The sequence below is a fragment of the Sinohyriopsis cumingii genome, chromosome 1 (genome assembly GCF_028554795.1).
Source record: "Sinohyriopsis cumingii isolate HCF-2022 chromosome 1, ASM2855479v2, whole genome shotgun sequence".
Classification (NCBI taxonomy): Eukaryota; Metazoa; Mollusca; class Bivalvia; order Unionida; family Unionidae; genus Sinohyriopsis; species Sinohyriopsis cumingii.
In genome coordinates this window covers 110087402-110375759 of record NC_142961.1, presented here as the reverse complement: position 1 = coordinate 110375759, position 288358 = coordinate 110087402, and the positions used below count along the sequence as shown (strand labels likewise).

Sequence of the window (288358 nt, the reverse complement as noted above, 5' to 3'; positions counted from 1 at the left end):
GTTGTGGGCGGGATCCTTTGCTATCCTTGTTTTAATCGAAAATTTGTTGTTTGTTAAGCAGTCAAAACAAGCATACACCATGGACAGTTCTTGTGCCAATATAATGTCTCACAATTTCTCGCAGCATTCGTACGGTCTGAATATTAGGATGTTAAGCTCTCTCGTCCCCAGTCACTCTCTTAAAGAAATTGGTCAGACTGATTATATTTTTCTTTCATAGCAATTTTTTCCCCAGCCATTTACGTGTATACTGGTTTTACCCTGATCGTGCGAATGCTACCGTATACAGTATAAAATTATACATGTACCTGTACTTTTCAATGTCATGGAATAAAAAGCAAACATGTTCTACTCACTGATACAGTTCTGAAACTTCATGTCTGGAAACGAGGAAGCAAACAGAATCTTTTGCATGTTTAAAGCTGGCCTTTCTTTTTCTTTTTTTTTAAAACTTTATAAAATGATAAAACCATTCACTTCATTTCAAGCAATTTAAAAGGCTGGACACTTGTCTCATCTCAAGAGGAATATGGTAAGCACTCCCAACAAACAGTTTACAACAGAAGGAATTAAGTAATAATCTCAGCAAACAATTTATAAGTTTAGGTCTATGGTTTATCACGGCAGAAATGCAGTAGATAATGTCAGCAACTTGGGTGTTGGTGTGAAGTTTTTTGAGAAACTGACCTCGCAGATTTGAAAAGAATAATACCCCATCCACTAATTAACGCAACTATTTCTTTACAATCGTCATTCTTTGAGAAAGATCACGTTGATTGACAGAGGACTTTTGATAATGTAATGAAAATGTAACGAAAATTGGATGAAAGATCTTGAAACCAGAAAAGTTGGAAATCGAATATATTTAAAGTACGAACCGCAACGGTGGCCCTGGCAGGCTGCTTGAACGACCTACTGGACTCCTGACAGGACTCTTTACTGACTTGCATGTGAGGCAAAAATATTAGGTAAGCACCAAACTTGGTAATTAAATCAGTGAGCGGGTCATTGGAATTTACTGTATGCTTTACTTGGAGGATAGTTGCTGAAGTCAGTTCAGATAACCCCAGGGGAATCCTATGACCTTGGACGGGTATCATCTTACTCTCGCATGTGAAGGTTCCCACGTTTGTATAGTGTTATGAAGAAATAATAGTGCATCAAAGCTTCTTGTGTGAAATATGGGCCTACTTTTGAAGAACGTGAAATATGGGTTTCTTTATGAAACAAAATTAAGAAATGCAAAATTATGAAATTGGGTCTAACCTAGCCTGATTTACTTTTTAGGGAAGGCAATGATCCAGATGACCATGGGGAAATTACATACAGAGAGCTCAGGGCTAAAGTCTGCAAGTTTGCCAATGTTCTCAGGACTTTAAGTATGAAAGATAACAGGTAGAATGCGTGTGTGCGTGTGCGGGTGTGTGCGCGTGTGTGTGTGCGTGTGTGTGCGCCCGCGCGTGTGTGTGTGTGTGTGCTCTTAATATCAGGAATTTGAAAAAGCATTTTAGAAATACACTTGCTTGCAAAATCATATGTGCAGGAGATTAAATCCAGTTGGTTTGTTTTCTTTTGTTTTCTCTTGGGAATTGGAGGTGGGTATTTTTATGCAAATTTCGGGGCAGGTAATTCGAGTTACATAAAATGTTGCTTCCCATGCAAATTGTTTTCTTTTCTTTTTTAACTGCCAGAATATCGTTTTTCTCAGCCGGAACATGAGTTAAATTAATAGAAGAACCTATTTAAAATTAACATTGACTCACAATTTAAATTAATCGTTAATTTTGACTCACAACTTAAACTAATCATCTAGGCTACTTTAATTACGGAAAATAGTCATACATGTTTTTTTAATATGCATCTCGGCTACCTTATATAGGCTAAAATGGGCAACCTAAACGCCCATTTTGCTTCATTAGTGTAACTATATGCCTATTCTGCTTAATTAGAGTAGCATAGACGCCTATTGCCTACCTGCATAAATCTGCCTATTTAAATAGCAATACTTACAAAGGATTGTCCACATTGTAAACATATAGCACATTGTCAACATATCGCTACATATAACTTTAACTTGCACGGGCACATATAACACAAACATCTAAAACAAATAAGACAATTGTTTCGCTTTTAAAATGACATTTGACGTAATATTCATATATTTTCCTGCCATCACAGAGTAAGAAATATAGAGATATCTTTGACAGGTGTAATCGAAGAAAGTATGACGAAACAAAATAAAAAGATAACAACAGAGGAAGAAAGCAAGGTGCTGAATAAAAAGTTACATATAGATGAAGAGAAACTAGATGTAACAAATTTAGTTTAGTAAATTATGTGTTATAAGCAATCTTTCATTCACTGTCACGGGACGTACGTTTAGCTTGCCTGTAATTATATTTATTATACATTTCATAGTGATATATTGAAAAATATCAGTGGGAGAAAATAATATAACCACAGTGGCGATATCATTTTTGGAACTACTTTTTCCATTTCGGAAATATATCTGCCCTGGTATATGCTATTCAACCACGTATTTCCATATTTAGAACTATTTCATTTTTACTTCTCTCTCTCTTTCTCTCTCTCTCTCTCTCTCTCTCTCTCTCTCTCTCTCTCTCTCTCTCCACACCAGACTGGCAGAATGAAATATCTTAAAATGTGTCAGCTGTAGACACTCTAGTGTACATTTATGCAATCCATGAGATACCGTTAAGAAATGCCTAAAATTAGTTTTCTACATGAATCATGGAAACAGTCCGTGACTGAACTTATATGACTTGTTGGCATTGTTGCTATGTGTCACCCACTCAATATTGTATACCTATAATACTTTACGACAAACGATACACAGTTTTTAGAAGAAATAAATAAACTCGTGATTAAATCTAGTGATACCTTTTTTAAGTAGCACTTTTAAATTGCACCGCAATCGTGTTTTGAAACGATGGATACGTTGGGAGTTGATTAATGTTGATTGCAAACAGAAATTAAGTGAAGTCGAAAATTAGACACAGTGCCTGCCATTGAGTTAGACTGTAAGCTTGCCAAGGCCACACAAAAATTATATCTGTATGCAGAAATAAACAAAATAAAGACGAAAATCCTTACAAGTAAACTCCCAATCCTTAAAATCTTCTGTTAAAAATGATAGATTTGAAATCTATCAGATACAATCGCTCTGCTACGTTCCATATTAAAACCACCTCATCAATCCGCGCATGAAATTCTCTTCTTTTTCGTACGAATACAATCATTTTTTGGACATGGTTTGTACGAGCTAAATTTGTAAAATGTCGCTGTAAAATTTAGGAACATCTTTTTATCAATGTAGTAATGCAGCTGTTAATCGCATTAGCACTGAATGGAGAAAGCTCATGCAAATCGACGGCTTTTGCCTTTAAAAATATATAATAAAAAGAATCTACTTTTTTTAGGACATATACGGAAATATTTCTCTCATGAAGTGGAAATATTTTGTATTGTCACTCGTGGCTTCGCCACTTGTGACCAGACATTATTTCCACTTCACTCAAGAATTATTTTCGTATATCTACTTTAAAAAAGTACATTTTTCTATTTATAGTTCCAGGTTTTCCTATACTAATCTTGTTAGTTAATCATGCTTCCTTGTTAAATACACACGAGTCATCGATTAGTTTGTCTAGCTATTTAGTTTGTATGCGTTCTTAAATTTTGTCAGTCTGAATATAAAAAATAATGGCTGATAGAAATACATATATTGTTTATGCATAGGAGTTTAAAACGTAAAGGGCATCTGAATTAAAGTTGACCAGGGGTATCTCGACCAAGGCTGCATCGCGTGGTACACAGTTCGCTCCGGTCGCGCACACTCGTGACGCCGCTATGGATGATTATTAATATAGTACGGGATATGACCTCAGAGCTTGGTTCGTTGTTGCTATTAATTTGTTTTGTCTCGTGGAAGTGCGTGGCACGGTATTTTTTCTAAAATAATAGTTGTGACTGGTCTAGGAAGCAAAATGTATAAACAAATGCCATCATGGGTAGTAGGGCGTTTGCTCTGGAATTAGTAACTTTTGTCTTGTGGTTGCCGGCTGTTAATTTTTTTAATTGAAAATATCGCTGTTTGTTGGTATGTTCCTGTGACCCAGCAAATAAAGTATCTCTAATTCAGACTTCAGCTAATAACAAATTTACACCTTTACTATTTTGTTTGACGCTTTATTAATTTTATTCTTCTTTTTATGTAACTCATCCTTAGCTTCTTGTTCTCTCCGTTAATATTTTCATTCCAATCATTCCTAAATTCCTTAGTTATGTTTTCTGAGTTCACTTTATCATAGTTTTGATGTATTTTTGCTTTTCGATGTTTGTCAAACGGCATATATTTCTTTGTCCTACCACACACATGAAAACCTTTTATTGGCAGTTGTTTCTGATATAAAATAATAAGCTATCGAATATCCATAGTTGTGTGCTCATTGTTTACACCTGTTGTAATACGTTTTACGTTTTACCATCTCTTCCATTCTCTTCTCTCTTCCACAGCTATTATAGTTTCCAGTTATTTGCTTAACTAAATTTACATGGATCGAGGTAGTATACATAGTGGAAAAGTACTTTCGTGGTTGCATGGTCTTCTTTATAAAAAAATTACCCCAGTAGGTTGGAGGTTGGGTAATTAATGGCCGAAAGAGTTGACTCGTGGATTTAAATTTAATCTATAAAAAAAATTAAATTAAAAAAAAATAGAGCACGAAATAGCTAAGTGTCGTGGTGGAGAAACATGATATTGCTAGCTAGTAGGGTCTTAGTTAAAAAAATATACAAGCGATAGCCGAAAGAGGTCGTCCAGAAAAGACAAATACCTAATTATATATTTGTTTCTGCTTTTTATTTTAGCATTACCTTGGGCTTTGTTTCTGCTGGCATGAATTTTGCATACCATTGAACTACTGAAAGGAAATAGACAGAGAAGAATTACCGTATGTGTTCTTTGATCTAATATATGTACTGTTGCTGCAATATAGAATACGTTGCATTGTAGACCCGCGTCATATAATGTAACTCAAGGGGCCAAACCCCCGAAGCTCCTGCATTTTAAGCGTTTCCAGATCATAATTTCAACCATCTAGCTGCAAAGAAAACTTAATCCCGGAAATGTGTCGGTTGTTTCGCACCTAATTTAGGGAATGGGCGTGGTCCTGCTTCGCCACCCTTCCCATCCCCTTTCAGCACCCGCAGTTACAGTGTCCTCTTTGATCTAAAATCCGTGACATTACACCGATATGGAATATATTCAATGATGTTTCATACATGCCAAAACTTCCTCCAACGACTGTTGTATGATTAAAAGGGCAATGTAACTAGATTTTATCTACGTTTTTACATCGAAATTGAGAAAAGATGTCATACCAGTGCAGTTTTGCGTTAGTTCCTTGCCATTTACTTTGTTTTTAATTAAAACAAAAGTCGATATCATAAAGCTAGGTTGAAATTTGAAAAAATATCCTCCAATTCTAAAATCCAACATGAACTGGCTTACAGTCAACGCTGTCAGATCTCCTTAAAGCACTCTCGGGTAGGTGATTGGATGAAGCATTCTGGGAGGCTATTCCAATCGTTGATTGTTTTTGCCATTTTGTGGGGAATGTAGCTGTGTTGGCAAGAATATGTTAATGTGATAATCCTGGAGAACCGAAACCGGTAGTAATGTCTGGACTGTCTTGTTCGTCGTTTGCACATTTGCGTAAGGCTAGAAAAATGATGAACCTGGCTGCAAGTCATATGGTTCATAGAGTGAGCTGTGTATATCGAACTGTATGGTCATAATAACAAGTTTTTTTTTCACCATATTTTTGACGTTACAAATCGTGCAGCTTTCCACTTTACCATTTCTATCTGATTTATACGTTTCTCCTTTTCGGATCCCAGAGTACTTGTGTTTGTTGTTTTGTATGCTGTTGGTACTTACTGATCTTACACCGTATACAAATCAATGTTTTCTTAGCTTTTAATTTTATGTTATTGATGTCGTGTTCTATACTAAAATCTCCAGAAATTTCGAGTGGCCCCGAGTGGTCTAAAGCGCTCTCCGTTACGTATCACTGCCATCTCACTTCTGTCTGCGTGGGTTCGAGTCTCGGATTCGGCTAATGTGGGTATGTGAGAAAGCTTGCCAGTAGCTTCTCGTGGGTCGGTGGTTCTTTCCGGCGTTTTCCCGGGTTCTTCCTCCACCATTAATACTGGTTGACATGTATAACCTATCGTGTGCTGAAAAATGGCGTTAAACCCTACAACATCAACATCAAGCAGAAATTTCGACTCATCAGTGGGTATAATGATAAACTTTTAAAAACTGATGACATTTCATGTTTGTACTTGATTGGAGTCCTCTTCCTGCTAACTCACAAGGTGTAACACTTTGCTGAATTTACGATGTCTGAGTATTTTAACGAGCCATTTGGAAACATTCTTCTGGTAGATGTTAATGACGTTCCTATAGCGTTGATGTATAATAGAAGACATAGTGGTCCAAGCATGGTCCATTGTGGTGCTATTTTTAAAAGCTGGCTACTAGTTTAACCTAGGTCTGGAAATACTCTGAGATCTTCAGTCGTAAAGGCACAGTCATCATCTTTGTTTAGTTCTGCTTTGCCATGTCTGTCAGTAATCTTTTCAACATCAAGTGACTTGTGTAGCAAAAACAGATGTGATCGTTCATCCTGGAGTTGATGTCCTTCCAGATTATTTTACTTATAATGGGTTTGCTTGTCTCTACACTGTCCATCATTCATTCAAAAGATTTTTAAGGTAATTATTGTGTCTGAGTATTTGGTGTGTGTGTGTGTGTGTGTGTGTGTGTGTGTATATATATATATATATATATATATATATATATATATATATATATATATATAAAATTTCACTCGATCGTGTATAACCCTTGTTCTAATGTTCCTTACAAACTTAAAAATATTATTAGACTGTCGCTAAGGTGTTTTATGCACATTCAAGTATATTGGTTCATCAGAACATTCAGGACTTGGAATGTATTCGGAACACTTCTTTTGGACTTGTTGTATAACTTATTAGAATAATTTTGGATTTCATTCATAATGTTGTAAGTTCCTCTTAAATTTTACTTTCATAATTTAGAGGATTAAATTATTTCTTAAGTTATACAAAACATTTTGGTTTTTATTTCTTTCTGTCACTTAGTTTAAACCATGGAATCGTAGCAATAGACGTTGATCGGCCTGCACATTTTGCAACAACAGATCAAGGTATGCAGTTGGACCCGGCTTAAAAGCAAGTATATACGGTAATTCAACATTAAAGTAAACATTCCGATGAGCATAATTACTGGTCATGGATTAGACAGTGCCTTCTGACAGTTCTTGTTGTGTCATCACTAAATTTTGAAAGTCGTCTTTCTTTTTTTTATGATTTACAGTGGGTCAACAGGCAAACAAAAGGGTGTACTTCATACTGTGGGAGGTTACACGATCTTCTCCTCCACCACATTCAAATATGTTTTGACTATCATCCAGACGATATATACTGGTGTACAGCAGATGTGGGGTTGATTACAGGCCACACATATGTCACATATGGACCACTTATCAATGGGGCCACAGGAATTATTGTAAGTATGCTCATAGTTTGAGATTTATCAGCAATCGTCGCCCAGCCCGCTTAGGCTTTCATCGTCATGTAATGGAAAGCCAAATCATTAACTGGGCAAGAAACCGCATGAAAAAAAAACATTAGTCTCAACAATTGTTTGGGGACTAGATTGCACTGTAAGTGTTGACTAAGATTAATTATCTGAGAAATAAAAATAAGACATACCAAATCATACCAGTTCAAGGTAAACAAGTTCTTAATATATATTTGTCAATTACAATGTTACAGCATCGATTTATTTATAAATTAGCCTGGCATCATTGATGTCATGAACATTATGTCACTTACGATGTTACAGCATCGATTTAGTTATGAAATAGCCTGTCATCATTGATGTTATGAACATTATGTCACTTACGATGTTACAGCATCGATTTAGTTATGAAATAGCCTGTCATCATTGATGTCATGAACATTATGTCACTTACGATGTTACAGCATCGATTTAGTTATGAAATAGCCTGTCATCATTGATGTCATGAACATTATGTCACTTACGATGTTACAGCATCGATTTAGTTTTGAAATAGCCTGTCATCATTGATGTCATGAACATTATGTCACTTACGATGTTACAGCATCGATTTAGTTTTGAAATAGCCTGTCATCATTGATGTCATGAACATTACGTCACCATAATCTGGATTACATCAACACCTTCTCAAGCGATGAGGTCAGAAGTATGCAACTGATGTAAGCATTCTGCAATGGATTGCATTTTTCGCTTCTTTTTTCCCAAGACTAGTATCTGCAAATTCTCTATACATTTACAGTCTGGGCAGTCTAAGCTTAGCTCTATTAGTCCTTTGTTATATTGATGGTGACGACTTTCCAGTCCCCACCGACAGTATAACTAGGGACTTAACTGCATGATTAGCATCAACACTTCAGCATCATTTTACAGTAATCAAGGTGAAAATTAATTGTAACATATTTACATCCTAAAACAGGCATAGGTTTATGTAACAAAATATGACGTTATATTTTGATCAAATTTGCTCGGGTACAGATTATATAAACCGATCTCTAGTGGAAAAATGTGTGTGTGTGTGTGTGTGTGTGTGTGTTTAGAGTCATCTTCTCATTATTATTCTGTAAAAGAAAAATTAGTTATAGATCCAATCTGAATCGACAACTGTTTCGTTATTTCTTCCTGTGTCTCGTTTACTCTTAGGGAGAAGAGTTGATTTTATTTTACCTGTTCACATTGATAGTGAAGTTTATTACATGAATCTACCTTAGGATTAATAATAAAATAATACACAACAAGAAATAAAGTCATTGAATTTATGCTGTATTCCAGAAACATAAATAAACAACCGTATATTCCTCAATACACAGTCAAGTGATGTTTCAGATTTGATCTTAGTTGACTTAAGTCCTGAAGCCAAGTAATAGTGTATATGGTTAAGATTGAAATTTAAAAGACTTTTATTTCTATATTCTTGGAATTATTTGTGCAAGTAATACGGGTTGTCTTACATATTTGTTGTCGTGAAGATCTTCTGGTGTATTAAATTTAGACTAGTCCCAAATTGTGTGAACGTAATCTATAGTTATATTCTCATCTTTAAGTGAACTATTCGAACACTTGTGCTTCACTTTCATCAAATATTTAGAAATAATTTAATTTATGTATTAGAATATATATCTTTTATGTTGGAATATATTTAAAATGTATGTTTGTATGATAAAATGTATCGTCTTGATTTGATATAACACAGATATTTTGGTATAAAATCAATGAAATTTTGATGCCTTGTATAACTTAACTTTAATACCGTGTTTAGTTAATTTCTCACATTATGAAATAAGACTTGCTAAGTGTCTCCTATCTCTCAGTAATGTCTCGTGTTATACCTACTTCTTGATCCGAATCATATTTTACTAAAGCTTAGTCAAATGTGAATCGTATCATTTCATACTGTCCTCGTTTATTTGAAATTCTCGTGCATATTGTTCACAGTAAGCGAATTGGAATTTTAGGTTCTTGATATCGATGCAAAAGTCACTGATACAGCCCTCTCCTCCAAATAATTTAGAAGGGTATTTGGCATATTTTGATCCTAGGTGTGTGTCTGTGGATTTTTAAGGTACCTTTAACAATTTTTCAGTCTTATCGCTACGATGTCTACAGTGTGGCAGTTTATAGTGATGTCTAGCAATGGGGCATCATGCCGCAAACATGTAGTATCATGTTCCACCCAGTCACATTATCCTGACACCAGGCCCATTAGTCCTAACACTAACCTATTATAGCCGAGCGCCTAGCGAGACAGCTGTTAGCATTTATTTTATTAGTCTTTGGCATGACTCGGCCGGGGTTCGAACCCGCCACGTCCCTCATCCGAGGCGACGCTCTAATCGCTAGGTCACCGGAGCGGTCGATCCTAGATTTACACTGTACCCAAAAAGAATATACTTATAGTTAACATTTGTTCTGTTTATTAATTACTGTTTCAAATTGGAAAAAAATTAATTTGAAGTCAGCATAAACAACGAAGTTATATTCTATCATTTTTTGTGTGGTTCTATATAATCACTGGTAGGGTTTTCTAGAGTTAATGGCTTGTAATGGCCGCAATATCTCCTGTGGTTTTCAAATTGAATGTCGGCAATAAGACTATATTACAATTATAAATGTGAAATTTTACAGTAGATTGGTTACTTGTGGGTGTAAGTTAGTAATTGCAATCAAATTACCTTCGTACAGTAAACCATTACAATGGTTATCTTCACAAAGGTTTTCACTTCTCCGAAAAGGGGGCTATTTTGTCTCTCCATCTACAATCTGATACATATTGGTGAAATTAAATATGTATTTTCGAAAATGGAATATCTGTCACCTTTCAGGGGAATTTTTGTATAAATTCAGAATATATTGAAACATTATCCTTGTTAGCACTGCCCTCTGTGTAACTGGTGGGTTCTTTAAAACTTCTGCATATCAGGCGTTTTTCACCTTTGTTTCATATAAAACCATATCCGTGCTCCACACCTACAAGAATACTGGTGATTAAATTCATTTTCGTTTGAAACTTGACTTCTGTTTATTTCTTAATCGTTCTATGCATGATATGTGTATTATACTGTTTTTCATTAAATTACAATAAGAATATGTACTGGTGATCTGAATACATGTATCAGATATTAAAATGTGTACTGTAGTATTCATAGTTTCCAGACTGAGTCATTTTCTGTATAAACTACTTCTGGATTGTACATTTTTAATAATTACTCTGCAGTTAGGCTCTACAAGGATTTTAGCCTGTTATATGGTAAGTTTTGCAAGAGTTTGTTACAAAATATCTTAGTGTATACGTTTTTTGAGCTTCCCGATACAACTTCTACGAAACATGGCCGAATATATTCTTTCTCATTTCAGTGTTGTCATTGTGCTATTTTCCGAACTTTTACATGGAACCTTTTCAGTGGCATTTATATGATAATTGGTTTCGATATATTTTGTAAAACAAATTCATTTTACAATTGTTCTAATACAACTTACGGATGTTTAAAGAGTTGGTCAATATTTGTGATTGTTTTAGACTTAGGCGTCAAGTCTTAAAAATCGAGTGTTTCTTCGGTTCAATATTCATTATTTTCATTAAAAATAATGCGTGAAAAATTGAGTTTTACATTTTAAATGTTCAATTTAAATTCAAATTCATCAATATTTAGTTAGACATATTTTGTATTGAATAAAATCCCCAAAAGTTCTCGTAAACACTGTTTGTTTCTTTATTTATCACTAGATACATTTGGTTAAAGTTTAAATTTTAAGGTAAAAAGCAGAATTTTAATGGAAAAGTGTTTATAACATTGTGTTTGACAACATTGTTCAAAAGCCTAAGAAAACAAATGTAAAAAATCACCCCTCCCCGGACAAAGCACACATAGACAGACAGACAGACAGACAGATACACACTTTAGTCTAGTATGTGAAATGTATACACCAGTGAAATAATCTAAGGCGCATACCTTAATAGAACACATCTGATCTCTCTCGGCTGCCATCTCACCTCTGTCTGCGTGGGTTCGAATCTCGAATTCGGCCAATGTGGGTATGTGATTAAGTCTACCAGTAGCTTCTCGTGGGTCGGTGGCTCTTTCCGGGTTCTTCCTCCACCATTAATACTGGCCGCCATGTATAGCCTATCGAGTGCTGAATAATGGCGGCAAACCCCACAACAACAACAACAACAACCTCTCTCTGCATGGGTTTATGTCTCCACTCGGCCAATGTGGGTATGAAATAAAGTTTGCCAGTAGCTTCCCGTTGGTCGATGGTTCTATCTAAAGAAATAGAAATAATATAGACGAAATTTAAGATGCTTCTGGATATTCGTGTATTATATATAACGATGTAACAGTTGGAATTAATTGCCTATATTGGTACATACAAAATAGAACATTTAAGACTTAAACAAGTTTGTTTTCCAGTTAATTTCCCCAGGCACTAATAAACAGATTGTTAGCCATATTTTGGATTGATAGGATTGTCCATAGATAAGTCTTGCGCCCAACATTCGCAAATCCGATAGCTCGACATTGTGGAATTACTTGATTAAGCAAAACTCTAATAAATTATAAAAGAGCATTATAATTTTTTAATGTACAGAGAGAAATAATGGTAAGATGTATAATGTATGTTTTATATCGTCTCTTTTGAGTTAAAACGAAACGACAGCAACACTAACCAGCTCTTGTTTGTCCTAAACAAGGACTACAAGAATTATATATTATATTTATTAGGTTAATTTACAGATTGAAAAATTACAGGCATTAAACATAAACTACAAAATATTGTAGCGAAGAGAGAAAAATGTGATTCTGCTTATCTGCTTTCTGTTTTAATGCCATGCCAATAAAGTACAAATAATTGTGAAGTTCTATGTAACCCACTGTTATCCGTTGGGGTGGGATGCTCCCAATATTTATTTGAATTACTGTGGAATTCCCACCATGGCTCGTTTTGTAGAAAGTGAAATTAGCGATAGAGAGAGGTAAAGCTCCGAGCCCCCAGTCAGCAATACCAACAATTAAATTATTAAGAACACAAAGGTGAAATCCAAAAGAATAACAATTTAATACAAATTAAACGATATTAATTTCTCAACCAATCTTCTTTCTCTCGACCATGTAACAACCTATTTCATCACGTGCTTATAGTGTGAGATGGCTTTCCCCTGTACTTGGTTTCTACTCATCTGTGTTTACTTCGCCAATTCCTTTCCTCCTTCCGCGTTCTCCGTACTCCGATTATTTCTATCCTCTTCCCCTTTTGTCTCCTTTTCTCCTCCCCCTTCTCTCTCTCTTTCTCCAGCAACTAGGCTTGCTTTCGGCCTACTGCCTTGTTCTATCCTGTCTCTCTGAGACTCGGGACCCGGTAGTTCTGTCCCCAAACGCTTCATACGAAAAACACAAGGACGTTAGCATTTGTGTTAGCCATCTCGCCTCACACTACATCAACTATCAATCAATCATCAGATCAAGGCTATCTACATCTTTGGTCACGCATTCGTGCACATCGAAAACCACACACGCTCTTATAGAAACAACGTTGCAATAAAGAGCGGTAACCTACTTAAGATACAGACATCACTAAATTGCGTCACATCAATATATATATATATATATATATATATATATATATATATATATATATATATATATATATATATATATATATATATATATATATATATTCTTACTCTTATTGTTCTCAACAATATCACAACAATCAGACGCATGTCTGTACATTACACTCCCATAAGTGTACACAAATATTCAAATATCCATATTATTTAAATTTACACACTGCAACCATTTCCAAAGTTACAATTTAATTCAACAATTGCAAAATCTAGAATATCACATAAATAAATACACTAGTTTACCACGAAGTAACTACATAGCAAATTACAATATTAATTCTGACGAGCGAGCAATCTACATAATCATAGCTCATGTCTCAAGTACGCATGTAAATTAAACAATACAAAGGTAATTCTACGTACTAACGATTCTAGTAAGTAAATATACATACTGCACATAATTACAATTACAATGCCGTAACATTCTGCAAGAATCGAGCAAATAACTCACTGACCTTTACGAAGCTTTCTGTCCTTGAATGTACCAAGGTTTTTCCCGCCAAATCACGAGTGGCTCCCGGAGTTATTGCTACAACTTGTCAGCACGATGCTTCACAATGACTAATTCGTTCCCAGCCCAAATGACTGTTGTTGCGTTGAATTAAAGTGGTGTTCGCTCGCATTGAGCATTTACCACTGGTTAATGGTGCCACAGGCACCTTTTTGATTACTCCTGAGGGAAGGAATGGTGCCACATCCCCCAAGCTTTAATGTACTCACAGAATAACCTAGCCGTTAGGTTGTAGGACTATTTGTCCCTAACAACCTAAATGTAAGGCTCTTACATGAGTGGGAACAGTGAAAGCACGCACTTATGTTAATAAAGTTGGAATGAACTGCCCCATGTGTCAACCCAAGCAGTAGGTAACGCCCGCTGAGATTGGTCGGCAGCGATGACGTCACATTAGGACACCTGGTTGTGTGGCAAGTGGAAAACGTTCCACATCTTGCCACGTGTACGATATCCGAGCATGGCAAAGGAGGAAAAGGCACTCGGCAAGCCAGCCATGGATGTTGTGTACTTCCTGAAACGCTAGCCCGTACTTATTTCAAATTAAGTCCAGTTTTACTAATGGACAATAATAATAAAACCAATAATATGTAGGCCACCTCTGCAATTAATCAAATAAAGAAGTTGTCAATTTTGAATAAATTTTGACGAGCAAGTTGGAATTTAGTGTACAAAGTATACATAAAATATAAAAATAGAACCAATTAGTAAAGTCTGAACGACTTGATTCAGTTTGAGTCACGCATGGTAAAATTTAAGTGTAAAAATTTTGACGTCGGTACCAAAACATGTCAAATTTGGATGTAAAATAGAGATATTATCAAATACGGCTTTCAGCCAAATGAAAGCCGTGTAACATTAAGGCAATGGTAGCAATCTTCTATCCCTCAATCTTTTCATTGACTGCTATTGTTGTGCAGGCTTCCCTCGATCTGCCGGCGCATTATTTTATGGCAGATGATCAGGATATTTGTTGTCTGCAGTTTGATTCGACTTATAAGACAGGAGTTAATTTTGCACACAAAAATATGTTGACTTTCTTGATCAGATGGAAGACCATGGGGAAACGCAGTCTGTCTTGGCTGGATCTTAAGTATATCTACGATATATCTATAAAACGTATTTTAATTTAATACCAGTCAGAAAATACATTGCTCGTTCATATGAGTCGAAGAACGTTTGCTCTGAAAGAGATTCAGAGGTAATCGTTGCGATACTTCCCAGTTCAGTGAGTTTTTGGCGGACGAACATCTAACATACGGTGCAAAAGCTGGCGATGTTCTGAGTGACTTGCTACAGCAGAAGAACCTTGAAATTATTTACCAGACGGTATTTTCTCTAGCTTTCCAATAAAAGTGGCTCTTGACACTTTTAGGAAACCCATCCTATTCTTTGGTCTTGTTTTTAAAATGTATTATTTGCTTATTATATCACCGCAATTATCGACATTTACAATAAAGTGAGAAGTGTGGCTATTTTGAACTTTTCAATATTTCGAATATATGATACTCTTATACAGTATATTGTGTGCAGTTTTGGCTTGAAATATCAACACATGTGGTGTAATAAGAATAGAAATGTAAAATTCGAGAATTCGAGTCATTTCCCGTATTGCATAATCTGATCTGGCGCTCGATACAGATGTTCAATCCGTATTTCCGCATCACATGTCGAAATTTGATCAACTTAGTTATCTTCTCTGACGTCCACGCGTTGACAGTGTTCGACTCAGTGAATGGAACTTGTATGAATCCCAATTTGTTTTTTAATTTCATTGAGACTGTAAGCTAAAATAGTTAGAAAACGTACAAGAGGGCATGTAATAAATTCAAAACCACATATGCGTCTTGTTCCGTGTCATGGGGGAAAGAACTCGCTTGATATGGCGAATGAATACGTATTGGCCTGACGGCCTCCACATACACATATAGCATATAAAACTCGATCTCACAACAAAACACGTACGTAGTTTTGTGTATAAAGTTGGAAGGAAAGGTTTTTATAACATAACAGAACTCTAGGCAGAGGACAAGTTCTCACCGTGTGCCAGCTGTCGCTAATATCTCACGATCGGCAACGAATTTTAACTTATTATGCATAACTTTGAAAGTACCTAAAAATGATATTATCATTCACAATGAGTCAATTAGGCCTATTATGGATTCTGGTTGGGGGTGGGTGAGCTGGTTCTATCGAAGAGAAATATATTTATTTTCCTTTACCTAAACATAATTAAATTCTTTGGGAATTAATGCAAAAGGTACACTAAGTTGTTTGTTTTATTCTAAGAATCGGGGTTTAAAAAATTCAAGTTATCAATTTAAGATCCTCTCCAGGAATGAATTCCCCACTGCACATATCAGGCACAAATTTCACAACTTATATTTAGACGTTATGGGACTGACAAAAACATGCAAGACTTACTTAACTCAGAAATTGAAGAGCTTGACAACTTGCATTAATTACCTGGATTCAGCCCAGTCTTTTTTTATTAAATAGTACCTTCGTTTTTGTCAGTAATGAACTTTGCACTGTCCAAATTGCAATAAGTCATGTGTTAATCTAAAGCATCTTCAAAGATTAACTCACGGTGAAGTTCATGTCATGAGTGCATCAACATTTTTTCGAAAGTCGGAACGGTAAACAAAACAACGTGCCATTGGTCAAAGATTTCGCTTCATGACACGCATGAATGCCAGATTACTCACTTTGCACTGTCGCGAAAATAGACACATAGAATCTCACCATAATGCTCATTTTCTAAAACTTGAAACAATTTCTTTGAAATCAGTACCAAGAAGGCCTAAGTCTAAAGCCACGCATCACCACAAAAAAAAGCAATACTCTAAATTTGACTGGGACAACATTGGTGGATACTGACACGGATGTTATTGAGAAAAACAAGCGTAATGTTTTCATTTATTGTTGTAGGAAAGTAGGAGCTCGTAAAACAACACAAGACACAGTGGCGTCACGGGGGGGGGGTATGCGGGGGATGCAGACCGCACCGGGTGACACCATCATAGGGGTGACACCAAAGTAACTGTCTATTATATTTTTGAATTTTTGTGCGGGAAGGAGGTCTATGGGGTTGACACCATGAGTTACCGCACATGCCTGTCTATAAAATGTTTGAAGTTTTGTGCAGAAAGGTGGTCCATGGGGGTGACGAAATTAGTTCCTGCACTGGGAGAAACCAACCCTAGTGACATGACACCTTTTTCTAAACCTATGCTATTATTATTAAGTGGTCGATTACTAAAGCAGACCTTACAACCCTCATAAATATGATTCCCAAAGAATAGCCAATTATTATCAAATCCAAGAAAGAATAAAACTAAAATTTGGACTGAAAAAATGGAAGCTCAGTATAGCGATCAACATGACATTCATGTGTGTATGTACATGTCCATCGACACCCTATATTAACCTCAGTGTTAATGTTTCTTTATCACATAGTCGTTAAACATTGCCTATGGTGTGTGCAATTTAATATTTTTGATATTACATGTTAACAAATCACTTTATGTGATTCTGATTGGTCCAAATAAGCCCATGAACTTATTGTGCAGTATTCTCGTTACTGATTATCCTAAAATATCAAACTGGACAATTGTACATATATCTATGAGTACCAAACGCTTTCGACAAAAAAAGAACATTGTAACCTATATTTCACTTTTTACTGACTTAGGTTACGTTTGGATTTATCTTGTGACCAAACAGGCTTTCAAAACCGAGTATGTAAACTGTTACACTGTGATTCACAAAATTTGGTTAGAGGCGAGATCTTAATGAGTGACTACATTCACATTTCACAAATACGTATTTTTAACCTATATTTCATGATCGACGAATTTGATTCAGTCTGAAGGACGGTTCAAGCGGGAATCATCAATCTAGGCGAATTGCATAATCTCCGTTAGTACCACATGCTTATGAGAAAAGAAGGCTACTTTGATCTACATGTCACATTTTATTGGCTTAGATTGCGTTTTTTCTTTTAGTTCATGACCACATATGACTTTTGCGTCCTAAAAATTATGCTGTTATACCTGGAACTAAACTTTCCAAGGGGTTAAATCTCATGCAACGGTCATGCCAGAAGCATCAGTCTAGATGGCTATATATATCTCTATTAGCGCCGCGCGCTGTCAAAAACCAAGGTCACCGTGACCTACATTTAACATTTGACTAATTTAGGTTAAGTTTTGTGCTTTCTTCTCATGAGAACATGAAATCAGGAAAACTTGTTGAGGAATCTATCTTGAAAACTACTACACCCTCATAATAGTAGGTCATAATGATGCATATTTGAAACTTTCTACTGGGTACTCGTCAGTCCTAATGATCGGTTACCAGGGTAAACGATCAAAAGGAAATTGAATAAATACTAACCTGAACTGCTTTGTTGTAGGTTCACTTGCCAACCCTGAAAAGAGGTATGTGAAGTGTCGAATTTTGATTTGCAGTGAACTTTAAAGTTGAATGCATTAAGATTAAAATTGTATCGCATTTAAGCCAGAAAGTCTTTGTAAAGGGTCACTTCGACCTTTCTTCGTTCATCTCCCCCATGTCAGTGCAAACTTCAAAGGGACAGCATTCCAGCTCAGTGAAATTGACCGGGTACCTTAACACGGTCCTTAGAAGGTAAACATTTGAGCTACCAACCCTAACCGCTTGGTAGGAACCTATGTCAAATTATCATTTTTTCAAAGGGAAATTGTTACGCACCGTCGTTCACAGATTCTGAGCTGTCTAAATCTGACGAAAGGAATTATTTCTTTGGGAAAAATTAGGGACCGTTGCCTACGATTGGGCAGATAAATTAAGGCGTACACTTTAGAAGCAATCAGAATTTAAAGTGACGACCTGGGTCGAAATTCTTTAGTCTGAAATATCCTAAAAGAAGAAAGTAGTCTTGACACAGGCTAGGCCTAAAAATAATAGTGCTTTCCTCGGTAAACAAGAAAGGGACCAGGTGGCCGTCTTGTAAAAAGAAAGACCGGTTTTAGTGCTAGGACGCACAAGTTCCGAAAGAGAACAGCAATAAGGAACAGCTTTCTGGGAGAGAGACGGGACAGTCTGAAGACCGAGGAAAAAGAAGGACGAGGTCAGAATAAAAGGACCAGGAAGTCCATGAAGGGATAGAGCATATAGCTCAGGAAGACAATGAACTAGGAAGACCTTGATACACGGTCAAGGTAGGAAGGTGATGCAAATCGGTCGTGGACATCGCGCCCTTTTCACCACTCGTTATGATGATGCGTTAAATCCAAATTGGATATTCCTGCTCAATTATATTGACATAATCTAACTTGAATTGGAATTGCCGTTATTAATTTGTTCTGATTAATTTTTTTTGTCTTGTAAAAGGGGGCTCGTGATGCTTTATTTCTTCCCAGTATTCTCGCTCAGTTCTCTGTTGAAATTCTATTCTTCTTTCACTCACGCTGGGTTATAATATCAACGGAGGTCATCCTCTAGATAACGCCAGCCATATCCTTCAACAACCCCTCTTATCAAAAGGGCGACGTTACGATGTGTAAGCATAATTATTACTAATATAAGTGGCAAAAAGCGTAATCTGAGCATAAAAAGCGTATATATTACATGCCATAATTACAGAAAACTGTATGAAAAGCGTACATTTAATTTTGCTACTTGCCTGGATCTGCAGTTAACATTTTTGTCACAAATCGGCTAAATTCATGTGCATTGTAGTAAGGACGAGAACAGATACAAAATAAATTGATAAATTATTTATGCATAACACTCACTTCGACAAGTCAACAGTAACTTTCGCGAATAGTCGTCAAGTCCACAAATGTATTATCGTTGACCTGCCATGGATCGTCCCATAACGATAGTCTGGTACAACATGTTTTTAAGTTTAACAAAATCCCACTTCTCTAACATTTTTCAGTCATATAACATCCATCAGTCACATTGATACATCTCGGGTTTTTTTTCTGTTTTGTTTTAATGATATCAGACACCATTTATTTTCAATTTAGGCTGGTCTGCTATGTATGTGGTATCATAATAGAATGAATCTAGGGCAAGTGGTTTCCCAATCAAGAACCCGTCTGTTTTCTTGGAACTGTTTGATGTAAACTTCATGCAGAAGTTACCACATTTACACACCTGGTGACTTTTTATTCGATTTTTTCAATATTATTAAATGAGAAAGTTTTTTCTCTTTATATTTAAATATTTCATTGAAACATTGTAGTCTATGTAGTCCATGTAGTTGTCCATTTCGTTCATTTTTTCCAAACATGGTATAAGAAGTGCATGTTACGGTAGCCAAATTTTTGTGTTGCCTTTGCTGTGACAAAAATATTTCTTGGGCTTCCTGCTAATAAAATGGGTCCAGTAAACCAACATGTAAACAGCAGCCCTGACTTGAACAGCTAACATTCGCTTCAGGGCCACAAACTGGAGGCAAAAATGGCATTAGTGAAACAGGACATTTATATTGTGCTTTCTTTTATTTGAATTGTAGCAGGTCGAATATTTTTTAATCAGTACTTACTATCGCTGTTGACGAAAGGTATTGACCCAGTTAATGTCATCAGGATCTCAAAACAAGAGTGTTTATGTCACGAGAAAATTGGCGCACGAACCATGGACAGGCACGAAGTTAGGATCGTCGAGCTTATATCATCGTTGATTCTTAAATAGGTCACTCGAGAAAGGATTGTACTATTGTATATCATATAGTACATGTATGACAAGTAAATTGTAAGCAACCATATGATCCTATAATGATGAATAAATACGTACACGACACGAACCTTGAACTGTAATCATTAGTCTGTCTCGATCTGAACTTGGAAAACTTTTTTAACGGGTACCCGGTTGATCGTTTTATCACCCGGGTTATTATCAAGGGAAAAGTACCGGGGTACCCATTGGAATCTGTATCCAGAAGTAGTCAAATTTGGAATATGCGATGTGACTTGCAGGTATCTCGCCAATAGTGCAGTTTATATGTTTGGTACTGAATTATGGTAACTCTGTTGGTAGAGCAATTAGACTTATAGTCCAAGGGAGGCATTTTCAGGGTGGGTCGACTGGCTTAGGGTGTCCTTGGGAAGACGGTTACTTCCTATTTTTACAGTGTGATATAGACATTGTGTTAAAAGTGTCATATCATCCAAACAACAATTATGTCTTTTGCCTTTACCTTGTCAAATGAATCCTCAAAGATCCACCTTACAGAATGTCTCAAATGCCGTGATCAGAAGAAGAAAAAAAACTTGTACCAACTTTTTCATTTCCATTTCAGGTGTCATTTTTCAACAGTTCAAAACAAAGCCTGCTAACTTAAATTCAGTGGTCAACAGGAAGCGCATCAATTCAGCGAGAACAATCTCCAAGTGAAAATATTGTTGGAGACTGGCACATGAATGCGTATACATGATGCAATTCAGAAGCAGGAATGTTAATTATACATTTTGTTTGCTTTGAATTTTCGGGAATAGTGAAGAATGGTCTTCGTGTGAAGCAAATTTCCTGCAGTATCTTTCATTATGGCCTTAAAGTTTGTAGAACGAATGTGGTGTATTAAATATAATAATTGGGAGAAAGTGGTGGGGAACGTTTTGCTTGATTTGGTACTACCATTTTGCACCAAAGCTCGTGCACACACACACACACACACACACACACACACGTACATGCATACAAATATGCACTAGATGCCTTTTTTTTCGTGTGAGAAGCCTTTTAAAAGATCAATATTTGCACTCAAATATGATTATTATTACTTGATTTAAATATGATCTTATTCTGTGTAGAAGATGTATGTATTCAATAAAAGCTAAATAATATGGTTGTTTTTTGTTGTAGTTGCTCATGTGAGCAAGATTTTGATCATGTTAACAATTCCAGCAGATGTGATTTTCTTGTTAGAATCTATTTGCTCACGAGAGTTCTAACTAATTTGCATGTTAACATGCACATGAGACTAACCTGAGTTAGATCTCACGTGAGAATCTCGTGTGCAGAAGGGTAGGCCGTTTTGGTGTGGGAGTTTATGTCGATATTCAGGATGCATATTCCACGTCCCGATCTTTCTTCCAAACAAGAAATACTTCCGGTTTTTGATCGGACAGTACGCGTTCAAATCCGAATATGCCTCAACGCCCATGGTCTTTACCGGCGTTATTTGATTAGTAGCTTCGCACTTGACGTATTTGTGGATTCAAATGATCTAGTATTTCCACGACTGAACCATAGTTCTTGAGTTTCGCCAGAATCTCAAAGTGAGGCCATACTATATGTAGTCCGAGTTTCCTCTGACCCTTGTCACCCAATTTTTGATATTTGGACATTTGTGTTGGGGTTTAGTGACATTTTGGTGTCGGCATGGGGTAGTCGCCTACTAGCCAATTCACGCAAACTTGAAAGAATTTTCATCGAGATATACCTGCATGAAATCGATAGGAGTATGATTTATTTTCTCAGAAATTGCGATCATAGCATTCGTTATGTCTTTAATCCGCTCACAGACGAGACGAAAGTACATCGTTGCTGAAATTTTACCTGGATCTTGCGATTTGCATTCATAGTCACGTGACTAAACAACTCTAGCAACCTACATGTTAATGACATCAGAGGTCATACAGTCACGTGATATCAAGAATAAACCATTTCTAATGTTGCTGTAGAAAAATATAAAAATGAAAGTCACGTAATTTTTATATAAAAATGAAAGAAAAAAAACTTCTCAAAATATTTATTTTGAAAACAACGATCGAAAATTTGTAAATGTTGCAGCAATTTGAAGAAAACCAGATTCACTACTCAGACAGCACTTACCAATGTGGTAGTCACGTGACATCAACAAAAACATTGCTGATACGTGCTCGGTACATCTTTAGAATGGTTTTCTCCATCCTGCTGCGATACCGACAGGTTTGTGGTTGTTGTTCTCAGAATAAATATGTTGAGAATTAAGTGTGCATTATATTTATTTTACAAACATTAAGTGACGTATATAATATGTCCAAATTCTATGTACAACAACTTTTGAAATTTATTTATTGTCGATATCACGTGACTACATGACATCTGATATCACTGACATGTAGGTTGCGAGATTTGTATAGTCATGTGGCTTGGAATGCAAATTGACAGATCCAGGTAAAATTTCAGCAACGATGTACTTTGTCTCGTCTGTCAGTGGATTAAAGACATGACGATTTCTTTGCTCACGATTTTTGAGAAAATAAATAATATTCCTATCGATTTCATGCATACATATCTCGATGAAAGGTTGTTAAAGTTTGCTGGGCCGGATAATAAGCGGCTACCCCATGCCGACACCAGGTGGTGTCGGCGAATACCAACTTTTCGATAGGTAGTGGACTCTGACCCTACACCCTAACATAAATGTCAAAATATCAAAAATTGGGTGACAAGGGTCAGAGGAAACTCGGACTACATATAGTATGACCTGGGTTGCTGGGCCTGCGCGAGGTTGTAGCATTGGTGACACGCGTCTTTACATGAGCTAGAGTGTAGCGGACGCAGCTGTGACATTAAAGATTGAGTGTTGGGCTGCGATATTGAGTATATTTGTCATACTGACTCCAAGACGTGGAAAGGGTCTGGGCTATGTTCAGGTTGTTGAAATATATATCTAGACCAAGCCGAGTATAAAGGAAATCGATATGATGTTCCAAAGTAATTGTTGCATGCCGAGATCTCCGGTTCGTGCATAATGAGGAAGATTTCGTCATGTCCAGTCCTACCCTACGGCACGCATGCCACAATGTGGTACGTCAAGAGCTTTTGTGTGGTAGGTGAAGGGCAGCCAAAAATCTCGATTTTAAAAGTGTTACTCTCTTACTGGTGGCACACGCTCGTTCGTTTTTGTAATTAATCTGGAAAAATTGGCACGTTATGAAAACTAGTCTGCCGACCCCTGGTATAAAACGTGTGTTTTGTAAATATAAGGTCAAAGTTTTGTGGAAGTCATCGCTGCATACAGTCCTGCTAATACTTGGGTGTAGAAGTAGCCGTACAAAGTTCTACTAAATATCTGTAATTGGACCAGAGTGTATTAGCTGTTTTGTAAAATGTTGATTTTTTTAAGATAACGACGCATGTGATGGGAATTCTGTAAAAGGCCATTCATAGAGCATGGAGAAATTGAAGATGGAAGGTGATTTCTGTTAAGGCTGATCTTGTAAGTGTGTGGTAAAAAGGAAACCCCGTGCGTTGCTGCTTTATGATGACGACTAAACTGCCGAGGTAAGGGCGTCGGGGATAGTGAACAGAGCTGGGAGTCCCTCCATGCTGGGTCTCAGGTGATCTCCAAGAATACACCTGAGTGTTGCCAAAAGGCCTGAGGCAGACACCGTATATACGGGAATGAGGAGTCTCTGTAGCCGTTACATGGGTTTTGACAGACCCGGGATCGGCGAAAAGTCAGCCCGGCTTCGGTCTGCGATGCTTCTTGGGTTCCAGTACTGGATAGTGTGGGATAAAAGCTCTTGTGTAGGTTATACTGGACATCACTGTCAAAGCTTGAGCTGGATAAAGCAAGAACAGATGCCAAAAGCTGTGTTTTGACACTGATACTGGTTTTACCAGAAAGACATATCACCGTACCTAGATTAGGTGGTATATGTTGTAGGTCTACGATGTGCCGCATACAGAGAAGTGGTCTGAGGAGGACTGACATTTGATGCCTAAGTTGTGTACTGGCTGTCGAGGGAATTTAATACCGAGGTCTGTATTCGGAGATATATTGTCAAGGAATGGTTCAGATGGTTCTCCGTAACGTGTTGGCAATGGCCTGGTTGTCTGTGCTGTAATGAAATACTCCAGTTGTAACAATGTGGACTGGTGTTAGAGTGAGACATGAGAAAATTTTGATAGCCAGGATCGTCGAAGTTTCGTTTGAATTGGCGAGCTTTCCATATTCACGGAATCAGTCCAAAAGGAAATTGTTGACTGAGGTGATGTCAGCAGCAAAATGAATGGCGTCTGCATTCTTCATTCTGTGCTTCGTAGCTCTCTCATTTTGCCTGAATTAATTGTTGGCAGATATGGTACCCCTTACGTCCCTATATCAATGTTAACACACACTGATTATATGGCCTTTACAAATTTTAATTCAAGCAAAATAGTTATCTTAGGGAAACTTTAACAGCTTGCAAGAATTGTACTTAATCGTGCTAATTGTGCTGACACCTGTAAATAGAAAGCAGAACAACCGCATACACAGAGGAAACATTCACGAATTGCATAGAAGTTAATGTGAATGGGAATGAATACCACAAATGCCAAAGGAATGATATTACAGCTTGTAATAGCGATCAAATTACATGACAAAACTCGTAAATAAGGTCGAAAGTTGTTAGTATGGCTACCTTTCCGGTACTTATGTCGCACCATTCACAGGCCAAACAATACAGGTACAGGTAAAAGTTATCACCTGTAAAATCCTATATATCAAGAGTTACAGAGATTTTTGGAAACGTATTTCATGTGAAATTCAAATACATTTAGTCTTAGCTGAAGATGAAAAATAGATAATTGTTTCCTATTAAAAATGCCACTATTAGAAAGTAGCATATGGCCATAAGACTCGGACAGGTTCAGTTGTGTCCATTATGGGAAGCTAAGTAAAACTTGTTACATGCACTTGAAGGTTAGTGATGCCTATCTCTTAAGTTCTCATCAAGCGGGACATAATACACCAGTCTTTAAAAATTTTTTGAATTGTGGATCGGGTAGGAGTAACTACAAAAAATTGCTGTATGTGTGCCCGTATGTGCATGTACGTATTTTCGAGACGTTATAAAAAGTGCAATCCATTAATGTGACCAGGGGAAATATGCTACGAGATACATCATTTAGGAACACGTATAAATTATGAAATATTGCATGGATGTGGGACGAAAATGGTTGACGATAAAATCCCTCATTGGTATATTGAACAACCATTAGCAATGTTGGAATAAACTTTAAAATCTGGACGCCTCGTTAGCATACTGAATAAATATTGTAAATGTTGGAATAAAATTTAAAATCTGATCTTCTAGCTATTTTGCAATATTCTGTATATATATATATATATATATATATATATATATATATATATATATATATATATATATATATATATATATCTTTCATGTGTAAAAATTGTGATGAATCCAGTGTGTGTGCAAACAGTTGTCAGTATGGGCATACCATTACTCACAACTTGAAACTCTTTTATACGTAAATAATTGGATAAGATTTCACTGAATATCGTTGTGAACGCAACAGTCTAGGCAGGTAACTAGTATAGAGTTACATTTCCCATATCGTACGTTTCGCTACAGACATGAGCAGGTTACTCGTAGCTGGATTTGTTTTCCTTTTATGGGACCCAGACTTACATGTAGTTGACCTTAATTTTAACAGTGGTGATATGACGGCAATAACTTACACTGGATCTAGTCGTGGTACGCTAATAACTGCACTTTTTTTAAAATGCATTTTTTAGTTCAAAGTTTATACCCAGAACCAGTGGCGTCACTAGAGTTGGTGTCACCCAGCGTGGTAACTTATGGTGTCACCCCATGGGCTCCCTTAGTAGTTAAGTGGGATACTATACGTACAATGGGAATTAGCATTACGGAGACCCCTGGGACAATATACGTACAATGGAAATTTAACATGGCGAAAAATCGTGGGTCAATATACGTACAAGGGGATTTAACATGGAGAAAAATCGTGGGACAATATACGTACAATGGAAATTTAACATGGAGAAAAACGCTGGGCCACTTTAGGGACAATGGGAATTTAACATAGAGTTTGGGTCTGTCTAGGGACAAGGGAAATTAACATGGGGAATAGAGTTTGGGCTTTTGGGATTTTTTTTTTTTTTTTTAAAGTTTTTTTAAATTTAAATTTAAATTTAAATTTAAATTTTAAAAAAAGGGGTAGGCAATGGAAAGGCTATCTCTTTTTGAGTTTGGGCTTTTGGGATTTTTTTTTTTTTTTTTTTTAAAAAGTTTTTTTAAATTTAAATTTAAATTTAAATTTGAAAAAAGGGGTAGGCAATGGAAAGGCTATCTCTTTTCGAGAAATATGGCTGGCCCTGAAAAGGGCCTTTGGGTTTATGTTAATGTATTCATTAACATAAATGTTAATGTATTCATTAACATAAATGGTACCGCATTGGTCTTCTTCTTGTCCTTAGGCTACGTCTCACTGTTGGTCCGTAAATCAGCACTCTTTTCAGGCATCCTTGTCTTTCTACGTAGATCCTACGTATCCACAGGCTGCTGTTTGTCCTGTGGACAACGTCCCACTTGGATCGGACATACATGGGTATGTCCGTCCGGAACATCATGGAAGACACAAGCGTAGAAGATTGCACATCGGTCCACATCTTGAAGCGACGAGAACAGGTGAATCAATGCACTGAACTGCGCTTATTTATAGGTAGAGGCAGGATTGAAACGGATTGAGTTCATTCACCAATCCAAACACGCGTTACAAAATTCAGTCAGCCCGCATCCAATCCGAAGAGAGTAGTCTGTGACGTCAGTTGGTCTATATAGATTCGCTAGCGCTTGTGTGCAGTCAATCTATGCGACAGTGATTCAACATGACGGAAACTCAGAAAACGATCCATTGGGGTGCACCAGCAGGGGAGACTGCCCAAGGGAACCCGGACTTACTTTCAGAAGAGGTACATTGGGATTTTGTGGATTTTCTTACCTCGCAAGAATTTGTTCCGGAACCTTGGTTACCTTCTTCATTACCGCAAGTGGAGAATTTTAGACAGAGACAGAAAGAAGAATTGGAGAAATTTATGCAACGACAAAAGGAAGCGGAACAAGCTTTTCTCCTACAGCAACAGCAACAGCAACAAGAAGAGGTAAGAAAAAAACAACAGCAACAACAGCAAGAAGAAGTAGCAGCAAAGAAACAAGAGGGTGAAAATCAAACGGCTACGGTACTGTTGGACATTTTAGCGGAGTTAAGAAGTCTGAAACAAATGTATCAGACTTCTTTATCACGACCGAAGAGAATACGACCTTCCCGAGCTAAACACGCCAACCCTGTGACTAAGCCTGTCGTACCACCCTTAGTGATTTCAACCCAATCATCAGAAGTAGGCCTTGGCCGTGGCAAAGGCTTAAGGCAGTTAAAGTTGATTGGTTAAACTCACTCCTACACCATAAAGAAAAAAGGCCCTTTTCAGGGCCACCCACATTTCTCGAAAAGAAATACAATTTCAATTTGCCAATAACTCAAAAATAAATCCACCCATTTTACCCTTATAGTACGTGTCTGTGTATGAGTGCGTGAGTGTAGCTTCTTATTTTAAAATCAAAACTCAAAGACACTTACCTTATATCATTCATGTATTCTTTTATCCATTTTTTTACAATCCAATTCACAATTCACCACAGAACACTTTAAAAAGTTCGTACACTTCTTCTTTTTCATTATTTAGTCTCTCTGTTTTTTGAATTTCTTCACCGTTTTTTCCTCATTTTCTTCCCTTCTTCTTTTCTTCTCCTGTTTCTTTGCCTCTTTTAAATAGAATTGTCTTCTTTCTTCCTCTTCTTCCTCTGAAGTATCCCTCTCTTCTTCCGAAGAATCCCTCTCTTCTTTTGAAGAATCCTTCTTTTCTTCTGACTCCTCTTGTTTCTTTTTTGGGCAATCTGGAGACAAATGTCCTTTTTCTTTACAATAATAACAGGTATCTTGACTTTTGTCTTTTTTAGCCCCTGTTTTTGTTCTTTTTTGACGGTCTGGACACTCTGAAGACCAATGCCCTTTCTTCTGACAGATATAGCAAGTATCTTGACTTTTATCTCGAAAGGAAGGAGAGTAGTCTGTCGGCTGGTCTGAAGAGAATTTTCTAATGACCCCTCGCAAAGCTCTGACGAAACGTTCCATCTGGGTAGTCTCTTCCATCGTTGTGCTCAGCTTGAGAGTGAAATGAATAGTGAAAGGACAAGACACACACCCTTTTTATATACGCTGGTTTGCCAAGACTATAAATTAGTCTATGGTGTTTAAACTTGAGTCATTTGACGTTTTGCACTCAAGATGAAACGATCCCATTCATTCGAGAAGAAAGAAGAAGAAGAAGAAAGAAAGAGACAGAAACGTGATCTATCGCCTCGTACCAGGGCTAAAATCTTGGCACAGATTCATGCCAGTGATTTTGAAGAGGACATGAGTGAACCAGAATTTGAAACCTCTAAACCAAGTTCGTCACCCTTAGTCAACCCTGAAAAATACTATTCCATTCGAGAGACGGAAAAGCGCTCCTCTAGAAAATTTAGAACCACGGCTTACACCTACACGGTGAAGTTTAAAGATTTCAAGGCCGACGTATCCTTGGAGAAAGCAGAAGGGTTCATCACCGAGATGTGGGATTCTTTGCTCACCGCACTCAAGCGACAATGTCAACCCAAAGAAGACGATCGCTTGACACTATCCATAGATCACGACGGTTTGAAATCCCCTGTTTGGATCGAGTTTAGCAGACCTGCAGAACTAACCCCTTCCAAAATCATGGGCAAGATTCAACACGTACAACAATCTAATGACCAGTTTGACATCACCGATGGTAAAACCATACTGAAAATGGCCCACGTCTCTCTTCCTCAAGGGACAGGACGCAAAAAGATGTTATTGGTGAACGAGCTTCGCAGCATTAAGCGTAGTCTTGTCCAAATTCACAATCCTCATGACCAGATGTGTTTAGCCCGTGCCATCGTGGTGGGACGAACCTATGCCAACAAGAACGACACTACAGAATGGAAAAGAACCTGGAACACTATTCAACGATCCGATCGAGCCAAACAACGAAACGAAGCAGAACTCCTGTTGCAACAAGCTGGCCTGTCCAAAGACACACCCTGTGGCATTCCTGAGATGCAAAAATTGCAAGATGCCCTAGCTCCACGCTACACCTTGAAAGTGCACCCTCAAGAAATGCGCGGGTCTCTGTTGTTTCGAGGCCAGGATTTTAAGGACGGAAAATACATTCATGTTTATCATCACGATGACCATTTCGATACCATTACCAGTATCACCGGATTCCTGGGATACGGTTATTATTGTGAGAAATGTGATTATGGTTATAACAATCGAGAGCAACACAAGCATTGTGGATTGAAATGCCCAGGATGTTTGGCCTCTCCACCCTGTCTGAGCGAAGAACCAGTGCCTTGTTCGACTTGTCTGCGCACGTTTGTCAGCCCTGCCTGTTACCAGCAACATTTGAAAACACAAGGTTCACAGAAGAAATGTGCTTGTCAACTCCTGAGATTGTGCCCTACGTGTGGACAAGGCATACTTACCAACAATGCCAAGGCACACGTATGTCGAGGAAAGAAAAAATGTCACATTTGTCACCACATCGTGGACTTGGAACACGAATGTTACGTGCAAAAATACCAACCCCCACCAGAGAAAGAGGACGGTCACAAGAAGAAAGGCAATTTCATCTTTTTCGATTTCGAATGCATGCAAGAGACTGGCATTCACATCCCTAATTTCTGCGTGGCTCATCGAGCGTGCGAGAAGTGCATTCAAGAACCTATCTTCAGTCATTGCCCTCACTGCAGCAAGATTCCTGGAGGACGTGAAAAAATCTTTCGGGGACCAAACACGTTAGCCGATTTTGCCCAATGGGTCTTAGACCCCATCGACAAGACGTGGAGCCAAGAGGACATCGAACGTTACGGAGATTGTCATCGTCATGCCACGGTGATGGCTTACAATTTCTCCGGATATGATGGACAGTTTCTTTTGAGGTATTATACGGAACATGGCACCGAACGTCCTAAAGTGATTTTGAACGGAGCCAAAATCATTTTCATGCAAGTGGGACAAGTACAGTTTAAAGATTCGATGAGTTACTTGGCCATGCCTTTGAGCCGAATGCCTAAAACGTTTGGAATGACAGAAATGGCTAAAGGGTACTTTCCACACTTTTTCAATACGGAAGCCAATCAACATGCTGTTCTACCCCATTTGCCTGAGGCTCACTATTATGACCCCGATAACATGCGTACCGAACAACGAGAAGCTTTCTACGCTTGGCACCAAGCTCACGCCTCGGACCCTTTCGACTTTCAGGAAGAAATGTTAAAGTATTGTCGTTCCGACGTGGACATTTTACGGCGTTGCTGTGGAAAATTTCGAGAACTGTTCATGGAACACGGAGGGGTCGATCCTTTGAAAGAAGCTTGCACCATTGCCAAAGCGTGTTCCTTAGTGTACCGCCAACGATTCATGCCTGAAAACACCGTGGCTGTCATCAGTCCTCAAACGACCCACTATGTCAAGCGTCAATACTCGGTCAAAGCCCTACGTTGGTTACATTACTTGTGCGACAAGGAAGACAAATGGATTCAGCATGCCCGCAACGGAGGAGGCGAAAAGACCATCGGAACGTATTCGGTAGATGGCTGGGACTTAGAAAACCCCAAGATCGTGTACGAGTTTAACGGTTGCTTATTTCACGGATGTCCCATCTGTTACCCTGACCGTGACACTAAAAATCAGTTTTTGCAACGAACCATGGAAGACTTGTACCAGGACACTTGTCAGCGACGCCTAAAGTTAGAACAGCAAGGATACCAAGTGGTGGAAATGTGGGAACACGAGTACGATCACCGTTTGAAAACCGATCCCGAGTTTAAACGCCTCGTGGAAAGTTACCAGTTCATGGACCCGCTGAACCCGAGGGATAGTTTGTACGGAGGAAGGACCAATGCCACCTGTTTGCTGTACCAAGCCGACGAAGAGAAAGGAGAAGAAATCAAATACTTGGACGTGTGTTCGCTGTATCCCTACGTGTGCAAATATTGTCGCTTTCCTGTAGGGCACCCGCAATTGTTCACGGAACACATCGACCTGAAAAACATTCGACAATACGAAGGCTTGATCAAGTGTAAAGTTTTGCCTCCCACGAACCTATACCATCCCGTCTTACCTCACCATTGTCAAGGCAAACTGATGTTTCCATTGTGCCGTACTTGTGCCGAAACGTGCAACCAGGACCAACCTTGCCATCACAGCCAGGAAGAACGTGCCTTGACGGGAACCTGGGTCAGCGTGGAATTGTTCAAAGCTCTGGACATGGGATATCAACTGTTAGAAGTGTACGAAATTTGCCACTTTCCCAAGACACAACAGTACCACAAGGGTGACCCTACTCAGAAAGGCATTTTCGCCAACTACGTGGATGCCTTTTTGAAACTGAAACAAGAAGCCAGCGGCTATCCTTCCTGGTGTCACACTCCCGAAGACCAAATACAATTCAAAGAGAAATACTACGCACAAGAAGGCATCACTTTAGACCACATCGAGAAAAACGAAGGCAGGCGATCGTTTGCCAAAGTGATGTTAAATTGCTTGTGGGGTAAAATGGCACAACGACCGTGTTTACCCAAGACGGAATATTTGACAGAACCTTCCCGCTACTTCCAGATGATTCACGACAAAACCAAATACATGAAACACGTGGACGTCGTTCGAGAGGATTTGATCTTGGTCAATTACGAAGAAGATCTGGACTTTGTACAAGACGACCCTTTTGGAAATGTCATCATTGCGGCTTACGTGACAGCTCATGCTCGCTTAAAATTGTACGAAGCTTTAGAACTGTTAGAAGAACGCGTCCTGTACTTTGACACGGACAGTTGCATTTACATCCATCACCCGATTCAACATCACCCTGACATCGAAGGAGACCGTTTAGGAGCCTGGACAGACGAGCATCCCGACGACAAGATTCTAAGTTTCGTCAGTGGTGGTCCCAAAAATTACGGCTACGAATACCGGGACAAACAAGGAGAAGTGCACACGACGTGCAAAGTGAAAGGACTGACTCTGAATCATCGTACCAGTCGAGTGGTCAACTTTGGGGTATTGAAAGAAGCCTTGCAATCGGGAGAGGATGGAAACTTTAAAGTGACCACCTATCAACCGAACAAGATTGTACGTTTACCCACTCACCACATCGTCAGTCGACCCTTGGAAAAAGTCTATCAAATTGTATACCAGAAGCGAGTGCGACTTCCCAATCACTTCACCTTACCGTACGGTCACGTCGGTATTGGTCTGTATATGAAAAGGAACCCTAGGCAAGATCGATAGTTCATTGTTCATTGAAGTAACTTACCATGTCGTTGACGAAGAAGAAACCAGATTGGTTAGGAGTCAAATGTTGGACATCACCGAGACCAGGGTTTTGAGGCTTGGACACAAGAGGTGGCCCAGTATGCACGAGAGTTATTCAAGGAAAAAAGTTACTTTTCAACCTGTGTTAGTGACGGTGCCAGAAGAACCCGTCACCCAGGACAGGACTGTCGTGGACAGGCCTGAAAGACCCTTTCGGGAGGACACTTGTGTGACCTTACCCCTACTATAGAACTGGTTAGAACTTTACCCAAAACATGTTGTACAGACACTTGTGTTTATTCCACGTTCATTGTTATCATGTGCCTTTTATTCTTGTACTTAAGCCTTTGGCTTTTATGCATTTTTGTCTTTCGTATTCATGTTTGAAACATTCAATAAACGTGTTCTGAAAAAGTATATAAACTCTTGTCTTGTTCGTTTTTCGTGTCACAAGTGACATTTCTCACACCATGGCTACCTCTGCTGTCTCTGCTCCCTCTTCCTCTACTGTCAAAGTCATCGACGAACACTTAGATCGTGCCAGTTGGGAGGCTTTGTATCTTCGCCATCCCTTTAACATGCTCACTGCTGGACCTAGCGGTTCAGGCAAAACCGAATTCGTCAAACGTTTGATCGAACATAAACATCATTTGATCGATCGACCCCCTCAACGAATCGTGTGGTGTTACAAAGAGTGGCAATCGGCGTACAGCCTCTTGCGAGAAAGTCAAGGCGATTCCATCGTGTTTGTGGAAGGCATTCCTAAAGAAGACGACGGCATCGTCTCTGACTCCCGTCTAACCCATTTGGTCATTTTCGACGACATGTTAGGAGAAGACGAAGAAGAAATTAAACTGTGGTTCACGCGCAAAGGGCATCACCGTAATGCCAGTGTCGTTTACATCACCCAAAATTTGTTTCAACAAAGTAAAGCCCATCGCACCATCAGTCTCAATGCGCATTACGTGGTCTTGTTTAAAAGCCCTCGAGATAAATCGCAAGTGCAAGTCTTAGCCAAACAGTTAGGAACGCCTTGGCTGACTCAGGCGTACGACGATGCCACTCAAACTCCACACGCCTATTTACTCGTCGATTTGAAACCTACGACTCCCGAGGATTTGCGATTTCGTACCCACTTGTTTCACCACTGGTGCCAAGACGGAGGGCCTGTCCTGTACACGTCTCCGTCCTCGACTTCATTTCACTCCCCATAAAAAAATCTATAAAAACCTCAGACCCTTTTTCGTCTGTTTCACTCTCAGTGCGAACATGAAGTCCCTTCAGTCGCATCTTCCCGTCAAATTGATTCGTGCCTTGTATGGCATCAGTCGAGAAAAAGATCCACAAACACGAGCTCGTGTCTTAGAAGCTAGTCTCAAAGAAGTCTTACGATGGTTCACGGTGACGGCACGTCAATTACTCCAAGGAATCATTCAGATTCCTCATCAAACCAAACGCTTTTTCGATCGAAAGAAAGTCGCTTTGGTCCAACTGGCCGATCCCCGCATCGACACTCAAACCAAAAAACAAATCATTTTGAAACCTGGAGGGAGCGGTACTCTAGGAGGGGTCATCATTCGCTCACTCTTAAGATGGGATCCTAATGCCCCCAAAGTTATACCCAAGACAAAAGTCCAACGAAGCCCCAAGAAGAAAAAGACCAGGTCCCCAAGGAGAACTTCTCCAGTGGCAGGACCCTCCTCTGACCAGACACCACCCCGGAAAAAGAAAAGAAGCCCCCAGAAAAAGAAAAGTCCACAGAAAACTAGTCGCAAGAGAGGCACTTCGGCCAGGACGCAACCTTACACTCGCAAACCACGACCTGCCACAGCGGTGACTGCGTCTCCGGCAGCTTCACGTTTGTCCACTTCTCCGTTAATGACACCCAGAACTGAAGAGTACTTGGAGACGTTGATCACACCAAGAACTTCTCCGTTGATTACCCCCAAAAGAACTTCTCCAGTGGCAGGACCTTCCAATTTAGTGGCAGTGGCTGCTGCTCACAAAGTACCTTCTCCCAAAATCAAAGTTCAAGAAAGATCGGGCATGTTACAAAGTTTACTGGATTTGTCCAAGCAAGAACTGGCTCGATTTAGTCCGTTGCGTACCCCTGCACGACGTGTCATGCCTGTCCTCAAACTGATACGACGTAAAGACAATCAGTGGCGACGCGTTCCAGTATAAAAAAGGCCTGTGACCAAGTCGGGTATCAGTGTTTTTTCGGTGCTCCTGAAGACTCAAAGATGTCACCCTCCAGAAAACCCCAAGGAAAGAAAAGGAAAGGACTGCCACCACGTTTAGCCAAACATGGGGACATGTTATCTGTCCTGTCCAAAGCTTCTCCACCCCTACGAAAAAAACTCATTCAAACGGCCTCCAAAGAGGTCATCGATACCGTGTGCGAATGTTGTTTGAACGTTTTGAAAGGCACGATCCCTTTGTCCAAACACCAGAAACAATGCTTAAGCAAACATCGTCACGTTCTTCGCCAAATGGTTCGAAAGAAAATTCCCATTCGTCAAAAAAAGAAGATGTTAGTGCAACGTGGAGGTATTTTACCTCTCTTGTTAGGCCCCATACTGAAAGGAGTCTTGGGAACCATGTTGGGAGGACTGGTGGGAGCAAGATAAAAAGGCCTTCGGAAGTCCCAAGATCTCAGAATCGACCCCTGACAACCCCATGGAAGGACGAAAACTAGCTTTAGTGCCTTACAAACGATGGATGGAATACCATCGGTGGCAAGAACAACACACCCCGCATTTACCTCCCAATCCCAATTTGAGCGAGATGTCCCAGTTACAACACGAATTGCAGTCCTTGATGGATCGCCAAGATTTGTCCGAAACAGAAAAATCGCAAAAGTACGGTCAACTCTTGCAACGACTGCAACTCTTTCACCAGAAAGCTTTAGACGAAACAGCTCTACCCACTCTGAAAGATTTTAAGACCTTGATGAAAAGTCCAGCACCATCACCAGTACCAGTACCAGTACCACCAGTACCCGTGACCAAGACAGAAAAAGGAGAAGAAGAGGAAGGGTTTCAAACTCCACCAGAAAAAGTACGCAAGTTAACAACACCACCTACCTCCAGAATTGGATGGATTAAAAAGATGATGGCCACCCCTTCTTCCTCACAAGAGAAAAAGAAAGTGAAGACAGAAGTGAAGACAGAAGTGAAACAAGAACCGATATCCCCCGCTCAGACATCCTTCTCCTCTTCGATGCCTATTGCTGGCCGCACACGCAAAGCATTGCAATCCAAGAAAATACCCCAAGAGAAAAAGAGTAGCATCCTCCAAGAGTGGGTGTTTTATTAACACACCAACCAACACAAAAAAAATGGAAAAAGTCTTAGCCAGCATTTACTACGATCCCTCTCATCCTGCAGGTTACGCAGGAGTTCAAAAATTGTATCGTGCTGCCAAAACTCGACTGAAAAGTCTCCGTTTACCTCAAGTGCAACGATGGTTACAAGAACAAGCTACCTACACTTTACACAAACCCATTCGACGCAAGTTTGCCAGAAGTCGCACCCGAGTGGAAGGCATCGATCATCAATGGCAAGCCGATTTAGCCGATGTCTCTCATTTGGCCAGCTACAATCGTGGCTACAAATATTTGTTTTGTGTCATCGACGTCTTTTCCAAATTTGCCTGGGTCGTGCCCTTGACTAATCGAGCAGCGAGTTAGTGCGAGCCCTGCAACGAGTGTTGAAACAAAGCGGTCGTCACCCTCTTCGATGGCAAACGGACAAAGGTACCGAATTTCTGAACCAAGCTTTCCAAAAAGAATTAAAGAAACGTGACATTCATTTTTTTACCACCGAGAATCCCGAAACCAAAGCCAGCATCGTGGAACGTTTTCAACGCACTTTGAAAGAACGCATGTGGAAATATTTTACGCATCACCACACTCTGAAGTACATCGACATCTTACCGCACCTGGTGCAAGCGTACAACCAATCTTACCATCGAAGCATCGGACGTGCCCCGCAAGACGTGACTCCCGACAACGAAGTGTTGGTGTTTGAGCGCCTGTTTGGTACGTCCCCGACGAGGGCTGTCCCCAAGAAAAGTGGAGAGTTGGCCGTAGGAGATTGGGTGCGCATTGGCAAAACCAAACGCACTTTCGACAAAGGTTACTTACCTAACTGGACGACCGAATTGTTTCGCGTCACTGGACGAGTGCATGGCCGTCATCCTGCCGTCTATAAATTGGAAGACATGAACGGAGAAGTGCTCAAAGGAACGTTTTATTTGCCCGAGTTACAACGTGTGACCAAAAAAGAAGACGACGTGTACGACATCGAAAGCATTCTCGAACGCAGAACCCGTAAAGTGGGCAAACGACGTGTCAAAGAAGTCAAAGTACGTTGGAAAGGATATCCGCCCAGTTTTGATTCTTGGATCGACGCTTCGCAAGTCATCGACTATAAAAAGAAGTGACCATCATGCCTTTTCACACAGCAGACGCAGCTACGTCGACCACTCCTCCTTCCCCTAGTTCTTCTGTGCAAGATTTACAAAAACAACCCTTGTGGGTGTGGTGTGGAGAAAGTGTGCCTAAAACGCAAATCGTCTTTTTCTGCCAAATCTTCGTGGTGTATTGTGTCATCGGGGCAGCCATCGCCAATTTGAGTTTGCAACAAGGAGACAAACAATTGTGGACCATTTTATTGAGCAGTTGCATCGGTTACCTGCTTCCTAATCCCTCCCTGAAATTCACCTCGAACGGGAACCCCGGGAACCTTGTGTCCAGTGCCAGTGCCAGTCACCACTTCAATCACAACCAGAACCCCATTTTAGACGGAGACACGCCTCTGACGTCCAGTAACCCCTCGGACAGCCACAGAACTCTGGAATTATGAGTCACCAAAACCAATTTTACTTAACTTTACCCAGTGACAGTTCCATGGAGGTGTTTCCCAAGAACACGTTGTGCTGTTACACGGCCAAATTACCTCAGGCCATCCAGTTAGATCACGAAGCCCATTGGGAAGTGGCTTTAGTAGAAATGATTCACCCGACCCAAGTCCTCAATGTCCTTCCCAATCAAAATTTTTTTGATGTGGAAGTTCATGACGAGCAAATGCAACAGTGGATGGATAGCAATGTCAAATATGACAAGAAAACCGTACACAAACGTACACCACCTATCACTTGTTCATTCCCCAAGGCTATTATTTTAGTGGTCAACATTTGGTCAGCACCATAACCTCCAGGTTTAATGTCGTGTTTCTGAAAGCTTTGGAGCATGTCAACAAAAATGTCACCATGGAGTACCACAAAGCAGCTCGTCGCTTCTTGATGAAATTTGAACGAAGTAAAATCGTGTCCATTTTATTTTGTCCTGAATTGTTTGACATGTTGGGCGGAGACATGGACATGAGAAAGGCCATGCTCAAGAAAAACGAATTACCCATCGTTTACGACAACGAGTCTTTTAGCAAGTTATTTCGTGCCCCGGTAGAACTGAACCAAGGACTGAATTTGATGTTCGTATATTCCGATGTGGTGGAGTACAACGTGGTGGGACACACCTCCGTACCGTTACTGCGTGTCATTCCTTTCAAAGTGGATTCTGCCACGAACGCTGACGAGGAAGGTGGAAACACTTACCACGTCCACCGCGAATTTGTCCATCCTCACTATTTGCCTGTCAGTAAGTCGTATTTGGACACGGTCAACATTGCTATAAAAGGAGATCTGGGACAAAATATTCCATTCACCAAAGGAAAAGTCACGGTGAAACTCCATTTTCGAAAACGGTTCTCTCACGACTCGTAAGTAAGTCATGTATCCAGTGTACCGAGGGGTTGCTCGACAGCGAGGACACGGTTTAGGAGACATGTTAAAATCGGCCTTTCGTTCGGTGGCCCCGGTGTTGAAACCGATGGTGACACGCGGATTGCACACCTTGAAAGATGCGGCACTGACGCAAGGCAAAGAATTTCTCCAAAATGTCATCATCGACAAACAAAACCCTAAAGAAGCCTTCATGAGGGCAGGCAAAAATGTCTTGCTGCAAACGGGCAAAGACATTTTAGGCCAACGAGAAACACCTATAAATGCCCTGCACGCTACCGAGTCAGGCATTCAGCAAGGACAAGGCAGAAAGAGACGACGAAGAAAACACTCTTTCACCAGACTTCAAGCGAGAAAGGCCAAGAAAAGAAGAACCGTTCGAGACTTAGACGTTTTCGATTATTGAGAAAAGAGACAAAAAAATGATGCACCGAGAATCTTGCGCTTGTTTCAAGACGGAACTGGATCTGTTTGCCATGCCCCCTACCATGATGACCATGCAAGAATCCCAGTGGGTGGAATTTCACCCCGTCTCCTCACTGACCGATTCCGCTCCCATCGAGTTTGAAATCAAAGGACAGCCCGAAGATTACATCGATCTGAATAGCAGTTACTTGTACCTGAAAGTCAAAATTCTAGATAAGACTGGAGGTGCTATAGACGATGAAGCAGTAGCTCCCGTCAACAATTTCATGCATTCCTTGTTCAGTGGAGTGGACTTGTACTTGAATAACAAACTGGTTAGTAGCAGCATGGATACGTACCCTTATCGTGCCTACCTGGAAAATCTCTTGACGTACGGAATAGATGCCAAGAACACTCATCTCAATGCCTGTGTGGTATGGGAAGCTGACGAACCTACCAAGTTTGAAATATTGGAAACTGATGAAAAGAAAGACAACAATGATGGATTTGTAGAACGAAGAAAGAGAATCACGGGAGCCGACACAAGTTTAGAACTGATGGATCGTTTGCATTTGGACATGTGGTTGCAAGAAAAGTATTTGCTGAACGGGGTGGATGTCCGCCTGAGACTGAATCGTAGCAGTGCCGCTTTCCATTTGATGGCTGATAGTGACGGTTACAAAACCAAAATCCTAGAAGCCAGACTCTACGTACGCCGTGTGGAAGTGTTACCTAAAGTGGGAAACGACATCAGTCAGACGTTGAGTAGAACGACCGCCAAGTATCCCATACGACGCGTGGAAGTGAAAACCTTCACCATTCCCAAGGGACAGCGATCCATGATCGAAGATCATCTGTTCCAAGGACAGTTACCCAAACGTTTGATCCTTGGTATCGTCGAGAATACAGCCTTCAACGGAGCTGCCGAAAAAAATCCTTTCTACTTTCAACACTTTGGCGTGTCCAAAATCGAAGTCAGTCGCGATGGCAAGACCTTGTGTACCCGACCTTTCGAACCTGACTTTACCAAGAAGAATTACTTGAGATCGTACTTGTCCCTGTACGAAGCCACCGGACAGTTAGGAACCAATACCAGTCACGGTATTACGTACGAGGATTATGCAGGAGGCTACGCTTTGTGGGCTTTCGATTTCACTCCAGACCAAGGCAGCGACGAGGGACATTTCCACCCTATAAAATCCGGCCAGATTCGTGTGGAAATTCAGTTTAAAGACCGAGACCCTGATGAAACGGTGAACGTCATCCTGTATGCAGAATTCGATAATACCATAGAAATCAACAGTTTGAGAGAAGTCATCCTAGATTACTAGAAACCATGGAAGACTGTTATCCCTCTTTACCTAGTGGAGAAACTTTTAGTGTTGGATTATTGTTAAAAAATGTTAGAGTTCTTGTTGTTTAGTGTTAAGTGATTTTTGAATAAAAAATGTTGTGTTTTGAAAAAAATTGTTTGATGTTATATTGTTGGATTATTGTTAAAAATGTTAGAGTTGTTGTTTAGTGTTAAGTGATTTTTGAATAAAAAATGTTGTGTTTTGAAAAAAATGCCTTTGTCTTTTGTTTAGCTATAAGAATGTTGGATTGATGCTCTTTCATTTCTTACTATCCCTCTCATGACACTCACTAAACGTTGCGACTCAAAAACCGTGTGGGGGATGTTTTCCTTCACGTCCGCGCTTTAACTTTAAGAACCGGGTTGTTTCCAGTCTAACCATCCATTGTCGACTCATCCTCCTAAGAAGATGAGCTCCAAACTAGCTAAACTCAACGAAGCCTACGTGAATTTGCATAGGGTCAGACACAGTCTGATACCGAAGTCAGAAGAAAAAGAGAATGTGAGAATGTTAAAAATCACTGAAGACCTGATAGAAGAGCTCTTCAGAGAAGAAATGAACAGGGAAAAAGAAGAATGGACAGAGAAGTACAGACTTCAGAGACAGCAGCAACAACAACAACAAGAGCAGCAGCAGCAGCAACCTGAACCTGACAGAGGCTTTGTCGATTGCCGTATCGACACCAAAGAGTTCTTCTTTTCTTTCCGAAGAAGCAGACCTATCGCCAGAAAGTCTATCCTCAGAGGACATCGCATTCTTAGAAATTAAAAAAAGAATGCCATAGCAAACAAAAAAAACAGCCCTTTTCAGGGCTACCCCAATACTCTACAAAAGAAATAACGATCGATTTGCCAATGTGTGTAGGTAGAGTAGTGTGAAAATAAACACTAACTCTTTTTTAAAAAATGTGAGGGTATGTGTTTGTGTGTTAGTAAGTGCTTAAGTAAGTTGGTATGAATAGTAGATTAAAATCATGTTTTTTTTTGGTGTTTGAGGTGTATATTTGGAGTTAGATTGGATTGCTTTGCGTATGTGGATAGTCTAATGAAGTGATTTATAAAAAATTTTAAAATAGTGATGGGTAGCATAAAAAAGTGAGTGAGTGTTTCTTTTAGGTCCGCGCGTTGTTGTTTTTGGTCATGATGTAGGTAACATCAATTTTATGTTTTTTAGGGGGATGATTTCCTTCACGTCCGCGCTTTCACTATAAATTGAAACTCGCTGGGCAGTCTGGCTACCCTTGTTGATTGATCAACACCAAAAATGAACACGAGACTGTCTAAACTGTTGGAACTTCATGTGCATCTGGAATATGCCAGGCGCCTGTTGAATGAACTGGCCGCGGAAGCCATTGTGGAGGAGGGAAGGATAAGAGAGGAGGAGGAAAGAAGAAAAAAAGAAGAGGAGGAGAGAAGATATAAAGAAGAAGAAGAAGAGGAAAGAAGATACAAAGAGGAGGAGAGAAGAAACAAAGAAGAGGAGGAGGAGAAGGAAAAGAAGAGAAGAAGAATAAATTTCAGAATCCCAGAGAGCGAAAATTGGGATTCTGAAGCGACATATCCTGCCTCTGCTCTCTCCCCCAAAAAAGTAAAAAGTAACTGGGGGATAAGATGTGTATGTGGCGCCAGGCCTGGAAGGTGCCACCATTAACCAGGTGTCCATGAAGTTCAAAAAAAACAGCCCTTTTCAGGGCTACCCAATACTCTAGAAAAGAAATAACCATCAATTTGCCAATGTGTAGGTAGAGTAGTGTGAATATAAACACTAACTCTTTTCTAAGATAGTATGAGGGTATGTGTTTGTGTGTTGGTGCTTGTAAGAGCTAAGGTATGTTTGTGTGAATAGTAGATTATGGGTTTCTTTGTTGTTTCTTAGCGTATGTGGAGAGTATAGTTTGGGTTTTGTAACCGCTCACGTACGATTGTGTGGATAGTAGATTATGGATTTTGTTTATTGTTTCTTAGCGTATGTGGAGAGTATAGTTTGGGTTTTGTAACGGCTCACGTACGATTGTGTGGATAGTAGATTATGGATTTGTTTATTGTTTCTTAGCGTATGTGTTTGTGTGTTTGTGTTTGTACCCGCTCACGTACGATTGTGTGGATAGTAGATTATGGATTTGTTTATTGTTTCTTAGCGTATGTGAAGAGTATAGTTTGGGTTTTGTAAGCGCTCACGTACGATTGTGAGGATAGTAGATTATGGATTTTGTTTATTGTTTCTTAGCGTATGTGTTTGTGTGTTTGTGTTTGTGTGTTTGTGTTTGTACCCGCTCACGTACGATTGTGTGGATAGTAGATTATACATTTGTTTATTGTTTCTTAGCGTATGTGGAGAGTATAGTTTGGGTTTTGTAAGCGCTCACGTACGATTGTGAGGATAGTAGATTATGGATTTTGTTTATTGTTTCTTAGCGTATGTGTTTGTGTGTTTGTGTTTGTGTGTTTGTGTTTGTACCCGCTCACGTACGATTGTGTGGATAGTAGATTATGGATTTGTTTATTGTTTCTTAGCGTATGTGTTTGTGTGTTTGTGTTTGTGTGTTTGTGTTTGTACCCGCTCACGTACGATTGTGTGGATAGTAGATTATGGATTTGTTTATTGTTTCTTAGCGTATGTGGAGAGTATAGTTTGGGTTTTGTAAGCGCTCACGTACGATTGTGAGGATAGTAGATTATGGATTTTGTTTATTGTTTCTTAGCGTATGTGTTTGTGTGTTTGTGTTTGTGTGTTTGTGTTTGTACCCGCTCACGTACGATTGTGTGGATAGTAGATTATGGATTTGTTTATTGTTTCTTAGCGTATGTGGAGAGTATAGTTTGGGTTTTATTATATGAAATGAAAAAGTAGGGGATGTTTTCCTTCACGTCCGCGCGTTGTTTGGTCATGATCTAGGTAAGATCAATTTTACGTTGATTTCTACTAACATACTCAGCCAAATCCAGGCAATGTTGGCAGACGACACTGAAGAATTTGAAACTTCCACGCTGGCAGCGGCCCTGGAAGTATCATCATCCAGCGGCGATGAAGCTGATGAACCTGCACCACCTAAACAGAGTGGAAAAAAGGAAGGCTCTGTCTACCGGAATATCGGACTGGGAAAGGCAATTGATGATATCAAAAAAGCGGGCCACTTCGTCAATGCCACAAGACCGGGTGTCCTAATGTGACGTCATCGCTGCCGACCAATCGTGGCTGGAGTCACATACTGCTTGGTTTGACACCTGGGGCATTTCAATCCAACTAAGAAACACGAGTGTGTGGTGTGACTATTCCCACTCATGTCTATTAGCCTTTCAGTCAGGTTGTTAAGGACTAGTTAGTCCTACACCTGAGTGGCTAAATTAAAAAGTACTCTTTGAGTACATAAAAGCCTGGGGGATGAGGCTCCTTTTCCTTCCCCCAGGAGTAATTAAAAATCACGCAGTGCGTGAATAAAAAAGTGGTACATGTTCAAAAGAACGAAAACCACTATAATCCAACTAACTAACTAACTAATTTTACGTTTTAGGGGGATGTTTTCCTTCACGTCCGCGCTTTAAGTATAAGAACCCACAGTATTCGTCGTTCAAACCATTCTGCAAAGAATAAAAAAGAAGATGGCTTCTAACCAAATGGACAAAATACAAACATTACAAGACGTTTTAGACAACTTAGGAATGATGGAGCAGATGTTGATAAGACTGGTTGAAGACCATTATTCCTATAGTCCCCATCGTGTAAAGATGGAAATTAATAACTTAAAAAAGGTAAAGGACAAGATTAGTGGTGTCATGAAAGAGATAAAGGAGGAGAAGGAGGATGAAGAGGAAAGAATGAGAATAAGCAAATGGAACGAAAAGATTGAAAAAGAAGAAGAAAATGAGAAGAGGAAGAAAGAAGAGGAGGAAGAGAAGAAGAAAGAAGAGCAGGAGAAAAAAAAGAAAGAAAAGAAGAGAAAGAGTGTTGGAGATAAACTAAGAATTTGGTGGAGAAAAAGAAGAAACTAGAAGCAGAAGAAAACCCAAAGGCCCTTTTCAGGGCCAGCCATATTTCTCGAAAAGAGATAGCCTTTCCATTGCCTACCCCTTTTTTTTAAATTTAAATTTAAATTTAAATTTAAATTTAAAAAAACTTTTTTAAAAAATAAAAAAAAAATCCCAAAAGCCCAAACTCTATTCCCCATGTTAATTTCCCTTGTCCCTAGACAGACCCAAACTCTATGTTAAATTCCCATTGTCCCTAAAGTGGCCCAGCATTTTTCTCCATGTTAAATTTCCATTGTACGTATATTGTCCCACGATTTTTCTCCATGTTAAATCCCCTTGTACGTATATTGACCCACGATTTTTCGCCATGTTAAATTTCCATTGTACGTATATTGTCCCAGGGGTCTCCGTAATGCTAATTCCCATTGTACGTATAGTATCCCACTTAGCTACTTCCCTTGCTGTACAAAAATTCAAATATTTTATAGACAGTCATTTTGGTGTCACCCCTCTGATGGTGTCACCCGGTGCGGTCCGCACCCCTGCACACCCTTACACCTCACGCACCCCTCAGTGACGTCACTGCCCAGAACAAGGAAGTAAGTCATTTCTTTTTCCCCCTTGAAGTGACCTTGAGCCCGGGGTAGGATACCGTGGCTATAGTATGCAACATACCATTTAGTGGCTACACCATTTATTGTTGAAATATCCTCAGTAGCTCCAAACCTATACCGAAACAATGACGCAGCAATGACCAGTGAGCACACAATGTGCATCTCACCATCGATTCGTAATACACAGTCCCAGAAGCATGCAATTTTGCTAGTGAAACCAAAACGGAAAGTCAAAATGAAAACACCAGAAATGTAGATTGAATGCAAATGAAATTAAAAAAGGCGCTCAAATGATTAATGCAATAAGAAGGAAACGGAAACAAAATACAAAGAACTGAGGTACACATGCATTTCCAGAGTTGATGTGAAACTCGGTTACCTCTATTTTAAGTTGCAACTATCTTTAATTATCTTGTACACTGATGGAAAACGTAAACATGAAGCACTACAAGACAAAGATAATGAAAATAAAGTTACAATTAAGTTATATATATATATATGTGTGTGTGTGTGTGTGTGTGTGTGTGTGTGTGTGTTGTGCTTAATGTTTGTCCATGATTGAAGAATGTACTTTAAGATAATGTTTATTAGTTGATAACATGTTTACATAGCTAACTTTTGTCCATAATTTTAATTTGTAAATAAGATGTTGACATAGCTTTTTTGGGCTCAGAGACAGTTTGATGGAATTTTCCAGTTAGAAAAGCCTTGCATGTAAGTAATTCTAGAACATTGTGTCTATGTAACTAGAGGCTTTGTAAGCAAGTATTGATTCCTGTTTCATGCATGTCTTATAATAAATCTCAGGAATCGTTTGTAGCTATACTCAGATATAGTTCGAGAGGAATTACTTGAATCATTCATGAAAAGTACTAAAGAGCTCATCCGCTATTTTGATTTATACACACTATCAAACTGGATTATTGAGGACTCGTGCAAAGACAATTTGGATTACGTCATTGTCGCACATGAAGACATTCATGACTATTGAATTTAATTCGGAACATTCTATAATATTCGATATTATTGTACTTGTTATAGGAAAGTTAATATTATTTGGGATTTAAGTCACAATACCGTACGTGTTTCTTAAAATTTTACTTTGGAACTTAAAAAAATAAACTGTTTATTGATTTTACATAAATTGTTGGTTACACTTTCTGTTACTTATTTTAAGTCGTAATATATGTAAGCAGAATATAAACTGGAACAACAATGAAATGAATATGAAGCACGAACTGAATGCGGATGAAATGCACATTCAGCAAAAATAGCCGTGGCACGGTCTATATATCTAGGTAAAATTTAATTACTTTTTCTCAGCATTTCAAAAGTTGCGACCAGAACAAGCATTCAGGCCACTATCTTGCCTTTTTCCTTCACTGCATTTGCCTTTTAACCTCTGGATTTAATTTAAGAACACAACACACAAGTTTCAGCCAGATCAAATTTTCAGGCTACTAACTTGCTTTTTCCTTCACTGACCTTGCCATTTGACCTCTGGACTTAATTTGGGAACGCGACACGCTGCCTAGAAATTATATATTCCTGGGCAAAGATTGATCAAATTCTCTCCAAGACTTTCAAACGTATGGGCCTGGCAAGTAAATGCTAATTGGCTAATTGATGAATACGTGTATGAACTTTTTCGTGAGTTTAATAACTCTTTTCGTATTCCGACCTGGCATTATCGCGCAGAACTGTTTTAACCCGTGTGCATGGCCCAATCCGTGCTCTTAAGTCAGACTCAAATTCATGCCGAGCTGTGTGTAAAGCCTCAGGCTGCGATGCTGAATAACGGATCGTTTTAATGCCGGTAGGGGACTAACGTTAAACATTCTTCAACACTCCATTAAATAGCTTACGTTGGTGTTCACGGAGCCATATTTATGTGGCCAGGGGATAGTCGCTGTACTTGTTTTGAACTTTTCGGGGTACTCACGATCAGCTTCAAGAATATACTCCTTGGGGGTGTCTACAACTGCTGTTAGTGATGTTGCTCAGCTGGGGTATTTCCTCCATGCACACCTAAATCTGCCTGTTGGCAGTAATTGCCTCATCGCCATATTATAAAGGCTGTTGAAATTAAGAACGTTATCCAGCTGCTTGGTTTTTCGATGTCGTATTCTGAACACCGTGGGATATTAGAAATGCAAGCCACTACTAGGTGATACTTTATGTCTGTAAGCAGCTAAATATGAGGCACTTGTAATTCTTCAGAGAGCATACGAACCTATGCCAGGTGCTGATAAATAATATGCGATGTCATGGCCGCAGTGCTTCATCGACATGTAACGAAATGATACAAAAACATCTCTCACAATTTAAACGCCTGGTGTTTTTTGTGGCTTTCTTGGTGTGTGTGTGTGTGTGTGTGTGTTTGTTTGTTTTTGTTTTGTTTTGAGGGTTTTTAAATAAGATACAAATCGTGGTTGTCGCCGAGATGTTAGCAGTCAACTGTTTGATTTTTGGGTGTGATAATGGTCATTGTTACTGATACTATTCTGACCTCAATAGTATAACAAACTTTTCATGAATGTGATTTGTAATTGTTGCATGCTTCTGGTACCGATTGTTTAACAGAAGGAACGCTAAACGCCTCAAAATTCGCGTAAATAACATATGGTACACAGATCTCATGATGAAAGTTGCTGTTCCGCCTCTGGCTGGTGTAACTCTGTGGCTTTTCACTTACTCTGTAACAGTCGTTCATGCCCACTTCCAGTATATCCTTTTGGCCGTAAACGTGGAGGCATCGGTTTTAGACGTACTATTTCATTGTGCTTGCGATCAAAGCTTAATTCAGCACTGGCCTTCTGTTATTCGACAGCCGAATATTGTGTTCCTGTCTTGGCTCGATCATCCCACACTAAGTTAATTGATGTCTAGCTCAACACAACAATGCGCATAATCTCTGGAGCACTACGTCCTACTCCATTACTGTGGCTGCCAGTACTCAGCAACATTCCTCTTCCATAGCTGTGTCGCCAGGAAGCAACCACAAAAGTGTTGGCATAGGTCTATGCCAATGAGAAACTTCCACTGTACATGGACATCACCTCATATCCAGCAGTCCGCTTGACTTCAAGATGCCCAATCTGGTTTGGTCCGTTGCCAGAGGATAAAACAGCTATTTCGGCATGGAGCGTTGAGTGGTCTTCAACAGATGTTGGAAACCATTCCCTCGTAGCTGAGCCATCTGTCTGTCCCCTGGCTTCAACCTACCACGTCATATGTGGACCATAATGAACCGCTTTCGGACAGGACAGGGTCGTTGTGCAATCAACCTTGTCCAATGGGGCCAGGCCGCTAACTCTTCCTGTTGATGTGGAGCTCTTCAGACCATGTTACACATTATGAAAAACTGTCCAATGACAAAGTTCCCCTGTGGACTGCAGGCTCTGCATGTTGTTGATGATGACGATGTTAAATGGCTAAGCACGCACTGCACACGATAATAATAATAATGTCCTTAATCCGGGTACATAAGCTCCTTTCACAAGAACCAGCAAAATATTAACCACGTTATGCTTAGCTTCACAGAGTGGTACTCGCAGTGGATACAGATCTGTTTACCAGCCAAAAGGTTTAACTGTATTGTTCATATATATTTCTAAAATACAGAGCTGCCACTCACCTGCCACTGAGACAGCCCAGCCTTCGGCCAGTGTTCGTGTAGTACTTGACTGTAGGGTAGAGTTCAACCTTTTTCCACATTAAAAAAAAACAACGGGTTGGTGGTCTTTGCGCATGAACCGGCATGTTCAACAGTGCCCATGAAACCAGAAATAGTTTGTTATTGGCTTTTTGTCATAGGCGCTGGATCTGCCTCTTCCGGTTTTTCATATTAGCAGGTCATGAAACTGGACTTATCATCTTCCTGTCAGGCTAAATTTATTCTAGTCTCTCTCTCTCTCTCTCTCTCTCTCTCTCTCTCTCTCAGTTAAGAAAGTGCAATACGGGTTGAAAGAAATAATGGTACTAAAGCTGGTTAGTGCTTCGAAACACTCTCGTCTCTCTTATACAGCACTAGCATATATCGACTACAGTTATTTTAAATTGATGAAAAGACTACACTGGCAAATTCGTAATTTAAAATAACACTCGTACATCTCATATAAAATGGAGCAAAAATGCACAATTGTGAGTAACACTGATACAACTATTGTTTCACAAGTAGTCTTTTGTAAGTAATGATAGTACAACCAATGTTTCAGAGCAGGCTGTTGTAAGAAATACTAGCACACCCAATGTTTAACTCGTAGGTTGTTGAGGGTAATGCTTAATAGGCCTTTATACTATTTGAATCTGACTCTTGCTTTCGATGCTATTCTGACTCCAACTCCAGCCTCTCTTCACATTCTGACTCCAACTCCAGCCTCTCTTCACATTCTGACAGCTCCAACACCCACCGTCCTAAAGATCTAATAGCTGCGCGTGTGAGAGCAGCTCTTTGCTGTTTCACTTTGTAACACTTACATGTGCTCCTAAGAGACAGTTGTAAGGGCTAGATGAGGGTTTTTGAGATAAAAACTAAATCATATCAAAATTAGTGCGGTCTTTTGTTTTGTTTTGTTTATATTCTTGTATTTTTTCTTTTCTTTAATTTATTTATATTTGGTTTCCTTCTTACCCCTGGCCGAAATACATGGACCCTTCTGAACTATCAAAAAAATAAATAATTCAAATATTGCACCCGATTTATTATCCTAGTCCAGAATACAGTAATGATATACGCACCCTCCAGTGAACTATCTACACACACACACACACACACACACACACACACACACAGCGGTAATAAAGCGGTCCAGAACAACCCTTCAGCATACTACTGAACTAATTTCCACTTCACAGGTTATTAGGACAAGCTGGTACGAGGTTTACCTATATCCTCACGCCTTTTCTTTAAACAATGGAATTTTAGGAAATCGGCGAGAGAGGTAGGAAAATGGAGGATACTGAGAACGAGGAAGGTGATTTGTTGTACCCACCACCTGCAGCAATTCAAAACGAAGCCCATGTTAAAAGTTTGGATCAGTACAGAGAAATGTACAAGAGATCGGTTGAAGATCCAGCAGTGTTTTGGGGAGATATAGCTAAACAATATCATTGGGAGTCACCCCAAACCGGCGAATTTCTTAGCTACAACTTTGACTACACCAAGGGTCCGATATCCATCAAGTGGCTGGAAGGCGCAAAAACCAGTATATGTTACAATGCAGTCGATAGACACGTGGAAACTGGAAAGGGAGATAAAATTGCATTCTACTGGTGAGTATGGCATAACAGTTGATAAGAAGGTAAGAGTAACGGGTTAAAACGAAATTAAATGATACAACTGAAACTCACTTTGAAAACAATTCGTGAGTCCTAGGAATATTTTCATAAAAGGAATCAAAGAGAAACCCAGAAAACATTTTCTTTTCTTCGTGTGAGGGAGACCAAAATACAGAGTTCTTGGTAGGGAAAACCATTGCTTCTGGGCAGTGGCGTCACTAGGGTTGGTGTCACACAGTGCGGTAACTCATGGTGTCACCCCTATGGACCCCCTTCCTGCACAAAAGTAAAAAATGTTATAGTTAGTCATGTGCGCTAACTCATGGTGTCACACGTATGGAAATTCTTCCTGTACAAAAATATTTATTTTACACAGTCATTTTGGTGTCACTCCCTCTGGTGGTGTCACCCTGTGCGGTCCGCACCCCCCGCACCCCACCCCCAGTGACGCCACTGCTTCCATGACTTTAACTGTCTGGTTCAGGGCTAACTTTTTCAAATTCGATTTGCAGTTAATTATGTATTGGACTTGTTTTTGTACAAAAATAGTAATTTGCTTTCATTTAAAAAAAAAGAAAGCTTGCCGACTGTTGATATTAGTGCATCAAATCTTGTTATTTAGGTATTAATGTCTACAATCGATTTTTCATACAAATATGTGAATTGGAACCTAGAATAAATTCTGCCAGCTAAGCTGAAAGCACACCCACACACCCTCGAATTCGGAAAGCTTAGTGTAAGCAGTAGGGTGGAGCGTTCGTGACATAATCAGAAATTGTTTGATCTCTCCTGTACAAGGACCGCTTCAATCAATTTTATTTTTAATATTTCGGTCTTTTCCGTTAGACGCATACTACTTTTGAAATGATATTAAAGTAACTATTCTTAAATGATCTGAATTTTGTTATAATAAAAAAAAAATCAATAAGTTTTCAAGAACATTGCTTCAGCATGTGCTATAGTTAGTACTGCAAAGTAAGGTCGTAAACTTTATGATTTTGTGAGGGACAAAGACCGAGTTTTCACATCAGCTGAATGAAATATCATCTCTAATAACTGGATCTAAACATTATCATATTTTGTTGTTACGGCAGACTTATTTTTCAAAGAAAGCTTCATTTGAGAGTATTTTGTGCTGATGATAAAATTTTATGAAAGCATATGGAAGTTAATGAAAATATAACCGTTTAAATGCGTACATTTATGCTATATTGAAGATTACAAAGTCTGTCGAAATACATTTTGGTACACGTTTTTCTGTAAAAGAAATTGTTTTATTTGTAATCTGATAAGAAATGTGGCAATCACAAAGTTTATGTAGGGCCAAAATTAGATTTTATATGTGATCAAGAGGAACGTTTTCCATTTTAAATACAGTAATTTAACTCTATAGAGATACTCGTCTAGAAAGAGAGATCTGTAAATCAAGGCTTGGAAATATAAATATTTTATTTTGGTCGAGAAAAAATGAATTCATTCATATTTTGTATGATAGTTTGAGCAGGTACATCAAGCAAACGTTTCATGATCTAGACTGAAAGAAGATATTCTCTGGTCATATAACTGTCTGCTACCTGATAAGTAGGATCAAAGCAGTTTGCCTAACAGGACTGTATGCTCCTCCTGGTCTATTGAAAACCGTATAATAGCAATGATTCAAATATGTGAGTAATCACGTGGTTTAATGTACATGTAGTAAAGTGTTTTCGTGTATCTGTTAATGTGCAGAACTATTGTTACTTTGCCAAACTGTAACATGTGTAGACCCGGATCTACCAACCCCTGGTACAAGCAGATCGGAGTCCACGCTGTACATTTATATTTATGGTTATAAGTAACCGGCCAGACTTTAATCTCTTAGTGCAATGTGGTACTGTAGATCTGGTGGTCTTTCCATGTTTACAGTTGCATATTCTACACGGGTAAAATATCATACTGATTCAAACGGATCTCACTGCACACAATATAGACCCTAGTCTGCTGTCAAATAATGTGTCGGCTGATCAGGATCTACATTGTTCGTTTTACTGACTGGTCCTCTGCACAGACCCAGATTAGTCCTCGCATTGTGTGACGGTAGACATGAGCTCTTTGCAACTGTATTGGTCTCAAACGCTACACAATACGGAAGAATAATTTATGTTTAGATTATAATAATTGGAATTTGATAGTACTGTTATCCAGCAAATTCTGAAAAAAAATTCAATACAAAATAACGTTCAGTAACTAATGGGACAAAAGTCCATTGTTTCATGGCCTGGCAGAGTCTGTTAAGAGTTAATTATTTTTCCACATGCAAAGTAGGTACAAATCCAAATGTCCGTCAACAGCTACTCTGTATAAAATGTGTGCAAATATTGAACCTGGTGTCAGTGTAATTACTTTAAGAACTCTCTTGCACTTTTTATTACATAAATATATAAAACATTTGAGTATTCAGGGATGCAGGAAAGAGCAGAGGATTGGTTTGATTGGTGCTTTTACGGTACAGCAACAGGGCAGGTTAGTGAGTTCAGAGGCATTTTGATAAAATTGTTGTACCCAAAGACAAACCACGAGGAAAAGAATACGAGCAATTAGTATGATCCAGTGACACTTGCCTTCTTACCTCATCTGCAATTAATATGCAACATGTGACATAAAGCGGTTATGATGTCCGTACGTCCGTTGTCAACCTTTTGTTGTATCCAGTTTACATCATTGTGGCATCTTCATACTTTACACGCATAAATTACAGTAGTATCTCCGTTTCTGAGAGAATGGGTGCCTCTGAAACGGTCCGTTGGTTGTTATCCTGTATAGTTGATGCCATCGACAGGCACGACAATTGCACCTCCCATGCCAAGCTATGCAACATGAACACGTCTTTTCTGGGGGCAAGGGGTTGTTATGTCTTTTTACATCGATGCTGTCCCAAGAACTCTTCGGTTTCCTCTTCCCTTTGACGAAGCCTTCCTTACACCCTTAGCCGGCTTTCGTCGAAACGCTGCTGATCCATTTCCAACTCGTCTTTCTCCCTTTCCTTTCTCTCCGACTATGCCTCTTGGTTGTGACGGTCTCATCCTCCATCACTTTTCTTATCAACTGCTTAGCGGTTCTAACGGTTACCTTCTCCTTCTGTGTAACGCTTGTTAGGAAAGACTTCCAATTCTTCCATCTAGCCCACGCGGTGCTCCACTCCGTCTGTCAAGCACATTGCTTATTCTTGCGGCTAACTCGTTTTGTCTTGGTGGATGAGTCAACGATGAATGGCAAGATTGATGAACACACGGCTTTCAAGGCTCCAGTCGTAGACGTGAAAAAAAACATCCTTACATTTAGTATACAGAATAGATAGAATACAGTCCAGGAGGAATCACTCGTCCATAAAAGAAACCATCCATCTTAGAAAGTCCAAGGAAAAGATCGACAGAGAGATAGTCAAAATGTATGCAATAAAAAAATGTATTTTAAACTATACAATGAACACCAATTTTATAATCAACTATTTTTAAAGAAAAGAAGACAGATGAGTAGGGCCAGTTTATGCTCTACAAACTGTCATAATACACTCAGAGTGTTTAAAATGAACATATTTACGAAGTTGACAACGTTGATAAGTAAGACTGGACTTCCAGCGATCTTGAACAGTGTCATTTTGTCATCAACAGACGCTACGTTTCAGAGCTAAAGAAAACAGATAACCATATAATTACGAATTATCTACATTTCTATCTTTGTAACGTTTCTAGAGGAATTACGTTCAAAACAAGTCACTAAATGTTCAAAATGGACTCCAAGACTATACTGGTCAATATTTTGCACAAAATATTTTCCACGTGCCATAGATACCAATCCTTGCAATATTACATAATTGTGTTGAATTGATACAATATTTGTTTTCATAAAGTCTTTGATGACGACTTTGAGAGAATGTAGCCCATTGGAATCAAAATGTTTCACGCTGTATTCGTTGGGAAAGTACACGGTCACCCGACGGGTTACTGAGCAGAGACTGTCGTCCGTGTTGATGACATAAGTTCGAAAGTCTTTAGGTTTTCGAGGATGAAGATCAGCTCTATCACACACGACTGGATTCCAGGAGGCTGTGTACGAATTGTGGATCAGGTGGTAATGAAGTTTCCAGGTATTCATCTTCACCGGTTTTGAGAAGCAATGATTTCACACTGAACTTTTCTTTAAAAAGATATGTCAAGTAAGTCGACGAACGTTGAAATTCACCCGTGGTTGAGGGTAGAGTCGTTATGGCTTACACATGAGGTGTATCATTTGTTTACGAGTTGTTTACTGATATATGAGCAATGGGTCTAGACCTATTTGCAATTTAGAATGTTCTGCAAGCGAACTTTTGACCCATATCCTGTTCATTTGGTTGTGTCTGGGTTTTTACATAAGGCTGTGGTCATCAGATTATTCAGTCATATCTTAAGATCAGCCTTTATAATTATTTTCAGTTGTGTGTGTGTGTGTGTGTGTGTGTATATATATATATATATATATATATATATATATATATATATATATATATATATATATATATATATATATATATATAGTTTGAGAGGAATCATTTATATAAAAATTATTCATTGGAATTACAAAGTGTTCATTGGCATTTTGGACTAAATCACTATCTTGGGATTAGTGTGAATTCATTCAAAGACATTCTGGTTTATGTCATTATGATTCATCAAGACCATTGGTACATCAGCCTCTTCAATTTTTTTGATGCACCAGCACATTCAGTACTTGAATTCCTTCGGAGCACTCTATACCTTTGGACTTGTGATAGAACATTTAGGCTAATTCTGGATTTAATTCACAATTCCGTATGTTCCTCTTAAATTTTCACTTTGTAACTTAGAGATTTTAATTTATTTGTTGATTATAATGAACTTGTTGGTTTCACTTCTTTCTGTTACTTAGTTTAAAACCATTGTTGTCATAACAAAGAGTCACTCAAGTCTGTATACCACTCTTTTAAGATCTTGCCTTCTGCGATAAATGTCCATGCTGCTTTAAGATAATATTCCAACCTTTATTCTTGACTCGTCGTCAACCCTTTCTCCTGTCTTTTTCACTAGGATGATTAATTTGACCACAACAATGCCCTCTGATCAGGAGTGTGATTTGTTTACCTAAGAGGTGAACAAAACAAGACACTTGATGTCGTTTCTGTCCCGGCTATCGTGACATCATTGCCATGTCTTTCGCTTCTTCTTCTCCACTTGAAGTTAGGGTCTCTGACTGTTGTAGATTCTGTTCTGGGTTTTAAAAAAAAACAAAAACATCCTCGCATATGTTCAAGGGTTCCATGTTTATTATGTTTGGGGTGCGATGTTGGTTTTGTTCTGTTTTTTAATAGTATAGGATCGCTTCTCTGTTGATTTCAAAGGTTGTGTAAAATTCTGCATACAGATCACGTTCAACGTGTTCATGAGGGCCAATGTAAATTGCAGTCAAGCACCGAGTTGGTCTGATTTTATAAAATGGAAATGTAATTCTTTTTTTACCACGGTCTTCAGTGAAATAAAATCCCCACAAACAGTACCCTCTTGTATAATCGTACGAAATATTGTGGACACTGTTGATTCTTAATTGTGACGTGGCTTCAGACATGTTCAAATAAGCTCTCAAGTGATTGTTCAGAGTATAGTTCAGTTCACAAGGTCTGGTAAGTAACGTCTGTCCGTCTTGGTCACCTATATCTAAGACACATTGACAAGTTAGAATTCAAATTGGTTCTGATCAACAGTTTCGTTGCGGAAAGTAATGCTGACGATGCCAATGAACAAACGTTAGGGCATTTCACCTTGGACGACTCGATCTTCCATCTTTAATCGGTGTCCAGATGCAAAGACTTCCACTCGTCGTAGAAGATATTTAGCATTCGCTCTGACCTGATCTTATTTGATGTTGTTCCAACTTTAGTTAAGACTTCCAAAGTTTTCACAAAGAGTCTGGCTACTTCGATGTTGCTTTGTACTCGGTGGCAACAGCAATCAAATGGAACATGGAATTGCTTTTCTAGTATCAGACGTACATCCATACCATTCAGCAAATTGATATGTCCAGGTGTAAATGATCCATCATTTCTCAATTACGCCCTTGTTTGACTTCTCCTTTCATTGTCATCTACTCGTAAATTGTGATGGTCACTATCGAATATGTATCGTTGAAGACACCCAAGGGGTCAGGTGTCCATACCTCCGACGCATCAATGTGTGTGCTCTTGGCTTCTTTTTCCGTTAAGTTAGGAGGCGCTTAGGGTTAGCTTGATAAGGGTTAGTGATCATGCTGCTGTTGAACATTAGTACAAATCTACTTCGTTCAACAAAGAACATATGAAATTATTGAGGGAATTTACTGTGGTATCGGTACCTGGGTTGGTGTTGTTGACTTTGAGAACTCTGACTTTCAGGTGCAAGTAACTGTTATTCAGATCGTTGTAATCTTCGATTTAGCCTTTCATTTCAAACGCGATAGGAGCTAAATTGAACCAAAACAACATGGGGTGAAATTCTACCCCCTGTGATTCTTGCATCGATACATTCGACGGAAGCCTGACAAACTGTCTTGTAACATACGCAAGACTCTCCGTGTATAATTATTCTTTTTATAAAAAAAAAAAACATCTAAATCTCCGACAGTTCTGCTTTATCCGGTTGTGCCTATAAGGTCTGAAGGGTTTTCAACTTCTCATTCTGCTTTGTCATTGTTGTAGTGAGGAGGAGGAATCAGGATTGGCGAGTCAATTTATGGGGTTGTCTTGGCGACCAATGACTTTTTCCTGTCTGGATCAGCACATTTCCTCCTGTCTTCATTAATATTTGTTTGGGAAGAAATTCGTTTCCTTGCGTTAATGGAACATCTTTTAAAGCACGCAATCCTTGAGTGACCACAGATTCTAAAATGGGTGCCACAGTACAAAAGGCCGAATTCAACATATCTCAAACAAAATATCCTCGTTGTCAAAGTACTACTCGGTACACAGGATACACGAGTTACAATGTAATGGGATTCGTTTTTATAAATGTAACTTCATGGTGACATTTCCTCTGAAGAATATGAATATAATACTTTGACCAAGATCTCCTTTTATACTAATATTCATACTGTTAATGTACTTACACGGGAATAATGATATTGCACACATTCTTGGTGAACTGACTCTTGCTTAATCCTTCTTCATAAAAAGCTCCGACAGAATCTGCTTTGAAAGGAATGACTCTCCACAACTTTAAGGATGTTCTTTCCACAACCTTTTATTCGACAATCTCAGAATAAACAATAAAAAAAGAAAAATAAAGAGAAGTTTTTACAACCCCTTTAGAGGGATTTTTAAAAACTTCTGACCCTTTTCTTTTTCTCCCTTGGTCGTGTTTGTCTTAGTCTTTGGAGCTGTTGCTTTTTGTTTTTTCTTTGGTTTTCATAACATTCTTGAAACAGCTTAGAATAGGTTTACCTGCCTCGTCTAAAGCTATCTGGTGAAAAGGTTGAGAACGTTATAATAATTGTCCATATCGTTGCGATTTTCAAAATTCGTCAATTTTCGCAACTCTTTTTCTAAGCGTGACATCTCTGTTAGATTAGAATTAGCAGGTAAGTGAAGTATTCATTTTTCGTACCAACGGTGAAGTTCTGTTCACTGTTAATAAGGAACAAAAGTTAATTTTCATACTTCAGTGAAGTCCAGGGGAACGTGTGCGATATCCTTCCATAAAGGTATGTGCGTTTAATGTTTATATCAACTCTCATCCTAAAGGAGGTCCAACAATCGAGCTTAAACATGGGAGCAACATCCTTTAATAATGGACCTATCATCATGGGCATATAGCCTCCTCGTTGAATGAGCAATTGTTTCCTTTGACTGATTGAAATTTACTTATCACCAATTGGTGAAGAACGTCATCATGTCGTCCTTATAGATATTTCTCTATCTCGGTTAAGGGAACCGTTCCTTTCAAGACATTAAAACAACATTCACACACCGTATTGATGATTTCTTCAGGTGCTTTTGAATGAGCTGGTCGTACAAGTTTTTGTTTGGACAAATGCAGTAAACTTTATAACATGTCTGTTCTGTCTTGCACCTTTGGTAAGGGAAATCACCGTTTAGGCAGCATCAGCTGCATCTACAGCAGCAGATAAAAACGTCGACGGAGAAGAAGTAGAAGTCCATTTAGCGATTGGTTTAAGTTTTTGCATCAGATTGGGAAACACTTGTCTTAAATCAGGTTTGGCAGTCTCGCCAAAAAAGTAAAAGGAATATGAGAACAAAATAAGGAAACAGAGACAGTCACCGATCGAATTTGTTATGAGTACGCGAGCGTTCTAGCTGCAAAAACGACTTTTTTATGGGTCGTTTTCCTGGCTTTCTTCTTTGAAGATTATGTTTAGTGTGAACGCGCTGCACTTCATTTTATTTTTGTTGTCGTTTGTTGTACGTTTTGCGTTTTTTATATCTTGGGATGCGATATTATATTCTGATGATAAGGAGGGCATGTGGAATACTCTCATAGAGAAACGAAGTGAATGAAGTTTTTTAGTTTTTTAGACAGACCAACACGCGAGAAGCGACAAGAGTCGTTTCCTTCTCTAAAGTGTCCATGAGGATAATAACTGGACAGACCAAGGGAAGTTTGTAACACATCGGAGACCATCAGAAATGCCCAAGGTAAGCTGTATCTTTATATTCCCATTCATGACGTTTTCACACCACGACTGAAACACTGTACCTGGTCTACTTGTCCCAGGTAGACAAATCCTGCTCTTGATAAAGATTTAGGAGCAGGTCCTTCCAATCATTTGAGACATTTCCTTATTGAACCTCTGGAATCGACTGACAGAATCACAATAGCAGGTAAATCCACAGCTAAAACCACAACAATCGTGTATTCTTTACTTTGTGGTTCTCGATGATCTTGCGGTATCCAGAATGACTTGTGTGTGTGCACGCATAATCTCTATAGATGTGCACACGGATGCCATCGCATTCGATAGTGGATCATCAAGCATCGCACTCGCCTTTATTTAACTATCAGAAGTGAACCTGTACCTTATTGCATATATCTTCATCACTCTTGTAGAAGGATATATCATCACTCTGGTTACAAGGCGCAGTATCATTTCACTTGCAGTGGGTAAGTCCATCAGATTGTTCTGGTGTATGATTCATCTTTCTCGCTGGGCGTCTTTACTCACTTATTTTCTTGGACAACAATTTTATATTGAAGGAGAGCTGTAAATCTCTGAAGAGGGCCGTTGGGTTTCGAAGAAAGACAACATAGGTGTTACGACTGTATAGACTTAAACTAAGTAACAGGGAAGAGTGAAAACCAACACGTTTTGTAAAATCGATTTATTAACGTATGGTGAGCAAAATCCTAAGTGCAAACGTGTCGAGTATTTCAAATGAGGTCCACTGGTTATCCGAATCAAGTTCACTCTATAATGCTGATATGCCAGTAGTCTTGATGTATCAATGACATAATCTAAAATGTCTTTAAATTAATTCTCAGTACTTCCAGACAGCTACTAAATCCAAAAGTAGAGGTGCTTTACAATTCCAATGAATAAGTGAAATAAATACATAAATGCGCTTCAGTGATCACAACTATTTGTCTCTCCTAACACTGGTGTTAATGCTGGAATACTTTTGAGTCAATCATTCTTTATATGAAAAAGTAAGACGGAATTCAGAAAGCAGAATAAGACTGGAACGAATCATTTCGAAATCTAGAATTAAGTTATTCTGGTGTTTATAAGAATTCGTATCGTAATGTGCAATCACATGATGTTTACCATAATTAAACCTACAGCTCGCTACCCTGAAATTACGTACTGTGTTTGCTGCGACGGAATGATCTAGATTATTAATCTACAGCTATAAACAATTAGCTATTTAACATTATTTAGTCAATAAACCTTTCAATTTAGAATCATTACAATTATTACGCATAATATAGGTATACAAAGCAATAACCAATGACTGTACAAAACCTTTCCAAGTCCTACTGCTGATGTTGTGGTGGTAGTAGTGACTGTTAACGATCCTGATGTCGCAGTGGTGGTCGTTGACGTAGTCATGGAAGTCTTATGACTCTTGCATTATGTAGGTCTCTTTCTCTTAGGTTTGGCTAATGTACCTTCATCCATTTCTCTCAGACATTTTTAACTGCGCCTGAATGTCCTGTACAGACATTTTTCAGTCTCTTACTTCTATTCACTGATCAAAGTTTTCATCTCCTAATTGCTTTCTCTTTTCCTCGATTTGTTGTCTTTGAACAATTGAATTTTCTTCTTGTTGGCTTCGTAGAAGAGTTTCCAAAGTTTCATTCTGTTTATTTTTAAAATTATCATATGCTGGCAGTGATAACGAACAACGAGGAGGTGATACCGACATAATTCCTTGCAAGGATGAAAAAACGCAAGGAGCCAAATCCAAATCCAAATCATATTCGTTCTCTGGAATAATACTACAAGCGCAGTAGTCATATTATCACTCTCGGTATAAGAAGTGCCCACTGCAGGCGCACATGAACACAGAGTCTTCCTTTCAGCCATGATATTATATACTCACAATGTTCCCTACTTACGAATCGTAGTAGTATTCATGAGTGTGAGTCGGTGTGTGTGTGTGCGTGAATGTGTCTTTATATTTTGTCTTTCACAACTGAAACTTTAAGAACTCTCTCTCTCAAAATGATCATGATGATTGACAATGGACTATGACAATGTGATAAAAATGTAAAGCAAATTGGACTAGAGTTCTTGAACTTATAAATATTGACCTGCCTGGTACCCGTAGGATTCTTTACCAACCTTCATGTTAGGCAAAGTTGTCAGGTAAATTCCAGGCTGGGTGATTGGACTGGTGAGCAGGTCATTGGAATCTAGTTCATACTTTAGCTGACAGACCAAGACGTCAGTTCAGAGGACCCAGATGAATCCTATGACCTTGGATGGGTCTCATCTTACTTTCTCTTGTGCTGATTCCCAAGTTTGAATGTGGGGCCATGCTGTATAACTTATGAAGAAAATTTAGTGTATTATAGTTTGTTTCATTCTTGTATGAAATATGGGGCTCCTTTTGAAGTGTATGAAGTATTTGCCTCCTTGTGAAATATAAAATTAAGAAATGCAAAGTTGCGACATAAGGTCTAACCTGGTCTGATTTACTTTTTAGGGAAGGCAATGATCCGGACGATCATGGAGAAATTACATACAGAGAGCTCAAGACTGAAGTCTGCAAGTTTGCCAATGTTCTCAAGAGTTTAGGTATGAGATATAACAGATATGACTCTTTGTTTGTTTGAGCATGTATTTGTTGGTGTGATCGCATTCTGAAAGTCAGAAATTTGTAGACTCCAACCTCCATAGCGTCCAAAATTTCATACAATACTCCATTCCCAGACAAGGAACTGTATGCTTTTTTAAGAGTACATAAAAGTCTTTTATACGAAAAGTGTCAATAGTCACTCGTCCATCACATGAACTGTTTAAGAAATTATTTCCGCGGACATACCATCCGTACATACCAAAGCGTAACAACTATATTATATTAAACATAGCATGACTCAATAACCAAATATAAGTTGTCTGTAAAAAATAAAACTGTAAGGTAGGTAAGTTTGCGATTAAGAATAAATGATTGTTTATCTTAAATTTGATACTTTATTATTTTGTTAACTTTCGAATCTTAATTGTAACCATTTTCCTGGAATGACTGTACATCACAAAACCACAACGCTATTCAGATTAAGGAACCGATTAGTTTTTACATCACTCCTTACTCTCCTGCCAAATCCATTGTTAGGTACCCACGGTCTGTTTGCCAACCTGATTAACTAAATTAATACGGCTCTAACTTGCATGTCGTCCTCTTCTACATGACAGAATTCTATCTGAACCATGGCATTCTTCTCTTTTGTGCTTGCTGCTTTCCACGAAGGTTTTTTTCTTTTACTTCTAAGCCCCAGCCTTCCTGTTGCTATGGCGCTTACCGTGCCAATGTGTCTCAGTCCGGATTCTGCCTTTTTAACTGCCTTTGCTGCCGCCCACTTTTCTTCCGGTCCGTACCTCCACTTCTGCTTATCATCTGCACTGTCTTTCAATGTCCTTTTCTGGCTGGCCCTGGTCACCTTGAACTCCTCTGTCACTGATGATACTGGTAACTGAAGCTTGCCACCGATACTACGCTAGCCGATGCTACTGAAGCTCCATGGCACTTCCATCCATCGTCGCGGTAGGCATTGAACATTCTCTCAACATCCTCTATGAGATTAGGTATACCAAATGACCAAAGGATACTTGGCAGAAGACCATGCTGGTAACACCAGTCCTTGTACTTCTTAGGTAGCCCACTCTTGTATATGGATTCCATCCAATCTCTGGCGTGCCACATTCTCGTTAGTTGTCATTTAATGAGTCCTTAAACCACTTGCAAAGGCTCTGAACTGGTTGCTCATTCAGTTTGGGTATCACTTGCTCTTATATTTGGAACCTGTACCTACCTTTCGCCTATCAATATTTCAGGATCATAATTTTTTACTTAGATGACTTGAAATTCATCCTGGCAGAGTTAATCATGTTTCCAATATCTTCTAACAGCCACATATCTTCTGGTACTGATTTGAATTAATTGTCATATTTATCAAAGTCGATGTAGGAGACTGCCAAAGCCAAATTGACATAATTGGTCCTTAGCCCATCTTCTGCTGTCGTGGTCCAGGCTTCACATGAATACAAAAAGATTGAGATGACTAGTGCTCGCAATAGTCTGATTTTAGTTTTCGGACAGATATTCTTGTCTTTCCAGATGGGTCTTAGCTTTGACATAGCTGCCGTTGTTTGTGCTGCTTTTGACAAAATTTCTGCTCTTGATCTAAGATATCTTCGGCGATTCTGGAACCAAGATATTTGAACTGGCTCAGTGTTTCCATGTCATGTCCTCTGACTTTAATCTTGGCTGAGATTTGTTTCCCACTATTTGTCATCAGCTTTGTCTTCTCAGCGCTTAACTTCATGTCTAATCTGGACGATGTTTCATCCAGGTTCTTCACTAAGGTGGCAAGCTCGTCTTCACTGCCTGCCAGCCCATCAATGTCGTCTGCAAAGCGGATGTTGGTGATGTTACTCCCTCCAATGCTGACTGTCCCACAGTGGTTTTCCAGGGCTTCGCTCATGATGCGCTCTAAGTAGATGTTCAAAAGCGTGGGTGACAGGAGACAGCCTTGACGTACTCCGACTGTTATCTGGAACCAGTCAACAACAGAACCTTGGGCAATTACTGCACTGTGGTAGCCTTGGCGTACAGCTGCTTGATGGTATTGGTCAACTTTTGACCCATGTTATACTTCTTCAATGTGGCCCACAATGCCTCATGCCACACTCTGTCAAAGACCTTTTTGAAATCTATGAACACATGATAGATGTCTTGTTGACGTTGCGAGTACTTTTCACACAGAACTCGGAGATTTAATATTTTTTATGTTGTGCTTCTTCCACTCCGAAACCCGGCCTGTTCTTCAGATTATTTCTTCTGCTTGTGATATATGACCTTTATTATCTTCCAAAGTTTGTTGGTTAGTGTTCGACAGTGTTTCTAATCCTTGTAAGGAATCACCATTTGGTCAAGTTCTGGTGCAGCCCTTGGATCTTTAATAATGCGCTTCAGTCTTGCGGTCGGGGATCTGATCTGTCAATTGTAAAAACGTTTCTTTTGGTTATTCAGCCCTTTTTTTTCATCTACAGCATTGGAATACTTTCTGGTAAGCTGCCAAAGCTCTTCTCTTATGTTCGCAATCTCCCGACGTCTATACTTTTCTTTCGAAATAATATATCTCTACTTCTACTCTTCTATTATAATCCAATCTACTCCTATATTGCAGACGATGATGGCAATGGCTTCTCCCTTTTTCAACACTTCCTGCCCTTATTACTTCCAATTGTTGGTCAACATCCTTATCAAACTGTCTCCATGATGTGTTTTTTTTTAAAACTCACGGGCCATTTCATTATTTTGTTCCTGCTGGATAACACTCTTGTTTACTGTAGTAGCCTTTCCCTGAGAATCCAGTTCATCTATCCAACTCAAATCCATGAAGCATCTCTAATCTCAATCTCGTTCCTGAAGTAGCTTTCATCCCCTTGCACTTGGAGGTGCTGAACACTTGTATGTATCCTGACCCATCTCCTCTTCCATCTCAACTGTAGACATTGTGCGTTGTACTTGAATCATGATCGGAGGACATCCCATCTTGTTATGGTTATTATAAGCCCCCTCTTGTTTTTACATGTTGCCAAAGTCACAGATTCTGTACATGTCCGTATTCTGGCTCGATGTCTGTTGATCTGGCTTGTTTCTCTGCGCTGTCCGGCCATTATGTCGATCATCCTCTCTCGCTCTCGCACGACCTTGGAGGTCTCGCGCAACATATATATTCATATCGAAGTTGTAGAGGTCTCCTTCAGAGGAATTTTATTCTGGTTTACAACGCTATCATGCACATGTGTACCGGATTTTTTCCTATTGTCACCAGTCACTCTTTGCTGTCACCATTATGTTCTAGGTTGCCAATTAGTCTTTCTGACAGACGCTAGTTGGGACATGGCAATATATTAATACAGTTCTGCACTACAACCAGTTCCATCATCAGGTGGGGATACCCATTCCAAGAGCATCACTGACCCCCAACGCTCTCCACGGGTGCGCAAACTGAGTTGATCAGACCCAGCCAGGAACCGATTACCTTTTCCATCGTTCTCCTCTAATCCGCCAAATCCAATGTGAGGCTAAACTAAAGCTTTATATTTCAAATTTTTTAAAATTTAGTTTACTAAATTTTATGTTATAAACATGTTTCGTTCATTATCACAAGGAAGTATGTTTAGTTTACCTGTAATTCTATTTATGCTTCCGGGTTTTCCTGTATTAATCATGTATGCTAATCGTGAGTCATGGATCAGCTCATATACCGTATTTAGTTTAAACGCGCTCTAAAATTTTATAAGTTTGAACATATAAGGTATTTCTCTATTGTTCAAACATAGGGGTTTAAGATTTTAAGGGTATTTGAATTAAAGAGGACGAGCGGCATCTCGTCCAAGACTTCTTTTCAACCGTAATCTCAAACGGGCTATGATTTAATTTTCATCAATTCCATCTTCTACTTCAGTGCTAATTGCTTAATGTCGGAGTAACGAAGCTATCAATGATTATTTTTGTACTAGAGGTTAGAACCTAATAGCTGAGGTTATTGATGTTTTAATTCTTTTGTTTCGTAGTGGTGGATTTATGGTGTTGGTTTTTTAAGACGTGTGATAGGAAGCATCTAAAATAAAGGTATAATGGGGTGGTATGGTGCTTGTTTTGGAAACTTTAATTTGTCATTTTGTGGTTAGCCTGTTAATTTTTAAAAATTGAAATAAAATATGACTGTTGATGGGCCTATCTTGCAGTTAAAAGTCTCATTCTTTTTAAAGGTTTTGGAACTGGCTGTTCCATTCAAATTTAGGTTTCACTAGGGTTATTAAAAATAGGTAAATAAATATAATCTATCCATTTATCAATATTGATAATTAGGTTAAACTGAACAAAATCCTCAAATTTTGTTTCGTCTCTGATATAAATGTCTGGCAAGCTCCTTTAAGTTTGCTTCATTAGCAAAACCAATAATTAGGCTACAGCTGCTGGACATAAGGCTATTTCATAATCAATAAATAGTTAAGGCTATTTCATAATCAATAAATAGTTAAGGCTATTTCATAATCAATAAATAGTTGCGCCATATTTTCACGCTTGTATCGGTTCATCCACAAACATTTTCGTTTCTGAAGCAAAAGTCTCAAACCACTGAAGATATATTTAGGAAACCTGTGATACATATTGGAATAGTGGTCAAATCTTTTCAGTTTCAATATTTTTACTTTTTCTCTAAATTTTTCTGTCAATCTTTCAATTATCCAGTCTTTCGATGGCAGGTAAAAACTCTAAAAAAAATATTTAAGACATAATATAGAAACTTAGTACACGTATTAGACCAGTGGTAAAGATGTTCCTTCAACTATATATAAAAGTCTTCATTTTCAATACTTTTAATATTTCTTCCATTTCTTCATGCATCCAAACATCACTGGCGTTTTCTGGAATAGGAGTTATCTCCAACACTGTAAATTTATTTTTCATAAAAGTTGATACACATAATATACTAGTAGTTCAAGTGCACCTTGTTCTTTTCAGAATTCTTCAACTCTAATATTTGTAATGCTTTTGTTTGTTTGTTTGTCCGTCCGTCCGTCCGTCCATCCATCTATCCAGTATCTGCAATTACATTTACGAGACAAACACCAATACTGTTAAAGATATCTCTTTGAAATTTGCGAGAAATAGTTGACTAGTGCAAAGGACATGCCTTCAGCACCTCTCAGTTCTTCACTTGTATTATTATTTGTAGTGTGTGTGTCCGTTTGGCTGTTCGTCATTCATCAGTTATTCACACTTTCTTATCTAATTTAATATGATGGCATATATTGTGTAATTGTACCTCTTAAATATCCAATACAGGAAATCCTGGACAAATAACTCAGTCTCCTAGCAGACATTATGGCGGCACGTGGTATGTGTATGACTCTGTTCTCTTAGCTTTCTTTAACCCATCTGACTTGTCATCCATAAAGACATTAGTTACCTGAGCATTATTCCCAAATCGTACATGACAATCTAAACAACTTCTGTAAATGTGCCTTTTGATACAGTTTACTTAACATTTACTGTGTCCAGTATTGTTTATATTACCATGGAAACAGAGTATAGCACCAGGAGCATACAAACTGAGACTATGAGACTACTATATAGAGAACTATCAATAAGTTATGTACAAATTGAAAATAATGGACCATGGCGTTCTTTCAGTACGAGTATTTGTATAGTCTCGTGACCATGAGAACGTGTTATATTTAAATGACTCGTTTAATAATTTCAGGAGTTCAAAAGGGTGATCGAGTGGCCATCTATATGCCTATGATATTGGAGATCTCGGTTGCCATGTTGGCATGTGCCAGGATTGGTGCCGTACATTCCATTGTGGTAAGCAACTACTAAATTATATCATAAGTTTAAGTCATTTCATCATTATTATTTGTACACGCCTCGCAAACAAAATGGAATGGGTATATACTGGAGTCAGCTTGTGCGCCTTTTCCAACTCATTATCTGCTGAACTCTTTGAGATACCTTTAATGAAACTTGGCATCATTTTGTATCATGAATTTAGTTGTATGATCCGTATTTTAAAAGGTATTCCCAAATATACGCCTAGTAGAGCATCTTTGTGGTTGTGGTGGTGGTGGCGGTCTGATGTACCTTAAAGCAATCGCTTACTGAAAGATCAAGTTGTTTTGGTTTGTTTGTTATTGTTCTCTCTCTCTCTCTCTCTCTCTCTCTCTCTCTCTATTCATGATCAGTCTTACTTGAGAAAAAAAAACAATCAGGGAATTTAATTAAAAAATTATTTACAAGACAAATGATAGCATCTGACAGCTGTCATTGAACGCTTAAAGCACTGTGAAAAAGGTTAGGATCAGATATATATAATACTGATATTGTGAAAATAACCCACTATAGAGTAATATACCACAACGTCCTATTTATAAACCAATCTATTTTAAAACTTTATTAGGTGATAGTTTTCTTAAATAGGCAATTGTAATTAGGTTTTTGTCTACATATCCCTACATTTTCCCCATGATTGGTAACTTTATTTTATATATCACATAGGAATACTGTTTGACAAATGTTAGAGAATATAAATGAAGGTTTCATCATGAAAATGAAAATAAAGCATATCTTCCTAGCCAATGTTTAATTAGGCAATCCTATGAAATGTTTAATTAGACCATCCTAGCCAATGTTTAATTAGGCAAATCCTAGCCAATGTTTAATTAGGCAATCCTATCCAATGTTTAATTAGACAATCCTAGCCAATGTTTAATTAGGCAATCCTAGCCAGTGTTTAATTAGGCAATCCTAGCCAATGTTTAATTAGACAATCCTAGCCAATGTTTAATTAGGCAATCCTAGCCAATGTTTAATTAGGCAATCCTAGCTAATGTTTAAATAGGCAATCCTAGCCAATGTTTAATTAGGCAATCCTAGCCAATGTTTAATTAGACCATCCTAGCCAATGTTTAATTAGGCAAATCCTAGCCAATGTTTTATTAGGCAATCCTAGCCAATGTTTAATTAGACAATCCTAGCCAATGTTTAATTAGGCAATCCTAGCCAGTGTTTAATTAGGCAATCCTAGCCAATGTTTAATTAGGCAATCCTAGCCAATGTTTAATCAGACAATCCTAGCCAATGTTTAATTAGGCAATCCTAGCCAATGTTTAATTAGGCAATCCTAGCTAATGTTTAAATAGGCAATCCTAGCCAATGTTTAATTAGGCAATCCTAGCCAATGTTTAATTAGACCATCCTAGCCAATGTTTAATTAGGCAATCCTAACCAATTTTTAATTAAGGCAATGGATAATGAAACAATTGTCCTCTATTATGCATCTGTAGTGATGTAGTTACTTCTCAAGTTTGTTATAAACCTGAGTTACTTGCATTCATTAATCGTAGTCACGTGAAATTTAAAATGATGTTTTAATGTTCTAACGTAACTTGTAATCAGACATGTATGATACATATATTTGAAGTCATTGCATAATTTGTAATCAGTTTAGCCGCCTCAAATCTGCAGTACCAAAAGTGACTAGACAGATTCGTTTCGTTATAGCCTCATTGCCACCGTTACGTGCAAAATGTTGTATTGGCCAAATCATCTGAATAATACTGAATATTGAAAGATATTAGTCCTAAATAAACAGCATTATTAGTTATTCAATTAACTTTTATTCCCAATTGTTGCTCCGTTGATGCATTTCGGGTTGTTTGAATTTATTGACAATTTAAAGACGAAGGTGCCTTCTTTAGACAGTGATTGCTCAGTATTTTCATTATTTAATGCCGCTTTTCTAGTATTTTTCATTTGCATACGTTCCTCTGCCACAATAATTTAAAGCGGATATACGCTTGCTACTTCACGAATACGAAAGGAAAACAAATCATCTTTTTTGTTTATATCATATAGACAAAGATCATTAACTCTTGCCCATTACCTCCCCTTGCCGCCACCACGCGTCGCTATTTTTAAAGCTTCGCTGTCATACAATCAACACCTTACGAGACACCTCATGAAGATCCATGCTAATATCGATTTGAATTTAAGCCACCAAATCCAAGAATTTGGATTTATATTGTATATAACCATTCTTCAACAGGTGGTATACATCACTTTAAAAAAAAATTTTTTTTAATCATTTCCTTAATTTGTCACATTCACATAGATTATGTGTGTATATCATACTATCGTTCGTGCATGTTGTGATTCACGTTTTCGCGCGCACTGGGTGATGTTTTAGGGACTTATTACCACGATGTTTTCTTCATTTATCCGTTTTTTCACGATATTTTGTCTTTGCATTGCATGTAGTAAATGTACTTCGTCTTTACCATGCTGTATTTGCGTCATAAGGTCAAAAAATGCGTGATCCTCTATTTTGCAGAAGTCGGTCAAAAACAAAGAAAAGAAAAAAACAGACGTATTAAGTGTTCATCCTAAGACAGATTCTCTTGCAGGCCTTGTGGTGAACATAGCTGACCCCATTCCCATAGTGCAACGTACACAACCAACAGCCACTATCACATCTGTGGTAATGAGGGAGCAAAACGCTGCGGTTTTGCCGCCACAACAATCCATGACATCCATCGATTTACAGAAGCGTCGACTAACTAACACATGAGATGACAATGAAGTTAATAAATTCCGGCCAATTTTGCCCCTTAATCCCTCTATTTTGCTTCCACGTGTAATTCGGACAAATGGGAAGTGCAAACCCCGTCATTTATAGACAGTCCAGTGGGCACAATTACCCCCGCATATCTGATTTTGACCTACGAACCGGTAAGTCCGGGCACATGAGGTTTTTTTAATACGAATCCATGCTGTACTACGGTGTCGCTGTTAGGAGCCGTCCTGGCCTTCTAACTAGCGGAGCCATATTAGTAATGGGATCTTACTGATATATACGTCGGTTTAGTCGTGCATACGGCTCCATCTCTCTACAACTAGCGGGATCTTAGTGATGAATCAGTCCGTCTGGCCGGGCCTTCGACATCACAAACTTACCTTGACGTGAATTTTAGTGATATATCCGTCCATCTAGCCATGACCACAGCTCAACCAGTACCGCTGCACCTTCTTCAGCACGGCCTGCTGAGTCCTGATTATTATCCCTGCAAACCAGCCGGTACAACAATTCGTCTGTCAGAGCCGACGTCGACTTATCTTATGTTCACAGCTTACCCGCCAGGAAGTTATCGTGACATATATAGAGATGATAGAAATACACCATCGATGCCGACGGGGATGGTTTATCCGGATATGGAGGCAGACCCTGCTAATACACAAAGTGAGTGTGCAGAACCCCGCTGAGTCATACCAGAGAATTATAAATAATGGTACTAGCAGCTGCCTCGATTGGTTCCAAGAATTAAGAGGTTAGTGTTAGGACTGGTCGGCCTGGTGTCAGGATAATGTGACTGGGTAGGACAGGATGCTATATGTATGCGGCATGATGCCCAAGGGATGCCTAAGTGCACGACATCACTTTAAACTGCCACACTGCAGACGTAGTAGCGATATGACTATAAAACTGTTACGACTACGTTAAAATTACAACACACACACACACACACACACACACACACACACACACACACACACACACACACATATTCTTCTGATGTTAATGTGATCGGAGAACGTATTGAGAATCCTCGTTTTTATATCAACCATTTTAAAAACTAGCGACACCTGGAGATGGCGAGGCTAGTTATAGGCAAGAGTTATGGCCCTTAGTATGAGCTAGAAGAGACGAGTTTTCGTCATTTTGCCAGGGCTGGATTCGGAAGGTAGTAGGCCTATATCCAGCTAACGTTAATGCAATCGGATAAGTATTCTCGAAGAAATATTATGTACTCAAAAATTTGCTTTCTTTGTTTGGTAGTTTGCTGGTTTTTCACCAGAATCACTAGCTGACAGAATCCAGAATGCTAAGTGCAGGTTCTTGCTAACGGCAGGTATGAATCTCCATTGTATTAAATGGAACATGTTTTCATTAATTTTGCATGCAGTCTAATTTTGACGAACTATCAATCCTAAAGGCATATTATTTTCTTTTGTCCGCCGACTTTGCGCGAAAAATGGGGGACATAGTATCCACGATTCCGTCCGTCCATCCGTCATTTTTTGTTTTCCGCTTTAACGTTTAACTTCTTCAGATCAAAGGATGAAACTTTTAATGCTCGCGCGTCGAGTTCCTCACTTGGTGTCCTGTCATTAAGGTAAAAGTCACGGCGCAGTATTTCAAGTCTTCTAACACACTTTCCTTTCCACTCTAACTTTAAGGTCATTTGGGATTAAGAAATTATACTTGGGATACTTATGTATCAGCATTTGGGATTAACGAATCAAATTTCGGATACTTGTAAGTCACATGCTACACAGGATCTTATATTCAAGGTCAAGGTCATGTCTCAACATTTTAAGTTTCTTTCACACTTTCAAGCCATTCGAGATTAAAGGATGAAAATTATTATCTTTATACAGCATTACAGAATCCTATCTTTATTATTACGGTCTCTGCTCAATATTAAAAAAAAAAAAAAAAAAAAAACTTTTTCCTCGTACTTTCCATTCTGCTCTACAAGATCAGAACTATTTCAGAAAAAGGAATCAAACATCCGAAGGAGTTGGAATGGGAAAGAATTATTCGTGCTTGCTTTTTCTGGAGTTTATCAGTTTTTGATAGATTATAATTTCACGTGTTTCCCCATATGATACAACTTTAGTCTCTCCGTGGCAGTATATATCCAGAAAGAAAAATAAATTCAAGCCACTGGGGAGGTAGACAGTTTCACAGTAAATTTAAAAGAGTAATTCTTTTGACGAACATTGCACATAGGCAATCGATATATGAATCCTAATTGTGGTATTAATCAATGCATATATCAAGAATTTGTTTCCTTTAACACTAGACAAGACTGAGCCATTTTCAGTGAGAAGTAAATATATGGCTCTATATCGAATATGCAATGTTCTGATTGTCACACGTTACGTTATAGATGGCCTGATATACTTTCTGTTTTGATTATGATTTGAATCAAAATTATATTTCCCCGTACAAACAACATGTAATCTGTTAATGAGATAAGATGTAATGAGCGTCGAATGGTCAAGCAAATCGAATGCTTTTTTTATTAAAAAAAAATCAATGAAGATTTCGCCAGTAAGTTAACTGGACTCGTCTGCTAATAACCACTTGTCTGTAAATTTAAGTTTCTCGAGGCAGTTTGGCATAAAATGTTTTGTTTTTTCTTTAGAAACCCGAGTGTGGCGTATGAAGGAGTTGATACTTGTAAAGAGATCCGAAAAGATGCTGCTGACATGTTTTACAATACTTTTGTTTAGAGTACAGGTAGAATAGATAGGGCTTCATAGTGAGATAGGTATTTCAATTCATTTTCCTTTCGAAAACTTTAGGTAATTTCAGTGACTATGGGATTTATCGAAAATGACACTATATTCTGCATTTGTTTCAATAAATTGTAGATTGACACAATCGAAACGTTCAGAATTTTGGGGTGAATTCAAGCCGAACCAGCTCAATTTGTAGTGTATATTTAAGTGATAATATAAACAGTGTAAGACAATATAAACTGGGATCTATTGCAACTAACATGATCAAGCATTTATAAAGGCAGTAACTTTATCTGTGTTAGAATCTGTAAAATTAGACCTATCAAGTGTCTGGGAAATATTGCTAAACAGGAGGTTCATTTGGTTTGCAGCATCGTAATCGTTGGACCAACTGGTGCAAGTATATATAATCTATAATTTCACATGGACTTGGAAAAACTGGTTTCGTAGGAACTATTTCTTGCCCGTGATTCCAGATGGATCTGTTATCAGTTTGAGATAATTGCCTCTTTGAACAGGAGCTTTTGTTTCACAGTGAAGGATATATTCAGCCATAAACAATAATAGGCAACGTGTTATCGTTGAGCTTCAGCGATTGTGCTAGGATATCATCCTGATTGTTTTAATCGTTGACACTAGAATTTTCCAGTTAGTCACCAAAAGTAGCCCAATAAAAAAATGATTGATTAGTGGGTGTAACAGAGACGGGGTGCAATGTGGAATTTTCCGTTACACATCTTTCTTTATATAAACGTTTTTTTTTCTCATCCAATTTTTCGAAACAATGCTCACAAATATTTTTGCAAACAAAGGATAAAGATGACCATCGTAACCGATTATATTTCCAAGGTTCTTGTTATATTTAATCAACCATATTGAGGAAATCATAGCAGGTCTTTCAAGCATTTGAATCGGTTACAAAATCTAAATCTTAAAAGAGTCCAAAATCAGATGGCAAATTAATTTGACTGTTTACAAAAGAAAAGTATTTGTAGGCCATCTTAATTTCAGTACACCTGGAAGAATGCATGTCTTATTTCAAGTCGTTAATAATTTTACTTTGAAACTACATATGTGTCCCGCCTAACATGTATTGTTGCAAGCCACTGGTGACATACCGTTCCGTCTATATCAACTGTGACTGCATGTGCTGAGATTTCCTCGTTTTTCAATGACAACAAAATCGTCTTCAGATTATTAAAAGTGCCCGTTCTATCGATTGATTTGTGACTGTGATTGGAAGATAATGTTTGATTAGCTCATTCGAACAGCGAGAAAGGTCATGTTGGGTCATCCTGACGATAATAATTTACTCGCGCTCGCACATTTGCAACTTCGTTGTCAACCTCATATGCAAATCTAGAGTTGCAGTTCGGATCACTTCGGCTACCTACGCAATAAGGATTAACGAGAAGTTAATTTCATTAGTAACCTCTCTGTCAATCATATATATATATATATATATATATATATATATATATATATATATATATATATATATATATATATATATATATATATATATATGCTTAAAAATTATCTAACCTGTATGATAGTATTATTTGTATTAAAATAGTAATTCTGCCTACTATTATCAAGCATTCTTCTATAGGAATCCAGGGATAGCACTTTCCTTTCTGTCTGGGGGTATGTATGTATGTATATATATATATATATATATATATATATATATATATATATATATATATATATATATATATATATATATATATATATATATATATATATATATATATATATATATATATGTGTGTGTGTGTGTGTGTGCAATAAATGTGTAGAAGAATTTTCAGCAAATTTTATTTCTTTTTTCGCTTCTTTCAAAATAAGAATTATGGATTTAACTACCAGAGATGATGTGTTGAATTAACTTTTTGGGATCTCTGGTGGCCGAGTGGTCTAAAGCGCCCGCCTTTACCGATCACTACCATCTCACTTCTGTCTGCGTGGGTTCGAGTCTCGGGCTCGGCCAGTGTGGGTATGTAAGAAATTTGCATGCAGCTTCAAGTGGGTTTGTTTCTTCTTTCCTGGACTTTCTAGGGTTCGTCCTCCCTGATTATAAAGTACTTTCCATCTTGGAAATTTAACGACAGTCTGAAATGCAGGCAAAGAGACACACAAGATTATTCATAGAATGCATTCGTGGTTCATTTCTCACCTATCGCTCTGTCCTCCGCGTTTTGCAATTGCGTTCTCCGTTTCCTTCAAGTTAATTTATCATGTTGTTTGTGTTCATTCTGCATTTCATTTGCGTTTATTCTGCATTCTGCGTACGTTTATTTTGTATTCTGTTTGCATTAAGTTCTCGTTCACTAGTAAAATGACCAATTTCAGGTCTGTAACCCTAAACAAGCATACAAAAAAGAATAATGCAAAAGGTCAAATAGTTAAAATAAAGTCATATATATATATATATATATATATATATATATATATATATATATATATATATATATATATATATATTCCAAGACTTTCTCTACTGAAGCATCCTTCATTAGTCTCCTCTTACGAAATCAGGTCGCATCAAGCCATTTGTATACACAGGACCCATAACTGTAAGTCTAATTTTGCCCCCCCACCCACCCACCCACCCCACCCCAAAAAAAAAAATTCAAGATTAAACTTGACCTAGGTTTTTGGAAACATAAAGTGTCACGCCCTTAAATCCTTTGAAAGTTATTGGGTGGAAACAAAACTTCGTGATTGATGGGCAGATGAGACCAGACAGACAAACAGACATGAGTAACACTGTATATCCACCTCCTTGAAAAATTGTAGTGGCGTCACGATGTACGTAGGAGTCGTGATATTATCTGGTAGTCCAACAATATTGAACTTTTCTTTCTTACAATTAACTTTACCTCTTAACTTAAACGATTGCAAATGATAGAACATTTATCATTACTCGAGTTTTGAATAAATCAGTTAATAAGTATAAAAACATGTTAAGAATTCTTTCTCACCAGATGATTGTATTTGCATATATATATACATAAAACATAAATGATTTATAAGATTATAAGACGTTTGTAATGTAGTTGTGGACTTTTGTTAACAGATGGAGTGTGGCGAGGAACAAAGTTACTTAATCTGAAGGATATCTCAGATGAAGCCATTGCAAAGTGCCATCAGCAGTAAGTAATCATCATCTTTTATAGCCTACCTCCATGTAAAGCTATGGTTAGGATTACAGCTGGTGACCAAGCAATGACAGAACAGACCAAGCCATTGCAAAGTGCCATCAGCAGTAAGTAATGTCAATATCACCCTTATTATGCCGCCATCAAATATAAGGGGGCCAAAGAGAAGAGGTAAGGGAGACATCTTTGGGTCAGCTTGTCGCACATTTGTTTACTTAATATCTCCTGATTTCTGTGAGAAATCGTCATGAATCTTCGCATGTTTTTGTATCATGACAAAACATTGTGAAGTGCAAAATATATAATCTGTCTGATTAGTACAGTCAGAGTCACGATCATTTTTATGAGCTCATCTGGCTTTAAGACCAAGTGAGTTTATGGTATTGCCCTGTGTCCGTCATCGGTCATCCATCTGTCAATATTTGTTTGTTACCATTCTGGAGGACACGATTTTTTACGATTTTGACCATAATTTGGATTATAGGTTTATAACATCAACATCGACATATCGGATGAGTTCTAAATGAGTGAGATGCATGCATACTAATGAGGTCATCTTGGTAGTGATTGGCTGAGAATGAAAACACTATGAAAGCCATCTTTCTGATCTGATTTTGACTAGGTGAATATACTAATATCAAAAAGCTCCTTATAATATTAGATAAGATTAAAACATACACAATTATAAAATTACGAAACAATTAAAATGAAATTATAAAAAGAAAAACATGCTGACAATAATTAAGGAAGTCAACATTACTAAGTCTTGAAGTCTCTTCTTCTAGTCGAAATGGGTGATTTTTAAGAGCACTCTTGTATGAGATCACAGTATTCCTGTGTTAAGATCTACGGACAATTCATTCCATGTAGCTGGGCCCTGACTTCACGATAACCAAGAGATGCACATAACATGAGAGATCCACGCATATTGACGATGTGACCTTGTATCTGATTGGCGGAACTTGTCATCACGTGTATTTATGACCCGGTTTAGTGTAAACGTGGTACAGAGAATTAAATCAACAAGGTCTTGGATGGGCACATGCACGAATAAATCAAGGCATACTGATGAGGGGACCTTGCGTCTGATTGGCTTATATTGCTGGCACTCTGGTTGATATTTCTGACTGGATTTTATCAACTTTAGTAAATAGGTTTATATCATCAAGATATCCAATAACCTTTATTATGAGCAAAATCTGCGAAAATGAACAAAATTCAGCTGAGTTGTAAATAGTTCTCAGCTGATTTATTTCCAAACTCAGACCATCCAATAAAAAAAGCATTCTCATGGCGTGCGAACATTTATTAATAGGGGCCCCGGGTGGTTGTGTGGTCTAAGGCACTTGCATTACACCTCTTTCTGCGTGTGTTTGAGTCTCGGGCTCGGCCAATGTGGGTATGTGAGAAAGCTCGCCTATAGTCTACCATGGGTCGGTGGTTCTTCCCGGGGTTTTCCCGGGCTCGTCCTCCACCAGATGAAGTGGCTGCTATGTAGAGAAGAGTGATACGATTTTCCACCTATTATCATGCTTTGCTTATCGCTATATCGATCACAGTGTTATTTTCCGGATCGAGCAAACAATAAAATACAATATGAAATTAATGCATTGAATAACAGAGATCTGAGCATAGATAATGAATAAAACAACATGAGCCCCTGTATGTAAAATATAACAATTTAATCAATTACTTAAAAAATGAGATTGAATACGACATTTAAATGGTACACTTTCTCTCAGAAACAGAATTACAAAATTTATACGAAATGCAATTAGCCGTTTTATTATTCTGATTAAACAAACGTCATCACATAATCGAGTGAATGATGATCGAACTTATTTTGTTCAGCTTGTGGGCATAGCCTTGTAGCTTCCGGTCATCTCAAATTCAATGTCGGTGGCAGCTCAGTTTCCGTACTCCTTTTCCTTTTCTCTCTATCTCTCCAGCCTCTTCCGGTTATCAACCATAAATTGGCTGTCTGCTGTCTTTTCCAACTACGTGGTGCACGTATGGAACACTTTTTTCCACTTTCTGTCTTTTCGAGACTCGCTCTTTCTACATAATCAAATATTCCTCTTTATCTGGTTCTGGGTCTCTCAGATTCTTCCAGACCCCGTCCCTTGGACGATTTATTTAACGATACAAATTATTTGCTCAGAGTCCATCAGACTTCCCTTTCGGCAGAAAAACTTGAACTGAAGAATTTCGCAAGGGAAATTACTTACAACGCTGAATTTCGGCTTGGAAACACCCCCTCCTCGTCTAGCTTAGTCAATCAGGTTTAACTTTCTCCAACAGCCAAAATTATAACACTCCCATCGAAGTCAGAATAATTGTCTCTAGTCCGCCTTTACTAATAACTATTCCTGAAAATTTAATTTTATGACACCTATTGTCACAATGATTGTTTCCTGTTTGTCTCAACTTTGTCATTTTCCTCTACGTGACCTTATGCTAACATTTTCTCTTATATCTGTCTGCCGTTATCCAAACGGACTCTAATTAAAATTCAATCATGCCCCCAGACAGAGCATATCCCATCCTTTGCAGGGCAGTAACTTATTGCAAGCCTAGTCAATGCGTCAATTTTAATGATTCCGTGTCACGCTGACCACGACAAAATATGTTGCGACAAAACATCTACAAATATTTTGCACCATTACAATCCTACCTATTTCCTCGTGGGTTCGAGCCTCGGCCTCGATCAATTGGGCTATGTGAGAAAGCTCGCCAGTAGCTTCCCGTGGGTCTTTGGTTTTTCCTTGGTTCCTCCACCTCCAGGTAAACTGACTGCCACGTATAGCTATCACGTGCTGAAAAATGGCGTTAGGCCCACAACAACAACATTTGCTTATATGTTTCTTTATTGACAATTTTAACGGAAATGTCCAAAGGCAGAGTTCAGTTATAAACATAACCAATTTTGTTTTGTGCATGCAAGTCCACGTCGCCAGGACCTCTCCACATTAGTGTTTGTACTTCAGAAAGTTCCCTTAACATCCACCTTCTTATGCGTATGCTGCTCCAGGTGTGACTCATTTGTTTGTAATATATGTTATTAAGGTGTGAGTACCTGGTTTATTAGATGTCATGAGATTGTTTTCTCTGTTTAGTAAATGCACAAATAATGCAGAGTGAGGTATGAAATATGTGTTGCGGTCGACGTCGATTACATTTAGCACCGAAATGAAGGATACATTCACTGTTAATATTTTTATTAATAATTTTAAAATAATTAGGATAGAAAAGGGAAAGCGTGAAAGCCCATGCCCACTGATGACAAACAGTATCACGATCTTAAACTTTGCAATACAGGATATATATGTTGATCTACTCATAGATGGTGTTCTTTGTTTCTCGTTCTAGTTTTATTTCTAAATAAGTCTATTAAAATATTTTTCCCAAGAAGATCAAACACACCGCAGTGCAAGAACATGTAGCATTATTCACTTTCTCCAGTTCAACATTCAGGTTGATGGAGTATTGTTTCTCATTTTCGTTTAACAAATGGTTTCTATTTTTAATCGTACCGGATCTGGTCCTTTTGGATGCATCCATCTCTTTGAGCTGTATAAATAATAATAATAATAATAATAATAATAATAATAATAATAATAATAATAATTATTATCATTATTATTATTATTATTATTATTATTATTATTATTATTATTATTATTAATGTTGTTGTTGTTGTTATTGTTGCTGCTGATAATGATGCTGTTGTTTTTATTGCTGATGTTATACCAAAATGCAGTATGAATATGGATTCTATGATATTCAGTCAGAACCAAGTAAATATGCAGCCGTAATGAAGTATAATTCAATTATGTATTAAATTACAATAAATATGGACTCAATTATGGATAACACGAAAAAATAGCGGGTTCCTGAGGCTTCCTATTAACTTGTTTTTCTGTAGTATTAGTAATAGTAGTAGTAGTAGCAGTAGTATTTTTACTGTAGTGGCCATGAGGTTGAAAAGTGTGTAGTTGTGCGTCATTTGAGTCCCGCTGAGGATCAAATTGTGGAGGAAGATGGAGATTCCGTGGGAGAAAATTTTGCTAAAAGGCCGGCTCGTCAACCTCGCATCAAGTGGCATCATGATCGTGACCTTTGGTGGCATGAGTTGATGGAGAAAGCCAGTGATGAATGTGACATAGTCTGGGTGGATGCTGAGGACCCTCTGTTTATGCTTTACACAAGGTATCTGGTTTCTGTTTCAATAAACAACATACATTTATGCACAAAACATTTTTAAATCTTGTACATGATAAAATAATATTGTGTTTAAAGATAGCCTCTATTTTCTTAATTTACAAATATTTTTATATTTCCTCGTACCATTTGAAATCAATGTTTTGATTTGGTTAATTGGCTAAGGATGTTTTTGGACTGTTCTTATTTATTGAAATAAAAGTATACTTCCTTACTCGAAACGGCGATATTGACCGAATCGTGCATAACAGCAGCAAAACACAATGTGTAAACTAATACGGGAAAAAGAATAACAATAATTTCTAAGGAATGACGAAATCGTAATTTGTTATTAAAATAGGGTTGAACTTCTTAGCAGATTTATTCATTGCCAATGAAATTATAACCTATTAGGTAAATTATACAAGCTCACTATCGCCATGTAACCGTTAAAAGAAAATAGCATGTAGCCCCTCCCCCCAATAATAAAATGTAATCACCTTTATTTATCTTGGGTGGGTTACTTAGCTAACAGCCAGATTATAGTTTTTGCCATGTGATTAAAACAAAAATGCACACAATTTAGCAAACAGTCTGCAAATTAAACACACGGTATAAATGAATACATATATAATTGAAGTTAATACAGATTGTGTATGCCTTCTATAGTCTTATCCCACATATTTATGAGCGCTACAACGTACTAATGCAGTTAAGATCAAAGAACATTATCATAAGCTCTCAGCCTAGGAATTTTTTCTCACATCAAAGATGACATCGCTTGTTCTTCTGCCATATAAAAAAGTGTTAAAGTCTAGTCATTCCGGTCAAGAACCATTGTTTTAATAAAAAGAAAACACAATGTAACTATAAACCTTACCGTTTCACAACTGTTGTTTGTGGGATTTACACCTATGGTCAAACCATGCCTGGTAAAAAACGTAGACCAGGGGTGGGCAAACTACGGCCCGCGGGCCACATGCGGCCCGTCAAGGGCTTTCATGCGGCCCGCAAGGGTTTTCATGTGGCCTAGGAACAAGTCATCATTCGCACTGACTCTGTTTATGTTACTCTGTTTATCAAATAAATGTGCTTCTTTTGAAGTTTAAGTTTAAGTTTTCAAATATTAACAACATATTAACAACTGAAAATTAATTATGATGTTATTTAAAAAAACCTTTTGTTTTTGCTATTTCAAATATTAATTATTTTACTTAATGAACTATGCGGCCCGCGACAAGGTGTAAATTTGTGTATGCGGCACTTGCACCGGAAAGTTTGCCCACCTCTGACGTAGACTTTCCCAGCTTCAAGATCAGAAAAGAAATTTTGAAAAGCACGCCATTTTAATAACACCTCTCTTGGAAACAGCACCGTTTCCACGACAACATGTTTCAAAAATTTTATATTTTTTACGAACTCGATGTTGTCGCTGTTTTTATGAACTGATATATTACCGGACACCTGTCCCTCGTTTTGACATGGAATGAATAATTAAAGACATGCTATGTGTGTACTTGACGGGTATGATATGAATATGAAATATTCCATCGATAAGTAAAAAATACAGCCATGGCGATTGGTATTACGGTAGTTGTTGCGAAGCTGGAGACAATATATAGCAATCATGAATATGAGCCACATCGCTTGCTCCCCAAACGATCTTTCTATACGATCATGATATATTGCTTTTTCACAGCATAGTTGGATTTTTGTGTAAAGAATAATTCCCGTGTAATTTGAATGCCTATTTTGATATTGTACAATGTTTCCTAATTTGTTGTCGGTAACAGCACCACTACACTCACACTCACAATACCTTTCGTTGGGATCGGTGCGGGTGAATCTTCAATAAGTAACTGGATTATTATTGTAGATCTATTTAATTTTTAGAGTAAAGACTGGAGGAAAACTGCCTCTTTTTAAGCCCACACACACATTTGCACATCTGATATGTGTTCCAAATGTATCAAGTACATGGTTCGAACAGTGTTTACAGAACACACAAACTTTGCATTAGTTGTACGCTTTCTATTTTTGGGCTGCCTCGCTTGGCGCTCAGCATTAAGAGGTTAGTGTTAGGACTGGTCGGCCTGGTGTCAGGATAATGTGACTGGGTGGGACATCATACTACATGTCTGCGGGATGATGCCCCACTGCTAGACTTCACTATAAACTGCCACACTGCAGACATCGTAGCGATATGACTGAAAAAGTGGTATAGCTACGTTAAATATCCCCAAAAACACACTTTCTATTTTTGGGCTGAGTATGTTACTTCGGAGAATGCCGCTCCAGCTGCAACATGCGAGCAGTTTTTAGAGTTATCCTGCTTCACTGTACATATTAAAGCATGTACTCATATACATACTATCAGAAATAATCGGCAAATTGCAATCGGCAATAACCTGAAGAAGTCTATAAAAAAAATTAAACTTCTTTTACAAGAATATTTCAACGGTGAATAACGACTCTCAGATGTATAAATTTTACCAATTGCCTGAATCTTTTCATGAACAATTTTGAAAGGTTGTAGTAGGGGCGGAAAGGCGGTGGGGCAGTTTGATCACTCTTAAAGGTGGTTGTGCATTTTCGGTATAATACGATAATTTGCAATACGATAAGAACATTTTTATTAAGTCGGCATTTAGTCACCTTGTAAATTGATGGTAGTCGGAATTTAATTAAATACTCACCCATGCCACTCTGGGTCGGCTGCCCCGATCTGCCCTTGAGAAAAGCTGTCAGTTTCCAATTGCTGGAATATGATCATACGAAGTATGCACACAAATGTAAAGTCGTGTGTAAAGGGACATAACTCTAATTATTTTGTTCACCTAAAACAAGAGGAAGTCTTATGTCAGATCCCTTTTCTTCTGGGATGACCTTGAACTTGTTATGCAAGATAATTTTCATTATGGTATAACCCTACGTGATAGAAAAATTGCATTTATAAAGATTGTATTTGCTGATGATATGATTGTAGTTGGTAAACCTCACAGGATTTGCAGCATAGTTGAATTTGTAACAATTATATTATAACAAAATGGGGTTTAGAAAAGAAATTAATACTCAGAAAATCAAAATGATTGTATTCATAAAACGAGCATCAATCATAGTCTCGGATAAATGAACCTATAATAGTAAACAGCCACAAGTTGGAGATGATTTTAACTTTTTAGGTACTGTTGATAATTATACTGGTAATGTTCCTTAAATCAAGACATTAGCTGGTAACGGTCTTAAAGATCTCAGCATCTTTATTGCCAATACACGCGGTCATAATTTGAAGTCAAAATATATTCATCAACTGTTTGACGCATTGGTCTAGTCTGTTTTTAGTTGTGCATGTGAAATTTGGGGATTTTCAAAATCAAAATAGACTGAACGTATATATTAAAAATGTAGCAAACATCTTTACGTTTTAAGTCCACCACATATATGGTGAACTACGACGATGCCGTCGTATATATCACGATCTGCACGAATTATTACGTTGTAGTGCTGAATTATAAATACTAAAAATATTACTTTTAAATATTTATACAGCGTGATATTAAATGATTGAAGCAACGGGTATATAAATTGGGTAAGTATTAATGTTAAAAATCTTTTAGGCCGAAAATGTAGCTTTTCACGTATTTGGAATGATACATCGGCTGCTAATACAAACAATTTTCATTTAATATATTAATAATGATTTCAAGATATATTCAATCATAAATGGAGAATAACATTTGGAAAGGTCGTGTTTTTTAAACATAAATGTTAAGCAATTATGTTTGAATTTTAAAAACTATTTGAACACTTTGTCTTCTAAACTTAGGACTACTATTGCTAAGTTGAGGTTATCATATCATCAACTACAAATTCAAACGGGACATTCTGCTCTAAATAGAATCAAACGAAATCACACATCTAACATAGTACAGGAATACTCATCCTCACGTAATACTCCATGGATCTAACATAGTATATGAATACTCATCCTCACGTAATACTCCATGCATCTATCATATTATATGAATACTCATCCTCACGTAATACTCCATGGATCTAACATAGTATATGAATACTCATCCTCACGTAATACTCCATTCATCTAACATAGTATATGAATACTCATCCTCACGTAATACTCCATGGATCTAACATAGTATATGAATACTCATCCTCACGTAATACTCCATGCATCTATCATATTATATGAATACTCATCCTCACGTAATACTCCATGGATCTAACATAGTATATGAATACTCATCCTCACGTAATACTCCATGGATCTAACATAGTATATGAATACTCATCCTCACGTAATACTCCATTCATCTAACATAGTATATGAATACTCATCCTCACGTAATACTCCATGCATCTATCATATTATATGAATACTCATCCTCACGTAATACTCCATGGATCTAACATAGTATATGAATACTCATCCTCACGTAATACTCCATGGATCTAACATAGTATATGAATACTCATCCTCACGTAATACTCCATTCATCTAACATATTATATGAATACTCATCCTCACGTAATACTCCATTCATCTAACATATTATATGAATACTCATCCTCACGTAATACTCCATGCATCTATCATATTATATGAATACTCATCCTCACGTAATACTCCATGGATCTAACATAGTATATGAATACTCATCCTCACGTAATACTCCATTCATCTAACATATTATATGAATACTCATCCTCACGTAATACTCCATGCATCTATCATATTATATGAATACTCATCCTCACGTAATACTCCATGGATCTAACATAGTATATGAATACTCATCCTCACGTAATACTCCATGCATCTATCATAGTATATGAATACTCATCCTCACGTAATACTCCATTCATCTAACATAGTATATGAATACTCATCCTCACGTAATACTCCATGCATCTATCATATTATATGAATTCTCATCCTCACGTAACAATCCATGCATCTATCATAGTATATGAATACTCATCCTCACGTAATAATCCATTCATCTAACAGAGTATAGGAGTACTCACATAATACTCCATATATCTAGCATAGTAAGCATACTCTACGTACGACTGGTTTTAAATGTTTCACTTTTTATGAGTTTTAAACTTGTATTTCTCATTCATAGATAGACCAGAAGTGGTATAGTTTAGGTCCGGAAAAAGTTTCTGTTCTGTTCGGTAACACTTTACAGCAATATTTAACACACCTAGAGTAATAGGGAACAATCAACATTAGTCTGCCTCATTCTCCAATGGCACATTAATTATTCATATTACGTCATAAATATTCACAGTATATCGTAATCATTCATGTCACGTGAGACACATATTTTTTAGAAAAGAGATTGTATTAATACCTTCAATACAATTTCAATGCGCGTGACTCCAAATTTCAGAAAAATAATATTTATTTTACCACAGTATCAAATATTTTTTAAAAATCTTCACAAATTTGATATTATGTGCTGCTGACGTTGCTTAAGCCTTCGTCCAAGATAATTTTGGTGAAAACACAAGACCTATATATTTGCAAAATTAAAATGTACCAAGTTGTGTCTCGTTAGACGACTAGTTTTCAATATTTCTTTAACGTTCTCCATTGCGAAATATAATTACTTTTGACTTCTCGGAGTTAACAACCATCCTGTTTGTGTTATAACAGCGTTCTGATATGGGTATATGCTGCAGAGATATATCACTGTAAAGGTGCAATTAGCTATATCATCAGCAAATAATAGTAATAAAAGATCGGGGACATTTTCTAATATAAATATACATCAACCACAATATTCTATCTGAAGCTGAATCAAATCGTTAATAATCATTGAAAATAATAGTGGATTCAAAACACATCCTTGTCTAGTCCTCAGCGTAAACTCAAAGTATTCGGTTAAACCTTCGCTCGACTTTACAGATGACAGCAAGCTAGAGTACATTGAATTTAAAAAGATTGACAAACTTCCCATTGATACATTTTCAAGCAAAGCGTGACCAGAATTTAGCATGTTGGATCTTGTCAAATTGGTTAAGAAATAAAAAATACCATAAGAACAGTAAAATCCATTTCTCACTTATATATATATATATCTATATATATATATATATATATATATATATATATATATATATATATATATATATATATATATATATATATATATATATATATATATATATATACACACACACATATACACATTTCAAAACAGAGTTGAAGATCAAACACAGAACATTAGTCAAAGATACTCTCCTAAAATTATTAGAATCCCATGAACTAGGACAAACACCATTATTAAAAAAATTGGTTAATCATAGCTACTATATATGGTGGGATAAACGTTGTACTACGCTTGAAAAAGTTCATTCATATTCCATCTGGGCCGCCAGCCTTTCCGGATTTGAAACATATTATACTTAAGCTTGTTGTGTGAATCTACATTTTCAGATAGGCTCATTTAAATTTCTGATATAAAGCAGTTGCAAAATTCGTGTAAATCGGTACCTAACAAATGATTGAGAATTTACCATAGTCATATAATTACAAATTTTATCAGCTTCATTTCTCTCAATGCTGTCAAAATATCGAAGTTGTCCTGCTAAATTCAATTTCAAAATATATTCCTTTTATGTAAGTTACACATCAACACACAAGATATTTAAATAGTACTTTTGCTTACAAGTCACGTCCAATTGCAGTTTGCAATGAGTAATCATTAGAACATACAACGCAGACCTTGATCTGCCTACACATTAAGCGACAGCATAAGAGTGCCTTTGAAGTTTGCAGTTGGACTCTGCGAGTATATACGGCAATTCAGCATCAGCAGACCTTACAGCGTAGGTAGAAATTGTGGGACATAATTCAGCGTCGTGTGGGCCTCACTTAATAGCATAGGTCACCTTCATGGTTTCAGTGAACAGCATTATTGCCCAAGAGTTTACAGGTGATTCTGACATTTCTTGACGTATCATAACATTGTGAAAGTCGTCTTTCTTTTTTATGATTCACAGTGGGTCAACAGGCAAACCCAAGGGTGTACTTCACACTGTGGGAGGTTACATGATCTACTCCTCCACCACCTTCAAATATGTTTTTGACTATCATCCAGACGATATATACTGGTGTACAGCAGATGTGGGGTGGATTACAGGCCACACCTATGTCACATATGGACCACTTATCAACGGGGCCACAGGAATTATTGTAAGTATACTCAGTGTTTAAGAATCACAAGAACGGCTTAATGGTATTATAATGTATCTTTTCTCATTTTCACACGTGTATGAACATGTTTTTCAGTGTAGAATAACGAAATGAAATATCTCTATCGTTTACTATACTGGTGATGTCTTTCAAACATACATTTGTGTAGCTCGGTAACCTTAGCTTATCCCGGTCGCGCAGCCTGTTCAGGCTTTCACCAGTATGCAACACAAAGCCAAAACAGAGTATGGGAAAAAACGAAGTGAAATAATACGAGACGGACAAACGTTGGGACGCTTGATGGCACTGTATACATAAATTAAAGCATGCCAATTTACACTAGTTCACGGTAAGCAATATCTGAAAATATATTAGTCACTTAGAGCGTTATAACATAAATTTAGCTGTCTGTCGTTATTGATGTCATAAACATTGTGACACCATATTATCCATAAGGACAACTCGTTCGCAAGAAAAGAGATCGGAAGTATGCATTTGATGTAATCAGTCTGCAATGGTGAGCACGTTTTACTCATTTTTCCCCAGACATATATCTGAAAAATTTTAATATTGGTTGAGTCAGGGCAGGTCCAGACCAACTTTTTGCTCCTTAAGTCCTTTGTTGTTGTGATATGTTTCTCTGTCTCATTTAATCGTAGGGATGGGAGTTGACTTTTTTTACCTGTTCACATTTACAGTGAACTTTATTGGATAAAGCCGACTGGCCATGGTAAGTGCTTGATGAAAATAACAGTGTTCGTTTATCGGTGGCGATGGCGACCACAGCTTCAGTTCTCTGTTGTCAAGCGCTGGGTTCAGATATAACTAGTAATGCCTATTCGAGCACGGAAACCTTTCCTGCATGTGGAACACACAGGAGTTGATATGGAAGTAAAGGTGCTGCCTGCTCTGGTCAATCGAGTGACACGTTTTCTCAGCGTCTTGGCAATCTGTGTTGTTCTGCTGCGCGGGGGCCAGATGTGATCTTTCTGCGCCAGGAGAGACGTTCTTGCGCAAGGGTCTCCAATGAAGCACTGTTGTTATGCAAGTTTTTCAAGAACATTTTCAGTGCAAACTTTTAACGCGTTTTTGTCCTCCAACAGCGCGCATTCCCTCACTGAGTTCACCAGAGAACATATGTTGTGGAATGCTTTCATCGGGCATGCGGACGAAGTGTCCTGTCCATCTAATTTGGGTTCTACTGCAGAAACTTGAAGATTGATGAGATGCCGTCCCTCGTGAGAACCTCGGTGTCAGGAATTATCATTATCCTGCGGAGACAGCTCATGTGGAATTGATTAGTTTCTCTTGAATGTCTGCTATAGACAGTCCACGTCTCGCTGGGATACTGGAGAGTGTTGAGCATTGCAGCATGGTACACTTTTAGTTTGGTGGTAAGGCTGATTCCTCTGCGTCCAGCACCTTCCCACGCAGTCTCCCAGAGGATAAGCTGGCTTTGGCAATTCTGATGTTGACCTCAGTGTCAGCAATTGACCTCAGTGTCAGTAATTTCTACCCTTAAGAGGTTGCTGCCCAGATAAATGAAGCTGTTGACAGCCTGAAGTTTCTAACCCTTTACTGTAATGCTCGGTTCGCCCAGAAGCAGGTTGGTATATGATTCCAGTCGTTTTTTTTGCTAAGGCCGTAGTTGTCGCATGCCTAAGCGAACCTATACATGCTGGTCTGCACGTCTTCCTCTGAGCTGACATTGATGGCGCAGTCTTCAGCAAAGTGGACGACTCTAATGAATGTTTCTTTCAACTTCATGAAAGCCTGTAGTCTCCTGGGGTTGAACAGCTTCCTGTCAGTCCAGTATATGACATGGCTGCCCACATGGCTGTTTTTGGAACGCATATGCGTGCGTGGCAGCGAACATCATGCTGTAGAGTGTGCGCATCATACTCAGCCTTGTTTAACGCCATTTGTGACATAGAAGGTATCAGAGGGTTTGCCGTCGTCCATTACATGGGCCATCATTCCGTCGTGGAACTGGCGAACGTATGTAATGAACCTGTTCGATCAGCCGCATTTTGCCATAATCTCCCAAAGTCTATATTTGCTGACTGTGTCAAATTACTTGGTTAGGCCAATAGAGGTTCTGAAGAGGTCTCTGTGTTGCTTCTGGTATTTTTCCTAGAGTTGTCGTGCAGCAAATATCATGTCGACTGTCCCTCGGCACGCGCGGAAACCACACTGGCGTTCTGGGAGTAGACCCTGCTCAAGAAGGATAGGAGAAAGAGTCTTCCCAGCAATTGACAGAAAGGAGATTCCTCTGTGGTTGTCGCAATATTGACAGTTGCTGTTTCTCTTGTAGAGGTTACTATAGAGGTATCTTTAAATTCTTGTGGGACCATTCATTAACTCTATATTGCATGGAAGAGTTATGTAAGCTGCTGAAGCAGTACAGGGCCCCCAGCTTTGTACACCTCGGCAGGTATAGCATCTGATCCAGGGAAATTTCCACAGGACAGCTGCTTGATGAATTTTTATAACCTCTTGCACATGAACGAGTGCCCATCGTGGCATTAGTTCCACTTGAGGCAAGCATTATGTGGTTTTGTTGTTGATGGATTGTGGATAGTTGAAGGCAGCGCTGAAGTGCTTGTTGTTACATCTGTACTGAGCAGGGACGAGGACACAGATTCCTGGGGTCCGTAGACAGCTTTCATGACATCACTAAAGTGCTTTGCGTCGTTTCTATCCGCAAAGGCCTGAATCGCGTCTGCTTTACTGCTGAGCCACGAGTTCTGCATCTTGCGAAGCTTCGCCTGAATTGTCCTGCGCATACTGGTGAAGGTTACCTTCTCTGAGGCTGATGAAGTTTGGTTCAGACGGTATCTGTGAAGGTGGTGTTTTTCTGCGAGCAGAGTCTTTATCTTGTGGTGGTTCTAATCGTGCCGTCTGTTCCAGATATAAGAAGGCGGTGGAGTAGACAGTGACTCTAAAGGAGGCCATATCCTGTGCATCTGTAGCAATGGCTGGCCAATCTGCAGGTTTTCCCGTTTGCTATCCAGGATCCTTAAAAGTCTTTCGGCAATTTAGCTATTTTTCAGCTTGTAGATGTTTGGTCTTTTTAAAGCATGTCTCTACCTACTTCAAACAATGTGTAACAACATACCTGTTGCTCAGTAAGTGTAGTGAATAGTAGGCTTATTAGGTCATTAGCCTCCCTTTTCATCCAAGTAATTGTGACAGAGTTATCAGGTGTTCTGATTCATGTAATAATAACAGTGTCAGGTAGTTATGCCAGTACGTAACAATTGATAATGGGCAACCATCCTCGATGCCAGCTGCATTAATACTGAAAAAGAGGTATATGCCCTTTTGCAGTGAATCGACCTTTAAGAAGACTGAAACGGAAACAAAGTGCATTGGCACAAAGCAGTGTGTTCAAATTTAGTGGTAGTTTAATCAATAAAAGTTTGATAAATTATGCCGGTCTGTGATAAGTAAAATTAAGCAGTAGTAAAGAAAATATCAATACTAATCCTCTAATTCATAACTTGAAGTTACAGCAGTTACAGTGCTTGTATTGTTTCCGGCAGCCTCATGATTTGCTCGATCCTTTTCATTTTTTTCTGGAGGGTGCCAGATAGGAAAGTATTCAGTTTGTGTCTTATTGTTGCTGAGGTTTACCAGTTTTCAAATGAATACAGAACAGTAGGTAGAACGATGGAGTTGAACAGTCAGAGCTTCGTAGTGGTACTGAGTATTTTTGGTATTCCAGAGTTTTGTTGCTCTTCAGAATGTGCTGATGCATTTCCAAATTCTGATCTTTTCATCAACCTGTGTGTTTCTAACTGCCTAAGTTGGTGAATGTGCCTACGTATTCTAATCCTTTCCCGTTGCAAATTATAGTATGTCTTTGTATTTTACCTATTGCCATAATTTTACGTTTTTCGCTGCTGATGTATAGTCTCGACTGCATGCTTGAGATAGTTGTGGTTGTATATTGTAGGTTCTTTTTCTGTCTCGAATATTGCAATATCGTCAGTAAAATCGAGAATCACGGCTTTCTATGGTATTCCATGTGAGCTATCTGTATGTTTCTGCTATATTATAAAATCAATGACTAGGAGGAAACATGTGGTGATAGGGTACATCCCTGACGTTCTCCTGTGAGAATAGGGCAGAAGTATGTTTATTCTGTTTCGAGCCTGATTCAGCATCTGGTGTCTTGGTACAGGTTTTAAGAATTATGTGAACTTTAGTGGTATGTCATTGAGTTCAGTGGTGTGCGAGATTGAATGGCGATAGGTACTGTCGAAGGTTTTCTTGAAGTCAACGAAGTATATTAGAAAGCTCTGTTTGCATTCAAGTTTGTTCTATAATGTGCATGATTGTATTATATTTGCTCGCTACATGAAACCGTCTTATTGTTCTCTTGAGATGTCGGGAACTGATTTGAGTCTCCTAAGGAGAAGAATAATTTAACTGATATGAAAATTAAGGTAGTGCCTCTGCAGTTGTTGCAATCGGAAAAATTCCCTTTTTGGGAAATTTTGGAAGTTGAATATCCATCCCTCAATTTATTTTGGTGCTATTTCTTCCCTCTAAGTTATATTTAAAAACAATGTAAATAATTTCTCTTCTAATTATCGTCCACCATATTTTAATCGCTCTTGAGGTGATGTTTCATAAACCTGGCATGTTCTTTTCTTAAGTTTGTTTATTGCCTCTTCCACTTCATTATCTCATCTATTCTATTACTGGGGTGTTGGACTGAAAAGCTGTAAAGTCATTGTGGGTTCCGGTTGGTTGAGAGTGTTTGTAAATTGTTCCGCCCAGCGCTGGTCTTGTTCTTCTTGAGTTTTGCAATAGTTTTCCCTCTTTTAATGTGATTGGTACATTCTGTGTTCTGCAGCTTCGTGTGAGTTTCTTGCTGATTCAGCATATTTTTTTCTAAATCACCAACCCTAGCTACTTCCTTTGCTTCTTTTGCTTCTTTTCTTTCGTCCTAAATCATTTTCTGTAACTTGTGAGTAAGCTTTATTCACCTTTGCATCACGTTTTCTAAATTTAAATTGCAGAGAAATGAGTAAAGATTTGTTTTACAAAATATCTCGAAGACGACTGATATACATGAAATACCGTACAACAGACAGTTGAGAAACTGGTTAACAAAAATACTAAAGATTTTTTAAAATAATATCACGATATTTAAAAGTAGAATTATCAGCTTTGGTCCTTCTAAGCTAATAGAACGGAAAACGAAATAATCAAATTTTGTAGACGTCGATATTACAACATGCTTAGCATAAATAAGTTCTCTCTGTGTGTGTGTGTGTGTGTGTGTGTGTGTGTGTGTGTGTGTGTGTGCTTGTTATATTTATACAAAATATGTCTTGTGCCTTAGAGCAGAATGTGGTTTCAGGGTGGATGGGGTTATATTTCAATTGTTTAGCGACTTTGAAAATTCTCATTAAAAGCACGTTGTGGATAAAAATTCTACCTGTTAACCTAAAATACCTAAAATCTTGTCTATTTTTCAAGTGGTGAAAAAAGTGTTTACTAGAATGGTGTTTTTTTCATAAGAACTACAATATTTACTCTTACGTTTCTAAGAATTTGAATGTAATGATTAGCTCAATATTGTACATATTGGTTATACATTAATCCGTTAAATATTGTAAACCACCCCACTATCCGGTTTCTAAGAGTTGAATATTAAGTTTTTTAAGATCACAAATATGAAACCAAACGTTAAAATCAATAATTTTAGTGGAATAATTGATTACAAAATTTCGGAAAGTATGCTAAAACCTTATATCACATATAAATGTCTTAGCAAAATTACGTAGTAAAAGCATGGATAATAACACATTAAAAACAGTGGGAAACGTATTAGCATATTAAATCAGTCTTCATACAGCTGCATTGTAAAGCTCACTGAAAGGTATGCTCCAGTTATGAAACTCTTGCAAAGAGGAAGTATGTATACCAAAGAACATGGTAAAAAGTTTTTGAACGACTTAACTACAGAAACTGGCCAGCCTGGAACTTATGCTTCCTAGAATACACATATTTGCTTGCACACAAAAAGCCTTCGGATCAACGATACATACGCTCCTTTCAAATTTAATAAGAGAAAAAACTGTATGTTATGAATGGAACGAGAAAGAACCACACAGGAGCCAAGTAAAAAATGAAAATGAAAGTGATCATAAATGTGCAAAAGTTGAAGAATGCGGGGTGATTTAATCACAAAAAGCTTAATTGCGCCTGTAGATTCAAACAAAGAATTTAAGTAAAATATAATGAAACGCCACACAAGGATAAAATACTTTATGCTTAAAGGGGGGCGGATATGCAATCCTAAGTGAAACAAATTTTAGCACTGAATTGAAAAAACTTAGATATATAGAATTATTATTTGGCCCTAAGTATGCAGTAGTATCAGACTGGGATAAGAGTAAGTAAGCAACAATAAATGATCTATCTTGTTTGTCCTACAGATTTCTCCCCAACAAACTGCCTTGACCAATATCTGCTGGTACATAATGTCACGACACGTATGGGTCTAAGCAGTTTGCTGTTAAACCTGACTTATAAGCAAGTATATATGGTAAGCAACAAGCCAGTTACACAAAAGGATAGACCTAATAAGCTCCTACCTTGAGTAGTACCCTAATTATAGTTTCCTAAGTCTCCTAATGACATTATTTATTCTGGCATTGCCATGTTCTTCTTTATCATTTACATTGAATCTTTTTGTAAAAGTTTGTATTTAAAATCTTTTTTAAATTACGTTTTAATTTCACACAAGAAAATCTTGATCACATCTAAGAAATAAAATAAAAGGTTTAGGCAAGGAACTCTGACTGTTTGACGATGCGTGAGATCATGGGTTCGATCCCCGGCCGATTCATACCAGAGACTTAAAAAAATGGTACTAACAGCTGCCTCGCTTTGCGTTCAGCATTAAGAGGTTAGTGTTAGGACTGGTCGGCCTGGTGTCAGGATAATGTGACTGGGTGGGACATCATGCTACATGTCTGCGGCATGATGCCCCAGTGCTAGACATCACTATAAACTGCCACATTGCAGACATCGTAGCGATTTGACTGAAAAATTGTTAAAGCTACGTTAAAAATCAAAATCACATCACATCACACACTGACTGTTTGACAAGTCGAGTGATGGTGGTAAGGGGAGGAAATACGAAATTGTGAGTACTAATCGAGATAAGAATGTATACAAGAATGCCCTACATTTTTAGAAAATTACTTATATATCGATGTAATTTTAAATTAACCACACACCTTCAAGCTAACTTTATTTGAATATTATATTTTCTTGCGATATACTTAAATTATATTGTAAAGTTATCTTACTAGATATCCTGAAGTTTTTTTTAAAGAACATTTTGAAATATGTGTAGATAGGGAGTTTTATGTACGGTTGTTGTATACTAAAATAGTAGAGTAGTTCTACTATAATAGGAAGAGTATTACAGTTATGCTTAATAATTGGTATTACCATCAATGGTTAGTTGAAGGTATTGTAATCAGCAGGTACAAGAAAATTAAAATATGGATAAAAACATAAGTAGTAAATACAAAAATAAAGGAGAAGTAGTAAATACTTAGGGTGATATCCTTGTAGTACTAAATAATAAAGATGCAGAGTTAAGAAATAGCGTAAATGTCAAAGAATACTCATGAGACCAATAGAAAACTCAAATCATGTTATCATGACCTTTTTTAATTATTTTCCAAAATAGTATTTAAATAAAGAGGAATTAAATAAGATATTAGGTTTTTTAAAATCATAACATGAAAATGTATACCAGATTCAAAAATAAACCCGTAGTTATGATTATTAACATTTTTTTTTATAAATAGATGAATCTGAATCTATCTTCATCAGAGTAAATAGAGTCAATGCGTATTTAAATGTGTTATAATATAGATAACAACTACGTAAGTTATAAAATTGACGTACGCAATTATTATCTTGGTTCCGGATTTTTTTTTAATTGTAGTTGGTGATTTTGTTGAAATTGCAATTACTTCTATATTTTTCCGCCCTCAATATGATAGCCCTGATTACTTTCCTGAACAAATTTAATGTTATAAAAATAGGACATTTTTACTTCATATTTGCGATTTGTTATATGGAGATACAGATTTAAAATGAAAAATAAAAACTAATCTTGTTTAATTACTAGTACTTTCGTAATTACTAACAATTTTTATATATATAATAAACGTATCGCTGTGTATGCTGATTGGAATAATTGGCTGTTAATATACCTATACGGCTCTGATTGCCTAGAATTTAGAAGTCTTTTTCTGTAAATGAATGTTGATAACGACTTCATAAGAAATTCTGTTGAAAATATGTAATGTTTATATGATCAAATATTTTAAGCGTCTGTTTAGACTGTTTACATTAAATAAGACGCTTTTATAATCGTGAAAATGTTATATTTTTCTTTATTACTGATTTGATTATCCTTTTGCATACCTTTTTCGATGCCTAATCAAATTTTTAATCATATGTGACTTTGTTTCTAACCCAGTAAACTTCCTGAAGAAATAAGTTTTGCTAAGTGTCTCATATCTTTCAGTATTGTCTGCTATACAATGTATTCTCCATCTGGATCATTTTAACTATTGCTTTAGAAATGTGAATCATATCTTTTCAGTTTGTGGATAATAATTGGAAATTCACGTCAATATGGTTCATAACAAACAAACTAGTAGGTTCTTGATATTGATGTTTAACTTACTAATACACTCCATTCCTCTATATAATTTAAATGGGTATTGAGTGTATCTTCATAGTAGACTTAAACAGTAACTAGACGCAATGTGTTTATGGGTACTATTTGTTCTAGTTGTTTTTTTTCATAATTGACACAAATAGAGTTTGAAGTCGACGTAAATGACACAGTTATGTTCTATCATTATTCTTGTGTTTATGAACTATATATAGTCAGCTGAAGGCCCATGTGTTGTAGCTTCTATCTTTTAGTTATTACAATGCAATGACCTTCCTGTAGTAGAACAGTACAGCGATTTCCCTCAAAAAACTTTGAAACTCTCCAAAATGTGGGCTATTTTTCTATCTTCATCTACAATTTGAAATAGTAAAAGAAGCTGAATATATATTTTCGAAAATGTAAGGTCTGTTATTTACAAATTCAAAATATTCTGAAAAATTGTACCTATTCGGTCTATCCCTGTGTGTTATTATTGATCGGTTATTTAATGACTCTATTGCACTAAATTGCATTTATCATCGTTGTTCTTAACAAGTATATTTGCTTTCTTGTCCTGGAAGTGTATGTACTTATGGCCAGCTAATACATGTACATATATATTAGTCCTCATTCAATGCTTAATATATTTTCTATTAGGATAGAAGATTCTTCCATAAGAATAAAATCAACACTCTCTCCTTGTATGTCACTTTTTGTTATATTATAATTAGGATCTATTTTAGATGCTACTGGTAAATTTAAGCTTTTTCATACTAAAACCAAACTCTCACTCAACACCAATATGAATGCTGATTAATTTTCATGTGAAACTTGGCTTCTGTGTAGTTCTTATTCGTCCTATATACGATGTATAGTATATTTCTTTTATTAAATTGAAATAAGCATGTGTATCGGTGATCCGAAGGCGATTATCTACTAGAAAATGAAATCAGTTTCCAGGCTGGTCAGTTTCTGTATAAACTACTTTTTTTTGGTGTGTGCATTTGTAATAATTCTTATGCGTTACGTTGCTCAAATGTTTCTAGCCTGTTAGTTGGTACGTTTTCCACCACTTTGCAACAGTTTTAGTACAAAATCTTCTAGTGCAGAGGTTCGGAAACTATGGTACGAGGGCCACTGGTGGTCCGCGAGATCCATTCAAGTGGTCAAAGGAAAGGTTGCAAAACAATTGAGAACATGAACTTGTTATAAAAGGACAGGCTGGTCTATCGCATTAGAAAGGAAAGACTACTCAACTTAATATATGAGCTGGTGATGTTATTTGTTGAGCAAATATGTTAAAAGTAATATTAAGCTGTTTATCTGTAGTGCTTTATACAAAGTATAGCGCTCTATGCAAAGAGATTTACAATAGTTTGTTTCCGGTACAATCAACATTAGGAAAGATCATTAAGTGGTCCGTCGAGAGAGGGTCTGAGGGAGAAACGTTCAAGTTGCTCACCATATTAATAGGTTTGAAAACCACTGACATAGTGTCTAGACATTTTGAGATTTAAGATACAACTGTGTTAAGCTTGGCCAAATACATTTCCTCGTATCCCGGTGTTGTCAAGGTGTTATTTTCCGACCTTTTACTATGAAAGTTTTCCAAGGGATTTATATGCAATACATGGTTTCAATATATTTTCTGAAAATTTACTTCACATCTGTTCCGCTTAACACTTATTTATTTTGTATAGGTTTGGTTCGATATTTGTGATTTTATGGACTTAAGCGTCAAGTCATAAAACTGAGTTTTATATCGACACAATGTTTTATAGTTTAATTTATAAGTGATACGTAAATTATTATGTTGTAGGTCTTACGTGTTGAAATTATATCCAAATTCTTCTACAGTTAGTTATACATGTTGTTTTTTGATAACTAGAAAAATCTGGTTACAAGTGAAACTTTTAGGTAAAAAATATTGTTTCTCACCAAATTATCCAAGAATCAAAATATGACCTCCTCCAAAAATCATATTTTTTATGAGTACAATTTATATACTTCATGATATTTAATTTGATAAGAGGTAAATGGAGAATATTTAACAGAAATAGAACGTGTAACAAAATACACAGAGGAAAGGAAAGGATGCTTCTGGATATTAGTGTAATATTTAGATAACGATAAAATAGCTGGACTCGATTGCTTATCTTTGAAGATACAAAATAGTACATTCAAGATTTAGAACACGTTTGTCTGCCAGTTAACATCCTCCGTCACTAATACACAAATTGTTATTCCTTAGCCAATAAATTACATAGAACTTATAGAAGAAAGAAAAAGTTAATTGTACTGCAGAAAGTATTTAGAACAATTGTTAATATATACATTCACAAACATGGATTAATATATTCAGTATATAAATAAGATGCAGAAGAATGTAGGCTAACAAATAGCCCCTGTATTAAATGGCAACCTTTACTACAAACGAAGTTTAAATATCACGCCAATTTACAAGTAAGGAGATATGCAGCCACAAAGTAACATTTTTGCAAAATGCTATTATAAAAGACAGCTAAGTTAGAACAAATAGACTCGGAAACTAAAAGCAACGAGTTTAAAGAATTTTTTTTAAAAATAGCATAAAATAAAATATTAAATAAATGCAGGAATATAACGATAACAAATGTTATTATTTTGAAAGAAGACTGTGGAGAACATAAGAATGAGGAGGTGACAAGGTATTAAATGGGATATCTTTATACCTCAGTGGCCTGTCATATTGGAGTCATGAGACACTGAGTACGCACCCAAGGAATTGTCATGCATTTCCTCGTGCATAAATTCGTCGCTTGAGATATCAGTCACGTCTTCCGGAACCTTCAACTTACGAAGCCGCCGTTTCCCTATTCGCACCTGCGACAGTTTTGACAGCATGTATAATGGGGGGAAAACATGACATAGCTGAGAGTCTGGAGCCCCCGACAATTCCAAACCTTAACTCACACATGGGATTGTCCAGGCACAACGCTTCAACTAACTATCACGCGGTAACTCTAACACTTATTAGTTCCCTTGTCATAACTTTCTACTTAGTTTCCACTGCCGAAATAGGGTGGCAAAGGATTTCCGGAATTGTAAAATCTTTGTTAAAAATACATCTAAAACCGAAACAATAATAATGCAGTGTGTTTTGTCTAGAGTCGAAGCGATGGAGATTCAAGAAAGAAACAAATATCAATGCGATCAACTCACGTTTTCGGAACGAGATCAATTCATGGTTCTTCTGCTCCATCTTTACAGAGCTTGACAAAGTTAAAGCAATCAAGGTGTTGTCATTGTTGTTGAGCTTGACAAAGTTAAAGCAATCAAGGTGTTGTTATTTTTGTTGAGCTTGACAAAGCCAAAGCAAACAAGGTGTTGTTATTGTTGTTGAGCTTGACAAAGCCAAAGCAAACAAGGTGTTGTTATTGTTGTTGAGCTTGACAAAGTTAAAGCAATCAAGGTGTTGTTATTGTTGTTGAGCTTGACAAAGTTAAAGCAAACAAGGTGATGTTATTGTTGTTGAGCTAAAGTTAATTTTGCACACTAAAAAACGTGTTGATTTTCCTGTCAAGACTGAAGACCATGGGAAGATGTTATCTTGGGTGGACCTTAAATATATCTTTGATATATCTGTAAAATTATTTTAGTGCTGTTTATACCAGTCATAACATCCTTGTCTCTTTCACGATCTCTTCTTACTGAAAGTGATTCTGAGGTAACCGTTGTTATACTTCCGGTTAAGTACGTTTGTGGTGAATGAACATCCAGCATGCGTTGATGATTTTCTGAGCGGCTTGCTACAGCAAACAGACCATCGAAATTACTTTACCATATCTTATTTTCTCTATCTTTCCAGTAAAAGGGGCCCATCACACTTTCAGAAATCCCGACCTATTTATTTATGTATTTTTTTTTCTTTTATTTAACTTCATTTTTTCCAATTATATCAATATTAGAAAGGTGGCTATTTTGATAAAGCATTTTCAGTGATTCAGTTTTACCATAAAATGATAGAGTTATACATTTTACTGTGTACAATTTTGGCTTGAAAAGACCAACAACTTTGGTGTAATAGGTTAGAAAGGTATAATTTGGGATCATGGGTCATTTTTTCTTATTACAAACTCATTTAATTTTACATGGTCGATCTTGGCGTTCGATACAAATGTTCAAAACAGTATTTCTGTATAACACGCCCAGATTGTTACTCAGATGTTGTCTCTGACCGCCTTACCTCAATATTGTTTGACGCAGTGAATCAAAATTGAATTTCATTCAGATTCTAAAATTAAAACTACTTGGAGAAGGTAAAGATAGAGTATGTAATAAATTCAAAACCATATTCATGTTTTGTTCCGAGTTAAAGGAAAATATCTTGGTCTCCTTACATCATATCACACTCGTTCTTTCCATCAATTAAGAGCAACACTTTTGTCTATATACATTTTGTCTGAAAACTTTCTATCACATGACAGCGCTACCGGCACAGAAATAGCTCTCACTGTATACCAGTTGTCGCTAATATCTCACGAACGGTAGCGAACTTTTACTTATTATACATACCGCTAAAAGTAACTCTCAAACTATCTTTCCAAGGTATGCATAATTCGTCAATGTTGTGAAATATTAATCCTTGTAATGCATGGGGGCCCGCTGGGATTTTCTATCGAAACAGAATATTATTTTACTTTACCTCAAGATAATTTTTGTCAAGTAATATAATTGATATAATAAGTTATTTTCGTTTCCTATAAATCGGCGAACAAATATATTTTTCGAGCTATTTGGGGGCCGAAAATTATTTTCATAACAATCCCAGGCTCCTAATGCCCTATTGTACACGTGAGGCCAAAATTACACAATTTCTGGTGTTTTTGAAACCGATTACTTACAACGTACAAAAACTAATCATCTCCAAAACTAAACATTTGACAACGGATTTGCTCCTATGAGAATGGGCTATTTTACTTTTACGAAGAATACATGTAAACACATTTTTATGATTTATTTTACTTAGTTCAAATTACAACGAATACATTTATTATATTGACCTAAGCAAGTCATGTCAAGAAAACAAATGAAATAGTCCAAGTGTTTGGAACTACACTCACAACATAAATTCATGTCCGCTAAGCTGAGGATAATATCCAAAATTGGATAGTAAATCGCCAGATAGTAGAGTCACATAGCGGCGATGGTGCAGGATGAGATGAGACCCTCCCTTGGCGTCTGCATCAAAGGAGGTAAATGGCCACCGGTTTATGGGTCTTATCAGATAATGAGATAACCTTGTAATAAACCGGTCTCTGATTTATTCTTTCAAATCTTTTCATTGTTTTGCAATCGTACCATGGTTATCAGTAAAAGTAAACTATTGCAAATTCATTAGAGTTGTCTCGAACCCATAATGGCAAAACGAATGATGAAGGGAAAATGCGATCTTGTTGGACAGTAAAAAAATAAGCTAAGATTGAAAGTAGTTGCCACATCTTGATAGAAGTCATCGAGGAAGTTTGTCACCTTTCAGTAATAGATCATTTAAAATGTTTACATATATCTATCACCTGCCATCCATATGAAAGAGAAAAATTAATAATTTGCCTTCTACATCCCTTGATAGCAAACAATGCTAAAACAAGAGTGACTGCAACGCATACTGCGTTATTAAATGAACCTGTAATTCACAATCAACAGGAAAACCTTATGAAATTAGAATGCTTGCGTTCATGAGAGAAAAATAGTTCTGCTCTCAGATGTATATTTAGGACTAAGCAGCCAAAAATGTGTTTAATACTATGCAATTTGCTTTTGATAGATTTGAATTATTACATCATATATGCTCAAACAGGAAACATTTTGTTACAGTTTTCAATAATTTACCCTTATCTAATCATTGCCGATTCCATTCAAAACTCAATATCTTGATTCTTGCATAAAATATTAATTATGATAAAATTTCTGCTAAAAGAATCTTATGACGAAAAATAAGAAAATTCTTACTGAGTTTGGTCTTCGTTTTTCTCGATGCCACCGAAATTTACTTGCAGCTTATAATAAATATATATATGTTAAAGATTTTTTATGTCGTTAGTTTGTCAAGTTCAGTTGGCCAAAGAGTCGTGTTACCTAATGTGCATTCATCTTGATTTGTACCACACCAACGTACGAAAAGCTCAGGGGTGCATTCGACATGCAAGAAGTAAAAACTGACGGGTGGAACAGTATTATATGAAAATTACCTTTAGATTGGATCGATTGCTTTTTTAAGTTTACACTTTTCTAAAACCAAGAAAAAAAGAGTTCTGTCAACCACTCAGACAAGCTTGTGACATGTTAAGGTGGGTTTTTTTATTCTTTCTTACCAGTAATTCCTATTTAAAACTTTTGTTTCAGTTTGAAGGGACACCTTTATATCCTGATGCGGGAAGATTTTGGGCAATAGTTGAGAAATACAAGGTGACCAAGTTCTATACAGCACCAACTGCCATTAGAGCCATCATGAGATATGGAGATGAGTTTGTTACAAAGTTGGTATCATCTCTCTCTCTCTCTCTCTCTCTCTCTCAGGGTTCAAAGATGAATACATATGGTGGATGTTAAATGATCAGCATTCAGTTTTAATTTTAGTCGGATCCTTAATATGTTCCCATATACTTTGAAGGAGAATATAGTGTGATCCAAGTCAATCCATCCATCCCGCCATTTCCCGTTTGATGCAAAACTTCGTTTCTGCTTAACAAGTTTTAAAGGACTCAACGAATTGTAAACAAAATAGATTAGATGCTTTACATAAACAAGTCTAAGATCAAGGTTGACTTTCACTATTTCCTGATAAAACTTATTAGAATTATGGCTTTAGTTTGTCGTAGAACTTTGCATTTCAATTCAATTTATTCCCCTAAACATCCTTTCTGCTGGTGGATGTATCCGTTTCATATAGACATGCTTACAGTTCTAATATTACTTATATGTTACAACAGAACCTTTAAAAGCTGTTGTAACTCCGATGCAATTATAAGATTATATGGTCTCCATTTTTCAGATATGACAGAAGCTCATTGAAAGTGTTAGGGTCTGTGGGTGAAACGATCAATCCAGAGGCCTGGTTGTGGTACTATAATGTTGTGGGCAACAAACAGTGTGCAGTAGTAGACACATTCTGGCAGACTGAAACAGTAAGACTTTCAGCTTAGTTTCCAACATTGGATTGTGGCTCTGAGAGGACTTTCTGATACCATAATATACTTGTTAATTGCTGCCAACAGCAGCATTTTAGCATGAAACATAGATGCTAGGCAGCACCCGTTTAGTTGCATCATTATATCCGGGCCAAATATAATGATACAACAAAAACGTTTGTTTACTTAATATTTCCTGAACCCTTGGAGATATCTTCATTAAAGTTGGTATGCTTTTGCATCGTCACTAGATATTGTTTCCTGAAAAAAATAGAGATTGTATGATGAGCATTTTTTTTTTAGCTGTATCCATTTATTTCGTCACCTGAGTATTGATGAGCAATGCCGTTTTATCTGTAGTAGTCGCATATCCTATAATAGCGGCATCATCATTGTTGACTTAATTAAGGTTTTTAAAGTCGCATATTTTCTACATACCTAAAATTTATGCCGTGATAAGCAGGAGTTCAGGACTAACTCCGGTGTTGAAAATGAAAAAGACCCCATGGTCCGGCAATATAAACTTAAACCTTTCAACTTAAATTTGAAACTTAAACTTTTCAATTTAAACAAAAACTTTTCAAATTAAACTTTAAACCTCAATTTTCAACTTAAACTCTTTGAGATATGTTGATAGAATTTGGAATACTTATGTATCGTGACAAGTATTGTGTCTTGTGAATAATGGAGTCTGTCTTATCAGCGTTGTGTGAGGTATCCACACTTTTGTCTCCTGTTAAAGCTTTATATGATTAAAAATAATAATCACTTCTCGGTCGTGAAAGATGCTATACTTTTTGGGTGAAACTTTTTAAAGTCACATTTCATCTCCAGAAATGGTCGCGTTCAACTGAAACTCTTGGAAAGTGTTACTCTGGGTCTGTTTATGTGTCAATATGTTAAGAGTTCCAATCTTGTCGGCCCCACCGTCATTAAGCAAAAAACAATGCTATATCAAATGTAAACACTGTTCACGTTTTGTATTTAAGATGTAAGTCACATAAATTGAACATTATTTGCTGTATCAAACTGCAACGTTAGGATGATATTGTAACTATAGGTTTATATGCTGATGGGAGAAATCCCTGTCTTGCCTGTCTCGCCTACTTAAGCAATATGGTCAACAATGTTAAACCTTTGTTTGAAAGTTTATCCCAGTCAGATACAGGCAGGCTTACGGACACAGGTGAGACACCGGTTTCTGCAGACACTTGTTATTACAAATTGTATCCTTACTTCCATCACACTCTTGTCCGTTAATCTCCAGATGAGTAATTTTCGAGTTATCTTCCTAGTTTTTGAAAATTTAATTTTACTTTTCGTATCTTGTGGAGAGTATTCCACCGACACTCGCAAAATAATATATGCAGTTCATTACGACTATCAAACTTAGGATATTGAGTCTATGTTTTAATTATACCAAAACTCAGTATGATTGAAGAAATGTCGTCTCATCTGATGTGTTTGATTCTGGAATACCTCCAATTGTAATATTTTATTACTAGAATAAAGTTAATAACGCAATATTAAACGTTCCTACGCATTTGGTAGACATTTCAAACATTAATGGTTAAATGTATATTGCTTTGAACGTCTTTTCATGAAAATCTTTGCTTTAATGTACATCTGAGAAACAATTAAATACTTGCTTCAAAACCTTAGCTTTAGCTGATATCTACTGCTAATTTCAGATAATGGCCAGTCTCAACTGTACATTAATTTGTTTTGTAATTAACCATCCCCGAACAAACAAAGCAGTAGGTTTCGTTTAAATAAACTGCTAATAAGATAACTTAAAATTTGAATAAATTCTTAAAATGTACATTGAGGGCAGAATTCCGAATATATTATCAGAATTATAAAAACTTACGGTGTCTGCATACCACTGTTGCTTGATGGACTGAGTTTGAAGAATTATTTTGTATCATTGTAGTCTTTGATATAGCCCACATATTGATGGATGACCCTCTTAGCTGCCATAACTAATACAATTTACAAGTGGTATTTTTTATTGTCTCGTCTGCGTAACAAAGGCGATACAAAGGTGTCACCTGTTGATGGTATCTTCAAGATGGGGTGAGCTTTAATGCTTCATTATTGCATTTTGCTCAGTTTCTATGACTGTAGTATGTACAATTATGAAACTTGATGGCTGTATTTACCATCGAGTGTACTGTTTCTCTCAGGCAAGCTGAGCTCACAGTGACCAACTTTATAGTGATGCAGTGATTTGTTGGGTTTTACCAATGTTTTATCAGAGCAGGTGCTATATAGACTTTGCAAAATTCTTATGCACATCTCGTACAAATCTGATGTTAGCTGAGTGTAACTCGCAAAGCTATTGTGACTTAATTAGTTGGGCATATATATATATATATATATATAGTCACCCCTTTAATTGATACTTGCACTACTAACCCTAAACAATGTATTTATGCTAATTGTAGGCATTAAATCGTGCTATTTGTGTATTGCCAAAGAGCAAGATGCTAAAACAATTTTATCTGAATATGGTGAATTTACCAAACGTTTGAAAATCTAGTGGTGCTAAAATATTCTGATATTTATTATTTCATGCTTCTTTCATCACCAGGGTGGCCATGTGATTACTCCATTGCCTGGAGCCACGCCCACAAAACCTGGATCTGCAGTAAGTATATAATGTAACAGTGAAACTCTACTTACCGTCTATACTCACTTATAAGTCCAGATCAATTGCAAGCAATATAGCACCTGGTCTGCCATAATGTAATACACCAGCAAGATATGGTCTGTGTTGTTTGTTCTACTGATTACTCCTAATAACCTACCAAGACCCAGATCTACCGGCGCATTATGCGACGGCAGATCTCGGTCTTAACAGTTTGCAGTTGGACTTAAGTTATAAGTGAGTATACACGGTATATAGATATCCCGAATTTCACGATAGTTTAATTTTTCTGCCTGTATTGCAGGGTCCATGATTGTGGGTGATTCAGACAAAATGGTTGGTCTTTGTTCTGATATTTCAGTCAAACATGCTAGGAAAAAACCCTGCCTGTCCTTGACTTGCCATTTCATTCTCCCCTATCATGCTATTCCCCAGATTAACGGCGAGGGGCAAATATTTAATTTCGATGACTGTCCATCTGCTTGTAGACAGGGTGGTTTCAACTTAAGCGTATTGTACTAGTCTGTTGCTGCCCGAGACCTCATATGTAACTTTAATTTTCTCTTCTCCATAATAAGCGAAGTTTCCTCGTCCTGCTTTTCATACAATTGCATAAGTAGACAACATCTGTAAAGGGGAGCTTCCTTGTTGATTATGAGTCAAAGAAGTGCCAGTTAAAGGTCCATGGTGTCCACATGTTTTGTAAGTTTGTTTTCGGAATGGTATGCTTGATATGTTATGTTTCCTGGATCCAGTTTTGATTAAACTTCATAGGTAGGCTTTACTTGTGCACTGGCAAGTCTCTACTGATCAACGGCCCCAGTGGTCAAAGGTAAAAATCTAGAAATTATTATTGTCATTCTGAAATGTATGTGAAAACTTTGCATTCCTCAAGTTTCATGCTTTCAGTTTTTACCAAGTAGAAAGGAGTGCAATCGAAAGCTAAGTGTACATGGTCAGTGGACATGAAATTGCAAACTAATGAGAATGTAGTCGCCTATATCAAGTTGGTTACATTTTGTGTTGTTAGTTGTATCCAAGATCTTTTCATGCCACAATCATCAAACTAGATGATTGCATACATCTATATTAGTACCAGACCCTTTAAACAAAAGGAGGACATTGCGACCTACATTTCACTTTTTACTGGCTTAAGCTTTGCATTTATCTTATGACTGTATTTTCTTTCCGCATCCAGGGTGTGTATTGGTACACTATGAGTAAAAAACTTTGTTTCGAGGTGGGATCTTAACGAGTACAGTCTCAAGCAATTTCATCATAGATCTATTTGACTGTGTAATCTTTTTAGTACCACCCCCTTACAACAAAAGAAGATTGATGTGACCTACATTTCACATTGTATTGTCTTAGGTTCAGTTCTTTCCTTTAGCGCATGACCACATACAATTACTACGTCATATAATCGTAATGTTATACCCGGAATCACACAACTTGGTGAAGAGTTCAATCTCAAGCACTGTTCATGCCAGAATCCTCAATATAGATGGTTGTAAGCATCTCTATTAATACCACACTTTTCAACAAACAAGGTCACCGTCACCTACATTTCACATTTTACTGACTTATTCTTAGTATCCTGTATACATACTGTTATATCTAAAATCATAAAACTTGGGGATGAATCTTTACAACCTTTACATTATAACGAAAATTGTCGGGCACATTGATGCATATTTCATATTTCACTGACTTTTGTTCATCTTTGTTAATTTAAACCTCTCCCTAATTTGCCCATATTTTTCCATCACCGATATTGCGAGGAAGAAACTATATTGCTCAGAGTTATCAGTTCAGTATGGTCTGTCCAGTTATATCGGAGCTTGATAGTTCACTCACCTTCAAATCTGACCTCAGGTTATGACTTATCCAAAGGTGCATGCTTGTCATGCTAAGATCAGTCAGTTCAACATCCTCTACCATGTTCCCTCTATAATCTCATTCTACAATGTGAACTCGAATAGCATGCTATTAAAACGTTAACAATTTACGTAAAATTAAGTTTAACTTTGGACAATATTGTTAAATAAATCATTAATATCAAGACAAGCAAGGAACAAAATCCGTACCTTGAGTATCAAAGCAATGGATGAGGGCGTGATTAATATAACGTCACCTTTTACCTAGGTGTATTGCAAATTCTTTGTGAAATTGAATAATGGAAATAATTAGTATACTGCTTTAATAATGGCAATAACAGTTATGAAAAAGAAAACGATAAAGCCCGAAAAAAAATACGAAACCTTGGGAAATCTTATGCGATTTACTACCTATCATAATTCAGCCTTGCGAGATTTCTTATTTTAGAAAATTAATGTAAAATTAATGTAATCTCAATAGTTGTGACATACTGAAAACAATTCAATATATATATATATATATATATATATATATATATATATATATATATATATATATATATATATATATATATATATATATATATATGTGTGTGTGTGTGTGTGTGTGTGTGTGTGTGTGTGTATAGATAAGAGTAGCAATGTCATACATACCAATACTTTAGTGATTGTTGTCGCTGTTGTTCTTTTGGGTTTAACGACATTTCTAAGAGATATATAGGGTATATATGGCAGCCATAATAATTGGTGGATGAAGAACCCGGGAAAACCCCGATAAGAACCATTTATCCAAGGGAAGGTACTGGCAGCTTTCCCACATATTCACACTGGCCAAGCCAGAGAGATTGTTTCAACCTTTTAGCTATGCAAAAATCAATTTTTCAGAACGTTCAATATTCCAGTTTCTCGCAAGTGGTCATTCCTAAACAGTTGCAGTTTCAAAATCCCCACAACACCTTTTAGATCCCACAATCATATCCCGCACTGAATGAAACCTTAGCAAGATGCCCACAACCATATCTTGCACCTAATGAACCTGTTGCAAACTGTGACTTGTTATAGAAGACTAGTTATCCTGCTTTTCATAGAAGATTTGTAAAAGACTAATTTACAAATGTGTTTCCTTTATTTCCAGACATTTCCCTTTTTTGGCATTGTTCCACATATCTTGTCCAAAGATGGCGAGGAAATCGAGGGTGAAGGGGAAGGTTACTTGGTAAGCTCTTTTTCCAACTGTCACTTTCTTGGCTCAGTTTGAAAACAAAATCATGTCTGACAACTCAGATCTTACATTGGATCGATCGTCAAAATATTGATTTCAGTTTTCAATTAAGAATTGAAATAGCAGTGCATACTTTTCTGATATTGGTTCCAAAAAATTTGACGTTTTACATCTCTGTCCCAAGAATTTCAAACTGATAGAAAACGTATACATAACATGTAAAACAGAACTTTTATCTAAAACATCCTAAAACTCAAAATTGGTTACATTTAATATGTCTCATACACGAGATTAGTTATCTTGATCATGAATGCTTATATCATGAAGACTGTTGACAGAAGCCCATAATTTAATGTACAGGGGACGGCAGTCTATGAACAGCTAGCCAAGATAAATTAAAATCATATTTGGGTCAGAAACATGTTAAAGTCATTAGTCCAATATTTGTATAGGAAATTTTTTAGTATGAGATGGTTTCAATGCACACATTGTGCTGGGCTCGTTTATCTGTATTGCATCTATATTATAATTGTCACCTTTGCCCTTTTGCTGTATTTTTAACACTTGTTAAATTAAGCTTTGTAACGCATTTGTTATGTCATAAGTTATATATATATATATATATATATATATATATATATATATATATATATATATATATATATATATCAAACTGAATACTGTTTCATTTACTTATATATGAAAGGTATTCAGCCACCCGTGGCCAGGTATGATGAGAACAGTTTATGACGACCATGAGCATTTCGAGACCACCTACTTCAAAAAGTTCCCAGGATTCTATACCACAGGGGATGGTAAGTAGTACTTGATTTAAATTACATGCAAATAACAAAGTCCTCACACTATAATGCAAGATGTTAGATCTAAAGGAGAAAAACAGTTGTTTGATTTCATTGGTATTTGGTATGACTTTGTTCTTTTTTGTTCTACCCAGGTGTCTCAAGTAGGTTTTGCAATTTCAAAGTACTCGTAAAATTAGTGAACATATTAACCACAGAAAGTGCGATTTACAGGAATTTAAATTTTTTAATATTTTTAACTGACCTACAGGTGCCAGAAGAGACAAGGATGGTTACATCTGGCTTACAGGTCGAATTGACGACATGTTGAATGTCTCAGGAAATCTGTTGAGTACGACTGAAATCGAGACCGCTCTCCTAGAACACAAGGCGGTGACAGAAGCTGCTGTTGTCTCCCATCCACACTCTATCAAGGGGGAGTGTACCTACTGTTTTGTCACACTCAAGGAGGTATATTGCTTTTGTTATACCGTGTAATGTAATGGTGGGTAAATTCGGCTTTCTTTAATTATATTAATTATTTTATTATGATTATAAATAATAGGTAATTTGGTCTTTTAACAAAGCTTAGAATCTCTCAGTGTCTGACATGTTATTTCAAATACTTGGCTGCCGCTAATGATTCGTAGAAAGCGAAAATTAGTAATCATCATGCATGTGTGTATATTATGAAAGCGTGTATGTGTTTGTGTGTGTTCGTGTGTGTGTGTGTAAACAGTAGGCGCAAGAACTAAATTAGTAATTAGCATTGCCTAAAATGTATAGTGATAATATTGCTTGCTGCATACCTATGAATAGCAATTTATCAAATACTTTCTAATTTGAAAGCTAATTATGGGTATATCATAATCATGCTGTCCTTAATGGTACCAGCAAAGTTCTACCTCAGCAATATAAATAATAAGCGAACACTTAATTATAAAAAAAAATATACTTGAATATATCTTCTTTCTTTTTTTATTTCTACAATATCTTTAAAAAGAACAAGAGCATTACTGCCAAGAATTACTTGAATATGCAGCAGCAGAGGTATTGCATATTCAGAGATCTTGTGTGACGTGAAGATGCCAAGGAAAAATGTCGGTGCTAGTGTCACAGTGGAATGCTTGATGAAGCAAGCAATACAAATATAATCTTTTGTAGGTAATCTTTATGGAAAGTAACGGCTGTATTCGTCCTTATTATATTGGGTGGATCACTATATACATGCGTTGATTTAGCATTCTATGCTATAGTTTGCTTATTACAAACGGTAGTTTTTCACAATATATGCGGTGGTTTCGTCATTAAATGCGATAGGTCTGACATTTATATGCGGTGGTTTCGTTAATATATCTGAGATAATACCAAATTTGTTTGTAACACCTAGTGAGATCACATCATACTTTGAATGTTTACTAACAATATCTGGTGTTATTCTCTCTGTGGAAAAATTAGCAAGAACGTTTCTAAAATTCAAAACTTTCACGGACGCACTGCATTTTCATTTTGTATCTTTCAAAAGCATGTAAAAGTAAAATTAGAAATTATGTTTACTAACAAATCTGGTGCTATTCTCTCTTAGGAAAATTATCAATAAAGATAAATTGGTAATTATGGAAGCATCTGAAACATCGGTGTAGAAGTACATTGAAGCCGTCAGAAATAATCATATATCAGTAACAGTAACATTATGTCGTCTCATGAAGTTTTCCAACTTTCGTCATCATCATTATCGCAGCAACATTGTATAATAAAATAAACACCACAAATGCTGATTAAACCACAGAATATAAAGATGGAAGTACCGCATGTAAAGACATAACCACCGAATATAAAGATGGAAGTACCGCATAAAAAGACATAAAAACCAAATATAAAGATGGAAGTACCGCATGTAAAGACATAACCACCGAATATAAAGATGGAAGTACCGCATGTAAAGACATAACCACCGAATATAAAGATGGAAGTACCGCATAAAAAGACATAACCACCGAATATAAAGATGGAAGTACCGCATAAAAAGACATAACCACCGAATATAAAGATGGAAGTACCGCATAAAAAGACATAAAAACCAAATATAAAGAAAAAGGTGTTGAGCACAGAATATAAAGAAACGTACACCCAAATATAATCGCGCAAGTACCAGATATATTGAGGAATGCACGGCATGGAATAACAACACTTCCACATAGAGTGGCAAAACCACCGCACGTAATGTCAAAAGCACCAGATATATTGTGAATATATTGTGAACAATAAAATGATAATATCGCCGCATGTATATATTAAAACATCTAAAATAATAAGGACACACAACATAAGACGAGCGAGGCGTTCTATATGTTTCATTTATTCCACAGCATGGAGATATTTACTGGTTGCTGGTAGATGAGAGATAAGTGAATCCTATCACATGAGGTTATTAATAGTAAAAATGCTGTTCAATCCAAGCGCTTAGTGTTGCTTCCAAAATTCTATTATTTTTCAGATTTAGAAAACGTGTGGCATTTACAGGAAAAGTTTGCGTTGCAAAATGAAAGCAAAAATCATAGATTGTATTGTAAATTGGTGACATTCCCATGAAACTTTAGTCTTTCCAAATAAAAAAAAACAGGCTATAAATGTGCGACATTCCCAAGAAAGTTAAGTCTTACAAAACGAAAGTCGTACACACAGTAAAGTTTGATGTTCCCAACGAAAGATTAGTTTTGCCAGATGAAAACCACACGGACTGTAAATGTGTGCTGTTCTCAGTAAAATGTAGTGTATCCAAATGAAAACTACAAAGAATGAAGACGGTGACTTTCTGAAGAAATCTGTTGTTGCCAAATGTAAACCACACAGACTGTAAATGAACTTCATTAACACGAAAGTTTAGTTTTGCCAAACGAGAACCACACAGACCATCAAGTGTCAAAATAAAATACTTGTTATAATAACACTGCCAAAGCTGATATAGGCAAATCTGCGTTCCCTGCCAGATTTGAGTACTTCGATTTTAATCTCTTTTATTTCACTTCTGTTTATTGGACTATTTCTTAAGTAGCATATTTATAAAGTGCATACGATCCATTCAGTCGTTTCAAAATTCAAAACCAAACCGCTCCGGTGGCCTAGTGGTTAGAGCGTCCGCCTCGGATGCGGGAGGTCGTGGGTTCAATCCCTGGCCGAGTCATACCAAAGAGTTACAAAAATGATACTCACAGCTGCCTCGCTGGGCGCTCAGCATTAAGAGGTTAGTGTTAGGACTGGTCGGCCCGGTGTCAGGATAATGTGAATGGGTGGGACATCATGCTACAATTCTGTGGCATGATGCCCCAGTGCTAGACGTTACTAGAAACTGCCACACTGCAGACATCGTAGTGATATAACTGGAAAATTGTTAGAGCTACGTTAAAAATCCAAATCACACACACTCATATAAAATTCAAAACAAAGCACGTTTCTTCGATATTTTCTTGGGCACTAGCTTGTTTTGTATCAACAAGGTTTAATTTTATATTCATATTAGTAAGTAGTGATGTTTTATGCAAATTAGGTTCAAATTTACAATAAACTAGCACAATAGTGTAGGTAAATGAATTATTTAGAACTTCCCCATTCTTTGTTTATGGTGTTTATTCTTTCATTTTCTTTTCCTCAGGGATATGAATTTACTGATGATCTTGTAGCTGAGCTAAAAGAAATAGGTAAGAACATATTGTAGCGACAGCTTTTTTATCTGTAAACTTTGTTCAGCTCTACTTTTAGAATTGCTTAAATATAAATAAATGTTCGTAGACGAGACGTAGAAGTGACTATCATAATGACAATAGTAATCTTGATGAATATAAATATTGATGATCGATCAGGTTGATCTTCGAATCTCATTTTCTGACATCAGCAAATATACGTGTACCAGAAGTTCATTTTCTTACATCAGCAAATACATGTGAACCAGAAGCTCATTTTCTTTCATCAGCAAATATATGTGCACCAGAAGCTCCTTTTCTTACATCAGCAAATAGACGTGTACCAGAAGTTCATTTTCTTACATCAGCAAATATACGTGTACCAGAAGTTCATTTTCTTACATCAGCAAATACATGTGTACCAGAAGTTCATTTTCTTACATCAGCAAATATACGTGTACCAGAAGCTCATTTTCTTACATCAGCAAATATACGTGTACCAGAAGTTCATTTTCTTACATCAGCAAATACATGTGTACCAGAAGCTTATTTTCCTACATCAGCAAATATACGTGTACCAGAAGCTCATTTCCTTTCATCAGCAAATATATGTGTACCAGAAGCTCATTTTCTTACATCAGCAAATATACGTGTACCAGAAGCTCCCTTTCTTACATCAGCAAATATACGTGTACCAGAAGCTTACTTTCTTACATCAGCAAATATACGTGTACCAGAAGCGCATTTTCTTATATCAGTAAATATACGTGTACCAGAAGCGCATTTTCTTACATCAGTAAATATACGTGTACCAGAAGCGCATTTTCTTACATCAACAAATATACGTCTACCAGAAGTTTTAAAAACTTTTCAGACCAGGTCAAAATGCAAGGCTCGTTTTCAATGTATGAAAATCGGTAGTAAAATATTTTGGGAAAATTAATATACATTATTTATTCTAATTTATTTAATGCTCTTCAAATATATGGGACAAAAGCAATATGGACTGATCCCATAACTATCTCCTTGTCATACATTTTCAGACATTTACTAAACATTTTGATGGGTCATAAACTCTGTTGGACATGAATTGGCCTGAGACATTTTCTGCTTCAAATTCATTTTGTTGTAAATTGGTCATTCACTGCCCTTCATTTGACCTAAAACTTACGCTTTTTTAAACAGTTTCAAAACAACCTATCAATTAAACCATAATATTTTAGGACATAAATATTCTGATTGGTCATGAATTGTTTAATTCGTTTAGTAGTATTTCTTTGTGGATGCATCTAAGATTGATTGCATTATCTTCAGAGTTAGATTACACCATTTTGCTAAATTGCAATGTTTTATACAGGTATGGCAGCCAAGGACTCTAGCCTTCTAAAGGGGATAATCGATTTTCCAGTCAAGTCATGGTTGTCTACATTTTTTTAAAAAACATTTTTTTCTTCTGTTTTGCTTTATATCTGCACATGTGTATATCAGTACATACAAGTGTCTTTGCTATTTTTGAAATTATTTGCTCATTTATTGATTTCTATTTTAGTGATGACCCAGATAGGACCCTTTGCTCAGCCAGACTTCATTCAGAATGCACCAGGACTACCAAAAACACGCTCAGGAAAAATCATGCGAAGGATTCTGCGTAAAATAGCTGTCGGAAGCAGAGATATTGGTGATATTACAGCTTTAGCAGATGAATCAGTACTTGAGGCGCTCTTCGAGTTGCGCCCAAAGGATGCTTGATCTTGACTTGAATAGCACTGAAGCGTATATTCTTGTTTTGTCATAATGTAACATTTATTTCCAGGGAATTGAGAAAAGTCCAAACAAAACATCACATCAAAGTATAATCAACTGATGCAGTATCGCCGATTAATATCCCACTTCGTCATCTTCATGATGTAGAAATTGCTGATTAATATCCCACTTCGTCATCTTCATGATGTAGAAATTGCAGATTAATATCCCACTTCGTCATCTTCATGATGTAGAAATTGCCGATTAATATCCCACTTCGTCATCTTCATAATGTAGAAATTGCTGATTAATATCCCACTTCGTCATCTTCATGATGTAGAAATTGCCGATTAATATCCCACTTCGTCATCTTCATGATGTAGAAATTGCCGATTAATATCCCACTTCGTCATCTTCATGATGTAGAAATTGCCGATTAATATCCCATCTCGTCATCTTCGTGATGTAGAAATTGCCAATTAATATCCCAGCTCGTCGTCTTCATGATGTAGAAATTGCCGATTAATACCCCACTTCGTCATCTTCATGATGTAGAAATTGCCGATTAATATCCCAGCTCGTCGTCTTCATGATGTAGAAATTGCCGATTAATATCCCACTTCGTCATCTTCATAATGTAGAAATTGCTGATTAATATCTCACTTCGTCATCTTCATGATGTAGAAATTGCAGATTAATATCCCACTTCGTCATCTTCATGATGTAGAAATTGCCGATTAATATCCCACTTCGTCATCTTCATGATGTAGAAATTGCTGATTAATATCCCAGCTCGTCGTCTTCATGATATAGAAATTGCCGATTAATATCCCAGCTCGTCGTCTTCATGATGTAGAAATTGCCGATTAATATCCCACTTCGTCATCTTTATGATGTAGAAATTGCCGATTAATATCCCACTTCGTCATCTTCATGATATAGAAATTGCCGATTAATATCCCAGCTCGTCATCTTCATGATGTAGAAATTGCCGATTAATATCCCAGCTCGTCGTCTTCATGATGTAGAAATTGCCGATTAATATCCCACTTCGTCATCTTTATGATGTAGAAATTGCCGATTAATATCCCACTTCGTCATCTTCATGATATAGAAATTGCCGATTAATATCCCAGCTCGTCGTCTTCATGATGTAGAAATTGCTTCTATGAAGCTCAGCAGCAGCTCTTTAAAAGCTAATGAGGAATCAATCAAGTCACTTTGTACGTTGATCACAACATTATTGATTTGGACTTCTTTGAGAAATTGTGTAAACTGATATTATAAGATAAGCCTTATAAAATAAAATGTTTTATATTACTAGTATATCCGAAACCAGTGGCATCAACATTATGGAATTTTCTTTTATTCAAATTTAAGTATATTTTGCAAAATTACGTTAGTTTCATGCATAATCAAATTTGATCAAGAGGATTCCATAGAAAACACATGATACACTCACCAACGAATTTTTTCTGATAAGCAGTTTTTCTTGACAAAATGCTAGTCAGTTATTCGCTTTACAAAAATATCATACAAGATTTATTCACTGTTCACAAGAACCTGACTACTATCAAACACTACGCAGTTAACACCATCAACATGCCTTCGTTTTTGCTATGTCTTGAAAATGTAATTTTTATTTAAGACGTGTACCAATTAATTGCTTTACTACCTTGTTTTCAAGTGCATTATGTTTGAAAACTATATTATGTGAAGCGTGCCAACTGTTTTAGAACTGTTTTATAACTCTTGTATCATTTCCTGTAGACAGTTTAGCAAGCATTACCTTTCAATCATGTCTTCAAATATAATGTCATTTCATGAAGCCTATCAACACTTAACCAAATCACTGGTATGTTACAAATAATTTGTATAATCTACAATAATTTGGATGACAACATAATAGAGGCTTTGCATACTTGTATCATTAAACTAAAACAGGCACTAAGCTTGGACACATTGATCCCAACATTGACTGATGTTTCGACATTATCTGTGGCAGTATGTACAGTGCAATTTTTTGAAAATATGTTTATAATATAAAAATTGTTACGGAAAAATAATAATAATAATAATAATAATAATAATAATAATAATAATAATAATGATAATAAAATAAACCAATGCCGTATTCATGATTAACATCCCACTTTGACATCATGATGATACAGAAATCACTTTTATGCAGATCATCTTCTCCTTAACTATGAATAATTAGCGAATCACAGATTTTTTCACACGTAAGTCATATGCTCTGCCTTTTATTTGGGTGAGAGGGTAAATAGAGAATTGATAGACACGTAGCATTACTATATACACATATGAAATAACAATTACGAGTTAGGAAGACAGTTTAAACGCCACTTGACATTGACTGATATGTAGTTTTATGACAGAAGATAGGCTTTTTGATAAAAAGTATATAATAATGTTTTTAGAGACAAGTGGGATCAAAATATTCATATGATTTTTTTTCTTTTAGGCATCTTAAATTGTGACATGTACAAGATATCAATCTTCTGGAGTTTCATAGGATGTAACATTTTGGTCCAGATGAATCTATGGAAAACAATATATGGTTCTGAGTGAAATGTCCCATTTCAGAGTTCCCCTTGGCATGATGATGACATTTTTTTCACCGTTCAGAGGAATCTAAATTGTAGCAAATGTTAAAAAAAATATACCTATTTTCCTATGTCTTCAGGTATGTTTTTATTACAGGTTTAAGACTTAATGCAATCGATTATTGTATAACCATATAGTAAATCAATGTTTAAAAAGGTGATATTATGTGAAGTTTGATAATTTCTTTCAGAATGTGTTCAGCACTCACTGCCTTTCAATCGTTTCGTTAGATAAAATACAATTCCAGCGTTTATGGATATAATTTGTTGTCTTTTTCGAATTGTTGAGAAAGTTTGCAGACATTTCCATGAAGGTTAACCTGAAGTTTATGTTTGTTTGCGGGCTCTTTGAGGCTCTGTATTAAGTATACTTTAATTTAGAGGATAACTAAGAATAGGAAATTACACTTGCATCAAGCCTGATTTATTCAAAAGACGTTTAAAAATAAATTCTTACCCATTTCTGTCCAAGGTCTTTACCCAGTTTTATAAATTAGAATTATCTTTCCTATAGCATATGCTGCTTTAAAACAACAGAGCATAACATGTTTTGCAGAGGAATCTCCATAAAGTACAAAATGAATCTGGTAAAGGAGGGACTACCTGTATTCATTCTGGTATAGCAAAAACATGTTCAACGTAAAGCTACATGTAACAGTATTGCCAGAAACTCAAAACATATCCCATAATAGTGTGTTCCAAGGACCATCAGCAACTGACCTATAATTATAATAATAACAAGATTATGTACAGGGCAGACAGATTATTTCAGAAAGCTTTTTTGACCTGTCAGTTTCACGTGATTCTCTGAGTTCCTTGGGAATACTGTTATTTTAAAATGTCACTACAAGGAGATCCTCAGACATATTTGTTTTGTTTACAATGGTTGCACTTTTGGTCTTTTCTCACACAGATTGTCTTGTTATGTCAGATGCATAATGTTAAACTAACATACAAGATAAACTCTTCAATGCATTGTGTTGTTTGCAGGAATCAATTTTTGAAAACATATTCCATAGTAAACATTATAGTGAATTGAGACTAAGCTTTCCTGCTTTCTTTCTGATTAACAATGCTGACACCATTTGGTACGGAGGTTAAATTACGTGCAAGGTAAACTAAACTCTGAAGGAGTCCTGTTAGTGTTGACAGCCAAACCTGCCTGTCATTGATAATGGTCCTGATAAATTATCTTACACAGATGTAAATGTCAAATGAACTGCAGCCAATCAGGAATCATATGTCTTAATGGATAGAGAAGATACGGTAATATAAAACAATCCCTATTTGTGTTAATGTGTCATTCACGTTTTCATCTGTGATAATAATGTGTCATTACAATTCTGACTGAATTATTTATATGTTTATCTGCAACAGGTATTCTGAAACCTGCCTTAGCAAGCACCTTTATATACAGGACATATTCATGAGGCTGACATTCAAAATACCATTTTCTTCATTGAATTTAGACAATAAATCTATATAAAGAATACTGGTCCCTGAAGGACAATATTGGATACTACTTTAATCGTACTTTTAAGACAGATTGCCCTGGATATATATATTTAGGATCACGGAGTTCAGAAATTTAATCTTTTTATAAAGGACGCGTAGCCATAAAGAACATTTGGGGCCATTTGAGTGCCCTTTAAAGACAGGTTTGGTTCATGAGCTTGGTAGATTATTTACAGTTCAATGTTACAAATAAAACCATTCAAATCATTATGATAAGAATATTGATACGTGCAATACTGTTTTTCGTTTGACTTGATCAGAATGTGATCGGATTTGATATCACAGTACGTCTATACATGTTACCACAGACCACGTGTATAAATATATAAATTGAAATTTATCTCATGAAATGTGGATGGAGTGTATATATATATATATATATATATATATATATATATATATATATATATATATATATATATATATATATATATATATATATATATATATATATTTATAGAGAGAGAGAGAACACAAATCATAAGGCGAATAAGAGTCCTTCGAGTGCACTGGATCCAGCAAGGGATCACGTGTGTCAAAGATTGCTGAAGATAAATGCAATAAGCTGACAACGGACAGCGCAAAAGCTAGTAACTAATTAGCCTGAGCGCTTTCGACTCTTTAATGAGTCTTTTAAAAGGCAAATACAAAGCAAAGGCAAGACAAACAAATAAAACAGAAAAACCGTTGTGTTTGCAAAACGTTACATGACTATTTGTAGAAATATATATAAAGTATTTAATGTTACTCAGATGCACACATATAAATCTGAACATATCACATGAATCTTAATATGTCTGTTTTTAAAACAGTTACTTAAACACACTCAAGTAAATCTGAAATTCTCAAATTACTCTGAATATGTGCATGCTTTTATAGCAGTTTCCTGTGTCAGAAAAAAAACATGGGTCATCGTGTAGTAGTTTATTCACAACAGTTATATAATGTTTTTTTCAAACATATATCAATCGTGAGAACGAATCCCAAAACAATGGATAAAAATCAGATGGGCTACTCCACTCAAAACCAAGGAAAGTTTATTACGAATTAAAAGGAGGCGATTATTTAAATGAACCACGGGACTTCCAAGCTAAACCAAAACACTCACAAAATTTTACCGACCAAGCTGTTAGCGATAACAGGTATGTGTGGAAAATATTCGTTTGTACAACGAATAATACACGACGGAGAAAAACTGCCATTATAGACAACCAAATTACAGACTTCAACATTTTTTGAAAAACAAAACACTGGACAAACATACGGAATTAACCAGGTTTTTAATTTTGGAGGACTTCATGTCACAACAATAATATACAAAAACCAGCGTATCGTAAGGAAAGACGCCATTGAACATCCCATTTTTTTTTGGCCCCCCATGCTTTTGCACAAAGACGTAAGTTATGAGACATACAGACCATTTCTATCCCACATTACAGCCAAACTCGAGAACAGCATCAGAAGTGTCAAAATAAGAAAACACAAGCACATGTCATTTGTTACAGATGAAGAACTTTCTCGACCAGAGTTGTAGAGATGTCCCTCCCGAATGCACCTCGGGTGCTATGTACAAAGCACATGAAGGAAAACATTAAATTCCAGCTCCAAAGCAAAGTTGGCGTGACTGGGAATCTGAAGTGAATAGTCATGAATACAAGTTTTGGTGAGAACGGGCTGGATAATGTGCACAGCTCCGTCGTCTTTGAGGAGAGATCCTCGGAAATAAAGCAACAACTTCGTAACCACCATCTCTTCATCACTTTTATGACAGCCACGCAAAAGAGAAATTGCCTTGCCATGTAAATGAACAAAGAATAAATCTCAACGAGAACTTATGGGCAAACAATAATGCCAAATAATTGAACAACACACTAAAAACAACATTGACTAGAAACCACAGCATACGCCTGAGTTGGTTCAGCTATTATTTCAAGCAGTAGACCTCCAGTTCGTAGACTTAAGATGTGCACTGCACGGTCAAAGCAATTACAGTTTCCACCGAAAGTATGCCGCATATTTCGTCCACATCGTAACATGACGTAGCAAAACTCAGGAGAAACGCAAAGAAATATTCCAGAAAATCATTCAGAATTAGAAAAACAAAAGGCAACACATCACAAAAATAGTTTTAACAAACGGAAAATTCTCAGTTTCAAATGTTCCTAAGAACATTTGCTCGAAAGCTAAACTAACAAAAACGACCGAGAAGTGAAAAAGCAGAAGCAATTGGACATGAATTGACGGGGATGACTGTGACTATTAAATTGAATATACCTTTATTCTGTAATCTGTTCCTTATTTGATTTTCCTGCATTTCGCAATGCTGAACTTTAACATTTTCAAGGGGGGTCTATTGCCATGTGTATTTATATGTATATAATTATTAATTCTTTCTTCTCAGTCCAGTGTCAGTCAGTATAGTTGTAGATCCACCTTAAATTATTCATAGTGATTTATTGATTATTATTCATCATTATTTTGTTTATAAGAAAAAGCAGTGCATCTCTTTGTGTTTTGCGTGAGGAATCACTTTGACATGTAACGTGTGTGTGTGTGAGCTTTATAAAGCTTATAATCTTATACCAAGACATATTTGGCAAACCTGTCTTGTTAAAATATTGTTATCTCTGGTTTTGACATCCAACAAAAATATACAAATTTTGTTTTCTTCTGAGAAGATGATTTGAAATGGTAGATTGAGATGGTAGATACACGGATTCAGTGTCCTTTGAACTTTTTTGCAGTACTATACCACTAGACAAGAACGCAAAACTTAACAGAAAAACCATTTGAATTAGACATAGGTTTCAAAATAAAAATTGATTCTAACTGGTCTGTATGTATGGTGTAATTTGCGGAAGTATATCATGTGACCAATTGTATTAAATATCACGGTCTCCAAAACTTTACGCAGAATGAATTTGTCCACATTATTTATATTTTATTTTTAATTTCAAGGGGAGAGGCTGAAAATTCTTAAAGTTTACATTGCATCTGGGTTTTATATATATATATATAAAACATCAAATATATATGTTGGCAAATACTGTTTAAATAAACTCTGCTTTCTATAAATGCCAGCGAAGCATGGAATTGCTAGAGAAAATTGTGGACACTTAAATTAAATATGTAAGAATAACAACAACAGATAAACTAAAACATTTTTTTACAAAAATGATTTGGATGTCAATCATCAACACGTTCAAAATTGTGTGGAATAAAAATAAGAATATGAACAAAGAAATGCATATATAGTTACAAAATAAATAGTACTAAAATTAGTACCTCAACTTTGTGGACGTTGAAGCTTCAACATCGTAGCTAGTTGCTAAACTGCACTCAAATATACTCAGATACACTCAAATATACTTGTATATAGTCAAATAAAGTTACTTATTTCAATTACCTAATGAATGTAATGGACGTTGTAATGATTATGAAATAAGAACTGCACATCCTGACAAAACTCTACAGCTGCAAATCAGACTCAGTGTAAAATTAACAGTCTCGTTTCGAAATTTCTTCACTTATTATATGATAAGTTTCACATTTGTTCACTTAAAACATATTTTCACAAATAAATTATCATTGTGCTGGTTTCTGGTAAATACATGAACTCGTGCTCTTTCGTGTGGAGATTTAGTCAGTTCTTTTCCCGCTCATATGAAGTATGATTAATTCAAGCAAGACAGTGGACTGCGTTGTCCTCCACTTAAGATCCACTTGAAAAAAGGCAACGGAATATACCTGGATTAGCAAGTTCAATTCTATTAAAAGATTAGTATCCGTTACTTTTTCTTTTTCCCGTCACAGAGAACAGTCACAGTCACACATGTCTCCCTCCCAAGTTTTCGTCCGTTTAGGCATGTAGTTTTTTATTCATTGCAATTTAGTGTCTCTTCCATCGAATCGCATTGAGAGGATAGTTTCACAGCTGTTAACTATAAATATTTGGAATCATCAACGTTGTCGCAGATCTCTTTCACCTGAGCCGGCTGTTACTGTGCCCTTTGAAAATGGATATTTCAGCTCAGTGGTACCCTATTTCTCGTCGTTTATATCATCATATTCAGACCTCAGTCGAGATAAAATACTTCCTGCGTTAGTGGCAGAACTGTGATTGACTTAATTCTAGAATAAGCCAACCATTGCATTGATTGCTTCGTCATATGGAGTAAAAATGGCCAAGTTTTGGTGAAGTATATGGTCATAACAATAAAACTGAAAAATGTCCATCTTCCTCTTTTTAATATCTAAATGAAGAAAAACACAAAAATGGGGGCCTAGCCATTAAATATCCAGGTTGACTCTAATGCTACTGTGTCAAGCCAGGAGTACTAGAGAGATGTCCAAGTTGACTCTAATGCTACTGTGTCAAGTTATGCGTATTATGGAGAGTTGTCCTTAGACCCTAATGATACTGTGTCAAACCAGGAGTATTACAGAGAGATGTCCATGTTGCCTCTAATGCTACTGTGTCGAGTTATGCGTATTATGGAGAGTTGTCCCTAGACTCTAATGATACTGTGTCAAACCAGGAGTATTACAGAGAGATGTCCAAGTTGACACTAATGCTACTGTGTCAAGTTATGCGTATTATGGAGAGTTGTCCCTAGATTCTAATGCTACTGTGCCAAGTTATGCGTATTATGGAGAGTTGTCCCTAGACTCTAATGCTACTGTGTCAATCCAGGAGTAATAGGGAGATGTCCAAGTTGACTCCAATGCTATTGGGTCAAGCTATGAGTATTATGGACAGCTGTCCAAGTAAACTCTAATGATACTGTGTCAAACCATGAGTATTATGGAGAGAAGTCCAAGTTGACTCTGAAGATAAAATGAGTCCAACCTGCAGTGGTGTATTTTTGCTTAAATTCATCGCTTTGATTCATTTTCTTTATTTACTATACTCGGTTTTATCTGAAAATTGTTTAATAATCATTGCACTTGATTTCCAACAATAAATTTCAGCATCCTCAAATTACGGACTAACATTTATTAGGGAAAAAAATAACTATCGAAAGCTAGATTGAAATCTGATACAAAAGCAAAGACAAATGTGTATGTGAAATATCAATATTATATCATAAATATTACAGACGACACACCTCATGTCCTGGAATGTTGACGATCCTTAAAGCATTAGATCAAATTATTCAATGAATGACAGTAAAATAGCAAAATATCGAGAAATAAAACGTACACATTTTAAGCTACTAGTTAAGTTTGTGTAGGTTCTATGATAGCATAGAAGTATGCTTGAATCCAATTATGAGACAGTCGCGCACAAATTAAAATGTTTGTGGAGAATTATAATTGATTTTTTTTATATAATTTTCAAACCACTAAGAAGACATTGATTTCAATTTAATATTATATAATTTTTAGCAACAAGAGTACAAATATTAAGGTGATTTGATCGAGACTATTCTTATCGTATTTCATCTGATGTAATAATCGTACTGGATGCTTGGAAAATTAATTTTGGAGATGAAATCCTGAGGTAAGATTTTGTTAATATAGCCACACCCTCACGTCCACGCCGTTTGATGATACTGTTATGTGTAAAAAAAAAACAATAAAAAACCTTTTAAAAAACCATTGTACCTTGAATTTGTTTGTCAGTTTTGTACTTGTCAAGGACGATAACCAGCGATGCTTGATTTCGGGGATAAAGATCGTAATTAGCTCTACCTACATATTGCGGTTAGCATTCCTGACTAGTGACTGAAATGGTGCACATTTTCGAATCCTACCACAGATCACGAGGTCATCTATCATTCTGCATCATTGGGCCAGACATTTTACTTCATTTGCCTCAGCCCCGAATAACCTTCTTGTATTGCTTAGCTGTAAAAAGCCAAACCAATCCAAACAAAACCCAAAGGAATCCAAACAAAACCCAAACCAATCCAAACAAAACCCAAAGCAATCCAAATACAGATTATGTTCCGAAAAATAAAGCTTTCAAACACTGCTTGTTCCTTTTAAAAAAAAGAATTTTTTGGGCATGCTGATTAATGTATGTGTACTCTTCCGGCATCACCACCGCCATTAAATTTTAAAAAAATTCCCACAACTTTAACAAAACAAGGACTACTATTCAAACTGTATATGCACAAATGCATTGTGAGCCGGTTTACGAGTAAAACGAAAGAAAATGCAAAGATAGTCGTAATGGCACATACCATATCTTCCATAATAGCCAACGTGTTTTGAGATGACCATGTTTAAAGTTGTCCACGTGGCTTTAATCCATACGCTGGTTTCTTTTTAATCCAAGAAAAGCTAATAGGCTAACAACAAAGTCACTATTTCCTTTAAGCTCTTCATTGAGTTTAATATTTTCAAAATGTGCAAAGCTAAATTTTAGGAGAACATACTAGAGTGTAGGAAACCTCGTGCAGTGTAAACTGTGTTTCTAATATACACAACTTTAAAGGTACTAGAAGTCTTTGAACAAAAATGACCTGTTTTTGGGTAGACACTTTTTGTCCATGGCCTATGACTATTAATTCAGATGCCGCCGCTCCAGCTGCAATATACAATCTACAGAGTAAGTCACGTAAAACTTCAAATACGGAAAACTTAAAGAATATATCAATACAACCTATTTTGCACATGAATTTTGAATAATAAATCTTAGAATAGGAAATTATGCCGTTTATTTTAAAAAAAATATTTAGAAAGGGAGGGTATGTGTTCGTGTGTATACACAAAGTCGAATATGATAGATACAGTTCATTGGTCCTTACCATTATTAATCGGATAGGAAATTGACATTTTGGTTGGTTTTACTCAAGTTGTTTGCATGTATAGAAATTAATATCATGTTTATATATAGATATAACTCCTGTGTATATATAGTTTCCCATCATTGCCTGCTTCGTGGAGGTTCACTCTATAATATGTTTCTAGCCTATAATTATAGATGTTTGTATAGGTATGTACATCTTTCTATATGTGTGTACATGTATTTGTATGTACAACACTCCCTCGCTAGATATGTTTCATAATGACACGGTTCCCTTTATAAGACATGTATGGTCAGGTATACCATTTAATTAAGTAGTAGTACAATTATGCATTATCATGTATTTGATTAAAAGATCGTATGCTCCATAGATTTAAATTATATTATTATTATGAAGGAATACTGTATGTGTGTATTATGTATGAATGTAGGTAATTATGTAGTTAGGTAGGTGAGTAGGTAGGTAGATACTGTTAGTATGAACAGCTGTATGTATATAGTGTATTTTAGTATAGATTTACGTATAAAAATATATATGCATACATGACTGGAAGGATGGATAACCAAATCCATAGAGCAAACAAAGGAAACAAATTGCAAGAAAATGAAAATACAATAATCAATCTTGATTATATACATATATATAATTAGTTTACTTTAGACATAAATAGTAATATACATATATATATATATATATATATATATATATATATATATATATATATATATATATATATATATATATATATATATATATATATATATATATCTGTCCCTAGATATGTGAGAAGTTTTGGCAATCACAAAGTGGTAATTTATGAGAAATTACAAAATTGGAACATCATTATTTAAAACAACCAGCAGTGACTCAAACAAGTGAAAAGAAAAGAGTTTAGTGATTGATACATTGTCAGTGACCTTGACTTTTACAGAAACCACTATTTTCTTATTAAACTCTCCATGACCTTGATTATTGACCTTTAGACTCCAAAACCTATATTTTGCTTTGCTATCCCAAGTGCAAGTCATCTACAAAACTTGTGAAGGTACTTATTCAAGAATGTTATTATGCAAAAAACTTTTTCCTTTGTGTCATAATGAACTTGACATTTGATCTTCTGACCCACAAATCAGAGTGCTTTTCCTGCCCAAAATTGTAAATTGGAAATTCTCTGACATGCTAAATCTTACAAAGGTGTGTTTGTGGAGAGTGGATATGTGGCTATAATCTGCTTATAGAATTTAGGTTTTGTGCATTTTTGGTTTGTGTACTAGAGACAGAAAACATTTAGAGTTTACACAATCTGACCATAAGTTTAACTCAGCATCAAGTCTAGAAAGGTCTTCAGGAAATTCTGTGTTAAAGGTCTGATAGTTTCATTTAGAAGCTAGAGTCAACCATAGAGCAGGGAGTCAGCAGGCATAATTAGAAGGATTCATATGGAATTAAAAATGAAGTGCAAAATTAGCCACTACAACACCAGTCTGTAAAGCAAAACTATTATTATTGTGTGGAAACAATTTTTCTTCTTTGGTCAGTCACCTTAACAATTCACCTTTTGACCTCAAAACGAAGATGTTTCATCCTTAACCCACATATAAACTATTTACAAAGTTTTAGAAATTGTAGTAGGTAGAGAATCCAAGTTATTCTGTGGAAAGAAAGCAGGGTACAGATGGCCAGATTACCAAAATTCTTACCAAAAATTATTGGCAACACCAAAAGAAAATACATACATGTATCAGTCTGAGCTGAAATAGACTGGTTCCAGGTATATTCTATAGACTATCATGTATCAAAGTGAATGTGACTTTAAACACCAACCAATCAATAGCTCATTCAATAATCTTCAAGTAATTTTCTTCTCATAAATACACACAAGAAAAATCCATTTGAAAAGCATAATATTTTTATTTCTTGGTGTACAAACACAGTAAAACTAAATGTACTGACATGTATCAAGGCAGTGCCTTTAGCATAAAAAAATATTTCCCAGGTGAAAAATACAAACATGTATAGGTTTATGATTATAATGCTGGATCAAATCAGCACCTGTGTCATAATGCATGAATGGAAATCACAACTTTTAACATGGAATGACTTTTTTAATTAATACAAAGAAACAAAAGTGCTGCATCTGTATCTAAGTTCGTACTAAAAGCAATGAATTAGTCAAGGAAAACTTTTTCAAACTAGTCATAAATTGTAGTCATATCTGATAATGTTAAACTCTGATATGACAACAAAACTGATAGAAACTGAGAATTAATAACTTCAATAAATATGTACAATAAAAAAACCTACAATAGTAAACATTCCTTAATGGAAACCATATTAAGAAATTTCTATTTGCTTGTAGCTGGCTAACTGCGTTCATTTCTTAGTAATACAATAACTGGCCATAAACAAGTTCCCACATCTAAAACCATCCGACTCTTATAGTTCAAGAGAGCTTTTTTAAATGTTTTAGAAAACTATAAAAATCACTGGATTTAAGTTAGTTTTCAATAGCTGAAGATTAAATGTACCTGATCCTTTGTGTGTAAACAGTGTACCTAGTTGCATACGATGAACAATATTTTCAATATGTACTCATTATAATTATTGTACCTGAAGCCTATTGCATTCTCATCTGTCAATAGCAGACCATTTACATTTATATTTCCTTCATAAAACCACAGTCATGAAAGCAGGATGGAAATTAACTTTTAATAAGTCACCATGGCAACACCACTCCTTTCTTGCAGAATGTGAAATACCTGGTGGACCAGCATTTATTGAAAACAAATTTGTTTAAATAAAAATTACTTTTTCTTTAATATAATGCTTAATAACAAGAACTACTGATATATACAAATAAGTAAAAAGAATATCACCAGGCATATATTTTTCTAAACCACTATTTTATATCTTCAGGTTCAAGTACATAAGTTACTATTATGAAATGTCCAAAGATTCTTGTTGCTGAAACTTTTGTATAAAATTATCATTAAAGCATTTTTCACCATAATTTCAATTTCATGAATAAATACATGTTTTTGTATTTTACCAAAAATTACCTAATGACACTAACTGCATCCAACATGCTATATTCTGATGACATTTCTTCCATGCAGCATATTTAATATCAAAATGATACAGGTTTTTCTAAAATGCATTGATTTCACTGCAAAATGAAAATAATTGAACTTGAATTTAATTTACTTACAATATTTAAAAAGGCACAAACAATAGAAGTATATGGAATTTTCAAATGTGAGAACTCATTCATGAATGGTTAATGTGGTTAAATTGGAATAGTTACTGTATAATAGCTCACATATTTTGTAAATTTTCATTTTGAAACAAACTACCACAGCAGTTGCTCCATTCACGGATTTCTTCATAATAATTGAAGTATCCATATCAGACATAATAAAAAAGTTTCACCCCAAAAATAGAATTTACAACACAAGACAGACTCAACTTTGGATTCAAGTTTGTAGACTGATCGTTAACATTTGAAAGAGAGAGTTTCAAAATAGCTATCATGATATCTGCATTGCAATCAATTAATACTGACCATGAAGGACAACTGACAAAAGAACAGGAAAACTGAAAATAAAGAAAACCTGACAATGAAGGAAAACTGACCATGAAAACAAAGTGGGTTCAGTAAAGAGTGTAAATAATTTTTGCATTTAAGCCAATGAAGGTAACAACAGAAGACACACTCTTTCAGAACAAAAGTAGAACTCAGATTTGATACCCTTGTGTTCACAACATAATTAGAAATTTCTACAATATTACCTTAATTTGGATGGATAATTGAAGATCAGACATGTTTTAGAATTCTGAATGTTTCAATTTGTGCTAAAGAACAGTACTTTGGGATGATTTCACTTGGAACATCAGTATCAGAATTACTGTTCTGGGATCTGATGGCTCAGTGGTTAGCGTGTCTGACAAGCTAAAGGTCATAGGTCTGAATCCTGCCCAAATCAGTCCAACTCAGCTGATGTTGTGTATATCTGGTTAGGGTAGTTTACTCCCATAGTAACACAATAAGAAATAAGAATTAATATTCCTTGTGTCTTCTTCATATTATGTTAATTAGTTTACCAAAGCTACCAAAGAACACATTTACTGCTTGCAAACTGCAACCCAATATGCTCTGATATGCAAGCAATACAGACCCTGATCTGCTGTTGTAGATCTTGGTCTATGCTGAATATTTACACTGAGTATTATATGTGACTGCATAGACCCAGATCTACCAGTGCACTATGCAACAACAGATATTGGTCTATGTTGATTATTCACACTGAGTATTCTACGTGACTGCACAGACCCAGATCTACCAGTGCACTTTGCAACAACAGATCTTGGTCTATGCATTTTATAACTGGATCTTATTGGCATGTATATACTGTATGTGCAAAACGTGAATTCTAACATGTCAGGGTACAAACATTTGACACAAAGTTAATCAATACTTCAGTTCAGGACAGCTAATAAAGTAATGTAGCTGTCACATGACTATCGAACACTAATATTTTATAGATCAATGTTCATATTCTGATGCTATTGCCGTGACTGCAAAAGAAATGTAAACCAGTATGTTTTGGTATCTGCTCGATGAAAACTTGTCATAATAAATCAACGCAGCCCATGACTGGTTATTTGGTTAGCTGAAGAGTCTTGAACCCTACAAGGTTGATTGGAGCTTACGTCACCTGCATGAGTAAGAGCCTAAATTCCAAGTAAAGTCACCCTAATGACTTGCTCTACAAGAACCATTTTCTGTAACCGCAGTTGGTCTCTCATTAGTGTCAAAATTATTGCATTTAACCAAAAACACTGAATTAATGAACAAAAAAAAACTACACAATTACCGTCTGAAAACACAAAAATGGTTGCTATATGATTATTAATTTTGAGACTGTGTAGTATTTTTATGCAAGCAAAGTAAAAGGTATAGTCTGTTTTCTTCAGCTTACACACATTCTCATCAAAGCATAAAAAGTAACAATCTTTCAGTAAATAGTTCCATAATACATCTGGTGCAGACCTTCTACCTACATGAGGCTATGATGTTATAATTCTCAAAACAACTGGTGCAGACCCTATCCATGGTGCTGACGTCCTTTACAACAGCTGGTGCAGACCCTATCCATGATGCTGATATCCTTTACAACAACTGGTGCAGACCCTATCCATGATGCTGACGTCCTTTACAACAGCTGGTGCAGACCCTATCCATGACGCTGACGTTCTTTACAACAGCTGGTGCAGACCCTATCCATGATGCTGATATCTTTTACAATAGCTGGTGCATATCCTCTACCAATACAATGCTGAAATCTTTACAGTAACTCGGGCAGACCCTCTATCTACATGGTGTAACAGTCCTTACAGTAACTCGAGCAGACCCTCTATCTAAATGGTGTTGCAGTCCTTACAGTAACTCGGGCAGACCCTCTATCTACATGGTGTTGCAGTCCTTACAGCAAATGGTGCAGACACTCTATCTAAATAGTGTTGCAGTCTTTACAGTAACTCGGGCAGACCCTCTATCTGTATGTTTTGCAGCCCTTACAGCAACTGGTGCAGACCCTCTATCTACATGGTGTTGCAGTTCTTACAGTAACTGGTGCAGACCCTCAACCTACATGGTGTTACAGTCCTTAAGGCAACTGGTACAGACCTTTAACCTACATGGTGTTGCAGTCCTTACAGCAACTGGTGCTGACCCTCTTCCTCCATGGTGCAGCATTTCCTAAAGCTACTGCTGCTGACCCTGTGCCCTCATGGTCCCTGCAGCAACTGGTCGAACCCTTTATATTATGCAGCAGTCCTACAACAACTGCTAGAGACCATCTACATAGATAGTGCAGTCCCTAAAGCAACTGACACAGGCCTTAACATTATGCTGCAGTCCCTACACTAACTAGTACAGACCATCTATATAGATGTTGCAGTCCCTACAGCAACTGGTACAGACCATCTACATAGATGTTGCAGTCCCTACAGCAACTGGTACAGACCATCTACATAGGTGTTGCAGTCCCAACATCAACTAGTACAGGCCCTTTACAATATGATGCAGTCTTACAGCAACTGGTACAGACCATCTACATAGATATTGCAGTCCCTAAAGCAACTGACACAGGCCCTAACATTATGCTGCAGTCCCTACACTAACTAGTACAGACCATCTACATAGATGTTGCAGTCCCTACAGCAACTGGTACAGACCATCTACATAGGTGTTGCAGTCCCAACAGCAACTGGTACAGGCCCTTTACATTATGATGCAGTCCCTACAGCAACTGGTACAAATCATTTACACAGATGTTACAGTTCTTACAGACCCTCCACCTTCATGATACGGCAGTCCTTACAACCATACAGTTCTTGTTAGTAATGTTTCATGATGTATGATATATTACAAAATACAATCTAACTTTGCTTTAAACATCTCATGTTTTAAATTATTCATCATGCTCTTTTAATATAAAATATTCTGAAGAAAACAAAGTATACTGGTTGACATATAAGAGTAACAAGTAGATTATAATTGTTTGCTAACAATAAGAAATTTAACTCGCCATAATTTACATCATGTCTAAGTTGGCCAAGCTATGGAAAGAAATGGACAAAGCAGTCTTATGTAACATGTCAAATCTAAAATTATCAATATATACATACTGGTAAACAAAATGAAAGGTCAACTTTTTAACCAATCACAAGCAGTTCACATAATGTTTCCACTCAAGTGTTGCTCAATTTATTTCCAGTAAAGTATTAAGAACAAAAGAGATAAGCCAATATGAAAAACAATGTACAAAAAAATCTTAATGTCTTAAGTGAAAAATGTACAGTGACATAACCATACTGTAACAATCTGGCAAAATATTTGACCCTTCAAAATGTAATGGAATAGACATGAACTGCATTTACTTACTTATAAGTCGAGTCCAACTGCAAGCACCATAAAGCCTGATTTGCGGTCACATAATGCGCCGACAGATCTGGGTCTATGCAGTTTGTTAAGAGTAATCACTAGAACAAACAGCATGGACCCTGATAAGCTAGTGCATTATGTGACAGCAGTTCAGGGTCTATGTTGTTTGCAATGAGACTCATCTTATATGCAAATAAATACAGTGTATCTAATTGGCTCCTCAAAAAAAAACATTTCAACAGCAATTCAACATTTATCATTCAATGACAGTGTTAGGATTCCCTGTAAAAAATATCTTTACAGCAATTTCAGATATATTTTTGTCAATGATAAACTTTTAAAATATGGTCATTTTAGTAAATAAAGAATCTTACAAAACTATTTGATGTGAAAATATGACATTAGTGAATAGTACACACCATAAGCTGCAAGCAGTGAGTGACATAAATATTGTATTTGGTCACAGCTAATTATTGCTAGTAGTGAGTGACATAAATATTGTATTTGGTCACAGCTAATTATTGCTTGCAGAGAGTGAAATATGCTGTATTTGGTCACAGCTAATTATTGCTTGCAGAGAGCGACAAATAATGTATTTGGTCACAGCTAATTATTGCTAGCAGTGAGTGATAAATGCTGTATTTGGTCACAGCTAATTATTGCTAGCAGTGACATAAATATTGTATCTGGTCACAGCTAATTATTGCTTGCACAGAGTGATAAATGCTGTATTTGGTCACAGCTAATTATTGCTTGCAGAGAGTGAAATATGCTGTATTTGGTCAGCAGCTAATTATTGCTTGCAGAGAGTGACAAATGCTGTATTTGGTCACAGCTAATTATTGCTTGCAGAGAGTGACAAATGCTGTATTTGGTCACAGCTAATTATTGCTAGCAGTGAGTGACATAAATATTGTATTTGGTCACAGCTAATTATTGCTTGCAGAGAGTGACAAATGCTGTATTTGGTCACAGCCGACTGATTATTTTATGAGCTACAGAACCAGCTTATGTGCAGTGGTATATTAAATACAGTACTGCATATTAAAAACTGAATGTTGCTAATTGCCTTAGAATAATTACAAGAAATAAATTTATATCATAATTTTTTAGAAGTCTAGCATGGATAAACCTTATGCAACTGTAGGCTTGTATTTTAAACCATTTTAATTTTATCGCTGTCACAGCACAGGTACTACTGAAAGTAAAATAGGGATTTTTTTATTGGGCACCTACAATTGCAGCTTTCTTAAAAATGAGGCAGATGCAATTCCATTTTCATCATTTTAAAAGTTTAATCTTGGATAGATCATTTATGTTTTGATGATCTTCCCATGAAAATTTGGCCAAACACAACATTATGGTTAATGTGAACCAAATTAATTGTCTGTGGCCATTATTATATATTTCAAATCAAAAGTTGATGATTCTGTTTGTAACATTAAAGATCTGGTGTTTCACAATGATCCCCCCACCAGCTCTTCAACAATTTTAATGACATGATGCTGATAAAGGCAAATGTTATCTGAAAAAGAAGTATACAGAACTGTCAAAAGTGGGAACTCATCTATGGCCACATGTATCAGGTGATCTGATACAAACCACGTGTTGTGGATAATATTCAAGTTAACTATTACAAATGAACTTTACAAATTTCACTGTACAACAAATCAAAGCATATAACAGGATGATCAACACAAAAAGCACCTCTATATGATCTCTTTGGCATCAATAAATGATCTTAATAAAAACTTATGGCAAGTGTGTTCGTATTAGGCACACAAAAAAATAATTACTGTATATACTTGCTTATTAGTCAAGTCCAACAGCAAACTGTACAAAGCTCTGCCTCTGCATTATGGGCTGGCAGATATGGGTCTATGCAATTTGTTAAGAGAAACTAATAGAACAAACTATATACACCCTGATATGATGGTGCATTATGAATAACAGATCAGGGTCTATGCTGTTGCAGGTGGACTCGACTTATAAATGAGTACATATGGTAATGCAAACTTGTGTGACATAATAATGAAAACTGCTCAATGCATGATGATGGGTGTGATCGATTAATTAACCAGAATATAATCAACAACTGAAAAGCTCACCTCTACAAAGCCTTACATGGTCTCCAGTATCCACTGTCACAATTATCATGTGGAAAATAAGTCCATGCTAAAGTGATTTGTTGGCCCCCTTTCTAAGTACTTCTGTATGATGTGATTTGTTAGCCCCCTTTCCAAGTATTTTTGTGCAATGTGATTTGTTAGCCCCCTTTCAAAATATTTCTGTATAATGCGATTTGTTGGCCACCTTTCTAAGTACTTCTCTATGATGTGATTTGTTGGCCCCCTTTCTAAATATTTTGTGCAATGCGATTTATCGGCCCAAGTACTTTTGTCCGTGATTTGTTGGCCTCCTTTCCAAATGTTTTTGTGCAATGTGATTTATTGGCCCCCTTTCTAACCATTTATGTGCAATGTGATTTGTTCACATCCTTCTAAATATTTTTGTGTTTTGTTTTTTTTTTGTTGGCCCCCTTTCTAAGTATTTTTGTACAATGTGATTTGTTGGCCCCCTTTCTCAATATTTTGTGCAATGTGATTTATCGGCCCAAGTATTTTTGTCCACGATTTGTTGGCCTCCTTTCCAAATATTTTTGTGCAATGTGATTTATTGCTCCCTTTCTAACCATTTATGTGCAATGTGATTTGTTCACCCCCTTCTAAATATTTTTGTGCAATGTGATTTGTTGGCCCCCTTTCTAAGTATTTTGTACAATTTATTTGTTGGCATCCTTTCCAAATATTTTTGTGCAATGTGATTTATTGTCCCCTTTTTTAAATATTTTTGTGCAATGTGATTTGGATTTGTTGGCCCCCTTCTAAATATTTTGTGCGATGTTTCCTCTTTTTCCTCTTTACATTTCAAATTATCTTTTTAACATTTTAAACTCAACTTTTAATCAGCACTTGTAGCTATTACCTCCTACCTACCTACCTACCTACACACACACACACACACACACACAAGGGCATCAAAGGTGTAAAACAATTATTAAAAACAACATTGTTTTCTATATCAAAATCAAGTTACTATAATGAGTTCAAGAAAAACCCAGAGATTAATGTTGTAGATGTTGTTGAATGGTTTAATGTCATTTTTCAGCACAAGATAGGTTATATATAGCGGCCAGTATTAATGGTGGAGGAAGCACCTGGGAAAACCCCAGAAAGAACCACTGACCAACGAAAAACTACTGGCAAGCTTTCTCACATATCAACACTGGCCGAACCCAAGACTCAAACCCACATAGACAGAGGTGAGATGACAGTGATCCATAACGGTGAGCGCATTAGACCACTTGGCCACTCGGGGCCCCGAAATGTTGTTGATGTACTTTTTTAAAAATTGTCCTTAAAATCTTTGTAAGCAGCTATTATCACTGTCCACTCTTAGAAACCAGATATGGCGTGGTGAAAGTCACAGTCAGGCTTTGAGTAATCTTAAAGTGTTAGCAAGTAATAATGCAGTTCTAGCATCAATAATTACCTTGAAAAAAGTGAACTTCTCTTGCTGTAAGGTTGTGGTATTAACAGTGATTTATACAATCATTTAGTTTGATGATTCTGCCATAAACAGTGCTTGAGACTGAAATCAAGTCAGTGAAACATGAAGTGCAAGGCAGTGACCTACTTTGAGATGAGGATGCAGTACTCTAGATGCATCCCTCACCAAGTTTCACAATTCCTAGTATAACAGCATTGTGCTAGTGTGCACACAAAAACACCTCTGCTAAAAGAAACACTTAACCAAGATTGTGCAATTAATGTATATGTATGCAAAACGTTAAGTACCCTTGGGGGTAGGTGCCAAGAAACCTATTTCAAACCATTGCCTGGGATCTAGGAAGAATGAGTAATTGAGATTCACCAGGCTGCATATATGTACTGGTATATGTTTGTGTGTGTGTTTGTGTCTATATATATATATATATATATATATATACATACACACACACACACACACACATACATACATATATACATATATATATATATACCAGTATATGCTTTTATCTGTGTAGATGACAACACTAGGTGGTAGTACAATGGCTCTCTTCACGCTTTTCTACTCTGTAGAGGCAAGCAAAAACTTTGAATAAAGCAATCAAATATTTCTTCAATCATAATTATGAAAACTATAGACAGGAACAATTAAAACAAATTTTAAGGCACATTTGTTACATTTTAATATAAAGTTAATTAAAGTCTTTCTCCTATACTGTACAGTGTTTATAATATGTACAGTGCAATTAAAGCATTTCTGTAACAAAAAGGTTTCCTTCAACCAACCTTCCAACTTTCTATTACAAAGGTTTTAAAATAATCCCTAAAGCAAATAATTCTCAATAAGACAGAACTGCTGGAATTTTACTTTTAGCAGAACTGCAAAAATCAAGCCAAGAGATGGTTTCCTTCAGGGTAGGGTATTTAGTGCCAAGGTGATTGGAGGACACCACAGCCAACCCAGACTGATGCGATGGTAGGATTCAAACCTGAACCTTTCCAACGACATCACTGGCATGATAAACTCTTGAGCTACATAACTCTTCCAAAAAACAAGAGTCCCTTGAAGGGCCTGATGCTCTGCATGCTGACATTTCTTGAATGAAATACAAGATAAGACCATTTGTTCCTTGTAACTGCCACGTTTTGCAACCAACTCTGGTAGTCTTCTGCCATAACACGATTTTCAAAATGGCTACCATGGTGGCTATATTTAATGTAAAATCAGTACCATTTTCATTTGGGACCAACTAGACATAATTAGAAGCATTTTTGGCAAAAACCCCATGTTGATTGGGCCATTTTTTCAGGAACAGCAATAACAAGATTTTCAAGCTGGCTATCATGGTGGACATACTAGATATCGACACAGTGCAGTTTTCATTTAGGACCAAATAGACATCATTTGAAGTCTTTGGTGAAAATCCAATGCCAACATGACCATCCATTCCAGGTGTAATGACAAGATTTTCAAGATGGCTACCATGATTAGATCATCGTTTTTATTTAAGACCAGCTATACACCACAAGTATTCTGGTGAAAACCCCATTTCAATACAACCATTCATTCAGAAAAATTAGTGACAAGATTTCCAAAATAGCCACCATGGCAGCCACGTTGGATGTCAGATCAGCATAATTTTCAATTAGAACAAATTATAGGAAGTCATCTGGTGAAAAACCCATGTCACTATGTCTTTCCATTTAGAAGGAGTACTGATAACAAGGTTTTCAAGATGGTGGCCACAGCAGCCACATTGGACATCAGATTAATGCCATCTTTTAGAGAACAAGATGACACAATATAAGGTCTTTCAGTGAAAATCACATGTTGATACAATTTTCTTTACAACAGGATCTGAGATAAATAAGATTGTCAGGATGACCGCTGTGGCAGCCATATTTTGATGTCATATCAGCACTATTTTTATTCAAAATCATCTAGACATAATTAAGAAATCTTTTGGTAAAGATCCCATATTGATGTGGCCATCCAACCAGGAGATGTAGTGATAATAAGACTTTCAAAATGGTTGCCTTGGTGACTATACTGGATGTCAGATTTTCACACTTTCATTAATAATCAATGGTGAAACCCACCCAGCCACCCCCATATTTACATGACCATCCATTCAGGAGAACCTACAATATCACAATTTTCAAGATGGACACCAAGGTGGCCACATTGACTGTTCAAATAGCACCATTTTTATCTAGGACAAACTAGACCTTAGGATTAATGTGAGTGTAAACTTGAATGGTGATCCTCCAAGGAATATCAATAGTAAATGGGCCGATTGATGATGGACAATGAACCGGCTATCCCATCAACTCTTCTGGTCAATGAAATGTAGAGCAAAAAATGGTTTGGAACAAATTTGCAACCACACTGTAATCCAAATTATTCCCCAAGCAGAACAAAGTAATCCCCCCCCCCCATCCACCATGTTTGCTGTCTAGAACCAACCATCTTTCCCTCTGCTTACCTTCAAATAAGCAAGGATATAACATGATAAATATGCGTTTCATTATTTCATTATGGTCCCATAACTTTCCTGCCTGGGTAAAAGCAGAATTGAAAAATCTCTAAAAATCCACTTTTACTCAACCAGAATAAACTCTTAGTGAACCAGGCCTTTTTTGTTTTACAGAAATATAAAAGTTAACAATGTTAATGGCCTAAAGTCGGTTGTTGGCTGATACTTATTGTATGACCCTTTCAACACAGCTTGGAAGTAATTGCAACTTAGACCTGTCTGCTCACCCTCAAGGAAGTGTTTATTAGTACTGAAGAATGAAAGCAAAGCACTTGTATGAACTTGATCAAAGCAATTGGCAAACAAACTCCCAGTAGAAAGTGTAGATTTTTAATGAACAAAATTGGCATTAGCATTCTGAAACAGAATTATCATTTTCATTAAAGAGCAACACTGGTTATTGATGAACCAGCACTTCCTAGACTGAGCAAGTGATTGGAAAATTCCCTACCCTTGCTTGACTGGGCAAGTGATTTAGAAAATTCTCCAACTGCCAGGAATTTTCATTCTCCTTTTCAAGCTGGGAAATCTAATTTTCAATGCATTAATAGTCACCTGGTTGCTATCTCAGTGTAAGCTGAAAAACTTGTTTCCGATCTTTTTGCCCATATATACAATTGTGATTTTCTTGGGAATAAAATATATTTAATCTTCTAATACAAATAAACAAATGTCCATGACTAATAGTGTAAGAAAAATATTTTGATGAAAAAAAAATAAAATATTCATGCAAAAATAACAAATTTTGTGATTGTTTGCTGTCAAATGATATTAACAATTCAGTGGGTTGTTTCTCATTTTTCTGTTGATTGTCTATTTCCAACATGGCACATATTTTGAAGAAAAAGGAGAAAATATTTTATTTACAATCTGATCAAGGGATAGGAATATCTAGCATGCACATCAAAATTCATAATGATGTAATCAAGACAGCTGGAATTATCTTCCATTATTACAAATATCCATTTATTCTTACATATTTGATCTGGGATTCGACATGAATGTCCAATCTGCAAGTCTGTATTGCACATACAGATTTTATCTATATGTCAGGTGTGTCCAACCTGCGGCCTGCATGTGGCCCAGTCGTTCACACTGTGCAGCCCACGGTCATGTAGGCAGCCCTTTTGAAAATATGCATTTTAATTAAAATGCATAATTAATTATAAGGAATTGTTCTTGCTCATGCAGCCCACAACCTTAAGCATGCATCTGTTTTGGCCCCAGCCAGAAAAGGTTGGACACTCCTGATTTTTAGGTAATTTTACACTGATACTCTTAAATCAAAAGAAGGGTATGTAATAAATGCATAACTGCATTCATGCTTTATTCTGAGTTGGACTATAGATTCTGTTTTGCATGTCACATGACTAAATCTCTTGACCTTAAAGCCTACCCTATCCCTATGCCATATCAATCAGAATAAAACACATTAGTTATATGTATTTCTTTCACTATAGGTCTAAAAGTACTACTATATTTGCCTGTTTTTTGCATGAATCCAATTGCAGACAAAACCATTAAGTCTGTGGTTTGGCATCTATGATGTTAGTTTTAACTACAATACTACAATTTGTTGCTATGGCAGGTCGACAATTTAGGGATCAGTTCAGTCATCCTTATGGTAAAATCCTAAGGTATGGAAAAATAACAACATTTTTATGACATTTTATTCTTGTGGTATTTCCCCTAATTTCCTATGTGATCTTCTAGAAAAGTGGACTGTTTTTTTTCTATAATGCAGACAAAAAATAGGAGTTTTAAAAACAAGCTTGTTTTTTTCAAACTATTTTTATTCATTTTTTACATTATGACTTATGAAATCTGAACTAGTACTGTTAGACCTATTTCTTGTGATTGATATCCTTTAATGAATAAAAAAAGCCAGTACTGTATGGCCGTTATCTGATTTCCACACCCTTACAGTAAATACTCCCTTATATGTCAAGCCCAGATGCAAACTGTCAAGACCCAGATCTGCCTTCCCATAATGTGCTGGCAGATTAGTATCTATGAAGTTTGTTCGCGGTAATCAGTAGAACAAACAACAAAAGAGTCTGATTTTACAATGCATAATGCAATGACAGATCAGGGTCTATACTATTTGTAATTGGACTGTACATAAGTATAGGAAGTAAATAAATACTGACCTTCCTTTAAAACTTTATAAAGCTGGCATTGAGAGTGTGATTCAAGCTCTTTGGGTACTTTGATTTCAACTAATTGGATAGATATAATTTTAATTTGGGTGTAATTATATATGCGCATATATATATATATATATATATATATATATATATATATATATATATATATATATATAATACTGATTAATGAAAAAATATTCTATGAAATATGAAAACATGTGTTAAATACTGTGTGGTTAAGCAAGTGTAAGCTTAAAAATAAATATACACATAACTGTATGAAAGATTTTTTAAATTCAAAATTTCTAATGGTATGGCACATGATAAAGCCCTAGCAATACAGTTAATATATACACTGTATAAAGAAACAAATAAACTCACACAATATTTAAACAAACAAAAATTAAAGAAGAATTATGTCTCCTTTTATCATAAATGTATGTGAGGTATTTGAAAACAAACAGGCACAAGATTCAAAACCATATAACTGTTGGTCAAAGGTGCAACCCCATGTGTCCAATGCAATTTTTAAGTACATATGTGGAACTTTCCAAATGATTTATATTTATTTTTTTTAATTTTCACAACAGCTTATTAATAAATTAAAATTTTACCATGCAGAAATGAAAGAAATATTTGCCAAACTGTGAAATCATTAAAATAAAGCAAACAAAGTTTTAGATTCCAGAAATGTGCAAATAGCCAACATGGCTGAAATCTTTTATGGTACATATTAACATTTCAAACTTAACCTATAATTCACATGGAATGGTAATTGGAACTTTTCTGAGTTTCCAAAACTTTGTATACAGTACCAGTCTAAAATACTACCTGTGCTAACTCAATTATAGACCACATTCCAGAATCTCATGGAACTCATCTATTACACTCGTCTATTGTTAGATCATGCAACAGTACAAAGAAATTTCTAGACTGGTTCTCTGTTTTCGAAGACCCTTTCTACAAGCAAAACTCTTTACACAGCACAAGACCAATATTAAGTACTTATACTTATTACATTTATGTGAAATTAACAATCCGTAAGACACCATATTTCATCTAGATATATGGCAACATCTTTTTATATTTTGTGTATAATAACCAGTTTTGTATCTTATTATATCCCAATATTGTGTTTTAATGTGCTATCAAGTAGCTATGTGGTGCTTTGAGTTATTAGAACTTGGATTTTGGACAGTAATAATGAAGCAACTTGTTCAAGATGGATATATAACAATATTTCATGTATAGTTACTTATACTATTCCATACTGGCCCAATTATTCTGCTCATAGCAGTCAGCATATCCAAATAGTTCTTTTTGTTTTCTTCACATTGTGACTTTTTCAGAATATGAAACAGTCTAGACAAGTTGTAACAGATCTGTTCTATATTTTAAACTCCCAAGTTTACAACCACACTTCATGGTTTTTCTAAAGTACAGAAATACATGAATGAACTGCAAGAAACAAATGATACTTATAAAAAGTATTTCTGATGTCTTGGAATTCTAAGCACCCAGTCAAGGTCACACAACTTTCACCATAGCATCAGATGACCCTTATGACCTAAGGGCATCATATTCTTTATAGGTCAAGTCATGGTCTGATTTCACACATGTGGCTTGAACCCAGTGACATCTGACATTGACAACTGGTCTATTTCATTATCATCATCGCCCTCCGGTATATCGCTCAAATCTGGCAAACTTCCATGTACTGGCTTTCCACATTTCACAACTAAACCATTTTCAGGTGCTTTTGTAAAACATTGTAAATTGGGTGCACTGTTATTTTCTGTTTTTGTGTGAATTTTGTCACCAGCATCCAGACAGTCAGCTGAATGGAAGTTTGGTTTGCAGATTCCTTCTCCCATGTTCTCTCCTTTCATGAGTGACACCAATTTATTGAGGAGATTTTGCTCTGATACTGATTTCTCGGTGGTTGGTTTCTGACATGTACTGCAGGAGTATTCTTTGTTACTTAAATTTGAGAAGCTTAAATTGCCATCTTCAAGTTCAGATGATACGAACTCTGATCGTATCTTTACAGCCGAGTCTTCCGAAAGCAGGGACACGTTACTTTTATCCATATTGTGGATCAAAGCGTTATCTTCTTCTGCTTCAGAAGCTGAGGAATATTCCCTTTCTTCCTGATATACCATCATATTTTTCTGACAGTATTCAGTGACATATTCAGTATCAATAACTGAGCCATCCATGACAGATAGATCTCCAACTATTCCATCCTCACAACAGGTTGCTAGTACATTATGGTGGCCATTGTGTAAAAGCTTCTCACTTGGGTTGCAAGAGCGCTTTGTCCCCGAGGTCGAATCTTGACTACTGAGGAAACTGTCCATGTCACTTCGTCGATCTGAAGAAAGAAACAAAATAAGCATAAATACTTTAATTCATGAACATTTGGCAATCCATATCATAGAATCAAGGTCAATTCTTTGACCGAAAAACTGAACAAAAGTTTCTGTGATTTTTCTATGGCTCAGCACAGCAGTTACTTAAATTCAAAACAAGCGATTTTGAAATAAAAAAGGAGCACCACCAATGACTAAGGTCAACCATATGACTCAATTTTTCATATGAAGACAGAAAAGATGAAGAAATTCCAAACTGAACGAGGAAAATGGAAGATATCTATAGTAAAGTAAAACCTATATTGAAAGACCACCTATTCAGCCAAACCAATTGGTTGTTCTGCAAGGTGGTCTCTCATAAAAGGTCTGTACAGGAAGGCCAGTTTCAAGGTGAAATTCATCAAGAAAAAATATCCATAATTTATAATATGAATGTATAATTAATTCTTTATTCATTCATAGTGTTTTTTTTTAAATAATGCACGAGTTCACATAAAAAAAATTACAAAGCACTAAAACAACAGAGCTGTTATCTATATAGTAACACGTATTCGTCGTGTCTGTAAGTTGTAAACTTTGCTATAATATCAGATACTTGACATTCACTTAAACCGAAAGCCAAAACCGAAGTCACCCATGACAAATAATAAAGTGACCAACTCAATAAAAAAAAGGATGTAACAGATCTGCTGAGGCAAACAGACGACAAACTCTCTGATCGTGGCACACTGGGCCTGGTGTGTGGGTTTTAATAACAAAAATATTTATAAAACACCAAAGAATTCAGACCTTTACAAAGGACAACACAGAATTAACTCATTTGGAAAAGGTAAATAACTTAAGAGAAAAAGATAAGATATATGCAGAAATTTAGAACGGCAAGATTGCAGGAAATTTTCAGCAAATGAGTACAGAATTTACAGAATAAAGCAATGTAATGTTCAAATTTTTTAATTTTTTAGTAGTATTTAAATGCTGAAGTTAATTCAGATTTCACTGAAATCGCCATGTTTCAGACATGAACAAAATAAATCCAGTGAATAAAGTCCTAATAGAAAGGTCTACATGTATTCTGTATAAATCATAAAAGTTGTTAATTACATCATACAAGTCAGTAAAATGTGTCAATCATAGAAGTTGCTCGTTATGCACAGAAGTTAATAAAATGTTTGCCACTGGTGTATTTTTCACCAGATTTTTATGAGAAAATTATGTTGCTGTAAGATCTGAGGTACTAACGCATCATCACATTTTAGGTTTTGTCAGTTTATCAACGGAATCCAAAAGATGATGAAATGTTACTGGAGAGGTTTCAATTCAGTTCATTGATTCAAGTTTATCTTACTTTCTGCCATACAAAATTAAGTTTTTCAGGTAAATGGCTGTGGATGGTGCCCTGGAGGGATGTTGAAACAGCAACTCCAACCATGTCTATATTTTTTTAAACGTGATCTGTATGCCAAGACATGTGGTATTGTACTGTTGCAAAAATGAGAGAATCTGTGGAGGACTTTATGAAGTAGAAAAGGTCAAATATTATTTAGGGGGGTTGATAACCACTGTGGTGATTTCAGGGTATAGAATTCTGGAATATTTACAGGATTGTTTTGTCTGTACACACACATACACACACACACACACATGCATGCATGCATGCACACACATGCACTAGTACATGCACACATGCATGCACACAAACACACACTGTTGAGAACAATTTTAATAATCTTAATAACAGTTCTGCAAAAGAAATAATACTGTTAATAAAAAGCATACAATACCAATGAAAATCTCTAGCAATTCCGATTTGTGATACTTTGGCCACACAGGCTTACTGTGGCAGTAAGCTTATAATCATGTAGTACCGAAAACATTCACTCATTATGATACCAGTTTCTTTATTTATTTGATCAGCGGAAGATCTCTATGATCTTCAACCAAAGCAAACTCAATGAATTTTAAAGTACTCATCCAGTTATTATTTTATCGGCACTTAGTGATGGGACACCTTTTTCCACACTCTTCTATGTAAAGACCATTACTTGAGGATAAATATTTAACTATGTGAAGATCAAGAAAATGCAACTCAACTTATATCTTTTTAAGTGATTTTGGTTCCTTATCTATGTAAAACTATCAATTTTTCAAAATTGAAATACTCCATCTTTTTACAATATTAGCCTTAAATATGAATTTTGTTTTAAATGTTTGACTAAAAAAATAAAAAGCTGCTATTCCATTTCTACTAGAGATGAACTGTGACAAACTCAACAATTTCATTTATGGTCTTGATTCTTTAGAATGTTCCTTTCCATGGAAACACTGAATTTATCAATTTTTTTTTCAGAATCAAGTGGCACCTTGAGTTTTCTTTATTTTCACACCACATGTCTTCTGTGCAATGTTGATATAAGGACAATGTTTTATTACATTTTTCCTGCACAAACATAAGTTATTAAATTGCAAAAGTAGACTTACTTCTTTGGGAGGATGTCTTTACAGATGTTGAACTGGAAGATCTCTTTCTTATTCGACTACTCAAAAACCTGAAGAAGTACTGAACATAAAAAAAATAAAAGTGAATAAACAAAACAAAAATCCTGTGATAGAGGAAACAATAGAAGATATGAAAAAAATACTTAATACAATTAAAGAAAATGTGAAGAGCAATTTTATGTAAAGATTTGTCATATATTTGCAAGTGCTTTGGTATATATGATAAAGCTATACCTACATCATTCATATCAATTTGGTGTGATAACCACACCAAGGGCTCAAACTTGGGTCTGAAAATTGGGAGATGTGACTCCTCCCTCCAGATTACAAAAGTCCTCTTTGAAAACATCTGGTGGCCATAAGCACCATTTTAATCTTTGACAATTTGTTTTGTTGGATTTAACACTGTTTTCTGGCACATGATAGGCAATAAATGACAGCCAGTATATTTCAAAGTTCAAATATTACTAGTGTGAAAACTTGGTTATTGTGACCATATTTTGGTACAGTTGAGTTACTCTATTTGAAATGCATCTACAAACCAATTTTCATGTGTAGGTGAATAGTGTTGAATATATTGAGGGGGTAAAGAAAATTAAAAAATCACTTCAATGTAGAACTTATGTTATAATGACCTACTTTTGGCATGGTTGAGATACTCTCACTGAGATGCATCACATGCCAATTTAAATGTGCAGATGACAAAGGCCCAAGATATCGAGGATGTAACAAAAGAAATAATAAAAACTAGAGACCTATATCAATTTTATCATAACTTTCAAATATATCAGAATGACTTGTTTGTAATGAATCAATGAATTACCCCGAAGCTTCGAATTTACTACATTCATGACAATCAGGCCTTATGAAAAGCAGTCATGTCACACTACACTAAATGGAATGGCAGATGATTGTACATGGGCAGTAGATAAAGGTGACCTGGTAGGAAGTGTTTCTTCACCTTACAAAGGCTTTGACCTTTTCCAGTTATTGCCCCTGGAGATTCTTTTCATTTTTGCCTGAAATGGGTGTAGCTAACACATTTTTGGGGCTACTTTTGAATGGATCTAAACACATTTGATTTTTAGATTTTCATTTAACTGGATGCTTTGGTGTATAAAACGGTTCTTTAAAATTGACTAATTTGGCCACACATTTGTAAAGGGTGACAACTGAATTTCTTTGTATTGAACCAATGATTTTCATGATTTGTCCCCATTTTACTCCAAGTCTTAAACTTATCCTCCCTTTTGCAGAGTTTCACCTGTAAGTGTGCTGTTCAGATCAGTTCAAGTTAGATCTCAGGCAAAAAAGTCTAAAATCTTGTAACAAAAACCCTGTTTCCAAAACCAATATATTTCAGCCCTGTTTCCAAAACCAATATATTTCAGCCTGAAAGAAAGTGGGTCTCAAAAATTATGTTGTTTTCTGCCATACTTTTTAATACGAATAAGAAGTCTATATAATTTGATATTATTGTCCAACTAAATATATCCCCTTTTCTGTAATACGACCTGCTTTGGTGTACTGTAAATGTTGTTGACCTTACAAAACTTGGAAATAGGGTACTGCTTCATAACGCATAAATATAGCAGTTTGGGATAGCGAGTTAATCATCAATAATGCTTGAAATTAAATTAAATTGAAATTAAAATTAAAATTAAATTAAATTCAAATCATTCATAATATTTTAAATTTTCATTCTCTGTTAAACGTTTGAATGGCAATTTGGAAGCAGCAGATTCTACCAAAAAATCCATATAATCACAGTAACAAATTAGCTGCAGTACTTTTCATGCACATGTCTAAGGACAGCTAACAAAGAATTTTGTACTTATGGTCTAATATAACACATGACTTGGATTTTTAAAACCATTGTGTATGGTGTGGTGATGAAGTGGTCCCCAGCTCCATGCCATCTCAACAGACATGGTTCCATTCTCTACTTTCTTAGCCTCATCAACTCTCTCAACCATTATAACAAATTCTTCACTGCTAGAATAAAGCTTCTAAACAAAGAAACCAATTAAGCACAGTATTAAAATAACTTTTTTAACTCAAATCTCTAAGGAAATGGGAGCAAAGTGCCTTTACCAATGACACATTGAGGTAAATGAGCTGGGCTTTCTTGGGTGGGATCTGAAAGCCAAAAACCCTTGGATAAGGAGTGAGATGCTCTACCATCTGAGCTACCATGGTTCAAGAATGACAGAGTCTTATACCACACTAAAGAAATTGTCAGATGGATATTAATGACAGGGTCTTATACCATACTAAAGAAATCTGCCAGATGGATATTAATGACAGGGTCTTATACCATACTAAAGAAATCTGTCAGATGGATATTAATGACAGGGTCTTATACCACACTAAAGAAATCTGCCAGATGGATGTTAATGACAGGGTCTTATATCACACTAAAGAAATCTGCCAGATGGATATTAATGACAGGGTCTTATACCACACTAAAGAAATCTGCCAGATGGATGTTAATGACAGGGTCTTATATCACACTAAAGAAATCTGCCAGATGGATATTAATGACAGGGTCTTATATCACACTAAAGACATCTGTCAGATGGATATTAATGACAGTCTTATACCACACTAAAGAAATCTGCCAGATGGATATTAATGACAGGGTCTTATATCACACTAAAGAAATCTGTCAGATGGATATTAATGACAGGGTTTTATATCGCACTAAAGACATCTGTCAGATGGATATTAATGACAGTCTTATACCACACTAAAGAAATCTGCCAGATGGATATTAATGACAGGGTCTTATATCACACTAAAGAAATCTGTCAGATGGATATTAATGACAGGGTCTTATATCACACTAAAGACATCTGTCAGATGGATATTAATGACAGGGTCTTACACCACACTAAAGAAATCTGTCAGATGGATATTAATGACAGTCTTACACCACACTAAAGAAATCTGTCAGATGGATATTAATGACAGGGTCTTATAACACACTAAAGAAATCTGTCAGATGGATATTAATGACAGGGTCTTATATCACACTAAAGACATCTGTCAGATGGATATTAATGACAGGGTCTTACACCACACTAAAGAAATCTGTCAGATGGATATTAATGACAGTCTTACACCACACTAAAGAAATCTGTCAGATGGATATTAATGACAGGGTCTTATAACACACTAAAGAAATCTGTCAGATGGATATTAATGACAGGGTCTTATATCACACTAAAGACATCTGTCAGATGGATATTAATGACAGGGTCTTATACCACACTAAAGAAATCTGTCAGATGGATATTAATGACAGTCTTATACCACGCTAAAGAAATCTATCAGATGAATATTAATGACACAGTCTTATACCACACTAAAGACATCTGTCAGATGGATATTAATGACAGTCTTATACCACACTAAAGAAATCTGTCAGACGAATATTAATGACAGGGTCTTATGCCACACTAAAGACATCTGTCAGGTGAATATTAATGACAGTCTTATACCACACTAAAGAAATCTGTCAGATGGATATTAATGACAGGGTCTTATACCACACTAAAGAAATCTTTCAGATGGTTCAAGAATGACAGAATCTTACAGGGTCTTATACCACACTCAAGAAATCTGTCAGATGGATATTAATAACAAGATTCCTGCAAAATATACTGTATTTTGTAAGTGTTGTATTGTTTTGACTTAACATACAATTACACAAAATCTGGAGAGAATGATCCACATTTCTCAATCAAGATCCTATAAATGATGACATCTCATTTTGAAAAAAAGAAGAGAAAACAGAAAAATATTAACTTATTCACAGATGATACAAAGAGATAAAAAATACTCTTTAATGCAAAGGGTCTGTGTAAACGTTATTTGTTTTAGCAGACATAAGACCTGTGATGTTGCACTGCATTTCATGATCCCAGTCAAGACTTGAACAAAGATTTTTTTAATGATTTTTGGCATTATGAGTACTATAAAATGAAATCTGGAGATTAAATTTGTAAATTTCTCTCAACCTGATTCTTATTTAGAAAAAAAACTATATCCTACTCTCTCTTTCCTCATACAGACCCATGCACACACAAATGACAATTGCTAAACACAACATAAAGTGCTAACGATACAAGGCAATAACATGGAGTGCCACTTTTGCATAACATATGGTGTCCTTCTTCAAGAAAGGTTGACCTGATATGTTTGAAACATTTTGCAATTATGGCATATTTATTAAGTGGTGGACCAAAAATACCCAAATTAAGGGACTATTTCTTCATAACTGGTGGATTCACCTGTGTGAACTTTGGGACCTATTTCTTTTCAACTGGTGGGTCATGAGTGCTGAAAGCCTATTTCTTTTTAATTGCTGAACCAACAGTGCTGGAATTAAGGACCTATTTCTTCTCAATTGATGGACCAAGACAACTGGAATCAAGGGACTATTTCTTCTTGGCTGGTGCACCAATAGTGCAGAAATTGTATACATGTCATGTTGTCATTTCATTTATTTTCATGGCATACATTTTTGTTTTGTAAAAAAAATTACTTTTGTCATTACTGAAATTTGTGGATTGAGGAATGGGCCATACTGACTGGACATAAGGATTATTGTTTGCTGAATCTTTAAAAATAATAAATTCACAGTAAATAGAATGAATTCTGTCAATTAAATCCATATTAAACACAGGTCCAGAGTTTTCCTGGTTGCTACAACTCTAGATTAACAACAGGTGTACTGTTTACATTTATTACCCATCGATTACTATCAGTGACACACTATACTCACATTTTGCCCAGTGGATGATGACTGGTTGGGTGAGGAGAGGCTGCCTGTGTAGCCACCTAGATTCACCCGCACACAATCTGGCAGCCATGATGCTCTTTGGATAGCTTTTCTGTATTCTTTCTTAACCTATAAATTATGGACATCTGATTATAGCAATTTACTGGAAATAACAATTTCTTGCTTCTCTTGACTTAACATTAAGTGAAACATATTTTCTTATTAGACTTTTTTGTTTCAATTAATGCAAATAATCAACGTGACAACTATTTCTGAAAATTCTGCAAGAGACATTTAAACTCTGTTATAACATAAAGGACACTCATGTTACAGTTAACATGTTAATTTTTAAGCACTTTCATGACCTTGATTTTGCCATGTTAAATTTCCAGCACTTTCAAAATTTTCAAGGAACTGTACGACTCTTTTCAGGAAGCTCCGAAGACCATTTTAAGCTCCCATAGTCATAAATTTACCTGTGTAAAGTCAAAATGGCAACTAATCCTAAATAAAGTACACTTTTTCAAGAATCTGTACAAAGATAAAAACATCAATCTGTCAAGACACTGACACTTTGCCAATCTTATAATTTCTATATAATGTTTATAATATATTTTCTTGAGAGTAACAAAAGTCAGTTTCCTTATCATACACAGTACAGTGTGACCTCGCAATAACACGGTAGTTGGGAGCCATAGAGCCCGACCGTGTTCTAGACCAAACCGGGTTATAAGCAACAGGTCAGTTGCTGAAGAAAATGATGCGTGTACCCCAAAAAATTGTGTGAGGGGTGGGGTGGGGGTAGTTAATAAATGCGGTCGGTAAAATATGTGCTTCATCTGCACAGTTACCATCTTAAATCAATGCATATTTAATTTAAATGATAAATACACCTGTAGTAAAAACAGAAGGCATATATAATAGTTTACTTTATTTAGGGAACCACGAATTGGTACATATACGGTAATACTCTTTATATATACATGTCTAATGTGTAACACGAATAGAATATCAACACCGTGTGCTCACCCGCAAATTTCATCATATACAATGAATCCACAATACAAGCGATTCCATGGTAAATATGCACACACCACACAGAGATTTAAAATATTCAATAATTTTGTCAAAGGTCATATTGGTATGAATTCAGTGTTAAAACAGAACACAATCACGTAACGAATGACAAAGCACATTTACTTTTCAGTATGTCCCAAGTTAGTTTGCAATGTAAGCTAAAGTTGGTTGCATTCGTAAGCATAAAAAATTTCCCCTGCAAAAAGGAAACTTTCACGGCACAGTTAACGCGTTCCAGTCACATTGGAAAATGCAAAAATCCATCAGGTTCCATTACTGTTATTTAAGTTTGGTACCGACTTCCTTTGAAGAAAAGTTTTTTGTTTTTATTAAAGATTGTAGTCGGCTCTCTCAGATGAAGGGTGCATATGTTATTGAAGTCACCATTAAAGGACAGCTTTAGAGACCCAGACAAATGCCCATTTCTTATTGTGGCGGCAACATCAAATAATTGTATTGCATGATTGAGACTGATTTTTTTTCTCCATTTGCTGAGCACGTTTTCATAATAATCGATGCTTCAAAGGTTATCTGTTTCCTTTGAAATTTAAGCAAACTAAATTTATCTGGGTACAGTTTTAAAAAGAAGCTGGCCATTGTTTAAACTAGTCTATTTACTGTTCCTCCCCACCTATTGAATAAACCAATAAGTAAGATGTTTTTTTTGTGGTTTTTTTACATTTGTGGTAGCAGCATGATGCTGCCTTCCACGCATGCATCAGAAATTTAGCAAAGGGTCAACAGACGATAGAGATGCAGGTGTTCTGGTCTGATGACAGGGATTATTACAGAAAATGTGAGTGTTCTGAAGAATTTAATTCAGAGTGAAAAGAAAAGGAATTTTACTTTCCATCCATATACAAATGTCAGTATTTGTAAATATATTAATTACTAGCGAGCAACCTAAAATCGACGAAAGATGGATTATGAGATAATGCCCTATCTGGTTGATCTTCATTACCAGAAATGTCAACAACAAAAAAGTGAATATCTCAAACATGCAGTGCTCATGCCAGATGTCAAGATAAGCGGATGATATAACGATGCACTGTTTCGATGGTTTATCGATATGGATGCAAAGAATTTGTTTATGTAACAATAGATAAATTTCAGCCCATTTTATATCCAGTTTGTGGCTTCCTTTCATGGGGCTTCCACTCCAAACCAATGGTTGTATATACAATTTTAAAAATACATATGAAATTTCGGTAGCCACACCATGATAGTGTTATATCCGAATTCGTGTTATAACGGCGCATGCTATAGCGGGATCACACTGTACATATATGATAAATCAATAAATCTCTGTTTTCCTCAGATATAGTCATATATGACATCACTAGTTGAAGTGTGGATATATTTTGTGAGATAGCTGACACTGTCAATGTCAACTCCTACCTTTCTGTCCAGGAGACAGTGGAAGATAAAGATGAAGAGTCCCTGCAGGCTGTTGAGGATGGTGAAGATGTATGCCATGGCGATGGACTCTTCACTCAAGAACATAACACCAAACACCCAGGTCAGTCCAAGCAAAACAACCAGTACTGCTGCCCCCCTTACCCATGTACTGTTGGAAACAATTGATTTAATTGCATTATATACATGGAAGATCATTCAAAACTTTTTATTTCATGCAAAACTTATGAAATAATTATAACAATGTTTCATCTTCAGCAAGTTGTTTGCTCAGAGTGGCATAATGTATAAACAAAATTGATACCTTTTAAATTTTGTTCATTAACAATTGCACAAACTTTGTGTTATTAATTAATATTTCAATTTGACTCACATGAGAAATAAATTTTGTATTATCTTTCATTACAAAATGCTAGTGTTATCTGATGAAGTAAAACTTGGCCATTTAAGATTGCTAAAAGATCTACTTTTTCTATGTCTATATATATATATATATATATATATACACACACACACACACACACTATATGGCAATCAAATACATGATTATTGTTATACGAAAGAAATATACATAGAATAAAACATATTTATCAAAGGAATCAGATATATTTCAGCCAAAGCTGGAATCAAACCCACACTGCACACATAGGCAAGTATTAGCAAGCTCTTACGTACCAGTGCTCCAATCCAATCAGCCATGTCATGTATTGATTCAAGAAAAGGACTCAATGTATATGAAAACATTATATATATATATATATATATATATATATATATATATATATATATATATATATGCACACAAAATCTGTTTTGATTTTCACAATTTTTTATTGAAATTACAGAAGGAAAAACCCAGGACCAAACAATTTTTTGGGTCTGAGGAGGATTCTGGTATAGTCTGGTTTTGGTTTTGAGAGATTTCAATAACATCAAGCATCACTAAACAGACTTCATACTATTTCTGCAAGGATTGGCTTTTGAAGCTAAGTAGTGAAGCTGTCACAACCACAACTTCATAGATTAGTTTTCTAATTCACACGTTGCACTCAAAACACAAAGTCTATGTCCACTTCAGCTACACGAATAACCTGTCCAAACTATGTTGCTAGTTTCTATAACTATGTTGCGAGTTTCTATAACTATGTTGCTAGTTTCTATAACTATGTTGCTAGTTTCTATAACTATGTTGTGAGTTTCTGTAACTATGTTGCAAGTTTCTGTAACTATGTTGCTAGTTTCTGTAACTATGTTGCGAGTTTCTATATGTTGCTAGTTTCTATAATTATGTTGCGAGTTTCTATAACTATGTTGCTAGTTTCTATAACTATGTTGCTAGTTTCTATAACTACGAGGACAAGCTGTCAGGACTCAATACAGATTTAATTTAGCTGTCACATTTACAGAAAATAGCTAGTGGTCACATGGACTACTCACTACAATGTAGATGATACAATGAAATGGCCTTGTATCACAACATGTATTGGGACTGGCTGTCCAAAAAAAGGGACTAGTCACAAACAGACATGGGCTAAATGTTACATCTGCATGAACTAAAAACATAATGTACTTATTAACAGTTCATTGTGTATGGTATTACAACATTTGCACTAGTGGCAACATTAAATGAATTTGCTGTAATTTTACATGCAGCTGCTGTGATTGCATGGAAAATTTGCTATAATTTATGATTTTTGGCCACTACAATTTATGAAATTAGATGTCTAAAATACATATGTTATACAATACACAAGTATGTTGACAATCAGTCACAACAGAATGGACTGTATTAAAACAATCTATCTATTAAAGTGACTATTAACATTCACAACTGAATAGATTACCGGTAGCTGTTAATAATGACATTTAGCCCTCACAGCAGAATGGACTATCCATTAAAAGTGACATACTGCTGGCAAAAAAATAAATAAACTAGCTATTTAAAGTGAGAACTGGCTGTCTCTACTGAATGGACTATCTATCAAAAGTGACAGCTGTCATAACTGAATGGACTGTGAATTAAAAGTGACAATTAGTTGTCACAATTAGCTAATTAAGTGTCAAAAGAGCATGAACAACCATTATAGCTACTTGGATATGACATCAAAATTACGAACCCTAAATAATTTATAATATGGACTAGCTGTAAGAATCAAGATGTATTGTTGGTACAAGTGCATGGAAAAATATAGTGTCATCTTGAGCATAAGTTATCAAAATTAAATGGACTTGTCTGTCAAACCTATACAAGTAATTGTCAAAAAATTTCAGACAAGCTATTGCAACTATATGAGAAGCTGGTACACTAAAACCTGTATTGAAAGATCACTGCTATGTGAGACCACCTGTCTAGAGAGACAATATTCTCAATGTACAGTTTTATTGATTATATAGTGTTATGACTTGTTACGATAGACCACCAGTCTTGAGAATATTTTGGCAGAAGGGGGTCTTTCAAGACCTGTTCTACTGTATCACTGTGACATCTGGACTGTTAGTTATTAAATTTACATGGACTAGACTCATAACACTACATGTACTGTCACAACTAGACAAGTACAGCACTCCCTCACTATAAAGCCCTTCATTTTAATACAGTTCCTGTTACAAGTCAGGTATGGTCAAGGATCATATTTCATTAAAAGGTAAAATTACACGCATTTTGTACTTCATTGTTAGGCACCGTCATTATAGGGTGGTCGACAGTATGCCCCCCCCCCCATGGATTGCATTGTAATGAGGGAGTATGAATTTCAACAAAACTACCGAGATTTGCTTTTTATAATTACAATTATTAAATCCCCCACAATAAGGCCATTCATTACAACATGGTTTCTATTATAAGGACAGCATGAACCATGGATCCCTTTATTATATAGCAGCTGTGTGTGTGTGTGTGTTTTAAGGTGGTTTCACAATAAGGCAGTAGTGTTCGTGGTTCCATTTAAAGCATTATAATGAGAGAGTACTGTATACCACAGGCTGTTACATCTATTGGATACATGTAGACTAGCTTTTAATCAGACTTACGGAATCTCCAAATAAGTCTTCGAAGCAGCCTCACTGATCATGCTGTTACTGTTATTGCTGAAGTAATGGTATTCACCATTAGAATTATGTGTTAGTAAAGAACTAAAACATACAAGTACATTGAACTATTCAACAGAGGTGTTCTTCAACAAATAACATATTCACCCATGTTTAACATGCACCTAGAGCAGACCAAGACCTTCCAGCACACAATGCACCAGCACCTCAGTGTCATAACATTGTGCACTTATACAGAACAAACAATACAGATTCTTGATTTAACAAATAACAATGACAACAGTGAAGCTGTCTTATTAAGTCCACATCTGGATAAATGCTAGACATGGGCAAATAATTTACATAGCAGTACCATATGTACTCACTTATGTTGAGTTAAGCTGCAAACAACAAAGATCCTGATCTGCCATATTATAATTTGCCTGCAGACCAGGGTCTATATTGTTTGTTCTGCTGATTACTCTCAACTCAGATCAGCTGGTGTATTAAGCAACAGCAGATATGGGTCTATGCAGTTTGTAGTTGGACTTTACTTACAAGTGAGTATATATGGTAACTGTAATAAAAACTAAAAATTATAATCATAAGATGAAATCTTCAATATGGTCATCATGCAACATGCAATTCATGATTCTGCATGTTTAACATGGTGTAACAAATATTAAATAGTCCTATTCTAAGAGTACAATGGCATAAGGTGGGAACACTCAGAGGTCACTGAAAATGTGAGATTTCAACTGAACCTAAATAGGCCAGGACTCAAAATTCTTACGTGAGACAAGACAGATGTGCTCTTGGGAATCAATTAAAAATAGTAACAATACATGCGATTTCCAACACCAGGGACAATATTTTTAACCAATTTTAAATTGAAACACTTGACAAGCAAAGTTCAAAATGGTGCATGCTAAACTTTATTACACGGGCTTAACTTTCACTCAAAAACAATTAGAGAGCAGCAGTAGCTCAGTATAGTGTATGCTTCAACCACCGACCAACCAATGAAATTCACAACTTGGAGTTCTCTAAGTCATCTCCAAATATATCCTGGCCAGCAATTCACTGATAATTGGCCTTAAATTAATTTTGTTCTGATGATAGTTTACATCGATAATGCATTAGAGATCCATGTTTATGGCAGTTCCACTGACATTAAGTTAACTGCCAGCAAGCTCAATACCATCTGTTAGTTGCACAGGCCATGTGTGAGACTTGCTGTAAGCCAGACTTTAAGTCAGAAGTACAAATGGCAGTCACACAATCAAAATGGGATTATGCCATATAAAAAACTGCCTCGGTCAAATGTGTTGGTGCAAAAAATGGTGTACTAACTTGTAATTCAAAAGTCGTCACATCCGTATAATTATTGTCTGGTGCTAATATCAACAATTATAATATTTTATAATAGAGAAACTAATCTACACCAGAAACTGTTGGAAGAAGAAATGTTGGCCAGTTGATAGAGGTTGCCAGTACATGTAGTTTCAATGAGTATAATTCAGTGACACTTATGTGTGATTAAGCTATTTTATCACAGGGACATTGTAATGTGCCATAGGTGTTATTTAAAAGTGATATTCTGCTGTGTGACAGAGTTGGAATGTTATGATACAGTGCAACATTTTATTCTGAAGTGTCGAGTTTTGATTTTAACAAATGTGCTGTATTGTGATAAAACCATTACATAATGCCATGGATTTGTCAGAAACAGACAGATATCCCATCATCATCACTGGCGACTCGGTCGCGAAAGACCATGCGAATAGCACCCTTGGGGTGTTGTCTGTCTCTGTTGGCATCGTCTGCTGTGGCTGTGCAGGCCTATATGTGAGTGACAGTCCCTACTGCAGTTGGTGCAGACATACTGGGAAGTCTGCGTTACTGTGGTTGCTGCTGCATTCTTCTTTCTCTTACGTTTCTCTGCCGCCAACTGGCCTCTCCTCGCATCAGCGACTGATATGCCATTGTTTACCATCAGTCTCCAGGTGCCTCGGTCCTCGGCCAGCTCTTCCCAGACATCGGGTGAAATGTTGCATGCCTTCATGTCCCTCTTGCACACATCTCTGAAACGGAGTGAGGGGCGTCCGGCTCTTCTCATGCCAGTGGCCAGCTGTCCATATAAGATGTCCTTTGGCAGCCTTCCATCCTCCATGCGTTGGACGTGACCCAGCCATCGAAGGCAGCGTTTAATTAGCAGGGAGTACATGCTGGGGGTACTTGCACGCTGCAGGATCTCGCTGTGTGGAACACGGTCTTGCCAGCTGATTTTCAGGATGCGTTTTAGGCACCGTATATGGAAGGAGTTGAGCCGGCGTTCTTGCCTCATGTAGGTACTCCAGGTCTCACTTCCATATAGAAGGGTGCTGAGAACACAGGCCTGGTAGACTCGGACCTTGGTGTGCTCTGTCAGCGCATTGTTTTCCCACACCCTCTTCGTTAATCGAGCCATGATGGTATTTGCCTTTCCAAGCCTTCTGTCCAGCTCCATATCAATCGAGAGAGTGTTGCTGATGGTTGACCCTAGGTAGGTAAAGTTGTTGACTGCTTCCAGGGTGACACCATTGATTTTGATTGAAGGGGCAATGGTTGTATCTTATACGCTGACATTTGTTTTTTCCAAGCTGATGGTGAGTCCAAACTGCGTGCAGGCAACAGCAATACAGTCTCCCAGTCTCTGGAGGGCTTCCTCGGTGTGGGCCAGAAGAGCTGCGTCATCTGCAAAAAGCATCTCCCTGATGAGCACAGCTCTCCCTTTTGTCTTTGAGTGCAGTCGTGCCAGGTTGAACAGCCTCCCGTCGGACCTGGTGTGTAGATATATGCCATCCGTGGACGTGTCGAAGGCATAGGACAGGAGCAGGGAGAAGAAGATCCCAAAAAGTGTTGGTGCCAGCATGCAGCCCTGCTTCACACCACTGTTAATTGGGAAGGAGGTTGAGGAGGATCCATCATACAGGACTGTTCCCTTCATATCTACATGGAAAGAGATTATCATGCTGAGGAGTTTTGGGGGGCAACCGATCTTACTCAGAAGTTCAAAAAGGCCCTTCCTGCTGACCAAGTCAAAGGCCTTGGTGAGGTCGATGAACATCATGTAGAGTGGTTGACCTTGCTCTCTGCTCTTCTCTTGGAGTTGTCGTAGGGAGAAGATCATGTCTGTCGTCAACCTGCCTGCTCTGAAGCCGCACTGTGATTCCGGGTACACACGGTCTGCCAGCAACTGCAGCCTGTGGAGTATGATGCGGGCGTACACTTTACCAACAATACTCAAGAGCGAGATCCCTCCGTAATTATTACAGTCACTGCGGTCACCCTTGTTTTTGTAAAGGGTCACAATTGTGGCATCACGCATGTCTTGGGGGACTACTCCTTCCTCCCAGCAGCGGCAAAGTAGCTCGTGCAGTGGTTTTCCACATTTGATAGCTTCGGGCAGGATGCTGTCACTACCTGGTGCTTTGTCGTTTGGAAGGCAGTCGATTGCTTTGCTGAGCTCCTCTAAGGTTGGCACTTTGTCGAGCTCTTCCATGGTGGGCAGATTCTTTATGCTGCTGAGGGCTGCATCAGTGACTGACGTTTCTCGGGAGTATAGTTCTGAGTAGTGCTCCACCCATCTGGCCATCTGTTGCCCACGGTCTGTGATCTTCTCTCCCGTCAGGGATTTCAGGGGAGCGACCCCTTTCACTGTAGGGCCTAGAGCCTTCTTGATGCCACTGTACATACCTTGGATGCGTCCGGACTCGGCACTGCGCTGGATCCCTTCACACAGTTGTTGCCAGTACTCATTCGCACACTGTCTAGCAATGCGTTGGGTGTTACTTCGGACACTTCTGAGAGCAGCAAGCATCCGTTCATTAGGGCATTTTTTGTAAGCTATGAAGGCTTTTCGTTTTTCCTTGATTTGTGGTTCCATCCTTGATAGGTGTGCATTGAACCAGTCCTGGCTGGGTCGTTCCTTCTTGCCAAACGTTGACATAGCTGTACTGTAGATGGCATCCTTCATGGCATTCCACTTGGCTGTAGCGTCGTACTCAGGCAGGTCCTGGAGAGCCTTGTTCAGGGCAGACACATACTCCTCCACCTTGGCAGGGACTGACATCTGCGCAGTGTTTATGCGAGGATGTCCTTTTGGTTTTGAGCGGTGTAGCATGTGTGGCTGTAGTCGCACTCTGCTGCTCACAAGGGCATGGTCGGAGTCACAGTCTGCACTGTGGTAGGTTCTGGTGGAGAGGACGCTGTTAAGGGCAGAGCGCCTGGTGATGACAAGTCGAGTTGGTGACAGTGATGAGATCTGGGGTGTTTCCATGACACTTTGTGTTGTGGCTTACACTTGAAGAAGGTGTTTGTGATGCACAGGCCATGGTAGGTGCATAGCTCCAGCAGTCTCTGGCCGTTTTCGTTGGTCTTTCCAGTGCCATGATATCCAAGGCAGGTAGGCCATGACTCATGGTCCGCACCTACTCTGGTATTAAAGTTGCCGAGGAGGAATAGTGGTTCATTTTTGGGGCATCCTTTGATCTGTTTGTCCAGCTGCCCATAGAACTGATCCTTCACGTCTTCTGATGACGTGAGGGTTGTGGCGTAGACACTGATGATGTTGACAGGACCTGAAGCAGTGGTGAGGCGGATGGACAAGAGACGCTCAGTGCCCCCTGTGGGAGGTTCAACCGAGGCTAGGAGATTGTTTTTGATGGCAAAGCCCACTCCGTGCTGACGGGGCTCCTCAGGTTCTCGACCCTTCCAGAAGAAGGTGTAGTTTTCCTCTCTGAGGGAGCCACTAGAGGTGAGCCTGGTTTCCTGGAGGGCAGCTATGCTGATATTTAGTCTGGTGAATTCTCTATCGATGATGGCCGTCTTTCTGGTGTCGTCTACTTCTCTGAGGTCGTCGGAGAAGCCTGTACACATGGTGCGCACATTCCAGCTTGCAAATCGAAGAGCTGGAGTCTTCTTTATTGGTTTCTTGTTTCTTTTGTCTGGTGTGGAATTACCGTCTGCTTGTCATGCTGAACAACACACTGAGCTCCAGACACCCACTGGAGCAGGCAGACGATGGTGGGTCAACACCTTATTGACCGGGGGCTGCCCAGCTTGAGGCGTGCGATAGTTGGCCAGTGGGACACGATGATCCCTCCCACCGTCAAAGCTGACCCATGGTGCCCCTTCCCTACGCAAATCGGGTGGGACTTATAACCCATAACTGTCAGCTTCTGTGTTGTTTCCTCACTCAGTAGCGAGACTGGAGTGTCCTCTCCAGGACGCAAGCCTGGGCGTGGAGTATGGAGATCCTGGGCTGCCCAGACGTCAGGATCCCCCTCTCGTCCTTGCTGGTGGGGTCCAAAGGAATGCTGAGCGTGACATTTGGCACCAGTTTGGAGGCAGGAGATGCCGGAAGGAGGCCGTAGTCGACCCCCAGCCGCCTTAGGGGCTCCACTCCTGATTTTCTGTCTGGGTTTACTCCCGTAGCCTTTCCTTCTCCCGAAGATATCCACAAGGCAGTGGAGCCATAATCCAATGGATGGGACTTGGTTGGTTTTGAATCAGAGTTTCCTGCTCCTAGATGAACTGCCTGACAAGGCTAACGAGCTTCATCTGCCCGGGTTAGGGGTCAGAGTTTCCCTTCTCTTAGACTGGTTGCCTGCCAAGGCTAATGAGCCCAGTCTGCCCACCCAGTTATACCGCCGGGTACTCGGTCGCACCACACAGCAGGCCCTGTTAAAACGGGGCACCACGTGAAGGTGCTGCTGTGGACACAATAGTGTAGGAGAGGCCATATGCAAGTAACCTCCTGCCCCGCAGAGCAAGACAGTGGTCCTGCGGCGATCACTACACTTGGGAAGGAGAGACTATGAGAGACGCTTCACTTTCCTTTGGCAAGCGGGACGTCAGGCCCAGGCCACGCACCCCCCAGATATCCCATAATAATTGTAATAATATGAATACTGCATGTAACAGGAAATATCACTGGTCAAATGCTGTCATGTGACAGGAAATATCACTGGTCCAATGCCATCATGTGACAGGAAATGTCACTGGTGAAATGCCATCTTGTGACAGGATGATGAGCCATTATTATTTCTTAATCTGTTCAATGAGTTACTTTTTACTGCTAAAACTTTAGTCCCATGACCAAAGAAGTGTTATCCCATGACCAAAGAAGTGAAATTACTATGAAAATGGTGGCCACTGTAGATTGTGACTGAAAGCAGATATATTTGTGGATGTGAAAGCTACCCTTCAGTCAGTAAATTTTATCAAATGTGCACTGAATGCACGCACATAGCAAATTTTACTGTTAAATCATAATCAAGGTTTGTCAAGTCGAGTGCACATAAAATTGATTCTTGTCTCACAACATTACCATACATCTACAAAGAGTTATGATGGATGTCTGTATGCAGTGTTCATGGTGGTTTGGAGGTGGGCAGGAAAATGATACACACAAAAAAGATGGGGCGAGAGAATTATAAGTTGCTGAGCTAACAAACTCAAGAACTATTATGTGTAAATGATGCAAAGTTTTCAAAACAATGAGAAGATGGACCTTCATTCCTGTTTAACCAGTTTTCTCAACAATGTTCATATTGCAGTTTAATAGTCAAACAAACAAACCATTTCAGAAGGTGCAACCATTCATTCTTACAACTACAAGCCATTTACAATCAAGACAAGAACAAATTAATAATGATAATGGGAAGTTAATTCAGATTTTTCAGTTGAAGTGTACTGAAAATATTCTAATATAATCAACTGAAACTGCTGAAAAAAGGTTTTTAAATATTAAAAAAAGTATCTCATCCTTTTAAAATTGATATCAATCCCTGAACAAAACCACCTGGACAGTCCCAGATATGATCTATATACATGTAATAATGATTTATATTCATAGATAGGTATCCTTTATATTAAGATATGCTGAGGAAAAACTTGACCTTGAATGTAAACCAAACTTGACCTTGAATGTAGACCAAACTTGACCTTGATTGTAGACTAAACTTTATCTTTCCTTATACTCAGCTAGATCTGAGAGAGTACTTAATAACAATTATCATATGTAAAATTTCAAATGAACAGCTGACAATGAAAACTGGCTATATACTTTTGTTTTTTAAAGAATTATTTTCTTCATCTATATGAACAAATATTTCAGTCTTTCTTTCTTGCTAATTTGGCGATTGTCAATGAAGCTTTAAAATTACTTTGTTGCTAAAAACAGTCAATTCGGAAAAGGAGAATATTCTTAAGTGACAGTGTTTTGAGTAAAGAAATGAAAAAACCCCACCAAAATTGATATACATGTATTACTTAGTTTAGGGTACATATATGAGTTTCATACTGCTTTATCATGGTATAAAATAATGTTACTGAATCGCCAGTTAATCAATGCCTGGTAGGCATAATTTGCTGCATGATTTTGCAACTGACAGTTTACACAACAAAATAAATGCAGACAAAAAACATTAAACTCTTAATTACCTTATACCCAAATGAAAAAAGCCCAAGAAGAGCAAATCTTCCTGCAAGTGAACTTGTAATTCATATACTGGCCTATCAAAAAGCTGGAATCAGCACCATATTTACTCCTCTACAATGCACATCCAACTACTAACAGTGTAGAACTAGATATGCCATTTCATGATGTGTCCAAGCTTACACTATCTGTAGCCAGATGTGCATTTTATATGGATATGTATGGTATTTATTTGGTATTTATGGCTCTGTTATGTATATCAACCATAAAACTTTATTTGGTATCTATGACTCTTTTACGTGTATCAACCATGAAGCTTTATTTGGTATCTATGGCTCTGTTATATACATCAAACTTTATTTGGTATCTATGACTCTTTTATGTTTATCAACCATGAAGCTTTATTTTGGTATCTACGGCTCTGTTACATACACTAACCATAAAGCTTTATTTGGTATCTATGACTTCTGTTAGGTGCCTCAACCATAAAGCAACCGCTCCAGTGGCCTAGTGTTAGAGCATCCACCTCAGATGCGGGAGGTCACTGGTTTGAACCCCAGCCGAGTCATACCAAAGACTTACAAGAATGGTACTAACAACTACCTCGCTTGGTGCTCAACATTAAGAGGTTAGTGTTAGGACTGGTCAGCCTGGTGTCAGGATAATGTGATTGGGTGGGACATCATGCTACATGCCTGTGGCATGATGCCCCAGTGCTAGATCTTACTATAAACTGTCACACTGCAGACATCGTAGCGATATGACTGAAAAATTGTTAAAGCTATGTTAAAAATCTAAATCACACACACACACACACAACCACAAAGCTTTATTTTGGTATCTACGGCTGTGTTATGTGCCTCACCCATAAAGCTTTATTTGGTATCTATGACACTATTCCATGCCTCAACCATACAGCTTTATTTGGTATCTATGGCTCTGTTTCGTGCTTCAACCATAAAGTTTTATTTGGTATCTATGACACTGTTCCATGCCTCAAACATACAGCTTTATTTGGTATCTATGGCTGTTTCGTATTTAAAGCATAAAGCTTTATCTGACATCCAAGGCTCCGTTACGTGCATCAACCATGAAGCTTCAATAATGCAATCAAGCACATTACAAAATTGGCTCGTTAGGGAACTACATCACATGATCCATGACCTATATATCTGGTTAAGATGATCACTGAAATCTTCCTAACAACCAAATTTCACTGGTGAATCAAGCAACAGGCTTGTCTTGAATAGGAATTGGGTCTGGTTGTCATTTGAGCCACTGCCAATGGACCCACCAAAGTTTGTCTCTATGAAGCTAAATATCTGAGATAAAAACTGGAGTTTCTGTTATGTCTCAGACTGAAATGTTAAGTTCGAAAATGAGGCTCAGAGGGATTGCTCTAATTTCATGAGATGAAGGATATTTTGAGACCTCATTTTACACTGAGAATGTAACCTACTGCAGCCATGAAGATAGGGATTGATGGGGTGATGTCCTGCTTCCTAGCTTTAACTGGCAGAAAGAGTCGCTTGTGTGCCACATCTTGCTTCTGCGCATTCCAAGTAGTGATTGAGGGCACAAACAGTGTCTTGCATGACGATAGCTCTCAGCGTTTCTATATAACTAAACAAGGGAGGGAGTGTATGACAACTCTGACTGCTGAAGTTGTTGTTGTAGTTGTTGTAGTGTTTAACGCCATTTTTCAGCACATGATAGGCTATACATAGCGGCCAGTATTAATGGTGGAGGAAGAACCCGGGAAAACCCCAGAAAGAACCACCGACCCACGTGATGCTACTGGCAAACTTTTTCACATACCCACATTAGCCAAATCCGAGACTTGAACCCACGCAGACAGAGATGAGATGGCAGTGATCCGTACCAGAGAGCGCTTTAGACCACTCGGCCACTTGGGGCCCCCCTGACTATTGAATAACGATAACCTATTCTTGGCTTTAAACCCTGGTTTCATTCAGAGGACCACCAAACCATCTGATCTAAAATGAAAACAATTTGGGTCCATGGAAAGGGCATGTGACTCGCTCACCATACATGCTGAAACTAATGCTTCAGGAAACATGTTTTTTGGGATAGTAGCTTCAGAGAAGTGCAGGCTGAAGGTTCAAATTTATCTTATTTGAGACAGGTTAAAACCTAGAAGAGATTCCATTCTGGAAACATGGTGCAGGGGTTTGGTTTATTGGCTAAATGGTTTGACAGATCTTGTCTGACGATATCATGTCTGCAATTATGCCAGAATGTGTCAAATATATGATCATGTCTGCCATTATGCCAGAATGTGTCAAATATATTGGAGTGGCAACATTTTATGGTAATTGGGGCTAAATGTTTCTTTTCATAGAGCCAGAGAAACAAGTTGGACAGTTGAGGGACTCCAGCACACAAAGAGATGAGGTTACCAATTCAGCTACAGTTCCTGAAAGTGTAACACTTTCCCTAATAATCTTTCAGAGTTGAAGGATCCTTCTTGCTCATGAGATTCTCTCCACAATCAAATGTCTAAATTTGTCTTTCATAAGGCTGTCCTAACAAAAGTTGTACATGAAGGAGAGGACAGTCCAAGCAGGTGTAGAACACCTGTGACCAAAGACTGTGAATATCTGAGAAGATTAATCTAAGCTGGACTCTTCCTATCCAAATCTATCACTAGATCAAGTAGATCAGAGATTCAGGACTTGTCCAGTCTGAGAGTGGCTATGAGAATTGTCTTGCAGTTCTGATGCTCTGCATAGATGACTCAATGCTGTCATTGCTGTACAAGTCACAGGTTTTCCCATGTGGATAAGCCATGAAAATATAGTAAGCCAGGTCTGATGTAAAATATTAGTTCTGCTGTGACAGCCAGCTGGTTTGCTGGTGGTATTGTCAGCATGGTTTCTGGCCATGCAGTTGGCGGCACGGCTGTCACCAGTACCAACCATGCCAAGGGCATGGCTGGCTGGCTGGATTTTTCACTAAACACCAAATGCCAAAGGCATGGTAAAACAGACAGATCTGTCACTAATATCTCCATAGTTGTATGGAGATAGAGTCCTGATCATGGCTAGCCAGACAGATCAATCCAAAAAGTCCCTAAGTTGGGAAAGCTGGGATGGCTCTGGATGGCAAACTTGTATTGAAAAATGGATCAAATGGATCTGGCAAAAATCTCCAACTTACAGGCCCCAAATCCATGCATGGAGATGTGGGAGTACTTACAAGCACTGGGGCTGCCTAATATTGGGCGAGGGAGACACTCCCCCCATAATGTGTCAGAAAAACCTGTAGAAGCAAGAGATGGAGGCATGGGAAAAGTTTGGCTTAAATTTAGTAACTGCATCACCATCTCCTGAACCAGACGATGTATCTGTTCAAAGGTAATAAATTATAAAACCTCAAGATTTTGTTCTCCCATTACCGCTTAAATAACTGAAGCCAACAGTTGTAAACATCATATTTTAGGTGCAGAAGGGACCACAGCAACATCCCTCACAGGGTTCATGCTGATTCAGGATGTATGTTTAAGGAATCTACATTACCTTTGCAAGATTGCTTTCATTCATCTTTCCCGATGGCTGCTTTCTGTAAAACTGCTGTCCAGACTTCAGACCACACAGCACACATGTTGCAGGGAAGCGATGAAAAATTTGGTACACACTAAGCAAGACTTGTGCATCTTCCCTTGCCTTAAATTTCTTGCATTAATGTACTTGGTTAACCAATTTTACTGAAACAATGCAAAATAAAAACCCCATACATTAACAATTTAGCATGTCAACCTTTACCGCATTCAAGCGTCTTTGGACGTCTCTGCTCCATTCTCATGGAAGTGCCTTTTGACATCTCTACCCAATTCCCATGGAAGAGCCTTTTGACGCCTCTACACCCTTCTCATGTAAGCCCCTTGCAAAGCCTGCTGTAAACATCAGTTGAGAGCATGGAAGCTAACCTTAAAAACTAGCAGTGCCCGGTAGTTGCAAGGGGAGATAATGGGCTAAAGTTATTACCCTTTTCTACACAAGTTAGAAAAGGCAAACTTTTATCTTTTTAATAGGGCTGGATTTAGGAGGTAGCAGGCTGATATCCCTAATATTAACATGATGGAGGAACATATTTGAATGAGAAATGATAACGCTTGGACATAGGAAGCTGTACAACAGCTGTAGTAGTTAATCAAAATAAATTACATTTCTGCTACATCTTTAAGGTTTGGGCCCTAAGAAAGACACATGGGGGTCTTGGACATTATGGATTTTATTACTACTATGTATATATCCTGCCTCCACTTACCCAATCTTTTCAAACTTGGACTTGTCCTTCAAGCGTATGGGTGCAGCAGTAAGTCTTGCATGTCTGCACATCATGCGAACAGCTATACTCAGCATCACAAAGTTCAACTGCAAAACAGACATCATTTTCAACAAAATTGACATTAATTTTCAACAAATTAAATATTTTCAACAAAACAGACATAACAAAACAGACATCATTTTCAATAAAACATATCTCAATTTTCCACAAAACTTTACAACCAAAATTTCATAATTTTCAACATTTTTTTTCTAGTCAATTCTAGTTTTAACATAAAAAATTGTACAAGTAATGATTAAATAATGCATTGGCTACAACTGATGATTCAAACTGTGCATGTGAATTTTCCTTGATGTTTAAATGACGTTTATGATTCTCATGCCCTGGTTACAAATCAATACATTTTACATTAAGCAATAGATTGAAATACCCTAAAACATTGACAACTCAATCAGTAATCCCTGAATTACTTGGCATAGCTTATATAATTCACTCAGTCATGGTGCTGAGGGTCCCCAAGTGGCCGAGTGGTCTAAAGTGTTCTGCGTTACGGATCACTGCCATCTCACCTCTGTCTGCATGGGTTCGAGTCTCAGATTCGGCCAATGTGGGTATGTGAGAAAGCTTGCCAGTAGCTTCTCACGGGTCAGTGGTTCTTTCCGGGGTTTTCCCGGGTTCTTCCTCCACCACTAATACTGGCCACCATGTATAAAGCCTATCATGTGCTGAAAAATGGTGTTAAACCCCCCAACAACAATCCAATATAATGATGGCAAAAGATTTCTCTAGTCTACAACCTCAACTTGAAACTAAATTACAATCAAACAAAAAATTTGGACCTGCAACACTTTCAGTTTTTAAGGTTCTATCTATAAGTAAAAAACTGCGATTTGCTTAAACAAGGGACTGACACTCTAATGTCAGAAAAGAATTTCAAGAAACTGAAGATAAAACCCTTTCTTCTTTATAACTGCTGAGCACTGAAACCATCTCTGATATTCTCTAGCAGCAAGATTTTCAAATCAGTTATTATGGCAACCATTTTATATGTAAGATTGTTATAAATTACCTTTAAGACAAACAAGACAACATTAGCAGAAATCCATGCTGACATGACTATCCATTCAGGAAAATTAGTGATAAGATTTTCAACATGTTAAGTATAACAGCCATACTTGAGGTCATATAGGAACTAATTTCATTCCAGTTTGATTCATTTGGTTTTGTAGGTTTAACACTGTTTCCAGCACACAATAGGCTATACATGACAGCTAGGATAATTGGTGCAGGATCGACCTGGGAGGATGGGAAGAACCACCAACCCATAGAAAGCTACTGGCAAGCTTTCTCATATACACATGCTGACCGAACCAAGACTCCAATCCACGAAGAGGTGAGATGTCAGAGAGCAGTAAAGGAGAGCACCTGAGACTACTTGGCCACCAGGGACCTCTGTTTTAACCCTTTACCTTCAACTGCTGCATCTAAGCGTCACCTGTAAATAGCTCCTGAACCCCATATGGTGCATATATGCAGTGTTGATAAGCCTTGTTTACTACCCCAGTGTCACTTATGTACATATAGTTCAGCAGTTCTCAACACCCTAGTGTTGCATCTATGTGGATGTGACTGCAATGTAACTAAATGTTGATTGGTTGAAAGTACAGAAGTTTACATAATTTTGATTATCATAACCAATGAGAGGACTCTTTACTCAACATTTTGACACAAGTCTGAAAGCTGAGAGGTTACATTTAAACACACTGTAAGGGCTTTTCTGCACTTTATGAAACACATGTAGTTGAGATAAACAAAGATGAATTCCGATTCAGATGTGAGCAACTTTGAAGGGTTCAGTGCAAGTGATATCGAAGAGTTTAACGGAACATTCTTAGAAAATGGGTCAGATATTGTTGTTAGTCCCGTTTCAACACCAGATGTAAGTGATCTTTAATTGGATGACAAGGAGAACATAGTTCATTATTGATTCAAATGTACCATATTTCACTGATAATCCCAGTTCTGTGTGATTTTTTTTACTGTTTTTGTTCTAGCACACCAGTAATCCTTTGCGATTTCACTATCTGGAACAAGTGTGCAAAATAAATTGCCAGCAACACAAGTAACTCAAAAAGGAAGGTTCATTTCTAAAAAAACATTCAGTCAATTAAACTTTGATTGAATTATATCGAGGTTCTCTCTGGTATTTATGAACATCATAAGTTCAGGCTGAGTTGTTGATGATGAACCAGCAAGCTGATATTATCACCTTTTTCATGCTGTTTTATGTCATGGTCACCTTAATGCACAATAACAAATTCAGAATTACAAAGTTTGCAAAACGCAAAGTTTTCTCCAGTACTAGATGGTTTCACAAATCTAAACATGACATCAATAATTGTCCTTCCAGTTCTGCTTTCTTTTCTTAGACGGAGAAAATTTTCTTAACCTTCTGCTTTCTTTTTCACATAACTAGAAGCTGAATATTACGAAAATGAGATACAGTATAACACCAACTGCTTTGCACAATCCAATATAATGATGGCTAAAGACTGGCATTGCAGCCTCGATTTCGAACGAAGAAATCATACATTAGAACTTTATATCCCTATATACATGTGGTACATTTCGCTCAGAATGGAACCAGATACTCATTCTAAACAGAAAATTGCAAGGAAATTTTTTATTTTTTTAATAATAAAAAATGAATTTTTAACTAGACAAACTTATACCTGTATTCAGGTCCAAAACACGGAACAAATACGGGAAAAACGGAACACTTGGCAGCTATATTTACCATCAATAAGCTCAGAGAAAAAAACAAATATATGACCCTCACTAATTTGTTTATCTTACCAGAAGAACTGCAGCAACGGGCACCACAAAGCTCAGAATGAACCAGTCATCAGTTGATATCCAGCAGCTGAAAAAGGTCAAGTTTCAAAAATGATTTGCAAATCAATAGTTGTCTACATGAATCATGAAATAAGACTAGGATGTACATTTTGTTAGAATATTATACCAAACAACCTGCCAGTTAATTACAGAATTCAATAATAATGTAATAAATGAAAATATAAAACAAAGAGTCCCATGAAGGAATTGACACTCTTCAGTCTGAAAAGAATTTCCAAGAATTCAAGATAAGACCATTTCTTCTTCTTAACTGTAGAGAATTGAAACCATCTTTGATATTTTTAGGGATAAAAATATTTTCAGATTTGCTGCTGCAGTGGACAGATCAGATGTTGAATTGGCACCATTTTCCTTTAGGACTAACAAGACATCATATAAATAATCTAGTAGAAACCCCATGTTGATATGACATTTTGGAGGAGCAATGATAGCAAGATTTTCAAGATGGATGCCATGGTGGCCATATTTGAAATCAGATTAGCATCATTTATATTTAGTACTAACAAACAAAACCAACTAACACAATATTTATATGAACAGAGATCTAGCAGAAGTACTGATAGCAAGATTTCTAGATGGCATTTCTGGGAGCATATTAGAAGTTAGATCAACACCATTTCATTTATAAGCAGCTCAGCAAGTCTTCCAGTGAAAACCCCCATGCTGATGTGACAGTCCATTGAAGATAAATGGTGATATCAAGACTGTCAAGGTGGTCACTGTGGCAGGTACAGTGAATGTCTGAATGGCACCAATTAGACATGATAAAAAGTTGTTTAGCAAAAATGCCAAGTTGATAAAATCACCCATTCAGGAGTAGCAACAACATTGTTATTGAGATGTTTTCTACAGTTGCCATATTGGACATCAAATCAATATCATTTTCATTTTGGACGAACTACATACACATCATAAGATAATTTCTGCTGAAAATCCAACAGCAATATTACTTTTTAATCAGGTGGATTAGTAATAACAAAATTTTCAAAATGGCAGTTGTGACAATCAGTACCATTTTTATTTAGAACCAAGTAGGCATCATATGAAGTCTTCTTGTGAAAATTCCATGTCAATATGACTTTCCATTCAGAAGGAACATCAGTAACAAGATGTTCAAAATGGCCACTGTGGCAGCCATATTGAAAATAGGCACCATTTTTATTTTGGACCAAATAGATATCTTAAGAAGTCTTTGGGTGAAAACCCCATGTTGCTATAACCATCCATTCAGGAGGAGTAGTGGTGGCAATATTTTCAAGATTATATTGGAATCAGATTGGCACCATTTTCATTACAAGACTAACTAGATATCATAAGTCTTCTGGTGATATCATGTCAATATGACTTTCTGTTCAGGAGTAGTGACAAGATTTTCAAGATACCCCCTATTCTGATGGCCATATTGGACACCAGTTTTATTTAGGACCAGGCAGACATCATAAGAAGTCTAAATTTTCAGGTGTAAACCCCATGTTGATATGACTTCCTGTTTTGGAAGAGAAGTGATAACATTTTCAAGATGGCTACCGTGGTGGCCACACTAGACATCAGACTGGTACCAATTTTCAGTCATGTAAAACAAGAGATCAGAATAAGTATTTTAGTGAAGACGTCAAGTTGATATGACCATCCAGTCAGGAGGAATAGCAATAACAAGATTGTTAAGATGGAGACTGTGGTGGCCATACTGGATGTCTGAGAGACACCATTTTCATTTAGGACCAACTGGACCATGGGATGAATGATTGTGTAATGTTCCATGGCACTCACTCAAGTAGTTTAGGAAATGTAGTTATAACAAAACTGTGCTAACAGACAGATGGACACTAGATGACAGACAACAGACCATCCCAAAACTCCCCTAATCTATGACAATTCGAGCTTAAAATAGTAAGTACTTTACTTTGATGTTAAATTTGTGAAATTAATGTTACAAAGTACAACAATTCTTTTGCATTTACAATGCAATAACAGCAATTTCTGCAACCAAAAACTTTATGTGGAACATAAATTTCTTTCTGAAACATTATCCATTCCCCACTATTGCCTGAAAATAGATCTGAACAGAAAACCTAACAAAACTATAATGGACAGACAAATAGATAAACAGTCACAGGTAAAACAATACAAATCTACCACTGTCATGGTTCACGCATAATATTTTCAACTCTGAATGACCCATTGTTAACTCAGAAAGTTTGCATTTGAACAAAAGCATTTTAATTCTACCAAAGTATCACATAATTTTCAAACAATGCACAAAAATGAATATGTCTTTTTGTCTCTATCATTGCCCCCCGTCATAAATTTTTGGATATTTCTCAGTGGATGAATGGTGTATTAATCCAAACTTATTCTACAAGAATCTATGACAGCAAGATTATTTATCTCACTTTGTGAACTGTCAGTGTTTTCTCCTGCTTTACAAGAAAAATGACCCTAAAGGTTTAAGGGGCCCCTTGCACTTTCAGAGTACATGGTGGAGGGACTGTCTATTATTTGATTAATTACTTATTACTTGCTTATAACATCACTAAAACATTTCTTTGAATTACAGCAGTAAATTCCTACTAAGTTTTCTTTGATACTAATTTGCTGTTCAGTTATTATTACATGTTCTTATTCAATCCAAAAATTGAATAGCACAGACACACAAGTGAAATGAAAGTGCCTACACCTATAGTAGTTCCAATAGGTGCTTTGGTTGAAACAACTTTACAGTTGTTAAGAATTTTTTTTCCTTCATTCTGGTCATATTGAAAGCACCATCATTATTCAAGAAAAATGCAGATGTTCATTATTCCATTTTTGTGTGCATTTCTTTAAACTTGATTAACCAAACAGTTTCAGATGCCACGGGAAAATAGCTCCATTGTCATTTCATTCATTTTATTAATATCAATTCAATCATTTTTCCTACAATCTCTAGTACTTGCATTTATATCAAGCTATCAGTCATTATCATCTTTAATAACTTAAATGTTCAGCATGAAAATGGAAGACATTTTCATATTCTCTACAACCTGCTCACTCAAAGCTCAGTAAAAGGATTCAAGAATGAAGTAATCTTGACCATTGAGAAGCTTGCTACATTGTCTGAGTGATCAAATCATGCATCTTAATAACCTAGTGGACATGCATAAAATAAGGCACATATCACAAGATAACGAATGATACAAATGGCTATTTTTGTGTGTCTTTTACGATGCATAGCTAACGTTAATGTGTGCCCTTTTGAATATTACTATGACAAAAGGTCCAAGGGTGCAGCCTGGGAAAAAAAAATGGCTGGTACTGAAAACTCACTGTTTTACTGTCCCATATCCTGAGTGCTTAACTGCTGCCGAAATTCCTACAATCACTGCAGGCACCCCTAAAAGACAGATAATACAAACATTAACATACATAACAATAAGCAATATTTGCATGGATTATTGATCCAGTGTAAGTACTGACAGTGGAAATATATAAATCATTTAGACATTTCCAGAAACTGACAGCTTGATAAGTGTATTAGTAATCCCCTCAATCTGACAAAGTACATCCTTATCTAGGATAAACACTGTTGTTACTGAGTATGATACAAATGCATATCCAGTTTCATAAAGATAAACAGTAAAGAAAGTATTGTCATGCCATATTATTAAGTGTCATGGAGAGAAGAATGGTATAAAAAAAAATTTCAACTGGAGATAACTCTCAAAATGCATATCAGGATGTGCCCATTAGCGATACAAGACATACTATATAGACATGATACAAGACACACTATACAGGCTAGATACAAGACACACTACCAAGACATGATACAAGACACACTACCAAGACATGATACAAGACACACTACCAAGACATGATACAAGACATACTACATAGACATGATACAAGACATATAACACAGACTTGATACAAGACATACAACACAGACATGATACAAGACACACTACATAAACATGATACAAGACACTACACAAGCACGATACAAGACACACTACCGAGACATGATACAAGACATACTACATAGACATGATACAAGACACACAACACAGACATGACACAAGACACTACATAAACATGATAAAAAGCACACTACACAGGCATGATACAAGACACACTACACCGACATGATACAAGACACAACACAGACATGATACAAGGCACACTACACAGACGTAATACAAGGCACACTACCAAGACATGACACAAGGCACACTACCAAGACATGATACAAGATACACTACCAAGACATGATACAAGACAAACTACCAAGACATGATAAAGGACACACTACACAGACATGATACAAGACACAAAACACAGACATAAGAGACACACCACATAAACATGATACAAGACACACAACGCAGACATGATACAAGCCACACCACACAGACATGATACAAGACACACTACACAGACATGATACAAGATACACTATATAAACATAAGAGGCACACTACACAGACATGATACAAGACACACTGCACAGACATGATACAAGACACAAAACAAACATGATACAAGGCACACTACACAGACATGATACAAGGCACACTACCAAGACACGATACAAGACACACAACAAAGACATGATACAAGACACACAACACAGACATGATACAAGACACACTACATAAACATGATACAAAAGCACATCTTTTCATGAATAAACCTGAGTGGATAAGGAGATATTTAGTGTAAACAAAATTCACAAAGAGTGGTAACTCTAAAGATACTTAATCCAAAAAAGCTGAAATGTTTGTGACACAAACTAACTGGTGTATTCTATCACAAAGAAAGATTTCTGGCTGCAGTTCTGCTCTTTTTCATATTGTATAACTACATCTGTCAATTTGTTTACATATAAAATATCTAAATATTCCCAATTACTGGCCCTAAAAAATATAATATTTTTACTTAAGTTCTGTAGATTTATTTCTGCCTAACGACAACACCTTCAGTAAATCCATATGACAATTCAGGTAATCAGAGCAGTATCCAACTTGAATTTTTTTGTACTTTTCACTGGCTTTAAATAAATTCACACAAATATTAAAATTAAGATTTATTCTGGTGTGTAAGGGTGTTTTGTGAGGTAATTTATAATTACTGTTTCAGCATATATATAATATATACCCAAATACAAACATTATAGACCCAGCTCTGCCATCTATATATTTGTAATATATACACAAATTCAAACAGCACTGCCAATTCTGTCATCACTGTCTTTCCCCAATATAATATGCACACAAGTGCAAACAGCCTAGACCCAGTTGTGCCATCTGTCTCTGCAATATGCACCCAAATGTAAACAACTGTCAATTCTGCCAATGCTATCGATGCACCTTTATAATATGCAACCAAATGTGAACAGCATAGACCATTCTGCCACTACAGACTTGTATGGAATGATAGTTTACTCTTCCTTGGACATCACTTTTGGAGATCATGAACACACCCACCCACCAGCCCTTGGGGCCCCAAAACACACTTTTTGAGTTTCAACCCTCACCCCACCCCCAACTATCTTAGAATATGGCAGGTGCAGGTGTGTACATGCCAATTTGCCCTTAAAAAAAACCAACAATTCTCTAGTGTATCAGAAAGGGTTGCACAATGAAAGTTTCCATTTTAAGATCTAGTTTCTATTTAACACTGGTCATAACTATTATTAAGACGAATATATCCTTTCATAATTCCCCTCATTATTTATACAACCTCGAACATAAGTTACACTGGTTGTTGTTGTTATTGTTGTTGTAGGGTTTAACGCCATTTTTCAGCACACGATGGGCTAAACATGGTGGCCAGTATTAAGGGTGAAGAACCCAGCAAAAAAACACGGAAAGAACCACTGACCCATGAGAAGCTACTGGCAAGCTTTCTCACATACCCATATTGGCTGAATCTGAGACTCAAACCCACGCAGGCAGAGGTGAGATGGCAGTGATCTGTAATGGAGAGCACTTCAGATCACGTGGCCACTTCAGGCTCCCGGTTACACTGGTGGATGTCAGTGAAGTCCCAAATCATCAAATTAATGCAGTTTTTATTAAAATGAATCTCAATCTCAGAAATTCTGGTGATTGCTACAGCAAATGTAGGGGATACACTGTTCAAAATCTCAGAAATTCTGGTGATTGCTACAGCAAATGTAGGCGATACACTGTTCAAAATCTCAGAAATTCTGGTGATTGCTATAACAAATGTAGGGGATACACTGTTCAACATGGGCATACACTGTTCAAAATCTCAGAAATTCTGGTGATTGCAATAGCAAATGTAGGGGATACACTGTTCAACATGGGCATACACTGTTCAAAATCTCAGAAATTCTGGTGATTGCTACAGCAAATGTATGGGATACACTGTTCAAAATCTCAGAAATTCTGGTGATTGCAACAGCAAATGCAGGGGATACACTGTTCAAAATCTCAGAAATTCTGGTGATTGCTATAGCAAATGTAGGGAATACACTGTTCAAAATGGGGATACACTGTTCAAAATGGGGATACATTGTTCAAAATGGGGACACACTGTTCAAAATCTACTAGGCTAGATACTCATGGAAGTAGTGTATATACCCACTTACAAGTCAAACTGCAAACAACAAAGAAGTTTATCTCACCTCTGTCTGCGTGGGTTGGAGTCTCAGATTCGGCCAATGTGGGTATGTGAGAAAGCTTGCCAGTAGCTACTCGTTGGTCGGTGGTTATCCCCAGGCTTTTCCCAAATTCTTCCTCTACCATTAATACTGGCTGCCATGTATAGCCTATCGTGTGCTTAAAAATGGCGTTAAACCCCACAACAAAAAGTTTATCTGCTGTAGCATAATGTGCCTGCAGATCAGGGTCAATGATGTTTGTTTGACTGATTACTCCTAATGAACTGCACAGATCTGCTGGCACATTATGTGATGGCAGATCTGGGTCTGTGCAGTTTGCAGTTGGACTCATCTTATAAGCAAGTATATACTGTATTTTAATTCATTACGGACACCGAAACCACACTGAAAATGACTATATAAAAGCAAACAAACCGTTCCTGCCAACAATCAGGACATTTTTAATATATGTACTACCTTTATTCAAACAGTTACAGTTTCGAAGTTAACTTAATATTTTGACTTTATATATGTCAACAGAAAGTCTAACCTAATATGATTTTACAATAACGATAATATATTCAATATGTTATCATAAATTAATTCAAGTACGCATATATTGTTTAATGACGACAGGATAAGATATACTGAACATGTATCATAATGCCATAAGTAGTAGCCCAAAATAATACTTTTTTGTAACTTATTACACCGTGGAGATACTATTCTATATTGGTGATGTCATGGAAACAATATAGTACATGTACGGGTCCCTATCATGATCATCATCATGCAATGTGTATTACATATATCCCAGCTGGTTAAAATGGTTATGGGTCCTGTAAGACAGTGATGGAAATCATATAATAGCAAAAAACAAGTGCCGGCATGCGACACTGGACTCTAACCCACTTTAATCACATCAAATCTGTTGATCCTGATGAGCTTTTTGATGACTGGACATCTGCACTGGATTTTCATTTAATGTTCTGATATCTGATATGTTCAAAAACTACAGGCAACACTTGATAATGATAGAGTGACTTATCTGTAAAGATGATGACATAGAAAAGATATTACCATAACCGAAAAGGTAGAACCATTTTATACGGGACCTCTCTGCCTCAAAGACTTCAATTAGCATGAAATACAGTTGGACACCCTCCAGACACATCCACGCAAAGGCAGTCAGGAAGAAAAAATGAAGAAAACCAGCAATAACAGCACATAAAGTCTGTAAGAAAAAACAAATGCAATTAGCACATCAGCACATGAATGACTATAGTTTTGTGGAAATGGTAGTAATATATCTTTCCGGAAAGGCACCCAACAGCAAATGACCAGGGCAAGTCTGGCAAGATTCCAAACTACAACCCACTTATTGTGGGTTCATCCTGCTAACAACTAAAATAGTGCAGCACCTTAACAAAAAAAGAAAGAAAAAGTTGAGTATACAGTAATGCTGCTTCTTTTTTCTACTTAAACCATGTCTGTGTTTGTGTGATTTGAAGTTTTTAAAGTAGCTTTACAAAATTTTCAGTCTTACCACTAAGATGTCTGCATTATGGCAGTTTATAGTGATGTCCTGTGCTGGGCCATCATGTCCAACCCAGTCGCATTATCCTGACACCAGTCCGACCAGCAGAAAGAGTGTGGGATCGATTCCCACCATCGTATCAGCCCAGAATGGTTTACTTGGGTGTGGCAATTTACTTGCCTCAGCATGACATAACCTTCAGTGTTAATATATCATAAAACACCAAACCAAACTGACTTCCAAAAGGTATGGACTCAAACCTACTTTCACAAAATGCACCAATGTCATCTGGGTCTAGCTGTTCAATCTACTGTTAATTTTCAATTGACCGGCAGACACTGTGTGCATGTGTGTGTGTGTGCCCATGTGTGTCATACAGTGTGTGCGTGTATGCATGCATGCATGTCATCCAGTAATACCAACTGTTACCAACATCAAACAGCCAATATGAATATCAGTATTAAATATCTTAATCCGAACTTTTAAACTTCCTCAAAGTGATTTTGGTTTTTCCTCCACCAAATATACTGGTCACCATGTACAACTTATCGGGTGCTGAAAAATGACAGTAAACCCATAAAACAAAACTCCACACTCAAGGTCTAATAAAACAAAGAATAGTGATCATTACCAATGGGAAATGGGCAGGTACGGGTTTACTCACCTGGTTTGATGTCTGAGCAATCCCAAACAGGAAGATCAATTCTGCTATCATCAAGCAAAGAACCAGATTCTTGTGGATTGTGTTCCTATCTGACTGCAGGTTCCTAGTAGAGAAAAAGTTACAATAAATTCTCCAAATAAATCTATACAAAGCTGTTCATGTTTATTTGAAATTGGTCACAAGTCATTAATAAAAACATAGTTAATCATAAGACAAGTAGCTTTTTTTACTGCAATGTGTTGTATGTCAAAAGTGAATCATACATGTACTGATTATACACTATCTCCACAAATTTACAATCATTCTTATGTATATACACTGCAGTAATTTATGCAGCTGTTAATTCAATCTCACATATTCCCTGTACTCGACAACCTGTCTACATTTTATGATGACATAATCTGGTTTAGCATTTGCATAAAAAGCTAAATGTTTTCCCATTTGAGGGTTTCAAAAAAATCTAAAAATTTGTCCATGTGACAGTTTCAAAGAAAAAGCTAAATGTTTTCCCATTTGAGGGTTTCAAAAAAATCTAAAAATTTGTCCATGTGATGGTTTCAAAGAAACTTCAGTATATTTGTATGACCTGACCCACAACTGTATTTTTATTCTGAAAGAAGTTTAAAACAGTTTTGATGCATTAATATGAGTACAGATATGACATATTTCAGACAGTGTGGAATGCAAATTTGCTTAGTTGTAATTATGTTTAATTACTGTGAAAACATTGGGATGTTTACATTTTTTTTACATACAGTTGGTAAAACTTTCTCCAATCAGCAACTGTATTTAGTTATAATCATTCTTCAGCATTAGATTTTTGTAATTACTAAAACAAACATAATCCTACAAGATAATTGCATACATGTAAATATTCCAGTCAGGGCTGACACAAGCAATGTGTGAGCAGTGTGATTGCACAAGAAGCTGTTTTCACTGGGGTGCCAAATCAGGGAAGGAGCACAAAAATCAGACAAGGGAGCTAAAAAAGAAACAAAACCTTTGTTTTTTCTTCATATGAGAACCTTTTTATTTGGTCAAAACTAACACTGATTTCTTACAAACTTTCTTGTCAGCAAATAATTTAATGTGTGGGGGGGGGGGAGGGAGTCAAATGTCCATTTTGAACCATACTGCCTTGTACCAGCCATGATTCCAGTACAGGTTTAAGTCCAGTTGGTTTTGTGTAAAATGTTACCTACCTGAAAAGGGTAAAAGTCAGGAAGCTGATAAAGAGACACAGAATGGAGATTGTACATCCCACATAGGTGATGGCAGTCAGTGACAGCTCATGCTCTTTTGACAACTGAAAGCAAATGAAATTGACTCAAACAACTGCAGATACCCACCTCAGCATAAAACTGTATTTATTTATTTCATCAAGATTTAGTTTAATCTATGTTTTATGGCACAGCAACACTTTGAATGCTATATATTCCAAGGCTACTCTAGTAAAGTCCCTGCCCAAGAACACGCCTCTGTATCCAATCGTAGCTGATACAGTTGTGGGAAGTGAAACTGCACCCCATCTGCTCATGAGTTCAATGCCAAAACCTTGACTACATTTGTCCCCCTCTTACACCCCCAACCCCAAGAGCCACCTCCTCTACATAGCCATTTTTGTCTGCACCAACAAATTTGTTCACAAGTACCCCTCATGGGAACCACTCTACTGATATGGCATGTCCACTTTACCCCTCATGGGAAGCCACCCTACTGATATGGCATGTCCACTTTACCCCTCACAATTACCCCTCATGGGAACCACCCTACTGATATGGCATGTCCACTTTACCCCTCACAAGTGGCTATGTTTTATCTAATGTGTCCAAAACCAATATTTCATTCATTGATAATGTAAACAGTCCAATTATCTCTACCAATGTCTTTTTCCAGATGTCAGTTTTCATTACCGAGATAAGCATTCGCTAAAGTACACTAACATCTAACAATATGGTAAATATTATATCATTACCGACAAACACCATGATTTACATAAAGCGGCCTCAGATATGTTCTGATAGAGTTTTGGGATTCATACACCTGTTAAGTTCTTCTCTATGATTAAGACTAGTTGTAACTGTCAAGATCACAACATCGTCAACACAGGCTAAAAACAGCTTTCGTGAATTCAAACACAAAAGAGATAAACAGTGAACAAAACATGATACAAGGCCAAGACCAAAAAATCACATGACAGTACATGAATCACTTCCTTCTTAAATAAGGCATTCATCTACTCAACAAATGTTTTCTTTACATGTTTAAGTTGCAGTACAACTAGCAACATTGAAATAAATCATTACAAAACTTTAACATGTGATCACCTAAACAAAAAATTCTTACCAACGAAAAAGTAAAAGTTATTCGACTCAACAACAATGGGGAGAGTTTCAGAGTTCTTATCAAACAATTTGACATTGGGAAGACTCAAACAAACATGATAAGTACATAAATATCATGCAGCTGTGGGAAAATGGAGTCCCCAAATAGAAAGAGAATGATTCTTAATGTCATGCGATGTTTGTACCAAGATTTAAATCACAATGTTTATTGAATGTGTTTGCAATGCATATGCCAACAATATCCCACTCACATTTCACACTCCAGAATTAAGCACTTTTTATGTTCACTTGAAATATGTCTATTCTTAACCCTTTACCTCATGCAAGCGTCTTTGGACGCCTCTACTCCATTCGCATGGAAGCGCCTTTTGATGCCTCTACTCCATTCGTATGAAAACCCCCCATTAGATACTACATTCATTTCCGGCGAATGACAATTAAGTCAGATCACATGGTCGCTGTTTATGCACTGGTCGATATCTACTATTTAAAGTAACTGGGCCGTAATTTCCACTCCCCAAAATGGCGGTCACAGATTTCATTCAGTACTTACAAAGTTTTCACGATTAGAATCACAACTATGAAAGATTCAATAACTTAGGTAAAGGCTCTGATATTGATGTAGGCAGCAATTAGTTTTTATAAATTATCAAATTCAGATGACTTAGTGATGTAGACGCAGACAAAAAACATGTAAATTTCGAGTATGGGAAATGGCAGCTACGGTTGGTCACATGGCCTCACTGACATGATGGTGAACGAGTTCTCTCAAGATTTTAAAGCACATAAAAAATTCTTCCATGAAAAATAATTACACAGCTATAACAATCGGACTTTACTCTTAAATTTTTCCACATATAATAGGTGTGTACCAAAAATGTAAAATGGTGAAAATTGCTGTTAAATGTAACATACACTACATTGCTTAACAGTTCACAGGCAGGATTTCATTCAGTACTTACAAAGTTTTCACGATTAGAATCACAACTATGAAAGATTCAATAACTTAGGTAAAGGCTCTGATACTGATGTAGGCAACAATTAGTTTTTATAAATTATCAAATTCAGATGACTTAGTGATGTAGACACAGACGAAAAACATGTAAATTTCGAGTATGGGAAATGGCAGCTATGGTTGGTCATGCAGCCTCACCGACATGACAGTGAACGAGTTCTCTCAAGATTTCAAAGCACGTACAAAATTATTCCATGAAAAATAATTACACAGCTATAACAATCAGACTTTACTCTTAACTTTTTCCACATATAATAGATGTGTACCAAAAATGTAAAATGGTGAAAATTGCTGTTAAACATAACATACACTACATTGCTTAACAGTTCACAGGCAGCCCTATGTGTATGCTGTCGACTAGGTAACAGGTGTTCTATTTATAGCACACTGCACTTTGTCACTATGCTCTATGAGGTAAAGGGTTAACACAAGAACTTATTAATAATTATTGTTACTTTTAAAGGAAGATATTAAATCCTTTCTTACAACATATACATAAATGTACTTCTCAACAATATCGTCCACCTCTAGAAAGGCCATCCCTCTTATAAGGCCACTTTTCCATTGCAGAAGTGGTGGCTGTATAAGAAGGGGGGGCTGTATAAGAAGGGGGCGCTGTATAAAGATTTAGATGTGAATTTTGCAAAATACCATGTCTTGCCTATGAAACATGATTTGAAGACAAACTCCCTCCAACAACCAACCATCCATAACTTGATAAACTTTAACACTAATCAGAATTTCAATCACTTACCTCAGTCCCTGAAACATCCATCAGAATTTCAATCACTTACCTCAGTTCCTGAAACATCCATCAGAATTTCAATCTCTTATCCATCAGAATTTCAATATCTTACCTCAGTCCCTGAAACATCCTCAGAATTTCAATCTCTTATCCATCAGAATTTCAATCACTTACCTCAGTCCCTGAAATATCCATCAGAATTTCAATATCTTACCTCAGTCCCTGAAACATCCTCAGAATTTTAATCTCTTACCTCAGTCCCTGAAACATCCAACAGAATTTCAATCTCTTATCCATCAGAATTTCAATCACTTACCTCAGTCCCTGAAATATCCATCAGAATTTCAATCTCTTACCTCAGTCCCTGAAACATCCATCAGCACAGCAAAATTGGTCAGATGGTCACACTGGCATGTTGTATTTGAAGGACAACTGCTGATGACTTGACAGCCCTCCTGGGACCAATGTCCAGTCAAATTACTAATTTAAAAAAAGATGAAAACAAACCTTAATACATGAGCCAACATAAATAGAAAAGTCTTTCCAGCAACCCCACACAAAACAGTAGTGATACAATACAGCTAAAAATGCTGAAAAATTACCAAAAATTGTAGGGGAAAGGAGGTATATTTTATAAAGAGAAAACACAGCATAAAATTTATACACACTACTGAAAAAAACAAGAATGCCTCATAGGGACTGATTCTTTGGTGGCTGAAAATAATTTCCAGGAATTCAATACCATTTCTTCGTTTTAACTAGTGTGCTGAAACCATCCTTGATATCCTTCATCAAAAACAAGATTTTTAAATTAGCTGTTGCAGATACTGGGTGTTATTTTGGTTTATTTTTCATTTAGAATAAACAAGGACTCATAAGTCTTCTCCCTGAAAACCATGTATAGATGCTTTTCCATTTTGAAGGAGTAATCCTAAGATATTCAAGATTGATGCCACGTTGGCCATGACCATATTAAGACTGAAATAATTTCTATTTAGTACCACTAGACATCCCATGAAGTCTTTTGGTGAAAGCACAATCTGATATCACCAGCTAACACTGGACAATGTTATAGCAAGATTTTCAATATGGCCATTGTGTTAGTCATATGACGAGTTAGACTGGTACCATTCGCATTTACAACCAAGACACAACATGTCTTTCTGTGAAAACCCCATGATGATCTGGCCATTCTGTCAGAAGAAATAGTGAGAACAAGATTTTCAACATGGCTACGGTGGCAGACATAGGGAATGACTGAATGGCACAATTAAGACCAACTAGACATCAGAAATTGTTGATTAAAAACCATACGTTGATATGACCATCTGTTCTGAAGGATTATAGATAATATTTTCAAGATGGCTGCTGTGGTGGTCATTTTGAAGATTAGATTGACATTTTCATTTCTGGACCATTTATGCTTAAAAATTCTTCTGGTGAAAACCCAATGGGAACATTACTTTACATGGAGGAAGATTAGCAATAATAAGATGGTCACTGCAGCAGCCATATCTGACATCAGATTGCCAACATTTTCATTCAAGAAACAAAAACAGACATCAAAAGCCGTGTTCTGGTGAAAATCCAATGGCAACATTACATTTCATTCAGGAGAAGAAGCAATAACAGAGTTTCAAGACGGCCATTATGGAAGCCATACTGGACATCAGGATCAGCCCCATTTTCATTCAGAACCAACAAGAAATCATAAGAAGTCTTTTAGAAAATAATAACTATGTTGATACACCCATCCATTCAGAAGCACTGACAACAAGATGTCAGTGGATATCAAATTTTAACCACATTTTCACTCAGGATTAACTAGACATCATAAGAAGCAAAAATAAGATTTTCAAGTTGGCTGCTGTGGAAGCCATACTGGATGTCAAATTGGGAACATTTTTCATTTAGGATCAAACAGCAAAAACAATCTTTTGTTATTGGATGCAAGTCAGATGATTGATAACATACCAGACCATAAGCTCTCCTGGTCTATGACCAGTAGAGTTGAAAGAAGGGAATGTGCAGGCTCATTCTAGCTATGATAGTGGACGTGTGTAATCTGTGCTCCAATATGATTTGCTAACATTGCAATACTTTTTTTACCTGAGTAGTGGCAGAAAAACATAAAAAATTATATATTACAATTATAATTATATTATAATTATTTATTTTATTAAAGATTTGTGTGTTTGTGATTTGGATTTTTAACATACCTTTAACAATTTTCTGTCATATCACTATGATTTCTTGAGTGTGGCAGTTTATAGTAAAGTCAAGCACAGGGACATCATGCTGCAGACATGAAACATGATGTTCAACACAGTCACATTATCCTGATACCAGACTGAACAATCCTAACACTAACCTCTAAATTCTGAGTGCCTAGTGAGGCATCTGTTAGTACCATTTTTATAAGTTTTAGGTATGACTCAGTGGAGTTCGAACCTGTGACTTCCCACATCCAAGCTGGACACTCTAACCACTAGGCCACTGGAGCGGTATTTATTTTATTAGAACAGGGGTGTCAAACTCAATCGCTCAGCGGGCCAAAACTCAAATCACACATAAGGTTGCGGGCCGAACAGGATAAACATTCAATAAGCGGAAAATTAAACCTTTTTTAAACATTAATATAAATTAAAACAGAAAAAAGTTTTAATAATAAAAAATCATTGGCATACCCATTTCCGCTCTTATGCCAATTTGTCAGAGCTGGATGTTTGGCATCTTTTCTTGGCTACAAGTTCGTTTATGTTGGGAGTAATGTTCTGTGTCATTGAGATTCTCATGATGGACTGCAAGTGTTCATCAGTGAGATGACTCCTGTGTGATGTTTTGTTAATCTTCATCACAGAAAACAGCTGCTCACACAAATATGTGCTACCAAACATGCTCAAGGTTCGAGCCGCATGTAGATGAAGCTGGGGCATTTCTTCAGGAATGAAACGAGTGAACTGTGCAGGCCCCCCAGTGTCGTACTTTGCCTTTAGTGTCCCATTACACTGCAGCTCTATTAGCTCCATCTGCAAATTTACAGGTGCAGTTTCCACGTCTATGGCAAATGGGTTACGAAACAGCTCGAAATTACTTTTCTATGCTTCAAAGTCACTAAAGCGCCATGCGAACTCTGCGCGAAGTAAGCTAAGTTTTTCAGCAAAGTGTGCATTGGGAAACACCGTAGCGGGAAAAGGTGATGTAATATCCGGGCACTACACTACTTTCATTTCTTATGCACCAATCCAAAACGAGCAACTGAACGTTGCTAGGTTACTGTAACGACAAACATCCACTCACTACACAACTTTTATTTTCGCTTATTCTGATCGAAGCGAGAACGCTCTCAGGTAGCCTATCGTTCAGCAAGGCTGCTAATTAGGGAATTTGATTTGTACTTTATATTGCAGGGCCATTAAAAAATATTTTTGCCTAAAATTCTCTATCGGGCCGGATATAATTGTACGCCGGTCAAGACCTCTCGGGCCTGATATAATTGTACGCTGGGCCTGATGTGGCCCGCGGGCCTTGAGTTTGACACATATGTATTAGAACAAACAAGTTGAAAGCTATCTCAACTCACTATTGGTAAGGTGATTGTGTACAGAATGATAAAATTTTGTATGGTGCACAACCACCCTCTGTCTAAAACTCAGCTACCTCATGAGCAATGAATCATTCTTTTTACATCTGAGATTTATTTAAACAAGAAGGGGCTGGCACTTAATTGGGCAAAAAGAATTTCCAGGAATGCAAGTTAAGACCATTTCTTTCTTTTTAAGTGTCAAGTGTTGAAACTATCTATGATATTATTCAGCAACAAAAAGATTTTCAAATTAGCTGCTGTAGTACACATTCATTCAGGACAATCGTGTGGTGAAAATCCCTTGTCATAATTATCATCCAGGGGAATTGGTGACAGTATTTTTAAGACAGTTGGTCTAACAGAAATACTGGATGCATGAATGTTACCATTTTCATTTAAGACTTGGTGAAAATCCAGTCTCATAATGACTACCCATTCAAGGGAAGCAGTGACAAGATTTTTAAGACAGTCATTATGGCAACCAACAAATAAGATACAAATGACACCATTTTCATAGGAACAACTATAAAATTTTCAAGCTATGACTTTCAATCCAAGATGAGTAGCAATAAGAAGATCAATAAGGACCAAATTTGACATCAGGTCAACACCGTTTGCATTTAAGACCAAATCAGCATCACATAAATTCTTCTGAAGAATACCCCGTGTCAAACTGACATTTAGTTCATGTGGCAAATGGATGCTGTGGCAGCCATATCGATCGTCAGCTTGGCATGATTTTCACTGAGGACCCATTAGATATAATTAGAAGTCTTTTTTTGTGAAAACTCCATGTTGATACAACCATCTTTTAAAAAGGAATAGTGACAAGATTTTCAAGAAGGCAGCCGTATCAGACATCAGACCAGCACTATTTTAATTTACGACCATCAAAGGAAGTCTTTAAGTGAAAATGCCATGCTGATATCACCATCCATTCAGGAGGAGTAGCAACAAGAAGACTGTGAAGATGGCTGTCATGCTGACAATATTGGACTTAAGATCTGCATCATTTTCAATAGGACCAACTAAATACTGTATTAAGTCTTTTAGTGAAATCTCTATGTTGATATGAATATCCATTCAGAAGGAGTAGCAAAAACAAAATTTTTAAGTTGACCACAGTGGTGGCCATATTGGATATGCAAGCAGCACCATTTTCGTTTAGGGCCAACTCGACTATGGGATGAATGTGCATGTAAAGATTCAAGGCAATCATTCAGATTCAAGGCAATCATTCAGATTCAAGGCAATCATTCAAGTAGTTTACGAAGAGTACCAATAACAAACTTGTGCTAAATAAAAGACAGATGATGGAAAACAGGCCATTCCATATTAAGTTCTTCTGGTCTACGAACATCAGATTGTGGACAACTCAAGTTACTGGGTATAAATGACATGGGCAACTGATGGACGGATGGATGGATGAACAATAAAAAAAAAATACACTCTGCTATATGGCAGGAAGAAAAAATGTCTCAGATAAAAAAACAGTGATGAAATGTTCTAATTATTACACTCCACACAGATCTCAATCACATGCAGTGCTCCCTCACTATAATGCTGTTTAGGGAAGCCATACAAGTGTACAGTGATACAGAGGTCACTTTATACTGAGGTACATTATATAGAAACATAATTCAACCAGTATAAACAGGATCCATTAACATGACCATGCAATATCGGGGACCATGCTATCCAAGCGCTTTATAGTAAGGGACCAATGGAATGTGTTGGCAGCTCAGGAATCATGTAATCTGTTCAAATAATTGCCAGCAACCCCAATTTGCAAATGCATCATCCGATGGTAGATATGGATCTCTACTTTCACATTATGATAGTTGGCTGTGTATTTTATACGGTTAAATAAATTAGTAAATATCATACCTTGGGTCAAAGTCCCAGAAGGAACACAGTGGTACATATCTTGTGTTTGTCTGCAAAAATGAAAATAGCATATAATGTGAGTCACAGTCAATCTAATATTACTTCAACATGCTTCTAGATAATGTTTCATATATTACAAAAAGTAGCAAATGGATCAAAATTTTTATCTAACAATGCATGAATCAATACCAAAGCAAAGATGGCAAAAAGTCACAATATTTTACACACAAACACACAGAGAATTGATACCAATATCTGATCTTTCACAGACAAAATAAAACTAAAACACTGCAGAAGCCTAAAATTATGTTTCTGCTTTCATTCAGATATACAGCAGACAAAGGATCACATGTGACATACAAACTCAATTACCTGACCCCCAAATTACAAATAAAAATGTGTCCACACAATATGGCTGGCCCTGCCAAAAATGATGGAATTAAATGGCAAAGTTCCAAGTAAAACAGGGGCTTAACTCCAAAATTTTGCCTCAAAAGACATAATAAAAATCAAGCTCGACTTAGGACATCTTCATATAAAACCTCATGCCAGATTTGGTTTTGATTATCAGAAATCAAAGAGCAAAGATTTAAGTGAAACAGATGCCAAAATTCTGTACAATTTTGCTGGAGAATTGCAAAAATTAAACTTGATTTGGCTGTATAAGAGAGGGGCGCTGTATAAAGATTTAGAGGTGAATTTTGCAGAATACCATGTCTTGCTATGAAACTTGTTTTTGTGTAAAGCCTCATACTAAATTTATTCCAATCCATGAAGTTATTAAAGAACTTATTGAGCAAATGCAAAATGTAAAGGCAACTACAAAATCAAACAAGATCCACAACTCCATAGAGTTTTGTCAGAAAATAGTGCAAATCTAACCCATGCTAGCATCTTTTAATCTAATGCCTTATACCATATTTGATTTCAATTTGTGAAGTCCTTCAAATGTTACTGAGCAGAAATGAAATGGAAGGGTATGATTCCAAGTCAAACAGGGACACTGAAATTCAAAACTTTGATGAAAATTGAACTCTACTTAAATATTCTTGATATAATATCTCATAACAAATTTAATTTTAATTTACCAAGTCTATCAAAAGTTACTGAGCAGAAAGTAAATTTGTCACAGACATGAAATGACAAGGAGAGACAAACATGGATAACATTCCATGACACCTCCACAGATATGACAGGGATATCAAACCATGTTCATGCAGTTCAAATAAAAATTCTGAGGTTTTACTGATCAGTGCTTGAAATGAGACAATCTCACAGGTTTTAAAATCAGACAATCAGTGAGGTCTTTTGAGTTAGTACTTAGAATCAGACAGGTCTTACTGACCAGTGCTTGGATTTAGAAAAACAGACCGATCTTACTGACCAGTGTTTGGAAACAGACAATCAGACAGGTCTTATTGATCAGTGTTTGGAAATAGACAATCAGACAGGTCCTATCGATCAGTGCAAATAAATGGTCAGACAGGTCTTACAGATCAATGCTTGAAATCAAACAATCAGACATGTCTTACTGATCAGTGCCTGAAATAGACAATCAGGCAGGTCTTACTGATCAGTGCCTGAAATAGACAATCAAACAGGTCCTATTGATCAGTGTTTGGAAATAGACAATCAGACAGGTCTAAGACTTACTGATCAGTGTTTGAAATCAGAAAATCAGACAGGTCTAAGACTTACTGATCAGTGTTTGAAATCAGAAAATCAGACAGGTCTTACTGACTAGTGCTTAGAATAGGAAAAACAGGCAGATCTTACTGATCTGTGAGGTCTTATTAATCAAACAGGTTGTAATGATTAATGGTTGGAGTTGGACAATCAGATATCAGCATGAGAATGTTGTGATAACCACAAGACCAGGTATGGAATAACACAATGCATGGAATGGAATGGCACAAGGCCTGGTATGGAATGGCACAAGGCCTGGTATGGAATAACAAGGCCTGGAATGGAATGACACAAGGCCTGGTATGAAATGGCACAAGTCAGTGGAATCATTTTAGGCAAGGCAAATGTACTTAACCCATATTATATAATATCCTTTCTAAACAAATATCTCATTTCAGACAACTAAGCCTTGATATAACTTTATTAGCACATCAAAGACCTAAATTCTATTATTATCTTTCTTATATCTGTGTGCAATAATATGTTCATGTGAAAATACCATGCGAATACATACATTTGCTGACACTGTAAGATAAATATAGGGAACTTTAACCTCAGTTTCTGTTTGGTTCAATAAACAAGTATGAACAAGGATCACTCAATAGAAATATCTAAGGTAATGTCAAATGACTGTTTTTTTCTATATTTTGTTAGGGATAGGATTATAGTAACATGGTTGGAAAATTCATAAAACTCGCCATTATGCTGGTGTGATTCAAGGTAAATATCACAGGTCGGTTTAGCTTTGTAATTCTCTGTCCACCATTTATGGAGGCAGAAATAATGTTGGTGTTGATGGTCAACGTCATGCTCTCCTGTTCTCCCTGACCTTCCTGGTCTGGGTCTTCCTCACCTGCAGTAGAGGACAGCATCTCCCCAAGGTTCTGGTACATTAGAAATGACACAAGAACATTCTCTGAAATGGTAATGATGATATTTGATTTCATTCATTTAATCTTTTTCTCTTCTGACTGAAGAGCAAGTTATGACAATCGAAAAAAAGTACATATTTTCTCTTGTGAAGCATACATCAAACTGCAGCAAGATCTGTTGAGTCCTTATGGAATGCCTCAACTTGCACCTCGGATGACATGAACATTCACAGCAACGTAATTAAAATTTCCAAAAATTGGGGAGAGAACTCTGTAAGCAGTTATTTTACAAAGTCCACATGTTTATGGGACACAAACTCATCTCAATACAAATACATGCAAAGCTGCATGAAAATGTCTCAGATGAGATTACTGAACTGTCAAGAGTATGACAGAGAGATGATAAAACAATTTATATTAAAAAGGGGAATAATTCTTTATAGACGATTATACAGATCCCATTTCATATGGGTATTATAACTACAAGATGTGCTACATGGGGACTTAGAGGCAGAGCAAATAAACAAGCTTTTGCCTACATGTTTAATCACTACCTTTCACTCAACAAATCCCACCAAAAACAAATACTGTGTTCTTAAAAATCAAGTTAGCAGACCCATTCTGATATGCCTTTCTATTCTGGAGGAATAGCAATAATAAAATTTCATTTGCTGCTGTGGTGGCTACTCTGGATGTCTTATATGCACCATTTCAATTAGAATCAACTAGACATTATAAAAATTCTTTTATTGAAAACCCCATGTGATATAAAACTTCATTATAAAAAAATTCTCAATGCACTGTAATTAGCAATCCACAATAAAATTTTGATCTGTGAAAATACACTTACTTAACGAAAAAAACAGCAATGAAAAATAAGTTCTGACAAGTTAAATTTTGTATCTATATATATTTTGTTTTTAGTTTCAGAGTGAATCATAATAAATGTGAAATTCCCTCTTGTATTCAAAGGTGAAAAATGTCAATCTACCACCACAGCTATGATCAGCTCAAACTGTTGTCTCTTAATTTCAGTGAACACAACTGTATAACACAGAATTTAAGTCTGATATTTTCATTTATCAATGGCAAAATATCTTATCAAATATTTTGATTGTATATATTTATTATTCTTGACTTTTAATACATATTCCCTTTCATTTATCTCTGCCTTAACAGCTGGTGATTTCAGAACCACTGACACTGCTATCTCACTGTGACACCAATTGTGTCAGATGGCAAATGTTGGTATAAAATAAGTAGACCCTGATCTACTCATGCATTATTACAGCAGATCGGGTTCTACTTCTTCTTCTTCTTATTCTTCTTGTTCTAGGGTTTAATGCCATTTTTCAGCACAAGATAGGCTATACATGGCGGCCAGTATAACTGGTGGAGGAAGAACCCTGGAAAACCCAGGGAAGAACCACTGACCCACGAGAAGCTACTGGCAGGCTTTCCCATGTACCCACGCATACCGAGACTTGGACTCGAACCCACGCAGACAGAGGTGAGATGGCAGTGATCTGGAATGGTGAGCGCTTTAGACCACTCGGCCACTCGGGTTCTACATGGTTGGTATAGAGTGCACATTATACATCAATAAATGAAGCACTTCTTAGTAAAGAATCAACAAAGGCTACAAGCAAGTAAATCTCCATTTCCAGGATTAACCTACCATCTTTCTTGCTGGGTAGACTATCAAGGGGCAGTACAATTTTATCCACCTTGTTTGACCATTTATCACTAGGTTGGTTACTAGCAGATGGTAATACAACATCATGCTTTGCCTGCCCTGTTTTCTTCACCACTTTTACCTCTAAAACTGCAATATTGAATTGAAAATTTAATTATGTACATATAATATAAACGTATCAAAACATCTCACTTTACAGAAAGTGATTCCCAAATGAAAAACCTTGAGGTTCAAGGTCATCAGAGGGATACAAATTAGTTATGTGAACAGAGAAATATGCAAAATATGTTGAACAGAAAAAAAGTAGGCAGATTAGAACAAGAGTCCCTTGAGGCACTGATGCTCTAATGGGCATAAAGAATTTTATGAAATTCAAGATAAGATCATTTCTTCCTTTCAAACTGCTTATTGTTGAAACCATCTTTGAAATTCTTTGGTAATAACAAGATTTTCAAATTAACTACTGTGGTGGACATAATGGACATCAGATTGGCAAAAATTTCCTTTGGATGAAAATAGACATCGTTAGAAGTCTTTAGGTGAAACCCCCATTACATAGTGATCATCCATTCAGGAGAAGTAGTGATTTTCAACACAGCCATCAATGCAGCCATATTTGATGTACAACTGGCACCATTTTCATGTAGAACCAACCAGGTATCGTAAGAAGTCTATTGGTGAAAACTATGTTGATATACTGTCCATATGGGAGGAGTAGAGATAACAATATTTTCAAAATGTCCATGTGGTGGTTATATTGAGGGTGAGTCAAGTTTCATTTAGGACCAAGTAAACATAATAACATCTTGTCTGATGAAAACGTCATTTAAAATGGCCAAATACTGGATATCAGAAAAACCACTCTTTTAAGTTCAAGAAAACATTATATAAGGATTTTTAGTGAAAACCACACGATGATATGAGCATTCATTCCGGAGCAGTAGTGATAACAAGACTCTCACGCTGGCCACTGTGGCAGCCATATTAGACCCCAGATTAGGACTAACTAGACACTGTTACAAAGTCTTTTAGTGATAATATGACCATCCGTACAGGAGAAGTTGTTATAAGATTTTCAAAATGGCTGCTGCTGTGTCCAAAAATCAGAGGTCAGATGACAGATGACGGCTGGACCATGGACAACAGGCCATCATATAAGTTCTTCTGGTCTATGACAAGTAGAGCTAAAAATGAACAAAATCTATGTCTACACATTATGATATGCAACAACTTCCAATATTTTAACATCCTATGCCATCAATTTTTTTTATACATTCTCATTCATTGTGCACTTCTAAAAGAATCTTTCATAGCTGTATAAATGGAACATAATTTTCTGAATGACTCAAATTGGTCTTTTAATGCAACTGCTATTGAAAGAATATTTCAAAATATGTCTGATGCAAAAATTACATGCAATATTAATTACCAATGCTGTTAACATTAAGGTACCAATATAATAAAAAAACAATTCTTGATATTCAATAACAAACAAACTGAATTACGTGCCAGAAAGCTGATTTTAAAGTTGAAATTTATGAAGTTTTAAGAATGTTGCCATAGTTTCTATGAATACAATGAAATCCAACAAAATATTTTAGTCTGATTACAGACAAATTTTTTCTGAATATAAGACCAACTCCTCATGCATACAAAATGGAATGACATAAACACAGAATTCATAGGAAGTGAAAAAAGGGATGTAAAATACTGTAATAAGCCCATCATCTTGCTATAAATGATTTTAGATCCACGTCATTTGCTTATTCTAACTCAGTGTTCATCCTATTTTCCAAACAAGTCTTTTTTGATCAAATAATATGCCTCCAAAACTGTACACCCCTCAGTCAAAATTCATATAAAAATGTCATTTTTCTAAGTTCAAGTGCACTGATTCCAATAAGGCATGTATAAGGAAGACGACTTCCAAATCTGCCAAAAAAGAAAACAACATGATTTTCTTTTAACATAACATTACATGTGAAGTTGTCTCATTACAATGTAACTTTATGGATTAGGTCAGAGTCAAAAGTGGATTTTACGTGTATTTTATTCAGCACTACTATGTGTACCTCAAAAGAGGAGAGTTCTGAATAGAGTCAAAGACAGTTAACTCTTCTAATATCCACATACCTGTTATTATGAGTTTGCTTATGACATGTGTGTGCACTAATTACATATTATTAACATGTGGATAAGCAATATTAATTTATCTGGTAGATGTAAAACTAACATATATTATCTTCACTTGATGTCATTGAACCAGGTGTATCCATCATAGATGCATAATCAAATGCCATCTCCTCCATGCTAATTATCAGTGACGTTACTGCTTTGGACCTCTCAATACGGGGAATTTCGTCCCATGAGTTCCGCTGTGACTTTGAGAGGAGATTGCTCCCTGATTCAACAACCATCTGAAAGTTATAAATTAAACATATATACAAACATTTTTGCATTCTGAAGGAAAATTATTTTGCAAAAGAATTTTTTTCTAATAGTGTATCTTGAAATAAGAGGGAATATGAAGTACAAAAATGGGGTCTGTGGGTCACAGCATTATCAAGGTTTATGCGTAGCAGGATATTACTGAAGTCAAACAAGCTAGGGAAAATCATAACCTTAGTGTTAAGGATTAGCAGGAAATGTGTTATGCATGCATTCCTGATAAATGAACAAAGAGTCCCTTGAAGGGACTGATGCTCTACTGGACAAAAAATATTCCAGGAATTAAAGATAAGACCACTTCTTCCTTTCAAATGCCAAGTGTTGAAACTATCTCCAATTTTCTTTAGCAATTTAAGACCATTTCTTCTTATTAAATTAACTGCTTTGGTGGACATTTCAGTTTGGTACCTATTTCTTTTAGGACCAACAAACATCGTTTAGAAGTAACAACGCATCATAAATAGCTTTCCGATGGAAAATTCATGTTCAGCCAACTTTTAATTTTGAACAAGTAATAAAAACAAGGTTTTCAAGATGGATGCCATGGTGGCCATATTGGATATCAGATTGGTACCATTTCCATTTATGACCAACAATACAGTATAAGAAGTATTCTGGCAAAAACGCAATTTGCTATAACCAGCCATTTAGAAGAAGTAACAATAAGAAGATTTTCAAGATGGCCACTGTTGCAGCTATACTGGACATCAGATTTCCACCAATATCATTTAAGACCAACTAGATATCACAAGTCTTCTAGTGAAAACCCTATGCCAATATGATTATCTGTTCAGGAGGAGTGGCAATAGTGACAGCCATACTGGACATCAGACTTGTACCATTTATCTGTTTAGGACCAAGCAGACATCATTAAGAAGTCTTCTAATGATACACCCATGTTGATACAACTATTCTTTCAAAAGCAGTGGCAATAACAAGATTTTCAAAATTGCTGCTGGTGGCCATACTGGATGTCTAAGTGGCACCAATTTATTGTAGGACCAACAAGATCATGGAATGAACTTGTGCACAAAGTTTCATGGCAATTCTCCATGTAGTTTACAAGTAGCAATAAACTTGTGCTAAAAGATGGATGGACAGCAGATGATGGACAACACACCATTCTATCAGCTCTTCTAGTGTATGAGCAGTAGAGCTTTTAAACATTACAATATGGGTACATTAACATCCAAAACACAGTAGCTGTGTGATAAATAGACTTTCTGTGGGTTAATTACTGTGAATTCATTTATTTATTTTTTTCTATCACTTTATGAGGTTTGGCAGTAAAACAACATTTTCTTCAATACATGAGTTCATCAAATGCAGAAAAAGGCTTTACTGTCTTCATAAAAGAATGGCATTTTGTTGGTTACAGGAACCACTAAATCAAAGAAAACTGGTACTTCATTACAAATACACAGAATTCTGTCATGCTCTGAAGCTCCAAACTGGCAATTTAAGTTCCAACTTTTATATCCATTACATGACATACAAGAAACAAAATACCAAATAGTGGGAGTATTTTAACAAACATGTAATTTTGTTTTACTTTGTCCAAAAAAATGTGATTTTAAATTTTGATGAATTACTTTTTTAGTAAATGGAGAAAGTGGTTTTATTTTAGGATGATAACCAGCATTATTTTCTAACCTGATAAAAAGTTTCTTTTCTCAGACATGCTGAATTACTCTGCCATAAAACACTCTATTTAGGGTAGGTAAAAGTGACTTTTTTAACTGTTCAACAAGGGAAAAGACAAGATGCTAAATTATGCATTGTCAATCCCTACTTAATTTAATGAATTCCCCACCCCACATCAATAAAAATAAGGTGACACATTACAATTGTGCACAGCTGATTTGCTTCAAGTTTACCACTGTGGTGGCAATATTGGACATCCAATAAACACCATTTTCATTCTGGACCAACTAAACATCATAGAAAGTCTTTTGGCAAGACCCCATGACAATATTGGACCTCACAAAGACCCCATGGCAATATTACTTTTTGTTCAGGGGGCCCCGAGTGGCCGAGTGGTCTAAAGCGCTCTTCGTTATGGATCACTGCCATCTCACCTCTGCCTGCGTCGGTTCGAGTCTAAGATTCAGCCAATATGGGTATGTGAGAAAGCTTGCCAGTAGCTTCTCGTGGGTCGGTGGGTTCTTTCCGGGGTTTTCCCGGGTTCTTCCTCCACCATTAATACTGGCCGCCATATATAGCCTATCGTGTGCTGAAAAATGGCGTTAAACCCCACAACAACAACAACAACAACTTTTTGTTCAAGGGGAGCTGCAGTATAAAGATTTTAAAGATGGCAACTGTGATGACCATAATGAACATCAGATCAGCACCAGTTTCATTTAGGACCAAGTAGACATCAAAACAAATCTTTTGGTGAAAACCCCATGGCAATACGACTTTCCATTCATAAGTAGATTTCCAAGATGGCTGCTGTGGTGTTCATTTAGGACCAAGTAGACATCTTAAGAAGCCTTTTAGTGAAAATAGTATGCTGATATGACGATCCAATCAGAAGACGCAGCATTAAAAAGATTTTCAAAATGACCACTGTGGTGGCCTTACTGGAAACCATACTGGCACCATCTTCGTTTGGGACTGACTAGATATCATAAGAAGTCTTCTGGTGAAAACCCCATGGCCGTATTTTTTTTTCCTCAGGAGGAATAGATATAAAGTGATTTTTAAGAAAACCACTGTGCCAGCCATACTAGGCATCAGATAGGCACCATTTCATTTATAACCAACTAGACATCACAAGTTTTTCAGTGAAAATCCAACAATGATTCAGAAGAAGTAGTGATAACAAAATTATGGTGGCATCATTGGATTTTCAAGCAGCACCATTTACATTCAGGAGCAGTGATACTATGGAATTGATATATGTGTGCAAAATTTTCATGGCAATCCTCCATATAGTTTTGGAGTATCCAAGAAAAACTTGTGCTAATTGGCAGACAGACAACACACCATAAGCTCTTCTGGTCTATGAAACTGAAGCATTCATGATATTAACTAAACTCAGTCTGATACTGTAAGTGCTTGACTTATGTATCAGCTCCTTAATGAAGTGCTTACACAACTACATTTGCAATATGAAGTAATTAAAAACATTTTACCAACTGCACTTGCCAAGAATGTACAGCAGCAGACATGCAATTTTCAGTATTTGGTGGTAACGTCTCTGCTGTCACATGCAATTTTCGATATTCAATGGTAATATCTCTGATTTCATACAGTTTTAAGTATTCTGTGGTAATATCTCTGCTGTTACATGCAGTTTTAAGTATTCTGTGGTAATGTGTCTACTGTTACATGCAGTCTTAAGTACTCTGTGGTAATGTCTCTGCTGTTACATGCAGTTTTCAGTATTCAGTGGTAATGTCTCTGATGTCATGCAGTTTTTGGTATTCTGTGGTAATATCTCTGCTGTTACATGCAGTTTTCAGTATTCAGTGGTAATGTCTCTACTGTTACATGCAGTTTTAAGCACTCCATGGTAATGTCTCTACTGTTACATGCAGTTTTAAGCACTCCATGGTAATGTCTCTGCTGTTACATGCAGTTTTCAGTATTCAGTGGTAATGTCTCTACTGTTACATGCAGTTTTAAGCACTCCATGGTAATGTCTCTACTGTTACATGCAGTTTTAAGCACTCCATGGTAATGTTTCTGCTGTTACATGCAGTTTTCAGTATTCAGTGGTAATGTCTCTGATGTCATGCAGTTTTCAGTATTTGGTGGCAATGTCTCTGCTGTTACATTCAGTTTTCGATATTCAGTGGTATTGTCTCAACTGTTACAAGCAGTTTTCGAAATTCAGTGCCAAAGTCTCTGATGTCATGCAGTTTTCAGTATTCTGTGGTAATGTCTCTGCAGTTACATGCAGATCTAATTAGTGTTTTTCTGATTTTCGATTATAATTGATCATCAGTTGCTTGAGTGGAACCAATTATTGATGATTAAATCTGACCAATTTCCCATCACTAGTTCTAATGCATATGACACAGTGCGAATGCCATAACACACAATCACTACCACTGGGCTGATAATTCAGATAAACAACTGTAAGTTTAATCATTACAAGTTATTGAAACATGGTCTGTTCTCATGAAAAATCTGCCCCCCATCCCACCATTTTATAACAGTTACATACAACCCTATTTAGACTACTGTAATACAGTATGGGGTAATTCAAATGATAGCTGGCACATCTTCAAAAAAGAGCATTAGGGCTAATATCAATCCAGAAAGAAAGCAAGGAAAATTTAGCTGGTAAGTTAAAAATATTACCTATTAAAGATCAAATCTGTTTGAGAAAAGCCAAATTAATGTACAGGATATCCCATAACAGTACTCCTGAATATTTACAATCGCTATTCCAGTATAGGCTACCTGGTAATACTCCCCACCTGGGATCCATGTCTACCAAACAGTATAAAATTCCCAAACCAAATAAGGAGTTATTTTAAAAAAAGTTTCCAATACTCTGGAACGCTGATCTGGAATAGTATTCCAGTTGAGATTAGAAATGCCCACTCTATTTCCTTCTTCCAAACCCAATATATCCAGTGACTTCAGAGATGCAGCTAAAATAAATAAATTCCTTTGTATGAGGGCCTCAAGGTAGATTAGTTCTTAGCTAATTGTGTTACCCTCTTTAAATAAGGTCATTATTATTATTATTATTACCACACTCCATCACTAAAAAAAATTAACAAATACCAGAGAGTTCATTCCCCCATGTTAACATCCTAGACAAAAAACACTGGATTATGTCATTTCAATGAACTGCCAGACTGTTCAATTAGAGATCATAAGACAAGTTCACATACAGTGCTATCAGGTTTATCTGTGAACTGCTAGTCTGTCTAGTTACAAACAGATGCTAGTACAGTGATGTCAAGTTAATTTGTCAAATGCTGGTCTGTTCCTTTAAAAATCTAGATATCAGTACACTGCCAGTCTACTCCATTAGAAATCTAGATATCAGTACAATGTCAGTCTGCTCCATTAAAAATCTAGATATCAGTACAATGTCAGTCTGCTCCATTAGAAATCTAAATAACAGTGCACTGTCAGTCTGAACTATTAGAAATCAATACATCAATACAAAAATGCCAGTCTGCTGTATTAGAAATCTATACATCAATTCACTGTCAGTCTGCTCCATCAGAAATCTATACATCAATACACTGCCAGTCAGCTTAATTTAAAATCTAGATATCAGTACAGAGATGTCAAGTTAATCTGAGTCTACATTTGAGTGGGTGAGATTCTACTGCATTTAAGACAATTACACTGCTATTTATTGTTACACTGTTGGCTTCACCTTGGTGAATGATTTCATCTTTTCCTTGTTTGGAAGCTGTCTTTTCATCTGTTTTATAAGGTGTGGTAGAAGATTTCTGGTAGCCTTCTTAATGTCACCTGCCCGCAGTTTTCTACTAGATGTATGCAGCTTCACCTTCTCTACTGCATCCTCTGGTCTGTTGGTGCCATTCAGCTGCAGAAATATAATTAACTGAAATCTGTATCTGAATCAACACAACTGCCATGATTGTACACAGTCTTGTTTTTATGCACTGAAGAGCTTTAGAAAGGTTTTAGGTCACTTGGAGTAAAACAGTCTCTGTTTAGATGGAATTCTGACAATAAGATATCACAGAATTGGGTCCAATAGTAAACAACATAGCCCCTGTTCTGCAAACATATAATGTACCAGCAAATCTGAGTTTATATAGTTTTGTTCTTTTGATTACTCTTAACAATCTGCATATATGCATAGGTTCCAATCCAGTACATTACGCAATGAGAGATCCGGGTCTTTGCAGTTTGGAGTTGGATTGGACTTGTACGCAGATCTATACAGAATCTGGTGTATAAATCTGTTTCCTGTAAATTGAGACAAAATTCTTTCACAATGACAAACTGAATAAAGTACATGTCTGGGTTGACTTTAAGACTGGGATTTCCTTCTTTCAGTGCAAACCATAAATGATTCTTTTTATCTACCATTTGTTTTTTTAATTTTATGATTCATTCGTGTTAGCTTCTTTTAATTCTAGCATTGGTGCTCTCAATTCCTAGTTCACATACAATCAACAAAATTTTTCATGAAATCAACATCATTTAGCTCTTAGATCAAGGGCACCATGACCAAAATCATACAATGTAAAACAATAAGGGTTAAAAGAAAACAAGCCAAAACTTAGTTTTATATCTTCATTTCCTTTTCAAAACACTATTACTAACAAATATTGATAGTGATCGCTAAACCATGGTGCAATACATTAAAGTTTTCTTAATATATTGCTGTTCCATAAATATCACGGTTCTCAGTATAATAAAATTTGGAACATAACTCATTTGGTAGTAATGGACACCAACTAGCAATTATAATGAGGAAAAAGCTGAATGCAGTAAATTCGTGAAATATGTTAGCACATATTCTTCAGCAGCAGGCTGATAAAAGTGACCCTAGGCCAGCTGACCCAAAGTAACTGACCAATATCATAACAAAAGTCCCTCAAAGAGACTGATGCCCTACTGTCAGAAGAAAAAAAATCCATGAATTCAAGATAAGACCATTTCTTCTTTTCAGCCACTGAGTGGTGAAACCACCTCTGACATTCCTGAGCAACAATATTTTCAAATTAGTCGCTGTGGAAGCCATATTGGATGTAAGACAGCACTATCTTCACTTATAACAATCATAATTACATGACTTTTCGTAAAAACCATGACAATATGACCATCCATTCCGGGGGTGTCTATATTTTCAAGATGTCTGTCATGGCAACCATATCTGATACAATAAAATCCCCATTTGCATTTATGAACAACTAGATATCATAAAAAGTCTTTGGCAAAAGCATGTCAATGTGACCATCAATCCTGAATAAGTAATGATAAGATTTTCAAAATGGCCACCATGGCAACTCTACCAGATGTCCAATCAGCATTGTTTTTAATAAGAACCAACTAGATGCCATTGGAACTCTACATCAATGTGACTTTTCAGTTAGGAGAAGGAAGCAAAGATTTACATTTTTTATATCAGATCAGCACAATTTTCATTTAGGATCTGCTAGCATCATAAGAAATGTTTTAACTGTTCATTTATGGCAACAAGATATCAACCTGAATATGCTTCTCTGCCGTTATCTTTTGCCATCTTAATTTCAGTGGTAATAATAGTCAGTTACAAAACCTGACAAGAAACATACAGCAGTAAGGACAATTTGAATACTTACCTCTTTGTAGGGATTCAAGTTACCAATAGGTACTTTATCAGCATGTTGGAACAAATGTCAATGTGATGAATTTGAAATCAATGAATATTTGTGAAATTTTTATCTGAAAACCCCAACACATGTCCACTCATGAGGGGTAAATTGTACAAGTTTTGCATTAATATGCTAGCTGCATTAGAGAGGTTCGCTCTTAATGGGGTACTTTTGAGCATAAACTCATTGGTGTCAATGGATTCTGGCTGTAATAAAGCAGGTGACCGCTGGTCAAGAAGGTCAGTCAAGAGGGGGAACCACTGTCTATACTGCTAAAACAGTTAAGAAAAACTTTAATTGCATACCATCTCATCCATCCAGGAAGAAACACAGTCTGACAAATTTGGCTGTCCAATCCACTTCTTGCCACATTTCCATTGAGCAGTGCCTATAATAATAATAATAATACTAATAATGGTAATAATAATAATAATAATAATAATAATAATAATAATAATAATTATTATTATTTATTATTATTATTATTAAAAATCAAGAAAACTTGAACATTTTCTGTAATTATATTGAACTCAAGTTTAACATATTTAAAAACTTTTCAATTCAGAGTTATTAGATTGCTATTTTACATAAAGTTTACAAATAGCTACTCTTTTCACATGAAAATTTATAATAATTTATCTGTAGTGTCATGGCAAGGAAAAGAATTTATCTAAAAAACAAGTTTGCAGGTATTATCATGTTCAAAATCAGCAGATATGATGGGAGGAATTTTAGGTCTGAACTGAACCTGACCAATCAAATATCAAACAATTTACCTAACATTCCATCCGGACAGGGCATATATGCTATACTGCCCCTTGCAGTAGGTGGCCATTGAATACCCTGAGCCACTGTAGCCCCACAACCATCACCTGGCATGCGGATGGCTCCTGGTTCAGCTGATGCAGCTGTGGAGATAGGTGGCTTATCAGTGATGATGTGTTGGCGGGTTGACAGATCTGTACTCTTCACACTGCTACTGGTGCTGCTGAATTGTCCGAATTGTGGGGCAGCTGTCACATATATCAAAGACAAATAAATATACATGAGCTAATTCAGGCAAGACATGGCATCCTAATTTTATTAGTCATGTATTCATGAATAGTAACACCACTAGTATGACTCAACCAAGTAAATTACTTACCTAAACAATGGTCATAACCCTCTAAAATGTTTGAAACTTTTTGAAAAATTAACACGACCTTGGTGATTCCAGTGCAAGACCTCAAACCCAATTTGGTTTCAATAAAGCCTCGAAAAGTTAATCAGAAATGAAATTCCTGATGGACAGGATGTGGTGTAACATGATGGGACATGTAAGGCTCCTAAGCCACAACATTGTTTAATGAGCAAAAACAAATGTAAACAAATGCCAGCAAGACTAAAAGTCCAAAATTAAAAATCTTCCTTTTACTCAATCTCATTAAAATTTATAATGTACATTTAAGTAGAAAAACCAATAGATAATCACCCAATTTTTGTTTGATTCTTACCACTCTTGGAATGAAGTAACAGAAGGTAAAATTTTGAGCTCAACTTTGTGACTGCATGACACAGACAGGAAAGGATGCAGAGAAAACACAGAAATATTGGGGACACAAGAAAGGTACAAAAATAAAATTATTCTGTAATCTCTTTTTCATATCATGGATGAAATTTAAATTTGCTTCATAAAAAGATACAAGCTGATGGGACTAATACTCTGCAGGAAACTTGTTTTACACTAATTTATTTCACAAGTCCTCTGATGGGACTAATGCTCTGCTGGTCACTTGTTGTACACTAATTTTGTTCAAGAGTCCTCTGATGGGACTAATACTCTGCTGGTCACTTGTTTTACACTAATTTATTTCAAGAGTCCTCTGATGGGACTAATACTCTGCTGGTCACTTGTTTTACACTAATTTATTACATGAGTCCTCTGATGGGACTAATACTCTGCTGGTCACTTGTTTTACAATAATTTATTTCTTGAGTCCTCTGATGGGACTAATACTCTGCTGGTCACAAAGAATTTGAAGGAACACATAATATGTCCATTTCTTTCCTCCTTTTAAATTGTTTAACTTCTCAGTATTGAAACCATTCTTAAGAACACTCGTGCAAAATTCAGCAACAAAAAGATTTTCCTTAATGTTTAAGCTGCAATGTTGACAAGAGACATGCAATATAAAACTCTTTGTCCTAGTCTCTGACCTTGACACCTTAAGTCATGAAGAGAAGATCTCTTAAATCATCTTGTACAGACATACCCACATGTTAAGCTCGATTAATTCCATAATCAATATTTTTCTTCACAATACGTTATCACTGTGACACAAAAGGAAAAATTGTACATTTACTAAGCGATCAACACCTGGTGCCTGGTGATTAGTGCCTGGTATCTGGTACTTGCTGCCCAGTGCCCCATGACATAAACTAGGCAAATGTCACTTGAGACAGGTGACCAGTGTCGAAAGCCCAATGCTCAAACCCATTACCTGGTGACAGATTTTCTTTAACTGTCACTAGACACATTTCCCAGTGCCAGTTGTCAGTAAATTGGTGCCCAGTGATAGATCTTCACTGAATGTCACCTGACACCCAGTGGCACATTGCCAGTCAATCACCAGTCTGATGATGTCACTTTTCTAGAGATCCTGTTCATGGAACTCAACTCCGAGAATGATAACTACCAAATTCAAGGCCTACATGTGCAAGATGAAGACCATGCTCCCTTGCATCTGGAAAGCTGTGCTCATTATTCCGGACCAGCAAATTCCCTACGCTGCAAAATGCCAAGAATCTCTCCCTCAGAGATCTCCGCCAAGTAGATATTATGTATGAAGTATGATTTTATGCCATCTCAGGATGATACCAACTACATGTTGTCAACCAAAGGTTAGTTTGAAAAATGAAAAACTTAATTGCATAAAATAAAACCTTTGAAATAAATGTAAATAAAGTGCAACCAGATAAAACATAACATAATGTTAAAGTTCTGTAAAATGAACACAAAATAAATTATAAAGTTAACATATAAAAAATATTTAAAAAACATGGCCAAAATTTATTACATAAGCTGCATTGGCTCAAAATGTCACACATTTTTGGGGTGGCATGTCATGATGCAGTTTCTTCATGTAGTTAGCATCAAAATTATTCTGCCTAAAAGACAAGAAGTTCAAACGATCCACCCTTGTGGAAGCAGGCAACCTCCAAACAATAGACAACTCTGTTGCTTAAACTAGTGACTTCCCTACATAAGAAAATACCCTTGCCCCCTCCTGAGAATGTTGGGAGTTCTCAATAAAAGAAGAACAAGAGAAAAGCAGGAACATTCATCCTGGTTCCACAGGTCCCTCAAACACTTAACCCTACTGGGCCATGAGCAACAAATGTGGCAACTATCCACATGCACACATGCCATAGGCACAAGACAGATTGTGTGAAGTCTGACACTACCTTTTTATGCCCACTTCTGCCAACACTAAGCAGCATTAACAAAGTCTTAAAGGAATATATACAACACACCAAGGAACTGGAACAATGAAAGGGTAGGAATTACTTACCCTAACACTGGTTAATATTTGAGAAGGGGATAATGTACTTGGACTGGGGATTAAACCCAGGAAAAGATACTGCAATGCAGTAATAGCAAGTACTATGTTACTCCTATTAAAAATCCATTTAGGAAAATTAGTAACAAGAAAGTGTTTAAGATGTCTTCCATTTGGCCATGATGGACAGAAGATCAGAATAATGAAAGAAGTTTTCTAATAAAAACTATGTGTTAGTACAACCATCTGTACTAGTGAAGCAATTATAAGTTTTCAAGATAGGTGCCAATGGCTGACATACTGGATGTTCAAGGGGCAACTCAGACTTCAGAAACTGTGTGCCAAGTTTGATTACTTTCCTCCCAACAGTTTAGGAGGAGTAGCAATGAAAGAACTTGTTCTAACAAAAAGATGACTGGCCACTGCATGAACTCTTTTGGTCCTGAATCAGCAGAAATGTTAAAAACAAAATCTGTAAATATGAATACCACTATAACAGTGTGAATTTTGCATATGTCACTGAAGAATACAGAAAATTTAAACTGATGTGTGCATTTTGTACCAGCAGGTTTAACAATGCTAGCTCTAGAGTATGCCTGGTTGAGACATGATTATTTATAAGGTTACATATGATGACAAGTGAAACAAGAGTGAAGGATGGGTTTTGTTTATCAAAATGGCAAGGGTTGAAATGTCACAGAAACAGCATTTGTATTTGCTGAAATATCTATCAAAATTTGAAACTTTGCAGAGATCAGTACATTAAGGAAATTAAGAATGTAAAACTTTCCAAACCTGGAGGGGGGTGTTTTAATAATGATAGTTAGATAATCCTGAGTTCTAATTGGGTAAGTTAATAGTTTGGTGGGGGGGTCCCTGGTGAAGTCTTTTTTTTTTAATAATGGCTTACTCAGCAGAACAGACACAAATATAAAGGTCTTGTCTCTCAGGGTTGTCAATGTCCTCGAAATTATTGCACCAAAAGACGTGTAGTTAAGAGTCTATGAGACATGTAACCAGGGTGTTATGTGATGGTTATGCTAAAGGTAAAAGACAGCAAACATCAGAGCAAAAATAAAAATAGCTTCCACAACTAATATGAGTGAATGACTAAACATAAGAGCAGACAAACTAAGATGAGAGACTGGATGACAAAGCGAGGCCACTAATGGTGATGACATAAGAGTAGGCCAGAGGGAACAAGAGTGCCACTCGACCCCAACTGACAAGCTATGTTGATTTTGGAGAGCAACCAGTTAACAGATTATAAAGACATGCTGGACAATTAAATTTTGATATGCTCCCTTGATTTCATTACAAATTTGGCAGTATCTACATACAGTGGAACTGGTCATTGCATTTTAGAACTTCATGTTAATTTACTTTCTGGTAGAGGTGCATCCTATAATTGGTCTTGTACAATTTTATATTGCTTATCTAAATAATTAAATTTTTATATTCTGTATCCAGGGGGCTCGTGCTGTTATATTCTATATCTCTGCACAGATCTCCATTTATTTCGTCCATTAATTCAATATTTTTAATATTCACTTGGTCTGGGCTTTAACACCGTGGCTGATCATCCTCTAGATACTGATAACCGCCATCAAAAAGAAATAAACCACCCCAACCATTTACGTTGACATTTTCATCTGTTCTCATCATGATTCGCAAAAAGAAATACTCTTCAAAAATTTCAATTACTTCTGTGCTGTCTACGCTTTTTGTGGCTTTCAAGTTTAAAGAAAAACAACACTGACTTGTGAATACATATCTTCAAAAAGTGGATCTCAATGGCAATGAATCCATCTTGCTTACATTACATTGCAGTGGAATGCAGTTGCTGAATTTGCACATACACATTGGGTTGAGGGGGCTAATAAGGGGAAATAATCATCGATGAATGGTTTATTACATGTACATGTCATGAACAGCTAAATAATACACATTTAACAATTAAATTAATGATAAATTATGAACGGCAAACTGCATGTACTCCATGAACATCAACTTCCCATTATTCTGAAGGCCATGTTTGTGAAAATTGGCTCTCATTGTTGAATGGTCTTCAACAGCACTCTGAGCAAACTGATGGCTCTATGATGCTAAGGCAATGGTAATTAAGCTGTGATCTTCTCAAGGACAAACCAAGGAAGGAATTAAAGGTACGACCATTTCTTCCTTTTAACTGTAAAGTGATGAAACCATCTGATATTCATGAGTGATAAAAAGATTTTCAAATTCAGCTGATGTTGTTGTTGTAGGGTTTATTGCCATTTTTCAGCACACGATAGGCTATACATGGTGGCCAGTATTAATGGTGGAGGAAGAACCCGGGAAATCCCCGGAAAGAACTAACGACCCTCGAGAAGCTACTGGCAAGCTTTCTCACATACCCACATTGGCCAATTCCGAGACTCGAACTCACGCAGACAGAGATGAGATGGCCATGATCCGGAACGGTAAGCGCTTTAGACCATTCAGCCACTCGGGGCCCCCAATTCAGCTGATGTGATACACATACTGGATGTCAGCTTGGCATCATTTTTCATTTAGGTCAAAACAGACATCATAAGAATTATTTTGGTGAAAGCCTATGTCATAATTATCATCCGTTTACGAATAGTGACAAGATTTTTAAGAGAGCCATCATGGCAGCCATATTGAATGTACGACTGAAACCATTTTCATTTGGGACCAACTAGGTATTATAAAATGTCTTCTTGTGAAAACCCCATGCTGATATAGCCATCCATTTGGACAGAAGTATGGATAATATTTTCAAATTTTGACTTTCCATTCAGGAGTAGTAATACGATTTTCAAGGAAGCTGTGGTGGCCAACTGGAGGTCAGAGTTTTTCTGGTGAAAACACCACATCAATAATACTTTTGTTTGAGTTAACATATGACAAGATTTTTATCACAGCTGCCACAGTGGCCATAATGCATGTCAGACAGCCATCATTTTTATTTAGGATAAGTTTGACATTATAAGAAGGCTTTCTTTAAAAATGGTCTGTATGGCAAATCATTTATTACAGAATAATTTCAGAAGTTTGTTAAAGATAAAAACTAATTTCAATGATTAAATACCAAAAATATACCAAAAGATGATTTTAAAGTGAAATAATGTTTCTATTATTGATGAGAACTGGTTGGACACCAGTAAGGGTATTATAATTAAATCAGTTTAACAGCCGCTGACCATGCATCTTTGCTAGCCAAGGTTCTAATATGTTAACCTTATCTACACCTTGATGGATCAAGCAGATATTTTAGTGCTCTGCATCCAATGAAATTCTCAGACCCAAAGCACAGAAATATCTGCTTGATCTGCCAAAGTGTAGATAGGGTTAACATATCGGAACTTTGGCTAGCAAAGATCCTGGCCATATAGCTGCCTGCTTAGTATATAAAAATGACCATCCACTGAGAAATGAAAATAACTCAAAAGTCCCACCCCATGCTGAAACAAAGATCTTAGTTTTTCTTTAACATAAGTGAATCTATTTCATAAAAAACCCACAAATAATACACTTCATGGGACCCTACATACATTATAGTGGTATTCGAATTGCACTCACCTGTTGTTGGATACAGCCTTGAAATAAATGTGTTATCTGGAACTAGAAAGATGCATGTTTTTGACATCAATACTTAAAGCATGCTGTTCATTTAAATTCTGTACTGTAGAAGTATTGTAACAGAATATTTTTCATGTAGATCATTTTATGAAGAAAAAAATTAATAACAAAGTCTTGATTATCACCATATTTTAGCTGCCTCACAGGAATTGTGTATTTTGTATTAAATGGTTTTCATATTATAGTTACTTTCTGGAAAAAAATTAGTGAATTAGTTTTGGTACAGGCATAATCTAACATACAATAGAATAATCTTACATGATGCCTATTGAATAATCTTAAATACTATGAATACTCTTATATAATGATGACTGGAATACTCTTGCATACTGACTATTGAATACTCTTTTTATACTGACTATAGAATACTCTTACACTTACATAATGACAATGGAATAATTCTGCAAAATGATTATGGAATACTCTTACATAATGACTGAATATTGTTACAGACATTAGAATAATCTTGTATACTGACAATGGCATAATTTCACATGATGACTATCAAATAATCTTACTAACTATGGAATACTTTTACATGCTCACAATGGAATACTCTTACATACATCTTACATACTATGGAATACTCATACATACTGACTATAGAATACTCTTACATACTGATTATGGAATACTCTTGCATACTGATGATTGAATACTCTTACATACTGATTATGGAATACTCTTACATATTGATTATGGAATACTCTTACATACTGAGTATGGAATAAACTTGCATACTGATTATGGAATACTCTTACATACTGGTTACGGAATAAACTTGCATACTGATTATGGAATACTCATACATATTGATTATGGAATACTCTTACATACTGATTATGGAATACTCTTACATACTGATTATGGAATACTCTTGCATATTGATTATGGAATACTTTTACATACTGATTATGGAATACTCTCACATACTGATTATGGAATACTCTTACATAATGAATATGGAATAATCTTACTGACCATCTATCTTAATCATTTTGCATCAAGAATCAAAGAGAGAAAATAAAAAAGTACATATAATAAATCCTATGAGGACACGATAGCTCTGGTCTACAGGAGATACATGCAAGTGAAGGAACACCATAAAATATAAAGTAAAAGACGCACACAGTGCACAAAATGCTCAAAATGCCTGAGTATGACCATGTTAGTTACTGGGTATTCTCTCTTTCACCAAATGCTCAAAATGCCTGAATATGACAATGTTAATTACTGGGTATTCTCTCTTTCACCAAATGCTCAAAATGCCAGAGTATGACAATGTTAGTTACTGGGTATTCTCTCTTTCACCAAATGCTCAAAATGACTGAGTATGACAATGTTAATTACTGAGTATTCTCTCTTTCACCAAATGCTCAAAATGCCTGAGTATGACCATGTTAATTACTGGGTATTCTCTCTTTCATGCAATGCAAAAAATGCCAGCGTATGATCTCATTAATTAGTAGGCAGCCTATCTTTCACAAAAGGCATAAAATATCATAAGGTATGACAACGTTAATTACTTGAGATCCTACATGAATCTTTATAAACACAAAGCAAAAAATGTTGAGCTTGTAATCAGCCAGCAAATATTAAAGACAGTGATGTTATCCTTTAAGGAGTAGGACTCCATACTTCAATGATATGGCACTGGAACAAGCAGCCAATAAGGTCATGTTTTACCATCTGATATGTCCTACCAAATAAGTGACTAACATGGAGAAAAGCATATTCTATTCATGTTGTAAAATAATTCCCAATTACAAATGTTTTTAAATGGAATTTATAAAAGGACTTGACGTAGACATGGGTAACACAATATGCACCCACCTTTAAACCTGTTTAATTTGAGAAATACATTTCACCAACTGCTGAACCTCCCTGATTTGACAAATACATTACACCCACCACAGAACGTGTTTGATTTGACCAGTACATTACACCCACCACTGAACCTGTTTGATTTGAAAAGAACACCCACTCACTGGGCCTGTTTGATTTGACAAATATATTACATGTGTAACACAATCTGCACCCACAAATGAACCTGTCTAAGTTGACAACTACATTACTACTAACATGTAAATTCTCAAACCATCCAGTTTGTTGCCTCACTGTTTGTGTAACGTATATACCTACTCTAAGTACATTTTTATAAAATTATTTTCTGTTTACTACCATATGTCCATTTTATTATTAATGGTTATGTTGTTGAGGTATTGTTTTTATTTTTTGTAATGAATTTGTACATTTTTCTCCTCTAGAATGAACTGAGAGATGTGTCTGCTTTTATTGTGTTTGCAACTATGTCCTATGTATGTAAATATAAAAATAATAATGGGATGTGAGGATGATTAGTTCCATGCAACAACCTGTTTCACCCTCTTTAACTAAAGTCATTATTATTATTATTATTATTATTATTATTATTATTATAATATGGTAGAGACATTAAACAGTTTTTCTTCTGCTAAAATCTGTAGATTGTGACTATCTCATCTGCACAAGATCCTGTTCAGAATGCTTGTTACACAGTAATAATTCTACAATGAAATACTTTTTTTCCTCATTCATTTTGGTGGCGCTATATAGCCTTACAGTGCTCTTGCTCCGTAAACCAAAAAATCACTACAATGAAACATACCACTCCATGTTACAAGAAATACTCAATTTCTAACATTCTAACATATTTATTTAATATCAATTGTCCTTGGGTTTCTCCTTTGATAATCCCATGGCAACAATGATGTAAAATGTCGGAACACTATCACTGGGAAAAAAAGCGTTCATAAAGAAAATATTGTTTAAAGTTTGTGAAAGTCTGATATTGTATTATTGTGTCATTATGGGGGAAAATACTGAAATTCCAATGTATTCATGATAACCCTCCTGACCCTAGTGTCAGCAGATTTATCCACCTATGAATCATCATTTGTTTTGTTTTTCACAAGACCAAGGAAATTTTAATTAAAATTGAAAATTGAAAACCAGAAAAATCACTGAATTGACAGTATGGATCAATGTATATAAAATCACTGAATTGACAGTATGGATCAATGTATATAAAGTTATAACCATTATATGTGAGTTGAAGGCCAGGTTTAATTTGTAAAAGATGAAGACATATATATATTTATTATGGGTTGTTCACATCTGGGACTTTTGGGGGAATTTCGGAAGTAGTGAAATTTTCAACGCTGATACATATTAGACATAACATTTAATTGATAGTTTTTCTTGACAAACATAATATGTCCATATTTCTTCCAGGTAATTTAGTATTATACCTTATTAAATCAATTTATATCTCTTGCATAAAGGTATACATACAGTGTACATCTATCTTACTATAAAATTATGCAAATAGAATATTCTGCAGATGTAAAATGCATTTAAAACACCAATTTTAAAACACAATGAACTAAAAAATCTCAAAGTCTTTGTAGGGTTGTTAGTTAATTTTGTGGATTAAGTGATTACCAAGTAATTAGATTTAATGCCAGTACATTCTAAAAGATTAATGATACTGTCTGTATATGCTTAAACTTAAAAGCTGAGTCCAACTGCAAACTACACAGACCCAGATCTGCCATCGCATAATATGCTGGCAGATCTGGGTCTATGTGGTTTGTTAGGATTAATCAATATGACAGGCCATTATTTTCTGGTAGGAGTTGTCTCTCAAGATAGATTCAACGGTATTTATACACATCTAATATTTACTATATAGCAGCCATGATGCTTTCTGATATTTAAAGTTACTGATGATAATGTCTGAATTACTTCTGGTTTCACTTTGCCACATTTTAACCATGATGCTTATACTAGGATGTACACTTGCAGGATTCACATTTAATTCATACAAATTAATCAAATCAAAAACTGAAGATGTTGTGAAAGCTTTATTTCATTGCTAAATTCCTCCCACCACCCCCTTTTTTCTAATGTAGTGGAAATAATTTTCTTCTAAATTTTCAGTTCTTGTACAGACTGGATAATTATCAGATTTCTGTACAAATTAATTTAAGTCACTGACTAAATTCAATTCTCTGTAATATGTCAAACTCATTTTGTGTTCTATTATGCTGTGAAAATATTACTTCCACTAGCAAATGGTCTCTGTTCTGTTTAGTACAAATGACTTAACACTAACAATTTACCTTGAATTACCTGACCTTGTTCCCCCACTCTTCAACTTAAGATAACAAGTGAAAACACACTTGGATAGCTCATATGACAGCAGTTTACAATTACCAGAAAGTAGTTTTCTTTTCTGCTTAATTATCCCCCAGGGAACTTCATGGGTGATTGATGATTCTAAGCAACCTTTCCTGAAGGCAGATTATATATGTATGTCAGTGGCACATCAGGCAACCCCAGTTATAAACAGTGCTGAATAACAATCAGGTAGCAAAAATGGAAATGGTAACCCCCAACCCCTACAACCAAAACTGAATGTGCACCAGGACTGCAAAAGCTCTTCAAAAGGGAAACAATAAAATTTAGCTATCCTCAGATGTGTCTAGCAATTAAAACGAAAGCAAAGGACTTTGTGACAAAAGGATCTCTATATATTTTATCCTCAACTTTTTTGTATAAATAGTCTGATCTTCATACCCTATCAAGTAATCTGATCCTTAAATACCCTACTTACAACTATGATGATGTAATGGAGTCAAACACTTTTGTTTTAATCTAAATCAGCCCAAAAAAGTTGTGATGAAGTGAAATCTGCCTTGAGTGACTACCCCACCCTTCTGCTAATAGAATGTTATGTCTCTAGACAATGGGTAATCTCTCTCATTACAAATCAAATCAAAAATTAAAAAACAGTTCATCAGAACATGAAAAAATTGGGTCTTTCTTTCATGACAGTTGCTAGCAGCCATCCAAAATGGTCATTCGGGTCTAGTTTTATGGTACTTGATTACTGTTATTATCAATTTGCTGCAAGTTCCAAGAATTTATACTATTTTTGTATTGCCAAATCTGTTGGTGCAGTTTGAAGCAAATGGCTAATCAAATTTTGAAAGGATGACCACTAACTCTTGCACACTGCAGCTCACATGATTCCACATGGGACTAAAGTCCAGCAAAAGAAAGACTGCAAGCCGTTCCAAGTCTCCCCCATCCTACCTCCCAACTCCTCAATGGTTCCCCCCTTCCATCCCCCTCCATACAATATTTGTTTGCATCATTTTGATGTTCAGAGTCAATCCCACTTTTTGGGTGTGGTTTACAGTATCTCAAAAATTCCCATGAGCAAACATCAACATTTCATTACCCACATTAGTTCTGTCATCATGCATGGCCTAAATTATGTGAAAAGATGCCAGTGATCCCTGTGTTGCTAATGTCAGAAAATTAGTCAACACCTCATAACAATGCGCATAGCTGCACAGCATGAAGACTGCACATAATAGACCCGTCTGACACTTACAAGCCCATTATTAATGACAATTTAATTGATGCCATAGTTATTCCCAACAAAACCCACCTAATCATTGCATTTTCCATTGATTTGTACCTTGCAAGGGGTGGGGGAGTGGGTGGGGGTGGAAAGGGGGTAGAGAGACAGACAGACAAACTGCATACAAAAACATTGAGTTAAAAAGTTTGTCTGCATTGGGCTATTAAAAATGTCTTGAATTAAGGTTGGTCTGCATTGGGCTTTATATATATATATATATATATATATATATATATATATATATATATATATATATATATATATATATATATTGAGCTAATAGGGTGGTCAGCACTGGGATCTTAAATATATCTTGAGTTAAGGTTAATCTGCATTAGGCTATTAAATACATTTTCATTTAATAGGTTGGTCTACATTGGGCCATTAAAAATATATCTTGAATTAAGGTTAATCTGCATTGGAGTATAACATATCTCATGTTAAGGTTGGACTACACTGAGGTACTACATATATCTTGATGGGCATTAACAAGCCACACAACAATGTCTTAACATCCCTGAAAATGGTTATGTAATACCCAAATGTTCTTGTATCAGGGTAAACTGAATGAAGAAGGTGGGAAGATGGAGACTATTAACTGCTATCTGGGATAAAGGAGTTTTTGATGATTAAAATGCAAAATTTTTACACTGCACAGTTTTCTTAAACTATCTGGAGCTCAAGGTCTTGAGCATCACAGCCTTCAGTGTGAACAATTTATTGTTGAAAAGCATGGGCACAGAAAATATGTGAAATATAATGGCAGGGCAAGAAAATATGTAAAAATGTAATGGCAGGGCAAGTAAATATGTAAAAATGTAATGGCATGGCAAGTAAATATGTAAAAATGTAATGGTAGGGCAAGTAAATATGTGAAATGTAATGGCAGGGCAAGTAAATATGTGAAATGTAATGGCAGGGCAAGTAAATATGTGAAATGTGATGGCAGGGCAAGTAAAATCTATTAAGGTTATGAACTTGGTAATTTCAAACAAACGAATTCAACAGTATCACTAAGAGGGAAAGATATCCACTAAATATTCACGATACTAAATATGCATGGTTTCCCCACCAAATGGATGATGTTTATGCAGTATTTTGCAATACCTCCCACTTTACTTTGCTGTACTGAAACAAATAAACAAGTTAAACATAAGCATATTGTTTTGTCCTTAATGGTCGATGAAGCTACTACCAAACTGGACTATTAGTTAAATACAAAATTTTGATAAATGACCTACATTCCTCTATCCCATGGAAGCCTCTCGAGTTATGGAAACAACATGGGAAGCCAAAGTCTAGCATAATTCCAAACACTCTGATGCATAATGTTACAAAATTAAAGCCACAGGCTGCAGTCATACAATATTTAGAGATGTAAAAGTAAATCCTGAGATTTGAAATTTCATAATGTTCAGTAAGCTGGTGTATCATTTGACTTCCAGGCACATTTGATTGCACCTGGAGGTCAAAAGAACATTTTAACCTTGTTCCTCAAATCTGAAGAAATTATTTGCATTGAGTTTTTAGAATCTGCATGAAATACTATACTCTACTTTCTCAACACACATTTTCTTTATGACTTATTGATAATTACAATATGAAACTATACATTTTCAACTTTTTTTCTGATGGAGCGTCATTTTGCTCTTGAATCTTCCTTCTCAACATAAACTGCTTTGTATTCATGTTGACAGTTTTCTTCAATGAGATGTACAATTTAAATTTTTTTAAACTGCTCTCTTATAAGACAGCACTGTTTGCCAAAATATGAGAAATACCTGACTCCTGATGTCAGAAACCTAAAACCTATTGTGTATATTCAACCAGTGCTTGATTAGTGCCCTTAATATATGAGATTGCTTTGGACAAGGCCTTTACAATATTTAAACCCATACAATTAAGACCTTTACAATATTTAGACCTCAAGGATGAAGACCTTAATAATATTTAGACCTTGATGATTAAGGCCTTACCAATATTTAGATCTCAATGATTAAGACCTTAACAATATTTAGACATTGATGATTAAGACCTTAACAATATTTAGACCTAAACAATTAAGACCTTAATAATATTTAGACCTTGATAATTAAGGCCTTAACAATAGTTAGACCTCAATGATTAAGACCTTAATAATATTTACACCCTGACAATTAAGACCTTAACAATATTAAGACTTAATGATTAAGAAATTATCAATATTTAGACCTTGATGATTAAGACCATAACAATATTAAGACCTTAACAATTAAGACCTAAACAATATTTAGACCTTGATGATTAAGATCCTAACAATATTTAGATCTTGACAATTAAAACCTAAACAATATTTAGACCATAACAATTAAAATGTAAACAATATTTAAACCTTAATGATTAAGACCTTAACAATATTTTGATCTCAACAATTAAGACCTGAACAATATTTAGACCTTGATGATTAAGACCTTAACAATATTTAGATCTCAACAATTAAGACCTTAACAATATTTAGACCTTGATGATTAAGGCCTTAACAATATTTAGATCTAAACAATTAAGACTTTAACAATATTTAGACCTTGATGATTAAGGCCTTAACAATAGTTAGACCTCAACGATTAAAACCTTAACAATATTTAGACCTTTCCACAAAGAAATTATATTTTCAAAAAATAGACAACAGTTCATCTGCTGGATAGCTATCTGCAATTTACTTTACAATATGCACTGAGTAGATGGTTTTTCAAGGCAACCATTATGACAGCAATATTGAATGTACAACTGGCACCATTTTCATTTAGGACCAACTATGTATCATGAAAAGTATACTGGCAAAAATCCCACATTCATATAGCCATTCATTTGTGAGTAGTGATAACAAATATTTTCAAGATTGCCACCATGGTGGCCATATTGAGGGCTGGTCATTTTCATATAGAACCAAGCAGACACCATAAGAACTCTTCTGATGAAAACCCCACGAAAAAATGGCTCTCACTTTAAGATGCGTATTGAGACCAAGAGTTTAAAGAAGGCCATATACTGGATATCAGATCAGCACCATTTTAATCTAAGATCAACAAAACATTATCAGCAGTCTTAATGAAAACCCCATGATGACATAACCATCCATTCAGGAACAGCAATAAGATTTTCAATATAGCTCTTCTGGCAGCCATATTGGCTACTGACTAGCATCATTGTTATCTGGGTCAATAAGACTTCTTAAGAAGTCTTCTGGTGAAATCCCCATGGCAATTACTTTGCATTCAGGAGGAGTAGCAACAAACTTTTCAAGATGGCCAGGTTGGTAGCCATACTTGACATAAGACCAGCACCATTTTCATTTTGGACAAAACCAGACATCATATAAAGTCTTTTAGTGAAACCCCAAACTGACATGACCATCCATTCTGCAAAAGTAACACTAACAAGAGTTTCAAGATGGCCATTCTAGCAGCCATGTTGGATATCAAACTGGCACCATTTTTATTTTGGATCAACCAGATATCATATGAAGTCTTCTCGTGAAAACCCCATGTCAATATGACTTTCTGCTTAGGACAAGTAGCAATTTCAAGATGGCTACCATGGCAGCCATACTGGAAATCAGATCGGTACCATGTTCATTTAGAACCAACTAGATGTCATAAGGTGGCGCTATACAGTTTCACATTTTGCATAGGGTTAGGATTTTAAAGAAAAAGAATTTCCCTGGCTTTCCTCACTGGTTATACTGGATATTTAAAAAAGACCTTGTATATCTTAGGTACAATGCAAAGACCCTTTAATTCCCTTTATTTTGGTGTATGATTGATGGGTGTACTATGGGTTATAGAGTATACAGCTTGGCCTTACTTCAAATGTGCACCTTTCAAAAAAGTGCTAGCTCTACTTGGTCATTTTCACTTCCTGAACTTCAGAGGTCAATTGTATAAAAAAGAGCTGATAACTTTTTTTACATTTTATATATTTGGTAATTCATTCATTGCACTTTCAGAAGCTGGTATTCTCCAGTCTGGCAAAATTCATTTTCCCTATTTTAATAGCTGCTATGTATAGTGCACTTTAGACTAATTTAGGCTGATTTTTTAACACAAGGGAACAGTCATTTTAGTTAGCAGTGTGCTTAAATCATGTACAATTTCCAAAAGCACAATATCCAAAAGAAATATCATCCACATTACATTAATGTAGCATAGAGATATGCCAACATTCTCTCCACTGTGCATGTTTTAAATGCGAACTACTTCACCTTACATACGTCACTCTCTCAAAAGTACATATTATCTGGTGAGCGCCACCTAAGAAGTCATTCAGTAAAAAATGCCATATTTTAAAAACCATCCATTCAGGAAAAGTAACAAGATTTCAAGATGGCTGCTCTGGTGGCCTACAGGATATCAGATTGGCACTAAATGACCATCCATTCTGGAGGAGTTGTGAAAACAAGATTTTCAAGATGACTATTGTGACAGTGTTATTGGCTGTCCAAGCAGCACCATTTTCATTCAGGACCAACTAAACCATGGGATGGATATGTTTGTAAAATTGTATGGCAATCCTGCATGTAGCTTAGGAGGAGTAGCGATAATTAACTAGTGATAATGGATTGGATGGAGAACAGAACATCCCAGTACACTCTTTTGGTCTATGACCAATAAAGCTAAAGATCATTGTGATCAAGTACAGATTAACTCAAATGACAAATGCAAAGTCTGAAGGCTCTATCTTGAACAGTATAGATGGTGTGACATGAAATTGTGCAAAATGTTATAATCCTTGCAGTTTCCTTGAAAAGCATATAATTACAATGCACTTCCTAAAAGTGATCTGAATAAGTTTTATGACAATGCATCAAACCAAGTTCCAAGTTTATGGCTTAAAACCTTCATCAAGAAGGAAGTGAAAAGACTGCTATTATTGATTTTCAATAACAGTGGATCTGCAATGGAACAATGCTAAAGAGTAATCAAAAAGAAGGTTTGCAATTTCTTGAATCACATTCAATCTACTGTGTAAAAAAACAGTACCAGATAATCGGATCTAGCACATTCATCATATGTATACATGCTTTAATATGTACACATTCTGCTTTTTGATCAGAAAATTGGCAATTCAGGAGAATTTGAGACAAGATTTTCAAGTTCATTGTGGCAGCCATTTCTGATGCTGCTATGAGAGACCACCTGTCAAGAGAGACCATTATGTTTTGGCAGAAGGGGTGGTCATTCAAGACAAGTTCTACTCTACTAAACAATGTCACACTCAGGCAGGGCACAGTGATGAGATCCTGTTTATCATATAACAGCAAAGACTATGCAGGTTACCAGTGCTAAACAATGCTGAATAAGATACTGCACTGTGATGAGATTATATTTACCACATAACTGCAAAATTTGGTACAAAAGTAGTGCACAGTTGTGAGATCCTGTATGTCACATAACAGAAAAAGACTAACCATTACTTGCAATTGACAATGTTACAGTAAGGTGGTGCATGGTGACAAGATCCTATTTATCACACAATGGCAAAGACTATGCACATTATCACATTATATGGTGACAAGATCCTATTCAACACACAATGGCAAAGACTATGCACATTATCACACTGTATGGTGACATCCTATTTATCACACAATGGCAAAGACTATATCACATTGTATGGTGACAAGATCCTATCTATCACACAATGGCAAAGACTATGCACATTATCATAAAGTATGGTGACATCCTATTTATCACACAATGGCAAAGACTATGCACATTATCACACTAAACAATTTTTCAATACTGCAGTGCAGTGAGGAGATCCTATATATGATTTAATGGCAAAGACCATACATTGTTGATATTAAATAATGTCAAAATAAGACAATCCACAGGGTAAAGATCCTATTTATCACCAAAGCAGGTGGCCAAGTGGTCTAAAGTGCTCACCTTTACCAATCATTGCCATCTTACTTACTGTCCACAAAAGGTTCAAGTCTTAGACTCAGCCAAAGTGTGTATGTAAGAAAGCTTGCCAGAAGCTTCCCATGGGTCGGTAGGTCTTACTGAGGTTTTCCCAGGTTCTTCCTCCACCAGTTATACTGGCAGCCTATCTTGCAGTAAAAAATGGCACTGAACCCCAAAACAACAACATATTGTATAACAGCAATGACATTAAAATAGGGTGGCCGAGTGGTCTAAAGCGTTCTCCATTACGGATCACTGCCATCTCACCTCTGTCTGTGTGGGTTCGAGTCTCAGATTCGGCTGATGTGGGTATGTGAGAAAGTTTGCCAGGAGCTTCTCGTGGGTCGGTGGTTCTTTCCAGGGTTTTTCCGGGTTCTTCCTCCACCATTAATACTGGCCGCCATGTATAGCCTACTATGTGCTGAAAAATGGCGTTAAACCCTACAACAACAACAACAAAGACATTAAAATATGATGTGACAACTTATGTTAATATCAAGAAACTGCATTACCTGCTTCACAAAGGTAGTGGACCTCAACATACTTATGTGTGCCAGGACATCGATCACTAAACACATCATTTGATGCATTGAAAGTACAGTTATTGTGACCATCGCATCTACAAGGAAAGAAAAACAAAAAGAATGGCTGCATGCAAATGGAAATGTGACGAGTGTGAAGAGCTCAATATGGTAAAGGATGAATACAAATCACAATATAACAGCTTTTTTTAACAGCTGAAAAAAGTATGACAAACTTATGTCCAAATAGCATTATCCTGACACCAGGCCAACCAGTCCTAACACTAATCTCTTAAAGCTGAGCACCAAGCAAGGCAGCTGCTAGTACCATTCTTAGAAGTTGGCCTGAGTTCGAACACACAACCTCTCGCATTTGAGGTACACGCTCCTAACTACTTAGACCACCGGAGTGGTCTCCTCCTTTTTTCTACTTTTTGTAAGGGTGGCCATATTTTACAGCAGATCAACATCAAGTGAGAATCTGAAAGTTCATAGCAGAATGCCTTCTGTCATGTATGATCAAATTCTGCTCAGTGGTTATGGAAAAACTTTTCTATTAATAGTAACAGTGGCCATATTTGATTGTGGATCATCATCAGCTAAATAAATTGGAAATCCATCTATGCCAGGATACAATCAAATCTAGTCAAATTCTGCTGAGCAGTTTGGAGAAGTTGTTTAAAGGTTTTCCTATTTTTAGTAATGGTGGACATATTTGATGGCTAATTGGCATGATTTGTAAAATACTGAAAGATCTTCATGTCAGGAAGCTTTCCGTCAAGTTTGGCCAAATTCAGTTTGGTAGAGTTGAAGAAGTTACTTACAAGTTTTCTTTTTGTAGTAACTGCATCAACATCTAAAGACAGATCAGCATCATCTGTGAAAACTTTAAAAGTCTTTCTTCCAGGATGCTTTCTATTAAATTTGATTATAAATTCTGCCAAAGAATTATTCTGAGAAGTAGTAGTTTAAAGGTTTTTACTATTTTTAGTAATGGCAGCCAATCGTAGATCAGCATCAATCTCATCAACCCATAATGCTCCAGACAAATTTTCTGTACAATTGGCCAGATGGTTTTTTGGACCAATGGCCAGATGGTTTTTTGAGAAGTTTAAAATATCAGATGCTCCATACACAATGGAAGTATGGCCGTACCATCACACAGCCAGGTAAATCATAGGATGTACCACACTATAAAAGTGTGAATGACAACACTGAAATAATTCTTCAAAAGAAAACTAAATTAGGATATGCACAAAATGCAAATATTTGACATTTAAATGACATACAAAAAAGAGGAATTGTATTAGTTTTAAAAATGAAAATAATAAAGATATATACTTAGTCATATGCAATGTATAAACTATAGATGATAATCAAATGAAAAACAAAATGCTTATATTAAGAATAACTATAAACTTTCTGACAATACCAAATACCAAATAGCAAGCTGAAAAATATACTGTTAAAAATTATGAACTGAGGGTTTTTTAGCATGCAAAGTAAAATATCTATACCAACGTATTTTCGGGTACACTTGGTCTTTACATATTTTATTACTATGTTCATTATCAGAACATGTGGTTTCAAAAGGTCCACATCAATCCCAGTAATTGATTTGAAAACTGAGAACATTTTCTAGGGTAGGGTTCAGATGATGTACCCACATGCATCTATCAACAGTCAGCATGCTTGTTATATTTCTGCCATTATTTTGCTGCTGACACCAGAATAAACTCTGTGTCACACTTGGAGATTGACAAAAACAAATTTTAAACCTTGACACTTCATTTCCATAATAAACTAAATTTAAATTTAATGTGTCTGAAATTTCAAAATTAAAGATGCTTCCCTGATATCACCAGTACACAACTGAGTTAAACTGGTGTTGCAAATCGCAACTTGTTCAAATGGCACATCAACATTTCACAAAAATAGGGGGGGGCTCCATTTTTACTTTAAATTAGTTCATTCTTTCCCCAGAAATCAAGGAATGTTATTCCCATGAAATTTCCTTGTTCAAAACTTAGTTTTCTTGGTACAGAAGTTTATTTTTATTATTTGAGCTTATTAGTCCAGCAATCGATCACGAGAAATACTGATTCAATGAACCAGATCTCTTTATAAAAAGTCCAGGTCTCAGTGACCTAGATTTCTCATAACTGTGACAATACTGTACTATGAAAAAAAAAAGATTAAACCTTGACTGCCATTAAAAGTCTTCAGGTACCAAAAGTAAACAAAGCTTCATGACACAGCTAAAAAAATACCACATATACTTGCTTGAAAGTATTGTCCAACTACAAACTTCCCAGACCCGAAAACCCTGTGCAGTTTGTTAGAAGTAATTAGTAGAACAAATAACAGAGACCCTGATTTGCAGGTGCACTATGCTACAGCAGATCAGGATCTTTGTTGTTTGCAGTTGGACTTTACTTATAAGTGAGTATACACATTATGGACTTCTGTAGTCTATTTCTTTGTCTCCCTGTGTCAAACCTCATGTATCCTGACACTAGCATTAATCTGATGCAAAGTTTCCCCAGGGCTTATCTGGCAACATAATCAAACACAAACCTTGCTTTATGTTGCTGTGTCATTTTAGTAAACTAATGACCTACATTATGTAATTCTCATAACTTATTTATTATATTGGTTACACCCCAGATAGTAAATACTTTTTTATGTTAACGGCGCTAAAATGGAAAGATATTATATGTCACTGATTACACCCCATGTATGCTATTTTTGTAGATGACAGAGAAATAATAAGAAAATTCGAATTATGGGATTTTATTTACTCAGAAAGCACGAGCAAAATAAGAAAACACATTCAGATGCTATAGCAAAACAGGCAGATGTGCCAACTGAACGAAGCCTTGCAGCAAATAAAGTCATCATTGTTTTCTTACCCAATACACATTTAAATTCAATTTCCAAATAAGTTGGAATACCCTCACAGTGGTTCCCGAACAAATGATTGGATGCCATGACTTTACAATGGGTCATCATGTTACATCTGCATAAGGTAAAATGTAAATAAATACAATGTACTGAACATTTACAGATATACTGTAAAGCACAAACTCGACTGCCAAAATCATAGACCTAAATCTACTATCACACAACTCACAGATATAGCAATGTGGATACTGGTCTGCCACTGCAAAATGTGCCAGGAGATCTGGGTCTATACAAAGATACCTTATATACACACCTAAAAGTCAAACTGCAAACAAAATGAACCCTGATCAGCCATCAGTTAGTGCACATGCAGATCAGGGTCTATGTTGTGTGTTCTACTGATTATTGCTAACAAACTGCATAGACCCAGATCTGTTGGCACATGATCTGATGGCAGATCTATGTCTATGTAGTTTACAGTTGGAATGGAATTGTAAGCAAGCATAAATGGTACAAACCTCCACCAAAATTAAACTGAAATGTCAACTTTAAAAATTGGAATCTGAATATAAAATAGGAATATTTCACATTTGTATCCAACAATTTACCATATATACTCACTTATAAGTTACACCAACAGAAAACTGCACAGACTCAGATCTGCAATCATGTAATGCACCTGCAGATCTGTATCCATGCAGTTTATTTGGTCTCATCAATAGAACAAACAACACAGACCCTGATTTACTGGCACATTATATGATGGCAGACTGGACCCCTGTTTGCAGTTGCTACCTGTTTTAACATAATTATATATGGTATATGAAGCATTAAGCTTCACCAATTCAAAGTAATTTTGGTTTAAATGTGCTTCAACAATCAACACTTGCATTATGTGACATGTTGATGCATATGTATCCTACCTGGAATATCTTTTGACACGTACTATTGTTTCATCAATGTGTAATTATCATTGGCTGAAGTTGATGCCATGTGTATCCTATCTGGAATTTCTGTCATACCTGCTGTTGTTTTATCAATGTGTAATTATCATTGGCTGAAGTTGATGTCATGTGTATCCTATCTGGAATTTCTGTCATACCTGCTATTATTTCATCAAGGTGTAATTATCATTGGCTGAAGTTGATGCCATGTGTATCCTATCTGGAATTTCTGTCATACCTGCTATTATTTCATCAATGTGTAATTATCAAATGTTGAAGTTGATGCCATGTGTATCCTATCTGGAATTTCTGTCATACCTGCTATTGTTTCATCAATGTGTAATTATCACTGGCTGAAGTTGATGCCATGTGTATCCTATCTGGAATTTCTGTCCATACCTGCTATTGTTTTATCAATGTGTAATTATCACTGGCTGAAGTTGATGCCATGTGTATCCTACCTGGAACTTCTGTCATACCTGCTATTGTTTTATCAATGTGTAATTATCATTGGCTGAAGTTGATGCCATGTGTATCCTATCTGGAATTTCTGTCATACCTGCTATTGTTTTATCAATGTGTAATTATCATTGGCTGAAGTTGATGCCATGTGTATCCTATCTGGAATTTCTGTCCATACCTGCTATTGTTTTATCAATGTGTAATTATCACTGGCTGAAGTTGATGCCATGTGTATCCTACCTGGAATTTCTGTCATACCTGCTATTATTTCATTATGGTGTAATTATCATTGGCTGAAGTTGATGCCATGTGTATCCTATCTGGAATTTCTGTCCATACCTGCTATTGTTTTATCAATGAGTAATTATCACTGGCTGAAGTTGATGCCATGTGTATCCTATCTGGAATTTCTGTCATACCTGCTATTATTTCATCAATGTGTAATTATCAAATGTTGAAGTTGATGCCATGTGTATCCTACCTGGAATTTCTGTCATACCTGCTATTATTTCATCATGGTGTAATTATCATTGGCTGAAGTTGATGCCATGTGTATCCTACCTGGAATTTCTGTCATACCTGCTATTGTTTCATCAATGTGCAATTATCATTGGCTGAAGTTGATGCCATGTGTATCCAATCTGGAATTTCTGTCATACCTGCTATTATTTCATCAATGTGTAATTATCATTGGCCATTCATATCCAAATCTACAGCAATCCCTCTCTATAATGTTAACGAAAGCACTGTACAGCATTCCCTATCAGAATTTGTAAACTAAAGCACTATACAGTACTTTCTATCAGTAATTTGTAAACCAAAGCACTGCACAGCACTCTCTCACTATAATATAAACTAAAGCACTGCACAGCACTCCCTCACTATAATGTAAACTTAAGCACTGTACAGCACTCCCTCACTATAAAGCTGTCCATGGAAGCCATAGTATAGTCTGCCTTATAGTGAAACTGCCTTATAATAATGCCTATTTTAGTACCACTTATGAAAAGGTTGCCTTATAAGAGGAATGTTATAATGAAAAGCCCTGTAGTGAGGGTGTTCTGTATTATGTGAACATTATTTTTACTTATGGATCTATTATTGACAGAATATAAAGATTCAACAGTACTTTTACTATATTCACTGAAAAAAACATTACATTGAAATCAGGACTACCTGGAAGTACACATACACAATCTATTCTGGCTATACTTTTCAAAAAAAGCTAAAACAACTAAACTAGTCTTCCATTCTTTTTCACTGCATACTACTTTAGCACCAAACCAAATTGAGCCATTGTGACCTACATAAACACCATGGAGAAATTAAAAAGTTAAGTGATGCAACAAAAATCTCTCTCAACTGTACTGATCCTGGTACTATACATTAACTGTACTGATCCTGGTACTGTACATTAACTGCAAAAATTTCATTTTTGATTGACAGTGCTGTCCTTAAAACTTAATTATCACAACTTGTTGCAAACAACAAAAAGGACAAGGAAAGTGTTAACTAGTGATTGATTCGAAAGTCTTAAAAATGGTTACAATATACCTTTCTGCAACAATTGTACGAGATCTGGGGTCCATGCATGTTAGATTCCAGCCTTCAGTTTTCCCACGCTGATTACAGATTTGTAGATTAAATCGTCCATAGTTTGCCCGATCTATTCGAATGACTTCGCCATTCTTGCAGGAAATCATGACGAAACTGTTCTCGCATGCATAAGCTTTCTTGACCATGTTGTGATAGTACTCTGGAGAAACTGCAAAGCAATAAAGACATATACTAACTGCAGAATCTGATATATCTTGTGCCCAGGCTAGCTAAGGCTACCATAAAAATGGGTCAGGGCAACCATATATTGAAGTAACTGGTAGCCCTGGAGTGGACAACTAAATATATATGACAAATATTACAATATTTTTCTAAACATATACCTATTCCATATTGTAACAATAATGCAATCGTTGAATATGTTAAAAATATGAAGATAAATCAATAAAAGTTTGATGAATTTCATACTTTACTTCAAGCATTGTGTAGATTCACCTGTCTTAAATGACATGAGTCAGGCAGGTTAGGAATTGATTTTATTATGCCTGGAAAGGTTATGCAATGAATTGCTAGTTAGGAAATATTATAGTTGACACAAGAAGTGAATCTATTAATTCATTTGTGTAATTAAGTTGTAAATTCTTTTAATCAAGAAATCAGCACCTGCCAACTGATTTAGTCCAGTTATTCATAGCCCACAGTATGTCATAGTATGGTTTATTGTGTCTAGGTTATGTCATAGTCCTGTTAGGAATGTGACGAGCTGCTAGGAAAAGACATTAATCTTATGGCAACATGTATCAGGCATCAGGCTTCGAACTGACCCATATTTAGCCTTAGTTTCTGCTGAATTATGATAAGACAATATCTGACATACTAAAAGTGGGGATCATTGTTCGATCAAAGAAATAAAGAATCCTGATAAATATTTAGGTTGCAGCTTTATTTATGTAAATGGGAAAATAACTCCATATTTGTACCACAGAGTACAGAAACCCAACAACCAGGTTATAGTTGGAGAAAGAGAGATAAGGAAATGTAATACAGCAACACTGACCTGTCAGCAACACTGAATTTGAAAGGACCAGAAGCAACAAGGTTATGCAGGCATACAGAGCAAATATGTTCAATCATTCACTAAATTTCATGATGAAATTTGTTTTTTTGGTGTAACAGAATGGCTAATTGCATTTTCTTACAAATTTTGTAATTTTATTATCTAAAAGGAAGTGTATCATTCAAATATCATGTTCAATTTCAAATTGTTTATGTAATTGATTACAATGTTATAATTTAAATATGGGGACTTGTGTTGTTCTATTCTATATCTCTGCTCAGATCTCTGGTATTCCATGCATTAATTTAATATTTTATGTTATTATTTACTCGATCCACTGGCAATAACACCACGGTTGATTATCTCCTACATAACAATAACCAAACCAAACCACTGCAGCATAACAAGTGGACCCTGACACGGAGCTTGCCACCCACAGCAGTATACATGTTAGGTTTAAAGCAATAAGAATACCTCAAAAACAGCATGGATGGCAACTATTTTGAATAGCATACAGCTGTTCAGCAAATGTTATTCAAACCTATCAAATAAGGAAAAGGCTTGCATTTGTACTGAGCTTCACTGTTAAAAACGACCATTGGACACAAAAAATGTGCACATGTATTTGGGGCTTGAGTGAATACACTTTTTTTTGTGAGCTTCCACTGACAAGTCAAGCCAAATTATAGTCCGAGTTTCCTCTGACCCTTGTCACCCAATTTTTGATATTTAGATATTTGTTGGGGTGTAGGGTCAGAGTCCATTCCCTATCGAAAGTTGGAATTTGCCAACACCATCTGGTGTCGGCATGGGGTAGCCGCTTACTGACCAGCCCAGCAAACTTGAACAACCTTTCATTATTTGGACATTTGACTCCCCTTAAACACAACTACAGTAGTCCCCCTCTTGAACGGCCCCCCTGACCAGCGGCCACCCGCTTATTATGGCCAGAATCCATTGGCACCGACGAGTTTGTGTTCAGAAGTACCCCTCACGAAAGGCCACCCGGCTAACGCGACTAGCAGCCAGCATATTAGTGCAAAATCATAAAATGTACCCCTCACAAGCGGCCGCATTTTATTTGAATATGTATCCAGAACCAGTATTGTATTCATAACGTGTTAAATAATCCGATTTCTGTTTCCCGATGTCAGGTTTTTGTTACTGAAAGAAGTGTTGAGTAAAGTACATTTACCACTAAGGTTAATATATCATTTACGCCTCACGGGAAGCCAAATTTATTCCATAAAAACCGAGAAAGACTCAAATTTTAATCCATACAAAAGGGTACGTACATGTAATCCAATTAGCCTTACTGCTGTGTTATCATAAGATGTCCGGTTTAGTCACTCTGATAATTGTTAAGAATACAATTATCGAACAGTAGTAACAGCTGAGAAGTGGCAGTATCGATGTACAATACCCAAGTCAGCAGGAAAATGGTTTAATAGCCTTTATGGCTTCCCTTAGTAAGATGTTGAGCTTGTTCACTTTGGTAATCAGTGGCTATTACTACTGACAATAATTGTCAAAATTACGAATCCTAGCGGCCGCGAGGTCAAATCTGCTTGATGTTAATGGTACATATCGAAGCCATTTTGGCTTCTCTCACCTAGTTTCAAGAAATGTATAAAATCAACAGGGTACCAGACTGCGACTAACGAATCATGTGACAAGATCACTTCCTTTAAAAACACAAAGCAATTTGTTTAGATGCATACAAAATTGTTTTATCAGTATTTTAGTTGGCAACATGAATAACTTACTGCAAAAAGATCAACATGTCATCGAGGAAAATAAAAATTCTCAGTTTAGAGGAGAACGTGAAAGTAATTCAACTGACGGCGGGGGGTGGGGGGTGGGGGGCATCGAGGATCCTTGCAGAAAACTAACGTCAGGAAGACTCAGATAAACAATATCGTGAAAGATAATTAAACAATTCTGCAGAAGTGGAAAAGTGAAATGGACGGAGAAAGGAAGATTGTTTGAGCCAATAAGACGTTTGTATCCTGATTTGAAAGACACGAAAAAGCAAAAATTTTGTCAGTTGAACTGGGATATGACGACTTTACCGCAAGTAACGGATGGTTGCACAGATTTCAAGTGCGACACAATATCAAGTGTTCTGTCATTAGCGGCGAATCAGCTGAAGTTAATAATGAAATTGTCGAAGATTGGAACAAAAGACTAAACGATATATGCAGGGGATATGACAGCAAGGATATTTTTAATGTGATGAGACTGGTTTGTTTTTTAGACTGTTGCCAACAAAGTGATGTGATGTGAACTGTAACATAATTATAAAGACAGTTTTAAAACTGTATCAATGGTTATTCATAGCATTCTTATGCAAATGATGACAAAGTTTGTTTTACATTTATTTCACATCATGCATGTGATCTTTTAATTAAAATATTAAATATTTAAAATTAAATGTACTTGTGACTTTTTTCCATATGTATTTACTATTCGCATTTGTCATCCCCCTCTAGAAAGGCCACCCGCATTATAAGGCCACTTCCCTGCTGTGTTAGGGGTGGCCTTATAAGAGGGGGACTACTGTACCAAAATTTTTTAAAAAATCTGAAGTGTGTCTGCTTTCATTTTTCAGTGCATTGTGATGCCAAATTGTTTCCTTTTACCACTCTGATACAAAGACAGTGTAATTCATTCCCAGATTCCATTAATTCTTTTTTATCAAGATATGGGTGATAACTGATGCCACAAACAATAAGGTTGAGTGTAAGTCAGCTGATAAACAGGTTGATTGATGACACCAAATGGAGACAGCCACAATAATACATTATCAAACTGTCAGATATAAAAAACAAGAAAAAAGGGAGAGCTTGAGATTACAAATCTGATCTGGTTATTGTACCAAATCAAGTAGTTATCTAACACATCTTAAACAGTGGCCTATTTGCCTAAAGAGAAGATTGGACTGTCAGTTACACCTGCCACCTGATGAGCTCCAAAATATTCAGAACACTTATGAACCCTTAAGAAACTGACAACACATTTTACTTTTATATATGAACAAGAGACCAAAGTGAGCTTATTGTCATTCCTTTATATATTACTACGAATAATAACAGTGGTTATATGGTACCATTTTAAGGTAAAGATCAAAAAATGTGAAACCGAACTGCCCAAAAATTTAAAAGATAAAAATAAATTGGAAAGATGTTAACATTTTGTAAAATGTATATACAGTAAAAAAAATAATGGTACAGTGTAAAGATCAAAAAATGTAAAACTGAACTGCCCAAAAATTTAAAAGATAAAAAGTAAATTGGAAAGATGCTAAAATTTTGTAAAACGTATATACAATAAAAGATAATGGTAAAGTGTAATACATTTAAAATTCTTATAATAGGTAGTCACAATTTTTAATATGTATAACTGCATTCCCTCAAAAAGTCTAATATTTTTTTTGCGTGATACATCATCATAGTTCCTTCATGTAGTTCACATCAAAATACTTTCGTCTCACAGGGTAGAATCAACATTCACTCAGAATGTATGCTTCTATCAGTGGACACTGGCAGGTGTTTGAACTCTGGTCAAGGCTCACCCTTCAGAGTATGTGTGTGTCTGTGTGTATCTGTGTGTGTATATGTCTGTGTGCGTGCCACAGACATGTAGCATTATGTCCCACCCAGTCCCATTATCCTGACACCAGGCTGACCAGTCCTAACCTCTTAATACTGAGGGTCAAGTGAGGCAGCTTCTAATACCATTTGTACAAGTTTTTGGTATGATTCAGCTGGGGTTTGAACCTGCAACCTCCCACATCTGATGTGGATGCTCTAACCACTTAGGCTACCTACCGGATTGGTCCCCTTCAGGAGGTATGCATCAGATAGATATGCATGTCCATTAGACAATGAGTAGGATACCATCTCGTCTCTGTAATTTGTTCTACACAAGGGATGCCACTCCAACAATAGGTCTGATGTTCGTAAATGTGTGGAGTTTTATTTTACATATTTTGCCAATTATCATGAACATGTCTATTTATACAATATTTGAAGTCAGTTCAGAAACTGGTGACTGCAGACCAGCTTTGACTGCAATATCTGTTCTTGCATTACCCTTTATACCCATGTTACTATGGCAACAAACATCAACACTTTTTCAATATTGTATGAGCATATTACGTTTCTGTAATGTATGGGATATTAACAAGTGGTCAGCATTAAGATTCTGCAAGGCTTTCAATGTGGAAATAGAATCTGAAAGGTTATATGAAGTTCAAAAAACTAATATTATGGAACTAATTTCTGCAGTAAAAATAAGCTTTATCTATTAACCAGCTCAAGTCTGTCCAGTGTTACTATTATAGCAGTTCAACTGCCTCCATCAACCCAGCCTGAAAAGCCACCACACAACTAGCTAATTACAGACAGTACTACTCCCCAGGGAGTATTTACCAAAATCTACCATGCCACTACTGAAAATTAGAGTTAACCCAAAACTCTTAAGATATAATCTAGATAGTGCCAGTCATACAGAAAACATGCAGTTACAACACAACACACACAAACAGCACCACAAATGGACTTTAATGACTATGGCAAATCACTTCAAAATAAGAACGATAACAAAATGGGGATGGGAGCGGAAACTTTTACCCTGAACTTCTGCAAAGGGAAAACTAGCATGATCCTAAGTTTCATGCATGTAAGGTTCAAGGCAAGATAACAATCACAAGCACTAGTGTTTGCAAGTATTGACCTGAGAATGGAAACCGACCTATATACCGAGTGGAAACGGAGTACAACTCAGAACCCGCATGTAGGGACAACTAAAAAAATATGGTGAAACGAAACAAAGATCAACCCTGACAAAGGAAACAAAAACATAATAAAAAAATATTTTAAAAATAAAAATTAAATCACATATGAAGCTGAAAATTGGAAGGACAGGGGATACATAAATCACAAACCATAACCTTTAGAAACAAAAAACAGGGTGACACCTCCACCTCTTTACCAGCATCTGCTGGAATGGAGTCATGGGGTGCCAACGTAAGTGAACTGTCTGGATACAGGGACATATGACTACAAATAAAGGCTCTGATTTCATTTAATGTATGGGTACTCTCAAACAGAAGTGTATTTATTGAGGACCTTTTAAATTGGCAATTTATATCAAATACAATTCTGGTTGGTGTTGAAAACAAACAAGGTGGAGATTTAGCAATATAGAATTCTGCAATATACGCAACACTCGTTTTTCATGCTTCTAGGTGAAGATGACTTGATGGTGGAATGTGTTTGGTTTACAAAGTTTGGAATTTGTGCCTAAAGACCACATCATATGCAGAATTTTACAGATTATAAAATTATTACTCTTTTGCACATGTAGCCTTATTACAAACAAGTTATTGTACGTCTATTACCTAAATTTATTACTACTCAGCAAATCTAAATCCAGTGACAGATCTATTTAGAGGTGGAGACGTTCCATTGAAAACAAGAGGCCAAAGTGAGCCTGATTTCATTCCTATGTAGCACTCAATAATGTGTTCATTAGAATCCTAGTCTGCTATACCACTTAAATTAGTAATCTACTTGAAAAATATAGCAGATCTGTTTAAAGGTGGAGACATTCCAGAGAAAGCAAAAAACCAAAGTGAGCCTGATATCCCTCCTACATATCACATAAGAAGGTGTGACACAGCAACTTTAAAACCTGATCTACTATACTGCCTGAAGTAATCTACAATAACCATATGGCAGATCTGTTTAAAAGTGAAGACACTAAATAAAAAGCAAGAAGCCAAAGAGAGTCTGATATCATTCCTACATATCACTTAAGAATGTGTTAGGCAGCATATATAAATCACAAACCATAACCTTTAGAAACAAAAAACAGGGTGACACCTCCAACTCTTTACCAGCATCTGCTGGAATGGAGGGGTACCAACGTAAGTTAACTGTCTGGATACAGGGACATATTGCTTGAAGTAACCTACACAAACAATATGGCAGATCTGTTTAAAGGTGGAAACATTCCATACAATACTAGAGGCCAGAGTGAGCCTGATGCCACTGACATGCATGATTAGGCTTTGTGAATCTCACTATTACAAACTTGATCTGGATACGGTATTGCTTTAGTCAGTAATCTATACTAACAACAACAGATCTACATAAAGGAGTAAGGATTTTTCCAAAGAAAACAAGACACCAAAGTGAGACTCTCAATCGTTTCAAAGACTGACACATATGTTAAAATGATGTAATGACCGATTGTTTGACTGGTGTTTAATACATATCAACATGATTTCAATGAATAAAAGGTTATATTATGTCAAGGAAGCTTAAGTACAATGCTTGATCCAGACACAATGACTGGTCAAGTCAGGATTCAAGCCTAAACCATTTTGGTGACAAATCTGACACTCTGATGACTAAGCCACCACACCTCTCCAAACACATGGAAGTCTAAAAACAATGTCTATATTATGTCAAGGAAACTTAAGTACAATGCTTGACCCAGACACAATGACTGGTCAAGTCAGGATTCAAGCCTAAACCAATTTGGCGACAAATCTGACACTCTGATATCTAAGCCACCACACCTCTCCAAACATGGAAATCTAAAAACAATGGCAGATCTTGCTAAAGTGGGGAAGAGATAGCAAACCTTTCTGATTACCCAAGACAAAAGCTTATTTCGCAGATGTTTATTAGTTGTTAAAAACTGTCTCCATTGTCAGCATGGAACAAATATTTACTGTATATTCAACCAACAGAACAAAAACTGGAATGTGACCAGAACCTTCAGCTGCAAATGTAGTAGAAAACAGCACGACTTTACTCAGATATCAGATGTGGTGACTGCTCTGAGACTGCTAATTTGCAAGAAAACTCAACTTAAATCTATATCTGAATTGCACAGAACTTTATGGCATAAATCTGTAAATAAGACCTAAACAAAAAATTTGTTTGTTTCGGATTTCTTGACCAAAGCATTTTTTGCTGCCAACCCAACAAAATTTCTATCAGAAAAGGAATTTTTAAACAAGAGTCTCTCAAAGGTACTGACTCTTTTCTGAGCTTAAAGAATTTTCTGGAATTCAAGGTCAGATCATACTTTATTTTAACTGCAAACTGCTGAAACTATTTCTGATATTCTTCAACAATAACAAGATTTTCAAAATTAGGCACTGTAGTAGACATACCAGATGTTAGACAGGAACCATACTCATTCAAGATCAAACAGGCATTATAATTATCTTGGTGAAAACCCAATGTCAAAATGAACATCAATGAAGGGGGGGGGGTAGAGGGCAGTACTTACATTAAGACTTTCAAGACAGTCTTTGTGGCAGCAATATTGGATTTACAACTCACTGTACTATTTCATTTAGGACCAAGTACATCTCATAAGAAGTTAAGTGAAAACCCCATGTTGATAGAATCGTCAATTTAGGAAGAGTTGAAATAACAATTTTTCAAGATAGCCACTGTGAGAGTTAGTCATTTTCATTTAGGACCAACTAGACACCATAACAACTGTTCTGATAAAAATGTGATGTCAAAATGACTTTCCATTTAAGAGTAGTAGTGAAATCAAGATTTTCAAAAAAGCCAAAAATTAATTCATTATAAGAAGTCCTTTTTAATAAAACCCAATACTGATATGACTATTCCTTCAGGAGAAGTAATATTAAGTCAAATTTACATCAGACTGGCACCATCATTGTTTAGGACCAACTAATTATATCAAGTCAACTGGCAAAAACATCATGTCAAGAGGACTTTCCAGGCAGGACAGTACCAATAATGACAACTAGACAATGTGTGTGTCTGTGTGTGTCTCTCTCTCTCTCTCTCTCTCTCTGTAAAGTTTCATGTCAATCCTCAAAATAATACAATAAACAGTAGCAACAACAAACTTGTGCTAATGGAAAGGTGGATGAAGAACAAGCTCTTTTGTCCATGACCTGGAGAGATTAAAAAAATAACTAATCTTCTATCAAATTTTGTAATCATCTTGAGAGAAAGAGAAGAAGAAAAATCCTTGCTGTAAAGAAAATCCCATGCTCCCACCTCCCCAGAAGCTTAAATGGTCAGTTCCTAAATATCCTATATATAAATGTAAAGGGCTTTCTGAAAATTTACTTACATTACACAGGGCCTACTATAACTCTTGGTAAGAGACAAGAGTTATCTATATACAACCATCCTTTCCTTACAAATATTTGTATAATGTAACCACAGTATCTGTGCTGTTTGATTACATGGATGATCTATGCTGTAATGTCATGCATGCCAGTTTAAACAAGTGCACCGGAGTGTTACAAGGGATCAGCTGACAATGTGCCCCATTGTATTCTACCTGCTTAATCTAGGCTGAGCAAAACATCTTCAATTTGTGGAATTATCATACATGTCTATGAATTTTATAATACTCAGATTTCAAAACCAAAGGCTGAGCTATGCACTGAATGGGTGGCAAAAGAATACAGTAGTTTATATGCCAAAAGTAACTGCACCAATATGGTGAAATATTGTTTAAAAAAGAGAGAATCAGAATGACCTATGACCTTGGGTGTAATTACTTTTCAAAATATGACTTTCAGTGAGTGCAATGACTTTTTAAAATATGACTTACTGTGAGTACAAACAATAACTTTTTAAAATATGACTTACAGTGAGTACAATGACTTCTTAAAATATGACTTACAGTGAGTACAAACAATGACTTACTGTCTGATCTAGTGTCACTCTGGAACACAGCAGCAAACACCAATAGGGCTTGTAAAACTCTCATTTCTGTTCAACTGATGTTTTATCTTTGACTGTCCACAGGAATGATACACAGCAATTATTCCACCTCGCACATACTGTAGTCTTCAACCTGAATATTGACATTCAAAATTAATTAGACGGTATCAAAATTAAATTTTGGCACTTACAAATGAAGCCAAAGACTGACACTGCTACCCGTTAATCTATTACCTGTTACTCTATAACCTGTTAATCTGTTTCCTCTTAATCTATTACCTGTTAATCTATTACCTATTAATATATTACCTGTTAATCTATTGCCTGTTACTCTATAACCTGTTAATCTGTTTCCTCTTAATCTATTACCTGTTAATCTATTACCTATTAATATATTACCTGTTAATCTATTACCTGTTACTATATAACATGTTAATCTGTTTCCTCTTAATATATTACCTGTTAATCTATTACCTATTAATATATTACATGTTAATCTATTACCTGTTACTACATAACCTGTTAATCTGTTTCCTCCTAATCTATTACCTATTAATATATTACCTATTAATATATTACCTGTTAATATATTACCTGTTAATATATTGCCTATTAATATATTACATATTAATATATTACCTGCTAATCTATTACATGTTAATCTGTTACCTATTAATCTATTTCCTGTTCATCTATTACATATTAATATATTACCTATTAATCTATTACCTGTTAATCTATTTCCTATTAATCTTCAGCCACTGCAGCTACCATGTGAAAATGAAAGAAGCTTCATTAAGATAAAACAAACAAGTCAAATATAAAATGTTCATAACTGACTTAAATTTTCTCTGAACTATTTCACCTTCCAGTTCCAAGATTTAATGATACACGCTGCAACCAATTTAAACCAAAATGTGTGCTGATAATTTATATATAGCATGTATTGCATCCAAAGAATATCCACTCCATGCTTATGTAAAACAAAAACTCTTCAGAAAGCTAATAACATGCTAGATGGTATTCAAATTGCTCGAGATTTTGAAGCAAAACAAGTACCTGCAAACAGAACAAGGTACCCTACCTATATTATATCAGTGAGAGTTTGAATGTATTTTGTGACATATATACTCTACACCTGAAAAAACATGCAGATGTATGGTTCCAACAGCAATTCTAAGTGATTCTTCACACTTTTGGAATCTGAACTTTCAGCTACTGATTTCTAATTCAATTGGGCTGGTTCTAAGGTACAAGGATTATAATTCCACCAAGAGAACTAAGATTCAGACTCAAAAGATATGCACGGTCAAATCTATTTTTAGTAACAGCAACATTGCCCTCAAGTATACACATCAAAAATCAAACATTCTTTTCAGGGTAAAGAAAAATATCTTGTACGGTACTGAAATTATAATCCAAAAAAGAAATGCAATGCCCAAATCTATATACTATGCATGGCAGCCAGTATTAATGGTGGAGGAAGAACCCGGGGAAAACCCCAGGAAGAACCACCAACCCACGAGAAGCTACTGGCAAGCTTTCTCACATACCACATTGGCCGAATCCTAGACTCGAATCCATGTAGACAGAGGTGAGATGGCAGTGATCCGTAACAGAGAGCGCTTTAGACCACTTGGCCTCTCAGGGCCCCTTCTCAGATTGAAGCCAATCAGTAAAAAGAATGATGCATAAGAACTTCATGGGCTATTATCTGGACGATCAGAGTCACAAAGTAATAAGCTGAGGTGTTGTAATATCAAAAATATTCAACTATACACACTAGACTATGTGATAAAGAGTATATACGGTGTGAAATGCTGAACAGATTTCTATATAAACTAAAACCAATTACAGACAATTTTAACAGGCAATATTTTAACCATAAATTGTGAATGGAATTCAAAACAAGTTAAGCTTAACAGAATTTCACTGACCAATATAAAATTATTGATGGATGGATGCAAGTGAAAACACCTAAAAAGTCTCAGGCTGGGTTATGCAACAATGAATGTATGTTAAATGCAAGATCAACCATTGAAGATTAAAATGTGTATATAATAAAAATGAAAATATTTGTCAGGTAACCAACTAGGTATACCGGCACTATTGGTATGAATTCAATTTCGTAAACAGATGCAAGTAAATTAAATTCATTGACAGACTGGGGGGGGGGGGGGGGATTTTCCTACCTTGAGATCAAAAGTGTTTGGGAAAAGTTTATTTTTGACAAAAGTCTCAAGAAATGCACACACAGAAAGGTGCATGTGACTCCACATAATCACACTAATTAATATTCCATGATTAATCATGCTAGTAAATGTACATAGATTTATCAGGTGATAAATGGTGTCAATTACTATAGCAAGGTAGTAATAACCATCTGGCTGACTCGGGGTATCTGTATTAGTGTAAATGTAACTGAGCAAACCAATACTGAGAAGTGAGCAAACCAATTTTGAGTAGTGAGCTAACCAATTTTCACTAAAAATGTCATGCCCATGTAAGTTTTAAAATGAATAAGGTCTATACCTTATAAACACTGATGATGACCCAGATGTACAAGTTGTGGATTTCTGGGACCAAGTATAGACAGATCATAGCTGACAGTTTTACAGTGCCGTGTTATACAAAGAAAATAAGGGGCCCCAAGTGGCCAAGTGGTCTAAAGCGCTCACCGTTATGGATCACTGCCATCTCACCTCTGTCTGCATGGGTTCAAGACTCGGGCTCAGCCAATGTAGGTATGTGAGAAAGATTGCTGGTAGCTTCTTGTGGGTTGGTGGTTCTTTCCAGGGTTTTCCCGGATTCTTCCTCCACCATTAATACTGGCTGCCAAATAGCCTATCTTGTGCTGCAAAATGGCATTAAACCTTACAACAACAACAACAACAAAAACAAAGGACATAACATCATTGACAAGCTGAATTTGCAGAGGCTACATTAAAAATACTGTGATTTATATTTTTGGTGAGGGAAGAACTTACTTTCAACAGCTTGTTATCTTATACCAACAAAATTATATACTTTTGCCCTATTGCAATTTGCTGAAATTTTAAATCACTGATTCAAGATTTGCTAAAATGTAACAAAACTAAAATATTCATTTACAATATTATACATGGTATTATCCTGTGAATGGGCACATATAAAATATAATCACATAGGGCACTTGTAAATTTCGGATTTATTTTTGTACAAGTAGTATTCAAATTTTAATAAATACCAAAACATAAAGAAGTATTTTCACTGAATTTCAATTTTTTTCAAAATTTTTAAGTCAACAAATTCAAAATAATGAAATCTGTGACCTTAAAAACAAATCTGTAAAGTTACTCGGCAGACATAGAAAGTAACCAAGTTTCACTGCTCTTCTATATCAATGGGCATTAAAGTAAAATTAAAGGTTTTTTTGAAAAGGTAATCAGTGACCCTTACCTTGAAATTAAATGTTTATTGTGACAAATAAGAAGTCATCAGATTAAGCAAGTAAGTACCATGGTTCATCTCTATACCTCAAACAGCTCTTCAGATATAAAGCATAAACAAAAGAAACTTAAAACATTGACCTCTAAGCTTGACCTTGAGGACAGGACTTCAAATGTGGAAAACACCATATGCTCTAGTGGCAACGTAAAAATATACCACATTTCATCCACTTATCTTAAAAAGTTCTCAAGTTAGAAAACAGAAAGGAAAATCTAATCAAATTCTACTAAAACTGCATGTGACCATGACCTTGAAGATAACCCCAAGGTATGTGACATTTATGACTGTAGCTTTACCTAGTTTCCTAACATCAAACAATGATCCTGAAGATAGAATCTCTGTGTGTTATGACACATTCTAATGATGACATATAGGAAAACCAAGCTGCATTTCTTAATCTCAAACAGATCTGAACTTATGAGGTGGAATGGAGCTAGTGTAACAGAAAATTTAAAACACTGAGCCATGACCTTGACCTTGAATATATGAACCCCAATATAATTATTCAAAACATCTAATGAAATGATAAAAGTCAAATGGATTAAAACTAAAAATAATTTTCAGGTTCAGTTTTTAATTTCAAGTACACTTAATTGTTGTAGCCTATCAGATAATGCATGGAGAGTTACTGCTAGTAACAATGATCCACATTTTATTTTTCACATTTAACAGTATGAAAGCTATGATCTTTTTCAATGAATGAAAGGTCATCAGACCATGACCTTGTAATGGTGGTCATCAGATCGACACATTCATAAGTACATCTCAGTTTCAGTCTAACTGATATACAAAAAATACAAAGTTTCAGCCTTTTGTCTCACAAGGCTGTCAAGTTATACAGCAAAAGAAAATGTCAGAAAACTTCAAACACTCAACCATAACCTTAACCTTCCAGATAGAACTCTAACATGGCATTGGTACACAACACACCTTTTAATAATGGTGCATAAGCTACCAGGTTTCATTCCTTTGTCTCAAACTGTTTTAAAATCAAACAGCATGAGGCAAAGTGAGATGGAAAGATTTATGATCTTGATATTGATATAACCCCCAATCTGACACATGGATATAACCCCCAATCTGACACATGGAATACCTTTTAATGACAGTGTAGGAGTTTATAATACAGAGTTTAATCTCATATGGTTCAAGACTTTTAGAGCAGATGGAAAAGTGTAATGAATATCTGCAAAATATTGAGCCATGACCTTGACCCTGAAGATAGGGCCCCTTCTTTGGTAAACATGATGTGTAAGTATACCAAGTTTCAAATGGCTTGAAAATTACAAAGTGGAAATGAAATTATGGCAGACTGACAAATGAAAATGTGAATACTGTGTGACAATATGTCCCCCATCGGCAGAAAGGTGGTGGATAGTAATTTGAATTGTACTTATATTTTCATGCAGGTGCATCACTAATTACTGATATAAGTCCATTAAGTTCCTATCATACAGATTTTATCTTCTAAATTTCAAGCATACAGTTTCAATGTGCCTAATCAAGTTAAATTGTTCTACTTCCTGACTACATGCAGTTTCATTATTTTCTTTGTACTGTTCACTTGCTTTTATGTATCTACACTGTAAATAATTGTGAAACATGAACTGACAAATTCAGACTACTTTGCAGCATCTTTCCATCTAATTGACAAATTCCCTCTGCTGCCATTTTCCTGCCCATGTCACTCTTTTCTGCACACATACACCCCACTTCCCATAGCCAGGTTTATCCAATACCAGAATTCAATTGGTTTGTATTGTAACTGACATTTTTCATAATGCTCATCCATAATTCAACAATAAAACTATGAATTTATCTGTATATGTTACGAAAGTTAACATTTTTGCAGTATTATGAATTTTTCATGGATATTACAAGAGCCAACTTTGGAACAACTACATGTATATTGAGCATTCAGACAAACCTCAGTCAATTTTGCCATTGGTTAATGAATTCCAGTATTAAAAAATAATAAGAAAATTTCACGATGTCAGAATATATCATTACAATCATGAAACTGTTGACTGCTCATAACTAATTCTAATGAAGAAAAGCTTCCCATATATAAAAATAGAAATGTTTTTCACTTCTAGTTATGCATCCATACAGCTATTTATACGTGTCTGTTTGCATCTATGTGTCAGTCTGTGTATGTACTTATATATACATGTGTGTGTGTGTGTGTGTTTTGTATTATATACATTACAATTTTCCTGCATTGTTCAACTTCTGAAGTACTCAAATTATGTTAGATTCCAGAGTGAAAGATTTGGTCTACAATCTGAAACTGAAACTGCTACTATAGCCAAAAAAGTTAAGCTCCCTCTGTGACATGGGTAATTGGCTAATTAGGAGAAAAACTCGAATTTATAATTTGTAATTAACCAGTTGTGTCAAAGTAAGACAGCTGTACTGATAACCCCACCCCTGTCTGTGACCCACTTTGACTCCTACATACCTTTCACCTAATCTGAACAATAAACAGGCCCAACAATCCATCAACAAAGGTGTGGCTAATTACTGTTGAATGGTCTGGGGGAAGGTAAAACTTGCCCTCTCCACATACTAAAGTAACTGTAAAAACTAATCTCACATCTCATATATAGTCATTTATAAGGGAGTCAAACTGCTAACAACAAAGATCCTGATCTGCCATAATTAATGCAAATGCAGACCAAGACTAAAATGGTGTTTCTTCGACAGATTACTCCCGACAAAATGCGCAGACCCAGATCTGCCTGCACATTATGCAGTGGCAGATCTGGCCCGGTGCAGTTTGCAGTTGGACTATAAGCAAGTACAGATGGTACTAATAATGTATGTGTAAATTTGTGGACATTTTTTTCTTCTTCAATTTTATTTGTACAATTAATTAAAAATAAAAATACTATTATATTGCTTACTGCATCTAAATGTTAAAAACTTTGAATGAAGAAAAAGTTTTAGAACATAAAAAATATTTATAATTTTCATGTATTGATCCTGAACTTAAATTATGTGTGTATAAAAAATTACAATGTACAAATTTGTCCAACAGATTATATTTCAATTCTTGTTGCCATCAAAAACTAATTAAAGGACACACTCACACACACACATTAATCAGCATGGCAGGAAAAATCTCGCATCATAGAGCCCAAAACATAATTTTCTAAAAAAATTGTGCTGGGCAAGAAATTATTATGTTACATGTCCAGAATCATATATATATATATATATATATATATATATATATATATATATATATATATATATATATATATATATATATATATATAAGGTAAACTACAAGATTTTTATGTAATTTTATGATGAACTTAAAGTACAGTTTTATGATGACCTGTCAATGTAAGACAAAAACAATTTCATGACTTGTCAATGCTGTTCAAAATTTCACAATTTTTAACTTGAGTCAATGATAATAATGTGTGAGTATACCTGTGCGAATTATTTTGACATGGAAAATCATTTAAAACATTTCTCCAACACTGGGCATTAATGTAAAAAATTTGAATGTACCTGTAAGCTTACCGTGTGAGTAATCCATCGTTCCTAGGAATAATGCGAACTCCCTTGTGTTTAACTAAATGATAACTGATTTGCTTTATTGACAAATTTTATACTTTCAAGACTACTTAAATATCATTAGGATTAGCGTTGTTAAAAGTTGTACCTAATATGCCCTCTCCAATTCTGGTTTAAACAACAACAGGTGACAACAAAGGTTTGATTCAGACAGTATTGATTACTGAGAACTGAGACTTTGGCCATGTTTAACAATACATTTACAAAACCATATCTACCCATGTACAAATGCATCACATGTTGCAGGTTCAAATCCTACCATTGAATCCAACCAGATCAGCAATCATGTGTTCATGGAGACGGAATTTTACCTGCCCTGGCATGCTATATTCTTCAAAGTACTACTGTGCCATCAAATGTCAAACAAAATTTTTCATACTTAGATGCGAGTTATACACGGAAATATACAGTACATAGTGCAGCAAATTGCAGTAGTCAATCCCAGTTATCTGATCTGTATCATCAGCATTGTATTCCTGTTTAATACCATGATGAGAAAGATTTCCTGTATATTTCCATCCATCTATCTTTCCTTCCTTTCTTCCTCCCTCCATCCTTCCCTCCCTCCTGGCCATACAACTACATGAACCCTCCTAATTTTAATGGATCTGACACCAACCATTAAAAATGAATGAGCATGGGGAAACTAGGCATTCAATGTACCATACCACTAAAGAAACCAGTAAGATTCTTCCACATTTAGCAAAGCTTAATTTGATCATAGAAACACCTGTCATCCATGATCGGACAGCATAATCAAGCACAAAGTGATTTTCATTTACAATTGAGCAACAAGAAAGTCATGGATCTAATTATTATATGCATTCCACAAACCGCGCTTGGCAAGGTTGTACCATGGCAAAAGTGCAGTTTTCAGTATTCAGTGATAATGTCTGTCGTTACATGTGGTTCCAATTTATACAATGCTGTAGATGTCTGTCGTTACATGTGGCTCCAATTTATACAATGCTGTAGATGTCTGTCGTTACATGTGGCTCCAATTTATATAATGCTGTAGATGTCTGTCGTTACATGTGGCTCCAGTTTATACAATGCTGTAGATGTCTGTCGTTACATGTAGCTCCAATTTATACAATGCTGTAGATGTCTGTCGTTACATGTGGCTCCAATTTATACAATGCTGTAGATGTCTGTCGTTACATGTGGCTCCAATTTATACAATGCTGTAGATGTCTGTCGTTACATGTGGTTCCAATTTATACAATGCTACAGAGCAATCTCCTGCTCGGTCACACTATGATACATGACACATTACTTTGGTGGCAATACAATACATACCATGATACTCAATGTATCATTTAGTTAGCAGATGATACAAAACACTGTTGATACAAACATACCATGATACTCAATGTATCATTTAGTTAGCAGATGATACAAAACACTGTTGATACAAAACATGCCTGGCTATATTGAAAAGTATATGTGGTTCTCATTGAATGACCCCAATTTTAACTGCTAAATTGTTTTTGGGGAAGAAACAAAAATAATTGGAAAAAAAACTTCATGAAAATAAAAATTGATAAAGGGATGTTACTACAGTTTAAGTTAAATTCAGGATGCAAATGATGCTTTCTTGTCTAGTTTATGCTTCATTTAAAATCATCTGAACCAAAAGAATAAAAAAGAAAAACAAGCTGTATCAACCTACCTACTATCATGACTTTTTCACTGTAACCAGAACCACTCATATTTTTTTACTGGCCTGATACAGACCCTTTAACCATGTCAATTTCTCTTTGCATATAATGTCCATGTTGATGTGGTGCAATGTAAGCATGTGGCTGTCAGTCTGTCATTGCATATAATGTCCATGTTGATGTGGTGCAATGTAAGCATGTGGCTGTCAGTCTGTCATTGCATATAATGTCCATGCTGATGTGGTGCAATGTAAGCATGTGGCTGTCAGTCTGTCATTGCATATAATGTCCATGTTGATGTGGTGCAATGTAAGCGCATGGCTGTAAGTCTGTCATTGCATATAATGTCCATGTTGATGTGGTGCAATGTAAGCGCATGGCTGTCAATCTGTCATTGCATATAATGTCCATGTTGACGTGGTGCAATGTAAGTGCATGGCTGTCTGTCTGTCATTGCATATAATGTCCATGCTGATGTGGTTCAACGTAAGGGCATGGCTGTCTGTCATTGCATATAATGTCCATGTTGATCTGTGGTAATGTAAGCACATGGCTGGCTGGCTGTCATTGCAAATAATGTCCATGTTGATGTGGTGCAATGTAAACGCATGGCTGTCAGTCTGTCATTGCATATAATGTCCATGTTGATGTGGTGCAATGTAAGCGCATGGCTGTCGGTCTGTCATTGCATATAACGTCCATATTGACGTGGTGCAATGTAATTGCATGGCTGTCTGTCATTGCATATAATGTCCGTGTTGATGTGGTGCAATGTAAGCAGGTGGCTGTCTGTCTGTCATTGCATATAATGTCCATGTTGATTTGTTGCAATGTAAGCACATGGCTTTCAGTTTGTCATTGCATATAATGTCCATGTTGATGTGTTGTATTATCTGACCCCTGAAACGTGAAATATTTCCAGACAGGAGCCTTAAAAACAGCAGAGGGTTACTATGGGATATGAAGTTTTTTAAATGGACATCAAATCTAGAAACAATCTTAAATACCTGTACCAAAATTTGTACAGAATAAATATGATTCATTTATAATTTTTCACGCATGTAATCTTATCTACTTTTAAAAAAAAGAAATCCGCTTTTTTAGATACTGAGACTGGAGGTCTTTCTCACTGATTAAGAAAGGTAGACTTAAAACTAAAGTGTTAGTAACAAGTTAACTTGGCAGGAGGTAGTAGCCTACTGCTGAGCTCTGTAGCATCAAGGTCATGCAAGATACACTAAAGTGGGTGGTATTATAGAAATGGAGACAGATGTAGCTCTACAATGACGCCAAATAATCTGGAAGTTCTAGTCGCACTACAAAATACAGAGGAAAAAACGTAATTTTTGGACCTGATTTTGTTTCACCCAAAATTTGCCGGTGGTCGGAATCTGATTTTGTGTCTGGATTTTAGACTATTTGGTCTCAGATCTAAGGCAGAACGGTATGAACTGCAAACAGACAGATGAACCTTTACAAAAAGTAGGATAAGATGGGCATTTGGAATAAAGAGTGGTCTCGATACGAAAATAATGGGTCCGTTAGGCAAAAAAATAAAAAATAATCCAAAATACAACTTTTACCCATCGGCTCATGCATGAGCCAAACAGCTAATGACAAACGTTTTCCGACTCGAATTTCAGGTGAAAATGACAAAAACCTCCAGGGGTTAATGTGTTATAATGCACAAAAAACGACACTGAAATTCAATTTTTTTAATACTTTTCTCAGCATTAATTTATGTAAGTTTTGGATATATCACTGTTACAAGATAATGTCTCGATGCCAACATTTATCAATGAATCACATAAATACACCTATAATACAAAGTAGTGCTCTTGTAACACTATGCCAATAATTACCATTACAAAGTTAGAAGATTTATCTTAATTTATCCATTAAATTATATATATATATATATATATATATATATAGTGAATTATAAATATACACCTGTCAGAAGCAAAGTGTTATCCCTGGATTCTATAGAAGAATGCTTGATAGCAGGCAGAATTAATATTTAAAACCAATAATACTATCATACAGGTCTGAATCTCCGTAGAGTACAAATTAAAAATTATCTAACCTGTACGATAGTTTATTTGTATTATATAAATATTCAAACTACAAATAAGCTTTCTTAGCAATGTAGCTATTTTTAACAAAGTTTTTACATAATGATATTATTTGAAGATATACCAAAGTCATCATACGGTTAAGTCAAGGATTTGATTCTTTAGTCATTGGATTTGATTCATTAATGCCTCTCTCTCTCTCTCTCCATGTCTCAATGCAGTTGTTTTAATTAGTACAAGGATCAGGGTTTTTTACATGTCATTGACAAATTGTGTCTATGAGGCATCTTCTGGGTAAATACTGCTTTAGGGTCAATCTGGACTCTTTCATCCTTCTATCTGCAGTGTCACTGACTTCAAGATGAAAATACATCTGTACTGTATTTGTAACTGGCAAAAGGTGGGGTGGAGCTAAGCTGTATGATTAAGCTAGAGTTTAGTTTCAAGGTTGAATTAAAGAAAATGAAGTGAGAAAATGAAGTGGCCCATAATGCGAAGTTATTTATCACACACATTTCTTGATCTATACTGTATTTGATCATATGTATTATTCACATATAAAAACTGTTCCCCATTTTAAAAACAATCCCCTTACAAAACTGCCTATGAAAAATCACCCTTTTGGATGGAAAACCTGAATGTGAGAAAATCACTGATCTTTGACAAGAATGTTTTCCTTAAGATATTGAACCCACATTAAGATGCATGGAAAAGGTGCAAGAAAAGTCTAGACAATGAAGTGCAAGCTATGGTTTACCACCTTTAAATTTTCAATTTTTTTTCATTTCCAAAGAAAATAAAGAGAATAAATTCTTAATTCCAATACAACTAGAACAAAATCTTCGTGTTCGAGCAGGTGAAAGTGTACTACAGTCTATTATTTTTTATGACTTTCATTTAATTCCACAAATACATTTTTGTACACTGCAATAAATGTGATTAACTCAATCAAAAACCTTTCAAAAATTAAATCAATTTACCCAATGATCTAGTTTATTCAATATTGTTAATAGCTATGTTATAGGTCAATGAGATCATGACTGTGTTTCACACAAAATGAAGAGTACACTTGTTAAGATATTGTGACATGCTAAGTTACCTATCATTCATTGCATTACTTACTTCCTGCCTACAATGAATGCATGGGTGAATAATCCAAATTCAAGCAATCAAATCATGAACATTACATGGTTAAATAAATCATATTTTTAATAAAAAAATTCAGCAACTGCTTTTTATCCAAAATATCTGACAACTGAAAATATTTCAACCTGCTGGGTTAAATACACCATAAAAATCGCAATTACTTTGATTTTTTATTTTCAAACCGTTTCAAGCAAATGCAGATTATAAATTGCCATCTAAATATAAGATATGTTCTAAATTTTTAGTCTGGATGGCAAAGACATTACTTACCTTTTCTACAAGTGTAAATTCATCCAAATATCCTTTAAGTGAGAACAATATCCATAGGAAGTCATCATAACCTACACCACACTTCAGTGAAGCCCAATAACTGGTTGAGATGGTATTATATAGGCTTACATATCCTATCTATTACTAATTTTAGCCACTAGATCCAGACATCAAATATAAATTACCATGTATACCCATGTACAATATCCACCTAACTGCATGTAATGCACTGGCAAATCTGAGTCTATGATGCTCATTTTAGTTATAACTTCTAGCTATAGATACAGAACCTTTTGCTACTGGGATGAAATGGGGGGGGGGTGAGCAGTTTTGAGATGGAGTGATTAATTGTGGGGTGGGTGAGCAGTTTTGAGATAGAGTGATTAATTGTGGCTATTGGTAACTTTTGCCATTTTACAGTGAAGATCAGTAAAACTAGAAAAGAGGGTCCCTGTGAACACCTACCCACCCCAAACCCATGCTGGATCTGTCACCAGTCTGCAAGCAAACTGCTTTCTAAGATCCTAATCTGCCAATACACAGTGTCACTGTATATTGGGGTGTGCATTATACAAAGATTGGTATGGTATTTTGGTGTCAGCGGAGGGATTCACCTTTAAGTTATGGCTTCTGGCTACAGGTACTTGAGGTTACTTCGATAACTACTGAGAAGATGAGTGTCATTTTTCATGAGACTTTTTACTCTGTGTTTACTGGGAGAATGAATTTGTCACATGGAGTGTTCTCAAGGGAGCTGACATCTAACTTAATGTTAAAGCATCATACATCATGTTAGAACTTGAAAACAAATACTAGTATACTGGGAAAAAAATGCTGTGTTTGATTAAGCCAGTCTAATCTTGTAGAGTTCTATTCTATCAAGCATTCTCCTCTCATTCAAATATAAATACCAGTAATTAACACTTTAATGAATGATTTAAAGGTCAGTAGTTTTAATCTATTTCCATATCCTCACTCTTACTTGTGAAGAAAAAAAAACAAGAAATACAGTTATGTGTCCATCATCCAGGATTGGATATAACCTTTAAAATCACCTGTCCACAGAGGACAAGTTGGTTCTTGTTGTTGTGGGGTTTAACGCCATTTTTCAGCACACGATAGGCTATACATGGCAGCCAGTATTAATGGTGGAGGAAGAACCTAGGAAAACCCCCAGAAAGAACCACCAACCCACGAGAAGCTACTGGCAAGCTTTCTCACATACCCACATTGGCCGAATCCGTGACTCAGACCCACGCAGACAGAGATGAGATGGCAGTGATCCGTAATGGAGAGCACTTTAGACCACTTGGCCACTCGGGGCCCCCAGGACAAATTGGTAATGAAACTCTTATCAACTGTTTCTTTTACATGCCTCTTAACATCTGTGTGCAACTCTTCATTTTTTCTATTGTTATAATTTTACTTTTATTTTTGCACCATATGGCGGGGGCCCCAAGTGGCCGAGTGGTCTAAAGCGCTCTCCATTATGGATCACTGCCATCTCACCTGTCTGTGGGGGTTCAAGTCTCAGGCTCGGTAAATGTGGGTATGTGAGAAAGCTTGCCAGAAGCTTCTCATGGGTTGGTGGTTCTTTCTGGGTTTTCCCAGGTTCTTCCTCGCCATGTGTAGCCTATCTTGTGCTGAAGAATTGCATTAAACCCTACAACAACAACAGCAGCACCATATAGCCACTGTTGTACTTTGGTGCCGTTATATACTAATACATGTACATACAAATTTTTATAACAAGAAATCTGAAGTGACACAAACACTTAACTGGATAATGGTTCAAATTTTTTAATATATATTTTTAAAACTTAAATTAAAGAATATATAGTTTAATCCTTCAGATCACTTATCCAGGGATGAAAATTTTAATTTTCAGTTCTCCCAGGCAAACAGAGCAACGTAACATCCAGCCATGCAGGCTGTCATCCCAATATAGGATATACATGTAACAAACCAATGACTAACAGAGAAAGAGAAACCTCAGGAGACAAATGTAATTGTGAGTAACATTATCAGCAGTATGAACATTAGTCAGACAAAATCTACATATCTATCCTGGTTCAAATAAATGATGTCTTACTGAACATTTTTAGAAAATTTACATTCTCTACAAACACTTTCATTGCAACTTTAGAACCAACCTGAAAACCCTTCAGCCATTACCTTTGAATGCAGTTGTTGCTCTTGTAGGGTTATGGTGGCCAGTCTAAATGGTGGAGGATGTACCCAAGAAAACCCCAGAAATAACCTCCAACCCACGAGAAACTACTGGCAAGCTTTCTCATTTACCCACACTGGCTGAACCCGAGACTCGAACCCACACAGAGATGATTTGGCAGTGATCCATAATGGTGACTACTTTAGACTACTCAGCCTTTTATTCACTGACCGACAGCAATGTTTTATTGAATTTCATCAATTTGGGCCTGAATCAAGTTGACTGTCTGCCCTTAAATAGGTTAAAAATATGTTAACTCTGACTTACCTTAAATAACTGGAGGTAAAAGAAAAAAATATCTTAAGATTGTGAACAAATCCCAGGCCTGCATCGTGAAAAATAAAGTTCCCTAGGAGGGGCAAAGGGAGAGCAGTTGCCCTATTTTTTTAAAACTCACTGTGCAATATAAAAATGTATATATCCCTTTGATTTTGGCTCGGCACCCCATTCCACCCCAAAGAAAAATTCATGTGGATGCCCATGACGGTTCATATGTAAAATAGCCCCATTTAGTCCAATTCTAGAATGAACACTGTGCCTTTTATGGCAAATGTTACAGGCTGAAATCAACTAGCTTTTTATGGCAAATGTTACAAGCTGAAATCAACTAGCTTTTTAAGGGCAATAGAATAACAAGCAGGACTGATCACTGTTTACATTAGACTTATAAAAACAACATTCCGGAATGAATTTGTGTGATACAGATATAAAAGATGTCCGCTTCCTTAAGCTTCAATTACGCAAATCAATAACAGTAAAATTTCACACCTGCAAAACGAGGACATGTTGCAACAGCATTACTTTGTATAATAACTGCAAAAAGTCAGATTTTTAAAAAAAAATCATACAATTTATAAACTAAAAGAATCCATTATCTTCAAACAACTACCATATATACTTGCTTAAAAGTCAAGTCCCTATAATTTGCAACTGCAGAGATCTGCCATCGCATAGTACACCTGCAGCTCTAGGTCTTTGCAGTTTGTTAGGAGTAATCAGTGGAGCAAACAAGACAGACCCTGATCTACAGGAACATTATGCTATGGTACATCAGGATCTTTGTAATTTGCAGTTTGATGCCACTAATAAGCAAGTACATACGGTACTTCACCTTTTCATTATCTTTGGAAGTACAGTGTACATGCATACAGTTCAGAATTAAAGGACAAGGGGGAGTCGGCCTAACAGTAAAACAAAAAAAAGGGATTCCTATGATCTTAAAAAAATTTAAATAAGGTTTTCAACAGGCTGCCAGCAGCAAATGAAATGGCTGACTACAATAATTTTACCATATATAACATGAAGCCCAGCTGCACACACCATATACATTGTATACTCACTTTTAAATCGAGGCAAACTGCAAACAACAAAGATCCTCACACGCCATAGCATAATACACCTGTAGATCTGGGTCTATATTGTTTATTCTACTGATTTACTCTTAACTAACTCCACAGACCCAGATCTCCCAGTGCATCATGCGATGGCAGATCTGGGTCTGTGCAGTTTGCAGTTGGACTAGATTTATTAGTGAGCATAGATGGTAACATAAATCACAGACCTGACAGCATGTAACATGTTAGTAGAGCTGGGTGACTTATGCTGACATTACAAGCAGAACAAATGATGTACACCCCGATTTCTCTGTACATAAGCATATCTGGGTCTTTGCTTCCCCAGTACTAGTTTGATTTTGGCGTTTCATGGTACAGCAACACTCTGAAAGTAAATGATACAAACTGAACTGATAAGAATTGAACCGGCACCCTTTTGGTCACTTGTTCAATGCCTTCACCGCCAAGCCATAACAATTCCTGCCAGTGCATGTAGATCTGGTTACCGATATACAAATTCTTTCACTTGGACACACGAGTTCAACATAAGCAAATCCTGTACTTAACAAATCACATACAGTACTGTCAATTTATTATAATAAAACAGTGCATCAATGTTCATGGGATATCTATTAATTGTATATGCCATCAGAACTTTGCACAAAAGACAGTCTATACAAAGAATTTATTCTGTTAATCTGCACCCTCATGATGTTTAAGCAAAGTGGGCTTGTGTTTTTGCATGCTGGATGAAACTGTAGTGTGCAGCTTCTAAAGTCTTAAATAACTGACTTAAGGATAATATGATTTGGGGTTTACGTCATCTAAATGAAGAATCCTCTTTAATGGATATGGAAACCTGCCAATGCAACTTTGTTCCAGAATTTGATGCTATCGTGCATTAAGGCCTAAAAGAACAAAAGTCAATTGTATAGACCAATGCAAAGTACTGGCTGAAAAGAATTTCCAGGAATTCAAATATATGGCCATTACTTCATTTTAACTGCTGAGTGTACAAAACATATTCTTCAGCAATAATAAGATTTTTCAAATTAGCTATTGGACTTAAAAGGGGTCATCAACTTACAACTATTTTCAGTTAGGGCCAACAATGCATCATAGGAAGTCTTCTGACTTTCCATTTTGGAGGAGCTAATTACATGGTGGAAATATCCGACATGAGATTGGCACCACTTTCATTTCAAAAAGAGCAATTAATAATAACAACATTTTCAAGATGGCTCCTATGGTGGCAATTCTGGCCATAAGATCAGTACCATTTTCATTTATGACCAGCTTGACATAAAAAGCCGTTTTATTAGTTAAAAACCCCGTGTTAAAAAAAATCATTCATACAATTTTCATTGTGAACCAATTAGTGATATTTTTGTTTATACTGTCCCTGCATTTAAGTGAACAAGTAATTGAATTACTACCCCTCTATACCCTTAAAATCCATCTTAAATACCAAAGATCCAATTCTGGTCATATGGAGTCATAAGATAAATTGGGAAAATAATATCTACATATTTATAATTTTTAGTTGGGAAAATAATATCTACATATTGTTAATTTTTAGTCTCAATTGCCAAAAAAATTTACTCAGGACCCCAAAATTTTGATTTAATTCAAATCAGATAAATGAGTTCAGTGTTTCCAATGCAAAAACTGGCTTGAGCGGAGTTCAATAAATACCAAAGTTAAGAAAAGAAAGAACAGATTTGATAATGGTATCAATTTTGACGAACATTCAATGAATATTTGAATAGGAAAATGTGACTATGTGTAGTTGCATTTACAGGAATTTGTCATACACTATGTCAAGCTGCAAGTTAAAAAGATCAAGAATTCTTATAAACATTGCAGGAGCAAAGAGATGATATGCTCACCTTCCGGTGACAAACAGAATAATATACAAATTTCACGGCAATCCACCAAAAGCTGTCAGACTACATGCACTCACAAAATGGTGTGACAAGTAGATTAACCGACACGAGGAGTCCTTGAGGCAGAGGTCTAAAAAAACCGACTTTTGGACAACCAGTCAAGATCACCAGTCAAACAGTTTGTCGCATCCATTGTCAGGGTTTTATCCTGGTTTATCCAACAGTTAATTTGAAATGTTATCTATCATCAAAATGTCAATAGCATCTGTGCTCTAAAGGTCTGTTTGCCAACACAATAATCATATTGCACACCTATTCAGGCAGAAACAGATGGTGTTATATTTATTTAGGCAATATGGGATAAAAATTCTGAAAAGGCAGTTCAGGAACTGTCCAATTAATAGGATTAATAAAGAAATAAAATTGATTTCATATTCAACAAGCCAGATAAGAAGAAGAATAAAAACAAGAGACCCCTGATGGGACTGACATTCTATTTTAACTGAAATGAATTTCTAAGAATTCAATGGATAAGGCAATTTCTTTTTTGTAATCTGGTGAGTGTCGAATGCATTTATGACATTCTCCACCAGTAACAACATTTTTATGATGGCTGCCAAAGCGACCATATACGAGGTCCTATCAGCACCATTTTCACTAGGTCATCAAGACACTTAGTGAAAAATTCATGTTGGTATCACCATCCCTTCTGAAGCAATAATGATACCAAGGTCTTCAAAATGGACATTGTTGTGGCTATATTGGAAATCCAAATGGCACTATTTATATACACAACCATCCAGACACTGGGATGAACGTGTATGTAGAGTTTCATGACAATCCTCCAAGTAGTTTAGAATCAGCAGTAATAACAAACACTTAAACAGACAGATTGATAATACTTCAAACTGTAACCTGTTTTTATACATTGAGGAAATAGGTTGATTTCTGCATACCATACAATTGCACATGAACTGTTTGCATTTGGTTTTGTTTTCCCTACAAAATTGGAGAAATTAATTCATATTCTACATTTGGTTTTTTTTTCCTGGCTTGACAGAAAAGGTAAAGGATGCTCAAATTTATCATTCAGGTAACACAAGCCTTGTTTTGTGTGTGTGTGTGTGATTTGGATTTTTAACAATTTTTCAGTCATATCGCTACGATGTCTGCATGTGGCAGTTTACAGTGATGTCTAGCACTGCATGGGGTATCATACCGCAGACATGTAGCATGATGTCACATTCTCCTGACACCAGGCCAACCAGTCCTAACACTAGCCTCTTAATGCTGAGCACCAAGCAAGGCAGCTGTTAGCACCATTTTTGTAAGTCTTTGGTATGACTTGGCCGGGCATCGAACCCACGACCTATCGCATCCGAGGCAGACGCTCTTACCACTAGGCCACCGGAGCGGTCAAGCCTTGTTGTGTCTTTGTTGAGTTGTCAATGAGACAGTATTATGTACCTCTGTCCCATAGTAATGATCAAAGATATTTGGATTTGATAAACTTGGGCGACAATGGCAGTTTTGGGCAAGAGAATGTCCCTTGGGCTCACTCAAGGTTTAACCATTTATTGTAATGATCTATATTTTTCACCTTTAATGTTTCATTTCGCATTTACTTCTTACAGAATTTAAGAATTGGTACCCATGTTTACAACTGTTTTGAAGGGTTTAGCTTTCTAAATTCTTTACATTTTTAGATTCTGTGAACCTTACTTTTAATTTGCACAATATACAGTAACCATTAATGTGCTGACTTACCAATAAACCTCAATACATCACTAAAAGTGCAACACTGAACAAGTGAACCTGTATCTATTTTTGCATCTACATGTAAGAAGATAGGGCCAAAATTAAAATTAAGTTTGTTTCCCCTTACCCGACCGACCCTCTTAAAATCCGCCGACTGAAAAAAATTTTTTGAAAAATTTGCGATAGTATTTTTTTTTTTTTTTCGTTTTGTTCAAAAGTTCGTTTTTTCGTTTCGTTTCGTTGTGCGATCCGTATTTTCATGCAGTCAACAAAATCGATGTCACTAGCGCGCGAAAAACGTTTGTTGCAAGGTGTTTAAATTAGATAGGAAAAGCATCATGACCGGCATGGCCGGCAAAAGAAAATACGAAGAAGATTTCATTATATGTGTAAGCGTAATCGCGAAATGCGGGAAATCAAACAAAAAAATTTGTAACAACAGAATACTAGAATACTCAACGGAGTGTACATGGGATGATGTATATCACGACATTACCAATGATACAGACTTTCGCCCTCATAAAGCAGATGTACTGAACGTCAGTTTATCAGACAAACTGGATGGAACGATGACTTTTCATCCAGACCTTCACGAAGGTCTGCATGTGGTGAAAGAGTTTAATCAGCGACTGAAATATGTTACATTTACGGTGACCCGTGATGAAAGTGTTGGGTTGGATGATGTTTCCTCAACTACTACTAGTACAGAAAATCAACAAGCACCACCTGCACGGACTGCCTTTTCTGTTTTAATGTCTACTTCCGTGGCAACAAAGCTACCACAACTTAAGGACACAAATGCTGAGCGTTTCACTGGTATAAACAATTTTTTTTATATGAAATAATGTTATTTTCAAACATCTGTCTGACAGTTATTAGAAATGAATTCATGCACCCTCTGACAACTGCAATCTTTCTAGAATTTTTACTGCCTTCCTAATAATATATTTAAAGTCTGTTTGTCAAGTACAAATGTTTAAGCTTTGACCGACAATAAACACAGAGCATACACAATATAGCAAAAACTATACATATATAACATACAAAACAAAAGCAGACAATAAAAACATTAAAGACATACATAAACATAACTGCTGTGAGTGTCTAAAACCACGATGCATATACGCTAAGACGAAACTAACAGCAAGAGACCAGAGAGCTTTGACACATACTTTGGAGAAATACGACTATACTTGTGGTTCTGTTATCACACCTGATGGTAAGTTCTAATGATTTAATATTTTATACTTTTATCCAAGTCCTTAATACTTTATTCAAAAATATACCTATACACTCTTCACATACTGAATGCGGTTTGACTCTTACCTTGATTTAGAATCATGTCTGACACTGTCAGAGAGCCCAGATAGTTTTTAATGCTCTTTCATGTCAGATATTGCTTTTTTTAACTGTGATTTTCTCTTAGTACTAGCCATTGCACTAAAATTTTAATGCGAATATTATTTTACAAGTATTCCTGTTTCCTGGTCCATGCTCCCAATTTTTAGTGAAGTCCAAGTTGCTCATTTATCTTTTTATACTAGTTTCTCTGTGTTTATAAAGATAATTATTTACAGATTTAGTTTCAGGTTCTATATGCTATTTGTTGTGTATCATGTCTAGTCACCTTCGGACATTAAAGTTCAATTTTGGATAATTGGTGTTCTATTTAATATATTTTAGGAGACATCCTACAGGGAAAAGTGTTTGTAAGACTACAATTGTCTTGTGCTGTACACATTGAATTCCCATACTATGCCAGCAACATTGGCAGACCAGATATTTGTGCTCATTGTGGAGCCATAGGAGCAGAAAAATCCCAGGAAATGACTGGAAGATTCCGTACTGTTCTACCAGTGTGCCAGCAATGTTTAGCATCTGGAAAGGACATTCCAAAACGAAACCCAGTTAAAAACTAACCAGCAGCTCTTAGTGACATTTAAAATGATGTTTTGCATTGTTTGTTTCTTTTTTGTTAGTTAGATTTCTACATGTATTTAGTGTTCTGACATTACTTTATTGACATGTTTCTGCATATTTGAGACACTATTCAATGTCTAACTTTATATTTGTGCATTTTGACAGGTCTTGCAAATATGTTAAGTCTCATTATATATTGAACCCAATGATACTAGTCAGAAAGAATACTCAAGACTTTTAAAATACTTTTATTAATTATTTTAAAACATTTTTATACATTTGACCTAGTCAGAAAAAATACTAAGGGTTATTCCAGCAAATATCTACCTTAACCCAACACTCCTCAAAAACTCGGAAAAAAACACTTCTTGCACTTTTACATGTGTATCTTTATATTTCATTGAAATTACTCTCATTTAATATATGTTTCAAAATTTGAGTAAATCTGTTAAATTGGTACCCTGGCCAATGCCTGCAGGGAGTATTTTTATTGGAATAGCCCTTATCAAAAACTAATCTAGTCTATAAAACATTTTAAACTTGTTCACAAGTTACTGTATTTCAGTTCATGAGTTACTGTATTTCAGTATTATTATTAAAGTTGAATTTATCGTTTTTCTGTTTCCTATGTGTCAGTTTATAGTGTCATGAATTTCATGAGAAAAAAAAATTATTAGCCTACCTACCTACCCAACTTCAAATTGTTGGGTAGGGTAAGGGGAAACAAAGATATTTTTAATTGCGGCCTAATAATACAAATGTAAGTAACAGTTTTCTAGTACATAAGATTGATTTCCAAAAACAAGTAATTCTGTATTTATTGGTTGCCTGTCCCATAGCTTGAATCCTTAAATTTCAGCATATAATGGATCATATCTGTATCAACCTTCTGTAAAAGATTATTTTTGTAAAACAAGTATAAAAATAAACAGATCACTGTGGCATTCAGACTTTCAATCAGCACCAAGTCCACAGTTGTTTTTATTATAACAAGTCCTCCTAGAATGACAGCACTACAGTGAATATACTGGCTTAAACTGCTAAAAATGTAGCAATCTATAGTGAATGTAATGGTTTTCATGATACAAATATAACACTTGAGTGAATTTATTGGTTTTTATTGGTACAAATAGTACAATCAGGTGAATGTACTGGTTTCCATTGTTACAAATATGACAACAATTTGGTGAATGCATTGGACTTCATTGGTACAAAACTACAACAATAGGGTGAGTGAACTGGTCTCCATTTGGCACAAATATGGCAACAGTAGTGTGAATGCAATAGCCTCCATTATAATTCAGTACCTAAAATGGAGCAGTAATTCCAATTCAGTACCTAAACTGAAGTACTAACTCCAATTCAGTATGAAAGTGGAATAGTAATACCAATTCAGTACCTAAAATGGAGCAGTAATTCCAATTCAGTACCTAAAGTGGAGTAGTAATTCCAATTCAGTGGAGTACTGTGGCTTGAAATAATACATTTATCAATTCAAATTCAGTATCTAAAATGGAGCTCATCTCATTCCAATTCAGTACCTAAAGTGGAGTAGTAATTCCAATTCAGTACCTAAAGTGGAGTAGTAATTCCAATTCAGTACCTAAAGTGGAGTAGTAATTCCAATTCAGTACCTGAAGGGAAGTAGTAATTCCAATTCAGTACCTGAAGTCGAGTAGTAATACCAATTCAGTACCTAAAATGGAGCAATATTTTCATTTCAGTACCTAAAGTGAAGTACTAATTCCAATTCAGTACCTCAAAATGAGTAGTAATTCCAATTCAGAACCTACATTGGAGCAGTAATTCCAATTCAGTGCAGTACTGCAGCTTGAAACCACACATTTATCAATTCCAATCAAGTACTTAAAATGGAGTACCTAAAGTGATGTAGTAGTTTCAATTCAGTACCTGATACGGTGTAATAATTCCAATTCAGTGGAGTACTGTCTTGAAATAATATGAGTATCAATTCCAATTCTGTACCTAAAATGGAGTACTAATTCCAATTAATAACACAAGAATGCAAGTATTCCTCTGGATTAAAAAAACAACAAAACTGAACCCTTTTTCTTCCATATAAACATTCAAGCATTATCTTCCAAAAGCTTTGCCCAATTTTTCACTGCACAATTTCAGAACTTTAAAGTATAACAGTCCATCTGTCTGTCCATCCATTCATCCATCCATCTGAGAAGGGAAAATACAGTACAGCCCAAACCTGTAAAACAACCTTATCACCTATATATACTATTGTACAATCAACTGTACATGTACTTGAACTAAATGCAAAATGAACCTCAAAGACAGCTGGTGACATCAGATACAAAAAAAAACCTTGGATATAAACAGACAACATGTTGCAACAAAAATTTAAAACAAATCTGTCAGGCATTCATATCTACAGCTATTATCAGATCGGAGTTTTAAACCCAAATCTGGAAACATGCATTTCATTACTTATCGGGTTACATGGCTCCATGATTAATACAGAAATAGTGGACAGGCCTCACTAGTTCAGTTTTCTCTACATAAAATTTTCACCCTTTCTGTTCCTGGCCGTGTGTGAATCAGTATTCAGATAAAAAATCGTAAAGGATCAAAACACTTAAAGGACACTCTAATGACAAGCAAATTTTCCATAGTTACCATATTATTGTACAAGCTGTGCTACCAAAAGTTGCAACCATATTTGACAGTTTGTCACAATGACAAGGTAACTAATGTTAGAAGACATAAAAAGTATGGAACAATTTTTATCTAATATTATATAACATATTTCATATCTGGATATTTTAAGCTCATCCCTAACATTTGGCAAGGTTAAATCTTCCACATTTACCCAAGGCCTCTTCAAGAAATGAAAATGTGGAGAGGAAAATCCCTGCCAACCCAACCCCCCTTTGAAAAAGAGTGAGCAATTTTCTGAATATATGTGGTTATTAATGAAGCCATAAAGATGTGGCTTGGAATAATAATATAATTATCATGCATTCCATTGATATTTCAACGCAGTTTTGTTCAGAAATCACGATGAAGCGGTAACCTTGCACTGCAGAATGATCACTGCAGCATCATCATTAGAAAAGTTATCATCATTAGAACCGGGATATGCAGATCATAATACTTATATGTTTGCTTCATGTTCAACAGCATGTCAACACATGAAAGGTTGTGTACTGCTGAGGAAATAAGTAAATAATCTTAAATTTTTCCAGAAATACGTGTATTGAAAACATAGTAATTATTCAAGTAAATACCAGTATACGCAGGATCCCAAGGCATTTAATAATTTGGTGTTTTACTGTACAGCAACACAATTAGGTTACTTAGTGCCAAAGTGGATTACTATATCTACTCACTCAAATCCAATGGCATACTGCACAGACCCAGATCTGCCATTGCATAATGCACCAGTCTGTAAGGAGTAATCAATAGAACATAGATCCTGATCTGCAAGTACATTATGCTATGGCAAATCAAGATATATTCAGTTTGCAGTTGGACTCGACTTATAAGTGAGTACATATGGTATACCACTGGGCCAATCAGATGCTAGGATCCCTGTCAATCACAAATCTGATGTTAACCTCTGGGCCACTGTGGCTCTGCCTCCAATAGCCACTTATTAAATCATTTTAGCCACAAAAGGCCTATTCTCCTTGCCCAAAACTACAGGGAATTCAAACTGTCAGATGTTTAGTGGGATTTAACTCTCGCACTGTACATAGCTTATCATGAGCAAAATTTGGCATTAAATCCACAAAACAACTAACCACCCGGAAGAGATTGGCATGTTTAAGACCCTGAATCAGATCACAGTGCAGTCTATGTCATAAACAAGTCCATAAAAAATGTTTTTTGCATATAATTAACATGTTTAATCAGCTATAGGTGGTTTTAAAGCAACAAGCATTTTCACTGTTATCAGATAGCACTATGGAAAGGGCTTTCATTTTCTGAAGGAGTCTTTCTTCTGTGAAAGTAACAATAAACAGTGGTGAATGAAACTTTTACACAGCAGGACTGAGAATAAGATGAGGATCTATAAAGGAAAGAACAAAGAGAGCATTATACCACTTAAAAACTTACCTACGCATCAATATATTTGCTGATTCAATACATGCATGAACATGGATACAAGAGGTGGAGAATTGATTCAAAACCATTTATTCCCATGCCTCATATAAGTTATTTTTAATCTTCCATGGACATGATTCATTATTAGTTGTTTACCTCTTTATTATTTACATCGTGTATCATGGTAAGTACTGATGCATGGAATACACATTACACCCCAAGTCACAATGTGCATAACAAATTATTAATACTTGAAAAGTACATGTCTATGCTGTTTTGTTCTACTGATTACTCCCAACAAACTGCACAGACCCAGATCTGCTGGTACATTATGTGATGTCCAGATGTGGGTCTGTGTTTGTTTTACTGATTACTCCTAACAAACTGTACAGACCCAGATCTGCTGGTACATTATGTGATGTCCAGATCTGGGTCTGTGTTTGTTCTACTGATTACTCCCAACAAACTGCACAGATCCAGATCTGCTGGTACATTATGTGATGTCCAGATCTGGGTCTGTGTTTGTTCTACTGATTACTCCCAACAAACTGCACTGACTCAGATCTGCTGGTACATTATGTGATGTCAAGATCTGGGTCTGTGTTTGTTCTACTGATTACTCCCAACAAACTGCACTGACTCAGATCTGCTGGTATATTACATGACTGCAGATATGGATTGGTGCAGTCTGCAGTTGGATGTTGTATTTAAGTAAGTACTTTACTTGCCTCTGACCTTGTTTAGAATGGCACAGACCATCAGATAAAGGTGATGTTAGGTAACAATCCAAAATTCAAAAGAGCAGGATAAAATCCATACTAATGAAACATAACCTCTTTTTGTAGAGTGTACATCACTTCAAAATCAAAACAAAATAAAGAATCCACGAATCATAGCTTTATCTGGAACTGTTACATTTAGACAAGAATTTCAGCACATTCTGATCTTAAAATTCCTATCTTGTAACTTTTATCTTCAACAATTGAGTCAACAATGACTCACGGACAAGATCTTCCTACTGCATGTTTACACAACGAATTTTCTCAAGACTCAAATTAAAATCATTATCAAAAAGAATGACTCATTTATTTACTGGGAAACCTACCTATGGGAACACTTTCATGTAAAAGGACTGAGACATGTCTGGTTTCAGTGGTTAGTGTGCCTGACTAACAACCAGAAGGTTGAAGGTTTGAGTCCTGCTCAGACCAAGTCTGATCAGACACTGCTGTGTGTCCTTTTGCAAGGCACTTTAACTGCCTTGGCATGACATAATCTTTTAAGCATGTATGTGCTGTTAAACATAATGCAAATAAACAAATAATATACAAAACACCTATTCACTTGGGAAAATATTTTAAAACTCCTTTTTCTCCATTAAGATTTGATTTGCATACATTTTACAGAATTTTAACATCTTTTATCTTTTATCTTTCATCTTTATGTACTGCGAACCATATATATTCACTTATAAGTTGAGTCCAACTATAAACTGCACAGACCAAGATCTACCATCATATGCACCAGCAGATATGGGTCTATGCAGTGTGTTAGAAGTAATCAGTAGAACAAACAGAGACCCAGATCTGCCATCACATAATGCACCAGCAGATAAGGGTCTATGCAGTGTGTTATGAGTAATCAGGAGAACAAACACAGACCCAGATCTGCCAACACATAATGCACCAGCAGATAAGGGTCTTTGCAGTTTGTTAGTAGTAAACTGTAAACAAATGTACACCCTGCTCTGCTGGCTGTGTCAAGATTAGTGTCTATGTTTTCTGCTGTAGAACTCTATAAAAAAACTTCAACATAAACTGCACTTCATGTTTACATTTATGTGGAATGTTTCCCAATTTTTCTTGCCATTCATCTTTACATTTGTCAGAACTTTACTTTAAAATGTCACCATCTAACTGCTACTGTGCTACGGTGCTGTACGTACATCAATTACATATGCATTCATTCATAATAACATGTTCTATCTCTAACGACTTGCTTTCGTAGTTCCTTGCATGTCCTTTATTACTAGGCTTTCACTGCAGCTTGGTGGCCATCTCATTAAACATACCTTTGAAGAAGCCACGTTAATTGTAAAAAAATTGTTGCTGAATGAATTTTAATGAATTATGTACATCAAGTTGCCACTGCAATGTATTTTGATGTAAATGTAGCTTGGTTCATGCTGCCTGCTGTGTCAATTACATTAACAACATTACTTACTGAGTAGGCTTATGAACTATCACATGTTGATTTTACATATCGGTTGATTATTTGATGTCATGTGCAAGTTACTGCACCACTGCACATAAAAATTATCAGCATCACATTCTCAAGTACCTCACAAGACGTACCCACTATGCCATGTGTATATAATGTTTAATTGTCTGCAGTACAGACACTGCATGACGCTTTGTCAGGATATTGTGTGTACCCTCAGAGCTCCCTGGACGCCTTTAATACTGAGACTCAGGTCACATTGTGTTAATTTCAATTTCTGCTTAATCTTCAAACACTGAATATGATGGATTTTCTTGTCTTCATTCATTTGACTGCTTTTCTGATAAGTGCTTTTTAAAAAATAAATGATAGAAAAACAAACATATATAAGAATCTAAATCTGAGAAAATTTAGGATTATGGGTAAGGCTACAACAAAAATGCATAAACAATGCTATTTAAATGAAACGAAACCCAGCCTTTCACCCTTTTACATAATTAAACAAATCAACGAAGCAAGTGAATAACTTCCTGAAAATGGCCATGAGATGCTTTTAAAGAAACTGCATGAACAAACATGACTCTACTGACAGAAACGAATATCCATGAATTTAAGACGAGGGCATTTCTTCCTTTTAACTGCTGAGTGTAAAAAGCACCATTTATATTCTTTAGCAATAGCGTTTTCAAATTAGCAGCAAAGGTGTACATATTGGAAGTAAGATTGGCACCATTTTCATTCAGGACCAACAAGACATTATAAAAAGACTTCTGGTGGAAACCCCATGCTGATATGACTTTCCTTATTGGAGGAGTAACAATAACAATTTTCAAAGCCAACGGCCATGGTGGCTACATTAGATATCATATTAGAACCATTTCCATTCAGCATCAACTATACATGATTACAGGTCTTCGGGTTAAAGCACATTGTTCATATTACAAGCCATCTAGGTGAAGTAGCAATATCAATACACCAGATGCCCACTATATGTGGCCACCATATTGAAGGTGAGACTGGCACTATTTTCATTTGTAACCACAATGACATCAAAAGACGTCTTAATGTGAAACATCCATGATTATAAGATCATTCATTCAGAAGTAGTGCTGTTTTCAAGATGGCCACTGCTGTAGCAATATCACATGTTCGAGTGGCACCATTTTCATTTAAGACCAGCTATACATTATTAGTAGTCAATTAGAAAGAAAAAAAAAATGATGTTATGACCATCCCTTCAGAAGGAGTAGTGATAATGAACCTCATGTCAATATAACTTTATTTTCAGCAGGAGTAGCAAGAACAAGATTTTCCAAATGGTTGCTATGGTTCCCTACTGAACTTCAGAATGACACTATTTTCATTTAGGACCAACTAGACATCATAAAAGTCTTTTAGTGACAAAAATGTTTTCAAGATGGGTAACTGTGATGGCTATATTGGATGTATAAGTGGCCCCATTTTCATTTATGACAAACTTAGACATCAAAAGATATAATTAAGTGAAAATCCCATGTTCATGGCACTGTCTTTTCTGAAAGAACAATGGCAAGATTTTCAAGATGGCCACTGTGGTAGCTATATTACACATCAGATTGGCACAATTTTTAATTATGTTCTACAAGACATCATTGTAAATCTTCTTGTGATAATCCCATATCAATACAACTTTCCACTCAGTAGGAGTAGCAATAACACGCTCTTCAAGATGGCTGCTGTGGTGATCAATCAAAGTCTTTTAGTGAAAACCCAACGATGATATGACAATCCATTCATAAGCAGTAGCAATAACAAGATTTTCAAGATGGCAGCTCAGGTGGCCATATTAGCTGTCAAGCAACACCATTTTATTATAGGACCAAACAGACCAATGGAACAAATGTTTACGTAAAATTTCATGGCAATCCTCCACATAGTTTAGGAGGAGTATTGATAAGAAATTTGCGCAAACAGTTTTTGGTTTAGTGGGTTTAACTCCGTTTTCTTAGCACCTGGTACACATAGGCTATACATGGCAACCTCTATATTTGTTAGAGGAACACCCACGACAAACTACTAACCCATATGAAGCTTAGATCGGCAAGCTTTTTCACATACCCTCATTGGCCAAGCCAAGACTTGAACCCTTTCAACATTCTCAGCTTAAATGTCATTGAGCTGTAAGTCCTTCCCAAAAAGAATTCGGCTAACAGATGGAACAATAAAGTTAAAATAGGTCATCATGGGTAATCTATTAATATGTATATCAACAGTGCACATATCCTGGTTAACTGTCTGCCAATGCATTGTGGGATCTCTCCAGTCATTATTTCCACATTCTTGTGGTTTTATCTTCTCTGTACTTCACAAAGGTCAGTCAGTACAAATGGATTACATGACATTAATTGAACTATCATCTTGGGATGGTTCTTGATAAAATACTGTCAACATTAATTTGAAGTTATTAATAATTCTGCTGTTAATTTATTTTTGTGATAATACTACTCGCCTGCAAAAATGTATTTATCAAAGTTAATGTGTTTAATGAATTTATAAAGCATGGTTTCAAATAACATTTTCCATTGTGTTGATGTAAATTTAACAACTACAGCAGTTTTTCACCGTAAAACTATCAGTAAAGAAAGTATTCTCAACCATAAATTCTATGACTTAAAAACTTTCACAACATTATTATCCGGCCCATAACCTAGTTTTATCCATTAATTACATGACACGGTGCAACTTTAAAAATCACTTATCCGCCCCACAGCCTGGAGGAAGCTGCCCATGCCTGCTTTACACCCGTATTTGCTGACGCATCTGAATAGATACATTTAGCAGTGTATAAAGTCCGTGAACACTTCAGACTAGAGTGGTCCAAAATGTTTAACACTGCAGGCCACATGGGCCAAAAAATGTAAATTCATGGACCATACATGATATATATCAAAGTAATTACACAGTAGTTATAGTTTACTGACTTTTTGTCGTGGGTCGGTGGTTCTTTCTGGGGTTTTCCCCGAGTTCTTCCTCCACCATTAATACTGGCCGCCATCTATAGCCTATCGTGTGCTGAAAAATGGTGTTAAACCCCACTACAACAACAACAACAACAACTGACTTTTTGCATAAGCACGGGCTACAAAGTAATGACCTGTTGGCCACTTCTGACCCATTGGACTATAGCTGAACCACTCTGCTTTAGACCCATCATAAGCTGCAAAATACGATTTCTGCATAGAAATATTTAGCAATTAATAAAGTACATATGTGCATAAACTGTGAGCGAAATGATATGTACCACTTGACTGGAAACCTGAAAATGCTACTGGTCCCATCCACATTACAATGGTCCAATATTTAAAGAAGACAAAACGTAGTTAATAACTCGGAATTAAATGTTGGGAGACATGAACATAATCCCTTAGTAACCTCATCTATTTAATTAAAAATGTAATAATAAAAAAATTCAAAATCAAAATAATAAATTTATATCGCGTAAAAAAAAGGATTAAATTTTATTAAATACAGAATAATATGTCCACTTTTTATTGACCATTACAATGTGGCCAACTGTCCAGCTGATCCAAATCCATACATCTAGACGGGCATCAGGATCTGATGCTGCCACTGATGACCCCTCTCAATCACAGGAGAACAGGAATGAGGAGCACTCTTCTACTGATATTTCATCAATCAACAGGACTGAGGAGCACCTGTCCATTGATTTTTCATCAATCACGGTATCAGAATTAGGTTCAACCTCCAAAGATGTGGTTATAGAATCCAAGGACAAATGTCCATGAAACTGGGTCTGTGGAAAATAGAGTTCCAGCAGTTAATCGCTGGAACTGACTCCAATGGACCCACTTCATCTAAATGCAGCAGAATGATTAACATCAGCATCATGGTCTTAACGTGCATCATATTTCTGTATTCCATCTTCATCTGTTTCATTTGAGACAAGCACATCTCACAAAATGGCACTGCTTGCTGGTAGAGACAGATTAGAACTATCAAACTCTGAAACACACCAATACATCCAAATGCTACGCTAACAGATGCAGAACAGTTTTTAACTGAAGTTGCAAGCATCTATTTTACACAGATTCAGTGTATCCCTTTGCCCTCATCTATGCATCCGAGAGACCCCAAATTTTTAATTTAACCCTTGGATTTTAACTGAAGTTTTTGACATAGTTCTGACACCAAGGGATTTTTGACTCTTAAACTACAGATTATATTACTCTTTAAAACCACATTCTTTCATGTTCTCACACACAATTTCACTGCAACTCTTTAAAACCACATTCTTTCATGTTCTCACACACAATTTCACTGCAACTCTTTAAAACCACATTCTTTCATGTTCTCACACACAATTTCACTGCAACTCTTTAAAACCACATTCTTTCATGTTCTCACACACAATTTCACTGCAACTCTTTAAAACCACATTCTTTCATGTTCTCACACACAATTTCACTGCAACTCTTTAAAACCACATTCTTTCATGTTCTCACACACAATTTCACTGCAACTCTTTAAAACCACATTCTTTCATGTTCTCACACACAATTTCACTGCAACTCTTTAAAACCACATTCTTTCATGTTCTCACACACAATTTCACTGCAACTCTTTAAAACCACATTCTTTCATGTTCTCACACACAATTTCACTGCAACTCTTTAAAACCACATTCTTTCATGTTCTCACACACAATTTCACTGCAACTCTTTAAAACAATGTTATTTCATGTTCTCACACACAATTTCACTGCAACTCTTTAAAACAATGTTATTTCATGTTCTCACACACAATTTCACTGCAACTCTTTAAAACAATGTTATTTCATGTTCTCACACACAATTTCACTGCAACTCTTTAAAACAATGTTATTTCATGTTCTCACACACAAGTTCACTGCTACTCTTTAAAACAATTTTCATGATGGTACTGTATCCGTACAAGTTAACTGCTACTCTTTAAAACCACATTCTTTCATGTTCTCACACACAATTTCACTGCAACTCTTTAAAACAATGTTCTTTCATGTTCTCACACACAAGTTCACTGCTACTCTTTAAAACAATGTTCTTTCATTCATGTTCTCACACCCAAGTTCACTGCTACTCTTTAAAACAATGTTATTTCATGTTCTCACACCCAAGTTCACTTCTACTCTTTAAAACAATTTTCTTTCATTCATGTTCTCACACCAAGTTCACTGCTACTCTTTAAAACAATGTTCTTTCAAGTTCACTTCTAATCTTTGTATAAATCCTGTATGTACCCAACTTCAATGACTTGTACCTAATTCAAAGTAGTAATAGATTATTTATCTTGTTTTAATACCACAGTTGTCTAAAGACACCATGACTGATCAAAATTGTATACCATACACATTTAATTGTAGGTCTCATGGAAGATTAGTTAGTTAACAAATTAGCTTCTTCTTTAAATAAAGTAATTATCATTTATGATCAATAAACTTTTAACAAAAGCATGTTTAACCCACATGCTACCTGTCTCCTTAGTTCAGACTGACTCTCTCATCTTAAACACCAAACTCCACATCACTGAGATCATATCTGAATTTGCTTTGCAACTGATTTTCGACATTAAATATATGAAAAGTAGGTCATACAAAAAGGAGGTAAAAACTAGTCTAACATAGAAAAACTTGATCCGCTCCAAGTAAATGTACCAGTTTTTATTTCTATTAATTAGCACATTTAGGTCAGGGCATATTAGGTATCTGTTAATCCATATGTCAGAAACACAAATGTAGGGCTGAAAAATAAGCAACCTAAATTTGACAGTTTTAATGAGCTTTTCCAGAACTTATTCCAGTTGTGAGTAAATTACTAATTGAGATCAGTCTGCTCTACCCATATTAATAGACCATTCTGCCTCGGAAGTGGGAAGTCGTGGGTTTGAACCCCAGCCAAGTCATACCAAAGACTTAAAAAATGGTACTAACAGCTGTCTTGCTCAGCATTAAGAGGTTAGTGTTAGCACTGATTGGCCTGGTGTCAGGATAATGTGACTGGGTGGGACATCATACTACATGTCTGTAGCACGATGCCACAGTGCTAGACATCACTATAAACTGCCACACTGCAGACATCATAGGAATATGACTGAAGAATTGTTAAAGCTACATTAAAAATCCTAATCCCACACACAAGAAAGCATTTATTAGTACATTACATTGGGAGGAAAGAGCTTGAGTGAGCTTGATCAAAACAGATGGAAAACAAAAATTCTGTAAAAAGTATTACATTTCAGTGAATAGGTGGCGCTCTACAGTTTTATATTTTGCATAGGGGTTAGAATTTTAAAGCAAAAGAATTTCCCCAGGTGTCCTCACTGTTAATATTGGCTATTTAAAAAGAACCTTGTATATCTTGGGTATAATTCAAAGAACCTTTAATTCCCTTTATTTTGGTATATGATTGATGGGTGTAATATGGGTTATAGAGTATGCAGATTGCCCTTACTCCAGATGTGCACCTTTAAAAAAGTGCTAGCTCCACTTGGTCATTTTCACTTCCTGAACTTCAGAGGCAAACTATACAAAAAAGAGCCAATAACTTTTTTACATTTTATATATTTGGTAATTCATTCATTGCACTTTCAGAAGCTGGTATTGTCTAGTCTGGCAAAATTCATTTTCCCTATTTTAATAGCTGCTATGGATAGTGTACTTTAGACTAATTCAGGCATATTTTTTAGCACATGGGAGCATTCATTTTAGTTAGCAGTGTGTTTAAATCATGTACAATTTCCAAAAGTACAATATCCAAAGAAATAATCATCCACATTACATTACTGTAGCATAGATGTATGCCAACATTCTCTCCATTGTGCATATTTTAAATGCAAACAGCTTCACCTTACATACGTCACTCTCTCAAAAGTACATAATAACTGGTGAATGCCCCTATAAAGTACGGCTATGTTCTCAAGAGAGCCATCTTTTCCATTAAAGATGGCCCACCAGTCAGGCCATGATCAGCACTTGCCCAATCAAAGAGTGATTGAAATATTGGAATATACATTTCACCACTGGAAGCTTTCACTTGGCTAATTTGAAAGGGGTGAATGAATGTTCAACCCCAGATATTGCCTAAAATCAAATTTACTGATAAAGAGGCCAGACCTAATTTTTCTAGCCATGACTGTAAAGATAACGTGTCAGGAATACCCAATGCTGTCAAAACAATCGGGGCATATAATTCCAAGCATTGCTGTCCAAATGAGGGGGGCAAATGATTCCCAGCATTGCTATCAAAACAATGGGGACATATAATTTCTAGCATTGCTGTCCAAATGATGGGGGCATATAATTCCTATATAATTTCTAGCATTGCTGTCCAAATGATGGGGGCATATAATTCCTAGCATTGCTATCAAAGCAATGGGGGCATATAATTCCAAGCATTGCTGTCAAAACAATGGGGGTATATAATTCCTAGCAATGTTGTCAAAACAATGGGGATATACAATTCCAAGCATTGCTGTCAAAGCAATGGGGGCATATAATTCCAACTATTGCTGTCAAAACAATGGGGGCGTATAATTCCTAGCATTGCTGTCAAAACAATGGGGGCATATAATTCCTAGCACTGCTGTCAAAGCAATAGTGGTGCAATAATATACCAATATATTGTGGTTGATGTTCTGACAATAAATGCCACAATATGGTCTTCTGTACTGCAATTTTTATGGTTTGCTTTCAGCCAACAAATCTGTGCATTCCTCACATTTTTCCAATTTAATTCAAGAATGATATTTTCTTTTACTTCTAGATGCACACAGAGCACAAGAACACAACAGAAACTGTAAAACACAATGCACAGTACCATTATCGGGGCAAAGTTTAGCTTGGGGGGGGGGTGGCAAGTCAAGACCAGGAGATATTTTTTCAGTTATAAATAATAATTTATCAACTTCACTTTGCTTTAGATATTAAACCCTGTTCATAATTAATGCCACTAAATAAGCAGTATTCAATAGACCTGACAGAGTGAAACATGAGGTTGACTTGTTCAGGAATGAATCCTTCAAACCATAATGTTGGATGAGAGTCCTTCAAAATGGCTCAGCAGTACAAGTTCCTTACACAAGTAGCCAGGAAAATGCCCTCAGTCTTTTGTGCTGCAGGGGACATTGTTATTATTACAGTGGGCTGATCTGAGCTCAGACATTGTCAATATGTTAATTTTCCACATGAAAAATATGAAGTGACTGATTTTGTGTCTTACTAATACAATTAAAAAAGACAGTTCAACAGTGTTACAACTTTTTAAACAATGCCCCTGTGAAGTTTAAATTCAAACACAGACTATAAACAGCAGGAGAGATTTGATTTTAATCGGACTGGTTCAGCAAGCAAAAATAAGTGAGCCAGGTAACCAGAACCACACATATTTTGCTATTTGTCCTGACTCTAAATATTTTGCAATGAGGAAGCACGTGATTATACTGGTGCCATAACAATACGCTCATTCTGAATAATTTCAGGGGAATAAAGTACATGTACTGTTACTGTGACTCATAGTTTCAAGGCTGAGACTGCAACTTTCTTTCAAAGAAATGAATCCTGAAGTACAAATTTCAAAATCCTGATATTTAAGACCATGGTTTTAAATTATTTGTAGTACAAGTGCCAGTTTAAGAGATCATTCCATTGGTCAGCAGGAACAGCTCACATGGAAACCAACTGACCAGTTGCACAAAATTCAACTGGCCCTCCCATCAGCTCTAACAGTGCGTACAATTCCTCCGCTAGTGGTTAAAATTCTTGTTGATGTTGGACTGTCTAATTATTACCATAGTATAAATTATTGATACCACTGTATTTATTTATTAGTACCATGGTATAAATAATTATACTATGGCATATATAGAATAATGAAGGAATAGTTCGCATGAATAGCCAAAGCATGGTCCTTTTTTTACAGCATAATATCAAAACCATAAGATTATTTATACCAGTGTAGAAGATTACTATATATTACTTCACACAGAGGCATCAATGATTTACTGCTATTATGTGTGCATGTGTGTGTATATATATATATATATATATATATATATATATACATATACATACATACATACATACAATGCTGTCGGGTATTTCTGTACACCTAAGGTTTCCATCTCCAATACTGAAGCAAAACGCTTACTAAATTCGACCGATGGACAAAAATAAAATACTGCAATGCTTATCATTTGAAACGAGGCAATTGTCACCAGAATATTCTGTTCAAAATAATATTAATTTTGGACACAAGGGATACCACCCCCCGTGTTTTCCTGACTGGCAATATGTCAGCCTATTCTGCACATAGCTTTAAAAAGATGTAATATTAATCCATTAGGCTATAGAAATGAAATACATTACTTTCGACTGTTTCTGTCAGCATTTCAGTCGAGTAATTAGGTCAGGTTTATAGCTAGTTTTACAAAATTCAACGTAACAATTCCAATACAATGGCAAGAGTTATTAAGCAAACTAAACTGATCTTGTAAAAAAATTAGCAAAGTTCAACATTTTATAAAAAAATAAGCTATTATGTGCAAGAGAAACAACAATAAATAGTATGTAATGTGTTTACGTCTTGTTTATGGGGAAAAATTACAAAAGATATTAGAAACAGACTATACTCAGGGAATTTCTTGAGAATGCCGTTCTAGCAGCGAGTTGACATGTTGGGTAGCAGACGATACTGTATGTGTGGGACAACTTCTTGCAAAATTGGAAACTTTAATTAAGATGCAGAATTTTTTAAGGTATACATTTCCATCTTTTATATAATGTATTTATTTGTATGATTCTTAAAGATACATAGTAATTAGGATTTTCTGGGTTACAGGTTTAGGAATGTCATGGAGTGGGTCTTCATGCTAACGTTTAGAAATCATATTTTCATATGCCTTTCAAGTCGAAATGTTGGATATTTTTGTACATGTTATGAATATTACTTTTCTTAATTAGAGTATAATCATTCTTTCTTGATACAAAATGGACTTTTTTTACCCAAAATAGCATGTGATCCAATGTTTACAGAAATGATGTATCGTTGTGCAGAATTACCTGATGCATAGTCCTACAAAGTAAGACATAACACATGTTATATTTGTTTAGTGCTATGTCTTACTTCCCAAATAACGGGCTTGTATAGTGTGTTCCGATGTCGGTTGACATCGGAATGAGTAGTCAAAGTTTCAGGAATATCTCAGACACTTGGCAGCCCATATCAACAGTCTTCCACAAATTGATATGTAATTAATATATTTACTGTGCTGTTTTTATCCTGGTGGAATCAAACTCTGACACTAGCAAATGGAACCATTTTCATGTTTCACTGACATACATTTGAATTTGTTGAAATGCAGTGATAGTCAGGTTATGCCGAAGTATGTTCAAGTAGGTTCATGTGGGGGATATGTTTCTTGAATGAAATGAAACGTTGCTTACAGTTCCAATAGGCATAATATATTTTTATTCATTTCGTTAAAGAATAATATTTCAACTTAACCCAATTTCGGCATTCCCAGCTTTCATCGCTTTCCAGCCAACTGAAATGTAGCCCAACAAAACTTGAAAACAGGTCCATTTCTTTTTTGAGAATTTTAATTTATTAGAAAAAAGACATCAGAGTAAGTAAAGTATAACTTGAACATTATGACTTTACTTTGTAGAAAAGCGTCTTTATTTTTGTTGTCGGTCGTGTGAGATATTCCTGAAAATTTTACTTTCGTTACGATGTTAGTCGACATCAAAAAACGCTACATTGTGCCGTTAGTTAGGCGGTAAGACCCTGACGCCCAAAACATAAATATCAGCGTCGAGGTCTTACATGTCGGACTACCAAACGCGCAGAATTGGCTGACATGGTCATATATACAGCAAACATTACAAATTAAAATTATCTAATATATATATATATAGAGAGAGAGAGAGAGAGAGAGAGAGAGAGAGAGAGAATGAGAATCACAAATACTGAAACGGATGGTTTACGATACGTGCATGCTTTGTAAACGATTCGATTTGATTAACAAACGGGAGCTTTTGGAACAAAACAAACTCATCGTTATCGGCCTAAAGTGCACAATGAAACAAATATTTATCTATTATCTATCTATATCTATTTTACGTCTAACGCTGTACTCGCCATCGACATTTGCAGTGCACTGTGAGAATGAAAACAGCCTTCAATCATTTAGGCCTACCCCTCGATTCCCAACCTTTAACAGAAAATACGTTTTGGTCCATTCATTAACCCAGGCGACAACTGACATTCGTGTCATATGGTCATAACAAAACATATATCATATACTTACAAAACATACATAAGTAAAGCTATATTAAGAAAGTATTACCTCCAGTTTCATGAAATTCCACCACATAAAACCTGAATACAATGCGACGTTTGTTTCCAATGAGTCAACGCTTGAAACGAGACTTCCCTAACCTGTCATTTGGACGAAACCACTAAAGCCGCGGGGATGTCAAGTCCAAAATCCTGTTTCGACAGTACATATAAGCCAGTCAACTCTTACCGCTACCTGTTACTCTAGAGAAATATATACTCTATATATGGAAACCATGCGGAAGAAGTGCAGACGGCCTAGTTTATAATCTCACTTTTTTGATATGCCGTGACTGGTCATATCAGTTTCAACTCAGTCCTTGTTTTAGTCAGTTCTTCCACCCATCTGTCAGAAATTAGAGTTGGTTCAGGTGAATAACAATAACTTGAATTGTTCTAGATGAAGACCAAACGAGAGAGAGATTCAATGCACGATTAGAATTGCTCCATCTTTGGAGAAAATTTTACCCTATGTTTAATTCACAAGAGACGTTTTACAATGTAAATCATCTAAAATACCAAACTTGGCTAAAATTCATTCAGCATCAGATATTCAAAACTATGGTGTACGGACCGTTTCGATAAAACTATTATGTACACTAACTTGATCCGTCAATCCACCTTGTTCAAAATTCAAACCTTTTATGACCAAACAGAGGCCAAACATTTTGTATGTCGCTCAGCAGCAGAGGGGGCGAATCCGACATTTTGTCCAATCGTTATTTTGCTTAATTATTACTTTCTGCAACTCAACGATCTAGTGTCGTCAGCGCCTGGTAAAAAAAAAACGACGACGTCGTTGGGGGATCGTCCAATCGTCATTTGGTTTAATTAACACCTTCTGCGCGCCGATCCCCAGCGTCGTCAGCGTCCGGTAAGCACATCGACGACCGCGTCGATGTCATCGCCCCCTCTGCTGCTAAGTGGTTATTTACAATGAGGGTCTTTATGATCTTACAAACAGAGTGATCACTAACTCCTCCTCCTGTAGATCAATTAGGTTATTTGACTGATCGGTGAGTCTGAAATTAATTCTCGTTAAAAACCGATTATGGCATCTCATATAGACCGGATTAATCGGACTCTCAACTATTAAAAATCAGGGAGGGGCTGTTGGTGAAAATGAATAAAGGATATACCCCTGTTGAGCTTGATTTGATTGCTTGGTATCTACCTGGTAACTCCCTTCGATAACATCACACACTAGATTGATTGCTATCACCGATGCGATATTTACGTTGTACGGGGCAATATGCCTACCACCATCTCCGTTATCGTGTTTGAGGATATAAGTTGATGGACCGAGAAAATCATTAAGAGACTTTCTTAGTTCTGGCGCGTTGTATCCTGGAAACTTGAAATCGGGTAAATCGGCTTCTGTGATATTATACTCGGTTAGGAATTTTTGTTTACTACCATCGCTGTTATCGGATATCATTTTAACGACTCGTTCATTGATATATTCCATGTCTGATATAAGTTGATTCAACACCTCAACGTGTTTTCGTTCTTTTGTTTCTCGTAGCTGTTCTAGTTGTAATTGGTAATAATGATTAATCTCGGCAAACATATCAGTGATATCACTTAAAATAAATGTTAATATGGCGACCGATTCAATAGTTTCCTTATGCTGAAAATACCACTGCATGATATTCCTGCTTTGAAATAAAAACCAACTGGGTGATAACGTGCTTTTTATAGTAGATAAATTATCTAGATACCGGGGGGTAATTTCATGATACGATTTCACATTCGTGTGCAAGTCCGCGGGGATTTCATGAGGTGGATTCTTAGGCCATCCTAGTATGGTTCTTATTGAACTGTTATAAATATCAACCATATACCCCGGTGTGCTTATTTCAATCGTCGACGATAACGTCGGTTCATGAACCGTAATAGCGATTTTTGATTCCTTTCCTGTGATCGATTTTATCCTGCGTTGAAATTCCTTATTGATTTGTTCTATTTGGTATGACCCAGTTGGTATTGTAATCTCATTCCAGTCTGGGGTCCCATCGGGTTTATTTGTCCATGCAAAAACCAGCGAGTTATTAGGTTGTTGTCCGTTAAATGCGTCCGCTCGGATATTAGGCCAACTGTGATATACTCGCAATTTTGCCAGCGCTATTTCCTTTACTGGAACCGGCGATGGGAAGTTCACACTGAATTCTGGCTTCGTTGACGTTATCGATATCATATTTGTTTGTACCGGAGTGGTATTCTCCGCGATCCGCTGAAGTAATTGAGACCCTTCGGGGTTCAGCGACATTATTATTATTCGTTGTCTTTAGTGTTTAATATTAATAACCAGAGCCCATTGAAGTGGTTCCGGCTTCCAGTTGAAAATCCTCGATTTTTGACATCGCGGAGCTATACAACTGGACCATCGTGGAGAATTCAACATCGGATACGAACAAATTATCAATCGATAACGAGATCAACCCGGATAATTTCGAGTACGCGTCGGATACTATTTGATGTTTTACTGTGTACTCGTCGAGTTTTTTCTGAAAACACGATGATATCTTCCTAGTGATTGCGTTGGCGACTCCAGCAATTGTTGTCATCGCGGAGACAGCGATTGGAACAGCGATCGGGGCTATCGTGGTTACCGTGGATAAAATAACACCGGCGCCAGCTACTATGCCCGACACCGAGTACACGACCGCGTCGATGGCGGTTATTTTTCGGCGGTATTTTTTTATTTTTGCACGGTATTGTTCGGAAAGCGTTTTCAAGTTCGCGGAAAATTCTTTTGCGGTATCGAATCGATATTGATGTGACGTCGGTGATACCTCTGATTCAATTTCCTTGGTGGTCATTTTTATTTTAAAAGAGCTAGTGTTTTTAATTACTTAGATTCGCTACAAATTCCACATACCATGTGATGTTTGCCCTAAATGTATTACTATCAACGGCCTTAATCACAAACCGTTCAATTGTGTCCTTGTCTATAATTGTTGATATTGTATTGTTAAACCCGGATGAACTCGACGATGATATACTAAACTGCATCGCCGAAATCAATGTCAATCGATAAATACCCTTAACAGTTGCGGTGATATCTACTGTATTCTGTGTAGGAGTCCAATCGAATGATCCATGCTGAATTGTGTATACTGTGTTGATGATGTTCTTATGAGGGGTTTTTATTTTTTCGAGTTGCTCTGTTCTCGATAGTCCTTCTCTAATCGCTTCAACAATAAATTTGATTATTCCTATTTCCTGTCCATACGCAGTGATATCATTTATAGTTATTGTGATTTCATCCGGTTTGATATTTTTTTTACCAAAGAATTTATCAACGGCGTTATCAATCCTGTTAACATTTTTTCGCAACGGTGGTAAATTGGCCGACAGCGCCATAAGTTCCGAAATAGCATTTGTTATTGTTGCAAGATTTGGTTCGGTTGCCGTCGGGGGTCCCCGAAAAAAACTATCGACAATGTGTTGCACATTGGTGAAACGCGTTAGCATCGACCTGAACTGTTCTCCATGAAAGTTAAATTCACCACGTAAACCTTTTAACGAATTCGACATGGTTATATAACTGTCGCCAAGTATACTTATTTTTCCATCTATCATCGATATATCTTCACCCGGTTTGAGTCGTCCGTCGCTGGTATACAGCGCGATAGCGTTCTCGGCGGCATCACGCTGTCGTATTAAAACGTCATTCAGCGACACATTACTGGATTTCAATTTACCCTGGCGGTCTTGAAACACAACTATTTCACCTGGGTCAACACTTGTTAAATTCAACGCATCAGCGATTTCATCCTCAATTAGTTTTTTTATGTCATCGGTGGCGGCCGTTTCCGTGGGCTTTTTCAGCGCCGAAACCGGTCGTCCCCAAATATCAATCATCGTTATTGTAAATGTTATTCTCTAAAATCCGTTGAGCTTCTACGACCCCACTAGTGTATTCGTTTACAACCACATGAGGTGGTTTCCGCGATGATGAAATCGCCGCGAGCACGTTCAATACCTCGCGGCCACATATCGGTGGGTCACTTAATTGCTGTGTTGGCAGCGTGGAATAAAACGCCCGGGCTGAACACGCCCGGATATACCGCATGAACTCTTTCGGCGGGGCTAACCCGTATGAATCAAAATAGACGATCGCACGCGGATCAATCGTGTATACAACCCAATGAGTTCCCGCTCCGGAGGACCCATCGAGGTTAATTATGCCGGTTTCAATATTCCTTGGTGCCGCCGGTAATTGATCTCTCATAAAAACACCTCTGAAGTTTTTTATCGCTAGCGCGTTTGCGGCGTCTATTAAATCAAAATTAGACATTGGAGTTAATAAACGGTTCCCGGTAGTCTTAGACCCTTTCCCGAATACCATGAATACGGGGTTCCCGGTAGTCTTAGACCCTTTCCGGCCACGGGTCGTTTTTTTTTGTAGCCTTTCCCGGTTGCCTTCTTCAATGCCATTCCCGCCGCGGTACCAACGGCTCCTAACGCCGCCGCCTTAGCCACTGCTGGTGCGGCCGCGGCAATCAACGCTGGAATCGCAGCTAACAGCGGAAATATCCCACCGGTCTTTTCCATGTTTTTAATTGCTGCGGCTGAAAAATCTATTTGAACACCCTTTTTATTCTTCATCGCATCATTGAAATGTTTTATTTGACGCGCCGTCAACGATATCTTATGATTACCACCCGCCATCTGCGACGGCTTCAGCGTTATTGTGGTTCCGCATTGTTTAGCCGACTTTGATCGTAATTTCTTGACTTGACCATCAGTCAACTCTACACTGACGACACTATACGACATTTTATTGTAAACGCGTTTTGTGCTTTCAATTACATGTTTTCCACTGGCGCATCAACGATTCTCATTCGTCCACCAACACCTTCTAGCAGCATTGATTTATCGCTGAGAATGACAGCAACCGCTCTATAATTAACATCACCCGGGGCTATATGAGCTCGGAAGTGTATATCAACGACGGATTGTCTCGTTAAATCAAGATGTTCCAGCGAAAAATAATAAATCGGATACAGTTTTTTAAAATCAAGTTGTGATATTTGCAAACCGGTGTCGACGTTTTGATCACGACCCATATATGACAGCAATCGATGGTACACACGTGCGATATGGTTGTCGTCGTAATTAAGCTGTATATCCTCGGATGGTTCCTGTTGTCCGTTTATTCTCAGCGAAACATCCCTGACTCCTAATTGATCAAATATCATATGGCTGTGTTCTTGATTACCCAATCGATTCCTATTCTGTAGCGCTATGAATATATGACGCGGGGCTGAAACACCCTGTTTTGATGCTAGGTGCCATGTAAACGTATCGGCGACGTTATCCTCTTTAGCATCAGTTGTTACCGTTAGCCAACTCAACAGCGATTTCCCTCCCTGTTCCATAAATGCTAACAATCGTGCTTCCGTGGTAACTGATGGAGTCAGCACCGGCATCCACAATGCCATTTTAGTTAAAATGACTTTACCGGCAGCGACGCCAGCAGCATGCCATATTGCATTGTTATCATCGCCCCTTCGCGTCAGGGCAATTGTGTGCTTAGCCCCATAGATAACCTTCCTGACATTTCTGCAGAATCCAAATATGTGATGGAGTGGAATCGCGCATGAAAACTTTCGGTGTGGTCCTTGCAACATTCCTATTCGTGTTGCAAACCCTAGATTAAAATTATCGTTAGTACTTTTTATGATATTGAACTCAGCACCCGGTCTTGTTCTGCGGTCTGGGTTGGCTGCTTCAGCTTGTGGGTCAAATGCGGTATCTCTTTCCACCAGCACGTTAATGTACTGAATATGATCAGCGTTATCGGTGGAGTCCTTTGCGAACATTATAGATGGGCCCGCCGATCTTGTATAATCATCTGAATATCTCGCTAACCCAATTATCGTCGTTGCAACATCAACCTCGCGTTCTATTGATTCAATTTCTCGCCCGTCAATAAGATATCTGGCGCTCTCAAATAACGCCATGATACCGTTGTTGACGAAGCCAACTCGAACACGAGGGTCATTTGGGTATAGTGCATTATCGGCGGCATTTGTCACGAGTTCTCCCTCGATTTCGATAAACGCTTCACACGGCAGAAAGTATTTACTGGTATCTTGGACCTGAAGTTCAATTCGCGATCGTAGGTCGGGTTGCGCTGCATAATAAGAATAATATTGATAATCACGGACAGAATCATCCCTGCGCACTGGGGCGTCCATATCAAACGCGGGATCAGCGGTACGCGCAAACATTCTATTATTTATCATGTTGATGTTTTCAATTGCGATTTTTTCGTCGTAAATTCTTTGAATTTAAACCACTTCCCGCTATCGCGTTCATGAGCGCGTTGGTTGCCGCATCGGCGGATGGCGAAGTCGCCAACGACTCTAATTTTTCTTCCACGGCGTTATTTATTACTTTACTGACATTTGCAGGCATCACTGTCGTTGATGGCATTACCGGTGGTTTCTGTTTTTTTCTCTTAGATTTCACCAACGACATTAGTTTGTCCCGCGCGGCTGAAAGCGCCTTTCCGGCAACATCTCCAATGGCACTAATACCCTTATCACGAATAACATCAATAGCCTTCATTCCTAATTGTTTGGCTAACGGCGCTACTTTTGGAGCCATTCTTGTAAATAACCCCGCAATGGTGCTACCGAGACCATCTCCATAGTACGCGCGGTAAACAGGCAATCGCGAGTTTACCACGTAGACGAGTACTGGTTTATCGTGGTTGTAGTGTATGATCATCTTTATTATAAAAACACCGGTTTTTCAATTAATCATCCACGAGTTCGTCTATGAGCGTTCGATATGCATTAATGTCCATAATACCGCCTGCAAATAACCGCTTGCAAATATCAGCGGCTTCATTGATTATTTCCGGAGAGTTATTTCCGGCTCGTTTTCCTCCAATTAGTACCTCTAGCCGTGATATATCACTGAGAACACTACCAGGACAGGTAACGCCGTAGGATTCTTTACCAACAGAGTATCCTTTTCCTTTTTTTGGTGTTCTACTCTTAACTTCCTTGTGGAATGCGTCGTAATCGGATTTACTACGATATGGTAATGCATCTTTATGTTTACTTGCTAAATACACTATTCTTGCCCAGTCCTTTAACGACTTTATATTTTTCTCGTAACCGCTATTGATATGCTTCTTATCTCGTATGCTCTTAGCAAAATTGTTGGCAGTAAAATTAATTAATTCTTCCCTGTTGCTGAAGCCTCTAATTTGATCTATTGTGCTCTTCTTGAGTACAATACGGGGTATATTCCCCTCTTTTTCTTCCGGTATTTCTTCTTCTGGCATTTCTTCTTCTGGTATTTCTTCTTCCGGTTCTTTCGCAGTAGCACCTAGTTCTTCTTCATCGGCCATTGTAACATAGGGTTCTTGTGGTTCGGTTATAGCGAGTGGTGGCGGCCTCCGTGTTGTAGCAGCCGCTATTTTTGCAGGAAGTGTTTCTAAAGACCTTTTTGTTTGTTCGGTCTGAGCCGCTATCTTTTCAAGCGCACCAAGAACGGGTACAGTTGCCGCCGTAACATCTTTGGTCGCTTTAGTTACCGGGGCAAAGAGTTGCTCGCTTCCAACAGTAAAATCGGTTTGTAGTTGCTGCCGCGTTTGAAGTTGTTCTCGGACCCTGTCTCGTAACGGTATAAACTTTTTAAGCGCTGCTAGCCGCTCTCTGGCTAGCCGAGTAGTAAGTGATTCGCCTACCATTATTGCAATTGCGAAGCAATTTCTAATTTCTCGCCGGAGTTTTCGTCTATAATCCTTCTAATGTTTTTGATCTTGCTAGAAATCTCCCGGCGTCGTTCATAAACACGTCCGAGTTTTTTTCGTATTATTTCAACGGCAGTAAATAGTCCAATGAATGCATTTGCGTCATTGTGGTACAAGTTTTCATTAATCGTATGTTGTAATCGTTTTATAAAAAAATACTCGCGGGCCAGGGTAAAACGCCCCCGTTTCGATTGTTCGTTAATAATTTCATAATCGGATAATATTTTTTCACTGTCGAGACCATCAGATAATTCAATTCCTTGATTTTTTAATTTTGAAATCTCGGCTAATATATTATTGATGTCTTCGATATTCATTATTCTTATAGAACATCTTATTTCTAATATCAAAAATTTTAATAAAATTTAAGTTAAAATTTAATAAAATTATTGGGGTCATTTTTGACCTCGTTTTTTGTATGGACAGTACAATGCCGTAAATCTCCACTCGAGTGTTGTGGCAGATTACAGGCATACATGGACAGTACAATGCCGTAAATCTCCACTCGAGTGTTGTGGCAGATTACAGGCATACACATATACTTAATTAAGGACATTCACATCTTGGAACCCTAAACATACATCTCCGGGGGGGAGGCCTAGGGTGACAAACGTCATCGTAGACCGCCCAGAAGATATGTTTAGGGACATCACTACATGGATGAATATATTTACAATGAAATGATTGATGGATGATGGGACGGCACAAGACAGCACAAACATAAAACGGCGGGGCGGAACTCTACGGCCAATTCAACCAATCAAAAGCAACCCAATTAAATTAACCCGGTTGCATGATTGTGAACAAAAGACAACCACACGCCCGGGTCAAGAGCGTGGGTTAGTTTTGATTAGTTGAATTGGCTTTCGAAAGCCCCAGGCTTATAACGAGTCATCTTGTATATAAAGTGACTAATACAGCGGCGTCAGTCACAAGGTGTGTGTTAATTTGAATTCCTTTGAATCGTTAAACCCTTAAATACTTATTAATGGTGTTTCACGGCATTTAAATGAAACCAAATACTCAAATAAAACATTAAAAAAAAGAATACAGCTGTTAGATAATAGCGTGTATTTCATTAGTTTTCATCGTAAAATGATTAATTAATCGCAACATTAATTGGACTTCAAGGGACATAACTCTTGTCATGCGACGCTATCACAAAACGAGTTATCTCCCTTTGATGTTATATATGAAAATCGAATTCTGTGACCCGTCTTTTTTGAGATCGCTGTTTTAGTTATATTCTCCGCAACATCTAGAACTGATTTACTACAAATATCGAAGTATTTACCAGCCGCATTCATAGAGCGAAATATTTTTTCCTCGTGCGTTATTGTATCAAATGACTTTACGGGTTTTGCCTTTCTCATCCCTCCTGTTTTTCCAAATTTGGAATTTTGACTCGGTGTAACAGCTCTTAGATTACACAGTCTGTTATTTTGAGGACATCCATCAATGTGATCAATAACGAGACCGTCGTTGATCAGTCCGTTAAACGCTTCATACACCATCCTGTGAATAAGACAGATTTTTTTCCCAGCATTAAATCGCAAGTATCCGTGATTATTTACGGTACCAACCGGCTTCTTCAGTCTGCGGTTTCTAACAATACCGTCGCGAGATGCCTCGTAATTAACAAACACAGGGTGAGGTCTGAACTCTTGGTCCATTTGTATAATAATACTACTTGTCTAATTTATTATTTGGTTTAATTATAAACCTTGCAATGTAGTCCTGAGGAGTTTTGATGACGAAGTCTGCGGTGGGGTCAATGACGGCGTTTTTAATTCGCTTGTCATAATAGCGTTTTAGTTCCCTGTATCGCTTTCTGCCACAATTGATACACAACTGCGATTTTCCTCTTACACCGACGTGGCAAACCAAGCACGGTAGGGGGCCAAGAGAGCCATTACGAACGCTTTGTAAATGATATCCGCAGAATTCACCTCTACATGATTTATTGCACGGGGTTGTCGACCCAATCATCAACCATTTGCATTTATTCATTATACTATATTCTTTCATTTAAATACTTGTTTTAATTATATGGATGAGTTCGAGAGATTAGCAGTAATTAAGCCCCGGAAAAATATTAAGTTCAATCTCGATAGAGTCCTCAAGGACACACCAAAAGCGTTAATAAACGATAGAACCCTGTTGAATAAAATACGCGATTGTATCGATGAATTCAAGCGTGATGGTGCATCTCATAGTTGGTCAACATTTCGAATTGATGGCGTTGTTGATGCTACCATGAGCGACAACCGCGCAGCAATGATAATATCACAACTTGACGGTAAAAGGTATTTCTTCAGAGTAAAATTCATTGTCCGGGTGAAATCAGGCGATTGGATCATACGTGATAAATTTGAACCAGTTCTCAGCGACAAGAAAACAGTCATTGTTAGCCGCGACTCCAAGCCGGGGTTGTTAACCGGAATTGATAGACCATACTATGAACGAGCGTATCCTGAAACAGCAGTTGTTTATGGAATATACCCGTTAAATAAGAAACCTGATATCGGAAAACTGAAACCGATGAAACAGTCAACGGGGATAAATTGTGTAGCAGAACGAATAATAGAGCATTTTACAAATGCATGTCGAGGAAACAAATTGACTGATTTACGACGTAGCAAAATCAACCAGTGGGAACTAACCGTAAAAGAGCGTGGAGCAACCATCAGCGACATAGCGAGATTAGAAACGTCGTTGAGATTTCCAATAACCGTTACAACGATAACCGGTGAAGTATTATACGAATCAAAGTACAAATCAAATGGGGCCCCAATCAAAATTATTGATCATAACGAACACGCATGGACGCCCGCGATCACAATATTTCCACGGGATAGAACAGTAAAGTATATACCCGAAGAATTTTTAGGAGAAGAATTCTCCCGGGATGGT

General features: G+C 36.6%; 2 protein-coding genes, 1 long non-coding RNA gene and 1 pseudogene across 12 annotated transcripts; 3 read left to right on the top strand and 1 right to left on the bottom strand.

Moving 5' to 3' along the window:
- The first annotated feature begins 50021 nt into the window (after window positions 1–50021).
- Window positions 50022–118352, top strand: LOC149807593 (acetyl-coenzyme A synthetase, cytoplasmic-like). Of its 3 annotated transcripts, XR_016423024.1 has the most exons (16): window positions 50022–50442; window positions 61637–61728; window positions 67434–67537; window positions 71565–71637; window positions 76119–76194; window positions 80170–80409; window positions 87433–87625; window positions 102717–102850; window positions 103366–103498; window positions 106095–106151; window positions 109164–109244; window positions 109957–110065; window positions 110322–110521; window positions 113703–113748; window positions 115280–116696; window positions 117959–118352. XR_016423024.1 is itself a non-coding variant. In XM_089968571.1 (15 exons), exons 1-15 carry the CDS (start codon window positions 50120–50122, stop codon window positions 115477–115479), a joined length of 2061 nt encoding a protein of 686 aa, XP_089824697.1. In that variant the 5' UTR covers window positions 50022–50119; the 3' UTR covers window positions 115480–118352. The 3 variants fall into 3 exon arrangements, 2 of the variants coding, with proteins under 2 accessions (XP_089824697.1, XP_089824710.1); XM_089968571.1 differs by having other exon boundaries at window positions 115280–118352; XM_089968584.1 differs by lacking the exon at window positions 61637–61728 and having other exon boundaries at window positions 50238–50442; window positions 115280–118352.
- Window positions 83486–84368, top strand: LOC149807594 (uncharacterized; annotated as a pseudogene).
- Window positions 118353–128261: 9909 nt separating the features above from the next.
- Window positions 128262–277820, bottom strand: LOC149807591 (adhesion G protein-coupled receptor L3-like). Of its 8 annotated transcripts, XR_016423020.1 has the most exons (25): window positions 277676–277820; window positions 238622–238772; window positions 228839–229049; window positions 222966–223072; window positions 210976–211017; window positions 204628–204864; window positions 204157–204239; window positions 201895–202068; window positions 196327–196510; window positions 194076–194222; window positions 192224–192441; window positions 189840–189889; window positions 184723–184846; window positions 181464–181567; window positions 180262–180364; window positions 179141–179294; window positions 174760–174826; window positions 171394–171460; window positions 168517–168623; window positions 156747–156803; window positions 153699–153867; window positions 151227–151352; window positions 146420–146498; window positions 142929–143943; window positions 128262–142896 (listed from the first exon to the last, which is right to left on the bottom strand). XR_016423020.1 is itself a non-coding variant. In XM_089968499.1 (24 exons), exons 2-24 carry the CDS (start codon window positions 238683–238685, stop codon window positions 143180–143182), a joined length of 3438 nt encoding a protein of 1145 aa, XP_089824625.1. In that variant the 5' UTR covers window positions 238686–238772; window positions 277676–277820; the 3' UTR covers window positions 128262–143179. The 8 variants fall into 8 exon arrangements, 7 of the variants coding, with proteins under 7 accessions (XP_089824625.1, XP_089824666.1, XP_089824632.1 ...); XM_089968499.1 differs by having other exon boundaries at window positions 128262–143943; XM_089968540.1 differs by having other exon boundaries at window positions 128262–143943; window positions 210976–211011.
- LOC149807592 (uncharacterized) lies at window positions 257932–260611 on the top strand. The gene is made up of 2 exons (XR_016423015.1): window positions 257932–259295; window positions 259760–260611. It is a non-coding gene; the product is annotated as an uncharacterized LOC149807592 (long non-coding RNA).
- Window positions 277821–288358: the final 10538 nt, after the last annotated feature.

What these genes read in the sequence shown, in the direction of transcription:
- LOC149807593 (XM_089968571.1), top strand. Translation starts at nt 50,120, where the DNA reads ATGGAGGATACTGAGAACGAGGAAGGTGATTTGTTGTACCCACCACCT. An exon ending in CTGTTTATGCTTTACACAAG is followed by an intron (nt 80,410 to 87,432) that starts GTATCTGGTTTC and finishes TATGATTCACAG; the next exon opens with TGGGTCAACAGGCAAACCCA. An exon ending in GTTTTGTCACACTCAAGGAG is followed by an intron (nt 110,522 to 113,702) that starts GTATATTGCTTT and finishes TCTTTTCCTCAG; the next exon opens with GGATATGAATTTACTGATGA.
- LOC149807591 (XM_089968499.1), bottom strand. Translation starts at nt 238,685, where the DNA reads ATGAGAGTTTTACAAGCCCTATTGGTGTTTGCTGCTGTGTTCCAGAGT. An exon ending in CCACTACCTTTGTGAAGCAG is followed by an intron (nt 211,018 to 222,965) that starts GTAATGCAGTTT and finishes GCATCTTTCTAG; the next exon opens with TTCCAGATAACACATTTATT. An exon ending in TTCTGGGACTTTGACCCAAG is followed by an intron (nt 184,847 to 189,839) that starts GTATGATATTTA and finishes TTTTTAAATTAG; the next exon opens with TAATTTGACTGGACATTGGT.